Raw genomic sequence first — 288,358 nt, forward strand, 5'->3', positions numbered from 1 at the left:
CAAAACAAAAAACTAGTATCAGCACATGGAAAAACTTCTTTCTTAAGAAATACTGTTCTTGATGAAGCTGGAGTCAGAAGTTATTTTAGGAACAAAATGTTCACAAATAGAGGATTAAAAAGGGATAAAGGGAATTATCGAAATATTTTCATTTTTTATCCTAGAAAATGCAAGTTACTTTTGTATTTCTATGCTTAGGGTGAATTACGTTTAGCATTGAATGTTTTTAAATTGTCAAATATTCAAAAATATACTAGGCTTCATTAGTTTTACTATTTCATAAAAAACCAAGGTTTAATTTCCCAGTGAGAAGACAGCCTCTGATTTTTCAAGAGACATAATGTGAAAATGGACTTTGGAACCAGATGCCTGCTTTTAGTTTTAGGTCTGGTTGCTAGTTATGTGATCTTGGGCAGATTAATAACCTCTTTATGTCTTAGTGATCTCATCTTAAAATGAAAATAATACAGTTACTTCATAGAGTTATGAAAGGGCTACTTAGATTAATCTATATAAAGAATTCAGAGTGCCTGGCATATAGTATATGCTCAAGAAATAGTAGATGTTATTATTGGAATAAGATATACTTCTTGTGTTCTTAGAAAGTGAATTTACAGGATGTTCTAAATACTTGAGGACTATAAAGATATGCCCTGTTAACTTGTAAATGAGATAAAATAAAACCTCTAAGAATTTAGCCATAAAATGAATAAAAAATGAATCACCCGAAAGATAGCTTGAAGGTGCAGTGTAACCAGTTTGAAATCATTACCGTATCTTAAGAACATATCAATCAAAAGAAAGTGTTCCTCTGTGGGTGGATAGGATAGTAGTTCCAGGCCTTTAGGTTTTATGACTCAGTTTAAAAAAAAATAAAAGAGGACCCAAAGAAGTGCTGCTAACTTTTCAATTTACCAAAAACCAGTGGGAAAAAGACCCACCAGTCTTTTGGCACCATCATGGCATAAAGGAAAATATGTTTTGCCATAAAAAATAATAAATGCCGTATTCTCAGAACAAACACAATTGTTCCCATAAAGGCCACTAATCCAGAGAGATATTATTTTCTTTTCTTTCAAAATAGGTGAAAATCTCATTAAAGGCAAGCAACACTCTTTTGGACTAGCCCTTGGAATAAGAAACAAAGAATCACAGAGGGAGATGTTGGAACTGCCCATTCTCTAGGGAAAAGGAAGTTTTAACATCAGTCTTTGACCTTTTCTTGGTCCTAGTTGCAATACCACTTCTAATGTGAAGATAAACATAGGAGATTTAGGCATCTGATTTTGAGTACTTCCTGTCACTACAATCACAAAGGGGCATTCACTAGACAGTTGATTCATTGGTTTCTCCGTGTTTGATTTCATGTTCATGAAACAGCCTTCTATGTTCCATGTAGGTCTGCCAATAGGGAGAGAATATGTTGACTTCATGAACCTTACTTTATTTATTTTTTTCTGGCCATGCCATGTGGTTTGAGGGATGTTAGCTCACTGATCAGGGATCGAACATGCACCCTGGGCTGTGAAAATGTGGCGTCCTAACCAGGGAATTCTTAACTCCACGAACTTTAAACATTTCTGGCAAGTCACTGGAATCCAGCAACATGGGTGGATTTGGAGAGCATTACCCTAAGCGAAGTAAGTCAGAAAGAGAAAGAAAAATACTTTATGATATATATCACTTATATATGGAATCTAAAAAAAACAGCAAACTTACTTATGAATATAACAAGAAAGAAGCAGTCTCACAGATACAGAGAGCAAATTAGTGATTAACAGCAGGGTGAGGGAGGGGAGGAGGGCCAATACAAGGGTGGGGAATAAGTGATACAAACTACTAGGTATAAAATAAGCTACAAGGATATATTGCACAGCACAGGGAATATTGCCAACATTTTAAATATCTATAAATGGAGCAAAACCTGTAAAAATTGTGAGTCACTATGTTGTATACTTGAAACTCATATAATGTTATACACCAACTATACTTCAATAAAAGAAAAAAAATGAAAACAGATGAAGTAAAAATTCCCTGAATATACTTCCTGCTAATTTCTCCTTTCCTTCACAGGCCACGTTTCCTGGGGGAAAAAAAAGACAATATTCATTGTCTCTGTCCATTTTGCCATCTGTCATTGTCCCCTAGTGTATTGGGAGCTGGCCCTATCATTTCATTGCAAATGTTCTTCTTTACTAAAGGCAACAATAATTCTTAGTTGAAAAAGCCTACAAAGACTTTTCTGTGCTTATCATATCTCTCACTCGATAAGCACTGGCATTGGAAATATTTTCTTTGAACTGTTCTATTTTAACTTCTCTGACATCTCTCTGTCCTCATTTTCTGTGTTCCTTAGACTCTCCCTCTTAGTCTTTATATGCTCTAACTCTTCTTCCACTCCCTAGAGTGTTCTCAGGATTTTTATCCACTCTAGAAATGTTCGGAAGGACCCCATCTACACTCATGACTTTCATTATCATCTATTGGCCCATGACTTCCAAATATATATGTCTAACTTCAACTCTCCATCTGGCCAACTGCCCCTGGACACATCCACTTCAAACTCAAAATAACCCTGTTTCCTATTGTGGGAAATGGCACTTTTGTCTAACCAGTCACCCAAGTCAAAACCCTAGGAATCTACCTTGATTATTACTTCTCTCTCTCTCTCTCTTTTTTTTTTTTTGGCTGCACCATGCAGCATGTGGGATCTTAGTTCCTCAAAAAAGGGTCAAACCTGTGTCTCCTGCAATAAAAGCAAGGAGTTTAGCCACTGCACTGCCAGGGAAGTCCCTTTCTTTCAAATCTCCTTCAATATTCAGAAGTAACAGTTACCAACAGTTTCACCTCCCAGACGCCTCTCCTACTTGTCCCTTTCTCCCTATGCCCATTGTTATTGCCAGCATGACTAGTTCCTGAACATCTCTCATGTCTTAGATAGCTTTACCTTATAAGGCAGCCACTATCAATGCTCATTCTGTGGCAGAACTATTTGAGAAAATTAAAAAATAAAGGTAAATGCTCAATGACTCACCCCAGAAATTACTTTTAGTTGAGCCCTGGGCTTTAGTATTTTGGAAAAGTTCTAATATGCATCTGGGACTCCAAACCACAGTTTTATGGTCTTCATAGATGAATTGGACCATACAGAAACAATCTGACTTAGAAATATCAAAGTGACTGAAGGCTACCAAAATTATGTCATGGGTCTCTGGTAATTATAGCTTTAAGCAAAACTAAATAAACAAAAGCAAAACCAAAAACCTCTGTTATTTTTGTTATAATTGATATATTGGATATAGAATCAAGGTGATGCACTGCATCTTCAGTCATGAAAGGGTCAATAGGTTATATGAGCACATGACGTGAATATTGGAGAATGCATGACTTGTTCAAAAGGCATTCTGATGCCAATTTTTTAAAAGCAGCTAAGAATGGCTAAGTGACTAAGTTGTGGCCAGTGGGGAAGGGAAATTGTGGAGTGGCTTATAAAGAAGAATTCTGAAAATGACCATCCACCACCATATTCCTTTCCTTTAGCTTTTCTCCTCCTTTTCTTTTATGTGGGACCACCAGCAGCCACCTTGGATGGTGAAGTAAGCATGAAGCCAGAAACCAGTGGCAGACAGTAAAACAAAAAGAGGAGCCTGGGTTTAGATAACTCAAGAGTTGCCATAATGATCCTGGTTTGTCTATGTTTAGACTTCTTTTATGCGATGATTAACCAGACTGCTATCATTTGGCCTCTCTGTTTCATTCAGCTAAACCTGATGCTGTTACAATTTTTGAAGGTACCTTTAGGTATCATTTCTTAGACAGACTTTACCATTTTCTTGACTGCTTATTTATTGTTGTGGAAAAGAAAGAGAATGAGACGGGGAGAGAGAGAGACAGAACCTGGTATTTCAGAGTCATCTGGCAAGAGAGACAGTATCATTTTATGGTGGAGGTGAGTGAATAAGAAAATAGCTTGGGGACAGATGTAAAATGATTAGATAGCCTGGGTCTTTTCAGGAAAAGCTTTTTTTTCCCCTCTCTTTCTCAGATTCTGAGGACATGAATGTTAGATCTTTTGTCACTTGGATCCCTGAAGCCAAGGTTTTGTTTTGCTTTTTTTTTTTTTCAGAATATTTTTTTCTCTGTTGTTGAGATTGGGTAATTTCTGCTGTTCTAGCTTCTTGCTCACTGATTCTTTCCTCTATTCTGCTGTAGAGCTCATTTTTTGAGGGTTTGTTTTTTCTTTCAGTTATTACATTCTTCAACTCTAAAATTTTCATTTATTTCTTTGTTATATCTTCTTTTTTTTTTTTTTTTTACTGTGCTAATGTGTTTACTCACTCAGTCATGTCCGGCTCTTTGTGACCCCATGGGCTGTAATCTGCCGGGCTCCTTTGTCCATGGGGATTCTCCAGGCAAAAATTCTGGTGTGTGTTGCCATGCCCTCCTCCAGGGGATCTTCCCAACCCAGGGATCAAACCCAGATCTCCCACATTGCAGGCAGATTCTTTACCATCAGAGCCACCAGGGAAGCCTATAAATACTGGAGTGGGGGATCTTCCTGATCCAGGAATTGAACTGGGGTCTCCTGCATTGCAGGTGGATTCTTTACCAGTTGAGCTACCAGGGAAGCCCTTTCCCCCCTCCTCCCATTTAAGGGTATTCTAACTGCTTATTGAAACATTTTTTGATGGCTACTTTAAAATGTTTATCAAATAATTTTAACTTCTCTGTCACCTTTGTATTGACATTTTCTTTTTATTAGTTTGCAATCTTCCTGGTTCTTGGTATCATGAATAATTCTGATTGAAGCCTGAGTGCTTTGGGTATTGTGACACTCTGGATCTTATTTTAATCCCCTCTTTTAGCTGGCTTACCTTTTTTTTTTTTTTTTTTTTTGAGCTGGCTTTCCTGACACTGCTCTGGTGAGGGAATGGAGGGAGCATTGTCTTTGTTAATGCCAGATGGGGATAGAAGTCTAGGTTCCATTTTTTGCCTCTGTTGATACCTACTGGGGGGTGGGGCTGGGGCTCCTCATTGCTGTTAAGTGGTAGTGGGAGTTTCAACTCCCCACTGGGCTTCCACTGATATGCCCCTAACCTAGAAGGGTAGGAGTGTTCCCTAGGTGGCTTCCACTGACACCATGGCAGTGAGGGGTGGCCTCCTTACCCTGATGGTGGAGGAAGTCCAGTCATTCCACATGGCCCCTCTGACTCTTACTGTCAGGTGGGGGTGGAAGGCTCACCACGTGGTTTCCAATGACATCTTGGGGATAGGGAAGAATGTGTGAATGGGTACTTGTTACTATCCAGCAGTGGGAAAAATCCTGGCTGTCTACTTGGCTTTCTCTGAAACACACGAGTGGAGCTGAAGTGTAGAGAGATTGGGCTGTTAAGATGTTGGAGTGTCTCATTATGGCTCTGAGGGTGTGGAAGTTGGTTCCTCACCTGGCCTTTACTGGCGTGAGTGTGACTGGGGCCGTAGGTTTCTATTATATGGTATTTGTCTGCAGTAGTGTGGTTATTTTCTAAAGGTTTTCTATCTTGCTAGGCTGCCCCTTTTTTTGGCCCTTTGGCTAACAAGAGTAGTCTTTTACTGGGGCATTTGGGTTTGTGCTTCTTGGCTATTTGGGGTTTCTGGTTTTGGGATTCTCTAGTACCCAGTATGTGATATAAAATGCTAAATGAAAATCTAAGAACTTGCCTCTGTGTTCCTGTTTGGATCTTGAGGTCTTTAGCTAGTATCCCTTCTTTTAGTCACTTTTCAGAGTCTTCTTATTGTAATAGAGCAAGGACTTGTGTGCCCACTGTGCAGAAAACCAAACTCTGACAGTGAGTGTTTGCAGTAAAGTAAGGGTTTATTTGCTGGGTGCCAAGCAAGGGAAACAGGCAGCTCATGCTCAAAACACCTGAGCTGCTTGATGGCTTTCAGACAGGGTTTTTAAAGACAGTATTAGGGGAGCGGGCTGTAGAATGCATAATCAGCTTGTGGACCTTCACATCAGTTGATGGTGAGGATGACGTTTCAGGAATCTCAACTTTCTGATTCCAACCAATCTGGGGTCTACCTGCTTGCAGTTAGCACATAAGTCACCATCCTCTATCTGGATGAGGGTCTTAGATTCTATTGAGCAACTCAAAGATATGCATCAGGTTGTTATCAATGTCCCGTTAGGAGGGATTCCTGTGATTAATCATTCATTAACTGCTTAAGCCTGCTCTTTAGAACTCAATGAAGGCCATGGAAACTAAAGACTTTTTTCCTTTCAAATAAGAAACGGGAGACATGCTGGGGCTTTTGTACCTGGGAAGACCCCTCAGGGTCCTCATCAGTTTCAACTCCCCTTTTTCCCCTCCTTTTTCTTTGACACTCCTCAATTTTGAGGAGTACAGGGGCAGAATAAGAAACAGAATAAAGTTCTGGATAGAGAGATTAATCATAGACCTACCAAGGGAATTTGGTTTTAGAGGGACTTGGTTTCAGTATGTTTATTTTAGACGTAATGTCCAGAGTTTTCAATTGTACTGTGTGGGAAGAAAAGAGAAAAATACATCTATTGCATTTTCCCAGAAGTGGAAGTAAAGATCCTATAATGCACTAAAACACAATTTCAAGCAAAACTACACAGCTTGAACTTCCTGTTTAGGGAGAAGTTACAGGGCCTTTCCAGCAAAAATATCAGGAAGGCAATCAAGTAAAGCCAGCCACAGGAGTAACTGTTTTTTCAGATACATTAAGATCTGTAAGCACCTTTAAATAGGAATAGTTACTTTAAAAAATCAAGGTGCTTATGAGAAAACTTCTATGAAAACCTCAGAGCATTAATTTATGAAGCAACATAGGGCTTTTAAGAAACTATACTAAACTACATGATGTAGGAATATGGAGAAATTATAACTTACCCCTGGGTCCTAGTTGAGCAAAATGAATCAAACTTTCAATGCCATTCAGTCCCTTTTCAAAACCAGCACATTCCTTTTTTTTTTTTTTAAATTAAAAAGCCCTCATGTGTAACTTTAGGTCTGCTTCCTCTTCTTTCTGAGTTATTTCTTCTCTTCCTTTTAGTCCTAGGAGAAAGCAGTTCATAAGAGGAGACTTTTGTAAAGAAACATTCATTTTCTGAGAAGAGAGTCCTACAAACAATTTAGAGACACAAGCACTGTAGCTCACAATAAAAACAACAAAAATCCATCTGATTGGATATAAAATCTCAAGAGGACTGGGATATAAACTTAAGGAGCTGGGAGATCAATTGATATGTGGGCCTGTTTTCTAAATACCTCTGCTATGTAGGCTCACTTAGTTGAAAGGCAGACTGCATGTCAACAACTGGGAAATGGCAACCCACTCCAGTGTTCTTGCCTGGAGAATCCCGGGGACGGGGGAGCCTGGTGGGCTGCTGTCTCTGGGGTCGCACAGAGTCTGACACAACTGAAGTGACTTGGCAGCAGCAGCAGCAGCAGCAGCAGTGCACTCACAATTGTAGCTCATTGTTTGCAGGAGGTCTATTCAAGCTGAAACCTAAATAAACCAGCAATAGATGATCAGGTACGAAATGCTCCAGAAATTAGTAAGTAGATTTGGGTGGGGACCCAAATCTAGGAGACTGTCCCCATGGCTGAAATAATTTTTTTCTTTCCTATCTTCTTCGTTTCTTTGGTTTGGGTTTGTGTGGAGTAGAGGGCTGGGGTGGAGAAAAAGTCAAAGAAAGGAACTGCTTCTCTATCAGTTACAGATAGCGATCTTGCACTCTGTACCAGTTTTTGGAAACACTGCTACCATGCCAAGAACCCTGAGAGAGCATACCTGGAAATCACCCAATTCTTTTAGATACTTTGAACTCCTGTGTGTGGCTGCAGTGAGGTTAAAAAAAAGTCATATCTGTTGATTCTGCTACTTAGATCAAAAGGCTGGGTAAAAACAACCTAGGCAAGTGAATAAATAAAATGAATTCAGGGGAGTGGTTTCTATTGCCCTAGTCTATTCTCACTCTCTTTCCTTCTGTATCGTGCAGTGTGCTAAGTTGCTTCGGTCCTGTCCAACTCTTTGTAACCCTATGGACTGTAGCCTGCCAAGCTCCTCTGCCCCTGGAATTCTCCAGACAAGAATACTGGAGTGGGTTGCCATGTCCTCCTCCAGGGGATCTTCCTGACCCAGGGATGGAGCCTGTATCTCTTACCTCTCTTGACTTTGCAGGTGGGTTCTTCAATACTAGTGCCACCTGAGAAGCCCCTTCCTTCTGTACTACTTTTCCATAAAAAAACAACCCGAAAAGCAGCAAGTCTTTGTTTTGGGTGTCCATGGCTCCCAAACCTTCCATGGGGTCAGTGAGGAAGTGAAGCCCTGTAATCATCGCCAAAGGTTTCAGAGATTCAAATATGTACACCAAGCACAGATAGAAGAATGAATAAATCTCCTTTCTGACACACAGACATACTTTCTGCACTTTCATTTGCCTCTCAGTTCAGTTCAGTAGCTCAGTTGTGTCTGACTCTTTGCAACCCCATGGACTGCGGCACTCCAGGCTCCCCAGTACATCACCAGTTCCCGGAGCCTATTCAGACTCATGTCCATCGTGTTGGTGATGCCATCCAACCATCTCATCCTCTGTCATCCCCTTCTCCTCCTGCCTGCAATCCTTCCCAGCATCAGGATCTTTTCCAATGAGTCGGCTTCTCGAACCAGGTGGCCGAAGTATTGGAGTTTCAGCTTCAGCATCGGTCTCTCCAATGAATATTCAGGACTGATTTCCTTTTCGATTGACTGGTTTGATCTCCTTGCAGGCCAAGGAACTCTCAAGAGTCTTCAACACCACAGTTCAAAAGCATCAATTCTGGCACTCAGCTTTCTTTAAATGAAATGGGTGCAGAATTTTCAAACATTAGAGAAATATATATTTGAGGATCAAGTTCCTAGCAATTCTATACTTCGAAGAAAACAGTATTGTTTTCCTACAATTTTTCAAATTTATGGGGAAACTATTCGGCAAATTAAAATCAGCTGAGTCTGATAAAATTATTGCATTCATGGTAGATTTCTGTGCAATGAATAGACACTAAAAACACAAATGCTAACATCAAGAGGCCCACGTTTTATTGAAGTTAAAAAGGGATCACTGTTCTTGGAAAACATAGGAATTTCTGCTCTTGCTTAAATATTGCAGCAGCTGCCGCGAGCTAAAGTTCTGTCCTTGTCTGCATGAAAGCAACACGTGCAGTTACAGCACTCAAGGGGCAGTTCTGAGGGGCAGGTGTTACAAGGAGGCTCTGAGTGACAGCCACCGCCTCCCACACGCCCTCTCCGTTTTGGTAAACAAGGAGACTCCAACCCGCAGTCCGTAAATAAGGGAGGAACCTGGGGGCGGGGTCAGGGAGCAGGTATGCGCCTTCCTATTGGTGGTTCACAAAGGGCGGAGAGACCTGGGATTTCTGATTGACCTCCTTCCCTGTCTGTAAGGTGATTGACGGCGCTTGTCCCGCCGGGCCACGCCTCTCGGCTCCGTGCTCCTCCTCTCGCGGGTAGGTGTCCGCCCCGAGCAGCAGAGCGCGTGCGCCTGCGGCCCCACGCCGCAGCAGAGCCCGCCCGCCGTACCACGCACCCTGGCAGTCAGTGGGTGAGCCGGGAGCTGCGGAGGTCACCGTGGGGAGGCGGGGCGGGGGCAGCATGGCAGCCTCCTTATGGCTCCGTGGAGCCGCCTCCGGCCTCCGGTATTGGAGCCGCCGGCAGCCTCCGGCAGTGGCCAGCCTTGCAGCGGGTAAGGACCTCGCTCCTTCTTTCCCCATCCCTTCTCCGGTCGCCCGCTTCTCGCTCGCTCATCGGAAGAGGTTTTTTCACCGGAGGCGCTGCGATTAGATCGGGGCTTAAAACCCAACATTTTGGCTGGTTCCAAGGCCTAGGCTCTTCTGCGGCCGCGGCTCGCGCCGCCAGTGCGTCTCCCAACTATCCCCACCTGGATCTATATGAATAGGGTTTAGCGTCCTTCTGGGACTTAGTAATGCGAAGAGCTTGGGATAAAGGGAGGAGTGTTTGGGTCCGATTCGTGCCTCTTTGGAGTTAGGACTTTGAGGACAATTGGAGGGCCCAGCCCCACGGGCGACCCCCTACCCACGCCGGCGACCCCTGGCCTTGCAGCGGTGGCTGGCCTTTCAACGCCCCGGGTGGGCGCGCCGTCTGGCCGCAGGACCTGATTTTTGTTAAACTACCTTAACTGTTTCAGATGTTTTTACACAAATGGAGTCTATACAAACCAGATGATCAGTATTTCCAGCAAAGTTTTAAGTCACCTTTGGGTGGCCAGTCGGGCTCCTTACCCTTCCCCCCAGCCTCCCAAGTTCTCTGTAACTGTGCCACCTGAAGATGGCACTTCTGTCAATTTATTAACCAGAATACTTTCTGTGTCCTTAAAATTGTGGCCTGAAGCTCTCCTGCTTCCGTCCCCTTCCACCCTCCGTATCATTATAACTTAACGGAAGCTAACCATCGATTTAGGAAGAAACAGGTTTTTTTAGACCCACAGAGAACTAATAGTCTTTTCATTTTTTCAGAGGAAAGAACCTAAAGCCTTTCGGATAAGTGAATTAGGATATTACAACAGGACCTAGAAAGTAGTCCCTGGTTCTTCCTGATTCCTGCATGTTTCTTCTACAGCAGGATTCCTGTTTAATTGAAAAATTGGTTGGTTTGTGCGGACACTGCCATTGTCTTCCTGTAAAAATTTTTAGTTTTGACAGTGCACTGTTTAACACTCTCATACTTGAGAGTTTTGAGAAAGCCTTGGTATTATTTTTTTTCTGATCCTCACTGAATAAAAATACAGCAGGCTGAGAATTGAGTTCTTAACAGACTCCCTTCCTATCCCTCAGTAAAAACCTAAGCAGAAGAGTGGATTTCCTCTCTGGTTTGAAAAAAGAAAGCTCCCTGTGATGAGAGAAAACAGATGTCTGATACAGAATCACACTAATAAGATACAAACTCACAGAATTTGTCAAACTTGAGTGTAACCACTGCTTGGTCTACATCTATTAAACTACAGACAATGCCTCCCACGTTGGCGATATTAAAAAAAACACAACACTTTTCTGCAGTAGTAAATGTAGCACCAGTTTTCAGATGAATGTGTGATTCTTTCAGTTTTGATTAGTCAAAGAAGACATATGTGCTGTTTAGTGGTTTTACAAGGTGTTCTAATGATATTTTAATGAACCCTTGAAGTACCTTTCAGAGTTACAAAAGTTCTTAAAATTCATGGAAGAGGAGTCAGAGCCCTTTGACTATAATAAATGCTTCTCTAGACTGGAAAGGCCTACCTTGAAACATTGATAGACTACTTTGGCATATAATGTTGTTTACCCAAATACATTGTAATAATATAGATATATGACAAATTTTGAATTTTTTTTGTTTGGTGTGTGTGTGATGATTGTTTAAAATGCTTCAGTATTCTTACTCTGGAATTGTTTTAAATGTTTTTGTTAATTTACTACAAAAGTGTTAACTTTTTTGATGTTGGAGTCTTAAAAATTACATGCCAATTTGGAGTCTAGGGTCATTAAGGAAAAACAGCCAAGTTCAAATAGTAACATTATTTAGTGTTCTAAATTCTGTAGACTGTTTGTCTCCATGGTATGTTGAACATGTTTATATCATGTGGAGGGTAATATTATAAAGATCTGTACAGTTATTTACAGTTTGAAAAAAATAAGATCTAGTAGTTACTGGTTAATAGCTTATCTTAATTTTAATATTTAAAGCATTAAAAAGGAAATAGAAAAGTGAGAAGCATTAAACTAGCCATACATTACTATTGCATCACCATTTAATAAAAGTAAGTTTTGTGTCTTATCTTAAAAGGCAATTAAATTTAGTTTCAGACTTCTTTGTACAGACAAAATAATTACAGATCTTGGCCCTCTATAGCCATTGTGATTCACTAACAAGTACAAGTAAAAATAAATTTGTAACAGATCATCTTAAAGTGACCACCTGAGCAAAATTGGAATGGGAAAATTAGCCAGAATTATAGACAGAAATGGGAATACATTTCTTTATTATTGACACTGTGGGTGTATGAAATCTGCTTTTAAAACAGCATAACTCCTTGTGTAAATAAGACTAATGGCATTTTTTTTCTCTTTGCATTAGCTTCTAGGGTTGCACATGAAGCTCTGAGAAGCTGCACATGACCTTGGGACCAAAAGTTGACCTTAATATTGCATAAGGAAAATACAATTGACCTTTGAACAAAATCAGTTTGAACTGCAAGGGTCAGCTTAAAAATGTTTTTTTTTCAATGAATTTGTACTACAGTTGGTTTAATCTGCAGATTTGGAACCATGGATGTGGAGGGCCAACTACAAATTATATTTGGATTTTGTGAGGAGCGTCACAAAACCCCCACTTGTTCAGAGGTCAACTGTATTTCTAAAATAACTTGATCCAAATAATAAAGGCCTTTATAGAGTCACTACCGTTAGTCTAGTAATATTTAGCATTAACACAAAAGGAATGCTTATGACATAATATGTGATAAAGTAGGACACCAAGTTGTATATACAACATGTCTCATGATATAATCTAAAAAATGCATTCAGAAGACTGGTAGGGCTATACAGAAAGCTAACTGGTTATTTTTGTGTAGTGAAATTAACTTTTTCCCGTATGACTTTATTAGTTGTTGTTTAGTTGCTAAGTCATGTCTGACTCTTTGTGGACTGTAGCACACCAAGCTCATCTGTCCATGGGATTCTCCAGGCAAAAATACTGGAGTGTTGCCATTTCCTTCTCCAAGGGATCTTCACAACCCAGGGATCTAACCCGTGTTTCCTGCATTGGCAGGTAGATTCTTTATCACTGAGCCATTAGGGAAGCACCTTTTTCATATTTTCCAGTTTTTTACAATGAATTACTTTGATGCAAGGAAAAAAAAAACTTTTGGAAATATAATTAACTTCTTACCAATTTTTGCATTTTTATATTTGGAGTAGCCTGATTTGGGTTGACAGTGTTAACAAGATGTGGGTAATTTTGTCCATGTTCCATTGGAGAAAGAGGTCGTAACCTATAAATTTACAGCTATCAATTTAGAGATTAACTTTGCCAAATTTTCTGGCTATTTCTTCCTCCTATGTGGCGGTACTGAGAATCACAGAGGTTTGCTGAGTAGATACAATCGTTTCTTTAATCTCTATTTCATTTCCTAGTACATGTTCATATTTTTCAGAGCTTCTCTAAATCTTTTACTCAGTGTTACCAGTCTGAACAGTCAGTTGCAGAGAGATGGCAGTACATAATTGGTTTAGATAACTTGGAGGTTGACTCTAGGTCTGGGAGGAAAGGATATTGGAGAGTAAACCTGAAATGTTTGTTTCATGGTTGCGGTAATACCAATTAAATTAATTCTTTGCTGGATCCATTTTATCATTATCTTTTGTTTTAGCATTGATTTTTATCCCCATTTGATGAAACCTCTCTCTAGTTAGTAATTCATTCATATAACATTATTAAACAAACTGTGTGCCACCAGGGCACATTTTATTATAGAAGTAGTTATAAACGTCGTTTTACCATATGCACATGGTAAAAACTCAAAAGGTGATAGAATGAAAAGTGAAACTCTGTGCCATCAGTCCAACTCTCTAGCTGTAACTACTGTTTCTTACGTGTCTTACAGAAGTTTGAAAGAATTTAACGCATGTGTATTCTTTTTTTCTGACTTCTTACTTCCTTGGTGGCTCAGGAGTGAAGAATCTGCCTGCAGTGCAGGAGATGCGGGTTTGATCCCTCCGTCTGGAAGATCACCTGGAGAAGGAAAGGGCAACCCACTCTAGGATTCTTGACTGGGAAATCCCATGGACAGAGAAGCCTGGTGGGCTATAGTCCATGGGATTGCAGAAGAGTCAGACACGAATTAGCAACTAAACAGCAATTCCTTTTTTCTCCTCAAACACTATATCTTACTACATATAATGTTCTGAATCTTGCTCTTTTGCCTTAACATATCCTGGAGATTTTTCCCTGATACTTTTAGATAGATATACCATGTTCTTGCAAACATTACATAATATTTCACTGTGTTGATTTTCTATGGAATATTAAGGGCCCTATTAATGTATGCTGCTGCTAAGTCACTTCAGTCGTGTCCGACTCTGTGCAACCCCATAGATGGCAGCCCACCAGGCTCCTCCGTCCCTGGGATTCTCCAGGCAAGAACACTGGAGTGGGTTGCCATTTCCTTCTCCACTGCATGAAAGTGAAAAGTGAAAGTGAAGTCGCTCAGTTGTATCCGACTCATAGCGATCCCATGGACTGCAGCCTACCAGGCTCCTCTGCCCGTGGGATTTTCTACGCAAGAGTACTGGAGTGGGGTGCCATTGCCTTCTCCGCTATTAATGTATAGTTAGTTATTTAAATTAAATGTCCTATTAATATGTATTCAGTTCAGTTTAGTTGCTCAGTCATGTCCGACTCTTTGCAACCCCATGCACACCAGGCCTCCCTGTCCATTGCCATCTCCTGGAGTTTAGTCAAACTCATGTCCATTGAGTCGGTGATGCCATTCAACCATTTCATCCTCTGTTGTCCCCTTCTCCTCCCACCCTCAATCTTTCCCAGCATCAGGGTCTTTTCAAATGAGTCAGCTCGTCGCCTCAGGTGGTGAAAATATTGGAGTTTCAGCTTCAACATCAGACCTTCCAATGAACACCCAGGACTGATCTCCTTTAAGATGGACTGGTTGGATCTCCTTGCAGTGCAAGGGACTCTCAAGAGTCTTCTCCAACACCACAGTTCAAAAGCATCAATTCTTCAGCACTCAGCTTTCTTTACAGTCCAACTCTCACATCCATACATGACTACTGGAAAACCCCTAGCCTTGACTAGACGGACTTTTGTTGGCAAAGTAATGTCTCTGCTTTTGAATATGCTGTCTAGGTTGATCATAACTTCCCTTCCAAGGAGTAAGCGTCTTTTAATTTCATGGCTGCAGTCACCATCTGCAGTATTAGTTATTTATAATTTTTCTGTTGTTACAAACATTCCTGTAGTAAATTACATTTTTGTGTTTTTCAGAGGTTATATATAGTAGGAGTCAGCACACTGTGGCCCAACAGCTGGACCTCTGTTTTTGTAAATAAAGCTATATGGGAAAATAAGCACAACCACTTGTTTTTATATTGCCTATGACTGCTTTAAAGGTGTAGTGGATGAGTTGAATAGTTGTGACAGAGGCCTTATGGCCCCAAACTGGAATTGTTTACCCCTCACCCTTTAGGAAAAAGTGTGCTGACCCCTTACATATAGTGTATATTCCTAGAAATGTAATTACTGTTTCAAAGAGTATACACATTTTAAATTTAAATTTTACAATGAGGTTCAAATGTAGATCTTTTTTTCAAATTGCTGTCTAGGGTTAACATAAAATACAATTCTACCGTGTATAAGAGTATATGTTTTTGTCGGTCCTTACTAACCAGTTGTGCGTTTTATCAGAGAAACACATTTGTCCAGCTGATAGGTGAAAATGATACTACATTGCTTTGTTTGCATTATTCTAATTGTGACAGAAGTTGAACATTTTTTAAAAGTTTTTTTTTGGTATATTCTGTTAACTGTCTTTTTGTGATTTTGGCATACTTTAAAACAATGGGTTATTTAAATTTTTCTTACAGATTTTAAAGTTATTTGCATATAAAGTAAAAGAGCCCTATTTCTAGCTTGTGTTTCAAGTGTTCTTCCTAGTTATTTGTGTTTGGTCATGTTTTTGATTTTTTTTTGTATATAGATTTGGTAAGTTTTTCCTCCGTGTTTTTTCATGAAAAATTTCAAACATAAAGTATTGAAAGAATAATGCCACGAACATCTATGTACTCTTTGCTTAGTGTCACTGGTTGTTAACCTTTTGCCAGGTTTGCTTTCTTTCTTTCCAAACATGTTCATATCCCACCTGTATTATTTGAAAGTAAAATGCAGACACCATGACACTTTCAACCCTAAATGATTCAGCATGAATCTCTTAAGAACTGTCTCCTGCATAACCAAATTACCACTATCTCAGACAATTAGCAGGCTTCCCTGGTGGCTCAACGGTAAATCTACCTGCCAATGCAGGAGACGTGTGTCCAATCCCTAGGTCAGTGTTGCAAAATGAAATGGCAACCCACTCCAGTATTCTTGCTTGGGAAAATTCCATGGACGGTGGAGCCTGGTGGACTACAGTTCATGGGGTTGCAAGGAGTCAGACACGACTTACTTAGTGACTAAACAACAACAAGGCAATTAGAACTTCCATGGTATCATCCTAATGTACAGCTTATATATAAAATTTCATAATTTTCCTTAGAACGTCTTAATGCTTCCTTGGCATCTCCCGAATCCAGATCCATCCATATTTCACATGTTGCATTTGGTTGATATATCACTTGAGTATCTTTGGACTGAGGAATGTCTTCTCTTCGTTGTTTTTTTGTAAACATGTTGACTTTTTAAAAACAGCTTTATTGCAATATAGTTGGCCTACAATAAACTACACGTATTTAACATGGAGAGTTTGATGGGTTTCGACATGTGGGAAACCATCATGACAATCAAGATAGTGAACATATCCATTCACCCCTTGCCTGCCGATTTCCTCATACCCCTATATACACAGGTTTCTATAATTGTACACTGCCACTGGCTAGATAAATCCTAGCTTGACAGTCATTTTTTGTTTCAGTCCTTTAAAGATGATGCTCTCCTATTTTCTCACTCATTTTGATTTCTGACAGTAAATCTGCCTTCATTCTTATCTTTGTTCCTCGGTACGTAATGTCTTTTTTCTGCTGGTTGCTTTTGAACATTTTGATTATGACAAGTCTTGTTGCAGTTTTTTTTCATGTTTCTTGTGGAGTTCATTGAGCTTGGATGTGTGGGTTTTATGGTTTTCATCAGATTTGGAAATTTTTCCCATTAGTTCTTCACATACTTTTCCTGTCCCCACTTTGCTTTCCTCTCCTTTGAGGATTCCAGTTTTGTTGTGTATTTGGCTGGTTGAAGCTGTCTCACTGTTCACTGATGTTCTTTTTTTTTTTTTTTAATTCTTTTTTCTCTCTTTGTGTTGTATTTTGGAGAGTTTGTTGCTTTGTTTTTAAAGTCTTTTCTTCCAGTATTTCTTCCATTATTACGTTATAATGAGGCCTATTACTGTGTCCTTTTATTACTATATTTGAAATATTTTTCATATCTGTATTTTCTATGGCACCGCCCTTTTTTAGTTCTGAACTTAACTGTGGACTGAATGTTTGCAGCCTTCCAAAATTCATGTGTTGAAATCCTAATCTCCACTGTGATAGTATTAGGAGCTGAGGCCTTTGGGAAATAACTGGGTTATGAGGTTGGAGCCCTCATGAATGGGATTAGTGTCCTAAACAGAGGCAGGAGAGCCTGTGTTCTCTCTCTGCTCTCCAGAGATACAAGAAAACGGGTCATCGACAAGCCAGGAAGTGGGCTCTCACAGATACCGAATCTGTTGCCTACCTCATCTTGGACTCCCCCAGCTCCAGGTCTGTTAGAAATGAATGCTTGTCGTTTAAGCCACACAGTCTGTGGTTTGTTACATCAGCTGGAATGGACTGAGACTTTAGACAGTCGCTTTTGTATTGGTCCTTCTGCCTCCAGGCTGCTCTTACAGTTCAGTTTTTGTACACTGCTGCTGTTTCTCTCCTTCTAAAGCATGGGTTTGATCAGCTCATTTATCTCTCTCAGCCCTTTCAGTAACTACCTGTTTTAGTCCTGTTTGGGCTGCTATAAATAAATACCACAGACTGGGTGGCTTATAAACAACAGAAAACTATTTCTCACAGTTCTGGAGGCTGGGAAGTCCAGAATGAGGGTGTTGGTATATTTAGCGTCAAGTGAGGGCTCAGTTCTTGGTTCAAGGACAGCCATCTTTTCACTGTGTCCTCATAGGGTGGAAGAAGACGAGGGCGCTCCCTGCGGCCTCTTTTGTAAAGGCATTAATGCCATCCTGAGGGTTCTTCTGTCAGGACCTAATAATCGTTGCGTCAAGGCCCCACCTCCAAATACCCTCACACTGGAGGTTATTTTTTCAGCATAGAAATTTGGGGGTTACCAAACATTCAGTCTGTGGTACCGCTACTTGCTTACGGAAAGTGAAAGCGTTAGTCGCTCTGTGGTGTCCGACTCCAAGCAACCCCATGGGCTGGAGCCCACCAGGCTCCTCTGTCCATGAGGTTCTCCATGCAGACATACTGGAGTGAGCTGCCAGAATACAGTCAAATAGTTTGTAGCATGCTTCCCAGCCATGTTATGGCTGCATTTGTTTCTTCCAGTCTTAATCTTGCTCTTTTGTTTCTGTGTGTGTCCTGTAGGAAGAGTGGATGGCAGTTAAAAATGAAGAACCTAGAGTCAGATTGGCTGGATTTGAATCTTGGCATTACAACAACTTGAATCTGTGCATTTTATTTAAACTAAGTGTCAGGGACCTGAACTGGAAGATAGGCTTAATGATGGGATGTAATGACAGTTCTATATATAAAGTGTCTGGCATGTAATAAAATTGCCACAACTATTAACTTTTATTATTCATTTTTGCTTGACTTTCCTATTTGCTTACATACATTCATATGCATACTCATTGCTTTTCTGTATGGAACTCCCTTTGTTTCTACTCTCATTCCATTTGAAAGCCTCCCCATCCTATAATACTCAGGTCAAATGCTGTTTTTTCCCAAGTTCTCCTTTAGTATCAGCATTGTTTTTCATACTTTATCTTTTACTTTCATGTTTTAGTGTCTGTGTACCTAGTTGTCTTCTTGTGTTTTAAGCTGGTTGAAAGCAAGGACTGTATGTCATTTATGTCTTTGAATGCATCTGGCATGGTACAAATGATTGCTTCATGTTTATTGAATGTGTAAATAAATCATGGTTCTACTTTGCCATAGTTATTGTTTGACTCAGAGTGAGTTGCCTGTTAAAATTAACTGCATTTAAATAGTAATATTTCTAGTTTCTAATGTTTTTAGTTAAATTATACCTTTTCAAGCTTAATACAGTAGTCAGACACACTAGTTACTAGTATTTATGAGAGTTCTCTTATAAAGTGTACTTAATATCAAAATAAAAATTCAGTGAGGAGTCATGTCTCTGTCATTAAACCCCTTGTGAACTGCAAAGTTAGGCACAGGACTCCTGTCATGCCCAGCATGTTAAACTCCGCACTGGTAAGGTGGTGATGCACAGGAAGCACACCCATCTTTAATGGAAATGGTAGAGACAGACATGGAGTTCATAGGGATTAAACATGCTTCTGACCCAAGATGACCTCTTTTTCTTAAGCGTTAAGGCTTCAAATAATCTGCTTTTAGGAAATCTCATTACATTGAGATTAAGTTGAAGGAAGAGCAGGGATCCATCAGTTGAGAGGATCTGAAACTTAAAATGTTACTGTGATTAGTCAGTATGCACTTTACTAAACACTACACAGTTTTAAAACTGGAGTCCTTGAAAGAAAAAGAAATAATAAAGCTGGGAAATGATAGGAGAAAAGGCAAGTGGAATAATTTTGCTTTCTTCTTTCACTGGACTGTGAACTTTTGGAGGGCAAGGACCATACCATAGAACTTCATGCAGTAAATACTTGTTGAATGGAGCAGTAACACTGTCTAATGCGGAGCTTCTCTGCTGTCTTGCAAAAAGCATTACCTTGAGTTGTATGCCCCAGTGTGATTTCACAAAGTCTTTTATGAAAAGAAAGAAAATAAAATCAAAAGCTGTATACAGATTTTTGAGAACAATTTTCTTTTTCTGTGAGTGAAAATGCCTCTTCTCTGAAAATGCCTGGAGTTGTTAGCCCAAGGTCATGAGACTGTTACCGTTGTCATGGAAAGCCCATGAAAGTGACCCCCTGGTCTCACCTAGGACCCCGTTTATAAACTGGTGACTTTTAAGTTGAAATACATTCTTCTGGATTTTATTCAGTTGTTTTTTTTTTATACCATTGGAAGGAGTAGTTTCAATAAATGTGAAGGTGGGAAGCTAAAAAGTTTTTCCATTCTTGGTGCTTGTCCAAGATACAGGTTTTATTGAATACTTCCAGTTTTTTTGTACACATTTTTAAAGAAGATAATCTAGATAAGAGAATTTAGGGTACTTCACTTAACGGGCAATGCAGATAGGTACATGGTAACATTATTAAGTTTATTGTTAAAATAGTAAAGGGATGTTGTAGAGGTAGAAAGTAGAAGGGATATTACTTAAAATTTTATGATTATTCCTAGAGAACTGTATATTCAGAAGTTAGTCTGCTTGTACATTGCTGATATCTTTAAATGATCATTAGCTTAAAAGTCTCCTTTAAAAAGTTTTTTTAATAGAAAATGTCAAGATAACAATGACTTATTAATATTGAGTGAATATTTAAAATAAAACATTGTCTGCTCTTGTTAAAAATAATGTGTTGAAATCAGTGTGTTCTAGGTCAATGGCTTCTAAGACTCCAGTTGGATTCATTGGAGTCGGCAACATGGGGAATCCAATGGCAAAAAATCTCATGAAACATGGCTATCCACTTATTATTTATGATGTGTTCCCTGATGCATGCAAAGAGTTTCTAGACGCAGGTGAACAGGTAAGGCCTTTTCTTAAGTTTCTTTTAAGATATTGATGTTTAAAAATGTTTTTCAGATTTTGATATTTGACATTCAAGTAAGTAATAGCTGCTTGGAAGTATACATGATGGATTTATAAAGTTAACTCATCGTTAATTTTATTTCTTTATATGTAAGATTACATATGTATATATTATATAATATGTAAAATACATGTATACACACACACATACACATGGGAGACTGTGTACTACTACTACTACTAAGTCGCTTCAGTTGTGTCCGACTCTGTGCGACCCCATAGACGGCAGCCCACCAGGCTCCCCCGTCCCTGGGATTCTCCAGGCAAGAACACTGCAGTGGGTTGCCATTTCCTTCTCCAGTAACTGGTAAATTTAGAGGTCCCCCCCAAGATACGCAGGAAATTCTTGTACAAGGTGTAGAGTGGTAACTGACAGCTGGATGCAATCCCAGAGCTGGCTGAATACTAAAAAATACTGAGAAATATAGAAAAAAGTTAAAGAACAAATAAACTTCTAGATAACAGACTTGAAATAAATACTGAGAAGATGCAGTGTGTATGCAAAGAGCAAGTTTAGGTAACTTGTAGGCCGTTTATAGAACTGGATATCCTCTGTCTCCTTCTCCCTGCGGTTTGTGTGCCAGATGGCGGTGGCTGCAGTGTTGTGTGAGGATGTGTGAGTATCATGTTGGAATTTTCAGGGTAGGGTTGTGGCTGCTTATGCCCATATAGTCTCTGGATGTTGACAGTGTGCTACCAGTGCAGCAGGCTTACTGATGCTCTTAAGTAGTTTAGGGCCTTAGACTTGTTGGAGAGATTTGATCAGTTCTTTGTTCTGGGAAAGGTTGGCCATTGCCATCTTCAAGGGTGGACAGGAGTTCCAAGTTGATATTCAGTCTGGGGTGAATTAATTGTTTTTTTCAGGAGATGAATATTACTTTTTGGGATAACACATCTATTTGATGTTGGCACTTTACAATAGTTTACGTATTTATTTGTAAAAATAACAATGATACATAATCTCTAAACAGAGGAAATATCTATTAAATACAGAATTTAATCAAAGTAACAATAGGACATTCTTTTGGCATTTTGGAGACTAATGTTCCAGAAGTTTTCATGTGTGTGTGTGTTTATGAAGAATCCCATGAATTCCTCTTCTTCCTACCCCTTCTAGTAATAGAGAGGTAGAAACTGAATGGAAGCTGATTTACCGTGGACTGGCAAAGCAGATGATTAGGGCCTTTCAGATTGTTTCTAATACCCTTACTCTTCCCTGTTGCTGTAGCACTGAACAGCTTGCGTGTGGAGAACTAAAACGTTCATCATCCCTTTGTGAATCTCTTTGCTGCTGCTTCCCAGATTGCTGGAGCTTTCTGATGCTCTGCCTAAATTGCCTCATACTCTTCCCTAACGAAATTCTGATTTTTTTAGTGTTGCTAATTTTGGGTAGATGTGAAAGGTTACCTTAAGAATAAGACTTATACTTGAATGAAGGAGACATTTACATTTTAAAAGAGAGAGAAAAGAAACAGTATTTAATGAGTACCTACTATGTGTCAGGTCTCTTACTAAATATTTTGTACATATTATCTAATTTTACCTTTGCAACAGAAGTATTTTCAGGAAACTGATGCTTGGAGAAATTAAATAACATCCCTAAGGTTTCACGGTGAGTGAATGGCAAGAGCCAGGATTTGAACAAAGGTCTGTCTTTGACTTTGGAGTTTTAACTCTTTTAATTATATGACATATAGTCACTAACTAATGAAATTTATGTATGAGACATTTTTAAGTGTATTTGTGGTGTCTTCCTTGATGATTCTGAAATAAGCACCCGTTAACCTGTCTACAGCCTAGACTATTAGACAATAAAATGCTTAGATTTCTTTTGGATTAGATGATGTCAGGGTAGTAATGATTATATACCACACCCTACTTAATGTGTTGTTCTGTACCCATGAAATTTGTTGGAAGTAAATAGTAGTTATCTATTATGATAGATAATATAGTTAAGTGAGTATACAGTAGGTTGAATAGTAGTCCCCCAAGTGGTGTTGGAGAAGACTCTTGAGAGTTCCTTGGACCGCAAGGAGATCCACCAGTCCATTCTGAAGGAGATCAGCCCTGGGATTTCTTTGGAAGGAATGATGCTAAAGCTGAAACTCCAGTACTTTGGCCACCTCATGCGAAGAATTGACTCATTGGAAAAGACTCTGATGCTGGGAGGGATTGGGGGCAGGAGGAGAAGGGGACGACAGAGGATGAGATGGCTGGATGGCATCACTGACTCAATGGACATGAGTCTGAGTGAACTCCGGGAGTTGGTGCTGGACAGGGAGGCCTGGCGTGCTGCGATTCATGGGGTCGCAAAGAGTCGGACACGACTGAGCGACTGAACTGAACTGAAGGAAGTAACTTAGAAAACTCTTAAAAGAAAACATGAGGGTAAATCTTTATGACCTGGATTTGGCAAAGGACTTTTAGGTATGATACCCAAGATCATGAGCAACAAAATAATAAAAAAAAAAGACTTCATCAAAATTAAAACCTTTTGTGCTTCAAAGAACACCAGCAAGAAAGTGAAAAGATAACCCACAGAATGGGATTAAATATCTGCAAATCATGTATCAAGAAATACCTGGAGTAACAGGCAAATTTGGCCTTGGAGTACAGAATGAAGCAGGGCAAAGGCTAATAGAGTTTTGCCATGAGAACACACTGGTTATAGCAAACACTCTCTTCCAACAATACAAGAGAAGACTACACATGGACATGTGTAGTCTTTTAAAATGTAAATGTCTCCTTCATTCAAGTATAAGTCTTATTCTTAAGGTAACCTTCTTGCACATCTACCCAAAATTAGCAACACTAAAAAAATCAGAATTTTGTTAGGGAATGCCTCACACTTTTCAGAGTATGAGGCAATTTAGGCAGAGCATCAGAAAGCTCCAGCAATCTGGGAAGCAGCAGCAAAGAGATTCACAAAGGGATGATGAATGTTTCAGTTCTCCACACGTAAAAGACCAGATGGTCAATACTGAAATCAGATTGATTATATTCCTTGCAGCCAAAGATGGAGAACCTCTATGCAGTCAGCAAAAACAAGACTGGGAGCTGACTGGGCTCAGATCATGAACTCCTTATTGCCAAATTCAGACTTAAATTGAAGAAAGTAGGGAAAATGACTAGACCATTCAGGTATGACCTAAATCAAATCCCTTATGATTATACAGTGGAAGTGACAAATAGATTACAGGGATTAGATCTAATAGACAGAGTGCCTGAAGAACTATGGACAGAGGTTCTGACATTGTACAGGAGGGCAGGGATCAAGACCATCCACCAAAAAAAGAAATGCAAGGTGGCAAAATGGCTGTCTGAGGAGGCCTTACAAATAGCTGTGAAAAGAAGAGAAGCGAAAGGCAAAGGAGAAAAGAAAAGATATACTCATTTGAATGCAGAGTTCCAAAGAACAGCAAGGAGAGATAAGAAAGCCTTTCTCAGTGATCAGTACAAAGAAATAGAGGAAAACAATAGAATGGGAAAGACTAGAGATCTCTTCAAGAAAATTAGAGATACCAAGAGAACTTTTCATGCCAAGATGGGCTCAATAAAGGACAGAAATGGTATGGACCTAACAGAAGCAGAAGAGATTAAGAAGAGGTGGCAAGAATACACAGAAGAACTGTACAAAAAAGATCTTCATGACTCAGATAATCACGATGGCTTGATCACTCACCTAGAGCCAGACATCCTGGAATGTGAAGTCAAGTGGGCCTTAGGAAGCATCACTACCAACAAAGCTAGTGGAGGTGATGGAATTCCAATTGAGCTATTTCAGATCCTAAAAGATATGCTATGAAAGTGCTGCACTCAATATGCCAGCAAATTTGGAAAACTCAGCAGTGGCCACAGGACTGGGAAAGGTCAGTTTTCATTCCAATCCCAAAGAAAGGCAATGCCAAAGAATGTTCAAACTACAGCACAATGGCACTCATCGCACAGCACTAGTAAAATAATGATCAAAATTCTCTAAGCCAGGCTTCAACAGTACATAAACCATGAACTTCCAGATGTTCAAGCTGGATTTAGAAAAGGCAGAGGAACCAGAGATCAAATTGTCAACATCCGTTGGACCATCAAAAAAGCAAGAGAGTTCCAGAAAAACATCTATTTCTGCTTTATTGACTATGCCAAAGCCTTTGTATGGATCACAACAAACTGGAAAATTCTTCAAGAGATGGGAATACCATTCCACCTGACCTGGCTCATGAGAAATCTGTATGTAGGTCAAAAAGCAACAGTTAGAACTGGACATGGAACAACAGACTGCTTCTAAATCAGGAAACGAATAAATCAAGGCTGTATATTGTCACCCTGCTTATTTAACTTCTATGCATAGTACATCATACGAAATGCTGGACTGGATGAAGCACAAGCTGGGATCAAGATTGCTGGGAGAAATATCAATAACCTCAGATATGCACATGACACCACCCTTATGGTAGAAAGGAAAGAAGAACTAAAGAGCCTCTTGATGAAAGTGAAAGAGGAGAGTGAAAAAGTTGGCTTAAAACTTAACATTCAGAAAACTAAGATCAAGGCAGCTGGTCCCATCACTTCATGGCAAATAAATGGGGAAACAGTGGCTGATTTTATTTTTGGGGGCTCCAGAATCACTGCAGATGGTGACTGCAGCCATGAAATTAAAAGACTCTTGCTCCTTGGAATAAAAGCTATGACCAACCTAGGCAGCATATTAAAAAGCAGAGACATTACTTTGCCAACAAAGGTCCATCTAGTCAAGGCTATGGTTTTTCCAGTAGTCATGTATGAATGTGGGAGTTGGACTATAAAGAAAGCTGAGCGCCGAAGAATTGATGCTTTTGAACTGTGGTGTTGGAAAAGACTCTTGAGAGTCCCTTGGACTGCAAGGAGATCAAACCAGTCAATTGTAAAGGAAATCAGTCCTGAATATTCATTGAAAGGACTGATGCTGAAGCTGAAATTCCAATACTTTGGCCACCTGATGCAAAGAACTGACTCATTGGAAAAGACTCTGATGCTGGGAAAGATTGAAGGCAGGAGGAGAAGGGGACGACAGAGGATGAGATGGTTGGATGGCATCACCGACTCAATGGAGTTGAGTTTGAATAAACCCTGGTAGTTAGTGATGGACGGGGAGGCCTGGCATGCTGCAGTCCATGGGGTCGCAAAGAGTCGTACACAACTCAGCAACTGAACTGAACTGAAATCATGTATCTGTTAAGGACTTGTATCTAGCATGTGTAAAGAAGCCGTGCAACTCAAACAGAAAGCAAATGACTCAATTAAGTGGGCAATGGATCTGAATAGACATTTCCCCAAAGAAGGTATTCAGACAGGCAATAAACACATGAAAAGATGCCAGTATCTTTTGTCATTAGAGAAATGCAATCAGAATCACAATGAGATTTCCACACCCCTTAGGTTGGCTAGAATCACAAAGTCAGATGACACGTGTGAACAAATTGAACTATCACACACTGCTGATGAGAATGTAATTCTACTCCTAGGGGTATATGTGAAAGAGAATGAAAACACATGTCCACACAGGAACTTGTATATGAGTGGCAACATTATTCATTATAGCCAAAAGACAGAAACAACCTAGATGTCCCATCAGTGATAAGAAAAATGTAGTATACTCATACGATGATATTATTCCACCATAAGTAGGAATGAGGCAGTGACAGATGAAAATCCAGAACAGAGAAATCTATAGAGACAGAAAGTGGGTTTGTGGTTGCTTAGTGCTGGGTGGGAAAGAGGGAGGCAGGCACAAAAATTATGATGGTTGCACATATCTACAAATACCCTGAAAACTATCAAATTGTATACTTTATGTGGGCAAATTATATATCACAATAAAGTTATTGGAAAAAAAGGTAAATGTCCACATTCTAACCCCAGTACTTGTGACAGTGACCTTAATTGGAAACAAGGTCTTTGCAGATGTAATTGGGTTGTATATCTTGAGATGAGGTCCTCCTGGACTTTGCATGGGCCCTAAAGGCAGTGATGAGTATCCTTACAGAGAGACATGAGGGCAGGTCCTTGCTGACTTCAGAGTTAATGCTGCAGCAAGCCAAGGAGCAGCCAGGGCTACCAGAAGCTAGGAGAGGCAGAAGAGGCTCTTCCGGTGGAGATAGCATGGTGGTGCCTACACCTTGATTTCGTCCTTCTGGCCTCCAGAGCTGTGAGAAGAAGGTTCTGTGTTTTAAGCCACCATGCTTATGGGAACTTGTTGCGGCAGCCACAGGAAATGGAACCTGGAACATGACTTTACCACTTAGTGTCTGCAATCCCAGGACAGATACTTAGTGTCTCTGTATCTCTGTTTCTTCCTAAGGATAATAATAACAACCTTTCTCAGAGAGCTGGTATGAGGATTATATGAATTCATATTTGTAAAAAGCTTAAAGTCATGCTTGGCATGGTAAGTACTATGTGTGTTAGGTCTAAGTTCCTAGAAGTCTTTGTTTCCCCTCTGCTGTGCAGAGCTGTAATTCCTTTTCTAATGCTCTCTATTCACATGACAGTGTCAGAGTCTCTTCTTTGTGAAGAGAAGTTACTTTGATCACTGCGGATTAAGGCTACCGTAGACTCTCCTAGCAAAACAAGGGATAGGACCTTCATTTATTTGCTGCTTCGACTGATGTTTCTTGAATACTTTGTGCTGGGTATGGGTATTAGCCTAGAACAAAATAGTTACAGTTTTCCCTTTGGGGACCAGCAGGAGGTATTAGATAATCAGATCACACAAATATGTGATTCCAAATTTTGATGTGAAAAGAAAAAGTAGCAGCTCCTCAGTTTTCAGTAAAAAACCTGTATTACATTGGTTGAGAGGGCAGTTAGGGCTGTTTGCTGAAGACTAGCATTGTAGGCAGATAGCGTGAGAACAAACAGGATTTATCCAGAGAATAATGGAGACAAAAGAGCGGTTTTCTTTATTTATTTAAATTTTTTTGTTGTTGGAAGAAGGGGTTTAATTAACTTTTTTTTTTCATTTTTAAAAAAAAATTTTTATTTTTACTTTTTTTACTTTACAATACTGTATTGGTTTTGCCATACATTGACATGAATCCACCACAGGTGTACATGCGTTCCCAAACATGAACCCCCCTCCCACCTCCCTCCCCATAACATCTCTCTGGGTCATCACCGTGCACCAGCCCCAAGCATGCTGTATCCTGCATCGGACATAGACTGGCGATTCGATTCTTACATGATAGTATACATGTTTCAGTGCCGTTCTCCCAAATCATCCCACCCTCTCCCTCTCCCTCTGAGTCCAAAAGTCCGTTATACACATCTGTGTCTTTTTTGCTGTCTTGCATACAGGGTCGTCATTGCCATCTTTCTATATTCCATATATATGTGTTAGTATACTGTATTGGTGTTTTTCTTTCTGGCTTACTTCACTCTGTATAATTGGCTCCAGTTTCATCCATCTCATCAGAACTGATTCAAATGTATTCTTTTTAACGGCTGAGTAATACTCCATTGTGTATATGTACCACAGCTTTCTTATCCATTCATCTGCTGATGGACATCTAGGTTGTTTCCATGTCCTGGCTATTATAAACAGTGCTGCGGTGAACATTGGGGTACATGTGTCTCTTTCAATTCTGGTTTCCTCGGTATGTATGCCCAGCAGTGGGATTGCTGGGTCATAAGGCAGTTCTATTTGCAATTTTTTAAGGAATCTCCACACTGTTCTCCATAGTGGCTGTACTAGTTTGCATTCCCACCAACAGTGTAGGAGGGTTCCCTTTTCTCCACACCCTCTCCAGCATTTATTGCTTGCAGATTTTTGGATCGCAGCCATTCTGACTGGTGTGAAGTGGTACCTCATTGTGGTTTTGATTTGCATTTCTCTGATAATGAGTGATGTTGAGCATCTTTTCATGTGTTTGTTAGCCATCCGTACGTCTTCTTTGGAGAAATGTCTATTTAGTTCTTTGGCCCATTTTTTGATTGGGTCGTTTATTTTTTTGGAATTGAGCTGCATAAGTTGCTTGTATATTTTTGAGATTAGTTGTTTGTGAGTTGCTTCATTTACTATTATTTTCTCCCATTCCGAAGGCTGTCTTTTCACCTTGCTTATATTTTCCTTTGTTGTGCAGAAGCTTTTAATTTTAATTAGATCCCATTTGTTTATTTTTGCTTTTATTTCCAGAATTCTGGGAGGTGGATCATAGAGGATCCTGCTGTGATTTATGTCGGCGTGTTTTGCCTATGTTCTCCTCTAGGAGTTCTATAGTTTCTGGTCTTACATTTAGATCTTTAATCCATTTTGAGTTTATTTTCATGTGCGGTGTTAGAAAGTGATCTAGTTTCATTCTTTTACAAGTGGTTGACCAGTTTTCCCAGCACCACTTGTTAAAGAGATTGTCTTTACTCCATTGTATATTCTTGCCTCCTGAACGGTTTTCTTTAAAAGTGGAAGGCTCTACAATGATGGCAGTATTTTTTGTCAACAGCAGTTTACCTAGTGAGTGTTGATCCTTTGAGTCTGAGAAAAGCTGAGGGTAGAGGGAGAAAATAATGCAAGTGGCACGCTCCCTCTCTAGTGTCCAGAGATTTCTACATTAGGTCAACAAATATTGATTGAGTACCAGTGTGACTCAGTTCTCAAGTCCTTCTTTGGAAGGACTGATGTTGAAGCTGAAACTCCAATACTTTGGTCACCTGATGCAAAGAGCTGACTCCTTTGAAAAGACCCTGATGCTGGGAAAGATTAAGAGCGGGAGAAGGGGACAACAGAGGATGAGATGGTTGGATGGCATCACTGACTCAATAGACATGAATTTGAGTAAACTCCGGGAGTTGGTGATGGACAGGGAGGCCTGGCCTGCTGCAGTCCATGGGATTGCAAAGAGTCGGACACGACTGAGTGACTGAACTGAACTGGACCAGTATGTCTAGCAGTCCACCTAGTGCTGTGGAGAATAAAACAGGTTGAATGTGGCAATGTTTTAGATGTGTCCTAGGTAGCCAGACTAAAATTAGGAGGGAGTTTCTATTAAAATTGCATTTTGACAATAATGAAGTGCTGAAGCAGGTTTTGAGGGGAAAAAATAATAAGTAACTGTTAAGAGCCATTTCATTTCTGATAGAAAACTACATAAATATTGCTTTTAAGGTTTGCTGACCTGCAAACAGAAATGCTGTAGTCTGAAATGAAAGTCATGTAGACAAGATCTCTCAGACTCCTGAATAGAAATCAGAGGGTTCTAGGGCATAGGCTGAGTCATTAGATTTCCCTTCTTTCCGTCTTCCTTGAAATACTGACCTATGAGGAAGGAAAGAAGTTGGGTTCTGGGTAGCTGCCCTTCCCAGATTAGTGAATAGTGAAGACATGTCCTAGCTTCATGCCTGCAGTTCCCACCCCTGACCACTGGACGCGGTGGGAAAAGTTCTGTGGATGCTTCACTATAAGGTGGCAAGCCTGGAAGGCAGGCTCCACTTTTCCCATGTTCTATCTCTGCTTCCCCTCAGAGTCTTGACTCTAAGGAGTCCTGTGTGTATTGATTGTAACAGCAGAGGAGGGCAGGAGGATGTGAAATTTAGATGAATGAAGGGAGAAGGGTGAAAAGTAAAAAGAGCTTTGGGCGTGAGGGGGAATATTCTGTCCTAAATATCATAAAATGAAAATATTTGTTGATAAATGATTTATGCTGGCAGCTTAAAAACCATTTTGAACAGTGGCAGTGTCATTCAAACAAGTGTGATTTCTTAAGTGTCCTACTTTAAATTTGGATGAATGACTTCTGATATGTTAAAATGTCAGTATTATTTCATAGCTATATTTAGTTTTAAATGTTTGATAAAGGGAAAAGTAAGTTTCATTTTACCACTAAAAGATGCAGATAAGACTTGGGATTAGATGGGAAAATACAGGTGAAAACTTTGAAACCTCTGGCTGTTGTCCACAGTAGTACAATGGATGGATTAAGAATTCAAAAATTCAGAGTATATTTGAGTTGGTGCTTACATTTTAAGGACAGATGTCCCTTTCTTCCCTTAATGTTACTATCTCAAGGGAAGTCCATGAAATGGCAGCTGAAGGAAACATGATTTTTTTCCCTCAAAGTTTGTGGAAAGCATGGCTAGTTGATTTCTAATGTTAACTGTGCTTTCAGTAGGAAATTTATGGGGAGAGAAAGTACCAAACTAGACATATCTGGAGGATCAAAAAGCAATCACCTGGTTTTAAAGATCTTTGAACATCTCCTTGAAGAAGTGCTTTTTCAGTTTTTAAAAAGCAAAAACTGAGAATTTGTTGTTTCATGTAACTGAAGAGTTGGGGAGTGGTCTGAACCTAGGCATAGTTGAATTTTGGGTAAAGATGTAAGCAGATTCATTTCTGTCTGTGTCTTGGCTCCCCTTTCTGCAGGCCAGCTCCTCCCTCCCCTCAAGGTGCAAGGTGGCCGCCTGTAGCTCCAGGTGCAGAAGTGCTTTGGATGTGACCACCCTGAAGGGTTTCCTTCCAGCTGTACCTAGCAGTAAAAAATGCTACTGGGTTATGAAGGAAATTTGTACCTTTACATATTAATGAATTCTATTGGGACATTTACAACTGTTTTAATACGTTATTTGTGGTCATTTCCATTTTTTAAAAAAACCTATGCCTTCCTCTTGCAGTAACCCTTTGTTATGTCTTTATTTCCGTTGGAAACTCAGGTTTAACCTGGGCTTCCCTGGTGGCTCAGCTGGTAAAGAATCAGCCTGAAGTGCAGGAGACCTGGGTTCAATCTCTGGGTTGGGAAGATCCCCTGGAGGAGGAAATGGCAACCCACTCTAGTATTCTTGCCTGGGAAATCCCATGGACAGAGGAGCCTGGCGGGCTACAGGTTTAACCCTGAGCATCTGTTATAAGAATATAATCCTGGTAATCGTCAGCCCTTTGGGTTTTAGAAGTAATGGATCAATAAATGGTGAATGTAGTGGTTTAAAAGCACAAACCTAGGAACTTGACTGTCTGGTCTCAAATCTCAGCTCTGAGTGACTTTAGACAGATTAACGTCTTTCTGTCAATACTTAAAGTGTCTCATAAAATGTCAACAGCAATAGTATCTTCGTTTTAGTTCTAGAAAACCTGGCACATAGGGAGTGCTATTATTGCTGCCACTGCTGTTAGTACTGTTATGGTTGTTGCTTTAATATCAATACTGTATTTCTCCCAAATCTTCATCCCCAACATCACACACAGAAGTGCACCACTGTCTTGCCTGAGTCACTGAGTCCAGAGCTGCTTGGAAGAGAATTTAGACATGTTTTTAAATCAAAGAATGATGATAAAAGTTAAAACCAAATTAGGAGACAAAGAGGAATTTGACCGCATCCCTGCTTAAAAATATATTCTGCAGAGTCCCTTGTGTCCTGGACACACAAGATACCAGTTTCTCTTTTTAAGCATTAGTATCAAGGGCATGTGACTTGTGCTTTATTTTCATTTTCATTGTCTAGGAATTTCCTTGGAGATGCCTCCGATCGGTGCCAAAAGTCTTGAGACTTATGCACCATTTCTGTGTGAGTTTTCCGGTTGAATGAGGCTTAATTGGATTCTCTCTAAAAACTTGGAAGCCATCTTGTTGTTCCTAGATTGTAAGGCTGAACATGTTTGGTTAAGAAAGTCTCTTGGGATCTAATCTGGCATCCACTCAGGTCTCATTAAATGGGAACTTTAAAAGCCTCTTGCTGAGTGGGCTTCATCATTGTTGACCAGATGTTTCAAGATGTAGGCACAAATCATTTCAGTCAATTTTTTTTAAGGGTGGTGCAATTTTGAAGCAACAATATGCTTTTCTACTTGGAAAGATGAAAATACACAGAGTGGCATGTTTAACCAAGGTCAGGTTCATCTTGTTTCTTTGCAAATATCTCTATCCCACTTAGTTTATTTGGAAGCAGTGCTAAGAGCTTGACTTATGTGACTGTTTTGTCTAGAAAAGACAGCGAGATTTATCTCTTTATGTAAAATAGCTAGGTTAATTGTTGTCTCCTTCCATTGATAATGTAAAATGTAAGTAAAAAGGAAAGTAATGTAACTGTAGAAAAAATCCACAGTTACTTCAGATTACTGTGGACCCTGATGCCCGTCATCCCCCACCCCACCACCCAGCAAAGCAGATTTTGTCTTCCATCTGTCCATTCATCTACCCTTTATATTGTACACCTGCCATGGTACTTACTAGCATATGGATGAATCTGACTGCAGAAATGCTTAAAAACTAGATATTTTGAAGGGAATCAATCTCCTGTAATCAAAATTGAGATAATGGAAAAATTGTTGTTGTTTAGTTGCTAAGTTGTGTTTGTTTTGTGACCCCATGGACTGTAGCCCACCAGGGTTCTCTATCCATGGGATTTCCCAGGCAAGAATACCGGAGTGAGTTGCCATTTAGTAAGGCCATCTTAATTCACAGTGGTGTAAGAAGGAGGCAGTTGAAATTGTCAAGAATTTCTGGAATGGGCATGACAGAGCCAAGCCATGGTCCAGAGTCAGCCAGATCAGTGACCACCCACACATGTGGAGGGGCAGAAGAGTCCTGAGTCTCTGCAGATGCTTCCTGTCCTATCAGTCCTTTTTCACAGAGGCAATACCTTCCTAGAATTTATATTTACTCATGTGAAAAAATTTCCTTGCCAGAGTTTCCTTTCTACTCTGGAGGTAGAAACCCTTAAAGATAACCCAAGTCAGTTTTCTTATTTTGGAGGTTCAGAATCTGAAGTCAAGAGGTTAAGTGATTTGCACAAAAGCACACATGACTTAGTGGCTGAGCTGTAACTAAACCCGGGTCTCTGCCTTCTTAATTAGTGTTCCTTTCACTGATCCATGCTGTCTGTCTGTGCTTATCCATTCAATTAGCAAATGTAATTGAAGAGACTCTAATTAGTTTGGCTCCTAAAGGCTTTTGTGGTTAGTGTCAGATTGGCAATAAGGTTTGTTTTTTTCCTGCCAGCTTTTGAGTCGTGGCCAAATTTTGTTAGTCAGTTATTTCAGAGTCTTGAAGTCATCACATGGAAGGCAAGATGATCTGAATAACTGGACACACATGTCTGTCTTATCTGTCTAATAAACATGCCTTTTCTGTAGTGCAAATTAGAGACTGTTAAAATGTACCGAATGTATATAGTCATTAGATATGGAGCAGTTGTGGCCAGTAGAGTGGTGACATTCCAGCTATCACTATCATCGTGTGTTTTTTCCGGCCCTGTGAGCTTTGACACTACGTTCCTATATAATTGAGGGGTTAGCAGTACTCTGGCAACCTAAGCATCCCAAGAAGCAGGTGCTAAGGATGCAGGGGGCTGATTGGCCACCCCATGCACTTGGCAGTTGTATGAATTGGCAATGCCAATTCATGAACATGAGAAGCTTGGAGGTTCGAAGTATTTCTGGATCTGTGAGCTAATCATCGGGGTCCCTGAAGGCATGTCTCAAGGAGCTATCTAGATGGAATTGAATTTCCTTCAGTGGAAGAGACTCGATTCCTAAGAGAAAGTTCGAAGTTGACTCTTAGAGCTCAGGGCTGAGGTCTTAGAATACAGGCCCTGAAAGATCAAATGAGATGGAGCTGCGACAGAAGGAAAGGCCACTAAAAGGTACGCCACCGTTTTGTCTGTGTTTGTTACTTCATTTAAGTAGGGTGAATGGGTGGGGCTCTCTCCATGTAACCCATATTCTTGACACAGTCCAGAAGTAGAGAATTACAGCTCCTACAACCTTTCTTTTTCTTATCTTCTCATCTGACTGAACTTTTTTTTTTTTTTTTTGCTTGAGTAAACTTGAATTGTTTGCCAGGAAATAGTTGCCTCTTTTCCAATTTCAGTATTTGTTTGAGTGTAGGAATGGTTTTCACCTAACTTAAGTATTTCTTTTGTCATTGGATGAAAAAAATTTTTTTTCTGGAATGATTTGTGGCAGATCCCTGCTGCTGCTGCTGCTGCTGCTGCTAAGTCACTTCAGTCGTGTCCGACTCTGTGCGACCCCATAGATGGCCTCCCTCCAGGCTCCCCCGTCCCTGGGATTCTCCAGGCGAGAACACTGGAGTGGGTTGCCATTTCCTTCTCCAGTGCATGAAACGGCAGATCCCTGCTATATATCAAAATATACATGTTGTTGAATGTGCTGCATTGTAGACTTGAAAATACCGTGTTGCCTTTAGAATAAGCGAGACTATCTTTTTTCTTTTCTTTTGGTTTTTAGAGTCTGTGGTGTTTCAGTTAATGTTAACACACAAAGTGACAGGATACTTGATTGTCTGAAATTTTGAAGTACAACATAGGAAATTGTTAAAAGTTCCTTTATGTAGACTGATTTAGAAGCTGATAGTCTCCTATGGAAAATTGAAATGTAACTGCTTCTAGTTCATAATATTTAGATTGTACACTGTGTTTGGCTTCTCACTCTTTCATCAGCTGTACATCAAAGACAAAAAGAAAACGTTTTGTATACTTCCACTGCATGGAAAACAGAGTCATTCCCTTTCCCAAGATGCTTACGTGCCTGTTCACATTGCCTTGTAGAAAATATGTTTGTTTCTAATGCATAAGTAAATCATCCTATGGAGAAATCTTCGATTATCCTCTTGATAATCCTTTGTCTTTTTTTAAAGAGGATAAAAAGCTTTGTGCAGGAACTTATATGACAGGGTGATGGATTCTTTCTGTTAAAGGGGAGTTTTAGTCAAGAAGTGATTTCCTGGTCTCTTGGCCTCTTTGGTGGCTGACCAGCTGGTCAGGTGTATCCTGGTGTATGTATGCGAGAGAGCAGAGAATGGGGGGGATGTGAGTGACGGCAGAGACACCCACGCTTGTATGCATGTGTGTTCAGCGGATGGACAGAGCAGCTTTCCTGTGTGGTATGTTCATGGCCATCATTAAAGCAGAAGTCAGGGTTGCAGAGAGGGCGTACCTTGATGCCTGTTGGCTTGTCTTCCTTGCATGTGTGGTTTCCACAGGAGTCCTGGCAGCTCATGCTCTCAGACTTTCATGGTGGTCTCAGTCAGCGCAGTGCATGCTTGTCCTTGTTCTCACTTTAGTGAAAAGGCTTAATTTTTTTTTTTTTCTCTTGAAAATAGAGGCTAGAAGATAGTGGTAATGGGGGCTTGAGAATTTTCTTGGGGATTTTGCTGCTCATGAAATAACTGGTGAATCCTGTACTTCAGCTACCAGCTGTTATACTAGAATGTTTTTCTTAGAGCATCTACCAAGAAGTATGCTGTTTCGAGAGTCCAAGTTGGAGAAATCCATGAGAAGTGTTTCTGTTCCCAGGACTGTTGGGTTTTGCCCTTTTCCCCCTCAACTCACTTCACACTTTTAAAAGTAAACAGTGGATGTGATTCCATAGAAACTGCATCTGTGTGTGTATAAGTGATGGATTCTCTATTTTAGGCAGTAAGGTGTTTTTTTTTTTTGTCATCTGAAAACAAGTATTGGTTTTTATTCACTGTTACTATTACAGGCATGTATAAAAAGTGGGTCCTGCTTGGGCTCTAGAAGCATTTGATTTAAATAATGTGCCTTTGCAATTTTTTTTAAAGGTAGTGTCTTCCCCAGCAGATGTAGCTGAAAAAGCTGACAGAATTATCACCATGTTGCCCACCAGCATCAATGCGATAGAAGCTTATTCTGGAGCAAATGGAATTCTAAAGTATGTATTTCTCAACTGTAGTTATGTTCTTTCTATGATAGTTTATGAATTTTACATTTGTTAGAACAGTTGTGAAATTAAGTTACGTTTGTTAGGTCTTTTTGTACTGTTTTCTTATGTCTTAAAAGTGAATAGTGTGGTTTCTCTCTCATTGTAAAGGGTTTATTTTTTCACTGAAGTCAAGTATGTGACTTTTGGCAATGAATTTTTTTTTTTGCCTTCTCTTCCTTTAACTCTTGCGTTAAACTTACACTTTCATTGGTAAGCTGTTTTAAGAGAGTTTTTAAAGCTTGACTTTAAACTGTACACAAGTGGTACAAGCATACTTTTCTTATGGTTTATAGAAATTCAGGAAAAGATTTCTATGAAAAATAAAACCAAGCATTGGAAAGAACACTATTATTTAAAATTTATTATGAAATTTAAAGTTACTGTATGTCCTCTGGGTTAGTACATTTGTAGTAGGAACTTTGAGAAGCTGGAATTAAAGATTAGCAGTTGCTCCCTGAATGATATATTATTGAGGCCAGCATTTCCTACCCAGTGCCACGCTTCAAGAACCTTTTGGTTAATTGGTGCCTGCTGCCAGACCTTTGTGGTTATATTAGGATGGCAGTGGTTGAATTCTCAGTTTAGTTTTCTGGTCTTAGTGATTCCTGTACCTAACTTGTTTCGTTGTTGAATTATATCAGAGAGCTAGAACAAATTGGTAGGCTCAGTAGACACATGAAGGGCTGAAAGAAAGGGTTTTAATTTCATGAAGCTGTAATGCATGGAATTTGAGATTTTGGGAAATGGAATTGCTTTGGAAAACTAGCAAACTTAGAAGCAAAAGACACTTGACTATTAGGCAGAAAACTGATAAGATAAATGTTTAGATTTCAGAGAAGGCTGAAAGACACTCATTTTGGATGAAGCCCTCAGGCTCACAGTGTGTGTGGTCCTGAGGTGACCTAGCTGTGTCCTTACCTAGTCTGTTCCAATTATGGCCCTGCTTTACCTCTCAGGGAAAAGTTACTAAAAACTTTGTGTAGAAAAAATCTTATGTTAATTAATATCCTTTATTAGGAATATGGTGGCCACCAACCAGGGTGGTTTTGTCTAGGGAGTGCTTTGAAGGAGTTTGGCTTTACACTGAACTGTAATTTGCTTCTCATGGGTGGTTTTTTATTTTCTTCTGGGTCAGGATCACTTCCCCACACCCAGTTGCATGTGTAGTTTTTGAAATGATTTCCCATTTGACTAAAGATTTAAGATCTTAAAAATACTAATATCACAGAAGACTGGTAAACGTAATTGTCATATTTTAGGGTATATACAGGAGTGATCTGTAATAGAGCATGCTGTTTCCTTTCTATGGAACATACTCAGTTACTGCACTTAGACCAGATCAATTCATATGTCAAAAATTGTTGCTTAAAGCATTTTATGTGCTATTTTTTTTTTCTGTAGGAAATTTTTTTTAATGGTTTTAGCAATGATTTTCTGTTTCCCCTTTAATATTTATATTTATTCAGTTTTAATTTTCTAATCATAGTTATGATTAAATGTCTTGTGTGTTAGTTTATCTGAGGTAAGAACTTTGGGAAGGTTAGCCATACCCCTTTAAAAAAACTATAATTTAGATTTGAGTTTCTAAGCCAGTGACAATAGCATAGATTATATACTGTAAGGGAACTCGACAGGATATAGTCTGCATTTAGAGTGCAAACAAAACTATTACTTTAAAGTGAAAGTGAAGGTCACTCAGTTGTGTCCGACTCTTTGCGACCCCATGGACTGTATATTCATGGAATTCTCCAGGCCAGAAACTGGAGTGGGTAGCCTTTCCCTTCTCCAGGGGATCTATCCAACCCAGGTCTCCTGCATTGCAGGCGGATTCTTTACCATCTGAGCCACAAGGGAAGCCCTTTACTTTAAGAATGCTTTTTAAGTATTGATGTAAAATATGATATATGAAAAGACTGCTTCCCCCTTTTACCAGTGTATATATATAAATTTACCATAAAGAACAAGAAGACTCTTTGAGATTTCTAGGTCCATTCCTATATTTTCCTTAGTATCTGTTTGATATTTTATTTTATCTTTACAAAGTTATAATTATTAAAGAATATGCCATTCTAAAGCAAATGGCTAAATTTTAATTGCTTATATTTTTTCTACCTAGTGGAAATAAAATGGATATGTGAAATTTGCAATATGGCTTGTTAAAGACAAGTAAATTAGTTTTTAAAGAGACCCAGCTATTTTACAAACAAAAATTTAAATCTTACCAAATAGCCCCTTTAAAGTTAATAGGTGTTTTAAATTGCTTACATCTTAGCTAACCTACATTATTATGCTTAATGTGTATTTCACGTGAAACCAGAATTTATACCATATAGTTTATTAGGTTACTTTGGTTTGTTTGAAATAGTTTGAGTTTACTTTGAACTGTAATTGATCTGAAAATGAATTTGAGATTTTGAACCAGTTCTAATAATGAGCTTTTTAAAAATATAATTTATTTCTGGCCGCTCTGGCTCTTTGTAACTGTGTAGGCTTTCCTCTAGCTGCAGCAAGCCGAGGCTAACTCTCTAGTTGTGGTGTGCAGGCTTCTCAGTGTGATGGCTTCTCTTGTTGCAGAGCACAGACTCAGTAGTTGTGGCACACGGGCTTAGTTGCTCTGCAGCATTATGGGATCCTCCTTGATTAGGGATCTAACCCATGTCTCCTGCATTGGCAGGCGGATGCTTTACCACTGAGCCACCGGGGAAGTCCCTGACAATGTTTCTAATATTTACACGAGAGACTTCCTTGATATCTGGCAACTTTTAGCAGATTCTGATTCTATAAGTAGTTGCATGAAATACTTATTCAGAGTTGTAAACTATATTTTTAAAACTATGAAACTGTACTTTGTAAAAAACTATGTTTCTGTTTGTTTACTTAGAAAAGTGAAGAAAGGCTCACTATTAATAGATTCCAGTACTATTGATCCTATGGTTTCAAAAGAACTGGCCAAAGAAGTTGAAAAAATGGGAGCAGTTTTCATGGATGCCCCTGTTTCTGGTGGTAAGTGGCAGCTAAAATAGGTGCACACCTATTCAGTTTGTCAGAAGTAACAATTAGACAATTTTTTGGTACCCAAGATAATCCAATTATTTTTAGAGTTATTGCAGATTCTCAGTTTCCTCATTACAAATAAAAACAAAGCAAAACTGACTTTTGTTATTTAGCCCTCTCAAAATACAATGCTTATTCTAAACTCAGATAAAAGGATGTTACAGCTTTGAAGAGCTGTGAATTTTTGATCCAGATTGCTGTAGGTAGGGCTAGATCAATTGCTAGAAAATTTTAACTTTTCAAAACAGATTCAAGAAATAATTAGCCTGAATAATCTTATAACTATTAAAGAAACTGAAGAAGTAGCAAAAAAGAGAAAATGATTTCATGAGGAAAATACTAGGCCCAAGTGATTTTACCAAATGTTAACTAAAATTTAAAGGAGCATACCGTCTCAACTTTATATGGACTTTCCCAGACAATAGAAAAGAGGAAATGCTTCCCAAATCATTCTGTAAGATGTGTATAACTCTGATAATTAAACCAGTTAGAAACATTATGAGAGAGAAAAACTATAGATCTACATCAGTCATGAATGTAGAAGTAAAAACTTTATAAATTCATTAACAAATGAAATACAACTGTGTATGAAAGAGATCAGACACTGCAGCCCAGGTTCAGTTTATCTCATGTACGTATAGATAGCTGAATATTAGAAAATTTATGAATAAATTTTACCACAATCTCAATCAGAGGACAGGGAGCTAATAAAATTCTAAAAGCTTAATATTATATAAAATACTAATATGGATATCTAGGTATTTTAGAATGGCAAGATTATGATTTTCTATAATTTACAAATTTTCCAGAGTTACTGTGTTATCAAATATATATGCACATACACATACATATGGAATTATAGCAATATGGCAGTAGGCAATGAAATAGCAATTTTATTCCTGTTAAACATGATTGTTGGCTTTGGAATTAAAGAATAATGAAATGTAATAATTTAAATCAGTTTCTTTTTCATAAAGAACCTAGTGGGCTTGTAAAGGAATCTTATATCCCAAACCCTTTCGAGTATAGAAAGTGAAAGTCACTCAGTCGTGTCTGACTCTTTGCAACCCATGGTCTATACAGTCCATGGAATTCTCTAGGCCAGAATATGAAGTAGGTAGCCTTTCCCTTTTTCAGGGGATCTTCCCAACCCAGGGAGCAAACCCAGGTCTCCTGCATTGCAGGCGGGTTCTTTACCAGCTGAGCCACAAGGGAATCCCAAGAATACTGGAGTGGGTAGCTTGTCCCTTCTCTGGTGCATCTTCCACTAGAAGGAATCCAGCTGGGGTCTTCAGCATTACAGGCAGATTCTTTACCAATGAGCTATCAGGGAAGCCCTTTTAGTATAGGTGGTGGTATAAATAATTTTTAGCCCCTATAATTGTTATATTGAATCATTTAAGTAGGATTTTAGGTGTTAAGATTTATAATGTGGTATGGCTCTTTGATTACATAATACTAATAAGCAATTTTAGGCTTGGTATTGTAATTTATTTATAGAATAGATTCAGTAAATGAACAATTCTTTGTTCTTTGAGTGATTCTGTAATTTAATTTGAAAATTGATATGGTACATATTTATTAGTTGATCTTATTGATTGATCTTTTGCTTTAAGAATATAGCCTAAAATTATCATTTGATAACAAAAAATACTAACTTGATTTTTAAATGTTATTTTAGAGTCTTCTTTGTGATAAAACTTTGAGATTACTCCTCGTCCTTATCAAGTTATTTTTATCACAATTTTTTGGTTTTAGAGTATAAAAATGCTAATTTGTCTGATCTGTATTACAGATTGAAAATTTTGTGTAGAGACGGTTTGTGATAATTTGTTGCTTGACACATCATCATTATGAGAGTGGCTAGCATATAATAGAAACTTATGTTTGTCTTCTCATTGTTATTATTTTTATATTTTTCATATGGGTTAAAAATGTCTGCACTTTCTCAGTTAAAATAGAGGGAACTTTCTGTAAGTTAGAGTTAGCAGGTTTAAAAATCATAGTATTTTAACTAAATAAAATATAGGAAAAGGGACCTGGGAAAAGTCTGGGTTAGGCACCCAAATGAGCTTACAGTTTTACAGAGGTTCTATGTTTGTCAGTTTTAAAACATATATTATTTGAGGTAATTGTAATAAAATCTTTTTAAAAATTCCCCCATTTTTGTCCTCCTCCCCCCTCCTCTTCATTTGTTTCTTATCTTAGACTTAAAAAATGCATTTTCTGTGTAATTATATAGAGGTGTTACCTACAAATACAGTAGTATTCTGAAAATTAAAATGGGAACACATTGTTCTCCCTATTCTGTGGTTAGCATTTTAAAGAGAACCTTTTTTAAAACCCAGATGAAGAATTTGAAGTTGTACGGATTTTTAAGACAGTGATTTCTTCAGTCCAGCCCCTTCTGCTTTCTGCTAGCTTTTATTCGATTTTATTTGTTTCATATAACTTAAAAAAAAAAAATCGAAAGCAAATGTTGCTTAAACTGTTCTACTTATCATCCTGAAACCAATGTAAATAACTATTAAATGCTTGTACAGTTATCACTTTGTACCCTAGATACTACTTTATAAAATATTTTGACGTGCCTCAACCGATTTTGGTGCTTACTTTTTTAACTTCTCCAGCCAGGGATTGAACCCTTTCAGTGAAGGCACAGAGTCTTGAACCACGGGACCACCAGGGAAATCCTGATGCTTCCTTTTGAAGCTGTGAAACATGCCTTTATTAAAGCCCATATTACATTATATTTATAGGTATTGATTCTCTTCTTCCTGTAAAGCTTAATCTTTTTGAGTGCAGAGAGTAACTTTTTTCCCCCAATTTTTTATTAAATATGAATTTATATACAAAATATTTATAAAATTATAAAGGTGCAAGCTATAAGTGCCCATCAGGCCCATGTGTTCCCCCCTTCCAGTTTAAGAAATAAAGCCTTACTATTACCTTTGAAGTTCTTACGTGTTTCTCCTACTCTTTGTCCTATCTGGGGTGGGTATTAATACTTAATTTGACCATTCTGGATATTTAAAAAGAGGGTAACACCAGATCTGATTCATACACCTGATTCTAGGCTAGTGAAGGATTTTAAGTTCTGGAAGTGGAACATTTATGTTAAAGATCAACTGGAAACCTTGTAGATGATTCACAGATCCAAGGAGGATCATTGGAATTTGGAATTAGATTTGACTGTTTTTAGTAAATACTCTTTAGGCAAGGAAGAAAGGAAATTGGTTAGTTCATATAATTCTACCACCTTTAGTTTCATTTTCTGTTGTACTTCTGTTGATAAATTGAAAGACCTTCACTTTTAAGTTCCAGAGAGCCTGGAACTTAAAAATAAAAGTGAAGGTCTTCATTTTTTTCTTCAGTGGAGTGTCTTATACTTAAATTATTGTATTTATATAATTCTTACAGTGTTATATACTGTTTTCTGATCATATATTCTGATATTCTCTTTTATGCTGACGGGACCTTGATTGCAAGGGACATGCTTCATTCCTCCTTTCATGCAATAAACATTTATTGAGTACTTGCTATGTAGTAGGTATGTTGTAGATATTAGAGATAGAGCTTTGAAGATACTCAACATCTTTTGTCTTATGGAGCTTATGATTTATTTGATTGGAATAGAGAGGATAAACAAGAATAATTTCAATAATAAGTACTATAAAGGAAAAAACACAAAGTAAACAGTTAAGGAGACAGACCGAGGGGAGGGCCCTTTCACACGAGTGGACAGGGAACCTTCTCTGGGGAAGTGACGTTTAAGCAGAGATCTGCACGCACAGGTCCTTCAGTGGAGAGAGGTACTCTGTAAGGTAAGAGGTACTCTGTGCCTGCTCAGAGGCATGAACAAACTTGGTATGCTTGTGGAACATTTGTCTTTGTACTGCTAGCACTTAGAGGTAGTTTCACTCGGAGTTTGTTAAACTGGATCACCTGTATATTTATTCCCTGTATGTCTAATGCCATGCCTTTGTTTGACAGTTTGTGTATTACAGTAAAGCTAACCAGGATCTCTGTCTGTTAGCCATGACACTGGCCTCATAAGTATGATGCCCTAATCTGTTTATCTGTCTTGTGTAAATCACATCTTTATGAAACTTGAAATCCTTTAATATGAAATGTTGTTTAGTGACACCATTTTGGACACATGCATTATTTTTTTTTTTGCAGGGGGTATGGTCTGCTACCACAGAGTTAATTCCAGTTTGATCAGCTCTCTTGTATAATGAATGCTAGATATAAAGTAAATTAAAAACTATTGTTTGTAATTGATATCTAGATACTGTTCTTCCTGTGCCGAAGGCATAATTATAGCATTAAACTGTACTTGAATAATTGAAAAATAAGATCACTGATTACATAGTATGTCTGTAGGTTTGCACAGAAACCTTGAGTTGAAGTGGCTCTGAAATGGCTCTTATAGATAGCCCAAGGCTTTCTGTGCTGGCCAGCCTCGTTGATTTGCTAAACTGTATTGCCCTGGTTAGGATTAATGTCAAAATTAAAAAATTGAACTTGTGTGTATGTGTTTGTATAACAGTTCCCGACCAGGAAACCAGATTTTATACTCTACTTGGCTGGGTTAAATTTTAGTAATTTGTTTGAGGTATTCTTAGACTATGGAATAGTAAGCACAAGACCTATTAAGGAGTTTCTCTTAGAGTGCTAGACTTGCTTGCTTAATTCTTCAATGAAAGTCTCACACAGACTCCATTATTGTTTTTAAAATCAAATGTGCAAGTCTTGGCCTTTACAGCTCACTGAATTGGATACCTACTGTTTTTCCACTCGACCTGTATCTAATTTATGGTAAAGGGAGCACAAAAACAAAATTTATTTATGTTTTGGCACCTAACACCACACCATTATGGTTAAGGGTCTCTTGGCATTTCCATTAAAACATTTTCTTAGAGAGGTTTATAGCTTGGCAATTTTACTTTGCTTTGGGCTGAAACATTGCTATTTCTGTCCAAAAGCAAATTCTTTTACCAAATTTCATATAACTTAATTTACAGTGGTTTGTAATGTGAGTGTTGGGGGGAAGAGCTCTCATAGGAGGTCTTTGGTGCTCTCATAAGCTGTTTGATTACACAGTAGTATTTTGTACAGTACTCATTGTTGAATTTTAGTCTTACCTCAGTAATATTGTTTTCAATGTTTTAAAATAAGTTGGTTTAACATGATTCAGACAATTCATTTTCATGGGTTCTTTCCTTTAAAAAATTGTATTATTGTGATGATTTTTAGTTCTTTTAAAATGATCAGTTTCTATTTTTTATTATAAAACTTAGAAGTACTTTGTGGCATTGACTTCTGTATCAGAGACTTGGATTAATCTATCTTAAAATGCTAAAGTAAGCCTCTCCTTGGTCTGACTCAGTGGTATTTAAAATTTAGTAGTAACTCAAATAATTAAAATTTTCTTTAACTTGATTTAATGGATAAATCTATTTCTTTAGAAATGACTTAAGATTCATCAGTACCAGTATACCCAGAAATGAGTTAATTATGTTATCTGTTTACATTTACCCATAATTTTACTTATCATCCTGTATCCATTAAGTATCCCTTCTGTCTCTGGAGACTACATTTTGCCTGGGATTTTCTCCAGTTCGCACAAAGTGGTTCAGAGATGTTTGGTAAATAAATTCCAAGGATTTCTTTGAAATTAGTCCCAAAGAAGAGGTGCCCATAAAAGCTTCTTTTTACATTCTTTGGCATGTCTGAAACTCCCTTACAACAGTTGTTGTGGAGAGTCCCTATATAAGGTGTTAATGAGTTCTTAACATGTTTAGAAAAGACTGCTGACTCACTGCCCAAGATAACATGGTTGAGGCAGCGTTACTAGTTTGTCTCCTAAGAAAATAGTGGAGGAATGGGATAGAGAATGCAGGGTGATCACTTCATTCAGTGTTTGTATTATTACTATCACTTATTGTTGGTAATAATTGTTATTGCTAACAACAACCTAGTTTATTTCTAAGAATTTATTCTCTTGCAGTTTGCAATTTCCTCATCTCCAAATCTGCAGGCCAGATTTTAACTGCATCTCAATTTCCAGTCAAGTAACTATTACCAGAGTTGCTCTTGCCAGGCTCTATCCTGTGGTGGAGCTGTTCTCTTCACATGGTTTTGTTGGAAAGCGCATGGATAAGGCAGGGGTCCTGCCTTAAGTAATCCTGGGGTATTTTTAATGTCCTTTAATTGCCATTCAGGATGTAAGTCAGACCAGACACAATTGGGTCTGGTCACATAGTTTAGAACTGCCTAGCAGTGTTTATATAAAGGTGAAATAGATTTGGTAAATAAATCTAAGTCTATTAATTGTATATAATTTATTTTTCATTAACATCTATTGATTCCTTAGCAGCATGAAATTAATTCCAGTACCCCTGATGTATTATATATCTTTATTTTGTTTTGCTTGTGATCCCTGGATAGCTATTGGGGGGAAGTGAGAGGAGGCAATGGAATTAAGAATTTGACAAGGGCTTTGTCATCACAAACTGTTACCAGATTTATTTGCAGTTTTACAGTTGTCTGATTTTCTTAAAGTTTGATAATATCAGCCGATGAAAAGTATATTACATTGAATTTAATACCTTCTCGGTATATATTTGTCATACAATTCTATTTTATTTTACAGTCTTTGGGATATTTTAATTGTGAAAAATTTAAATTTACATGCACATTTCTTGGTAGCCATCCTCCCAACATGGCCAATGAAGGTTTGATAACCAACTCACCGTCTCTCTTCTGCGTTAAGTAATTTAAATTGACCTGAAGGTAGAGAGTTTTTGTTGTTATTTTGTGTTTAGCTTAGGTTATATCCAGCAAGGGAGAGTTATGGACTCTTTTCTAAAAGAGTATTAAGAATTTTAAGATTTGCACCTGACATCTTTTTTATAAATTAAGTTGTTGACTATTAGTTGTGGTCTTCAGAATGTTTATCCATTGCAGTCTCTAAGACAGCATTGTTGTTATGGAGTTGTGAAACACACTATGAGGCCAGGCATACAAGTGGTTTTATCATTAATTATGTTTCTTTTCCACTAATTCTTATGTGTGAGGGTAATACTTGTTCTCAAGTGGCCAACATTTTAATGTACTATGTACATATAGTAAAAGTAGAAAAATAATCTTGGCAGACAACTGAAATAGTTAATTTGCTTTTCTAGCCAAGATAGGTTTATAAAACTTTCTTTAAGAAATGAGAGAATTTTTCTTTGCATTAATGCCACATTAACCCTTTACCTTAGGCTATAAAAATTTTCTTGCAGCATTTTTTTCATTAGATAAGCGGCTAGAGGAAGAAGGATAGTTGATTTATTGTAATTGTGAAATATCTGCAAACACTCAGGTAGTTGAATTATTTTGACATAAAATCCTGAGAAGAGATGAGATTTTTCTTTAAAAGTAAATGATAATTTTGAGAACGGAATAGAAGCAACAGTATGGTTCTGGCTTTGAGATCTGTAATCTTTAGTAGCAAACATTTAAAAACAGCATTTAGAAATTTTTGATGGTATCTTATGGGCTTTAATTGGGCTGTACTTTTATATTCTTACTAGTACTCGTATAAAATCAACAACTTTTCATGATCGGGCATTTACATCTTAAATCTTACACCCTGCTCTGTTGGGAAATAGATCCGGCAACACTGAGTATTTTGAAGTTAATAGAAATAGCCTACTTTTATACAGAAAAGTTGCTTTATGTAATATTCAAGGGCTGGTGGACAAGGATGAGAGTGAGGGTAGAGGGAGGCTCTGGGTAGGTGCATGTCGGGGATTGAGAACACTGACATTGTCCTTCTCCATTTTAGCTGGTAGTTTGGAATAAAACTGCAGAATTAAATTTTTTGGAATCGTTACTACCCCAAGTGGGAATGTAAACTATATTGAACACAATTTATGTAGCCTGTTAAGAAGGCAATCGAACACTAGTTAATTAGTTTACATTATTACATCACTTCTAGTAGAGACTCAAACTGGTACCGAGTAAGAGGAGCTCTATCAGGTGAGCTGAGTGCTGCCCATATGGGGCTTTAAGATAATGATGAGTTTAAATTTCCTCTTAGAGCTAAGTGAGAATAAAACTGGAGGCAATAAATACTCTGGGCCAAAGCCATTAAATGAAAAAGCTGGGAATTCTCCAGCTCTTGACTTAAATTGTTTGTTTATCAGCTGGCGCCTAGTCTGGAGTCAAGAGCTGGAGATTTCTATCTGTGACAGAACTTTGAAACTCTTGCAGGACACTTTCATTTCAACTTAAGGTAACTTGAGTTTATAGCTTTGGCTTTAAAGATTACTAATGATTTACTCATTTCCTTACCATTTAACCAGAGTGGACTTTTTCCCAGGAAGGGATCTGTGTTTATTTAGGGCCTTTGTCTGCGGAGGGATTAAAAGGCAGCCCACCAGCATTGTGAACTTGATGGTAATAAAAGGTCACCAAAACACACCATAAAAACATTCTTACCATGGAATTAATTATACAGTGTAATTTTACAAAGCAGTTCGGTTACTCCATCCCTACACCCCCAATTCTTAAGTATTTCATCTTTTAAAAATTAGAGCTTTGGTACAGTTTTAGGTTTTTGAAAAAAGAAAAAATGTTTGGCTTCCTTTATGATATTTAAACACTAAGGACATTGTCACATGCAGTTAATTGCTTAAAATTTTTAAAGTTTTAAAATAAAAATTAGTTGTTATTATTAAACGGCAGGATGAATAACTTGTTTAGGAGGAAGGTAGAGGAGTCCGAAGGGGTGGTTGGTGTTTTCATAGAACAGCTCAGTTTCTAAAAATCTAAGCTTCGTTAAAAAAATTTTTTTTCTGTGCCACCAGGTGGCATTACATCCAAACCTGCTTGTGATAAAGGGAGGATTTTAAAATACATTCTTTTTTGTTCAGGAGAGGTCATAATACTTTCTCTAGATTTTGTTTTTGAAGTTAGCTTAAAAATACATCTAATAGCAAGGTTGATTAAATGTCACTCTCCAAAGAATTGAAAAGATTCCTGAACTGCAAGTATTTGCGTTTAGGTGGTTAATACTGAAAGTAAATTGAAACGTTGAGACATTTGCAGAGGATTACCCTTTTTTTTTTTTAATAAAATGAACATTTAACAGTTGGATATTTTTTTAGTTTTGTTTTACTTATCTAAATCCTGGAGAGAGGATCCTGCCTATAAAACCCTCACAAATGCTGCAAAAATCCGCTCGCCCCCCACAATATGGCAAATCAGTGCCCTCCTCCCCTCAACACCCACCCCAGGCCTTATAAAAGCAGTGTCAGCAGGTTTCACTGTATGGGAATTTTTAAAAAGAGGGAAGGACCTCTGAAACGTGCAAGTTGGTCCTTTTCACAAGCCTAACTATGAGATTCATTAGGCAGTTCACGTTCATGTCTTAAAAGCTGTTTTTGAGAAAGTAAATTCTTGCAGTTTCCTGTACTGATTTTGAGGGAGTCTTTATAGTCTTTTGAGTCAGCCCATTTTAAGAAAGTGATAATGTAAAAGCAGGGAAAAAAAGGCTCATTATAAATTTTAATAAAAAAGATTCTTTCATTAAAATATATTAATGTTCTATTTTTATGAACCCATATATAAGTTAATAAACTCTTCAGAAAAAATTATATGATACAAATATTCAGGTGCCGTAATATCTTGTCACAATAAATAAGGTTCAGTGTACATTCTGTTGATTTTTATCCTTTTAAAATGTTCACTGTACAGAGAGATGTTTAATGCTTTGATTATTTATTAAAATGCTTTATGAAATGTTACTCAATTTATATTCTCACCTCTTCCTCTGTGGCTTCTTAGTGTGTACAGCCCGATTAAGAAATGTGTATGTTTTCAAGTTAAGTGTTTGGCCTCCCACTTTGATGTTCCTGCTTTTATATAAACACACAGACACACAACATAACCCTCTCCTTTCCTATATTTTGAATAACTTGATCATAATGTGTGTTGTACTAAAACTAAATACATACAAACCTTCAGGATTATCAGGAAAACTTTGTTTTAAAAATTAGGAAAATTTCATATTTGAAACGACAAAAGGTGTGCATGACACTTAACACTGCATATTTTACTTTTAAACTTGATACAGCAGTTTGCTTCTTGGCTTTGTTGTATGCTGATATTTCTCCTTATTTAACATCAAAAAGCTGTAGTGGTTTTCCTTTATAGATTGTGCCTGTGTTCTGGAATTGCCTCCTGCTGTCCATGAATTGCTTCTTGTTTTTTTTTTTTGTTAGAATTTCTCACCAGGGTTTTTGTGAGCTATGTAGCTAACATTAACGGGGTGGGGGGGGGGTGTGCAGGGAGAAGAATTTGATACAGTAGGTGGGATTAGTTAAAAATTATACTATTTATAATTATAATTGAGTCAGCCTCCTGGCTTAGTATATCAGTTTTATGTAATAAGAATAAGCACATTCAAATCTCCTGTAATAATATGCACATGTAATTACCTACAATGACTGTTTTTTTAATTTATTTCTAAAATACTAAATGACTTATTTTGCTGAAATTCTAGAAATCTACTTTTTCATTAAAAAATGATAAAAATCCTTACTCTTAGGGTGTGTAATTTAGTAACAAAGCATTAAGATTTTGGCTTCTTTCATTTCAGTGGGAAATAGTATTGGTGTAAGTGAGTGTTGCCATGGGAACCTCCACATAGATATAAAAGGCAAGACTGTCTAACTGAAGGAGGAGGGGCGATGTTCTCAAATACCACTGGCTTAAATGATCTATTTTATGTGTATGTTGGGGGTCTAGAGGGAGCTAGGATGAGAAGGGAAGAAAAGTAGTGTAGAAAGTAGACAAAGTTTAAAACCGTGTACTCATACTTTTGGAGTCTCATAGATGGAAGTGTTTTAAAATTTAAATGGATGAAATGTGATTCCTAATTATTTGTATCATTTGCATATGTTGGGGAGTGTCTGCATATCTTATTTTAAATTGTATTGATGGAACATGTTTAACTTACTTGATTTTAGATAAAATATTTAATTCTGCAAAATTTTCTTGGTTGGAAACTGAGGATTTCAGTCTCTGAGATGGCTTTAATTATAAATTTTATTAAAGAGTTTAACATACTTAATTTTTTTCAGATATCTGAAAAAAAATTTTTTTTAACTGTAGCTTTGCTGATGAGCAGACAGTTAACGTGGGCTTTCAAAGGAAAACTGACTTTTAGACTTCATAGTATTTTTAATATTAGATTTTTTTAAATAAAAGAAGTTTTTGCTTTTCTATAAATATGGGTCAAGGAAACAATGATTTACTGTATTTACATGTATAAAATTGTATGGTTTTCTAAAAGAATGAAAATAGCAAAAGCAAGCATTAAATCCTTTTATATCCTCAGGAGCACATGTAGCTGCTGACAAATAGGTTTAGAGAACAGCCAGTTTCACTGTTATGTAACGGTTTTTGTTTTTTGCATATTTATGCTACAAAAACCAGTGAAATTGTGCCAAACAGGAGTTAGTGTGGTAAAGTGCAACATTACTATTACAGTTTTAACACTATGGATTCTGGTTGCCATATATCCATGTAAAAAAGACATTAACCTGACAAAAACTGTTTAAGCTTACCTTTTTAGTCTTTCCAGAGAAAAAGTAAAGCTGCCAAGGTAATAAAGCATCCGGAAGTTTTTAAATTAAAAAGAGTAATTTAATTTTTTTTTAAAAGGAGGGGGGAAACCGGAGCAGAAAGGGGGGGGAAAGACCGCACACTGCTCCCCAGGCCTGGCCGAATCGGATGTAAATTAACCAGCAGTGGAAGTGTATTGTTTCCAACTCCACACAAATAACGCTGGCAGCTCCTGGGGGCGGGTGGGTGTTGGAGTAGAGAGGGGGTGTTGAGAAGTGAAATGGAATGCAAAGAGTTTAGTCGTCAGTGGATTCCGTGGCTTAGAAAACAACGGGGTCAAGAGTAAAGAAGGAGAAAGTATGTTGGCATATAAAATTAATCAAGGGAAACCTTCAAGGGGTGTGAAATAGATCATAACTGTGAGAGAAGGCTTAGTTGTCAGTACTCTTCATTTATTTTTTTTAAAGAGATTGCATGAGGCCCTTAAACTGTAAAATGTTCAGCAACCAAGATATACATCATGCTCACTCTTAGGTGTACTTTTGGCATAGAGTGTCGGCTTAGACTTGATTTCTTATACAAAAAGATGAAGAAAAACTGTTTTGGGAAAATAGATAAGAGTGATAAAAAGTCAAGTTTATTTGAAAATGAAAGGGCAATACCATCTATGTTGTTTTTCTGTTTCAGTTTGTGTCTGCTACCTCCCTTCCCCCTCTTTCTTAGAAAAAATCTGATACTCTTAATGGAGTGAAGCGTAATGAAGTGAAAAGCACATAGCCTTATCAATAAGTGGATTCAAAATATATTTAACCTCCTTAAAATTCATAATACAGAAATTTTTAGAAGGCAGATAATATTGATTAAGTACCTTTGGTGTGTCTGGCTATCATGCTAGGTGGTTTGTGTATTTTAAATCATTTAATCCTTATAGCAACTTCGTGAAATGCAGGCTGTCTTCATTTTTTTTTAGTGTGAAAGTTGAGGCTCATTTTGGAAGGTATGATACGACAAACTGGAATTATAAGAATTGGCCTGATATAGCAAGAAGACATTTTAGGTAGAGGGTTTTATTATGAAAGGAGTAGTACTTTCAAATTTGGAATTTCTTTGGTGGCTAGAATAACAAACGGCTTTTTTTTTTAATTAAAAAAAAATCAGCGAAATGCTTTTTCACATTCCATTGATATCACCATTCAGTGACTTCCGCCCTCCCCCTGCCACCCCAATATAGAAGAAATTATTACCCAACTGAAAAAATGTCGATAATTTAAATCAGTTTTGGTTTTGGTCTTCTATGGTTGAATCTAGTCAGTGACAAGAATAAAAGGGACAAGAAAATGCAGAACCAGAAGTGAAAGTCAGAAGTTTTAAACCCTCTAAAATAACTTCCTTGGAAAGAAGATTAAAAGATGCCAGAGGGTATCTTTTTAGCTATGTGGTTGAAGTATGAGTGCACAGAACAGTTTTACATATGTTCACTCTTTTAACTTGGGTTTTAAAATTTTTATTTTAAAAAATAAATTAAGTGTACTTTTACAGCTTTTTAATCACCAAAAATTGGCCTTTACAAAAATAATGTTTAACTGCATGTATACCTTTTTTAGTATGTTTATAGTATTCAACATTAAGCCTTGCGATGAACAGTGTATCAAAGTTTATTGCTCAATAATAATAAAGTACAGTATTTAGTCTAATTTCACATTACAGCTATCATCATGTGTTTTACTGAAAGAATTATAATGTATGGGAGTTAATAGTTTTTATCCTGTCATATTTTTATACCCTCTCAATATGCACAGCTCCTCAGTCATATTATTAAAAAAAAAATCTGTCCCAACAGCTTTTGCAGAAGGCCTTTAAGAGTTGTGTGTGGTATGTGAGTGTCTGTCTTTCAATAGTTTTATTCTGATTATTGAAGGTACTTTCTAAACATAATTCACATTAGTTAAAAAAATGAGAGAGGCACAAACAAACGCATAATGTTCATAGCTTAAGTATAAAACATAGGTTTCATCGAAAGCTATAGGAAAATATGTTTATTATATTTTTACTTTGCCAATTTTTCTTTGAATTTTGTAAAGATCAAGTGTGTTGAAATGCGATATGCTAGTATATATTTGGAATACAAACTGGACCTCACCTAATCTCTTTTTTTACATATACTAAGAGAATTTCAAGTGGGATATGTCTGGTTTCATTCTCATAGATCTAGCTTCAGGCATGATTGGCAGCAGTTTGAAAAGAATGATGAGTGGGCCCTTCTTCCCTTTATCCTGGTGTGTTCAACAGGAAAAAAATAAACCAGCATTCTTGTTACTAATAGCTCAGAACACTGAAGAAGAGTATAGTAGTCTTCCCAGGTTATTTTGGAAGTTATATGTGAAGCTGCTTTCATTTCAGTTTGTTCTTATTTTAAGGATTATCCAGTTCTCCCCAGAAATGCTTACAAGATGGATTGCTATGAATATTAAGGATAGAAAAGGCAGAGTAGAGACTATGGGCAAGAAATTCCTGAAAAAAATTTTTTCTTAAGGATATTTTGACCCTAATCTTTATTGGGGTGAAATTCCAAGTGAATAATTATTATTGCTGGTCAGAAAATCATCCAACTGGATAATGATGAAAACTGAAAGTTAGTCAAATGTTATTTTTCTGTGGTTTTGCTTTCTTTTCCTATTGTTGGTTGTATTGGAAGGGACCTTTAGTGGGTCATCCAATTATGGCAGGGTCAGGATTAGCTTTGCCTGGCTTCAGTCATGTTATCTTTTCTAACCAAAGTGGCCTATGATATTGAGATTCTTTATGGGGAAAAAATGAGCAATTCTTGATCTTCATCTGTGCATCAGTTTTAAGTGGTGATACGTTTTTTGAAGATGGAGGCTGTGACATTAAACGAATGAACTGCTGTTATTTAGGAAGTATGCTATCGTGAACATAGGACAGTGTTTTCATAAAGGGGAGGTGATATGGGAAAACTAGTAATGAGGTAAGGAATTGTATAGAACCTAAAGGAACAATACCTATTCTGTTTTGTTGTTGCAGTGAGAGAACTAGGGCATTTGTATATCTTACCAATTATATGTGGATATAAAGTTAACAGGAACAAAACAGTTTTGAAATAGTAATTTTGATGTCTACCCCTTATTAAGTATATTTGCAGTGCAGTTGAGCAACAGAATAAACTTCAAATAAAATTCCAGAATAAGGAATTGTTGATTTTTAATTTGTCGTGTGTGTCATGTGGGTATGAATGTCACAACTGGGGAACAAGTTTTGGGAAAAGATACTGTGAAAATGAGCTGTTTGTGGTTTCACGACCTAACCATTTACTATTTCCTGCTTACTTTCCTTTGAGAATCATAGATGTGTATGTGTGTGGATATGCATCTTTATCTGATAGTTCTCCCTTATCCTGCCAAAGCAAAATTTTAACATCTAAGAAGTAAGAGGTTATTTTTCTATCATGCGCTCCACATCTTATAGTAAATTAAGCTCTGAATTTTTTTCCATTGGCAACAAAAATGAAGGTGATATACTTTCCTTTTACTTATGCTTGAATTTTAGATGTTCTTGAGTTTTTTATATGATGATACCACAATGTACACAAAGAAGCAAGCATCTGTTTATAATTTTTGCATATAAACCTTTTTTGAAAAAGAAACTTAAAACTTTTCTTAAAAATTTTTTTCAATAATTGCTATTTAATTTTATTTACATTTTTGTCCTTTCTCCTTAATTTTAATCATAATTTTAAAAACTAATAAAAAGTATAAATGTAAAGAATTCAAAATTTTAGGATGAAAAATTTATCTAATTGCCTCTGGCTTTTTCCTGTGTTTTCTACTGAAATTTCTTAAAGTTCCTTCCTTAAAGTTCCTTCCTTTTAACTGTGCTTTAAATTAAACCTGAGGAAGGCATTTAATTAACTTTTTCCTTGGACCCCCAAACCAGAGCTTTGACTCTTATTGGTATATATACTCCTATCTGAACACAGATCTTTGAATATGGTGTTTGTGTTCTGAAGGGCTCCTAAATGATTCCCTCTCAGTAACGATCTAAAATGGATGATATCAGTCTCATACTCTCCTAAGGTGTTCCGCACCTAACCTTTGACAGGGATGGTCATGTTCTGTGTGTCCAGTTGTGCTGTACCCGCTCTGTCTCGGATATGCTTGTAAGTGGGCATAGTTTTTGCTTTGCTTTTCAGTGTTCACTCTGTGTAATTCCTGAAATGAAAAGCTTGTGTGGGAAAGAAGTCCTTGTTTCCTGCCTTTGTTGGTCCTTGTGGGTTCCTAATCTCCTAAGAGCCTTGGGATGTGGGTCTGTACATCACAACTAGGGGTGGGTAGATTTTATGGCGAGGAAGAGGGGAAAAGATAGTATTGAAGCAATTCCTGTCTAGGTCTGCAGAGTGCAGATTGCATTTCTCTTTCAGTGGTGTTAGGTTTATGGCCCTTTTTTTTTGGAAAGTGCTGTTAAGTGTTTGGAGACCTTTATCTTCCTCTGTTTTGTTGTAGCAGATGGAGTTGTCCTCTGGTGGTTTTGCTAGGTATGATAAATGTTGTACTAAAACTGCTTGGTGGAAGTTTGATCTGGAAAGATTACTATTTGTTTCAGTTTCCTGAAGAAAATGGAATCTGAGTATTCAAACTGTTGAACACCAAGCCCGCCAGCAGATCAACAATAATAATGTGTGCTTCTCTTTGCTGCTTGTGACTTTTCCACCCTCCCTTAAAAAAGAAGGTTTAGGAATAAAAGCTAGAAATGATGATCAGTTTTGTCTGAAGTAAAGTAAGTGGTAAAAATAGTCAAACCTTTCTTTTCAGAGCCTATAGGAAGAGGTGGCTGTATAATGAAGGATTGTCCCTATTTTGTAAAAGAAGAATGAATGTGAAGCAGTTGTGCCTTTCCCTTGTGTTCACAGAAAAGTTATTCACAAGATAGTGTTGAAGTCTTTTATAGCATAGCTAGCCTTAGTTTTATTGTTAAAAAGACTTCCTTGTGCATGTTTCTAATATGCTAAGAGGCATTTCCCTCTTCGGCCACAACTTTTTTAAATTTAACTTTGATTCATACAACTAGTAGTGTTTTTAGATAATTGTGTAGTTGTAGCTTTTATGCAGATCTGATCTGTAATTTATCTACACTGAAAGATACTGGCTACTGGACCTGGCTGCTGAATTGGAATAAATTTTCATTGATTGAATCCTTCCTATAAATAAACCTGTTACTGAAAACACATAGGAGATTATAACCAAATGACCTGACATTTGAAGACAGTTTCACTGCTGAGGGTCCGAGTTATACCCCTGGTCAGGGGACTAAGATCCCTCAAGCAGTGCAGCACGGCCAAAAAAAAGAAAAAAAAAAAAAAGTGAAGATAGTTTATTTCTTTCTTGGATGATTCTCAAGATTGGCTATGATTAAAACTGGGGGTAAAGTTGAAGCTTCTACTCTGTCTGTGGAGGCAATTTGCAAATTATTATTATCCTCACATTTCAGTTATTTGCATTAGTACTACCTTATATTGATAAAGTTAAAAATAGATTGTAGTTTTTAATGCGAGACTCCCTCTTCCAGCTCTTTTACTTTTTATGTTCTACCTCTTAAGTATTCATAACTTCCGTAGTCAGGAGTAGCATAGCACAGCATAATAGTAAGAGTATCCACAGTCTTAAGCCCCTTTTTTTTTTACTGGTGTTGGGGGAAAGAAGCAGAATACTGGGTGGTTTCAGTGGTATCTGGAGTTCACACAAGTCTTTAACTGTGATTACTGCTTCTGAAGTGGAGTATGCAAAAGGGACCTCCCATCGTGATATACCTGTTGAAAGATTATTGACTCACAGCATCATAGTTTTCCTTTTTTTGAGGTTGCTAGGAGACTCAGAGCTAATGTACCCAGTAGTAGTCATTATTTTCCCCAGCGTGCTCTTCCACATGGTTTCCATTCTCATTTGTAGCTTTAACTTAACACATATTTATTTAGTCCCTACTATCTGCTGCTAAGCACTGGTAAAACAGTGGTGAACAGAGACCTGTTTCCCCTATTCTTAATGCTTAAGATCTATGTGTTTGTGTCATCCTACCAACTATCTCAAATCTTTTTTGGGAGTATGAGTCATAAATATGGACTCAAAGACATGAGTTTTCTTATCACTTCTGTCTCTTTAAAATCTTCCTCTGTGTACTTTTATTCCTGCCTTGTTTTCTATTTTTTACTTATTTTTCATCAGTCTTTTAAAACAAAATGACTCCCATTTCTTCCTAAACCTTCTGTATATTATAATTGAAGACTGCATCTTAATATTTTAAAAATATTTTACTGCACGTATATGCATATGTACACTTGTTAAAAAACAAAATGGGATTTTTTTTGCAATTTTTTAAGTTTAATGTAATTACTTTTAATATATAATAGATTTATTTTACACTTTAGTTACTACAAAGTATTCTATTATGTGGACGGATTTCTGCTATTACGAAAAAGTTACTCTGAATATTCTTGAACATAGGTCTTTTCATGTATATGCAAATTTATCAGAGAAGTTCTAAGAAATGGAATTGCTGGGTCAAAGAGTGTGTGTCTTTTCAGTTTTGCTAGACACTGCCAGTCTTTTCACCAAAGGTGTACTTCCACCAACAATGTTGGAAAAGTATCTATTCACACTCTTGCCAACACTATCTTTAAATTTCCTTTTTAATCTGATAGTTTAAAATATCATACTGTGGTTTTTATCTTTTTTTTAAGTAATGAGTTTGAGCATTTTAGGAATGTTCATTGGCCTTTTGTTTGTTTTTCTTTTTTCCAGTGATTGCTTCTTCCTGTTCTTTAGGCATGTTTTTATTGGATCATTCCTTCAGCAGTTATCTGTTGAGTACTTAGAGGGTACTGGGCACTGTGCTAGGCATTGATCTTTTCTAATTGATATGTATGACTGCCAAATGCCCATTCATTTATTCAGCAAATATTTACTGACCATCTACCATGTTTTAAATACTAGTCTAAGTCTGGGAATACATAATTGAGAAAACACACAAGCACTCGTATATATACACACTCTTAGAGAGGGTATATTGTTAATGAGTATGAGTATGTGTGGGGAGATAAGTTGTTGTTTTAAGTCACTAAGTTGTGTCCGACTCTTTTGTGACTTCATGGACTATATAGCCCATCAAGCTGTCCTGCCATGGGGTTTCCCAGGCAAGAATACTGGAGTGGGTTGCCATTTCCTTCTCCAAGGGATCTTCCCGACCCAGGGATTGAACCCATGACTCCTGCATCGGCAGGCTAATTCTTTACTGTTGAGTCACCAAGGAAGCCCATAGTTGAAAAAGTTGAAAGTTAAGTTGCTCAGTTGTGTCCGACTCTTTGCGACCTTGAGGACTGTAGCCCACCAGGCTCCTCTCTCCATGGGATTCTCCAGGCAAAAATACTGGAGTGGGTTGCCATTTCCTTCTCCAGGGGATCTTCCTGACCCAGGGATCGAACCCGGGTCTCCTGCATTGCGGGCAGACGCTTTACCCTCTGCGCCACCGGGGAGGCCACTAAGGAAGCCCACAGGGAGATACATATTTTGCATATGTCTTTGGCCAGTTTGTCCTTTCTTTATTCATTTTGTATATAGTACTTTTTGAAATACAGAAGTTTTGAATTTATATGTAATTGATTTTGTCAATCTTACCTATGGCTTCTGAGTTTTATGCCCCATTTCTTTTTGTTTTTTTGTTTGCCATGCTCCTTGTGGGTTCTTAGTTCCCTGACTAGGGATTGAACCTGGGCCCTCATCAGGGACTCCTGGACTGCCAGGAAATTCCCTATGTCCTTTTTAAAAAGGCCTTTCCTCTCCAAGATTATAACATTTTTTAAACAATTACACATTTTTCTTTTAGTTATTGTATGATTTCATTTTTTAAAAATTTAAATCTTTGATTCATTTAGAATTGTGGGGGAGAGAATGAAGGTAGAGATGGAGATTACGTTTTTTTGGTTGTTGTTAATTCACTTAATGAAAATCCATCTTTTCCCATTAATTTCAAATACTCTATCTTGAGCTCTGTGTACTCTTCTATTGATACTTTATTGTTGAGTCTTTCCTAGTAGAACCTTTTAACTTTGTTGCTTTGTTTTCCTATCTAGAAGGTTAGTCTTTCACTGGTCTTTTTTCCCTTTCAGAATTGTCCAGACTACTTTCGTCTATTGATTGTTTCGTATAGACACGAGTGGCATTTTATCATGTTCCTCCCAAAACATTCTGTTATTATTTTGATTGGGATTGCACTGAGTTTATGGATGAATTTATAAAGAAATTGATATAGTTACAAAGCTCTTGAAGAGTAAGATTTACACATTATTGATTTCTTCTTTTATGTCTCTTATTAGGATTTTAAAGTTTTCTTTCTGTACACCAAATGTGTTTCTTGTGCAATTTATTTCAAAAAGTCTTTTTATCTTTGTTATTTTTGTTGGCAAATATGGAGCCCTTCTTTTTGTATATTTCTAACTTGTTAATAAACATGACAAATATTGATTTCTGTATATTAATTTGAGTTCCACCTCCCTTTTGAGTTCTCTTACTGTTTCAAGTAGTTTTTCAGTTGGTTCTGCTGGGTTTTCCAGTTCTAAAATAATAATTTTGCTTCTTTTCCAAGTTTCAGCTCTCCTTTCTTTCATAACAAATGACACTGGTTGACACTTCCAGAACAGTTTTGAACAGCAGAAGTGTGGTAACAGGCACCCTTGTCATGTCTCTGACATTAATGAGAAGGCTTTTTTTGGATTTGATGGTAAATAGAGTGGTAGCTTTTGGTTTGAGGGAGATTGAAAAAAAATTGTTAGGAAAGTATTCCATTACTTTTATTTTAATGGGTGCTTTCATTATTCATTCCCTCAGATGTTTTTTACATTTCTAGTATGGGTCAGACACTTAACTTTGGCAGTGGGAAGTGAGCAGTCATAACCAGTACAGTTCCTGCCCTCATGAAATTTATAATCTAGTTGAGGGGAGACAGATGTTGGTCATCTAATCACAGAAAGTGGTACAGTATTCTTACTAGTATGGTACATTGGAGATACACTGGGCTTATAGAAGTATATAAATGGGGAGATTTTCTTGTTGGAGGAAGTAGCTTCTGATTTGTGATCTTTGATAAGGGAATGAAGTAACTAGGCACAGGGGAAGAAGATTCCAAGTTGAGGTGGGTACATTTGCAGGGAAGCACCATGTTGGACAGTGTTGAAGAGAGGGGTCAGGGGTTAACAATCAAGACCTTTTCAGTGATGCTACTCATTTTGTTCTCTATGCTAAGGAGAATGGAAAGCCTTTGAAAGTTTTAAGCAGGGAGGCAGCATGACTGGATTCGGATTTCTAAAGGATCACATAGTTATAGTGTGGAAAATATTAATATTTTAGAGGCAGGGTAAGGGTCAAAACTGGGAGACTAATCGGGAGGCTATTGCAAGAGGCCAGACACAGGGGGCTGGTACTTTGAACTAGAGTGGTGGCTGTGGAGTTCGAGAGAATGGCGACCTAATTGATTGCTTATTTGGCTGTTTTCCTAAAAGTATCTTATATTTAGGCATCACAAAGAGTCAGTGTATAAAATTCACCAAGAATAACTCAGAGGATCGGGGGAAGCCAAGTGGAGGTGCAGCTTTTGAATAAAAAAAATTGTGTTTGTCCCAGGAGTTGGTTTTAATTGTTTCTATCCTTGTCCTCTAGTTCTTTCCATCTTTACTCTTTTTGTTTTCTGATCTGAAAATCCAGTCTCTTCATCAGATTTCTGTCCATTCTTCTTAAGCATTTTTTATCCAGCAAATTTTATTGAGTGCCTCCTCTGTGTTGTGTTTTCTGCTGGGTGCCTGGAAAAGGGATGACTGGGCCCTCAAAGTCATTGTAATATAATAGATGAGGCAGATGTATATTCGTAAAACAACATACTATACTAAATGTAACATACAAAACATGCAAAATAAGAGTTATTGATCCTTTTGGGGGCATCTCGTGCTTGGTTTTTTGGAATAGGGGTGGTCTAAATTACATTTTAAAGGATAAACAGAAATCTGCCAGGGGGAGAACAGGCTAAGGGAATGTAGCATGTACAGCGCACTGAAACTTGAAACAGCACAATGTTTTTTGCTGACATACGGCCGTTTGACATTTCTAAATTTTGGTGTTGCTGGTTGTAAACAGAGGGGAAAGTGGCAGGAGATGAGATGGGCCAAATTGGCAAGACGTTTACCATTAAGTTTCTTCCAGAATCACTGCATTCAGAAAAGCGTTTGTATTTGACTGGGGAGTAAACAATATTTTGTTTTTAAAAGCTTATGACTTCATTTAAAAAATCTTATTATCTAGACTAACAAGTTGTTAGACTGAGTTTCAAGAAAGCAGATAACATATTTTGTAGAAAATACCATCTTTGAAATTGCCTTACACTATGTAACCTATAAATGCTTGCAGATAGTAAAACTAAATAGTGAAAGTGCCTATGTTGTTCACTGGAGGCAATCAGAACTTGCAGTGGCTCGGTGATATCTGAGTGAGCTGAGAGGGCTCAGGTCCTTACCAGACTTATACTTTCAGGGAGAGACTTGAGGTTTGTGAAGAATCTTAAATGATAATTTAATGGTACTCAGTTAATCAAGGTTGTGTAGTGCTTCCACTTAGGAAAGATGAAAGCAAAGCTTTAAAAAAAAAAAATTAACCTTAAGTAAGACCATTTGATATCAAAATATGATAGTGTTATCATTTAAGTCACTAATGAAAGGATAACTACGGCAATTCTCTTGCAGTATTAGCACTTTTCCTGAGCTGTTTTCTCCTGTTAACCATTTCTCTGTTGCTTGAGAGAGCTATTCAAGCGCTGATACTAGCAGAGTGCCTCAGTGAAAGGCTGGAAATATAATTTCACTTAACTGTTGCTGGTATGTTTTCTAAATGTGATAAGAAGGTACTTTTCTAATTCTAGGTGCTAGTATTACGCCCAGACTTTGAAGAAATTGATATTGCTAGTTTACAGAATTAAGTGAGATCCTTATCTGGGACTATGAAGGAATTAAGAGATACTTTGAGAATGCTCTGCAGCTGAGGTGTAGATAGAGGTAAAGCTCTAAAGGGATCAGATAGGTGGTAGTTAAGTAATAGCAGATGTTCCTTTTAAAATCTGCAAACCAGCAGTCTGTTATGGTTTTTGCTGACTTGGTTCTGTAGGAAACCTTTGGTTTGTACCTTATTCTTCTGAAAGAATCAAGAAGAAACTATTCAGATGATTGGAGACCAGTATTTTTGCTTTGTAGATGGTTTTGCATACAAAGGAAATTCTAATTTACTGTAGTTTAGCACCAGAATATTTAATTAAGAATGAAAGAGTTGGGCATAGTGAAAAGGACAATAATGTTAGGAATCTGAAGACAGGTTTGAGTTGCATTGTTTCCAGCACCTGTGGTGTAGCTTTGGGAAAATTACTTGACTTCTGTGAGCCTTGACTTTCCTGGGTGTGTATAAAAGTGGTGAGAGTACATATATGCTATTTTGAAGTTTAAGTGAAATATTGTATGAAATGAAAACCTTATTAATTGGTTCATAAAACCATTGAATTTCCAGAGTGAGCATATGCCATTTTATGTCTGTGCTTCTTATGAAATAAAAATAATGATCAAAAACAGGGTAAAGCAGTAAAAATAGAGAATATAATATGCTTTCATTTGTAAATTTGTTAAAATGCTTTTATTTTTTGGCTGTGCCACGCAACTTGTGGCATTAGTTCTCGACTAGGAATTAAACCCGGGGCCCTCAGCAGTGAAAGTGAGGAGTCCTAACCACTGGGCTACCAGGGAATTCCCTATAATTTACTTTTAGAATGTTGACTCTTCGGATGCCATTAAGGAAATGTTAGTAATTTCTAGAAGCAAAACTAGAGAATTATAAATTAAATCATCTTCTCAGATAACAAGATAATTTTGAGATGTATTTTAAAGTACTGTATGTTTTATTATATATATTTAAAATACTTATATACTGATGTAAAAATACTGTACAACTGATATTAAAAATACTATATATATATATGGTTACCAGAATCTCTTGCCTTGCATTTATCCTGGACCATCTTCCCTTATTTCCTTCCTTACTTAGAAAATGAAGCAAAACCAACAAAAAAACACCCTTCCTCTCTTGTCTTTAGACTTTAAACCTGAAGTGCATTTTAAGTGTGGTTTGTGCCTGGCCAGCAGTCTCTTCATTCTTTCAGTTTTGCAGTCAATAGTGAATTGTTGTTTTCAGAGTAGAGATCCTAAACATTCCTGTGCTAGAAACATTCCTTGGGGACCGAGGTCCAAATATCGTTCTGTCACTCTGTAATATCTGTTGTAGCTAAATTTCTATTGGTATTTGTATCATTGCAAGATTCATAAACAGACATTTACTTAGACCCTCTCCCTCCTGAACTGCCATACTCAGACCATGGAATCCGCTAGTTTGGAAGTATGACTACTTGATATGCTCATCTCTCTCTCTTACCCTCTCACTTGTTTAAAATGTCCAATTTTATAATCCTGTTATTTGGGTGAGACTTTTTGAAATACAGCTTTAGCCCGGTGGGAATCTTTTCTCAGGTATTTTTTGAAAGGATTAGAAATAGTTAAATGTTCTTGAATGCTCACATCCCAAATGATTTTCAGATTGTTGGTTGGTTAAAAAGAGGTATTAAGAGAGAAAGAAACCAAATTGAAAGGGAAGATGAAAGGGGTGCAGGCAGAGGAGGGGGAGGGTGTGCACGTTTGGCGGGTGCCTGGCTGGGGAGGGTTGTAGGGGAGGGTGGAACGTAGACAAGGCAGTGAGCTCTCCACATGAGCTGTACCTGATGAAATTTGTCACTTCTTTCCTTTTCATTTAAAAATGACTATTAGCCAAAGTACCACTACAGCATTTTTCCTAATAATTTTTTTTTTGGCCCAGTATAACTTCTTATACTAGATTTTCCTTTAGGTCATTAAGATTTAAATGTTATATTTCTAGTAGTAAAATCATCCTTGTCAAGTGTAGGGAGACTGTAGCTTTAACACCACTTCATGTCTGATTAGAAGGTTTCCTTTTGTAATTAATTTTCCTCTGAGTTCTTTGTGGAGCACAGTAGCCCACTGCAGAGAGGTTAGAATACTGTGGACTTTGGCTGTTCAGCTTTAATGATACAAGCGAATAGAAAAGCAAGAATAAATGAGGTACTTTTTGGTGAGCACAAAATGTGAACTGACTGTCAGTGTGAGCTTGGTTCTAGGAGCAGTTAGCCAGCAGTAATAGGGCACACTTGAGTAATTGAATTTGCATAACAAGGCTTGCCGAAGAGATCTGACAGGCACAGAGATTTGTCTAGCTAGCGAGCTCCAGATGGACATGACCGCGCAGCAGCTGGGCGGCACGTTGCTCAGCATGGACAGCACCGCCCAGACTGGCAGCTGGACCCTGGCGACTGCAGGGCTGTGGCAGGCCAGCTGGTGGCTTCTGACAGCCCGTGGCCCTGTTGGAGAGCCTTTTCATAATGGCCTGTCAGGGTATGGGACCTGCAGGGACTGGCAGGAGAATGTCACAAGTCACCAGTGAGGGTTGTTAAGATGAAGAAATCTGTCCTAGGGAAGTAGAGGTGGTCACCATTGCAGCCCCAAAGCGAATGCCTTCCAGAGCCATTCCCCTCCTTTTCGAAGAGGACAGGCTTTCTTTCTTTTTTTAAAAAACACATTTGCTCCAGGCTGTGGTCATTCTGAATTATGTCATATTCTTAAAACCTTGAAACCAAGTTGGCCACCTTCCTGAGAGCACATGTTGACTGTCAGTTGAGATGAAAGAGAACATTGTTTTTTATGTTTTCGCCTCTGTCTTTGCATACTTGCCACCAGGGCATATTTGTTAGGGGGGGAAATAGGTGATAGTTTAATAATCTATCTTGGATTTATTGCTTATAAGAAAAAAATATATTTTAAGAATAAGCTGCAGAGAAAATGAGTGAACTGGTATGAGGTCAGTTTGTACAGGCCACTCCCTTCCTGTGTCCAGGTGAGCTGCATATATGTAGAAGAATTATATAATCACCTGTCTTCTTAGATTAGAATGAACATAGAGGAAGGTCAGCTCTGGGCTTGCTATTAATAAAGTTTACATCTGTAGTTTTAAATCAAGATTTTTGCCATTTATAACACTTTCACTCTAAAAAGTCATATAACTAGCCAATACAATTTTTTTTTTTTCGGGGCAGCATAACTCAGAAGCGTTTTTCAATAAAATGAGAAATTTGCTGTTATAAGCCCCAGGCTCTTGTACTTTCAGTACAACCAAATTGTAATGAAACAACACAATTCATACTGGAGCACCTTGGGCTTTATGGTAGTAAAAACAGTTCAAAAGGTTACCATTTTAACCTTCAAATAAGCAAAGATACAAAAGTCTGTTTTCAGCCAAGACAGAGGAAATATGAAGCCTCATTGGTTGCTCTTGGGGATGGAAATTATTACAACCAATTCAGAGAATAATTTGGCTGGATGCATCAAAAGCTTAAAATAATTATGTAAAATAATTTATCTAGTAATTATAAGAATGTATCCCCACAAATTCAGAATGTATGTAAAGATTTACCTTTAAGGAATGTACATTTAGTGTTGTTCACAACACTGGTTCTCAGTGTGCTATCCATGGACCCTGGGGGTGGCCATGAGGTCAGTATTATTTTCATACTAATACTAATAATATTGATTTAATACTAATACAATGCAAAAGGAATTGTGGGTAAAAGTGCTGGCCCCCAACATGAATGAAGGGACTGGCATTGTGTTCTTCATTGCCACCTGCATGCAGTTTTACTTAAGAATGGCCTTGAAGCAATACAAGTTAAGTCTTGATCTTTGAATACATTTTTAAAAAAATAATCTGTGTGATAAAATGAAAATCATGCATAAACACTTCTGCTACAATAGATTGTTTTGAGGAAAAGTTCTTTTGTGATTGAGTTGCCAGATGAACTATCTGCTTTTCCATGGAATATCTTTTTATTTAAAAGAATGACTGATAAGATATTTTACAGAAAAAGGACAGGGTGAACCTGTTACTTCAAATATTTGTTGCCAATAATAATATTGGACCTTTCAAGCAAAAATAAGAATTTTAGAAAACCTGATTCTACAAGCCTGACAGCTTTTTAACACTAAAGACTATTATGAAGAGGTTTGTGGTGCTGTTACAGAGTGTGAATTTCTAATATCGTATATTGGTAATTTGAAAGATATGCGTAACTCATGGAACCCTTATTTTCCAAGAGATTGTTATATAATGCTACAGAACTATCCTAAGTAAAAGATGCATTCAAAATATAAAGTAGGTAGATTTTAATAGACCGAAAAAAGTTCATTGGTAACAATTTTAGATTCCACCCTGCAGCTGGCCTTTAATAAACTACCAGTTTTCAAAGTTTTGGTTTAATATCAAAGAAAAGTATCCACAGTTATCTGAAAAGATTCTTGAAACACTCCTCCCTTTTTCAATTTCATACCTATGTGAAGCCAGCTTTCGATACCAATCTGGTATCAAGTGCTATTGTATGGTATCAAGTGGTATTGAGTGCTTCTGCACTCAATCTGGTATGAAAATCCAGCTGCTTTCTAATCAGCTAGATTTAAAGAGATTTGAGAAACTGTAAAACAGCGCTACTATTCTCACTAAATTTTTTTTGGCTTTAGGAAGTCTTGTTATTTTTCATAAAAATGTTAACATTATGTAATGGGTTTATTGTTTTTAAGTGAATTAATAAATACTTACATTTTCTCAATGTTAATTTCTAATGTAGTAAGTACCAATTGATATAATCCACCTAAGCTAAAGGTCCTCAATAACATTTAAGACCAGAAAGTTTAAGAACCACTGGTTTAAAATAATGATTACTTGGAAATAGCACAGATGTCCAATAGGAGGGAATTGATTAGATTGCATAATATGCATCAAAATGTTAAATATTTGACATGAAAAAAATTTTACAGTATTTTGTTAGGTAAGAAAAGCAGGCTATAAGATAATATATACAATATTCCATTTTTGTAAAAAAAATTATAAGTATAATGTTTATATCAAATGTATTCTATAACACTCGGGTATGAAGCAGTTTTCATTGGGAAAGAAGGCAGAAAAAGTTCTAAAAAAGTTGTAAGAATGTCAAAGTGTATCATGAGATACTGTTTCCTCCTGGCTTTTGATGAAAACATCTTGTTCTTTTCTAACCAGCTTACCTAACCTGAATATTTTCCCCTTATTTTAAAAATAAGGACAACAGCTACCTCTTAGGCTAGTTGAAAGAATTAAGTGAGATAACAGTACCTGGCATATGATAATTGTCCCATATATATACTTCCCTCTAATATAACATTTCTCTCAATTCTAAAATTCTGTATGGTAGCAGTGTGTCTGTGACATTCAGTGACAAGTAAAATATTCCCTTGAAGTCAAAACGGTCCTTTGAAAACAAGAGCATTTCAGGTGACTATCATCTTACTTCTGTGAAAAAATTTTTGGACTAATAGCTGTAATACAAAAAGTAAACAGCACCATACACATGCTTTCTGGTAAAGATGGGTATGGGAAACAAGTATTTAATGAGCTGCAGATACCTAAGTCCCCAGCCAGGTACTTTTGTAAAATAGCTGGATGCTTTACAGACATTATTACATTTAATCCTCACAACAGCCCTCATTTTACTGAGGCAGAAATGGTCAAACAGAGATGTTACAGAACATGTCTTTAGTCATTTGTGAGGGTGGAGTAAATTCAAACCCACGTCTGGCTGACCATGAGGTTTATACTTTGAACCCTATAATATACTGCCTCTGATAAAAGAGAAGTGAATACAACCAGATGAATACAAGAACAAGGCAGCCCTGCTCCTCACTCTGGGAGATTCTGAGGTAGGGGAAAACCTGGATTCAGGTTTATAAACTTAATGATCTCTGAGTCTCATTCCCCAGTGTTAAAATGGCATATATAAAATACAGTGTCTGATATGTCATAATCATTGAGTAAATGGAAGTGAGTTATTATAACTGCATGGCCAAGCCAAAAGTTTGGGTTCCTGACTATAAAATATGAAAAGAAAAAATATCACTATATGTTCATAATCCCTTACTTGAAACTCTAGGAACCATATGAGTTTTATTTTAAATTTTTTAGAAAGACAATGCCATTCACTTACCATATATTATGTAACATCCCTAACAAGGTCCTGGGCCACCCTCGGTAATCAAATACATTGATTATTTCTACAGTGAAATATGTGATATTCACACTAAGCATAATAAATGCTGTTAATATGAAAGATAAAGACTGAATATGTAAATAACCTTATGTCAGTTCAGGTGAAGTTTTGCTGTCAAATGAGTGAAGAAAATAACCTTTTGCTTTTAGAAGTTTTATAGAACAGAGTTCTAGGGACGGGATTGTGGATTCAGAAAGCATACAATATAATGTTTCAAGAGAATAAAGAAGCCTAGATTTCTTTACCAGTTGAGGGCCAGATAGTCAGATGATTGTTGTGTTCAAAAGAGACTCTACATATTAAGTCAAAACAGTAAGTCCTTTTTGCTCCTAATCTCAAATACTAACTATATCCAAGGAGAAAAAAAAACACGCATCTCCTCTCATATAAATATACTTCATGTTAAATGTTGGGGACAGAATCAAGTCCAATATTTCATCGGAACAATCTGCCTTTATCAAAGAAACCACAAAAAACCAAATCTGTTTGCCTTGGTCTCTTCTTCCCAGATGTCTTCTTGTAATAGAATCTCTTTCTTTCTCTCTCTTTTTTCAGTGAGATTGGGAGATTGATATTCTGGGTCTTGGTCTTCACATACTGAAAGTGCAAGTCGCTCAGTTGTGTCCAACTCTTTGCGACCCCATGCACTATACAGTCCATGGAATTCTCCAGGCCAGAGTACTGAAGTAGCAGTTCCCTTCTTCAGATCTTCCCAACCCAGGGATCGAACCCAGGTCTCCCGCATTGCAGGCAGATTCTTTACTAGCCGAGCTACCAGGAAGCCTTTCGAATACTGAAAAATTTGCAAATACTAAATTCTCTTGAACTGTGAAAGAGACTAACATTGTAGGTTATGTTTGGTCATTCCTAAACAGTGGTCTTCAAGAAATCTGCCTTTTGTAAAAGAAAACATTTCAAATGTTGAGAAGATAAGCAATATAGTTACTGGCTTTGAGAACTGAGGGAGAATCATAAAACAGCCTATTTTTTATCCCTATCCTCCTCCAGTCCTCACTTTTCTTACTCAGTTTATATTCTGTGGTACATGATTAAACATCCCTCTGTTGAATTTATTCCATCCCTGTTCTGCCCTTCATTTGCCCTTGAGGAGCTGAGCATGCTTGGAGTAAATGGATGCCCATGTTGGCCTGGTTTCACTTTTAAATTATCACTAATCTCAAGTGGGCCCTTAAGACTGACAGTTTTTCATTTTTCATTCATTCACGCTTTTCATCACCTAAATAATTCTTTCATAGCTTCTCTTCTCTCTTCAGACCTCTAGGACCCTTCCCCAATGTCATCTCATGAGCTTCCTTCTTAACTTTCACTGAGGAAAGAGACAGTCGTCAAAGAACTTCCACGCGATCGCAGCACTGCCTCCACTAACCTCCTGCTACTTGATGCATGTCCTCTGCCTTCCCTCCCGCCACAGTGGATGAGCCCTCAGGGCTTTGTCCAAAGCTAACTTCTGTACTTCTGCCCTGATTTCTACCCCTCTTGCTTTCTCCCCAGATAAATCAGAATCTGTAGGAGCTGTTCTTTGCAGTTGGGGTTGAGAACTACTCTGTTAGAATATAAGCTCCATGAGAGCAGATATTTGTTCTGTTTTGTTTAGTACTAACAGTACCTAACACATAGTAGATATGCATCCATCTATCCATTGTGTTGAATGGATAGATGAGTGAATGAATAAATTTTTCTAGAAAGAAAAAAGATACAAACTATTAAGTTCTGAAAAGGACAAAACATACACACCTAATAAATAGGCTTTCCCTGTGCTTTATAATTAGAAGTTCAGATCTGTTCACTAAAAAAATATTGGTTGAGTGAGGTTTATAATGAGTTCCTACAAATATGCTCATTTGAAATTTTTTTCGTAGAATTTGTTATTTGCAGGTAATTCTAGTTATTTGGATTTTTTTGGTTACTGAGAGCTGAGGTTTTTCTGGTATCTGAGTGCTCAAGCCTTTTCATATGGATTTCATTGGTGGCAGTTTCACAAATGAGTGGATCTATTTAAATCCAAACCCCTATTCCTTTTTACCCAGTACTGCTGCTCAGAAGACCTAGCTTAGAGCTCCATCACGTTTTCTCTTCTCTTAAGGAGACAGATTCTATTATGGCCATAATCTAATTGATTGCATTTCTTTTTTTCTTTTTTTTTTTTAAGCAAAAAAAAAAAAGTTTAATTGTGGTTAAAAAAAATCTAAAATTAATAAGAGTTTGTAATAGCTTCATTCACTAATTAATCTACCTGCCCAGCATTTATTGAACACCTGCTGTGGACAAAACACTAATCCAGGCACTGGAGACCTTCTAGATGAGAGAAACAGTAAGGATAAACCTTCAAGTGTAATTTAAATGATATAAAATTACATTAAGGTAAATGTTATAAAAAGAAATTAGATTGTGACAGAGATCTTCATTCAGTTAAAAATGAAGAAGTATTCTTTATTGGCTTTGAGTGTAATTGATTGCATTTCTTTCCTTAAAATGAGAATAAAAGTGTTTATTTTCATGATACCTCTGTTTCATGAAAAGTCATAGGAGAAAGGCACATATATTTTAATTTGGCTCTGTATTTCTTTTCTCTAAATCCTAATTTATAGAAATATGGCTATTCAGACTCCTGTGTGTTTTGAAAATGTACATGAGCAATGTACATGTGTGTGGTTTAGTATGGAAGTAAGCATTAGGGATGAGGGTGAGATGGTTAGATAGCATCATGGACTCAGTGGACATTAATTTGAGCAAACTCTAGGAGATAGTCGAGGACAGAAGAACCTGACATGCTGCAGACCATGAAAAGAGTCAAGCGTGACTGAGCGACTGAACAACAACATAGCAAAGCATTGTGGATTTTCATGGACTGTAACTCAGTAGCATAGCGCTATGTACTAAAACAGTCCCTGAGTGCTGCTTCCTTACTGATGTCAATCAAATAATACTAGGATAATGATACTAGCTTCTTTTTTTGGCAGTTGAACTTTTATTTGTAAAACAACTTTAAAATGAAACTCACGTAATTTTTATATGTATGCCCTGGTAAATAGTCTAGAACAAATACCGTTGGTGTGGTTAGTCATTTACTTGGGAAGCTATTGCCAGGGTGGACTCAGAGCTACCAGGGACAGAAAGCACATATGAAAGCTGATTGTAACAATGGAGATACAAAGTAACTCAGCAATATAATAGTGTAAATTATTGAAAGATTACTCCATTTGTAGAAATTTAATGTAGATGTTTCAGGAGAGTATCTTTTGTAAAGCAAGGTACAAGTGTTTATCTCTGTTGGTCTTTAGGTCAGAATTCTCCCTGTCACCTGCTGCCTTTTTAAAAGACAGTAAAAGTAGAATTTGTGAAACATTTCTAAATAATGAGTATACAAAGACACCATTTATAGGTGGATCAGTGCTATTATTCTACTTTTTTGGACTATAGTTGATTTACAATTTTGTGCTTTATTTATAATTTCAATTTGTAGGTTCTTCCCTTGAGACTTTGTTCTTTTTTCTCTATTTTTTAATTTATATTTTAAAATTTTAACACTATTGTGTTGGTTTCTGCCAACAGTACATCCCTTCCCTACCCCCGTCCCATCCCTCCTACTCTTTTTGGCTGAAGCATTTACTTCTATCTAAAAACTATTAACATAAATCTCCTGAGAACCAAGACATCCTCCTGTATAACTTCAAGACTGCTGTCACATCCAGGAAATTTAACATTGATTCAGTATCATCTAATGTAGAATCCATATTCAGGTTTTCTCAGTTACTCCCCAAATAACTGGGCTTTTCCTTTTCTGTGATCCGCATTCTGATAAAGGTTCATGTATTACGTTTGGTTGTCATGTTTCATCAGCCTTCCAAATTTTTCCTTTAAAAAAATCTTTCATGATGTCATTTTTGGAGTCCAGATCAAGTTATCTTATGGAATTTTTCTCATTCTGAGTTTGTTTCCTTATTGATATAAAGTTAAACATTTTTGGTTACCATACAGAGCTTGATTTGGAAAAAACAAAAAGTTGGCATTCACTTGTAGAGAATCTTGACTTTTTGCCTTTCTCAGATGCTTTCCTTAGAGTCTCAACCAGGTATAAAGAAGTAGTAGTTGAATTTGTTTGGTTTTTGGTGTGTGTGTTTTTTTTTTTTTGTAGATATTGAAAGCCTGGCATATTGTAATGAAGAAAAAAAAATTTTAAGCAAAACTCAGCTGTCCAATTTATGATCTAATGAGCCTTTCCAAAACCTGATGGTAGGGTGTTTGCCCCATAGAAATCTTAAAAGAGCAGCATTAAATATTCTTCTGAAATTCAAAGCTTTCAAATTTACGTCCCATCAAAAATTCCCATTGTGTAAAACAGAAACAGGCTGAATTGCAAGTGGATTACTGAAATAAAACCAAGAAAGTGAGTATTTTGTACCAACTCTCTTGTACCTTATGCTCATGGGAGGAAATAGGCATTCCAATATTTGTGTCTTTAGATTATTATTCTGAGCTTATCTCTGGTTTAATTTAGGAACTTGTGTATAAGTAATAAGAGTTTAACAGTGAACTTTAAAACCAAACTGACATCTTAATGTAGCCCTGGTTTATAGTGCTATCTAAGAAAATAAAGCAAATATTTAAAATAACATATATTGAACTTATAAAATCAGGTATCTCCAAAACAATAGTTCTCATAGTTGTAACAAATGTTGATATTTAAGCATTGTCTTCAGCTCTTCCTTTTTCAGAACTCTTGACAACTTTCACTTAGTAAAATTTGCATACCAGATTTTCATAAAAATACTGTTTTCATCTAAAGATTTGTTTTCTGTATGTTCATACTAAAGAACAGTAGATGTTAATAACAGGAGTAAATTCCCCCCCGCTTTTTTTTTATTGAGGTCAGCAGTGTTTAGATTAATCAGGTTGACATTTCTTGCTGGTGGGTCATGAACTGTTGATAATAGCATTAAATGGTGATTCGCTTGTTGCAGAAGGTACAACTCATTATCCAGCTACTGTATTAAATCATCATGGTACCCCCACATCCATGTGTTCTGTAGGAATAGAAGATGAGGAAGTATATATTTCTTTTGTTTGCATCTTAAATTTATTGGAGGCTTAATCACGTTCTCTATGGAAGCTGCAGCATTGCCACTATTTTAGAGGACTAAAATGCTCTGACTGATTTGGGGAGATAAAGGGGTGTAGAATTTTGTAAATGACACACCCAAAGTTTCTTTTCATATTGTGAACCTTTCTGAAAACTTGTGTGAAGAGTGAGTATACCTGGGTAGCAAGTAATAAAAGCAAATGTTTACTGACTTTTAAGTTGGATTTAATTTTAAATTATAGGCATATGAATATTTTTAAAAGATATGTTCATTTTAAGGGAGAGATGATACTTGGAAAGCTTAGTTATGTACTGTGGAAGTAGATTTCTTGAGAAGTGTCATTGTTATAAAAAAACCTCTTTTTTAAGAAAAGGGCTAGATTTTTAAGTAGCTGCTAGTCCGCTGCCTTTTAATATAAACTTCAGTAGTTTTAGTATTCAGTGACTCTGAAGTTACTAGTCTCTTTGAATTTTAAATTCAAATGTTTTATACATATAATATGCACATTAATATACACGTCCCGTGTGTATATAGGCAGTGAAAGTAACATGACTCTTGTATTAATGTTGACTTAGTTTCTGATTGGATAGTATAGAATGAATGAATTCAGTTTCCAGATATTAATAAAACACCACAAAAACCCAGCTCAACAGTCTTACAGATAGGTACTCAGTAATAATTTAATAATGAATATGTGTCACTTGTGCAGAAACTGAATGTTTTTAACACTTTCTATTTGTGACACAGAATGTATCTTAAGGAGGGATGGTAACAAATATTTCCTTTTATGGGAAAAAATATTAACATTTTCAAAGTAACAGCCTTATTTAGAATAAATAAGTTCTTGCTGACTCAGAGAAACATAGCATTAGAAAATCACAGGCCACTAGAGGTCACTGTTTAGTAATCAACTTTTAATGAACCAGAACAGTCAGGAAAGCCAATAAATTACAGTGTGGGTTTTTCTAATTATGAATTCATATTTAATCCTTCAATGCCAAGTTAACTGTGGCAGTGGTTCTATGTATTTTGCATATGTGGTTATGCTAATATACTATTATATTTCTCAGATGCTGGTCCTCCATCATTAGAGAAGTATTGCCAAAGGCTTTGTTATCTAGTCGTAATTACTAATTACGAGGTGTAATTAACTTTGTTACCACCTTCACCCCTTTCATGGAACAGAAAGTTCTTTTGAAAGGAAAGTTTCACTGTAAATGAAAATTACATTTATGTGATCACAGGTGTAATGGTTCTGATCCAGTCCACCCTCTGCCTGTCTAAAATCTCCATGCTTCATTCTTGGTTTCTCTTGATCCCATCTCTGTTCTCTGCTCTGTCTAACCTGGTTTCTTTCCTCCCTTCTTTGGTTTGCTTTATGTGAATCAGCTGCTTGATTAACTCAGTGACTGTTTACTCTCCAGCTTTCCAGCCTTGAGTAAGTGAGGAGTAGAATTTGACTCTTAACTGCTTATGTTAAAGGAATCCCAGGGTGGGTGACTTGGACCCAGCAAACCTGCGAAGAGGAAACCATATGTGTGTGAGCAAGTGTGCTCTGCTGCCACCACTGCTGCTGCAAGCAGATGTCTCTCCTCAACCTGTCCAGCCCAGAATCCACTCAGGAAAAGGCAAATTTCCTTGCTCATGTGATATCAATTTGTTTTCTTCCTTAGAGACTAGGCTGGTTGCCCAGGAGGAGGCCTCTTAATCATAGGGAGAAAACCGGAACACGTGTAGATGTGTTTTCTGTTCTTGAGAACAATTTTGTGCATTCTGCCCAGAAACAGGTACATCAGTCCTTTGCTACTCAGACTTCCTCTGCTTCATGTCGCCTTTACTTCCCCTGATGGTAGGCAACTGCTGGGTGCTCGGTATCCATGGGGAATTGGTCCCAGAACCCCTGCGGACATCAAACTCCTTTGTGCTCAAGTTTCTTATATAAAAGGCATAGGACAGTCGGCCCTCTGTACCTGAGGTTCGGCATTCACAGGTAGGAGGTGCCACCTGTTTTCACTGAGTTCTCAGGGTTGCTTCAGTCCACGCAAGGCACATGCCTGATAACATTGTTCATCCAGACCAGCCCTGTCTTCTCAACCTGCCATTCAAGGCTCTCCACAGTCTGGAGCAAGCTAACTGTTCTACTCTTGTTTCTTATTACTTCTTTTCACATGCCTTAACTTCTAGCCAAACTGAACCATTCACGATTTCTTAATTGTGTATTTTATTTACTCAAGTTTCTATTTCTGTTTATGCTTTCCTTTGCTACAGTTTCCATCTCTTCCTCATTTCCTATCTGTGAGACAATAAGCCCAACATAGGTGCTACCTTCTGTGATATTCTCCCTCAGTAGTGGTGAGCCTTTCTTTGAACCGCCATAGCAGGTAGGACACTCACCATCCCACCTTGAGCTATAATGGCTTGTGTACCTGTGTTCTTGCCTCGACTCAGTATTGCCTGTACTCAATACAGAGTCATTGAATACAATTCTTGGCAAATAAATCAGAAGTCCTAGAATACAAACAGTTCTTTGTTCGGCACAAATAGTTCTTTATTATATCACTTAAGGGAGAGGGAAATGGAAATGTATTTTATTGTTTGAAATGATTCTCCTCATATTTGCATAGCTCTATCTTGAAGAGATTGAGAATTTAGTTAAAAAATAACCTTTTGCTTAAATAGCTACAATTTTTTGTGGTTTTATAAAAATTTGTAAAAGTAGGAGGATATATACATTTTGAACTTGAACCAGCTCTTTTCGATTAGACTTTCCAGTGGCTGAATACATATATAAATTGCATATTATTAAAGGAATAAAGAATGTACTTTATTATGATAGAAGCTAACTTACAGAGTGTTTGTTTATAACAAGGTAAAATAAAGTATTACCTGTTTGAATTTGGAATATACTTTTCCTTGGAAACAACATTTTCTAGTATATTTAGGTTCTTTTTTCTATCAAATGTAGTCAACACAGGATATTCCTAAATTATGATAAGTATCATGTTTCTGTGGGAAATGATTTCAGAGATTCAGCTTGGAATGCCAGCCAGGATGCCAGCCTTTTTTATTCTTTAAGAAAATCAACTTACTGCTTCTTCCTCCTCTTTCTAGATTGTGGGCTCTAAATTTTCCTGTAGGATTCACTTACTCTTCTAAAATTTCAAGTAGCTCATCTCTGAAGTGTTTTCCTAATTCTGTTTCCATCACAGTTTTTTTTACTTTCTGGACCTGCATTTTTATTAATTTAACTCCTTAAGTTCAAACTCTTTTTTTCTAAGTCAGGCTCATCTTTTTTATAAAACAAGTTCTTCCTCTTGATTTCTATTTATAGTTTCAAAATTTTTAAATTTTAGGTTTAGACTCTGAGAACAGCACTGTCCAATAGAAATATAATGTAAGTCATATGGATAATTTTAAACCTCCTAGTAGTCACATTTAAAAAGTATCTTAAAATACAGGAACAGAATTTAATAATATTTCATTTAGGCCAGACTATCTAAAATATTAACATTTTTTAAACATGTAATCAATGTAAAAATTATTGATGTATTTTTACATCCTTTTTTTCCATACTAAGTCTTCAAAATCTGGTGTTCATTTTACACCTAAAGTACATTAAGAAAATGATCCCATTTTAAATTGTTTTAGAAAGAATAAAGTGCCTATCACTAAATTTAATGAAGGTAAAAAACTGTACACTGAAAACTGTTAACACATTAATGAAAAAAGTTGTGTATGTGTTAGTCACTCAGTTGTATTCGACTCTTTGTGATCCCATGGACTGTAACCTATTAGGCTCCTCTGTCCATGGAGTTCTCCAGGCAAGAATACTGGAGTGGGTAGCTATCCTCTTCTCCAGGGAATCTTCCTGACCCAGGGATCGAACCTGGGTCTCCTGCATTGGCAGCAGACACTTCACCATCTGAGCCACCAGGGAAGCCCAGAAGTTGAAGAAGATCCAAATAATTGATCAATATTCTATGTTGTTCATGGATTGGAATAATTAATAGTGTTAAAAATGTCCATATTACCCAAAGCAATCTATAGATTCAGTTTCAGTCAAACTTCCAATAACAGTTTCCATAGAAGCAAAACAAGTAATCTTAAAATTTGATGCTATGGCTGAAACTCCAAAACTTTGGCTACCAGATATGAAGAGCCAATTCATTGGAAAAGACTCTAATGCTGCGAAAGATTGAAGGTAAGAGGAGAAGGGGATGACAGAGGATGAGATGGTTGGATGGCATCACCAACTCAGTGGACATGAATTTGAGCAAGCTCTGGGAGATTGTGAAGGACAGGGAAGCATGGCGTGCTGCAGTCCATGGGGCTGCAAAGAGTCATACATGACTGAGCAACTGAACTGAACTGAACAGAAGACCTCCAGTAGCCAGAGCAGTCTTGAGAAGAACAAAGCTGGAAGCATCACACTCCCTGATTTCAAACCATTACAAAGCTGTGGTAGTCACAACTGTATGGTATTGCCATAAAGGCAGACATACAGACCAATGGAATAGAATAGAGGGCCCAGAAATAAACCTATGCACACATGGTCAATTAATATATGACAGAGGAGGCAAGAATATAAAATGGGGAAAAGATAGTCTCTTAAATAAATGGTGTTGAGACAGTCACATGCCTAAAAATGAAACTAGACTACTATCTTAACACCATAGACAAAAATTAACTCAAAATGGATTAAACATTTGAATGTAAGAACTAAAACCATAAAAGTCCTAGAAGAAAACATAGGCAGCAAAGCTCCTTGACATCAGTCTTGGTGATTTGTTTTTTTTTTAAAGGATCTGATTCCAAAAACAAGGCAATAAAAATAAAAACAAATAAGTAGGACTACATCAAACTAAAAAGTTTCTGCACAGCAAAGGAAGTCATCAGCAAAATGAAAAGGCAATGCGATGGGCATGGAAAAAGTAACCCATTACAATGCAGATTTATAGTTGCTTTAACAGTTGTATAAGCAAGTTCCATGATGAGATGATGATATAGTTTGGTTTATATATATTTATCAGATTGAATAAGTTCAAGGTCAGTTACTTTCCTGAGCTGATGAGTGTTACCATGTATTTTATAGTTGGGCAAGGATATTTTAAGAAAAAGAGAGTTTTGAAGGTTTGGAGTTGCAAAAGGGCATGGAATATTTAAGGACTATTAAGGGAGAGTCAGTTTCTGGAGTTTTAATTGTTTCAAATTGAGCTGCTTATTATTTTTTGAACAGATTCGTACTTTTATACCTTTATGTGTTTGCTTTTGTAATTCACTTCTCCTAGAATTTCTCTCTTTACCCAAATCTTTCCCTGCTAGCATATCCTAGTCTTAATCATCTTTCATGGCCCATATTGAACTGATCTTTTTAGTGAAAATTCTCCTACTCTCTTTTCCTAGTTTTATTCCACAAATGAATGTGACGTTTCCTTCTTTGAATTTTGGACATTTTGGCTTTTCTTATGGCAGTTTTCTTTGTATTAAGATTAATTTTATAATGGAGTAACCTTTGTTCTGGATCACAGAAATTAACTTGAGCAAGAATTGGATCTTAATTATTTTTTTATACTGTGAAGAACCAAGAGTGAATTCCCTCTATGTAGGAAAAATTCTGTAAGTATTTGATTTGTATGTAGTAAATATATTTTATGAAATGTAAATCATACAAAACCACAAAGTAATCTAGAGATTCCCCAAACCTAATGTTTTCTTTTAGATTACTTTCATGAAAAATATTCATAGATTTGACTGGCTGCTATACCTGGATGAAATTTCTTGATTTCACTTGTAAAAGTAGATGCCATTAAAGCAACATTCTGTTGTAAATTTTTAGTGTAATACAGGTGCTAATGGTAAAGATAAAACCTTTTTTATTATCGTAAAAGAGTTAAAAGATATCTCAGCATAAAAATAACATGGAAATCAATCGTGCCTTTGACATTTAAGGACTTGTTCTGTTTTCTTTTTTTGCATATCTATCTGCTCCTTCTGGCAGTATAGTGAATTAGATATGTTAAAATAAAACACCTAGGTGCAGGATAAATTACAACAAACATACTTTTAAATGCATTTCAGATACTTCAAAAAATAAGAGAAATCCTTGGTGACCAAATAATTTAATAATACAGGCATATCTCTGAGATATTGCTGGTGCAGTTCCAGACCAGTGCAATAAAGTGAGTCACATGAATTGTTTGGTTTTCCAGTGCATATAAAAGTTATGTTTATAGTATATTATAGTCTGTTAAGTGAGCAGTAGCATTATATCTAAAGAATAATGTGCATACCTTAATTAAAAAATTCTTTATTGCTAAAAAAAAGTGCTAACCATCATCTGACAACATAGGGTTGCCAAAAACCTTCAATTTGTTAAAAAAAAAAAAAAACCTGCAATATCTGAGAAGTGCAATAAGCAAAGCGCAATAAAATAGGATATGCCTGTAACCTGAAGTCAGAGTAATAAATCCAGAAGCTATGGCTGCCCCAGAGGCAAATGTTGATTTCAGGAACCAGGAGCTTTAGGGATTAATGCTGATGAATGAAGAATCAAAACATAATGGGAAACTAGGGCTTGTGCTCACACCAGTTGGGAAAGCTGACCCCTGCCTCATATTCCCCTACTTCCTAAAAGCCAAAATACCCAGAAGCCGTATCCTCTGGAAAAAGGGTGGTCTGTGGATAATATCCCTGCTGATAAGTAGATTAAAGACTACTGGAAAAACCACAGAATCTATGGTGGTAACTGTGAACTTCCAGATGTTCAAGCTGGATTTAGAAAAGGCAGAGGAACCAGAGATCAAATTGCCAACATTGAAAAAGCAGGAGAGTTCCAGAAAAACATCTATTTATGTTTTATTGACTACGCCAAAGCCTTTGACTTTGTGGATCACAACAAACTGCGTCCTCAGAAATCTGTATGGAGGTCAAGAAGCACCAGTTAGAACTGGACATGGAACAACAGACTGGTTCCAAATCCAGAAAGGAGTACCTCAAGGCTGTATATTGTCACCCTGCTTACTATTTAACTTATATGCAGAGTATATCATGAGAAATAATGAACTTGGCTGGATGAAGCACGAGCTGGAATCAAGATTGCCAGGAGAAATATCAATAACCTCAGATGTGCAGATGACACCACTCTTATGGCAGAAAGTGAAGAACTAAAGAGTCTCATGATGAAAGTGAAAGAGGCGAGTGAAGAAACTGGCTTAAAACCCAACATTCAGAAAAATAAGATCACGGCATCTGATCCCATCACTTCATAGCAAATGGTTGGGGAAACAGTGGAACAGTGAGAGACTATATTTTAGGAGGCTCCAAAATCATTGCAGATGGTGACTGCAGCCTTGAACTTAAAAGACGCTTGCTCCTTGGTAGAAAAGCTGTGACCAACCTAGGCAGCATTTTTAAAAGTAGAGACATTACTTTCCCAACGAAGGTCCATCTAGTCAAAGCTATGGTTTTTCTAGTAGTCATGTATGGATATGAGAGTTGGACCATAAAGAAGGCTACGCACCTATGAATTGATGCTTTTGAATTGTGTTGTTGGAGAAGGCTCTTGAGAGTCCCTGGACTGCAAGGAGATCTAATCAGTCAATCCTAAAGGAAATCAGTCCTGAATATTCATTGGAGAGAGTGATGCTGAAGCTGAAACTCCAGTACTTTGGCCACCTGATGGGAAGAACTGACTCATTGGAAAAGACCCTGATGCTGGGAAAGATTGAAGGCAGGAGGAGAAGGGGATGACAGAGGATGAGATGGTTGGATGGCATCACCAACTCAATGGACATGGGTTTGAGTAAGCTCCTGGAGTTGGTGATGGACCGGGAAGCCTGGCATGCTGCAGCCCATGGGGTCGCAAAGAGTTGGACATGATTGAGTGACTGAACTGAACTGACAGTTTACATAATATATCAGCCTGGCTCTCCCCACCAAATCTTTGTAACAGTAGGTCTGATCTCAGGTATAGTGTTCAAATTTAAGCAACTCACCCAGTTGGGGAAACACTCAAACAGTAAGTTCGGTTTCTGTGTTGGTAAGGCTGGTAGGGCCTGTCAGCCACAGAAAGAATGAAAGTCCTCTCTGGAGAAAATCACCCTCAATCCAGACCTCTTGGAATTCACAAGTATTCAGCTTAGTAAATATGAGCTGACAAAAAATATATATATATCTAAAACATAAGGCAAGTTTCCAGCATAAGAATTAACAGGAAGAAACAAATCGCTAAAGCTCTTGGTCCTGAAGAGCTACAGATACTAAACACCCCAAACAGAATATATATAATTACTATGTATAAAACATTTTAAAATGACAAACATAGAATTAAAAATAAATGAGCAAGGAATGTGAGAGTATCAAGAAGGACCAACCACTCAAATTTGGAAAAAAAAGTTGAAATTTAAGAGTTAATAGACGAGTTAAAGGGCATTTGGGAGGAAGCTGAAGAGAGAATTAGTAAATAGGAAGAGAGATCCAAAGAAATCACCCAAATGTATTACAGAAAGACTTGGAGATGAAAAATATGAAAGGAAAGTTAAGAGGCATGAATACATGGATAGAAAAAGTCAAACGTGTCTGATTGGAATTCCCAGATATAATGGGGGAAAATGGTCTAAATGATAATGTCTAAGAATTTCCAAGATTAACATAAATCCACAAAAAACAGGAATCCGCCTAACACCCCTCCCCACCCCCAGATCTCCCAGTCTGGATTCAATGACAGCTCAAATTCTGAAGCTATGCGTGAGTATAAACTAAAAGAGTTCTGAGGAAAGGGTACTTTCACAGTCCAAGGAGCAGAAAGAAAGGCCCCATGAAACAGAGAGGAAGAAATTCTTTCTTTTTTTTCCTCCACTTACAGTGGCAGAGCTTATTTAAAGGGTAAGTCTTACTTCTGAAACTGCAATTCTCTTGTGGCAGCAGCAGGCATACAGATTCTTAAAGATCTTAGGAAGGAAATCCGTCTGTCTGACCACAGAATCTTTGGTCCAAAGAGTGTGGAAAAATTCCCCTTGCTTTTTCCTTTCTTTATTCTTCTGTTCCTGGTACCCAGAGACAGACCTGGTTGTACGAATTGCAGAACTTTATAGCCGGAGGACCAGAATAGGGGGAGGATTGGTAGCGGGGATGGGGCTTCCCTGATGGCTCAAGTAATAAAAGAATCTTCCTGCCAATACTGGAGATGCAGGAGATGCGGGTTCCATCCCTGGGTTGGGAAGATCCCCTGGAGAAAGAAATAGCAACCCACTCCAGTATTCTTGCCTAGAAAATCCCATGGACAGAGGAGGCTGGCAGGCTACAGTCCATGGGGTTGCAAAGAGCTGGACACGGTGGAGCACGCATGCACATAGCCGGTGGAGCAGAAGAGGGAGAAGACTGGAAGTGGGGGTGCTGGAGTGTCAGGGAGTGGGCGCTGGTGGGAGTTCACAGGCAGGAAGGGACTCAAGGAAAAGGGATCCCTTAGTGCAGTGTGTACTTTTGGGTCCATCCCAGAGCCACACAGCGTGGACCTCTCCCTAAACAGCATACCAAAGCTTTAAGAACTTAACTGTGGGGTAGACAGACTGGCCCCTGCTGATGCACAAGTAGTACAATTCAGATATCACCACTGAGACTTTGAAAACTGAACTGATATTAAAACCACAATGCACAAAAAGCAAATAGGAGTTTGCAACTTGACCCTTACCTGGTCAATTGTCTGGTAAAGCAAACAGACGAAAACCAAAATGCAATATTCCTCATAGAATTTGAGGAAGACCCAGAGTCTCATAGCATATAATATTCCAAATGTCTGTGATATGCTGAAAAATTAACTTGACATAGAAAGAACCAGGAAAATCTGAAAAATTCTCGAATGAAAAAGACTATCAAGATGCCAACTCTGAGATTACCCAGATGTTTCATATCAAGCAATGACTTTAAAATAGCTATCATAACCATGTTCCAAGAAGTATAGAAATAGAAGCTATAAGAAAGAACCAAATTGAAATTTTATAACTGAAAACTACAATAATCAGAAATTTGAAAAAAAAATCACAGAATGTATTTAAAAGCAGAGTGGATATGACAAAGGTGAGAGTCAGTGAATTTGAAGATAGAAATGACATGAATGCAGATTATTCATTCTGAACAACAGAGGATAAAAAGACTTTAAACAAGGAACAGAGCTTCAGGATCCTATGAAATACCATCAAAAGGTGTATGTGCCATTGGTGTTTCCAAAGGAGATGAGACAGTGTGGTGTCAAAAGAAAAAAAAAAGAAGAAGGAAAAAATGACTGAAAGTGCCACAAATTTGACAAAAGAAAATCTTATAAATCCAATAAGTTCAGTGAGCCTGAAACAGGATAAACTCAGAGAGATTAATGCCTAGATATAAACAAACTGCCGAAAACCAGAGAGAAAGAAAATTATCTTGAAAGCAGCCAGAGAAAAATGATGCATTACAGGGAATAGTGATATGAGTGACTTTAGAGAAACCATGAAGCCCAGAAGGCAGCGGAACAACATTTTTAGTGCTGAGACCAGAATTCTATATATGGCAAAATATCTTTCAGGAATGAAAGTGCAATAGAGACATTGCATTCAGCTAAAGGAAAACTAAGAGACTTTATCTTCACCAGACCTACTTAAAAAACATACATACTGCACCTAACAAAATAACCTTAAAAGTTTATAAAGCAAAAAAGAAGACAGCCATAGGGAGAAATTGATAACTGTCCACCATAATAGTGAGACATTCAGTATACCTCTTTTAAGCAATTGATGAACAATTTTTTTAAATGCAATAATTTGAATAACACAATTAACAAGTTTGAACCTTATACCTAGAAATCGAAGAAATGTATTTCTTAAAACATATGGACAAAGTATTAAAAATTGACCATGTGTATAAAGCAAGTCTACATAGCAAGTCTCCAACTCCAAAGAATTTATATCTTATAGATTTCATTGTCTAACAACAATGTAATGAGAGATGAATAGCAAAAATAATTTCTGTACATTTGAAATTTAAAACCACATTTCTAAAGAGTTCATGTTCTTTACTCAAAGCAATCATATGAGAGCAAAAGAATAGTACTCAACAATAAAGAAAAAAATACATTCAACTGGGATGCAGCTAATGTAGGACTTTTAGGAGAAAGCAAATTCAAATTTTGAATAAATTCTGAAAGTATATTAAAAGGAAGCAAGGTGAGTATAGGAAAGAACTCCTAATTTTTTTTCATTTTCAAAGCAAAACTAAAAACACATTTGAAAAATGAAATGAATTTAACAATAGCAGAAAATGACCCAGTTTTAAAATGGGCCTAGGACTTGAGTTAGACATTTCTCCAGAGAAGGTATACAAATGGGCAGTAAGCACATGAAAAACTGTTCAACTTCACTAATTATTAGGGAAATGCAAATGAAAATCACAGTGAGATACCATTTCACATTCATTATGGTGGCTACCATGGAAAAAACAAAATGACAAATGTTAGTGGGAGATTGGGATTGACATCTACACACTACTGTACATATAAAAATAAATAACTAATAAGGACCTACTGTATAGCATAGAGAACTACTCAGTGGTCTGTGGTGACCTAAATGGGGAGGAAATCCGAGAAGGAGGGGATACATGTATGCATATAGTGGATTCATTTTGCTGTAGAACAGAAACCAGCACTACATTGTAAAGCAGCTGTATACTCCGAAAAACATTAATTTTTTAAAAATAACCACAAACACAAGATGATTTTAGAAATCATATCACAGGGACTTCCCTGATGGTATAGTAGTTGAAAATATACCTGCCAGTGCATGGGATGCCAGTTTGATCCTGGTCGGGCAACTAACATTCCCACATGCTGCAGGGCAGCTAAGCCCACGAGCTGCAACTGAGCCTGTGGGCTCTGCACCACAACTAGAGAAAGCCTGCACATTGCCATGAAGGCCCAGAGCAACTAATATGTGTGAGTGTGTGTGAGTGTGTGTGTGTGTGTGTGTGTGTGTGTGTGTGTGTGTGTGTGTGTGTGTGTGTGAGACTTCCTTGGTGGTCCAGTGGCTAAGGCTCCAGGCTCCCAATGCAGGGGACCCGAGTTCAATCCCTAGTCAGGGAACCAGATCCCACATGCCACAACTAAAGATTCTGCATGCTGCAACTAAGACATGGCATATAGTTTTTTAAAAATCAAATCAAACTTTAAGTATTGATTGTTTAAAAAAGCCTGTTTTTCTGTGTTGAAAAAGTAAAGCTAAAAGTGGACAATAATAAGATTTGAGGTGTGCATGTAGTGAGGGAGTAGTATCCTCTACTACTTAATACTCATTAAGCCAGTGAGTATCCTCTGGCTTCATGCATGCTAAGCTTCAACATTATGTTTGAGAGGAGAATAGAAACACTGAAAACCTTTAGGTAGTTATGGAAAATGTTATAGTTAATTTTGTATCTGTAAAATTTTTAAGGACTATCATTAGAAGAAAAGTGATTCATAGATTCCAAAGCCCACTGGTCAGGGAAAAATCTTAGAAAATGTTTATCAATCCAACAGGAGGCAAGAGAATAGGAAGAAAGCAATTTAAGGAAAAATGAAAGTAAACACAAAAACTATGTTAGGAATAAATCTAATTGTAATACATATAAGCTAGCTAAGTTCACTTTTCTTGAGATTGTCATTTAAAACTTCAGCTTTCTATTCCCTATGAGAGACATATCCAAACATCTTTTTGAAAAAGGAAAAAGGGAAAAAAGAAATAATTCCCTGGCTGTCCAGTGGTTAGGACTCCCAGCTTTCACTGCAGAGGGCCCTGGTTCAATCCCTGGTTGAGGGGAACTAAGATCCCATAGGCTGTGCAGTGCTTAGAAAGTAAGAAATAAAAGCTATGCAAAAAGATTAAACATAGGGGGAGAGAAAACACTGAGAAAATATTAACCAGAATAGAAATTTCAGATCAGAATTAAAAAAAAATAGTAGCTGGATATGGAAAGTTAAAAAGAAATCAGATGATTGAAGTAGCATTTCCTGAGACAGCTTCTGAGAAAACTAATTCTGAGGAGGTTTCCTTTTCTGTATTCAAATAAATTTAAGAAATGATACATTTTTTTGGTCACCCTTTTGGAACTATTCAAGGTGCATGTTTTCATATTAATCTGTTTAACTTTGTTTAAGCCAGTATGTGTTTGACCATAAAGCCTTTAATAAGTTTAAGAGACGGGAGTCGGGGTAGGAAATTTATGGGATAACTCTCAAATTGAAAGAAGAGCTTCAAGAACCAGGGTTTTAGTGACTAGAATTGAGCAGCTGATGCTGCTGAAACACTCTTTATTTGTCTTTATTATCTGCTAGTTTCTGCTTTTGCTTGTCAGCCTCATAATCTTTTACTGCAGATACTGTCCATGTGGGCCTTCAGCAATCTTAACTTAGCAACCTAGGACGGGACTCTTGGTTTTGTTGAATTTCCTTGTCCCCATGGATCAGGTACTGTTTCCCTGAGGATGTGGTACCTTTATGGTCTATGAGCACAACCCTTTGGCCAGAGAGGGAGGATTTGTTAATAGAAGGAGAATGGGAAAGCTTACAGGGGCCAGAAACAAAACCATATCATTAAACATCCAATAACATCCTATAGGAGTAGTGTTCTAAAGAAGTGGCCTTGAGAAATACTGCTGGGGATTTCTAGTGTATATGGATAGTGTATACAGATAGTTGGAGAAGGAAATGGCAACCCACTCCAGTATTCTTGCCTAGGAAATCCCATGGACAAAGTCTGAGCCTGGTGGGCAATAGTCTGTAGGGTCGCAAAGAGTTGGACACAACTTAGCAACTGAGCACACGTACAGATAGTAGTAATGTCTTAACTGCGAAAGGATGCACAGAAGAAAGAACCAGTTTGGGGTCTGTGTGAGAGGAAGGTTGGGAGGACAAAACATGCTGAGCTCATTGTTGTTTAGTCACTCAGTCACGTCTGACTCTTTGTGACCCCATGGACTGCAGCATGCCCGGCTTCCCTGTCCTTCACCATCTCCCAGAGCTTGCTCAAACTCATGTCCATTGAGTTGGTGGTACCATCCAACCATCTCGTCCTCTGCCGTCCCCTCCTCCTGCCTTCAATCTTTCCTAGCATCAGGGTCTTTTCCAGTGAGTCGGCTCTTCACCTCGGGTGGCCAACGTATTGGAGCTTCAGCTTCAGCATCAGTCCTTCCAATGAAGAACATTCAGGGTTGATTTCCTTTAGGACTGACTGGTTGGATCTCCTGCAGTCCAGGGTACTCTCAAGAGTCTTCTCCAACACCACAGTTCAAAAGCATCAATTCTTCGATGTTCAGCCTTCTTTATGGTCCAACTCTTGCATTCATACATGACTGCTGAAAAACCATAGCTTTAACTATACAGACTTTTGTTGGCAAAGTAATGTATCTGCTTTTTAATATACTGTCTAGGTTTAGCTGAGCTCATTAGACTGGACATTTTTCAGTTGTTGTGTTTTGGACTGGAAGATTTGGGGGCCCAAGGACTGTAACTCTGTCTTGAAGTTGCCTTGCCCAGTGCTGTGAATTGCAGTAGGAGTTCAGTAATACTGAGTGGATATGTGAATTAACTGTGATTAATTTGTCATTTTCACAGATTAGTAAAATTGGAGATGAGATTCGTTTTATAGAAGAGGGCACTAAAGCCCAAAGTGGTTGATTTGCCCACAATAGCACTGTTCTGTCAGAACTGGAGCCTGAACATAGGTCTGGTGTGTCTTCCCAAGGCTACTGTGTCCCCCTCTGCAGGTTGTCCCCTGCTGAGGAGACCTGAATTGGGGCTGAAATTCAGTTTATTCTCCACATGCCAGACTTGGTGGTCTCACCTCCTTCTGTCTATTTGAGGTAAAGCCTTTTTCTGATTTGTTCACCCAAAGGGGCTGCCCTTTTCTGGGTTCTTTTGCCCTGAAGGGTTTTTACAGTTCACACAAAGGCAGATTTAAAACCCTCTTCTTTTGGCCCAAATCTGGTTTCATGATTAGGCAAACCAGATAACCATCACTCTGCTTCCAAGTAGTGTTATCCTAGGATTATTGCCTTCTCCTGAATCTTGAAGGCATTTCGCTTTGCTTTATAGTCTCCTGTTCCGTGTGCCTACCCTTCACTCAACCATGTCAAGACACTAGGTGCTATTTTTATGTGTGACAGCATGTATATACATGGCATGTATAACATACTGGGTTTTCCCCCCTACTCCCTTGTTTATAGTTTAAGTACCAGTCCACATGGATTTAAAATTGTTTCTTTCATTTAGCCTATGCTTTTAGTTTAACCAGTTCTTGATCCTAGTTTTTGTGCTTTGATTAGTCTCCTTTTTCATCTTAACTCCTGGGTAACCTCTTATCAGAATTTGTGCATTTTTCTTTGGGGAGGCAATTTGGCCTAGTGAAATGAGCATAATACTGCAAATTAGAGGACCCTAGTTTTACCCATTTGGCTCAACTATGTACGTTTACTTATTTCCTGTTAACTGTTTTGTGTTTCTAAAATAGACATTGTAAGACTAGTATGACTTTCCTTAGTTTTCTCTGCATAACTGCAGTAATAATTTGTAAAACCCTCTACATAACTGGATTAATGATTTGTAAAACTCACAGTTAATAGCATATCATTGAAACACTGTTCTTTTGCAGTATGTGAGAATATCAGAATTATTGTTGTTCTGACTGAATTGTGTCTGACTCTGTGACTCAGTGGACTGCAGCATGCCAGGCTTCTCTGTCCTTCACTGTCTTCTGGAGCCTGCTCAGACTCATGTTCATTGAGTCAGTGATGTTATCTAACCATCTCATCCTCTGCCACCCGCTTCTCTTGCCTTCAATCTTGCCTAGCATCAGAGTCTTTTCCAATGAGTCGGCTGTTCACATCAGGTGGCCAAGTATAGGAGCTTCATCTTCAGCAGCAGTCCTTCCAGTGAATATTCAGAGTTGATTTCCTTTAGGATTGACTGGTCTGATCTCCTTGCAGTCCAAGGGATTCTCAAGAGTTCCTCCAGCACCATAATTTGAAAGCATCAGTTCTTCGGCGCTCAACTTTCTTGATGGTCCAACTCTCAAAAGCATACATGACTACTAGAAAAACCATAGCTTCGACTATATGAACCTTTGTCAGCAAAGTGATATCTCTGCTTTTTAGTACATTGTCTAGGTTTGTCACGTCCAATATGGTACTGGGGAAGAGCAGAGAAATAGAAAGAATGAAGAGGCTGGGCCAAAGCAGAAATGATGTTCAGTTGTGAGTGTGACTGGTGGTGAAAGTAATGTCCAGTGCTGTAAAGAACAATATTGCATAGGAACCTGGAAGGTTGGGTCCATGAATCAAGGTATATTGGACGTGGTCAAGCAGGAGATGGCAAGAGTGAACATGGACATTTTAGGAATCAGTGAAATAAAATGGACGGGAATGGGCAAATTTAATTCTGATGACCATTATATCTACTACTATTTGCAAGAACCCCTTAGAAGAAATGGAGTAGCCCTCACAATCAACAAAAGAGCATCAGAATACCACCAGTTAAAAATTATTTTTCTTTGCTTTTTATTTTAATTAATTTACTTATTTAGTATAATTTTAATTGTTGTAAATGCATATAACATAAAATTTACCATCTTAATCAAGTTTAAGGGTAAATTTCAGTAGTATTTGCAATCATCATGATCATCAATCCGCAGAATTCTTTTCATCTTGCAAGACTGAAGCTCCACACCCATTAAACAGCAACTGCCTATTTCCCTCTTCCCTCAGAAGCCCGTCTCCTTTCTGTCAGTGTGAATTTGACTGCTCTGGGTACCTCATACAGCATTTGTGTTTTGGGGACTGGCTTATTTTACTTAGTGCAATGACCTAAACTTTCATTCATGTTGTAGCATGTGTTAGAATTTCTTTCCTTTTTTAAGCTGAACCATACTCCATTGCATCTCTGCACCGATTCCTATTTCCACCAACAGTGTCAGGGGTTCTAATTTCTCACATTCTGACCATTGCTTGTTATAGTTCTGTTTTGTCTTAGAGTAGCCATCCAACTGGATGTGAGATTTTCTTTGGTATTCTTACAGAATAAATTCTTGATTCAAATACACTGAGCTAGACCTGGGACTGACAAGTTGACTTCGTACTCGGCATCCTGAACAAAATAAAGTGGCTGGCTGTGAGTGTCGTCAGGAGGTAGTTTGTATTAAGGGGTGAGGAGGGAGAAGGCTGTCATCTATGATAGGATGATGTATATGGCTTATTCTTTACTTTCAGGAAAAAAAAAAGAGGTAGGGCAAGAAGCATTCCTTCCTGCCATGTTTCATTCTCATGAAACCAGGCGAGTTCTCATACCACTTAAATGGTCAACATTCACTAGTTGCCTTGATGACATATTTGGTCTCACAGTATTCAGTAAAAGTTTTCTTCTGCAGGTTTTAGTACTTGACCACAAATATAATAATTTTTATTACTTCCTATAGTATTGTTTTTCTACTCAATAAGGAAATAGTAAATGGTATCTAAACCCTGTGTAAACAGCAGTATGTTCTTGATCATCACGCAGATACGATAATTACCCTTTCTTACTATGCTGCTGTGCAACATCGAAATGGTGGCAGAAGGGTACTGAAAAGCCAAAGGGCTGGAAAGCATGATAGAGTGGACTGAGACTGGCCTACACTCGGAAGCGCCACCTCTTCAACTGTGCCTGCCCCCCAGTTCCAGAGGCCAGGGTCTCAAGGAATTCCCAGTGGGTCCTGGAGACTGTAATTCCCAGTTAGCTGAGGGTAACTTATTAGCAGGGCTTTCTCTTGATCTTTAGTTTCTATCCTGAGTTGGCTCTGATTTGCTGCCAGGTTATCACCTGGCCGTTAGCTTTTTCCTCCTTATTCTCTACTCTCCCTTCTCTGTCGTTCAGCACTTCTTTTACCTTTCCCCAAAGTTAAAACAGAACTCAGGTGAACGGTCAGTTCTCTATAAAATAGAAGGTGGGTGAACATGCTTGTGTTGCTTCTCAAGCAAACTGGAGGAGAAGGGAACCTCAGAGGTTTGTGAAATACAGCAGTGAATGGGTTACTCAGAATTTGGTTTGTTAGCCTTGCTATACTTTGTGATTGTTAATGCTGAATACAAGGAATGTGTAGAAAAGGTATAGGGAAGAATCTGACTCCTATCACAGAAAACTCTTGCAAATTATGCTACTTCTAAAGAAAGCAAAACAGAAGGACAAAGGCTGCAAGCTGTTTAATACAAGATTTTTTATTTGGCTTTTAAAAGTGATTTTTTTTTTTTTAAGCTGAAAGACACGTTATCTGCAAGATGGAGTTTTGAAAATCACTATCTCTGAAGACATCATTAACTTTCTCCTTGGGCTCTCCTTGGGCTACAGATACGTAGCTTTTAGGAGCCTAGAGTTTCATAGTAAATCTAACATTATGCACCATCTTGATCTGGGGTGAATGTCAGAGAATTGGTTTTTAAAGTGATTTTCAAAATAAAAGCAAACCATTTCATTCTCTGATTTACCCCTACCCTATAAAATCCCCACTCTGTGTGATGGCTTCTGTACTGCGTTGGTCCTGAGACCAGCCCGGCTCCATGCGGGATGTTCTGTTGCTCTTTCAGCATAAGCAGGTCTATTGTGATATTTATCTGAATTCAAACAAGGCTAATTAAAAGAGCTGCTGACAGTTGTTGTGATCTGACTTTGACTGCAGCTTGATGGTCATTATGGGTAAATAATGAACCAGGTCTGCAAATGTAGCAGCTGCCAACTTGGGATAGAAGAACGGCTATTGCTTCCAATTTAAGGATCTATCGACCGCTTCCCTTCTCCCTGCAGATCTTCTGCAGAAAACTAATGTTTTCTGCTACCGTGTATTGTGGTTTCAGCTGTTTCAGATAGAGCCTATAATTTCCTTCTTTAATATTTAACTTAGGGCATTATTAGCTTTCAGAGTTAATAACTTTTCTGTTTTGAAGAAGTTCAGCTTTGTCCTTGTGTGTCTATATCTAGCTAACCAGCTGTAGTTTATTTGTATGTGTTTAATTTGTATTATATAGGAAGGAGTCTGAAAGAGCAAGGTGTAGCTTTATGAAGATGTTTCAAAATCCTACATAAGTAGTTTTTACTTGTTCTTTTAAGAGAAACATGTCCCTTGCTTTTGTTTTCTTATCGATGGACACCTCCTGCCAAACCTGTTTCAGGTTTTGTTCACTGATTCAGTGACTTATGAAATATTTGATACAAAGCTCCATTTATCAGTTCAGAGGAACTTCAGTGACTTACATTAAAATATGATACTGAATATATTGTCACTGTATCATGAACTTTCCTTGTACTATTAGCATGTCAGAACAGGTGCATTAAAGGTAAGAGAGAAACACATTGTGTTCATGGATTGATATAGTCCCTTGAAGATTTCCCACAAATAAAACAGGGCATCTGGATTTTAAAGTCACAGTCTAGAATTTAACACCAGCTAGTACTTAACAACACACCCTAGAATTTGTTCACCTGCCGTGGAGAAGGCTGTCTGCATTATGTAAAGGCTGAGGAGACACTGGTGCTTTGTGCATAATGCAGCAGAGCTTCAAGATCTTGCTGGGAGGAAATGATCCCAAACATGCCCCTGAAAGACAAGTCTTATTTTGAAAAATAATGATGAAAAATTGCTTATTTCTCCATGTATTTGTGTCTGTGTTTATTGCGGGAAGAACTAAACTGCATTTGTCCAACTCCAGAACAGCGCAGTGACTGTTTCTGCTTTTCTGTTTCCAGCTTGGATAATGCCAGCAATAGTGTTAACAAGGGGTTATGTTATGCTGGCTTATGTTAAACCAGATCACCCCCTAACATGTGCAGAGCCATTCATCTGTGTCACCAAAACCCAAGAGGACATCTGACATGGGCTCTGAAACAGAAACAGTGATCACTTACAAATCAAACATGGCACGCTCTAAACTGATTGTGCACGGCAATCTTTTCTAGAAAGGACAACTAATTGAACATGATAAAGTGTAAAGTTAATTAACACCCTTAAATTTGTTGATTACTTTCACGGGATTATATTGTTCGTTGAGTAGCAGCTTTCTATCCCAGCTGTCGCCTTTTTCAGCGAATGTCGCTGGTAAACAATAGAGACACCATAACAAGTCGTAAATGGTCCCTGTGACAGCAGCCCCTTGTGAGGCTGCATCTGTAGAAAATGATTAGAACAATTGCATTTTAAAGACGGCTCACATTGCAGCCCGAGTCCCATTGGCCCTCTTCTTGATCTCTTCTGATGGCAGACTGGTTAAAACATTTAAGTTCTTTTGAGTAAATTAAGTGATTTACTACATTTTGCTATATATCAATGAGAATGCTTTGGTGGCAGGATTTTTACAGTATTGAAGACAAATCTAACTCGATTGTACTCTTCAGATTGCCATCTCTCCCTTCTCTGGTTTTTGAAGATTTCTTCTAATAGCCATTGGATTGAAAATGACCTCCTTATTTGTGACTTATAAATGGTTATTCTAAGTTGTCTATGCTTGCATAATAGTTTTTTTATTATGAGCTGAACTCTTGGTTCAGCTTCTCATTAAGGCTAAATTCCATATTTTAGTTCTTTGCTGGTGTTAGGCCAAAGACTTTAACGTGTTCAAATTGAGTAGATTTACTTTTTGTTATATTTGAATTTTCTGTAACACCAGGGTAGAAACTGTGTTCAGTATCTTTCCAATGTACTCTTTCATTTGAGTTTCAAATTTAAGTATAGCAAGTGTTTTTATATCACCATTTTCAGATGGAGCAACCAAGATCGAAAGATGTTGTAAGTGGTCCAAGTGGTGTGACCCTCACTCCAGGTCACTTAATGCAGATCACATGTTCATTTTTCAAGTCTTCATGATAGGGTCTCCATACATGTGTACTTATGTGCATGCATATTTATTCAGCAATAAGTGAGAATGCCATTATCACATGTGGAGAATCATGCTATTCCAAAGTAAAACCATTGTGTTATTTAATGTTAGAAAACACTGTCTTAGTATTCTTGGTCATTTTATTAATCGTTGATTTCTTCTCTGCTTATCTCCTAAAAAGCCAGGGATCATTTATCAGACACATGCTGGATGCTAAGATTCAAACAGCTCCATAATAATCTTATCAAGACCCCGGAAAAATCATTGATTAGTATCAGTGCTTTATCAGAGATATCACTAGGAATGTCACAATAATAGAAAAAGGGGGTCATGGTCATTCACTGCTTCTCAGAGTTAACCGAAGATGAATCTTTGTTTAAATCTTTATTTCATTTATTATTTATTTATTTGGCTGCACCGGATCTTAGTTACAGCACGAGTTCCCTGACAAGGGATTGAACCCAGGTCCCCTGCATTGGGAGTGCAGAGTCTTTGCCAGTGGACCATCAAAGAAGTCCCCTGAGTCTAGAAAGATAAGCAGGAGTTAGTCAGGCAAAGAAGAAGGAGAAGGACATTTCTTAAGAAGGAACGCCCAGGAGAGGCATGGATGCCTGAAAGGCCATTGCACTGACAGCCGCTGGAAAGGGTTTCCAGCATGCACTGCATAGTGCAGTTTGTTGCAGGGACAGATGAGGAAACCAGAGAAGTGGATAGAGTTCATTAAAAAGAAAAAAATTCAGAAACCTGTTACAGAAAAAGAAGAGAAACAGAAAGTTACTGCTTCCTGTAACTAAAGAAAAGGGGGAAGATACAGTGAAATATGAAGTTCTCTTTTTTGCAGAAACATAAACATTTAAGTACTTCAGAAAAAAGTAGCTTTTCCTTAATGGAAAAGAAACTGTGAGACTATATAGAAATAGTAAGGAATAGTTGTTAATGTCTCTGCTGCTAAGTCGCCTCAGTCGTGTCCGACTCTGTGCGACCCCATAGACAGCAGCCCACCAGGCTCCCCTGTCCCTGGGATTCTCCAGGCAAGAACACTGGAGTGGGTTGCCATTTCCTTCTCCAATGTATGAAAGTGAAGTCACTCAGTCATGTCCGACTCTTCGCGACCCCATGGACTGCAGCCCACCAGGCTCCTCCGTCCATGGGACTTTCCAGGCAAAAGTACTGGAGTGGGGTGCCATTGCCTTCTCTGGTTAATGTCTCTAGCTACTGGTTATATTCATATTGATGCATGACTTGAGACTTAAGCCCATTTTGGTTCTTCTGTCAAAAAAAAAGTGCCAAAGATTAGGATAAACAGAAATATTAGAATGAGGTTATTAATGTTGACTTATATTACAGGTACAAAACTAAGGTTAGCCAGAAAAGGATATAAAGAAGGAACTGAATTTTAGCTCAGTTTACCTTGAAAAAAATTATCACTACTATTTTGTAAAAATATGAAGAACACTGTCCATTACTTTATTTACTGTCTCCTGCATAAAGTTCCAAATGATAATATTTTAAGCATGTAACTTAGTTCAAGGAAAAGTTATATTTTCCTTGAGACTGCTTTATTCCCCTCCCAAATAGGATTTGCCCAAAAACAAAACCAAACCTGATATCTGTATTTGAAATTCATTGTGAAATCTTACGGTTTCATTTTGGTATTTGTTCTTAATTCTCATTTTCAGTTTTCTGATTGTTTCATTCTACTAAGCAAGCTCAGATCTGTTGTGAAAAGAGGTAGGGTATTATGTACATTTAGATAACAGGCAGAACTCACTGTCTGTATATAAAACAAAGAAAATTACATGCTCAAGTTACTTGAAACTGCTCTGAACACAATTTACAAATGGGTTCAAAATACTTGTATTCTTATCAAAGTTTTCATAAGCCTACCCACAGTTGACAGCAAGACCATTACTCTCTGAGATCAATTTCTTATTTGATTTTCACTCTTTCTCTCTCTGAGAATTAGTATTCTTTTGATGATGGAGGTTGAAAAATAGAAGGAAAGGGGGAGTTGGTATTTGGTGGTGATTGTCTTCATCCATCTGACACAGGGTATGTGATGCTACCTTTTGGCATTTACTTCTGAGTATGTGTCTCTTTTTCCTAATTATTTGTTAAACTTTTTAAGAGCAAAGACTATGTTTTATACCTATCATGACCTTACATTTTGGACTTTCTGGAACAGTTGTATTTCAGATATTCTCCTGATACTAAAAAAGAGGTCCCAATTTTTCATTTAGAAAATATGCTTACTCCTTGAATCTTTGTACCTAGCACCAAGATCTATCAAGCTGTTAGAAGGACTGATAGATACTTCCTGCTGATATTTTTTTCTTTGAACTTCTTGCAGTTGTGTGTATACCTCTCCCTTAGCCTGCATCTAACAGTCTTTTATTATTTATATTTGCATTTGTCTTACCTCTTTTCCTGTCTCCATCCACATGCATCCACACAGTGCCACAGACACTAGCTGTCAAACTCCTTGGGTGCAAGGACTGTTTCTTTGCCATTCTTGGTTGAGAACTACTGAGGAATGGATTTCAGATGGTCACATTTTTTTATGTCAACTATAAGTAGGAGTAGAAGGAAGGTAAGAAGGAAGGCAGTTTAGATAACGGAGGCTCCCTGTGATACCTTTTTTATAAAGGGGAGGGGTGATTTAGGGTCTTGGATTAAAGTGCTTCTCCACTGTAAGGTTGATTGAAATCAAACTGCTACCAAGAGAAGTGATAGATATCTATCACTTTGAAGGAAGGGTAGTCAGCCACCCATTTTGAATGGTTTGGGCGTTTGCCTTTTCATTTGTCTGTACGAATGCATTCAGTTTTTCTGATCCTAGGGTCGTAGGAGAGAAACGCAGACGACATCATCACAGGAAAGCATTAGATAAACCATCAAAGGCAACTATAAGTCTTTAGGCTTGTCTGATTTAATTACTGTCGTTACATGAAAAAATTCATTTTTTAACTCTTTTCTGTAATCTGAAACTTTTTATATATTATTTCCATAAAATGAGACCTGCTTCAGTTTTGTGTGTTAATATGATGGATGTGGGAAAGTGTATGTGTATGAACTTGAGAATCCAAAATTACAGAATTTCAAAAGCGTAAAAGTAACTCAGTGATAATCTTGTCTAATCATCTCACTTTACATGTGAAAAAACTTTCTAGAAGGACAAATGTTTTGTGTGTCTATGGGAACAGCTCTTGCATGTACTGTAGTCACTCATTTCCTGGCTCTCCCTTTGGCCCTCTCTCTTTCTGGAACACATACTGTATTTACTAAGCATCTCTTATGGACTGGACACTGGATATACAGGGTGAATAAGCCAGAGTTGCTACTCTCCTGGAGCTAATTTTAATGTGGGGAATTCAGATCAGAAACAAATAAATAGAGGTGTTAACATAAACAGACGGTAATCAGTGCTGTGAATAAACTTAAATCTGGAAAAGGGGATAGAGAGTGGCTGGGTGCCATTTTAGATGGTTATGTTAGGGAGATAGGGAAGGCCTCTCTAAAGAGGTGAATTTTGAGAAAAAAACCTGAATGAAATAAAGAAAACAAGTATTAAATACCTAGGGAAAGAACATTCCAGGAAGAAGGACTAGCAAGTGCAAGGCTTTGAGAAGGGGACTTACTTGACCTGGCTCAGGAGCAGAAGGGAGGCCAGGTGGCTGGAAAGCAGTGAGTGCTGAAGAGAATGGTATGAAATGAGCTAGGAGAGGTAGCCAGGGACCACACCATGTACCGCTTTGTAGGACTTTGGATTTTATATTGAGAATGATGGGCCACTTTGGAGGTTGGAGAGGAGGGAGGAACCATGAACTAGATTTATACAGTTGACACCAGGGGATCTACTTATGTGCAGATTTTTTTCAGTATAAGTATTTCTGTACTATACGACCCATAATTGGTTGACTCTTTGGATGCAGAGGGCTGGCCATAAATTAGACTCAGATTTTCAACTGCATTGGGGTAGGGGTCAGTGCTCCCCATCTCTGTATTATTCAAGGGTCAGCTATATTTTAAAAAGGATCCCTCTGACTGTTGTGTGGAGAATAGGCTTTAGAGGCAAGAGCTGAAGAGAGATCAGGTAGGACCTGGCTGTCTCAGTAATTCAGGTGAGAGATGGTGATGACTCAACCCAGGTTTAGTGATGGTTAAGGAGAGAGGAGGCTGGTTCACAAGTGTATAACAACTTCTTAGGATCGGGAACACATGTTATTCATCTGTCACCCTAGGGCTTAGCACAGGGCTTGCTTTTTAGTAGGTTAATTTTGTTGAATGAATAAGACCAAACGAATGCAGCTTTCTTGTCACTTTCCCACATTGTGTTGCTTTTGAAAGATTTTACAAGAGGTCTTCACTGTAATCTTAATGTCACTGGCTATGGACTACTTTAGTAGTTCTTAACTCTAACCAGCCTGCTTCCATTATTTATAGAATTGGCTCAAGCCAGCCACTATTTAGCCATAGAGGCTAAAATTATACTAGAGCAGACAGCTTAGATAACCAAATAGGAAAGGACTCAAGATATTATATAGATGAAGAAAAAAACTACTCTGAAAAAGCTATTAATGTTTTCCTCTTTCATACACAGAACCTCAGAGAAGTGAAGTAATTTGTTTATAATAACAACATAACCAGCACACTCCCAAAGCAGGTATTTCACCTCTGGATCCTTTACTGTTTGTACCACGCTCATAGATTAATTTATGGAACAACTGTCTGTTGAATGTGATAATGGAGTGCTGACGTAAGCATGACCCAAGTGCTCCCCTTGTAAGTGATTTACGGTGTCATGGAGGAATCAGGTCAGAAAGTCAAAGGTTTTAATAAGGTGTGTAAATGCTGTAATAAAATTAAGCATAGGGCATATTTCGGTTTTATATATATAATACAATTACTAAAATGTAAGGTAAAATATGGAGAAGGCAATGGCACCCCACTCCAGTACTTTTGCCTGGAAAACCCCATGGATGGAGGAGCCTGGTGAGCTGCAGTCCTTGGGGTCGCTAGAGTCGGGCACGACTGAGCAACTTCACTTTGACTTTTCTCTTTCATGCATTGGAGAAGGAAATGGCAACCCACTCCAGTGTTCTTGCCTGGAGAATCCCAGGGACAGGGAAGCCTGGTGGGCTGCCGTCTATGGGGTCGCACAGAGTCGGACACAACTGAAGCAACTTAGCAGCAGCAGCAGCAGCAGCAAGGTAAAATAAATACTCCCGATAGTCTAGCAGCTGCCTAGTTATATATTCCATATTTTCCTATTTTGGGGAGTGGCTCTGATTTAAAATGCATGGCAGAGTAATAAAGTTATTGTTTATTATTCATAAGACATAAAAATATATACAATGTCTTCTGAAATCCAGGAGATTGTCTTATACAGCTTTAGAGTTCCAGCTGTCTCTACGTTATTTCAAAACTTGAAATGGTTGCATTTATTTTGGGATAACTTCAGTTCAGTCACTCAGTCATATCTGACTCTTTGTGACCCCATGGACTGCAACACGCCAGGCTTCCCTGTCCATCACCAACTCCCAGAGCTTGCTCAAACTCATGCCCATTGAGTTGGTGATGCCATCCAACCATCTCATCCTCTGTCGTTCCCTTCACCTACCATCAATCTTTCCCAGCATCACCGTCTTTTCCAGTGAATCAGTTCTTCACATCAGGTGGCTAAAGTATTGGAGTTTCAGCTTCAGCATCAGTCCTCCCAACGAATATTTAGGATTGATTTCCTTTAGGATTGACTGGTTTGATCTCCTTGCAGTCCAAGAGACTCTCAAGAGTCTTCTCCAACATCACAGTTCAAAAGCATCAATTCTTTGGTGCTTAGCTTTCTTTATAGTCCAGCTCTCACATCCATACATGACTACTGGAAAAACCATAACTGACTAGATGGACCAGGTCTTAATTTTGTCATTGCAATAGGACTATGCTTGATAGTGACATATAGTTAAAGGAATACACGTGGAAAGTCAGAATGTGGTCCCAGGAAATGCCAAAACTTTAGAATTACCCAGTTTGGCCAGACCCTTACATGGGAATATAGATTATGATAAAATCAGAAATAATTACATCACATAATGAGAGAAGAAAAGAGTGGAAATACCACAGACTTACGAATTAAAAGATGAATTATTCTTTCTTTTGTGGTATTCTCTTAGATAACTTATTTCTTCTTTTTGAAATATGTGTTTGAACAAGTGAGAAAGTATACCTGTCAAAAGATTAACCAGCTGAGAACCATTGTCAGCATTAATTTTCCTTTAATAAATGACTCTCTGAAGCTATTTAGCAGCCTGTAATCTAGACACAAAGCTGTTGACCTATGATGGATAGTGCTGGGTTTGTTTGTAAGCTTTGACTTAAATCGTCTGCTTAATTTCTCCTGGTCAGATCAACAGGATTTGGAGTAAGGGTGGTTATGTTGTTTGAATTAAAATAGCCATAGAAATTGAGCAAAATGATTGTAAAACATTAATGATCCACCATCTTGGTGAAGTAAATTAGAAACTAACAAAATGACAGTCACTTAAACTTCACCATTATCAGAATGTTCAAATGACACAGATAAGCTAATTAAAAACATTTGTTCTAATTGGGTTTTTGTACATAATCAGTTCTATAGTGTGTCTGAAAATATTGTGAAATAATGTAATTTAACCATATGTAAGCATCTCAGACTTTCATAGCATGTGGGCACTTCCTCTTCCAAGATTGTTTGGCTAACATAATGCTGACTTCTCTTCCTTTTAATAATTAGTTAAAAACAGCATGAACTGTAAAACAGAAAGGCTATCAGTTTGTGAAATGTTCACAATTAGAATGAAATAAAGATCTCCTCATTTGGCTTTTTATGTATAAAACTTGTATTTCATTGAATAAATTAAATTTAAAAGTAGGCCATTACTTGCAGCTGTCTAGTCTAATAGCCAGGTTTGATACATAGCACAAATAGTTACAGTTTTCTTTATTCCTAGCTATACTATAAATAAGTTGTAAAGGCAGAAATTATACTAATATAGTTCTTTCACATACTTCCCTGGTTTTGAACAACAAAACCTAACCTGAAAATTATGAATTAAGATTTTTTTCTAATGCTAAAAGCAATAAATAATACTCTTGGTTTTATTTTATAGTTAATATTAGTATAGATGAGTGAAGCTCCCCCTACTCCTTTTTAAGACAAGTCTAGGCCATATTTTTTGTGCTGAAGTAGAATTTGCTTCTCCAGTTATTTCCATTAGTGAACATACTTCAGACATTTGAGAGGCTGAGGAGTGGCCAAACCATGGATAAAAGTTTATTTCTTCCCGTCATATCACTGGGAATGAACTGCCCAAAAGGTGTATAGGTATACCTTGTTACATTTCTGTTTTCAAATATTGGGTTTTTCCATTAAACACAGAATGGGTACACAACAATCCTACTGTATACCACAGGGAACTATATTTAATATCCTGTGATAAGCCATAATGAGAGAGAATATATATATGTATAACTGAGTCACTTTACAGCAGAAATTAACAAGACATTGTGAATCAACTGTACTTCAACAATAAGTAAATTAAATATTTATTTAACAGAAAGAACCAACATTGTGGTAACCTTGACGTGTCAGGTGATACTTAGCATTTTTAACAATAAAGAATTTTTAGATTGTGTATGCATTGTTTTTATAGACATAATGCTATTGCCCATGTAGTAGAGTACAGAATAGTGTAAATATAAATTTTATATGCACTGAAAAACCTAAATATTCATGTGACTCTCACCTGATTACAATATTCACATTACGGGGGTGACCTGGAACTGAACCCACAGAATCTTCAAGGTATGCATGCTTGTATAGCAGGAGGAAAAAGAAAAATCAAGTAATAGCTGGAAAGTGCACATCAGAATAATCAGTCTAACTAAGCAATTGTTTTCTTTACCTTAAAAAAGAATCTTTCCATCTGAAATGCCTGCTTGTTTATGGGAGAAAAAGACAAGTCCCTCTCTTTGTCGGTCTCATCTGTCGACAGTGTGCAGAGAGGGAGTGAGTGAGCCAGAGACCCCAGATCCAAACAGCTGACCCCCTGACTGTTCCCATGGCACAGGTACTGGTCAGGGTACAGGTCATCTATTTCACACACTATTACTGAATAGGTTTTTCAGGAGAATAAGAGATGCATGGAAATAATAAAATTCACATTTCAAATTCCCACGGTACTCCATGATCCTGCAAAAAACTTGAGATGAATTGAGTTCGACTGAATCTGTGTGTTGCCTTTGGCTTATGAGTAACCTTCTTAATACTTGACAATTAAAATATTCCAGGAGAGATTTATGCCTGATACAAATACAACTTGGAGGCAAGGTTTTTGATTTGGTTTGGAATTTTCTCTGATTTTATAATCTACTTAAACACGTGAAGAAATGTATCCCTCTGCTTCTATCCCTTTTACCCCCAAACCATTCAGGTGTGGGAGCTGCTCGGTCGGGGAACCTCACGTTTATGGTAGGAGGAGTCGAAGAAGAATTTGCTGCTGCCCAAGAGTTGCTGGGGTGCATGGGCTCCAATGTGGTGTATTGTGGAGCTGTTGGGACAGGGCAGGTAACGTTTTCACATCACTGACACTGATTTGATGATGTAAAATCAGCTAATGTTCCTTCTTTTTTTCCTGACAACAATCTGATTCTGCCTTACTCTGTTCAATCTATGGATTTTTTGTTTGCTCAGGTTTTCTTAAATTAGAAAAAATTAGTTTTCCATCATTCCTACTGGAAGTAAGCAGAGATCAGCCAATTAATTTAAAAAGATGTCAAAAGTTCCTTCATTTCAGACTTTGACATATTTGCCCCAGCGACCACTGAAATTATCCTTAAAATGGCTTCTGTGTGAAGTGCTCATGTCTGATTTGCTGTTATCCTCCCTCTAACTTTGTAATTGCTGCCACAGCTCTGTTCGTAGTACTGTTGGGTAGGAGTGATGTATGCACTTTAACTTAAAAAAAAAAAAAAACCCACAATTTTCTTTAAGAAATGTGATGTTATTTTTCTGGTCAGATAGAGGTGAATGATCACATTGAATCTTGAAATCAAACAGGTTGTCCCCTTCCCACCCAATACTCACACTCCTCTTCATGCTTTGTCCTGGTCACTGGTCTTTTTTTTTTTTTTTTATCATCATATTCAGGACTATACTGTGATCTTTGATACGTCTATTGTCTCCATTCCCTTATCCAGTCTGTCTCCAGTTTCTGAGTCTAGCTTCAGTGGCTCTCATTGTTCTGTCTCCATTCAGTCCACACATTACCTGGTCTAGTCTTTCATTGTGTCATGCCTTGTTGACTGCTCCCAGGGCCTAGTGGATCTCTGGACACTGGGTTTACCCCTCTGCCAACACTATAGCCAGAACTAATCAAGATGTTTGTGTCCTTGTAGAGTTCCCAGTTCTGACACTTTGTGTCGATCTCTGTTTCCTACCATGTCAAACTCGGACACTCCATTCCAACTCCCGGACACTCTATTCCAGCGTCCAGACACTCTATTCCAGCTTCCGTAGCTCTTGACCCAGTCTTAAACTGTCAAACTTCTTCCCATTCCTTAAAACCACTGCCCAGGAATCCATTTCCTTACTGTTCTTAAGAATATCTCATACTATACTCTTAGGTATGAGATATTTACTTTTTCTCCTGGTCTCCTCCTTTCGCTCTCTTACCTATTTAAATCCTGCCTGACCTTCTGAGAGATGGTTTCAGGTTTCACTTCCTTTCTGCTCCTGCCCTCAGTGATCTGGGGTCTCTGAACTCCTGTCTCTGCCTACAGCTTCTCCCATGCAATTTGCCACTTAGTTGTGTTTGCTTGTTCACTGCCTTTTCATTCAGTGTGTTACTACTGCTTCCCCGGTTAGGTTGTCAGCCCCATTCCTGAAGGAACAGTCGTGCCACATCAGTCAGTATTCCCTGTCGTGCCTGCACCCATGGGAGTAACTTGGTCACCTACACTTCACGTTTCTTCCCTGGTGCAAGAGACACCCCCACCCCCGTTAGCTCTGGGAGCTTGTGTTAGGCTTGGAGGTAGGTTTGCAGCACCAAATGCCTTTTCCTGCTTGAGAGAATCAACAGTTGAATGCTCTTACTTTTAGAAATATGTAGAATTGGGTGAAGAAATCTTCCTGTGAGTTACGGCTTGAAAATAAATATATTTAATATGTACTCAATTTGTTTTCAGGCTGCGAAGATCTGCAACAACTTGCTGTTAGCTATTAGTATGATTGGAACTGCTGAAGCTATGAATCTGGGAATCAGGTTTGTTGAATAGTACATTTTCATATACTAACAATTTTTACGAGCTTTCCAATTTGATTTTCTGATGTTGAAAACAAATGTTCATGAGAGATAAATGAGTTGATCCAGAAACATTTTGAAAGTATTTCATTATTGAACTTTAATAGACTTTGCTTATTGGACAACCAGTAGGACCCTGGAGAGCATGAATACTCTACCCTAAACCATAAAATGTATTGTGCTGTATATTTGAAGTTACATTATCCTTTTTATATTGGGAGCTCCATTTCTTCTATTATGTCACAATGCAAGAAACACTTTTACTATAAAATTTAAACACTTTTTGGCAGTGTAGGACAAATTTATATAAAATACAGTTTTAAAGTATAGTGAATTAGGCTACCATGTGACTGGTTTTATGTATTTATTTTAAATATAGTGCCCAGTATCTACACTAAAAGGACTCTTGGTTATTTATTCTCAGGATAAACTGGATGGCATTCATAAGACTGCATAGCATAACTCTTCATTTTAACTTGCCTAGGGTTTTACATTAAGATTTTATATTATTCTTACTTTACATTAACAATATATCTTTTCATTGAAATAAAATGGCATTCATACTTTGCTGAAATTGATTTAGGAATTAAGTTTTTCCTACGATGGGGATCATCCTTTAGAATGCTTAAGGTTAATGCCTTAATTTTAGTCTTTAATCTTTTGGGTTAGGAATTCTAAATATGATTAATCACCTAATTAATTTTTTGAATGTTTTGTATTTCATGAATATAATATATATTTCTTATTTTAGAAAATGCTTAATGAGAAAGATGCTTTTATTCAAGTGTTTTCTTCACACTTCCCAGAACTGCTTGCCAAATATATTACAAATCAGAGTAGTGTTTCATATCATAGCTTTTGATAAAAGTAATAAAAGAGCCAAAGTACTTGAGATATTTTTTAAAACACAGTAATGGATTCACATTTCCTCTTAATTACCATATCAAGATGCTGTTGTTTTATTGAATTGCCCTTGTCTCAGATGTTAAACTATCTTGACCTATTAAGTTGTCATGTTGTAATTGAGATAAAAGAGGAATTTGCTTTGCATCAGTGCTAATTGGTTTATCAATATCCTGTACCATTTACATTTTAAAATTGAATGTCTGTAAGATGGTAAGGCATATCTGTACAAAGTCTGGTAGTATATAGGAAGCTTTTCAGAGTATTGTGTCTGTAATGTAGCTAGTTTAGGCTATGGGTCACTTATCATAATTGGAAAAACTAGTTATTAGTAACTTGTTTTCGTGTCCATTCTTTAGACTAATTTTATGGAGGGAGACAATGTAAATTTCTGGAACCAAATTGCATACAAAATTAATTGGTATTGACAACAGGATTAGAGTATTAATATGCATTTTCAGCTTTAGAATTTTATCTTCATTTTTCTGGATATAAATGAGTATATAAAAGCCTAGGTTACACTATACCAAAATTTCCCTTTATTTTTGCCAGTTTATTTTATATTCTGCCTCTTACTTTAAGCATCACTGGATCAGAATGTTCATTAGGCATCTTATAGCATTCCTCAAATATTTTTCCTAGCAAAACTCTTATTAGGTGATCGTTTTAAAATGAAATGTTTGTAAAGTAAGTGCTTATGGAAGTCTAACTCCAAAGGCCAACTAATAAAGAACAGTATGAAAATCAGTTGAATCAAATGAATAAAATGTATACATTGGCTACTAGAGTAAGTTTATTATCAAAGAGAAAAAAAAAGTGATAAAATTTCAAACAAGTATTAAGAGCAAAAGCAGTAAATCTTTTATCGTTGGCCTTGATTCACTGTGATAAAAACAATATTTGGAAAATATTAAGCTTTCAATGTTTAATTTTTCCAAAACTGTGTATTACTGTTATTGATCTATATATGTATAAATAAAATATTTACAAATGTATATATACACACACATATATGTCTGAATTCAAAGCAGGAATTCATTATTTTTACTTATGTGCTATAATATTAATAATCTGTAAGTTTGTGGGACTCTACATTGTACTAATGAATTATTTTCATAACATTAGGATTTTATCAGTTTATCTTACAGAGATTCTCAGTGGTTTGAAAGTCCTAAAAATGATTGCTTCGGCTATTGTCTTTTCTCCATGGTTTACAGACATGGTTTAAAATGACAGGATTGTTCTCTAACAGAGTATAGAGAGCGACCACGATTTATTGAGCTTTGCAAGGTGAAAGAGAAAATTGGCATCAGCAAGCATAAATTCCCAAGTAGTAAATTCCCACAAAGTACTATAGCATCAAAGTGGTTCAGCCACATTTATATTCTGTTCACTCTGAAGTGAAAATTTTCTACAGCATTAATGTCAACATTTACAAATTGAGTCACTTGTTCCTATGAAGTGATCATTTCTGATTAATTTCATTCTCATAAGGCAGTGTTTTTTTCTGGAACACTGACGTTTCCCTTTTTTAAATAGAATAAAACTGTATAGTTTTAAACTCTTATTGACCCTATATGATCTTTTACAGTGAATGTTTATGGATGTCAGTGAAAGTTTAAATGCTATAAAAAAAAGTAAAGCATAAAAAGCATTGGTGTACAACATATTTTGAGATTCTTTTTTAGTGGACCTTTCTGCCTTCTAATTGGGTTCTATTTAGGACTCAGAGCATAGTTTTATGGTACTAAAAATGCCTTATGTGCCTTAGAGAGATTTTGTTCCCATGGACCACATAGGAATAAGGTTGGTAATGTGTTTTGTTGTTTTGTTTTCATTTTCCTTCTACCAGAAATTGTGTTTTTGTTTGGTTTTCTTTTTTCTCCCCCCTAATATAGGTGATGTAACAAGTTATTTGCATTACCACCAGGGCCCAGGGCCCTATAGCAACAGCCATATTGTCTCCTTCCACCAAAAGAAGCTTAAAACAGTTAAACTTCTGGAAGGCTGTTCAAGATGAAGACTTTCCCACTAGCATAACTTTAGCTTCTTGGCTACTGCCCTGAGATGGTGTTGCCTTTTCGTTTAAGTGATGACTGAGACCTCTCAGTTGTATACCCTAATAGATAAAACATATGGCCAAAGGTTTATAATAAAGGTTTGACCAAATTTGATGGCTGATTAAGTGACTACCCATATGACCTAGTGAGACTCGGGTGGTGAGTCTGGGTGCCTGTTGATGACCACATCCCAGCTCTGCCACCAACTTAAACTTTTCTCATCTATAAAATGACAAAAATAATAGTATCTATCCACAGTAATAATAGGATCTATTGTGAAAAGTGAAAGTGTTAGTCACTGAGTCATGTCCAACTCTATGTAACCCATGGGCTGTAGCCCTCCAGGCTCCTCTGTCCATGGGGTTTTCCAGGCAAGAATACTGGAGGTAGCCATCCCCTTCCCCAGGAGAACTTCCCAACCTAGGGATTGAACCCAGGTCTCCCACATTACAGGCAGGTCCTTTACCATCTGAGCTACCAGGGAAGCCACACAATCTGTTGTGAGGAGTAAATAAATTCACCCATGTCAATCTTTTAAAACAGTTCCTGACACAGAGTAGGTGCTTTATACTTGGCAGTTATTGATTTGATGGTGGTGGTTAGTATTTAAATTGTACGTTAACGTTTTTTTCTTCATAATGCTTCTCACTGGCTAGCATTATGTATTTATTTGTTTGTTTGTTTATTGCCTGTCTTCCCGACTAGAATGCAGGCTCTGTGAGCTTTGTCTGCTCATCCATGGCACATAGTAGGCACTCAGTGAAGGTTTGTCAGGTGAATGAAGAGGAAAGAGGGAGGGAGGTGGGCAAGGCTCTTCCCTCTGCCTTAGGTAAATGTTACTATGTGGATGTCCTAACTGGCCCACTCTTGGAGGGCAGGCACAGCCTCTTGTAGGCTGGCAAGTCTGCATAAACTTTGGTGAATAAGGGAATGATTGATTTAAATTGACCTCATCTTGGATGTTTCATTTCCAGATCGATTCCTGTGATACATACATCTCAGTTTAGAGACATCATTTGCTGTGTTCTTATATAAACCAGACAGTATAGATACTTACCGAGACTACGAAGTGAGCAAACTTTTTTGGCCTTTAAAGCCTTGGTTACAGTGAAGACAAACACTTGGCTTCCCTTGAATTTTTCTTACAGTTTATGCATCATTTTTACTTCTCTCAAAAGTTCATTTAAAATTCTTGTGTTTTAAAGGTGAGTAGATTTGACACAGTGACGTTTATTTGAGTTGCATTATATATGCGGTCAGAGCAATGAATTCATTCTCTGTTTATATCAGAGAACATTCCAGCAATTGTAAAGCCACATGCATGCACGCGCATACTCTCGAACCACATCCAGTGGCAAGTTATTATGGGGACTGACAGACTGTCATCCTTTTGATGGCTTGAGCTGTATATCTCCTGAACAGCAATGGGGCTCTTATGCAGAAAGTATCATATGTTCCCAGCCAATTTACAGGGAAACAGCAATAACATTTTATCATGGTTGAGAGCCCAGTAGCTGCTTCCTATTAAACTTGCCCTTTCAGATACCTGTCTTGGATTAATTTGTTGATTTCAAATGGAAACTCAGTCTTCTCCAGTGAAGCATGACGTTCTAGGATAGACTCCCTGAATGACAATTACTGTGTATTCTAGCTGGTTGCAGACCATTACAAGCCTTGGGCACAGTGGAAGACAGAGGACTTCAGTAACTGATTTTAATATCATGTCTAATTTTAGCTGTCAGTTATATATATGCCAGTGAAAGAATCCTCAGAAAGATGAAATGCAAAACACTTCTAGCTTGCTCTTTTTAATGATACACTTTGCTGTTGGGGGTGTGGAGGATGCCTTGGGGAGGAGCGGAGAGGGAGCAGCCATCTCCTAAAGGGTATCAGCATGGTGGGGAAGCATCAGATTTGAAAAGTGAATAACAACTGTCACCTTGTTTTTTGGTGTGCCCCTCAGGGTGCTTCTAAATAGTAACATGTTCACCAAAGAGAGTTCCATAAATCAGTGCCAGTATTTTTCCTTGAACATTCAAACAAAATGAAATGTAGGGTTTTACAACAGATAATAAGCTGTGCTCCCATTTGGTGAGTATTATAGACAGAGTATGAATTTCTTTAGCAATAAAGAGCATTGTGAGGCACTGTTGAGTCCAGGCCGGTAAGCAGGGGAGTATCTCTGCTGCTCAGAATGTGATGAGCCATTTTAAAAGAAAATTTAAATTGGGAAGCCTGAATTACATTTCAAATGGAAGGAAAAAGCAGTGTTTTGGGGAGGGGGTCTTTAAAAATATCCCCTGTTCATAGAACAGAATATTTGTGCTTAGAATATATATTTGCAGTTACAGCAAATTAATGAATTGTTCACTTGTGACTTTACTTTTCACAATTGTTCCATAAGTGCATTGTCTTTGGGTCATCTGCTACCATAGAACCCTGATAGCCTGATTATATTTAAAAGAGAAAGAAAGCATCAGTAGCAAATTAGACATGTAACAAACTTGGATCTTTATAAAAGAATGAATGAAACTGTTCAGGTTACTTTCCAGCAGAGTACAGTTGAACGGCTGACTTCAATGGAATCTTTATCTGTTATGATCTTTTAGTAAAAACTGCTCATTATAACATGGCCCACTATGTGAATTCATGTAGATGGCATGCCATATTGTATTCCTTGAATCACAATTGCTCCTTGAAAGTCTGATTACATAACATTTGTATTATGTGTTAAGTCCTTACACATCCTGGGTATTAGCCCTCGACCCCACTTGAGCATTTGGAAAAAGGTTTTCCTGGTTGTTATATTCCGCCCTGGAAATAAACAGATATATTTCAACACACAGGTAATAAACAGCATGCTCAAATACACAATAACATTTATATGTCTCTTTTTAATCTTTTTTTTTTTTTTTCATTCTGGAACAGATTAGTTTAAGGAAAAGCAGAAAGTTTTATTTGAAACTTGATTAAAAGACACTTAGCAAAACAGTGCTTCCCAGACTGCACTAAGATACTTGAAATCAAAGTAGTACAGCATTTTAATTCTTTTTTTTTTCCCTGGGTCCACATTTGAACAGCCGTTTATGCCATCAGCTCAGTGATAGAACAAATGATGTTTCCGCTTGGGCAGGCTTTGTTTTATCAGGATCAGTAACCTTATCAGCAGTTGACCCAGAACTATAATGCATGCCTCTGAATAGATAGCATATGTCACAGCTCTGTGTAGACTTGCTTCATAAGCAAGATGGTCTAATGAAGATTTAATAAATAAGGAAAAGTTTACAGCAAGAAATGTCCTCTTTTATAATAATAACTTCTCATAAGCTCATTTTACTGCTCATGACTCATCTCTTGCATTTATTCTCATAAAAGCTAAAAGAATAAACATACACATAAATGATACATAGACTCCCATGATATGTAGCTTATCTGTCAGTATTTCTTTCTGAAATATATCATTTGCAAGTAAAGACTTTAGATGATCATCTTGGCTTAAGGTTCTTAGGCGACGCATAAATGCGATAATGTCCAAAAGACTAGAAAACTTATGTGTATGATAAGCCAGCAACACTTTTTATGCAGTTATATATTGTTTCTTAAAAGCAGGGTAGCACAGGTTTTCTCTCAGTGTAGAGTGTCCTGGCTCAGAAGTGTTTCTTCACTAGCTTTTAACACCCTGTAATTTAAGATTGGATTCTTCACTCATCCGTCTGCTTTGATTTTTCAAGACATCATAAATGGAGAGAGAAGATGGAGCACCCTCAGACGTAAATAAGTCACACGTGACTTGTGCACTTTGACATTTAACACTTCTTTCCTTTGACCTTTGACAGGTTAGGGCTTGACCCAAAACTCTTGGCTAAAATCCTAAATATGAGCTCAGGACGATGTTGGTCAAGTGACACTTATAATCCTGTGCCTGGGGTGATGGATGGAGTTCCCTCGGCTAATAACTATCAGGGCGGATTTGGAACAACACTCATGGCGAAGGTATGGGAAATGCAGTGACTACCCAAGAGAGTGGGGAAATGTTTCATGGTCTGTTCTCCTTCCATCTTTCCCTCCATCATTCTCTACCCACCCACCTTGCCACTACCTCCCTCCCTCCCCAGGGCTCACCACCCCACCCCACCCCCACTCCTCCCTGCTTGTAACAAAGCACACCTCTATCCTGGAAGGCAAGATGACTAAAACAGTGACTCACTCACAGGAAATTAGTTCAAACTTGGCTTGGATAAAAACCCTTATCTTGTTCATTTTTAATCCTAATTTTTAATTCTCATCCTTTTGGATGAGAATAGATTAGGATGTTTCTCCTGTGCTTGGCTTTGTTTGTAATGTGAGTCGGTAAAATTTTGTTCTTTCTATAGTTTATAATCTTCTTGTTTAGTCATTTACCAAGTCCTTAGAAATGGGAGCAGTAAGCATTTTCTGATGGCTAATAATATAACGTCATTAGATATACATATCACAGAAGAGAGGATCTCTCTCATGATACTAGATTTCTAAATACATCTTCCTGCTTTAAGAATATGTGTTTGTGTGTAAAGTCATTTGAAAAGCAAATTATCGGCCTTCTCTCATTTGTGATTTCAACGTTAGAAAATACTTTTTAGACAGACTTTCAGATTTTTGTGTAGTGTGTTACCTCATTCTCAGTCCCCACAACCCTGCCCTTTACTTTTCAACCAAAGTAATAGTATGAACACTTGGATATGGTGCGCAGGTCACCCTCGCCCATTCCCCATGATGTCCGTGCATTCTGCTTTTCGACTGTGCCTTGACTTTGTCCACTTGCCCTCTCCACCACCTCCAGTGCCTTGGCTGAACCTCAGTTGGATGCTGCCACATCAGCCCTCAACTGGTCTCCTTGCCTTTCATTCTCATCGTCTCCAGTTCATTTTCCATGACATGGCAAAGAGTGGGCTTCCTAAAATGTTAAAACCTGATTATGCCGTCTCTCCTGTTAAGTCTCTTTCATGATTTCCAATTACTTGTAGGTTAAAGTCCATCTCTGCACGTTTTCTTAAAGGCCTTTGCTCTCCTCCCTGACTCATCTCTGCTTCGCACTCCCCTCCTTTGCTTTAGCCACATGGAACTCATTTGGCCCCTCGTTTTTCCCTCCCTGGCAGCCCTGCGACTGGTCTGCCCCAGGCCTACCTCAACGCTTCCTCTCCCTGTAGCCCGACCCCTGGCGCATTGTCAGCTCGCTGGAAATATTTATTGGGTGAAGCCAGGCTTGAAACTATGTTTCTTATTTTGTGGATTTTGTAGTTTCATTTCTCCTCATGTTTCATTTAAGAAAATACTAATTTTTATGCCAATCTGTACCTTGTATTTCAGCTTGCATATCTTCCACACAGGCTTTTATTGATGTAGTGTGCTGTGTTACTTTTACTGGAGAAAGTAGCTCCTTAAGTGGATTGTTTTCACAAAGCTGCAGGGTCGTTTATCAGGACACAGAAGAGTGAAAGAATCGCATTTATGCCCAGGTTGCTTTATGTATCTGTGTGAAGTAGGTTGTGACCTGTTAGCTTGTTTGGTTTCTCAAGTACTACTAATGGCTGCATTTGAAAAAGCAGCTAACAAGTGGCCTGTGAGCAGTGCTGCCTTTATTTTGGGACTCTCAACTGCAGCTGACCTCTGTATCACACCTTTCCGTCCACCATTTGTTCCAGTATCCCTGCCCAGGAAGAATCTGTCCCTACTGAGGTCTTTGAAAATTATTTCCTTGATAGCGTAAGATAATTCAGTAGTAAAACATGTGAACATTGTTCTCTTTTGCCCTTGTTTTCTCTGTAAAATGCAGTTGTCATTTCCCTTGCAAAGAACCAGACTTCTGAATTTTGCTTAAAATGAGAGAATTTACACAGAAATGCTTTCCTCACCTCAGAGAGCTGTTAGTGAAACACACTATAGATGATGAGACTTGTGTCGAGAAATTGATAGAGGTTAGAAAAATCCCCATTAATGGCTACTGATGAAAGCAGTCATACCTGCTTGGGCAGATGAGGCTATTTGTTGTTGTTCAGTCACTAAGTTGTGTCAGACTCTTTGTGACTCTGTGGACTGTAGCATGCCAGGCTCCCGTCCTTCAGTTTCCCTGATTTTGCTCAAATTCATATCCGTTGAGTCAATGATACTATCTAACCGTCTCATCCTCTACTACCTCCTTCTCCTTTTGCCTTCAGTCTTTCCCAGCATCAGTGTCTTTTCCAGTGAATTGGCTCTGTGCATCAGGTGGCCAGAATATTGGAACTTCAGCTTCAGCATCAGTCCTTCCAATGAATATTCAGGACTGATTTCCTTTAGGACTGACTAGTTTGACTCCTTGCAGTCCACGGTACTCTCTAGAGCCTTCTTCAACACCACAACTCGAAAGTATCAGTTCCTCAGCACTCAGCCTTATGGTCCAGCTCTCATATCTGTACCTGACTACTGGAAAACCATACCTCTGACTGTATGGACCTTTGTCAGCAAAGTGATGTCTCTGCTTTTGAATATGCTGTCTAGGTTTGCCACATCTTTCCTTCCAAGGAGCAAGCATCTTTTAATATCACGGCTGCATTCACTGTCTGCAGTGATTTTGGAGCCCAAGAAAATAAAATCTGTCACTGTTTCCATCGTTTCCCCACCTGTTTGCCATGAAGTGATGGGACTGGATGCCATGATCTTAGTTTTTTGAATGTTGAGTTTTAAGCCAGCTTTTTCACTCTCCTCTTTCACTTTCAAGAGGCTCTTTAGTTCCTCTTCACTTCCTGCCATTAGAGTGGTATCATCTGCGTATCTGTCTGAGGTTATTGATATTTCTCCCAGCAATCTTGATTCCAGTTTGAGATTCATCCAGCCCGGCGTTTCACACGAAGTACTCTGCATATAAGTTAAATGACTAGGGTGCCAATATACAGCCTTGTTGTACTCCTTTCCCAGTTTTGAACCACTCAATCGTTCCATGTTGCTTCTTGACACACATACAGGTTTCTCTGGAGACAGGTAAGGTGGTCAGGTATTCCCATCTCTTTAAGAATTTTCCACAATTTGTTGTGATAACACAGTCAAAGGCTTTAGCATAGTCAGTGAAGTAGAAGTAGATGTTTTTCCCTTGCTTTCTCCATGATCCAGCAAATTTTGGCAATTTGATCTCTGGTTCATCTGCTTTTCTAAACCTAGCTTGTACATCTGGAAGTTCTCAGTCCATGTACTACTGAAGCCTAGCTTGAAGGATTTTGAGGATAATCTTAGTAGCATGTGAAATGAGTGCAATTGTACAGTAGTTTGAACATTCTTTGGCATTGGCTTTCTTTGGGATTGGAATGAAAACTGACCTTTTCTAGTCCAGTGGTTACTGTTGAGTTTTCCAAATTTGCTGACATATTGAGTGTAGCAGTTTAACAGCATCATCTTTTAGGATTTGAAATAGCTCAGCTAGAATTCCATCACTTCCACTAGCTTTGTTTGTAGTGATGCTTCCTAAGGCCTACTTGATTTCACATTCCAGGATGTCTGGCTGTAGGTAAGTGATCACACCATTGTGGTTATCTGGGTCATGAAGATCTTTTTTGTGTAATTATATATATTCTTACCACCTCTTCTTAATCTCTTCTGCTTCTGTTAGGTCCATACCATTTCTGTCCTTTATCTTGCCCATCCTTGCATGAAATGTTCCCTAAATAGCTCGTTTTCTTGAAGAGATCTCTTGTCTTTCCCATTCTATTGTTCTCTATTTGCACTGTTCATTTAAGAAGGCCTTCTTATCTCTCTTTGCTATTCTATGGAACTCTTGATTCAGTTGGATATGTGTGCATGCCAAGTTGCTTCAGTCATCTCCAACTCTTTGTGACCCTCTGAACTGTAGCCTACCAGGCTCCTCTGTCCATGGGATTCTCTAGGCAAGAATACTAGAGTGGTTGCCATGCCCTCCTCCAGGAGATCATCTCAATCTAGGAATCGAACTTGTGTTTCTTTTATCTCATGCATTGACAGACAGGTTCTTTACCACTGTCATCACCTAGGAAGCTCTCAGTTAGGTATATCTTTCCCTTTCTCCCTTGCCTTTCACTTCTCTTCTTTCCTCAGCTATTTATAAAACCTCTTTAGACAACCACTTTGCCTTCTTGCATTTCTTTTTTTGGGGGATGGTTTTGGTTCAGTTCAGTTCAGTCGCTCAGTCGTGTCTGACTCTTTGCGACCCCATGAATTGCAGCACGCCAGGCCTCCCTGTCCATCACCAACTCCCGGAGTTCACTCAGATTCACGTCCATCGAGTCAGTGATGCCATCCAGCCATCTCATCCTCGGTCGTCCCGTTCTCCTCCTGCCCCCAATCCTTCCCAGCATCAGAGTCTTTTCCAATGAGTCAACTCTTCGCATGAGGTGGCCAAAGTACTGGAGTTTCAGCTTCAGCATCATTCCTTCCAAAGAAATCCCAGGGCTGATCTCCTTCAGAATGGACTGGTTGGATCTCCTTGCAGTCCAAGGGCCTCTCAAGAGTCTTCTCCAACACCACAGTTCAAAAGCATCAATTCTTCGGTGCTCAGCCTTCTTCACAGTCCAACTCTCACATCCATACGTGACCGCTGGAAAAACCATAGCCTTGACTAGATGGACCTTAGTCGGCAAAGTAATGTCTCTGCTTTTCAATATGCTATCTAGGTTGATCATAACTTTTCTTCCAAGGAGTAAGCGTCTTTTAATTTCATGGCTGCAGTCACCATCTGCAGTGATTTTGGAGCCCAAAAAGATAAAGTCTGACACTGTTTCCACTGTTTCCCCATCTATTCCCATGGTTTTGGTTACCACCTCCTATACAGTGTTATGAACTTCCGTCCACAGTTCTCAGACCCTCTACCAGATCTAATCCTTTGAATCTATTCGTCACCTTCACTGTATACAATCATAAGGGATTTGATTTAGGTCATACCCAAATGGACTAGTGGTTTTCCCTACTTTCTTCAATTTAAGTGTGAATTTTTCAATAAGGAGCTCATGATCTAAGCCACAATCAGCTCCTGATCTTATTTTTGCTGACTGTATAGAGCTTCTCCATCTTTGGCTGCAAAGAATATAATCAATCTTATTTTTATTGACTCTCCGGTGATGTCCATGTGTAGAGTTGTCTCTTGTGTTGCTGGAAAAGGGTGTTTGCTGGGACCAGTGTGTTTCCTTGATAAAACTCTGTTAGCCTTTGCCCTGCTTCATTTTGTAGTCCAAGACCAAACTTGCCTGTTACTCCAGGTATCTCTTGACTTCCTACTTTGTGCAGAGGTTAAAGCTTCTGCCTGCAATGTGGGAATATCCCCTGGAGAAGGAAATGGCAATCCACTCCAGTATTCTTGCCTGGAGAATCCCATGGACGGAGGAGCTTGGTGGGCTATAGTCCATGGGTCACAAAGAGTCGGACATGACTGAGCAACTTCACTTTCACTTTCCCTATGATGAAAAGTACATCTTTTTTTGGTGTTAGTTCTAGAAGGTCTTATAGGTATTCATAGACCTGGTCAAATTCAGCTTCTTCAGCATTAGTGGTTGGGGCATAGACTTGGATTACTGTGGTGTTGAATGGTTTGCTTTGGAAGCAAACCAAGATCATTCTGTTGTTTTTGAGATTGCACCCAAGTACTGCATTTGGGACTCTTGTTAACCGAAGGCTACTCTATTTCTTCTGAGGGATTTTTGTCCACAGTAGTAGATATAATGGTCATCTGAATTAAATTTGCCCATTCCCATCTATTTTAGTTCACTGATTCCTAAAATATTGATGTTTACTCTTGCCAACTCCTGCCTGATCTCGTCCAGTTTGATTGACTCAAGGACCTAACATTCGAGGTCCCTATGCAATATTGTTCTTTACAGCATCAGACTTTACTTTCACTACCAGGCACATCCACAACTGAGCGTTGTTTCCACTTTGGCCCAGCCGCTTCATTCTTTCTGGAGCTATTAGTAATTGCTTTCCACTCTTCCCCAGTAGCATATCGACCTGGGGGACGACTCCTTCTGTGTTGTATCTTTTTTGCCTTTTCATACTGCTCCTGGAGTTCTCTCAGCAAAAAGACTGGAGTGGTTTGCCATTCCCTCCTCTAGTGGACCACGTTTTGCCAGAACTCTTCACTATGACATGTCCATCTTGAGTGGCCCTGCATGGCATGGCTCATAGCTCCATTGCATTATGCAAGCCCCTTCACCATGACAAGGGCTTAACTTACTAGGAGATATTTTGCTTAACTGCTATTAGATCTCATTGTGTTGGGGGAGATAATGTTAGTGTGTTCTTAAAGTAGAGGCTTATATGTTCATCTCTTAACATCATAAAATTCTAATATAGGGTGTGTATATAATCAGAACATAATTAGAACATCCAAAAACTCCTCAACCTAAAAGTCTGTTTCTGATGGCCTCTAAGGAACAACTTATGGAATATCATGACCACTCTTGTTACTTACTTAATGTACCTGTCTCCTTGTAAAATGCAAAGACTTGGTCCTTCATTAATTTGTTGAAAACTTTTGCTGTTGTTTTATTTTTTCCCCTGAACCACCCACTGAGCTCATGAATTCATAAATATTTTTATTTGATTAGTGAACTGGGGCATTTGTTTGTTTTAAATTACATGTTATAGACTTCAAAGGATGCCTTCTTTTCTTACATTTCAGGACAGACAAGCTGCTTAGAGTTTTATAGACTAAATCACCTTTCTCTTTTTAGAATGTCTGTCCTCTCAGGTAGCAGCCAGCAAAGCTATTTTAGCTGCCTTTTTTTGGTTTTATTAGCTCTTATTTGGGATATTTACTTGCCCATTTGAAAACCTCTAATAGACTTTCCTTCTCAATATTGTTGTGTTCTCCTCAATATGTTATGTTTACTCTAAGTTTTTATATTCTAGTTATATTTATAGGTTAAAAACTACAGGCAGTCTTTCTATGTAGATTTTCTGTCATTTTAAAATAAATGCATCTTACAGATATGCAGCAAAATGATACTGACAAGAGGCTTATCTGCTTGTCCGGGTATAAGCAATAATGTAGCTTATTCACCCACATTTATTAAATGTGTGGGCAATAATTAACCTTGCTTTTTAGTGGAAGCTATAGACGACTTTTCGGTTAAGTAGACTTTCCAAATCTATGTGTTTGCATGTGAAAATATATAAGTAAGCACAAAATCATGTTAACACCTATAGCATCATACATATCCAAGCGGCTAGAGATTTAACCCATTCTTTAAACTTTCCTTCTTTTTTCTTTGAATCATTTCCTCCTTTGAGTGGATGGTATCCATAATTGCTCATTTATGAAGAATGTTCCTCAAAGAATACAAATGGTCCTGATCTTGCCTCCTTTTTCATTGCTTGTTGACTTCTCTGTTGATGAGGCAATGAGGATGGTAACAGTAAGAAGGCAATCTAGTTGGTTTTGCCACTTGTGCAGCTCTTATATAATCACAAATAAAATGAAGTGTGGGGAATATTGTTTCAGTTATCCATGCTTTCATTGTCTTCCATTTACCGTACGTATTTCAAGGTGGGACAAGATTCTATTCTTAGTAGAAGATATCATTCACCACAGTTTAACTATAAAAAATTTATAATGTTAGCTTTTGTCTATTTTTAAACAACTGTAAGTTTTCCAAAACTCTCAGAATGAAGCATTAGCTCTCAGAGATGTTAAAGGGTTGATGTGATGCTGACTGTCCATTGCACTTGAAAGAAAATCCAGCCTTCTCACCAAACATCATAAAGTTTTCTTGTTCCACCTCTGCCCATCCCCAGGTTCATTTCCCTCCCCAGCCCCTTGCTCACTCTAGTTCAGTCTCATTGGCCTTCTTACTGTTTCTTGAACATTCAAGCTATGCCTCCTGCAGGCCTTTCCCTTGCTCTTCCCCCTGCCTGAAACTTTATTTCCCCAGCTCTCCAATAGCACACTTCCCCCTCACACTCACATTATAGGTCAAGTGTCTTCACCTCGGGAGGTCTTCCCTAAACATCTCATCAATCAGAACTCTCTTCCTTCCACTCTAGCCCTTGCTATGTATGACTTCCTGACCCCTTACCCTGCTTATTTTTCCTCATCACTTGTCATTATCTGGAAGTTCAGCAGTTGTTTTCCTGTCTGTCTTCCACACTGGACATTAAGTTCCTGAGAATAATGACTTGGTTTTATTATGACTATGTATCACCAGCACTTAGAACAGTGTCCAGCACACAGCATTTTTTAAATATGTGCTAAGAGATTGAATGGATATTTTCATCATTGATAATTTCACCATGCTTAATTTCATATTGGGGTTTGTCTTAGGCTTACAGGCTTCTGCAGATGTGAAAAAGCATTTCTCTATGTGGTCTCATCTGGATAGGAACATACTTGTCCAGAGTCAAAATAGATAGGTTTTGTGGAGGAGTGAAGAGGACACTCCTCCACAAAAGGTTTGTCTCTGGAGCAGTTTTGTAGCTGTAAGATAGCACTTATAAAATATTTATAGACACACACAGACATATAACTTAACATCATTCTTGTAAGTATCTTATTTTTTCAGATTTCATTTTTTCTTCTTTGAAACCCAAGCATTAGGAGCCACAATTCCAAAGTGAGCCTTAACTGCACAGCCTCAATGTATTCCCTCCACCCTTGTTTGATTTAGGATCTGGGATTAGCACAAGACTCTGCCACCAGCACGAAGAGCCCAATCCTTCTGGGCAGTCAAGCCCATCAGATCTACAGGATGATGTGTGCAAAAGGCTACTCAAAAAAAGACTTCTCGTCCGTGTTCCAGTTTCTGCGAGAGGAGGAGACATTCTGAATTTGCCCTTTGGCTATGGACACTGTTGGAAACCAAACTCTCTTGGAGCCACTTATAGCTCACTTCACAAGTAAATGGGCTTAATCAGAGGTCACCTGTCTGCTTTTGATTGTCTAGGTCACAATAAACCCTGGGATTTTTCACCCATTTTTAACTGCTTATTGTTTTTATGTATTTAGCAAACACCTAGTACCTGAATTTTCTTTTTTTTCCTTTTCTGCAAGCCACTGATGGTCTCTGCTAGCTAGCCAACTGACCTTTTCCAAAAGTTTGATTCCTGAGCATCTTCAGCTGAAACGTTGCCTACTTCAATCAGGATATTATTTACTCCACTTTTCACTTTCACAGTTTCACAAATAAGACCAGTTTTTCTTCAACAGGATAAAACCTATCCTCAAGGAAGGAAAAGAAATTGGTATGAGGAAATGAGTTAGGGAAAGGGGAAGTATAGTGAATTACTCCCTGTGTCCCTCAGGAAGTTTGTCCTGTTAACCCAGTGGTGGTGGTCTTGCATTCTGAGGTTATGGTTTATTTTCCAAGAGTTGATAAAGCAAGAGAATGCCTTGCTGCATGTTATGTAATTTGGACCCTGTTATAGTATCTCGGTGTGCCCCTCTTGTAACAACTCCCAATACTCAGCAAACTTTTTTTTTTTAATATATTTTTGCTTCCTTGTACATTCTTACTACATATTTTTTGACTTCAGAAGAATGACTTCTTTAGAACTGTTTCAGAGCCAATGATATATGCTTTAGATAATTATTACATTATCCTAAATATAACCATATTATTTTGAATTCAAATAAATTTCTATGCTGATAATACTTCCTTGGAGTTTTTGTGTCTTCCTAACCTTTTTGGTGAACAGTCAAATGACCTAACAGATTGGTGTTGTCAACTAATGGGGAGAGGATGGGATGAGGGGAAGAGAGGGCAGGTCAAAAGGAACTGAGTGTGAACTGGCCAGTGGGCAGCCCCCATCCTCTCCTCTGCCTGCATCCTTAATGAGTCTTTGTTTTCTGGTTCGTGGGTGCTGTAGGAATTTGGTCTGCAGTAGATGTAATTATGTCCCAATAGGCAGCACAGTTGCCTTTTTTCCCCATCACAGCCCCTAGAAATACTCCAGGCCGTATACCTAGACACCAGATTTAGCAAAAGTACTGCTACTTTAATCATTTTTCTGGTGATTAAAAATTCCAGGCATTATTGTAAGTGCTAGGGCTTCAGTGATGAGCAAAACATAAAATCCTTCCTTTCTAGACCATAAATTCTGGTGTCTCTTAGGTGTATATGTGAGGAGGTGTGAGAGACAAGAAATGAATGTGTATGTCAGGTGATAATAAGGACTAAAAGAAAAAATAAAGCTGGGTGAGGGAGATGGATGGGGAGTGTAGAGGTACCTTATTAGGCAGGTAAGGGGAGTGTGGCCTTTGAGCAGAGATAGGAAGGAAGCAAGAGTGCAAGCCATACAGATATCTGGGAAAAGAACATTGTAGGCACAGGAAACAAAGTGCAAAGGCCCTGAGTTAGGACAGCATAAGATACATGAGGACTAAGGAGGCCAGAATTGTGAAGTGTCATAGACTGAGGGAAACCAGATCGTGTAGGACCTTAGAAGACATGTTGGGATGGTAGCTTTTATTCTGAGTGAAGCGTAGCATGTCAGTTAGCAAAAGTGAAAGGTAACCAATACACTGCCACCCCCAAGTTTAGTGGTTTAACAAGCATTTATTATTTTTTAAGGTTCTCAAGGTGGGCAATGTTATTCTTCCGACTGGGCTAACTCATTTGGAGCTGGCAGCTGTGGTTTGGTCTCATGTAGCAGGGACAGCTGGAATGATTGAGGCTTCTTTCCACATGGTCACTTATCCTTTGGGAAGATCCAGGTTTGTTGACCTTGTGGCAGAAGGTTCCCAGCGGCAACATACAAGTCCCAGAGAACAAGCATTTTTCAAGCCTCTGCTTGCTTTTATGGCTGTATTGTGCCATTGGTTAAAGCAGGTCACCTAGCGAAGCCCTGAGTCATTATGGGAGGGCTTGCATAAGATGTGGACACAGAGAAGGGGGCAGTACGGGACCATTTTGCAAACAACCTAATATCACAGCCAGCACATGAAAGATTTTGGTTTAGAGGGATCCCTCTGGCTGTGGTGTGGAGAATAGACTATTGGGGAAAGGGTGCAAGCAAGGAGACCAGGTAGGCAATGGTAATAATCCAGGTGAGAAATGATGGTGGCTGGGACCAGAATGATGAAGATGGAAGAGGCAAGAAGTGATCAGATTCTAAACATAAAGATGGATGGGGAGAGAGAAAAGGAGTCAAAGATGATCCAAGGTTGGTGGAGAAGGTGGAAGAAAGGGGTGACCATGAACTATGAGAGCAAGATTGTGGGAGAAGAATTTAGGGAGGATTGGGAGAGGTATAGGAGAAAAAAATCAGGAGTTTATGATAGACATCTGGGTGGATAAAAAGCAGGTCCAAGGTCCGAGCCCCATCTTACTCTAGGTTTTAATGGTTGGAACATGAGGCAGAACCAGCAGATGAGACTGAGTGACCAGTAAGGTAGGGAAAAAATGGGAGCAGTGTCCCAGAAGCCAAATGAAGACTCACTATAAGGAGAGAATGCGCATTTGTATCAAAAGCTACGGACAAGTTGAGTAATGTAAGGGATGAGAATTAGTCATTTGGATTTGGTAAAATAGAAGTCACTGTTGACTCTGACAAGTGTTTTGGTGGTGTTAGAAATAAGATTTGGAATGGGAAGAGAGACATGAATGGAGACAGATTTCAGGTTTTGCTGTAGAAAGAAAACAGACGAATGGGATAAATACTAGTAGGGAACATGGGGTCAAAGGAAGTTTCATTGTATTTTTAGGATGGGAAGTGTTATAGGCTTATGCTGATGGAGGTGAAGTGATCACAGAGGGGTAAAGGAATGATGCAAAAAAGAGGATACTTGCTAAGTGATGTCTTTTGAGTAGTGAGAGGAGAAAGGTAGAGGCATGGATGGAGCTTTGAAAACTAAAAACCAGCATAAAAATCATGTGTCTAACTGCCAGCATCGTATATGAAGGATAGAGTAGTACTGCAGTTAAATACTACAATTAAATATAATTAAAAATTATACTTTTTTTTTTCAACAGAATAAATATTAGTGCTGGCAAGGATTTCAGTGACCTATAAGCGTTACCGGTATCAGTCACCCTCCTGATCATCAGCTTTCTCATCTACAAAGTTATCATCAATAGTGTAGCTTAGTATTAAGTGCTCTTTTGGAAACTTGAAACAAAACGTGAGTCAAGGACAATTGCAAGTGTTAACGAGGATGTGGAGGAAGTAGAACCCTCCTAACGTTGCTGCCAGGACTGTAAAACGGTGCATCCACGTTGGAAAATGGTTTGGCAGTTCCTTGAAAGGTTAAACCTGGAGTTACCACATGATCCAGCGATTCTACTCCTAGAAAGTGCTCAAGAAAAGTTAAAATATACACCTCCATAAAAACCTGTGCATGAATGTTTGTAGCAACAGTATTCATAATATACAAAAAGTGGAAGTAATCCAAAGATCCCTCAACTGCCAATTGCATAAACACATCGTGGTATATCCATACTGTGGAAGACTGGCCATGAAGAGGATGGGGAGTCTGAGAAACCTTGCTCAGGTATTCCATAAATACCTCAAATTCAGTGTATCAAACCTGAGCTCCACATCTTCCCCTGTTGACTTGCTTCTTGTCCCTGTCCATCTGGGTTCCCAGGAAGCATCCCTGAGGCTCTCTCCACCCATTCTCCAAAGCAGATTCTAAATCTCTTGTACCTGCTTCACACCCTCATGGATTCCTGTCTAGAATACTTTGGTTTCTTTGTGGTTACTTCTTTTTTCCCCAAGAACTTCACAGAGGTATAATTTACATGCAATAAAATTTGCTCATTTTAAATGTATGATTTAGTGACCCTTAGTCAGCAGTGGCACCGCACTCCAGTACTTTTGCCTGGAAAATCCCATGGACGGAGGAGCCTGGTGGGCTGCAGTCCATGGGGTCACACAGAGTCGGACACGACTGAAGCGACTTAGCAGCAGTCATCACCACAATCCATCCAGCTTTCCATCACCACCACCCTCAAATCTCATTTTGTCACTTGCCAGTCTCCCTCCCCTAACCCCCAAAACTCTAAGAAACCACTCATCTTTCTGACTCTGTAGACTTGCAGCTGCTTCTTAGCCGCCAATCTGGTTCTTCCCCAATTTGTTTTTTCCCCTACTGCAGAAGTGGAAGGCTAAAATTCCCCTGCATAATTAACCTTTTGTGGCTCAGCTGGTAAAGAATCTGCCTGCAATTTGGGAGACCTGGGTTTGATCCCTGGGTTGGGAAGATCCCCTGGAGAAGGGAAAGGCCACCCACTCCAGTGTCCTGGCCTGGAGAATTCCATGGACCGTATAGTCTATGGGGTCACAAAGAGAACTGAGTGACTATCACTTTTGCTTTCGCGTTAACACCTTTTAGCCTCAAATGCAGCCTGAACCCCTTGGTGTGGTATTCAGGCTTTTCATCCTCTGGCTCCTGTCTTACTTCCCCAACACTGTCGCCCTTTGTTTCCTCTGCGGCACCCTGTGGGCCCCAGCTTGTGAACCACAGCACTTGCTGGTTCCCGAGCATGCCATGTTTCTCACACCTCAGGACCTTTGCACATGCTGCTTCCTTCACCTGAAATACCCTTCTCCTACACTCCTGACCCACTGGCTCAGGCCCCGTATCATCTAACAGGCCTTCTTTGGCCACCTCAGGCTGAGTCATTTCCCCTGTTTCTATAGCTCTTTGTTGATCCAGCCTACATCATAGCACTTTCCTCTTACATTATGTTTGCTGGTTTGCTCATCTGTTTTCTAAACAGAATGTTAGCTCTATGAGGGCACAGAGTACATCTTATTCAGCTTTGAGTCCCTGTGTTGAGGTCAGCACCTGGCATCAAATAAGAGCTCAGTAGAAGACTGAGTGAGTGGAAGCAGCGGCATTGCATTTGTGTTAGGTTAACTATGATCTGCATGAACTTCTCCCTGATTCTTCCTTGGCGGATCAAGTTTATTTTCCTTTGGGTTATAAATGATGCAGTTTGTTAGACACTTGCAGAGTGTGGAACTTTTACAAAGTTTTCTTAGTCAAAAGGTTAGCTTATGATGTTTGACCTAAGAACTTTTGCAATCAAAATATGCATTTTTGGTAGCAAGCTTTAGTCTGATGTTAACGTACTTTAAACATCAACTTGCATGCAGATAAAGCATGCACATATTCCACCGTATGGAGTACAGCAGTTCCAAATGTGATCTTTTTTTTATCACAGCCTAGACCTTGAGGCATAAGGTGAATTTCATAATAACACAGTTTGATTTATTCAATGGATCCTTGAAGAGTTAGGTGTTTCAGAGACTCTTTTGCTATCCTAGTGATCTGAAACCATGATGAGAGAACATATGCAAGGCCACCGCTGGGTCCATATTTAAGGAAACCCCAAATGGTCTGGGTCTACCCTTGGCCAGTCTTCTTACTGCAGGGATTTTGATCTTGATTTGTTTTCTGAGCACTCTGAAATACGTGTGATCTATCCACTTCCTATGGGGGTTGGGGGAGAAAGGGCAGAGAATGGGGGTTGCATTATCCACGTGCATAAATCCTACCCAGGCTACTGTCAGAAGCCTGCTGCTGCTCAGGGAAACTTCACAGGTTACCACCAGCCTCAGCCAGAGTAACTACCCCCTTGAGCATTCTCAAACGGCCAACCAATGGGGAGTTGTCTGCCTGAGTGGGGTTTTTAGCCATCCTTCAGTTCAATTCAAGCGGTAGCTTAAAGACATCCTAGAGATTTGTAACATTCCATGCAAGGTGTCAGGCCCATAAACCAGCATGTCTATCGCGCCAGTGCGCACGGGGAATCATCTCTCGTCAGTGGCAGAGAGATTGAAGATGACCTTTTACTATTTAATTGTATTCATCATTTAATAATTCACGAATACCTAAAAGGGATGATGACTTCTTCATTCAGGCTAGAATTCAACTCTTGGAGAACATTAATAGGAAAATAAAGTAAAGCCGAAGCACTTTTCAAGCAGCCTGTAGGGAGTGCCTAAGTGTATTGTTTCCGAAAGTTGCCCCTGGCTGGCAGACAGGAGACCTGGGTCAGCGTTCACCTGTCCAGCAACATGGATCAGTTTCCTTCTCTTTAAAATGAGGGCATTGCACTGATCTCCAGGATTTGTTTTAGCTCTAAATTTCTGATTCCTCTTAGTTAAGGGTTTAGGAAAATGTAAGTCACGTGCTTCTGACAGTTTTTGGACTCTGTCTGGTCAAGGATTATTTATTGCTCATATAGGCATCTTATTTATTAGGGTTTTTTTTATAGCTGGGAATAGATTCAGAAATCAATACATTTTTATTAATGATAGTCCGTCATGCCTGGTAAAGAGATGGCAAGAGAGCTCGTCTAGAATGAGCCCCTTGAATAAACCTGACACACTGAGCTTAGCTCTGAGCTGCTTTTTGGCAGGCCTGTCTGTAAAATAATGACATTGGCAAAGGGAAACACTATGGAAACCTTCCTCACAGCCAGACTCATAAAATCAAAGGGCAGATTTGGGGTGTGTTTCTCAGCCTTGGCTGTATATGTAAATCCCATGACTTTTTGAATGTAGCATTTTATCTTCAAAAGGACAAAATTTGGCATTTGCTGTGGTCATTAAAAATGATAAATGCCTAAAATGCTTGAGAGTTGGGATTTTTGTAGGTTAGAACAAATATTGTTTCAGGACCAGACGGTACCCTACAATAGAAAACTTCTCACTGAAGTTGTCAAATCGGAAAATAAAAAAATCCTCCATTATTTTCCCTATAAGTCAGAGGATATTGGGCATAATTGTTGCCACTTCTCCTTATAAAAATGAATGGTCTGGGCCTTTTGAAGGTAGATGATGACTCCTGACTCCATGAAGAGATAGCTTTGTGCCCTGAAATGGTTAAGTCGCCTCCAGATGGTGCTTCTCAGCCCCTCTGAGCACAGCTCAGATGATATCAAATTCACTGTTCTTTCACATTTGTTTTGTGCCTGTTGCATTCAATTTTCATTCCATTTATGGCTGGAACTTGAAATATTCTATGGCAATTTTAGACAATTTGAAGCCTTTCTCTAGAAGTTTCACATTTGAGTTCCAATCGCAGAGACCTTAAAGAGCAAATGTAGCTTTCATTCCCCTCTCCTCCTTTTAATGACCTTAACCCTGACCCCAAGCCTGCTCTCTATAAGTGCCAAACATGATTCATTCTCTTTGCTTGATTTAGTTTTGCCTCTTTAATGAGCCAAGATGACTAGGGAGACCTGATAGCTTATTTGTGCTAATGTAAGTATGCTCTACTAGTTAACTCCTAACTCATTTATTTGTCTTTTACTCTTGCCTAAAATTGATCCTTTGTCTCAGAGATGAAAAGTCCATATTTTAGACAAGGGAGATGCAAACTGTTAACGTTAACAAGCCAGTCAAGAGACGGACATTATCCAGGAATGAAAGACAAAGCAAACTGCTCAAGAAGGAGAGAGTCTTTGTATTCTGTGCCTCCGCACACAAATATGTGTACCATGTTACAGGTAACAGTGCAAACGTTCATTAAGAACAGTTTATTGTGCAGTTATACCCTAATCCGCTATTTCTCAGAACCAGTTTCCTCTTCTGAGTTGTAGGAGTCATAATGTCTTCAATAAAAATTTTCGTGCTTGAAGCTTTGCTGTATGAATGTCTTATTTCTCCAGCCTCTCTAATGTAATTTCTGATCCTGTCTGTGTGTGCAGGAATTTTTTTGACATGGTGTTTAATGTATGCTGATTTTTTTTTTTTTCAATATTGCAATGGCAGACTTGGGCCATCAAGGACGCTTAGAAAGTGATAAGCACGAACAGACTTTTAAAGAGATTTACGACGGCTTAGTTTCTCTGTTGTCTGCCTCTCCACTTTCAGCCCAACTCATTTGGGTTGGTTGGGGTCTGACCGTGGGGTTCTGACAATGTGTTTTTATCCTTGTGAATTTATGCTTGCTTCAGTGTCAAAAAAAAAAAAAACACAACACAACAACACTCCACTATTAAAAACTGATATGACTTTGAACAGTGGCTTGATCTCTGATTATGGCCTCTCCCAGCCATCCCATTTAATTTCTCGCTGGTCCAACTAGTGGCGTTAAAAGCTGCCGCTTCTGAGGTTGCCTGTTCCCTGAGTTGCACTGCACTCATAGCAGTTTAGTCTGGCCCCTTTTATAGGTCAGTGACACCCTTGAGCTTGTATACCCGTGTCACCACAAATCTTAAAAGATGCAATTTTCTTGGCAGCTTCATCCTCCTAAGATGAATTGGAGAGTGGGAGTGAAGGACAAGGCTCTAATCTCCGTGTTAGGACCAAGAAGGGCAGACACGCCTGTCCTCCCCCTCATGGGCCCCAGGGAGACTGCGGGCTTGAAGGACTCTCTGAAAGAGAGGTTTCTGCAGTGCTGCTACTCACACGCTGGCATCTTCGGTTTTTGAAAACAGTCTGTTCTCTTCTCTATCTGGTTGTGCTTCTCCTGGAACAGTACCGATGGCATCCCTCATCCATGGTACAGCTTGGTGTGCTTGTTCTCTTTGGAAGAAATAAAATGAAAACTTCAAAGAAAATTCTTCTCAAGGCAGTCAAAGAGTTATCTAATCTCCAGCTCTTTAGAGTTGGGGAATCTTTTCTTATGTTAGCCCTGTTATGCCAGATGGTTTCCTCTTAAAAAAAAAAAAAAGGAAAGAAATCATAAATGAATTCTGCATGGTCAGGTATTGTCATCTTTGCGGAGAATTTTCTTTGCCTAATGTCCTATCTGATGGGCCATTCTATGTATTATATGCTACATAATCTCCACAAATGTATACTGTGGTCTATAAAACTGCCATACTGTTTTCAGAAACGAGTAATTCACAAAGTAAACCTGAGACAGTGCTGTTAATAAACACAAATTGCAAACAAGAAGGTAGTAAGTGGAAATAATGCACTCATTTAAGAGTAATAAAGCCTTTGATCTTACTTTGAAGGAAAAAGTCTATGTTTAAACTCCCCATTCAGGGACAGCCAGATGCCCATAAAGAGCAGTGCTTTGCTTTGATAGAAAATCAGTGAGGCCTGTCTAGCAGGTCTGGTTTGTAAACAGATTAGTTAAGGGCTCATCAGGACTGATTTGCATAGGATTCAGCAAGCCCCAGTCACTTTTTCAACCTTAATGAGCAATGCTGTTTCCAGGTTGGAAATTACACCATTTTTTTAAAGCTAGAAATCTTAGGTAATTACTTTGTGGGAAAGGGAAAGAATATTCATATAAAGTGAACACTTTCTGTCCACAGCTAATGGGAAAACGATGACCTAAGACTTGTTTTACTTGCTCTAAATGAAGGGTATAATGAAGGACGTAGGTTATGAGTTTAAAATTAGGTTACAAAAAGGTTTTCCTCCCTTTCTGTGTTATTTGAGAGGTAAAGGAGGATTAATCTGAATGATCACAGAAAAGGTAACATTGGACTGCAGACTCAGACCACAGATATTTATTTACCTACCAATGTTTCTGGAGGACCTCCTTGGAGCCAGGCTGTATTCTTTGGACCAGGCTTCCCTCCACCAGTGCTCAAGGCAGACAAAAGCCCTGACCCCATGGAGCCTACCTTCCAGAGCCTACCATCATGGAGATACGGAAACAGTAGAGGGAAAAATTGGGCCAGTTTAAGCGCACGTTCTAAATAAAATCTGCTAGTTAGCAGCCCTTCGCTTGAGAGGTGGGCAAGACTGATATTCCCAGAGAGAAAAGATCCTCTGATCAGTATAACTGCACTTTTGGTTTTCAGAATAATAAGTAATTACCTTGCTATCAGTAATCAAGTATATCTTTTGGAGTGAAGAAATTGTCGAAAGAAAACCTTTGCTTACTCTGATCCTTGAATAGATAACAAATGGGCAGCTCAGTAGAGACAAAGGATAACTTGGAAAATAAACAGTCCCTAAAGAAAATGAAATGATATTGAAAGTTTTCACCTGTGACCTTCCGAAAAGGTGGTGAATTGATGGTGGGCAGTGGTCTATTTCTTTGGCTTGCAGCAGCATCCTTATGTTTATGAGAGATGCTTTTTAAGTATTGTAAACATTGGCGACACTAACTTGCTTAGTTGGGAAATTGAGTTTAAATAATAACCTTCAGCCTTTGTGTCTGGCCTTGTCAAGGCCAAGGACCTCAGCCTTACCCTGCTTCCTAATCAGCACACTCCTATAAATGTCACCTTGGAGACATTCCACTCTGAAAAAAAAAAAATGGTCCAGCTCTGGTAAGTGTTAGAAGAGAGGCCGGGGACAATTTCATACTGACTTGGCCAGGACTCCAGGTCCTGTCCAGCTAATTCAGATGGATGGAGGGTGTAAAGGGAGGCCATGCCCTCTGTTTCTCCAGATGGGTTTGATTAGGCTGAGGAGGAAGAGAAGGTCTTGTTGAGGTGCCTGCTTGTGAAGACTGCTAGGGAGAGGGTTGCAAGGCAATCCAACTGAGGCCAAGCAAGACACCTGTACTCAGGAAAGCTGGCTCATGTGCATTCTGTATCTCTCAAGGGAACATATACAGGGCCTTGGAAGGCCTTGCGGTTCCCCCATTCTGGCAATCCCATCCCCCATACACACCCCCACAGTATTCTTTCATAGGAAGAGTCCCCTTCCAGCCTGCCCCTTTCTACATCTCTCTCATCTTCCACGTGGGAATATACCTGACAGCCCTTTCCAGGCAGGTGTGCTTGTCTGAGAGTAACCCTCTATGTGAGTACTGATAAGAAGGCTCCAGAAACCTGCTTTTCAGGAATCTGGGCAATACCTGCATCCTAGATGCCCCACAGTGGGAAGCCAGGCTGTTCCCCTTCCTTCTCCCCCTCTTCCCTATAGACATCACTCTCCAGTTCACTTCCAGCCTGAGGCAGACCAGCATGGCTAGTGCCAGAGCAGACGTCCAGATGGAGCTCCACGTGGGCAAGAGCCACGGTTGTCACGTGTGTCCCAAGCATCCAGTGCGGTGCCTGGCACACAGTATAGACTCACTAAATACTGTGTCTGTAGGGAGAATGAATGACTACATGAGCAAAGTGCTGAGATACCAGTTTTCTGTTAAAGCACCCCCAATTTTTATTAGTAATACTCTGACATTCCCCTTTGTTTGGCTCACCAGGAACAGAGCTGAAGCCAAAGCTCCCATGGGCTCTGCTGTTGTGGGCTCTGAGCAGGAGCGATTGGAGGGAAGGGACTGGCTGCAGTGAGGCTGGTTTGCCCGGTTTCTGGACGCCTCCGGGTACTGTATGGGTGCTGCCCCATGCCCAGCTCCAGAAGCTCTCCTGAGTTCAAAACAACACTTAGCCCCTGTTTTTAAGGGCCCCAAGGCCAATTCTACGGCATCAGGAAAAGCCCCTCTAAACAGCCAGTTACACATGTAAAGCCACTAGCACAGGCTCTGACCTATTGCAGATACTCGGTCAGTGTCCCAGAGTGACTTGTGTCTGGATGCTGGCAGGTGAGCACTTCCACTGGACTCCAGGCCCATTAGTTTGAAATGCTGCTTGGCTAATCACCAAGCTTAGGGGACACAGAAACCCACTGTAGCAGAAAGTCAGAAGCTTTGCTTAGTCTCTTTTTCCTGGGTTCACATACATGACTGAAATAGGTTTAAAACCCCATCTTTATTTTACGAACTTATAATCTAACTTTTGAAAATAATGATGAAAACTATCCTTCACTCCACTCATCTGCACCTTTTAACACAGCAACAGTGAGGCAGGGTAGTTGGGCCATAAAGAGATCAGGCCTGAGTTTGAATCCTTGCTTAACTATCTCCTAGTGTGTGGCCTCGGAGAAGGCAATGGCACCCCACTCCAGTACTCTTGCCTGGAAAATCCCATGGACAGAGGAGCCTGGTGGGCTGCAGTCCATGGGGTCGCTAAGAGTTGGACACGACTGAGCGATTTCACTTTCACTTTTCACTTTCCTGCATTGGAGAAGAAAATGGCAACCTCCGGTGTTCTTGCCCGGAGAATCCCAGGGACGGGGGAGCCTGGTGGGCTGCCATCTATGGGGTCGCACAGAGTCGGACACGACTGAAGCGACTTAGCAGCAGCAGCAGCAGCAGTGTGTGGCCTTGGAAAGATGACAGCGTCCCTCAGTCTCCATTTTCTCATCTTAAAATAGGGATGATAATAGTACCTACCTCATGGGGGTGTTGAAAGGCTTTAAAAAGGCAAGATATGTGCAGTGCATGGCACAGCGCTTTCACAGAGTAGATGCTTTGAGCCAGTCATTTCATTCCTAGGAATGCATCTTAAAGAGACAATGAAACATTTGTTTGTTTCAGCACAGAGATATATTTATAAGCATACCCCTTCATCTTAGCTTGTTTCATAGTATTGACAAGTCATTCAGTGCCTTGTCTGTACCATCGTCTTCCTCAGGCTCTTTCCAGTCAAGCTTTGCCAGGCCTAGAGTCAGCTGGTAAAGAGGTTTGGCTTTGGAGATGCAAGAAAGGTGTGAAGAGCCACCACAGAACTATAGGAACCTCTGAATGTTCCCTGCTGCTGCTGCTAAGTCGCTTCAGTCGTGTCTGACTCTGTGCGACCCCATAGATGGCAGCCCACCAGGCTCCCCTGTCCCTGGGAATCTCCAGGCAAGAACACTGGAGTGGGTTGCCGTTTCCTTCTCCAATGCGTGAAGGTGAAGTCGCTCAGTCATGTCCAACCCTCAGCGACCCCATGGACTGCAGCCTTCCGGGCACCTCCATCCATGGATTTTCCAGGCAAGAGTACTGGAGTGGGATGCCATTGCCTTCTCCACTGAATGTTCCCTACATCTGTTAAATTGTGAATAGAGGCACAGCACAGCCAGTGAAGATTATCCATCCATCTTTGCTTCTAGCTACCTATTATAACCCTCCTAGTTACTGGAGAGGAAGTGCAAATGACTGTATTTAGGCAGACAAATATGATCCTAGAGTAAATGATAGAGCTATGGAAACTAAAACAGAACTACTGTGTGGAGGCAAGAAAAGACAGGAGTCAGGAATAGGGGAGAAGAGAGCAGTACAGAGAGGGCTGCCTTTGTCTGGCATGGTACCTAGGAAGGGGAAGAACAGTGGCCTTGGAGTATGGCAGACTTATACTGGAACACCAGCATTGCCAACAATTAGCATGTTAACATTTCTAAAGTTCATTTTCTTAACTTTGTAATGGAAAAGCAGTTCAGAGGGCTTTGGGGAGAAATTAATGAGATGAAAGAGTATCTATAAAGCATCTGACCCATGGAAGATAGTCAATACGATTCAGCTCCATTTTCAAATATTTTGTCCAGTTGTCTCCTCAGGAAAACTGTGTAGTGTACGAGGTGCATTGATTTCAAATCCAGAGAACATGATCAATGTAACATCTTTAAAATTATTTTATGTCCCAGATGTGAAAGGTCTGGTTTATATAGTTTGTATACTTTTTCATTATCTTAGTGAAATTTTAAAGCATTTACCCTTGTACCAACCTTATCGATTAAAGACCCTGTTATTGATTGATTCAACGAGTTGGTTGAGTAGTGAAGAAGTAGATTAGTAAGGCCAAGAGAAGTAGTTTAAAAATGTGAAAAGTGGTGCTTAAGCCTCCAATACGCACTTGTGTTTATCGTCATGGTGAGGTGTGTTCACATGTACATGTACTGCATGGCTGGCAGAGGGCTTTGAAGTTTACTCAAAATCCAACTAAAAAGGCTACTCAGATTAGGGATGGGGGATGGCATAAAGCCTGCTTTTACCCAAATGTCCCATGCAGATAAGCACCAGGATACAGGGAGAATAAGAAATGATCCTCTCAGCTTGAGTCTTCTGTTTTACTTCGTTCTGTCCAGAGTAGTTGCTAAAGTAATTTACAGTCTGGAAAGCTGTGATCACTCTACCTGAAGCACTAAAAGTTCATGGCGAGGCTCCAGCTTATCACAGGCAGTAAATGCTCACAAACCGTAATGGACTAAAAGACCCCTTGCCCAAGATTCTCACCCAGATGATAATACCACTGAGGCAAAGCCCTCCTTCTCCCCCCTTCAGATAAGTAAGTGTGTAGTCTACTGGATAGTTTTAGAGCTCACATATTTATATTATGCTTTTTGATTTCATTAAACCAGCTCTAAGGCTGGCTTTCATATTTTCAGTAACGTACCCCTTTTCTTCCCTGTACTTCCCATCTCACTATTAACCTCTGCTCCAGTGGGGCTTTTTGGTGTTTGAAGAGGATGTGCAGTTTAATCCACCTTGCAGTTAAAACAGGAAAATAAGTACACGGAAAATGAAGTTTGCATTCAATCAAGAATTAACCTTCTAATTTCAATAGCAACACACACATCCCAGACTTAGCATCAGTGGAAAGCAACATTGTTGGAAATGAGGCAGCAGGAAGCTTACTTGCTGAGTTTAGACCATATAAGCCTCTTTGTTTTCTTGGCTTGTGGGATCTTAGTTCCTCAACCAGGGATTGAACCCAAGTTGTCGTCAGTGAAAGCACGGAGTCCTAACCACTCTTAGAATGATTACCAACTTCCATCATACTACCTTCTGGTGAACTCTTAACAGTTTCTTGTAAGTGTCATAAAAATTATTCAAAACCAATCCATTTAGCAAAATGATGGAATTTATTGATTCCAGAGAACAGATTTATTTAAAAACCTAAGACTTCTGTTTTTTAAAAAAAAATTTTTGTGTGTGTGATTTTATTTTATTTTAATTTTAATTTTTACTTTATTTTACTTTACAATACTGCATTGGTTTTGCCATACATTGACATGAATCCACCACGGGTGTACATGCGTTCCCAAACATGAACCCCCCTCCCACCTCCCTCCCCCTAAAAACAATTTTTTTTAATGGTTGCTTCAAACATTATAGTATACTGAAACCTCAGAGGCCCTTGGTCCTGTAGACCATCTACATCCACTCTATTTCAAAATGCAATAGAACAGAAAAGGAGGGCTAGAAAGTATCACTGACTTTGCCTTTTTACTGCTTATCTTTTGGACAGGATGGAAATCTGTCTTTTTTGACCTTGATTTAGGTTTTTCTTTCTTCCAAAGTAGGTAACAACAGTTACCTGTCATCTCGTTCTTGTGGACCTGGGACCAGCAGGAATGGCATCACCTGGGAGCAGAAGCCCAGCCCCAGCCCAGAGCTGCTGAATCAGAATCTGTACAGGATCCCCAGAGGATTCCTTTCACATTCAGGTCTGAGAAAAGCTGGTATCTGAGTAGGACTCGGCCCATGCTATGCTAGGGGATACTGTGGTTAGAATGTAATTAGCAGGTTTTTAGTTTGAGGAGGTATTCTTTGGGAGTGAAAAACAGACTTCAGAAGCAGAGGATTTACTGATGGGATATACATGGACCTAAGCTGCTGACTCATAACTTTGTCTTCCTCTTTGCCCATAATGGTCCCTCCCACATTCTTTGTTCCATCATCACATCTTTTCAACTTCAACTCATATTGGTGCCTAATTTCCTCTATATTTGCCAGATCAAATTCTCAAGAGCTAGAATCTGATTAGCCCAGTTCAGTGTTTTGCTCCCAGCCACCCATAAGTCACTGGCCAGTCTATGGACTGGACTCTTGGATCAGCTTGATGGGGGCAAGTCATTTAAATAAAGGCTGCCTCTTGCCTGGAAGGCAAGGAGAGAGACCTGAGAGGTGGGCTCCTGACCACCCATCAATCTAATCACAGCTTTTAAGAAACATGAAATTCTGAATGCACCTACCTGCTTCCCAAGGCAAATGTCAGCTTGAGCCAAGATGATAAAAAAAACTTTCCTAAATTCATCTATTGCCAGACCTAATCTAGGGCAGGAAAGACGGGAAGATGAGTATGAGAAACTGAACATTAATTTTAAGATCTTCTGTGGGCCAATTCATTTTAGAGACATGTCATGATAAAGTATAGAACTATGTGCATGGGAGCCTGGTGAGAGACAGTCCCACTGACTTGAGATTTGCTGGGTGCTTATTCAGAGGACAGGCCACTTCCTTACAGCTCTTCAAAGAGCCTAATAGCCTAACTGACTTTATGAAGCCCTGAAGAGATTGCTGGAGAAAATTTTAATGTTTAAAAATTATTACTGAAGGATTTGAAATCTTTAAGAATTCCAGGAACTTGAGTATTCCAAGAAAAATTGTAAATCCCAGAACCAATATATCAGCCATCTGAGGACCAAAAACTAATAACCCCTTTGACACTATAACAGGGTAACCAGACCTCATGGAAGCCCAGTAGCCTTGTTTTACAGGCACTCCCTGGAGCTGGTTACAGGCTCCATAAACGAAGATGATTCTTTCTGCAAGGGCATTTCTCTGCTTGTTGGGCCGCTCTTTTCTCCCAGCTTCTCTCTCCTGGCTCAGTCTGGACCATGGTGGCAGTGGGACTAATCCTGCTTCCTCTGCGTTTTCCCTTCAACCTGTTCCACCCATGTTTGTCCCTGAGGACTTCCTGGACCGTAGCCCCAACTTGGACCTGACCCCCTCAGCCTTCAGAGTTGCCAGGCAACCGTAGGCACTTCAGTCGCCCCAGGCCAGCCTTGGCCCCACCACTGTTCACCTGACTGCAGCCCCTGTCTTTCTGAAGGGCCTTCCACCCCCTCCTCCGGCCCCCTCCTCCCCAGTCCTTGCCTAGAATCTCCTCTGATCTCCATCCACACAAATGCCATCCCCTTTCCAAACAGGTCTCCGATGCTGCCCCTTCAAGCTCCTTCTCCTCATTCTCTTCTTCTCAGCAGCTATGACTCTCACACATTACTTTCCTTTTGGGTTTTGAGGATTTTAAAATTTTAACCTGAAAATGACATTCCTTTCCTATTGAATCAGAAATCCCTTGGGGGTGGGGACATTGAACCTCACAGGGAGAGTGCATGGTAGGAAACCAGAGGGATAGAGTAAGGCCAATAGCATCTGGACTCTGATTTCCGTCTGAATTCACACTCCTGGTAGACTTGCTCTCTGTGGTTTGCGTGACCTTTGAACAGGCTTCACTGGCCTCTCCCAGCTTCAGCTTCCAGATCTGTCAAGACAAGAACTGTACACATCTTACAGGCTCGCTGGAGGATTGCTTCTGAAGCGATGAGCACCTCCCACACCATCAGCTACTGCTCTGGTGGTTACGGGAGGTGCTCAGCAGGCCCTGGTGGTGACAGGAAGTGCTCAGTAAATGCCAGGCCCAGGGCATCTGTGGGACTGGGATGCCTGAGGCTGGGGTTCTTGCCAATTGCCTTCATCTGCTCCTCTGTCGAGGCTTTTATAAGCACTGCTAACAGGCAGGAGGATGTCTGGGTTTGAGTTTCACCTCCTCCTCAACCCCTCACCTTCTGGAGGAGGTGCTAATGGGCAGTGAAATGACCACCAGGTGGGCTGGGAGGGAGGCGGAGGAGGATGCGGCCAAGGAGCTTGGATATCTTTCTGTTGGATGCTGGGCTTTGGAATCCGTGAGGCCTGACAGGCATCCCTCCCAGAACCCCACACTGAGTCCTATTTGGCACGAAGAGGAGAATAACTGCAGAGTCAGAGCAGTGGTTCTGGTTCCGGAGGAGTTCTGGGAAGGAGCCCAAATGGGGCCTCTTTCTGTCTGGCCCTGCGAGGAAGCTCCCAGCCCCCAGCCTCCACCCCAGGCATCGTGGCGTTGTAATAGCTGCTCTTTCTGTCGAGCAGATACTATTTTTATTGATCCCCTTCTTGACAGAAATATTAAGCCACAGAATGTTCCTGGCAGGTGGCAGCCTGAGTGCCACTGGCGGTGCACGGACTCGCGTCTTCTGTTCCAGGGCCCTGGCCAGAGCAGGCAGGCCCAGAACTGGCAGCTTCCCAGACACCCAGAAAGCCAGTGAACTTGCTCTGTGTGGGAGTTAGAGTGGAATAGGCTGGGCGCCTGTGAGCCTTCCCTTCCCCTCTGTGGTTGGGGGCTGCGGGCGAGTTCCAGGTCTTGAAGGAACTGGTCTTCCCAGGGACAGAGAGATCAGTGGCTCTCAACACTGCTGCACTTGAGAGCCACCCCAGGGAGGTTTTTTTTAAAAAACATACAAACAAACATAGATGCCCAGACCTGATCTCCAGGGTTTCTTATTGACTTGGTCCTGGGGTGGGCCCTGGGCAACCACATTTTTAAAAAATTCCCCCAGGTGATGCTGATTCGGCCTGGCTAGAGACCTATGATCAGAAATGATCAGCAAGGTCACTGTATTATATGAAAGAGCACAGGCCTCGGGGTCCAGCAGATGTGGGGATCCCCCTGGACCACTGATTAGGCACTGGCCCATCATGAAGAGGCCCAGTCTTCCAGGTTTTCGGTTTCTTGAATCAGGAAATGGGTGGTAGTGGTGTTGCTCACCCTCCCTTGAAAACTGGTTCTGGTTCTGGAGGAGTTCTGGGAAGGAGCCCAAATGGGGCCTCTTGTATAGTTAATTGAGGGAAGGTGTGAGTAGCTTTGGGACCTTAGCAAAGTATTTCTTTCCCTGTATTTGTAGGCCTACACTTTACAAATAATAGTGTATCCACTTTACATAAGCTATGAAACTTGCACACACCGTGGTCTATACTTCTTTACTCTGTTAGGGCTCCACTGACATTAAATCAGAGATTCTTGATGGGGGCGGGGGGACAGAAACATGCTCCCTCACGAAGACACATGAGAAAGGGGGTGGGGAAGGAGGCATAGTACACTCTGGAAAAAAAGGAAATGGGCTCGATGCCAAGAGACACTTATGGACTCTGTTTTCCATGTCACCTAAGTGGCTTTACAGTAGGCAGAGAGTATGTCTGACCTCTTCTGTGGAGGGAGATGCTGTGCCTTCCCAGGCTGTAGGCTATACAAAATGCTTGAAAAGATAAGTGTGGGACAATGTTATTCACACCTCTACTTTGCTAGATGTGGAAAATATGAGAGACCCCTGGAGAACAATCTCCTAACAAGTCTGTGCTCTTAATGCTCTACACCAGGGTTAGTAAACTACCATCTGTTGGCAGGCAGCCTGTTTATTCTACGGCCAGTGAGCTAAGAATGATTTTTGCATCTTAAACACATACAGAATATGCAACAGAAACTTTGTGGCCTGCAAAGCCCGACTGTCTGACTGTTTGCAGGGGTAGTTTGCTACCCCTGCCCTACAAAATACTGCTTCTGTAACTACCCTGGCCAGACTAATGCCAAGTAGATGAATCTGACTTATTCTAACATTTTCTGTAAATATTGGATTTGATAGGGCTAGTGTGTTGCAGATTGGATTCCCCAGGAAGCAGAGTCTGAGAGGGAATTTGATGAAAAGGATGTTCATTAAGGAATGCCTTTGATATCATCACCTATTGAAAATGGGAGAGAATAGATAGAGGAAGAAGCCAAGCTGTGAGGCAGACCTGGCAATAGACTCAGCCAGTTCCACAGGCGCTCTGGATGTAGAATATCCCCTGAGAGCGTTCCCAAGTTGGGCTGAGATGTCTGGGCTTTTATACTCCTGCAAGAGTCAGTTATTGGGTATCAGCCACATGGGAGGGGTCAGAACTTGGGCAGGCAGCTCTCTGGAGGTGAGGGCATCCCTGAAGGAATTGACAACTGAAGGCTGCCTTCCAGCCGCTGGAACTGAGGATCTTCTGATGACAGTGGCTTTGGGAGGTGCACTGCAGTGTCCACGGCATAGGGCAAACATTCTAGGGCCTTGATGGCAGAATTGTTACAGGTGGGAGTGATTTTTCTAACCTCTTTATACCCTGAAGTACTTAGCATAGGGTCTTGCAAGTAGTATATATTCACTGAGGGGATGGGTCAATCCTTGGATGCAATGAATTTTGTAAGTTTAAGCATAACAACCTTGTCTTCTAGTTCTTTGGCCTTCCTTTTTGGTTCTTTTCTGCTCCCTCTACCCTCCCCTGACCCAGTGCATTTTAACTTTTAAAATCACTTAGTAATAAAATGCTGAGAACAGAGATGTTTAAAAATATGTGTTGGATGAATAAAAAAATGAATCAATTACAGAACAGAATTTTAAATCTAAAATAACTTAAAGTTCTGAGTATTCTAGTATATTTCATTATAATTTTATTTTTCATGAAACTCTTCCAAAGTCTCTATTTTTAAAAATTTAAATCTTTATTAAGAAGTAATTTTTGCTGGTAAAAAAAGAAAACAAAGTACATAAAATAAGTCCTCCCTTTCTAATTATATTAACAGCATATTTTGTGTTCTTACAAATTTTTAAAATGTATGTATGATTATTTACTTATATATAGATGTGTGTGTTTGTCTAAAAATGGAATTATCATATACATATAATGTATATATATGTGCTATTTTTCCCCAAAAAGCATATGACAGATATCTTAAGGTTATTATACTAAAGACTGCTGTTTCTTTAGAAAATGCAATGTCCTAGTCATATATGCAGCCCCAAGAATTCAACAAAGGTGATTTGAATTGAATTCGATTTCTAAAGTCTGATCCCCCAGAGCCTTTATTTCTTTTGATCCCCTGGCTTTGGAAGCTTGGTTGGGATGGGGAAAGAACTATTAAAAACTTGCCTGAGGGAGGGGGCATAGAAGTGTTGTTAAAATCCTCTTTGAGCCATGGTGGGGGCTGGTACTCACATGAGCAGTGGAGTCTGGCAGATCTTCCTTGCATAAAAAGATGAGGGAATTTTGATAGGAGTAGGATGGATCCCTCCCTGCCAGGCTTAGAAACCCCCAATTGCCTAGGGAGTTCCCTAGAGGCTCAGAATGGTTAAGATTCTGAGCCTTCATTGCCCTGGCCCCAGATCATTCTCTGCCCAGGGAGCTGGCATCCCGTGAGCTGCACGGCATGGCAAAAAAAACCCCTCTGGTTCTCTAAAAAGCATGAATTCTATGGCACTCATCTGTCCATCAGTGTCCAAAATTTACCAACTGAGGCAGGCTTTGTGGAGCATAGAAAACCCACTGTTTCTGAAGCTTCCTTGAGAAGCCAGAAACCATGAAGTTCTATGCCCTGAGGTCCTTGACACCACTGCATTCACCTCCCTAGACCCACTTCTGTTCATCAGGAGCCCTGGAGAGAGAGGCACTGTTATAGAATGCCACCTCATCCTCTCTCCTTTCTGAAGGCTATTCTTCAAATTAGCTCAAACAGGAAATTAATAACTCTTATAGACTTGAACTTTGAAAAAGAAGCGTTAGATTCTCTTTCCAGTAGCTGGGAAACTGATCACTAGCAACAGAAGTATGTGTGTGTGCGTGTGTGTGCGTGCGTGTGTGTGTGTGCATGTGTGTGTGTGATGCAAAAGAGGGGTCAGTAGCTGCAGCTCTCACCAATACAAGTGAGGGGACAAAAGGCAAATTAAAATGTCATCTTGTGAACTGGGACCGTAGATCTGACTCAATACAAGCTTTCACCCCTTGACCGAAATTAGACCTTAGCAGGGAAGATGCAGTATGGTCTTTACTCAGGAAGACATCAGGTTTCATTCTCTCTTGGGCCTTGGTTTGCCAGGCAATAGGCAATATCATGGGGCTTCCTAGGTGGCTCAGTGGTAAAGAATCTGCCTGTGATGCGGGAGACATAAAAGACGTGGGTTCGATCCCTGAGTTGGGAAGATCTCCTGGAGGAGGGCATGGCAGCCCACTCCAGTATTCTTGCCTGGAAAGTCCCATGGACAGAGAAGCCTGGCAGGCTACAGTCCATAGGGTCTCAAACAGTCAGACACAACTGAAGCAACTGAGCACGCGTGTGTGCATGCACACACACACACACGCAATATCAAGCATCAGTCTCTAATAAAATTGGTGGAAGGTAGATGAACCACAAAGAATCCTTGAATGGCTATATGCCCCTAAATTTACCCCAGGCAGAAGTGATTCTGCAGTTTTGTTGGTAATTCTTTTGCTATTCAAAGAACAGCTAATTCAATGATAATAGAGTAAAAATATAAAATAGCTTTAGACTTTTATAAATCAAAGGTGTATATTGTATGATTAAAAGTAAAATTTGCCATTAATTTAAAGTCTGTTTTTCTACTTAAAAAATAACCTGAATAACTTTCCCTGTCATTAAATATTATATGTAATATTTTTAATGGCTGTAGACTAGTCCATTGTATAGCTGCTGTATAATTTATTTAGCTATTTTCCTATTGTTAGACACTTGGATTATTTCCAAATTTTAGAAGTAATAAATACTTCTAATGAGCATTCTTCATACATAATTTTTCTCTGAGGATATATTCCTAGCGGTATAATTGGTAGGTCAAAGGCCCAGTGAAATTTAAAGTTTTTTGATTCTTATTACTAAGCTGCCTTCCATTAAGGCTGTATCTAGTTGCTTTTTAATTGACCAGTATAAGAGCACTGAGACTACATAAACAAGGGTTTTTAACAGGTCTGTGAAAGCTTGAAGCTTGCTGCCCATGCTTCTGTGGTCACATCTGGAGAATTACGCCCAACAGTTCAGGACTGTGTGGAATTCACAGAGGGGAAGTAGTCTGATGAGTTTGTATTAGTCTGGGGAAGCTTCGTGGAGCAGGTGAGGCTTAAGGGAGGCCTTGAAAGCAGGTAATTGACTGGCCCAGAGGTCAAGGAAACAACTGATGTAAAGCAGAGGCCCACCTGTCCCCAATAGGGAGCTGTCGCATGGTTGCTGGAGGAGAAAATGCGCTTCACGCTTCCAAGAGGAGCAGGACCAGGCTGGCTTTAATGGCTGGGTACAATGCAGCCAGCCCATGTTCCTAGATAAAATGGATACCAAGATCGGGACTCCAGAGTAAGGCAAAGACTTCATGCAAGGCACATGTCTATCTCCTCACTTGACCTCCACACTTGATGATTCCTCAGAAATGGAAAGAAATTGGGGCTTTTCTCCTTTTCATTATATTAGGGGGGGAGAAACACAAAAAAATCCACCAACCCTGCCGATTTGCTAGATATTCTTGGAAGGATAATAAAAGTGAAACTTTCTTCCTCTTTCAGCAGAATGGAATTAGACTCACCTTGTTACAGATTGTGCTGCTACCAATTAAAAAGAGAGGGAAAAACTCTGCTGAAACATTCTCCACTTTGCAGCTGCTTTTATTTAGTCCATGTAGTTTAAATTCTCCAAGGACTTTAAACTAAATTGACCACCAGATACTGAAAAATAAAACAAACTGTTAATTAGAGGGATTGCAAAGAGTGTCTTTCCTTTGGTTTAGGAAAGTGGAGAGGATGTTGGATGAGAGCCCCTTCAAAGGTGAGGGAGAAAGATGTTTAGGGAATCTTTCTTTCTCTCCAGGGATTCCAAAGCAAAGATTTGTAAAGACTCTGCAAATAGCCTGGACAGCATTGGCTCTTGTTAAAACAGGTAAGGACCTCATTAGAGATTGATGAAAGGATGCAGTTTCCCCCCTGGGAGAAGGTACAAGGAAGCCTGAGCATGGACCCAAGCAGGACTCGCCTGGTGGAGACGACCACCTGCCTCCCCGCTCACCGATGACCAGGACCAGGAGGAGAGGGTATCCTGACGCCAGATGTCAGCTGCCAGGGCAGACCCCACCTGCAGGAGCAGGCCTAGTCTGCACCCATTGCTTAAACACAGCCTGGGTCTGCCAGGAAGAAGTTGCTTTTCACGGGGGCAGATTACCTGGGAAGCATCCAGCCTGGACCAGGGAAAGGTGCATGCTGGGGACAGTGGTGGGCAGCAGTGCCCTCTCCCTGCCTGCACCCAGGTCCAGCCCATGGGCGGTGGATTTTGAGCTCAGTCTCCACCCTGCACGACTTGGATTGCAGGGTCATGTCACTGAATTCAAAAGCAGAACTTTGGGAGTCAAGAAATGGAATCTTGGATTTTTAACTTTTTGTTGTCATATGTTAAGGAGTATGAGGTGGTATGGAGTGATAGTCACACTGCCCAGGTGACTATAGGGGACTTGTTTTTCCTCTTTGAACCCATCTCCTCTCTGTAAAATGGGACTAAAAATAAAATACAGCTCAGAAGGTGTGAGGATTAAGTGAAATGATGCTCTTAACCATCTAGCAGGGACCTGCACAGAGGAGGTGCCGGCGAGTTGGGTCTTATTCACACTCCAGAATCCAGAGGAAATGGTACCTGGGTTTGGACCTCCACTGCATTTCAGGGTCAAGTAAAGCTTACAGGGTTCTCATTAAAAGGAAAGTGTATTTCTTTTAAAAAATTGTATATGACAAATGCATTCCTTCTGGGCAAATTTATGCCCAGTATGAAGTGGGATCCAGAGGTACAGAGGCATGCATTCGTCTGTAGGACTCCCGGGCCAGGTGAGTATACACTAGAGGAAACCAGGCCCCCGAGCAACGGGTGGGTGGGTGGCTGGATTTTATACTTTTTATTTTACTGCTTAGTGCCCTACTGCTTTGGTTGAGGCCTTCATTTCCTTCATTTTCTCTGCATCAAACATATGTACTTTTGTGATAATTCTGGCCTCTGTGGGAAGCCTGTCAACAATTATGTAGGCATGTATAACTATGGTGTCTGTCCCCAGTATTTCAGGCAGGGGACCTTTCCACTCCACCGGCCTCTGCACACCTGGATTGAGAGCCCTGTGTTTTCATTTTGCCTCATTCAGGGTCTAATCACTGTCCACTAGGTGACCAGCCTCTAGCATGAGTACTGTCCCAGTGCCATGGAGATGCTGACTCAGTTCAATAGGGTACATGGAAGGGGAAGAGGGTCATGGCCTAGTCATTTGCAGATGGCCATCCCTAAGGATACACGGAGCCTCTTGAAAGCCACGGAGCCACACGTTCTAGGCTGGGCACCTCCAATCGGCTCCTGGGGCCCAGGCTAAAGTTAAATTGCACTGCACAGGATCCCAGTAGTGGAGCTCACAGAGCCCCATGTGGTGTAGGCATGTTTCTGCACGGGCACCTTCCCCTTCAGAAACAGGGAGGGCTGTGATGGTGGGTGCTAAGTCGGGCTTTTGAAGGTCACTCAGAAACCTCTCCTGCTGTCCAGGCAAGGTTTTCTCTTTCCCAGCATTTGCCAGGCTTCCTCCCTGTCTCTGCAGCCTGAAGATACTCCTATTTGGCTACAAATATGTCAGCAACTGACATCTTGGAAAAGAATAAATGGGCCAAGTCAGAGTTTGATGCTCTGCCTCTTAAAAGTCACATCCAGTTTGCCAGATGGCAGGAGTGAGAATGCGATTTGATGTGGATTGGCCAAGTTACCCAGAGAGAGGCTCCTCCTCATCATCAGAGCCCTCACCACAGAGTTATCTCCCAGCTGAGGACCAAGGTCATGTTCCCCTGCAGCCCACCTTCCTGTGGATTCTCCCTCCCTGTTTCTTCCACATCCCTAGAAATCCCGGCTTTGCATCATTGGAAATGTGCTACCTAAATATTATGCTCACATTATTCCTTCAGTCCCAAAATGTGTCATTGCTGCTTACTGTACAGAACAGTATCCTTTGCTGTGTATTTATTATGTTGGGGTTTTAATTTAATCAATTTTACTAAGTAATACAACCCCTTCGCTGCCCTGACTTATAATAATTAACATGGGTCACACAGACACTCCTGCATGTATTCACCTACGGTATTTTTTTGGAATGCTTCTGCAGCATTAGCACACACAGACCAAATTCAGCCTCAAACACAAAATAGGAACAATGCTTACCTAAGTTTTGTTCATCTCAGCTGCAGAACCTTGAATGTAATAATTTGGTTGGGTCTACAGATCAGACCTCCTTGGTCCAGGTGATCATAGGGACTGGGTCACGGACTCTGAGTGTGCTCCTTCATTCAGAGCTTGTACTGTGGATCCACCTCCTGCTCTCCAGCTGCTGGTTTGCTTTGGCCAATGGGAAGCGCTGGCAGGAGATCAAAGGGCAGGAGTTGAGAAAGGTCAGGGTATTTATCCCACTGGCTCCTTCTTTCCAGGCTACAGTCTAAGATGTCTTAAATCTTGACATCTGCTTCTTGCCTTCAGTCACTATATCTCAGCTATTGCTTCTGCAGTTCTCTTGAAAAAATCTTTTCAAACTGAGCCTTTGATTTCTTTGCAAGACTCTGTTTCCCTCTAACATCCTCTGCAAATTGTAGCTCTGCCAGCAGAAGGCTTCTGTCTCTCTTTAAACTGAGTGTGCGTGTGTCCATCCTCTCAGGAAGAACCAGCATTGTTCTGTACACTAGCACAAGAGAAGTGGAAAACTCCTTTTGGTGGAGTTACCGCTTTCTTGTAACAGAGTTAGTTCGCCCTCACCTTCACTGTGCCCAGGCCCAGCTACCCTGTGCAAAGTCATTACCTGGCCCATCATGAAAGTTTCTCTGGGTGTTATTCTCTAACCATGTCACAGCAGATTGTCTCTTCAAAGATGGATGCAATAATACCTCCCATACCCCATGCTCTTCTGCAATGTGACCTTGACACTCTTCTCACTGAGAGGTGGAATTTTTCTCTTTCTCTCCCCCTGCTTGGATATGGGTAAGCTCAAGGTTGTGTCCACCAATGAAGTGGGGCAGAGGGATTCATTGTGATTTCTGAAACAGGGTCAAAGTCTAGTTGGCTTTGATATGGTCTTCTTGAAATGCTCACTCTGCAAAGGCCCCCTCCTGAGACCTTCCTTTCAGAACTTAGCTAGTAGGATGCGAGAAGCCCAGGTTGTTGGGGAGTGGTCTAGTCAGCATCCCAGTTGGCCAGCCTGCCATCTATCCCAGCTCAGGCAGCAGACAAGGGAGTGAAGACCCTCCAGTGGGGGAGGCAGATACATGTGGGACGTGGATCCTCCAGTTCCAGCAGCTCTACTCCCTCACTGTCCAAATCTTCCCAAATGAGGCCCCAGGCATTACAACACAGAATAACCACCCCACTGTGACCTTTTCAATACTCGACACCTGGCATCCGTGCGCATACCCCATGGTTATTGCTTTACACCACTAAGTTTAGGGGAGTTAGTTATGCATTCGTGGTAACTGGACTACATTGTCCACCGCTGTGTGGTTACCTGGTGATGGGAGCCCCTGATTTGTTCAGAAATGCACTGTACCCAAGAACTAAGGTTTAAACAACAGTGCCTCTTCACCTCTATTCTAGAAGGAGGGGAGATAACAGAAGTTTAGATTTTTTTCCAAACACTGATTCAGTGATTTGAGAACAAGTATGGGTATTTAAAATCAAAGGATGCTATAAACATTCAGTATACTGCTCAAATTCCAGCGCTACTTTTATATGTGGGGCTGCAAGTTTTCCTCCCTTTGCAGCAGTTGCCTCTAATCTTGCGGCCATCTGTCCCTGCTCTGATGAAAATAGAACACCCCATGCCTCCTCTCCCTGGTCCCTGCTCAGATTACATGCTTATATTAGGTTGAACTGTATGAAATTGCCATTTTGTAGGTCATAAATGGTTAAATCTTAGTAATTTCATGTGGTTCAACCTAATGTTAACCTCCAACTCCTCAAATACATGTATCACTGAATTGTATTTGAGATCTCAACCTAAATGAGACTTGCTCTCTGCTTCCCTTTCCTGCCCCACTCCAGCTAAACTGGATTATCTTGTAACACATCACCTTGTCCTTTCCTCCAGAGCACCTGTCAGAATTTGTAATTATATGTGTGTTTATTATTTAATGTCTAATACCCCAACGAGACTTATGTAAACACCATGAGCACTGCATATCGTTGTTTCCGAGCCCCTCATGAGGGGCCTGGTACCTCATAGCCACTCAATAAATGTCAGCTCAATTAATGTATATACAATGTAGCTCTCTTCACATGTAGACAGTGTTTTTATTCAATTTCCAGAGCATCCTGAAAGCACTCTGGTCCTTGTCATTGTATCTGCAAGCTTCTAGAGCAATGAATGGTTTCTAATCCAATGGTCCATTAGACACGCTTGGAAATATTTTAGAAAATACTCTGGAGACTGCCTTCCAATCAATCAAATCAAGGTCTCCAAGGAAAAGGATGAGCCCAGTCATGGCTGGGAAACTGTTTGGGAAGGTAGAGACCCCATCTACAGAGATCTCTATGCTTGGTGCTGCAAAATTATAATGCTTTCTTGCTATTGCCCCAGTGGTAGAGCTTCAGTCCTCAATCAGGTAATTTTGTTCTCAGTCCCAGTTGCCTTCTTTGGGCACATTAGATATTGTTAACAACCAGTAAGCTTTTGAGAACCAATCACACTTATTTTGCAAATACTCTTTTCAGTAATTATACCAAGGAGTGAGTACCCCCAGATCTGCTCCAAATAAACATGAAATCTAAATTGAAAGAGTATGTGCTTCTAAATGGGTCCTTCTACCTCTCCTTCCAACAGTACTCCCATGCTTGGATTAGTCACTAAGTCGTATCTGACTCTTTTGCGACCCATGAACTGTAGACCTCCAGGTTTCTCTGTCCATGGGATTTCCCAGGCAAGAATGCTGGAGTGGATTGCCATTTCCTTCTCCAGGAGATCTTCCCAACCCAGGAATTGAATCTGGGTCTCCTGCATTGCAGGCATGTTCTTTACCATCTGAGCCACCTCTTCCTATAGAGAAACTCTCAAGCCATCACATAACTTTCTTTCCCATCTTTCCAACTCTTGGAATTTTCCATAACTCACCATTTAAGGGAAATCAACACACCTATCCATTCATATTCATTTGATATCCAGTGAATTCCATCAATGGAATCAGCTCTGCGAGCCATTCTTTCTATCCATCCATATTCATTTGAATACTGAACACCCACTGTGTAGCCTTTCTATGTGCCCAGAACCAGCTCTTACCCATTAGAGGGCGCACCAACCTGAATAAGGCTTAGTCCTGCCCCCAATAAGCTCATGTAATGAGAAATTGAAACAATGTGATATGTGCTATTTTAGCAACTTGTAAAAAGTATCATTGGGACACAGTGAAAAAAATGATTAATTATTGGTAGGAGCTGGACATGTATAAGTAGGAGTCCACTGGAGGCAAAATTAGCAAGTTACAGATGTCTGCTGTTGCTGCTGCTAAGTCACTTCAGTTGTGTCCAACTCTGTATGACCCCATAGATGGCAGCCCACCAGGCTCCCCCGTCACTGGGATTCTCCAGGCAAGAACACTGGAGTGGGTTGCCATTTCCTTCTCCAATGCATGGAAGTGAAAAGTGAAAGTGAAGTCACTCAGTTGTGTCCAACCCTCAGCAACCCCATGGCCTGCAGCCTACCAGGCTCCTCCGTCCATGGGATTTTCCAGGCAAGAGTACTGGAGTGGGGTGCCACTGCCTTCTCTGACAGATGTCTGGGCAAACGCAAAACCTAAAAAATTAGAATAAACCCGAGAGTCCTGGATATAATTGAAATAAATCAAGCAGTAGATAGGTATATGTCAGCTCTTTATTCTAAATGTGGCCTCAGACCACAGAGGGCCCTCTTCTCATTTCTTAAGAACAAGACATGTTGTGCATTTGTTCCTCACATTCACACAAAACTAATCCCATTTTCATAAACTTTACTGATGCCACTGTGCTGTTTATAGCTACTGATTTTATATACTCTTCTCATCAAACTGAAAGTTGATCATTTCGCTTCATACATATTTCAGTAATTAGATTGCTTACTTTAATGGCACAATAGTGTTTGTACACTTTGCCAGTGACACTGCTGACAAAGCACAGTCTATCTCACTCTACTGCATTGTTCTTATTAATTCTCCCAGAGCCAACCAAGCTCTGTTTCTCTTGGGAATTGCCTGAGACGCAGAAAGCCTTATTTCTGTCCCATTTTGGTATTCCTAGGGCTGAGAAGTATTTTGAATTGGTCTCACTTTCCAGTAAATTCAACCTACCCGATTCTGAACCAGGGTTTGTTTCGGTTATCTCTTGCTGGATGACAAACCACACCAAAACTTAATGACTCAAAATAACAATAGTTTATTGTCTTTCATAGTTCTGAGGGTTGACCAGGCTCAGCTGGATGGTTTTTCTGCACTGTGTGGTGTTGGATGGGGTTGCAGTCATCTAGGGGCTTCACCAGGGTGGACTTTCTAAGCTGCCTCACCAACATGGTTGGGAATTGGTCCTGGCTGTTGGCTGGAAGCTCATCTGGGACTGTTGACCAGAGCACCTTAGTTCTCCTCCAGTCAGGTTTTCCACATGGCTTGAGCTTTTCATAGCATAGTGAGGATTCCAAGAAGAAACATGTCTAGCACACAAGAGCAGAAACGGCAGGCCTCTCAAGGCTCAGCCTTGGCAATTACACAGTGTCATTTCTACTGCTTTCTATTGGATGAAGAAAGTCAGAGCGCCAGCCCAGAAACAAGGTGAAAGGATATAGATCCATCTCTTGATGAAATGAGTGGCAAAGAACATGCAGCCATCTTTAATTCATTGTATTTTCTCCTATCAGTTCAGTTCAGTTCAGTTCAGTTCAGTTGCTCAGTTGTGTCCAACTCTTTGCAACCCCATGAATCACAGCATGCCAGGCCTCCCTGTCCATCACCAGCTCCCAGAGTTCACTCAGACTCATGTCCACCAAGTCAGTGATGCCATCCAGCCATCTCATCCTCTGTTGTCCCCTTCTCCTCCTGCCCCCGATCCCTCCCAGCATCAGAGTCTTTTCCAATGAGTCAATTCTTCTCATGAGTTGGCCAAAGTACTGGAGTTTCAGCTTTAGCATCATTCCCTCCAAAGAAATCCCAGGGCTGACCTCCTTCAGAATGGACTGGTTGGTTCTCCTTGCAGCCCAAGGGACTCTCAAGAGTCTTCTCCAACACCACAGTTCAAAAGCATCAATTCTTTGGCGCTCAGCTTTCTTCACAGTCCAACTCTCACATCCATACATGACCACTGGAAAAACCATAGCCTTGACTAGACAGACCTTTGCTGGCAAAGTAATGTCTCCACTTTTCCATATGCTGTCTATAGCATATAATTTTCTCCTATAGAAATCAATGTATTTGCTGAGGACAGAGTATGCCACAAAATGTATCTCTGATATTGCCAGTTGTTTCACAAATGTAGGAGTCTATTGCATTTCTTGGACTTCCCCTGGGGCTCAGCTGGTAAAGGATCTGTCTGCAATGTAAGAGACCTGGGTTCCATCCCTGGGTTGGGAAGATCCCCTGGAGAAGGGAAAGGCTACCCACTCCAGTATTCTGGTATGGAGAATTCCATGGACTGTATAGTACATGGGGTCACAAAGAGTCAGACACGACTGAGTGACTTTCACTCACTTTGTAATTGTAATTATTGCATTTCTTAGAAAATCAGCACAAAGGCCAGCATGACTACCCCACACCCTTTTAAAGCACTTTTACTATAATGGAGAGTAATCAGGCTCAGACACTATGTTTCTGTTTGCTCTTCTATCTCACTGATATTGATGACCATTGTGAAAGAAAAGCATGCTTGCATTTTTCATTTATATTTTGTCATTTTTGCATTGAATAATACTTCTATATCCTTTACAAGCTCTAATCAAAAAAGAGCTCTAATCAAAGCAGGTTTATATAGGTTTTCTGGAGAACAAAGGTATATACAAAAGAACAGTTCACCAATTGTTCTGATCTGATGTTGAGATTAAGTTAACCCTTAGCCATAACATTTTGTCCAGGGCAATTTTTTTTCTAAATATTTCCAGGTTTGGTCTAACATTTTGTATAAGGTCATTTATTCATTAATCCATCCATCCATCACTCCTACATTACCTTTTGGACATTTCCACTTGGATAACCTCCTTTGGCACTGTCAACACACAGATGAATGAGGCAGAACCCCTGCTTAAAGTGACCCCACAACTTGAGGAACTGAAATGTATACAACTTTGTAACACACCAATGATGGCATAAAGCAAAGGGTGAGAGAACACAAGCAAAGGGTAATCGCTTTTGCCCGGGTGAGTCAGGGAAGACTTGTGGAATATGTGGGGAGAATGGCAAATGCAAGGGGAAGGGGCAGCAGAGGAGCTGGGAAAGCGGGGCTGGAGAGTTTGGGAATAGCGTTGAATGCCATGTTTTGGTCACCTTGGTATAGGTGATGGTGAGAAGGCAAAAGGTTTTTAAAAAGTAATTGCTTTTGGCAGTGTTGTGTAGGAACTGGAGGAGGGTGTTTCAGGAAACAACCTATAGAAGAAAGACACAAAGGTAGGAATGGGAGGCACATTTGAAAAATTCACAGATGAGCCAGGATTGCTAGAGAAGTGGAGGTGGCCTGGGAAAGCTAGTGGCCACTCATGAAGCCGTTTCAGATAAGTGCCCAAGCCCCTGGCCTTTGGTCCCCAGTCCTCTGTGGTCTGTCTGGACACCTCCACCTGTGCATGTCTTTATGCCACTGTTTCTCCGGCCCATGGTGTCTACCTTGGTTGGACTTCCATCCCAGGCTACCAGTCCTTCTTGGCTCTCCATGCTGCCTGCACTTGGGGCTCCCCAAGTGTGCCTTGTAGGGGATGTTCCCCTGCTGTGTTTCCCCATGGTACCTCTACCTCCTAGCATGCCCCCGGTCCCTTGTCTTATTGGGGTGGGTGTGAGGTCACAGACCTCCTGGCTGCTTTAACTCTCAGTTTCTAAGAAAAAAAGATACCCAAACAACCCAGAGTTAAGATCTCAAAGCCCTTTATAATCTGTAAAGTTGTGTGCAAATAGTATTATTGCCATCATTATGAGTTCCAGAATTCTACAAATCCTTGGTAGTCAAGAGCTTGTGTGTTTTTTCATTTCCTCTAAGGCCCTTGGCATGGTCCTTTGGTGGTATATATGTCCTCAGTAAGTAATGGTGTATAATGAATAGTAATAATATATAGTTTATTTTAAAGCCATGTTTACCCTTTCCAAGCATTGGGGTAATTTTTCTTCCAAACATTGGGGTCTGTGGACGGTTTTAAAAGGTACACTAAAGTTCAAGAGTTCTCCATTGATCCTTTCCTTTCAATCTCAGAATTTCAATAAAACAACTACTGGCCATTAAAGCCCATATATCATGGGAGTGTAGCAACAAAATTAAAAATGAGAAATTATTGGGACAAGGAGATACCACTTCACATGCGTTAGGATGGCCATAGTTAAAAAGGCAGGTAAAAACAAGCATTGACAAGGATGTGGAAAAATTAGAAACTTCATACATTGCTGACGGAAATGTAAAGTGGTGCTTTTGAAAAGTTTCCCAAATATTTAAATAGGGTTATTATATGACCCAAAAATTCCTCTCCTAGATACATATCCAAGAGAATTGGAAACATATATTCACACTAAAATTGATATACAAATGTTCTCTAAAGTATTAATGATATTGAAAGTGAAAGTGTCAGTCGCTCAGCCATGTCTGACTCTTTGCAACCCCATGGACTGCAGCACGCCAGGCTTTCCTGTCCATCACCAACTCCCAGAGCTTACTCAAACTCATGTCCATAGATTTGGTGATGCCATCCAACCATCTCATCCTCTGTCATCCCCTTCTCCTCCTACCTTCAATCTTTGCCAGCATCAGGGTTTTCTCCAGTGAGTCAGTTCTTCACATCAGGTGGCCAAAGTATTGGAGTTTCAGCTTCAGCATCAGTCCTTCCAATGAATATTCAGGACTGATTTCCTTTAGGATGGACTGGTTGGATCCCCTTGCAGTCCAAGTGACTCTCAAGAATCTTCTCCAACACCACAGTTCAAAAGCATCAATTCTTCAGCACTCAGCTTTCTTCACACTCCAACTCTCACATCCATACATGACTACTGGAAAAACCATACCTTTGACTAGATGGACCTTTGTTGGCAAAGTAATGTCTCTGCTTTTTAATATGCTGTCTAGGTTGGTCATAATTTTTCTTCCAAGGAGCAAGCGTCTTTTAATTTCATGGCTGCAGTCACCATCTGCAGTGGTTTTGGAGCCCAAAAAATAAACTCTCTCACTGTTTTCATTGTTTCCCCATCTATTTGCCATGAAGTGATGGGACCAGATGCCATGATCTTAGAATAGTAGCCAAAAAGTGAAAACAATCCAAATGTCCCCCAACTGATGCATGGATAAGTAAATGTGGTATATACCTACAATGAAATATTATTCTGCCACAAAAAGGAAGGAAGTTCTGATACATGCTACAAAATGGATGAACCTTGAAAGAATTATGCTTCATTAAAGAAGCCAGTCACAGTAGACTATGTATTATAGGATTTTGTTTATATGAGATGTTCGGTTTTAAAAGGCAACTACACAGAGACATAAGGTAGAATAGTGGTTACCTAGGACTGTGTGTCATGTGGGGAGGGAAACAGGACAGTAATTGCACTAAGGGGTATGGGTTTTATTGGGAGGTGATGAAAATGTTCTAACATTGATTGGTGGTTATGTAACTTCGTAAATATATTTTAAAACATGGAATTTTACATTTTAAGTGGATGAATTTATGGCATGTAAATTATATCTCAATCAAGCTCTTTCTAAAAAGTAATTAGTGTGAAGAGAGATTTATAAACATTTCAACCCTTGTTGGTGTTCATCTATCTTTTAATTCTGCCCATCCCTCCATGATGAGCTCCTCAACTCTGAGAGTGAAGCTGTCACTCCTGCTATAGATCTCTCTCTGTCCTGGCAAGGGGAAGCAACTGTGGTTACATCCAACTCTCAGCCCCTCTTTTTCCCCAGGTCCTCTGTGGGCCATCTCCTACTTCTGTAGCATGAGCTCTGGTCCCTTAGGCTCTATAAATCACACTCTCCATTCTGCCCTTGCACTTTAAAGTGATCTGAGATACTTTGTATAAAGGATGAGGCAGCCCATAAAAATAACTAGTATTGTACCAATTTTCCTCATCTGGTGGTTTGGGGGAAACATATTTGTAAAATTATAGCAAATGTGAGAAGCCACAGAAAATTGCCTCTCATCCAAATGGAGAAGCTAGATTTTTTATTTTGTTTTATTGATCAGTGAGGTAGGTGCAGTGATATTTCACTTTGTAGTTTGCCTGCAGGAGCAACATCCACCCATCCTGCTGCAACTGCCAGGCCAACTAAACGAGCCGACCCTTCTGTGTGCATCTAAGGCCCCCATGCAGGCTCCTGGATTCCTGAGCTGGCAGCTCCATCTCCCCAGAGTGCAAATGCAACTTGAAGTATATGACTTACAAAGGGAGCATTTTGTTACAGACAAGTTGGAAGAGTTTGTTTGACAGTTGAAGTCAGACCATTTTGATTTTTACATAAAAATAGTTAAACATCCCCTTGACAGGTTTATTCTAATTTGGTAAAGGCAATAATTTTATGGGATGGTAACTGTTTCCTTGCAGTCCTGATTCCTGCTGTTTCTCTTGCATTTTCTTCTAATTGGCAGATTGATGGGCTCCCAAGAATTTGCTCAAAAGCCATTTGCAGAAGAAGACAGACAAATCAGAGGGCCTTGCCTTCTCTCTTGAAAGATGACTTCTAATAGTCTAGGTGAGAGGGCTATTTTTATGCACAATTTATAAATGATTACTGGCATATTCATGGACTTTTTACTAATTTAGATTTAATTTGTATGAAAGTAAAAAATGAATGTGTTTAGTTTAAAAATCAAATGCTACAAAACTTTTAAAGAAAAACAGCAACCCTTTCCCCACCCAACTGTTGCCCCTAATTTCTTCATCCATGAGATTCCAGGAAATTCCTTTCATTTCTTTACCTGTACCTCCTGTTATTTACCTTTATATTTCTAAATAACAATATTATACTGCTATTTCTTTATTTTTCAGTTACAGCTGTTACCCATTAACTTCCTGCTGTGGAAGATCAGAATTCAGCTTTCTCATATTCCCCCAATTTACCATCCTGGAAATTGCTTTTTCTTTTCTTCTCTGTTGGATCCTCTAATTTTTGTTTATTTGTTGTGACTGACACAAGGAAGCATACCTTACATTAGTTAAGGGCTTCCCAGGAGGCGCTAGTGGTAAAGAACTTCCCTGCAGTGCAAGAGACTTAAGAGTTGTGGGTTTGATCCCTGGGTTGGGAAGATCCCCTGGAGGAGGGCATGGCAACCAACTCCAGTATTCTTGCCTGGAAAGTCCCATGGACAGAGGAGCCTGGCAGGCTACAGTCCATAGCGTCTCAAAAAGTCAGACACGACTGAAGCGAGTTAGCACGCACAATGTCGTTAATCTCATGTCTGGCTCTTTCTTAACTACCTTGTTTTGGTGGAATGTATCCTCTAGGAATTTTTTGAAACGTGACACATGGGGAATTCCCTGGCAGGCCAGTGGTTAGGTCTCGGTGCTTTCACTACTGTGGCCTGGGTTCAGCCCCTGGTGAGGGAACTAATATCCTGCAAGTCATGGGTAATTGCCGATCAAAGAAAGAAAGAAAAGAAAAGTGACACATGGGAGATACATTTTGAGATCTTGTCTTTTCCCACTATCTAATTTGATTGAAAGCTCAGTTGGGTATGAGATTCTAGCTTGAAAATGATTTTCTCTTAGGACCTCAAAGGCATTATTCCATTATCTTCTAACTTCTGGCATTGCTACTAAAGAGTCTGATACCATCCTAGTTCTGCATGTGATCTCTTCTCTCTCTGTCTCTCAGAACTTTTATTCTTTAACCCAGAACTCTGCAATATCACTGATATCTATCAATATTATTGTTGTGAGTCATTTGTATTCATTGTATTGGGCCTTTGTGGAGCCTAGTCAATCTGAAAACTTCCTTCAGGAAAGTTTTCTTATATAATTTCTTTGATAATTCCCTGGTCTGTTTTATCTGTTCTATCTTTCAGAAATTAGATTTCCTAAATTGATTCTCCAACTTTCTTTTCTCCCTATTTGTACTATTTTTCTGAAAGAGTTAGTGAATTATCTTCTAATTCTGTTACATTAAAAATCTCTATTATCATGTGTTTAATTTCCAAAAGCTTCCTGTTGTACATTGGGTCTTCCTCTTTTCCAGTATCTTGGTATTTTCCTTTCTCTCTGAAGATATCAGTCATTGTTCCCTGAAGTTTGTCCTGCTCCCTGCATCACCTCTGTGTCCTTTACCATACATGCATTATGGGACAGACAACTAAGTGTACAGTTCTAGTGCAACTTGAGCCAAATTAACAAGGAGAACTCACGATTGAAATTTTCTTCTTTTTGTCCATGGGAACACTGCAGCATACTGAGTCTCTTCCTCAAACTTTTGACCCCTTCTCTCTCCCTTCAGTGCACCTCCTCTTCTCTCTTTCTTTAATCAAGACACCATCATTTAATGGATCTTCTACTCTTCTATTTCTAAATTTAAAAAGGAAAAAACCCCGACTCTGAGACTTTCCTCATTCTCACAGGTTCACCTGGTACTTCCATGTGAATCCATAGTGCTTCAATATCTATTTTCAAACTGTCTCATACACAAGACCTGGCTCTATATACCTTCTACCTATCAGACGTTTTTCCTTGAAGATTCTGACACAGTTCAAATGCAACATTTGCACCAGACTAACATCAAACCAGTTTTCCACAAAATTAACATCAGCTCCCAGTAGCTTCTCAGACTTGAAACTTGAGAACCAGTCAGTCTTGCCTTTAATCTCAATAGCTGGAAACACTCAGCTGATGCTTACTCAGAACTCATATTCACACAGCCCTCTCTGTTCATTATAATCCTTTCATCACAGCACATATTTGAGAGTGTTCTACATACTAGAGAGGTCAGCGCTATGACAGTTATGCTATGGTCTTTGCTCCAGGTGCTACAGTCTGTGATCTAGACATGAGCGAGACTCAAGTTGGGGGGCGGGGTGTCTACGTATCTTCTAGATTGCTACCATTGCAGGTGGGGCTCTCCAGGAAGCAGACTTGTTCTTTTTGGCCTCCTCCAAATTTTGTACTGTAAGCCTGAGTGCCTTTTATAATGAATGAAAAATACTTAAAACTACAGTGTGAAGGTGTTGTGACAAAACCATGCGAACACAGAAGAAAACTCAGAGCAGTAAGTGAGGGAGAGTTTCTTGAAAGAGACATCTGAGCATGGAAGGTGAGTTGGAACTACAGGATGAAGGGAAGGGGGCTCACATGTGCTTGTCACCGGTTCTTGAGGGACAGTTCAAGCAGAAAGGATGAAATGTAGCCCCCGCTGCTGGGTGTGAAGAAGCATGTGGTGTGAACTGTAAGTTCAGAAAGACTGCAAGCTAGGGAGATTTGAATGGTGAGAGATGAGGCTGAAAGGCCAAGAAGCAGGCAGTTCGTGAGGAGCTGGAGGGACAGAAATGTGGACTTCACCTGGGAGCCCCCGAGAGATGCTCCCACATCACCTAATGCAGGTGAAAAGGACCCATGGCCAAACAAGGTGTTGATTAATGGATGCTGTGTTGTGAAACTCATTTAGAAGCAAAAGCTGATTTAGAATGAAAGGCTTCATGCTTGGTATAGAGTTTTCCAGCCACTGCCAGGTGACCTGACTCAGGCAGGGAAACCAGTCTGCTGAATGTGGAGAGAAGACAATTTATACACGAACACGTGCATGTGCACACACACACACACACTCTCAGAAGGGAAGAGCCAGTCCGCATTCAATTTGCAAACTCTCCAAGTGACTGCCAAGCTTCACAGGTAGCCCTTACGTATCACTCTGAACTCTCCACAGGTCATATCAGTGTTAACTGTTAGCAGCCTGGGAATCTGCTACACACGAACGTTCAGGCCTTCCCGATCTAAAGCTGCAGGGATGCGTTTTGCTGAGCACTTACCTTCCCTTTGCAGAGCTCAGCGCCTCTGTGTATTGCGAGCCATCTGGGCTGAGCTGCCTGGGGAAGCCTGGAGATCTGCTTTTTTCCAGGGCACCTTGGATAGCACCCACGCTCTTTCCTCTCCTGGCTCCGTCCTCTGTGTATGTGGGGAGAACTAGCGGGCCCTGTGGGCACTGCTTTGGCTCCTGCTCCAGCCACACCTCTCCCACCCCACCAGCACTGCCTGGTGGACTCCTTGCTCCTCTCACTCAGACGGCTACAATATGCTTCTCACTGCAGTCCTGCTCCCCTCCACCTGTTCTCTGCCCGACCACCTGGACGATCTCAAAGGCAGAGAGATGAGGGAGTCACCTGCTCAAAACTTGAATGACTCTGATTATTTCTGGCAGAGTCCAAACTCCCCCCTGCCCTTTTTTCTGAGATTTCACATACTCAAAGCCTTCCAGTGGGGTCTGGCCTCAGCCTCCCTCTATGGACCCATTTCCCACCATCTCCACCTGCTCCCTATATCTGCAGCTCCATGGGAGCACTTGCCATCAGAGGTACAGATACTGCAGGCTCATCCCTCACAGCCCTGCTTATTCTGTAATATTTTCCCCTTCTTCTCTGACAGGGTGCAGTGAGAAGAAAGGGCTTTGGAGTCAGACCTACCTGGGTTGTATTCCTATACGAGCATTACTGAGTATGTAATCTGGCATAAGGTATTTAATCTCCCTAGAGTTCCTCATGTGTAATTCAAGAATCTTACTCTCTCCCTCTGCATGCTGTTGGGAGGATCAAGTCAGGTAATACTTGTGCAACAGGATGTGGGAGGGGGCTTATCCTGTTGCCTGAGCTTCTAATGAATCTCTGGAGTGGATGTGAGGTGATAAGTAACCCCACATGAAAGAGCAGAACAAGACACACTACACGGGATTTACAAAGAGGGGCCTCCAAGAACCAGCAATCATGATCCCAAAAGACTGTGTGAGAAAAGGCTGGAGATGAAGTGACTTTCATGAGGTTTACCTATTAAATTTGCCCAGTAGCCTCATCTCACTTGAGGTGAAAGATAAGAGTGTGGGTCTTTCCAACAAAATTTGTTGTTCGTTGCTCAGTCACGTTCAACTCTTTGCAATACTGTGGACTGCAGCACTCCAGGTTTCCCTGTTTCTTCACGATCTCCTGGAGTTTGTTCAAACTCATGTCCATTGCATCAGTGATGCCATCCAACCATCTCATCCTCTGTCATCTCCTTCTTCTCCTGCCTTCAATCTTTCCCAGCGTCAGGGTCTTTTCCAATGAGTCAACTTGTCGCATTAGGTGGCCAAAGTAGTGGGGCTTCAGCTTCAGCATCAGTCCTTCCAATGGATAGTCAGGGTTAATTTCCTTTAGAACTGACTGGTCTAATCTCCTGGCTGTCCAAGGGATTTTCAACATTCTTCTCCAACACCACAGTTTGATATCCTCCTCAAAAAAATCCCCTTGGAACTTCCCTGGTGGTCCAGTGGTTAAGAATCTGCCTGCCAATACAGGGGACATGGGTTCAATCCCTGCTCTGGGAAGATTCCACATGCCTCAGGGCAACTAAGCCCATGAGCCACAACTACTGAGCCCATACACCACAACAACTGAAGCCTACGCGCCTAAAGCCCGTACCCTGCGCTGCAGTGAAAAGCCTGCACGCTGAAACTAGAGAAAGCCTGCACACAGCAACGGAAGACCCAGGGCAGCCAATAAATAAGTAAATAAGGCCCCTTTCCCCCTCTCTTACTTAGTGCCTAGTCTAAACTTTAGCCTCAACATCCCTTTACAGAAACAAAGATGTTAGTTAAGAAATCATGACACCACCATGCATGAGCTGTCCAAGAGAGAAAGGGAGAGAGAGGCAGCCAGTTACTACCAGAGGAAATGAGTAGTGGCCAAAGTGTCTGGTTTCTCAAAAGCTCTGTTTGGAATTTACTGCCCACCTTCTTCTAGTCAAGGAAGGTTGATTGTAAGGTTGCCAGCTTGCTTAAATAGAGAAGGATATTGAACAAGTGTGGGGGCAGCTCTTGAAGTCTAGCAGAGCTGGTCTTCATGGGGATTGTAGACAGGAACTGGGAGGCCATGAAGAATCCAGGCAGATTTAAACCTGACCTGAGTCTGAAATTTTGTTTTAGTCTGGTCTGGATTTTTTCATAACTGAAATTGGGACTGGGTTAATCATCGGAAGTGAGCTGGAAAGATAGGTATCTGATATTGTCAAAGTTCTGACAGACCGTGTTTGAAAGAGATAAATAAAAATGTTTCTAGATTGATGCCTATAGTTCACTGGGCCCATTCAGTAAATAAGTATACTCTGTATGTAAAAACATCTAGCACAGTGTTTGGCATATAAGAAGTGCTAATAATTACTAGCTATATTAATAATCAGTTCAGTTCAGTTGCTCAGTCATGTCTGACTCTTCGTGACCCCATGGACTGCAGCACACCAGGCCTCCCTGTCCATCACCAACTCCCGGAGTCTATTCAAACTCATGTCCATTGAGTTGGTGATGTCATCCAACCATCTCATCCTCTGTCATCCCCTTCTCCTCTCACCATCAATCTTTCCCAGCATCAGGGTCTTTTCCAATGAGTCAGTTCTTCGCATCAGGTGGCCAAAGTATTGGAGTTTCAGCTTCAGCATCAGTCCTCTCAGTGAATATTCAGGACTGATCTCCTTTAGGATGGACTGGTTGGATCTCCTTGCAGACCAAGGGATTCTCAAGAATCTTCTCCAACATCACAGTTAAAAAGCATCAATTCTTCAGTGCTCAGCTTTCTTTATAATCCAACTCTCACATCCATACATGACTACTGGGAAAACCATAGCTTTACCTAGATGGACCTGATACTAATAATAGTTACTATCATTATAGTATTATCACCCAGGGTATAGCACAGAGTATTATTAAGCTATTCACATGCATATTTTTTCCTCCAGTAGAGCAACACTCCATTTGTTCCACAAGTAGTAGATAGGGTAGAAGCAGCTTGGATGAAAATGATTCTCTGCACCCAGCAATGAAGAGCCAGCCATAATGCACACGGAAAATAGCGGGACCCGGAGAGCTTGATGCCCAACAGCAGAGTGTGTGTTCATTGGCAATGACCAACTACTGCACAGGGATGCTGGAATTCTGGATTCTTCTCAGAAATGACTTCTGACAAGAAGCAGGGGAAACAAGATATAAGGAGAGAGGCAGAAGGGAAGAGCAAGAATGTTTCTAGGTGGCCAACTCTGTGCCAGGGACTGTGCCAGGCCCTTTACATTTGTTATCTCATTGAACGTGATGAAAAAATGGATAAACGCATGTGGTGGCTTGCATTACCCCCATAGAGCATGGATACATTTTTTAAAATGTGAAATGCTGGCCCAGAGAGCTCTGAGCCTTTTTTCTTCCATTATAATTTTTGTGTAAACATGAAACGACATGAGTTTAAAGATGGAGCCTCCTGGGATACAAGCATAAGAGTTCCTAATATAATCAAAATCCTCTTATTTATTTTCTTGCCTAAGTGGCTTCTCCCAGGAGGACAGCAGTTGCATTTCCTTCACTCTGTGCAGTGGTGGTTGCAAATTAATGTTCTCTGCCATCAAAACAGTTCTATGCACCTCTCTGCCAAATGTAGTTATCTTGTTCAGTAACGGGTACAGCCTGGAGACAGTGGAGTTTTAAGTCCCAGATCTTAGAAATTCTGGGCAATTAGCCACTCACTTGCACAAAAGAGTGAGGAAGGGAAAAAAGCAGTAAAACAAAACTTTGTGTGACAGCTGTTGTTCCAAAAAATATGTCCTTTATGCTTCTAGACTGTTCGCTCCATCGATAGGCTAGAATAAGTGAATTAAGGTGATAAGAGGAAAATGAAGGCAAAGAATGGAAAGGTGATGAGTAATTAGCAAGTTCTCAGCATTGGTTCAAAATGGTGGGTATGAAAAGTAAAAGCTGAAGAATGCCTTTACTTTCAAACAGAGATCAGAAGATACACGCCTAAGAAAAGCTGTAGAAATGTCGCTTTAGAGAGAATTTTAGAATCAACACATAGGAAGCACATTAAATGAAGGATATACTACAAGATTAAAATTACATCTATACACAAACCTGTAGAATTAAGTTATACCAATATAATAATCTGTTGAATTAAATGCATAAGGCTTTTTTTTTCCCTATCTGATGTTTATCAGCCAGGGTATATTTTTCATTTTAGAAATTTCTTGTGTGAAAAACTACTGCTTCTAGAATAAGCATTTCTTGGCATGGATCTTAGCATAGTTGTATCTGGCAAGAATTTACTTCTAGAAATTTGGCTGGAGATAGGAAGTGAACTTAGTCATAAATACATCTACATGGATGGTTCAGTAAAAACTCCATGTGTTCTCTTAAAAGAATATTACTTCATCACCCATGTTGAACAATTCTAAACCATAACTGCCTTGCTCATCTAGTTTCAGGTTTCTGTGGAAAAGTGGGCGTGATAAGTCCGCTTAACTGAAAACTTGTGCATTGTGGGGTTAGGGGTCTCTGGTTAGTGTCCCAGATTTTCCCCAACTGGTTCTATGAGTAACACTTCCTCACCAGACATGGTTAGTTGCCTACCAGGTATTCACTCTCTCCCTGCCCCTCATTTCAGAAACACCATTTTGTCCACAGCAGCAATATATCTAGCTCCTAACATTCACTGCCCAGAACTCCTTGCAGCCGAGGCTGAGACTTCATTTTCTAACTAGTGAGCTCCTCAGCTGCTTCATGGTTCTAGGTTTTATTCACAGAATATTACATTAAAAAGGAAATAGTGGCTTAACTATACTCCTGTGAAAGGAACCAGGCTAACCCCATACCTTCTTGTCCACTTCCCTGAAAAGAGTCATTCTAGAATTAAGCTGTATTTGATGTATGACATCAGGTTGTCTTGATATTTTAGGGCAAGATTTCTAGCAGAAGAATGAATCAGGGCTTAAATTGGAAAATATTCAATTAAAAAACTTTTTTTAAGGTTTTACAAGATTTCAGATAATGTCCACTGATAGTCACTATCTTGGAAAAATTGAAGACCCCAGAACTGAAGAATCATAGGTACTTTTTCATTTTCTTTATACTTCTTGATGTTTTCCAGATATTTCACAATAAAGATCTACCACTCTGTAACCAGGAAAAAAAGATGTTTTGGAGTATAAGAAAAGGTTTTAGAGGAAAAAGGAAAGACCTGATAAATATAATTTCCTTAGAGAATAGCATTACATAAAATAGTATTAATAAAAATAAATACCAGCATTGACATTTTCATCAAATATGCTTTTGAATGTCAGCTGAAGTTTGCTTCTATCAAGTGTGTGTTCCAAGTAAGTGAAATGTTTAACATCCGAGGATTTAATAATGTACTCTGTAAAATTCCCAGTGATCTAATAACTTTTCTCCTTATGGACAGACAAGAAAACCCCATTATCTTCAATGCAGGAGTCTGCTTACATAAATAGCCTAAATCATGGGGCTGGAAGCAAGAACTGAGTAAGTCCAAATGACTCCCAGCTACCACTAGTATGACACTTGGTTAGGGAACATGTCCCAGGAGAAATGTAAACTATTTGAAAACATCCTGTTGCTAAAACTTGGACATAAAAAGGATGACAGATGGACTAGACTTGGAATCTTGGTTCCAAGCACGCATGAGTTTGGCTCCTGTGAATGCAGTTTTGGCCCATACTGGTTTTCATGTTCCCTCTTATGGATAGCTTCCCCACCAATTGAAGACAGATCTATCAACATCTACTACTCATGCAAGAGCAGGTTGAGAGCAACCAGCCCCCTCACTTTTGGCCCTGGGGTTGAGCAGAGTGAGTCACAGAATCCTCATTCCTTGTGGAGTCTTCCATCCAGCTTCCCTCCAAGGCTGAGACCTGAGGACTGATTACAACCATCTGCTTAAGAGCTATTACTCTGACCAAAAAAATGAAAAGCTACAAATTGTTAAACGGAAGGAATACTACATAAACAGGGCAAAATGACCAGATCTTATACCATGCTTGGAATTCATTATCCCTGAATAACTTCCAGTGCATTCAGCTGACATCTCAGAAGCTGTGGGACCAGTGGCAAGGGAGCTACAGGTTGAGGCTCACACTGGAGCTGGACCATCGATGTATGGGTCCAGCAGCTCAGAGACAGTGTGTGAATGTTAGTGCTGCATTTTCTCCACTTACAGTCCAGCTCCACTTGGGAGAATTTGTGGGAAGGCTTTTTCGTGTCTGGGAGTTTCTTCACTGTCAGATTTATTCTTTCAAGATATTTTTAAGGCAAAGGAAGTGTAATAGGAAACCTGCAGCATATTAAGAGCTAGCTACTCTTTTGGAAAAAGTGGAATGATTAAGTGAACACTTTGAAGCAGGCAATGTGTGATCAATATGTGGAGAGAGAGGATCAAGACGAGGCAATCTTAACTAGAAAGGGACAAGAGAAGAGGATTTCAGTGTTAGCACCATTTAAAAGCCAAGTGTTCCTCTGATAATGAACTGTAGCTACAAACCACAAGGGATAACTGCCTATTGCTTTATTAAAAAGTAAAAAGACAAGGATTTCTAGACAAGAAAAATATTAGAGAGCATGTCTTAAATGTTCTTGTACTGGAAAATAGAAAAACTTATACAGTTCCTTCTCACTTTCCTGCTTTTTTACAACCGAAACCTAAGAAGTGAGGAAATTGTGGAGGAAATTGTCTGGGACTCAAGGCCATTCCCACTTACAAAACAGGCAGGTGTCTTATCACACCTGAAAGTTTCCTTCTCCTCAAAAGAGGTAAGAGAGTAGACGCTCTGAGGGTAGGGTCAATTATCTGAGTTATTTTTATGTTCCCTTCTCCCCAAACACTGCATTGACTACTGAGAAGGCACTCAATAAATGCTAGGTGAATTAAGGTGAACTGAATTGAATTGTAATAACTTGGATTTTTGTTGATCTTGTTCTTTAAGTAATATTTTCTGTGGGCTGCTGTTTAGATTTGAGTTTTGGTGTGAACTGTACACAAGGCTTAGGAAACAGGAAAGAAAGATGGAGAACAAGGACTAAAGAGTTTGGGATGAAGAGGGTGAAATATGGTCTCGATTTACACCCATCTGTTAAATGAGGAAGATGGACAAGGATGACTTCTAAGTTCTTTCCAGCTTTAACACTTTATGAGCTTTGCTACATCTCCCATCTCACTGATATTTTTGCTTTTAGCACCTCACAATTCAACCCCTGCATTTACTGCTCTGAAATATTGCATTTTCTATTCATTCCATCACTATTAATCTAAAATATTGAAATGTCCAACAAAGAGGGGCTTTAAATAAAGTATTTATTAAATAAAATATGAGACATTCCTATAACAAAATACTACTGACAGTGTAGCCAGTAACATATTGATATTGTCACTAGATGACCATTTATTAATGGGGAAAGTTTTGTTCATAAGTAAAAAAAAAAAAGTTAAAAACTATGTTATCATAGTAAACGAAATACTGGAATATCTGGAAAAAGATTCACTAACATATGATTATCTCCCAGTGGTGGGATTATGAATGACTTTTATTTTTCTTTTGGGGTCAATATATTTTCTTATATTTTTACAATGAACTTAGATCACTTATGCTATAAAACAGGAAAGAAATAATATACTGTATCTCAACCCAGCCTAAAAAAGATTGCTTGGGCTATTCTTAAACTTTCTCTGGAAAGTGATCCTTGCCTTCCATTTATCCATTGAGTGGAGAAGTCCTTCTTACCGATTTCACAGTGAGGCTGCAGATTTCCACTTGACCCAGAATTTGTCCTTTAGTTTGCATCAGCTCTATCTTTGCTCAGGCTCTTCCCAAACACTGCCTCTCCCCAGTTCTTCTGGTCTAGATCCAATTAGGATCCTAGATTTGTCTAGGTTCCTTCTTGTGTCATGAAGCTAGAAAAAGGCTAAGCACTCTATTCCTAGAGTGTTTTGTGGGTGTGGTTCTAGATTTGATTTAGGTTCTGCAGTGAGATGCTCTTGCATGAAGATTAGAAGACAGGAAGAGGTAGAAGCTACCTTCCTGCAGCAGTGCTGCTTAACGCACACGCTGACACAGGTTGCAGCAGCCCAGCTCTACAGGTCATGCATGTTGGGTGGCTCTGGGTGGCCAGATTGGTGGCAGTACAATTCCTGGCAGAGTTTCCTGACCTCTGCATCGCAACTCTATATGAAAGTGAAAGTTGCTCAGTGGTGTCTGACTCTTTGCAACCCCAAGGACTATACAGTCCATGGAGTTTTCCAGGCCAGAATACTGGAGTGGGTAGCCTTTCCCTTCTCCAGGGGATCTTCCCAACCCAGGGATCGAACCCAGGTCTCCTGCATTGCAGGCAGATTCTTTACCAGCTGAGCCACCAGGGAAGCCCTGAATATGCTGACATGCTTCACCATGTGGAGTCTTAGTTCCCTGACCAGGGCTGGAACACTTGCCCCTCTGCATCGGAAGCACAGAGTCTTAACCATGGGGCTACTACTGTAGTGTGAACTCAAAGCTAAATGTCTGGCCTGAAGACCCCCTGACTTATTCCTCTGGCCCTTCCAGTGAAACTATAGGCACCTAATTCCCTCTGTTTTATCTCCTTCTGCTCGACATGCCTGAAGTGGTTTAACTTTCTGCATTGAACCCAGGGAGACAGATAATCCAGGCAGAGTCTACTGACCATGCAAAGCCTGATTTAGGTCCTATCTTCACCATGAAGACCTCACTGAAGAGTGTGTGGATCTAACTAATAACGACCTCACGTGGGGGATTCCACTAGACTAGAACTGAGAAAACAGACTGCTGGGGGTCCCCCTTGGAGGGTTTTAATTTGTTTTCTATCTGGGGTTTCATGTTAAGATTTCCTGGAACAAAGTGTTCCTTATTAAAAAGAGTTCTAGAACCAACTAGACAACCTTTTAAGACAAGAATATTCTTGCATAGAACATGCTATTTCTTGTAAAATATCTATGATGTTGCAGCCAAAAGGAATAGAAATAAGAATGGGATTCATTCTAGGCTTTCCCTGGGGTATGGGACTTGCACATTTCACTGCAAGAGACATAAAACACCACCCTTCCCACTTCAGTTAAGTCTGCCCCCCACCCATCTTCAGTGAGACAGGAAACAGCTGTTTACCATCCTCTCTTTAGCATCTTGAGTCTGTGCAAGCTCTTTCAAATTTTTGTGCATATTCAAAATGAAATTTGAAGGTTTCTGCAAAAGAATTGGTGATTCTGGGGCTTCAAGAAAACTGGCTTCTAGTGAGAGCCTTACTGTTCTCTCTCCCATCATTGTAAGGCTCAATGATAAGAGGTCAAAATAGAAATGTCTTTTTTCACCCATAAAGTTGAAGAGTTCATCTGACATACATACAAAACTAATAGTTGTAGATTTAGTACACTTCTCTGTAAATCTGAACTTGAAGACCCACAAAAAAATTTTTGTTTGGACTACAGATTCTACAGAAGTAGGGATGACCACTCATTCCCCAAAGATGTTATAAAGAAAGAACAGTATGATATATATGATTCATGTTAACACACCTTTCATCAACAGAATTCTAATTACTTTTTAGATGCCACATAGGGATGATGTCAGGTATTTTTGCTTATCACTATCTTTGGGGTGAAGCACAGCAACTGTTTGATGATATAAGACCTGATGATCATAGTGTTGGGAAGCACTGGAGAATCTAATCTCCGAAAGAAATTCTGAGAAGCGTAAAAGTAACTCTGGGCAGTATTACATATTTTCTAGGGCCTGGAAGAATTGTTTCCAGTACCATGGGCTCTTTAAATATGTGAGAGAGGCTTCCTTTGTCTGCATCCCTTTTAACTTGCTGGAGCTTTTGTTTGGTATCTACTCAGCCGAAGACTGTTTCCTTCCAAAGAAGAATTTCATGTGAGTTTGCGTTTTTTAATTTTTTAATTGAAGTTTAGTTTATTTACAATATTGTACTAGTTTCAGGTGTATAACACAGTGATCCATTTATATATATATATATACATATATATATATGTATATATATATATATATAACTTCTCTTGTATTTTTCTTTGGCTGTGCTGTGGCTTATAGGATCTTAGTTCCTTGATCAGGGATTGAACCCAAGGACACTGCAGTGAAAGCACCAAAGCCTAACCACTGGACCACCAGGGAACATATATATATACATATATATATATATATATATTCTTTTTCAGATTATTTTCCCTTATAGGCTATTACAAAATATTTCTTTTGCTATGCAGTAGGCTCTGTGCATTTGCATTTAGACTTGGGATTTAGGAGGCAGACACACACCAAATAACTGAGTCAATGGGTGCCAAGAGAATTAGAAGAATGTAGTATTATTTTAATTAAGTATAATTGCCTTATTAATCCTCATTTGCATAATACTCCATAAAGCACTTAGCTAATACATGGCTATATTTGCAGTTTTATTCACCCAGAATATTTCTATTCACCACTTATGTAGCACCTATTGGTTTATGATGCTAATATAGTAGATTCATGTTTCTGTTAAGGCTTAAATGAAAGAAGTTGAAAGCCAAGTCCATTATATTACCTTCTTTATATAGAACCTTTCATCATGAAGGATTCCAAATTGCTTTACAAAGTACAGTGAAACCCTTTTACAATGAATTCCTAAGGGGCAGCTACAGTGGTGTTAGCTGCAGCATTTCATTGTATGAGCACTGCATTCAGCATTGTGGGGTTGATGGGGAAGGGGTAGATTTTACAATCTTATAACCCTTGGGAACTCAGGTTGTGTTATTTGCCAAGGTGTCTATAGTCCAGAGCAAAGGAAAAATTAAACTCTGCTATTGGCCTATTATTAGATGAATTTTTAGTCTTACAATATAAAGAAAGTATGCACAAGGAAAATAGTGCGAAGGAAAAAAGCACCTTAATATAGTAAGTGAGAAATATGTCAAGTGCAGAGAACCTGCTAGTAACACCAATTATTTGGTAACTATCACATTTTCTCAAGAACACAATTTTCCTTCTTTTTAAGTGTTCAAGTATAACATTCAGAGAAGTATACAAACTGCAAAGTGAGTGACAACTCCATAGATTTTCATGAAGTTGGCCCACCTGTGTAATCAGTTACCTGTTGAAGAACAGAATGTTACCAAGACCCCAGAGGTCCCCATATACATCCTCTGAGTTATACCCAGTATCCTAAAAGGAACTACTCTCCTGACTTATAACATAGTAGGCTAGTTTTGACAGTTTCTGAACTTTCTGCATATAGAATTACACAGCATGTACACTGTTATAATGCCCCCCTTTTGCTCATTTTTATGTCTGTGAGTTTATCTACATAACTGTATATAGCGATAGTTCATTCACTTTGATTGCTGTCTGGTAGTCCATTGTATCGGAGAAGGCGATGGCACCCCACTCCAGTACTCTTGCCTGGAAAATCCCATGGACGGAGGAGCCTGGTGGGCTGCAGTCCATGAGGTCGCTGGGAGTCGGACATGACTGAGCGACTTCACTTCCACTTTTCACTTTCCTGCATTGGAGAAGGAAATGGCAACCCACTCCAGTGTTCTTGCCTGGAGAATCCCAGGGACGGGGGAGCCTGGTGGGCTGCTGTCTATGGGGTCACACAGAGTCGGACACGACTGAAGCAACTTAGCAGCAGCAGCAGCAGCAGTCCATTGTATGAATGTACTGTAAGGGAGGAAAAATATTTTTCCTCTACCCTTTTAAGTTCTTAACTGGGACCCTGTAACAAAAGACAGGTTAACAAGAGAAAAGCATAAAAATTTATTTAATATGTTTTACATGACTCAAGAGCCTTCATAAGGAAATGGAGACATGAGGAAATAGTTAAATATGAGTGTTTTTATGCTAGGTTTGATGAAGGGTGGAGAGCTGTGGAAAGATATGATAAGACAAAGGGTGTAAAGTAAGTACAGTAAACTGGGGGAGACTTAGCAAGGCCTGTTCATTCAGCTTCCTCTCTGTGTCCCTTCATCTTTGGAGATAAGGATGCTCCTTTCCCCTGGATATTGGGAGACCATCTCTCACATGACAGCATGCGGGGTTTTATGACCTGCTTCAAGGGGAGAGCAGAAAGTCCTTCCTACACATGCCATTTCTCAAATTCCTTCAACTTTAAATATTCAATATGCCAAGATGCCATATTTTAGGGCAGTGTGTCCTGAACCCCATCTGAGTACTATAATTTATTTCATAAATGATTCATATGCAGAATATATAAAGAACTCAAATCAACAAGAAAAAGGCAAACATCTCAACAGAAATGAGGACAAAAATTTGAGTAATCACTTTGACAGGTGTGAAAAGGTGATCAATCTCATTGATTATCAGGGGAATGCAAACTAAAACCAGAAATCACTATACTTCTATCAGAAGGGTTAAACAGAAAAAGAATGATGATATTGCATGTTGAAAGGTGTGGTGATACTGGTTGGCATGTAAAATGGTACAACTACTTTGGAAAATTGTTTGACAGTTTCTTAAAAAGTTAAACACACACCCACTTCACTCCTAATCCTTTTCTAGATATTTATCCAAGGGAAATGAAAATATATATTCATATAAATACATGTTAAAAATGTTCATACAACTTTACCCATAGTAGCTTCTATCTGGAAATGGTCCAAATGGCCATCAATAATATATTAGATAAATAATTTTTCTTCTTTCTAATAACTCAGAAATGGCTTTTTTAGAAAGCAGAAGGAAGGCAATAAAAAGGATCAGAGCAGAAATTAGTGAAATAGAGAACATAAAACAGTAGATAAAAACAATGAAACCCAAAGTTGGTCTTTCAATAAGATCGACAAAAACTGAAAAAACTATTAGCTAAACTGAACAAGAAAAGAGAAAAAACTCAAACTGTTAAAAATCAGAAATGAAAGAGGGGTATTATTACTGACCTTACAGAAATAAAAAGCTTTATAAAGGGATATGAACAACTGTATGCCAGTGATTTAGATCACTTAAAGGAAGTGCTAGTGGCTCAGTCAGGTCCGGCTCTTTGAGATCCCATGGACTGTAGCCAACCAGGCTCTTCTATTTATGGAATTCTCTAGCCTTGAATGCTGGAGTGGGTTGCCATTAAATTCCTGGAAAGAAGTGAACTGTCAAATTTACACAAGAGGGAAACAGAAAACTTGACTAAGCCTATAAGTAAAGAGATTGAATTAGTAATCAAAAACCTCTCACAAAGAAAAGCCCAGGCCCAGGTTTTATCACTGACTAATTCTAGTGAACATGTGAAGAGTAACCAATTCAAATTCTGCACAAACTTTTCCAAAAATTAAGAAAGAAAGGAAGACTTTCAACTCACTTTACAAAGCACTATAATTTTGATATCAAAATCAGACAAAAAAATATCATATGGAAAGAAAACTACAGAGCAATATCTCTCCTGAATATGGACCCCAAAGTTCTCAACAAAATACTAGCAATGTACAAAAAGGATCACACACTATTCTCAAGTGGCATTTATCCCAGGAATTCAACACTAACATCTGAAAATCAATTAGTGTAATACACCACATCAATAGAATATGGACAAAAACCACATACACATAGTCATCTTGATAGACACAGAAAAAGCTTGTGACAAAATTCAATTCACCGTTTTTGATAAAAATATTCAACAAACATGAATAAAAGAAAACTTCTTCAATCTGATAAAAGACATCTATGAAAAAGCCAAGGCGAATATCATCAGTTCATTTCAGTTCTGTCGCTCAGTCATGTCCAACTCTTTGCGACCCCATGGACTGCAGCAGGCTGCATGATTTTCCCCCCTAATCAAAAAGAAAACACAGATGTCCATCCTTATATTCAACATTATACTGGAAGATCTAGCCAGGGCAATTAAGCAAGAAAAAGAAATAAAAGTTATACAGATTGAAGACAAAGAAATAAAATTATTTTTATTTATAGATGACATGATCTTGTTTTAGAAAATCCTTAAAATCCACTAAAACAAACTACTAGAACTAATAAATGAGTTCAGCAAGGTTGCAAAATACAAGATCAACACACAAAACTCTCTCAGCAAGGTTGCAAAATACAAGATCAACACACAAAACTCTCCTGCATTGCTGTAGCAATGAACCAACAAAAAGTATCAAGGAAATAGCTACATTTGTTATAGCATCAAGAGAAACTAAAATACTTAGGAATAAACTTTACAAAATTTATTGTTTAGCAGATTTAACAAAATTTTGCATGCAAAACTTCTGCTCTGAAACCTATAAAATGTTGCGGAAAGAAATTAAAGACCTAAATAAATGGTGTAGTATCACATGTTCTTGGATCAGAAGATGTAGTATTGTTAAGATGCCAATATTCCACAGATTGATCTATGATTTTAGCTTTAGCACAATCCTTTTCGAAATTCCAGGTGACTTCTCTGCAGAAGTTGACAAACTGATCCTAAAATTCATAAGAGAATGCAAGGGAACCAGAACAGCCAAAACAGTCTGGAAAATGGACAACAAATTTGGAGAACTCACGTGTCCTAGTTTGAAAACTTACTACAAAACTGTTGTATCTAAGACATTGTGGTATTAGCATAAGGGTAGACATATAAATAAATTAGTAAAATTGATAAACAAACAAAATAACATAAATAAACATTTATGTCAATTGATTTTTGACAAAGGTGTCAAAGAAATTCAAGAAGGAAAAGAATAATCTCTTCAATAAATTATACATGGACAGTTAGATATCCACATGCCAAAAAATGAAGTTAGACTCCTACCTTACATCATATACAAAAATTAACTCAAAATGGATCAAACCTAAATGTGATTGCTGAAACTATACAACTGTTAGAGAAAAACATGGGGGTAAATCTTTGTGACCTTGTATTATGCAATTAAAAAAAACATATATTACACTAAAGAACAAGCAACAAAATAAAATAGGTAGATTGGGCATCACCAAAATGAAAAACCTCTGTGCTTCAAAAGACATCATTAAGGGGCTTCCTTGGTGGCTCAGTGGTAAAGAATCCGCTGGCTAATGCAGGAGACATGGGTTTGATATCTGGTCCCGGAAGAACCCACATGCCGCAGGACAACTAGGCCTGCGCGCCCCAACTGCTGAGCCTATGTTCCAGAGCCTGGGAGCCACAACTACTGAAACCCAAACGCCCTAGAGACTGCTCTGTAACAAGAGAAGCCACTGTAGTGAGTAGCACATGCGCCACAACTAGAGAGACGCCCCCACCTGTCACAACTAGAGGAAAGTCCGCACAGCAGCAAAGACCCGGCACAGCCAAATAAATAAAACTGTATTTCTTAAAAAGACACCACTAAGTGAAAAGACAAGTCACTGAATGGGAGAAAAAATTGGCACATCATATATCTGATAAAAAGACTTCTACCTAAAATTTATAAAGAGCTACTACAATCCCATTAAAAAAGGCAACCCAATTGAAAAACAGATAAAGGATTTGCATAAACGTTTCTCCTAAGAAGATGTATTAATACAAATGGCCAACAAGCACATGAAGAAATGATCAAAATCATTAACCATTCATGAAATGAAAAACAAAACCACAACGAGCTATCACCTTACATCTAGTAGGATGACTAGAGTAAAAAAGGCAGATAATAATCCATGTTAACAAGGAAAGGGAGAATTGAGAACCCTCAGACACTGCTGGTGTGAACGTAAAATGGCGCACCCACTTTGGAAAAGATTATGATGCTTCATCAAGTGTTAAAGAGAGTTACCATATGGTCTCAGCAATTCCACTCCTAGACAGAAATGAAACCATGGGTCCATTCTCAGATTGTAAATGAATGTTCAAAGCAGCATTACTCATAATAGCCAAGAAGTAGAAATAACTAAGATGTCCCTCAACTGATGAATGGATAAATAAAATGTGATATATCCATACAATGGAATATTGTTAAGCAATAAAAGGAAAAGAAGTACTGATGCATTCTATAACATGGATGAACCTTAAAAACATTGTGCTACATGAAAGAAGCCCATTACGAAGGCCACATGTTATATGATTTCATTTACATGAGAGGTGCAGTCTAGGCGAATCTATGTATATAGAAAATAGGAGTGTAGAATGCAGATGGATTGAGAAAGTGACACATAAGAGGTATAGAGTTTCTTCCCGGGGTGATAAAAATGTTCTAAAGTTGATTGCGGTGATGAATGCACAACTTTGTGAATATACTAAAGCAACTGAATTGTACTACAGGTGAGTTGTAAAGTACATGAATTATATCTCAATAAAACTGTTTTAAAATAGCTTTGTTTCCAAATTACAAAATCAATCACACACTTTTTGTGGGAAACTTATAAAAGGATAAAAGAAAAATCAAACATAATTCCACAGATAACAAGAGTTAACAGTGGGGTGAATATCAGGGACACTCTTTTGCTCTTTTGAACAAAGGAGTAAATTCCCTAAAAGCACAAATTACCAAGAGCTTTATTGGCTTTGCCAATTTTCCAGACCAAGGCTTGGTATATGACACTGTTTTCACAGAGCCCTCCCATTGTAGAAATGTGTTTCCTCTCCAAGATGGCTAAAACGTTAAGCTATTTTCACTTTAACAAGTGAAAGTGAGATCTTCTGGGGGTCTGGTGAAATGGGACAGCCAAGGAGAAGTTGTATGGAAGGTAGAGGAAGGAATCTGGACATCTATGAGGCATTCGGGGACAATGAGCCTTTGGGAGAGAAGGAAGCAAAAATAGAAGACTGAAGTAGAAAGTGGAGCAGGGACACAACTTTGAAGATGTTTTACGTATATCTGTGATTTTGCATGGGGTTAGTCCAGGATCTGACAAAAAAGGCACACCATTAATCATGTCTAGAGGTCCTTTCTAGCATTAATGTCATTACTAACTATAATCTCTCCTCTCTTGGATGGTATGGCAGATTGCATTCCCCAGAGATGGCAACATTGATACATTTATCCCATCCCATGTGATCTTTTTACAGTGTACCTGACATTTCTCCACCCAGAGATGGAGGTCCATAGGCTTCCCCAGGTCTGAATTCCCTTCCCTAGAATCTTAGTTTGACTGCCCACCAATGGAGTGATGATACTAACATATAACTTCCAAGGATAGGTCATAAAAAGGATATAATGTCCACCTGGCTCATTTTCTCAGGACGCTTGCCCTTGGACCCCTCCTACCACATTTTCAAGAAGCCAAAGCCACATGGAAAAGCCATGTCTGGGTAGTCTGACCCTCAGATCCACCTAGGCCTTCAGCCAACAGTCATCATCAACCTCCAAACATAAGAGAGAAGAACCTACAGATGCTTCCAGCTCTCAGGCTTTCAGAATTCCTGCTGCCACTGACACTGAGGAACAGACATTCCTGTTATGCTTGTCTTGATTCCCTCAAAAGGACCCATAAAGATGAAAAAGTGAGACAAGAATCGAGGAAGTTAGATTACTTTCTTCTTGCTGAATTTGGCGCCATTTATACTCCAGTTTTCAATACCCAATAACCTTAATATAGTTTTAGAATTTATAACCACCTGAAGAATCCCACTAACTTAAAAAGTCTGAATCTGACACATCTCCCATTTCATACGAAGACAGCTCAAGTTGTATCTTAGAAAACCTAAATTTCTACATATGATGGTTTTATAGGTTTTTGAATTTCACTGGATTTCCTAATGAATTTCTGCCATTATTAGTTAACTACTCAAGACACATTTCTTCCTTCTTGAATATTTCGCCTGCTACCCATGAATATTAGGCTACCCATTTTAGCCTAATATTAGGCCACCTATGTTAGGTAGACTTTGTTAAGTGAGTGTCTTTTGGTTACGAAGTGGTAAGGTGCATGCTTTGATTTGAGATCCGACTGAGAGCCATGACTTTTATACTCAGTCAATAGCTTGTATCTACTTTTTGAAAGAATAGTAGTGTTATTTGTTAAGTAACTCAGCTGGTAAAGAATCTGTCTGCAATGCAGGAGACCCTAGTTTGATTCCTGCGTTGGGAAGATCCCCTGGAGAAGGGTTAGGCTACCCACTCCAGTATTTTGGGGCTTCCCTGATGGCTTAGATGGTAAAGAACTGCCTGCAGTGCAGGAGACCTGGATTCAATCCCTGGGTTGGGAAGATTCCCTGGAGGAGGGCATGGCAACCCTCTCCAGTATTCTCGCCTGGAGAATTCCCATGGACAGAGGAGCCTGATGGGCTACAGTCCATGGGGTCGCAAAGAGTTGGACACGACTGAGTGACTAAGCACAGCAGCACATCATTTGGAGCCTTGGTGGACCATCTTTGATCATTTTTGCATCAGATATACAAGAAATATATCTTCCTTTGAGGGAAAAGAAATGTTATTTTTTACTTTTAACCCTTTTTTATTGTTTGAATTTTTAATTATAAGCATGCACTTTTGTAACAATAATAAAAGCAAAAGAAAACCAAAAGAGGTAATTTTTAAAAAGGACCCTGCTTCTGCAAGATGTTCATTTACTGTGACCTGCCTCCAAGTTCTTAATTTCCCTGTCTTTACATCTGTGTGCAGGTATAACAAAAAGAAAAGTTCCCAGTCTTGGCAATTGCCATGGAAAAATTTGGAATTTATCTTCCAAAATTCCCACCTACATTCCCCAGGCAATTGTAGGTACCATAACTATTTGAAGAAAGCATGTTAGTCTGCAAAGACTACCATACTTTGGTCTTGGGAGTTTGAGTTCACTGAGGATGAAAACACTTCACAGACAGTTATTTAAAGATAAATCTAAGCCAAATTCTGAATTATAGGTTTTGTGATAAATAGTTCTGGACACAATATAGGAGGACCTCATCTGTACATTGTGGGCTAATATTTTATTCGATTTTTCAAAAAGAGGGATGGAACTAGTGCTGAGAGCTTCATGTCGGAGAAGTACAAGGGCCTGCAATGTGGGGGTTGGGTGAGGGGAGGAGAAGACATGAGGAAAGGGACCCAGGGGGTGGCCTCCCACAAGGTCATGGACAGTGAACCCTTGGAGTGGTTCTATCTGAGGTCCAGGCTTCAGTGTCTCTTCCATGATTTACAATCTTAGATTTTTTGTACACCAAGAAGTCTGGCTGAAAGATACTAATCTAAGGAGTATTGTTTGATGGCCATGTAGGACACCAAGTGTTCTAGATTATGTAGATTTTCTCTTTTTCAAGCCAACTTCAAAAATATCATCTTGTACCATATTGTTTTGGCAGGATTGTTTCCACTGAGTTTGTTTTGGTATAATATCCTCTGCTTACTTTGACAGACACTCAATAAACAGCCATTTGACAGTCATTATTGCATTTGCCCTTTTAGGATATTGTTAAGTGCAGTGTTTGACAGGATTCAGTGTCTTCTATATAAGGATGCATGTGTAAATTTCAGACAAAATCCCAGAAAAGTCTTTTATTCTGAGAAACTGATACTTCCCTCATGGATAACATGTATCACATTATAGATTATGTTTTCCCTCTTGTTTTGATTACCAGGTATCTCAGCACCAGATTTGCCACTCCGTTTTAATAATTATTGGATCAAATGGCAGTGTATCTATATTACCACTTTAACCTTGGTCTTGTTTTTCTATTGGAGATGTTTTTGTGAGTCTGGTTGTAAAGTCTACTTTTTTTTTTTTTTTTAAATACTGCTTATCCTCATAAGCTTCCTCAGACCTTTGGTAAAGTCGCCCTAGTATGTGTAAATAAACAAAATAATCAAACAACTTAAGGTAACCAGTTAACTTGGAGCTACATGGGACTTAGATGATCTAATCCAATTCCCTTGTTTTACATGAGTAAAAAGAAGACTCAGCATGGTTAAGCAGAGTGAAAAAAGCCAACCTAATGTTCCTGAGACTGAGAAGTTTTGAGGGGCTCAGGACTTTCAGGGCTAAAATCAGGATTAGTTGGATGCCTGCTGGGTCAAGTGGTTTTGCTAAAGGCACACAGCAGTGAACAGCAGAAATGGCACCATGGCCCAAACCTCTGGTCAAGTAACTCAGCTCTTTCCCCTTATTAAATGTCATCCTAGAATGTGGTTTTATGAAAGCAAGAATTGAAAATAGGCCTCTATAACAATTTGGTGTCTATTTCTTAGTTTCTTCATTAATTTTTTTTTTCTTTCTCTTTTGGGTTTTAACCCTTTTAATTTTTCATAGGAAGTTATAATTGACTTCTCTCTTGTGTACAGCTGTACCCATAGCTAGAAAGTTCTAAGCATTCCCTGAGGATGAAGGCCTCATCCTCGTACCTTCCTTGGCAGATAAGGCTGAAGATAAGCTTCTTGCAGGTGAAAAAGGAAATTTCCCTTTGTTCTACTTCTCCAACCCCCCATCTCTGTTTTCCAGGGCAGACACTGAAAGTTCAAGAACGTACATTCACAATGGAGCTATATAAAATCATTTGATCTCCTATGTCATTTCCCCAATAGAATATTATCCATTTTGAGGAAAGGAAACTAAAAATATCTCCTTCCCCACTCTTTTTACTTCCTCAACCAGATCTAAGGAACTGAAAATTACCTCTAGGGGTTCTCTGAGCAAAACAGCAGCTTTCACAACTTACCATGGAAGCAGATTCTGGAAAAGGTTTTTACAGGCTCAACTTACACATGAAACTATTCTTTTATTAGTCCAATAGCCAATCATTTAAACTAGTGTTAAGCAAAACTTAGCAGTTTTAAAAATGGAAATCTAAATAGTTTTCTTACCAGTTTGGGGAAAAAATGAAATGTGGAAGATTTCTGGGGGAGCCAAGATTGCTCTAACTCCCCCTTGGTACAGGGTTCCTCTGGGTGCAAAACAAAGTGGTCCTGTGTCAGAGCTGATAGTGGTGACTACACAGGAAACTCTCAGTGATGGCCCTTCTAGCCTTTGTTAGGAGGCCTTGCAGTGTCTGCCTCCTAACGTAGCTGGCTGCTTCAGCTGTTTCCCAAATGGAGATTTACTAGAACCTACAGTCACTCACCTAGAGCCAGACATCCTGGAATGTGAAGTCAAGTGGGCCTTAGAAAGCATCATTACAAACGAAGCTAGTGTAGGTGATGGAATTCCAGTTGAGCTATTTCAAATCCTGAAAGATGATGCTGTGAAAGTGTTGCACTCAATATGCCAGCAAATTTGGAAAACTCAGCAGTGCCCACAGGACTGGAGAAGGTCAGTTTTCATTCCAATCCCAAAGAAAGGCAATGCAAAAGAATGCTCAGACTACTACACAATTGCACTCATCTCACATGCTAGTAAAGTAATGCTCAAAATTCTCCAAGCCAAGCTTCAGCAATACGTGAACGGTGAACTTCCTGATGTTCAAGCTGGTTTTAGAAAAGGCAGAGGAATCAGAGATCAAATTGCCAACATCTGCTGGATCGTGGAAAAAGCAAGAGAGTTCCAGAAAAACATCTATTTCTGCTTTATTGACTATGCCAAAGCCTTTGACTTTGTGTGGATCACAATAAACTGGAAAATTCTGAAAGAGATGGGAATACCAGACCACCTGACCTGCCTCTTGAGAAACCTGTATGCAGGTCAGGAAGCAACAGTTAGAACTGGACATGGAACAACAGACTGGTTCCAAATAGGAAAAGGAGTACGTCAAGGCTGTATATTGTCACCCTGCTTATTTAACTTCTATGCAGAGTACATCATGAGAAACCCTGGGCTGGAAGAAGCACAAGCTGGAATCAAGATTGCTGGGAGAAATATCAATAACCTCAGATATGCAGATGACACCACCCTTATGGCAGAAAGTGAAGAGGAACTAAAAAGCCTCTTGATGAAAGTGAAAGAGGAGAGTGGAAAAGTTGGCTTAAAGCTCAACATTCAGAAAGCTAAGATCATGGCATCTGGTCCTATCACTTCATGGGAAATAGATGGGGAAACAGTGGAAAGAGTATCAGACTTTATTTTTTTGGTCTCCAAAATCACTGCAGATGGTGATTGCAGCCATGAAATTAAAAGACATTTACTCCTTGGAAGAAAAGTTATGACCAACCTAGATAGCATATTGAAAAGCAGAGACATTACTTAGCAACAAAGGTCTGTCTAGTCAAGGCTATGGTTTTTCCAGTGATCATCTATGAATGTGAGAGCTGGACTGTGAAGAAGGCTGAGCGCTGAAGAATTGATGCTTTTGAACTGTGGTGTTGGAGAAGACTCTTGAGAGTCCCTTGGACTGCAAGGAGATCCAACCAGTCCATTCTGAAGGAGATCAGTCCTGGGATTTCTTTGGAAGGAATGATGCTAAAGCTGAAACTCCAGTACTTTGGCCACCTCATGCGAAGAGTTGACTCATTGGAAAAGACTCTGATGCTGGGAGGGATTGGGAGCAGGAGGAAAAGGGGACAACAGAGGATGAGATGGCTGGATGGTATCACCAACTCGATGGACGTGAGTTTGAGTGAACTCCGGGAATTGGTGATGGACAGGGAGGCCTGGCGTGCTGTGATTCATGGGGTCGCAAAGAGTCAGACACAACTGAGCGACTGAACTGACTGACAGACAATACTGAGTAATCCTCAAAAGACTCTCATTTTTAATCTTTAATTTTGACTTTATTTTGTGAGAACCGATGCAGCAAGAGAATATAACTGGGCACTCAGCCCCACTGCTCACCCTGCCAGCAGTTTCTTCCCTCCCCCTGCCCTTTGTCCCTCCCTCCCTCCCTCTCTCTTCCCCTCCACTTCTTCTTCTCTCCTTCCCTCCCTCTCTTCCTTCCTTCCTTTTTTGAGAAGGGTATTGTAAATATGGGGACAAGCTACATTTAGATTTTATTAGTTCTCAGTCCTTGATTATGTTATTGCTTCCCCCTTTTGGAGTGTATCTCCTGATGGCTGGAAATGATCACTCCTAATGGTATCTTTCTATTTCAAAAACCAGTGAAATGAATCTTGATGGTATGCTTGCTTTGCTTGTTGTAGAGAATCTCTAGGAGAGCAGTCATGACAAGAATCTTGGTGTGGGTTTACGACTGCCTCACTACTTCAGCTCCGCTTGCCACATAAATTTATTCAATATCTGCACTGTACCAAGTACAAGGAACTTACAATATGGGGAAGAGAAACAAAAATGGCAGCAAGTTGGAGTTAAGTTCTAAACAGAAGTGTAAGCGACATGTTTTTTACATTATGGTGGTGGTAGTGGGGGGTGCGTTCGTGAGTGTGTGTGTGCGCGTGCACTGCAATTAGAGAAAGCTCCCCTATGAGAAACAGCATTTAAACTGTTAGTCATTTTCTCGTCCGTCTTGGGCTAGCATTGTCTCTTGGTGAGAATACATAGCTATTGATGTGCTATGGCCTAAGGGGCTTCAAAAGCTCTGTTACCCAAAAACGTCTTCTCCCAGAGTCCTGTCACGATGCCTGAAATCCCATTGTTGGCCTTAGTCCTTTGACTCAGGATGGTGCAACTCCAGAGAACATAAGTTAAAAGTGTCACCATATTCCCTCTGGGAGAAGCGATATATTTACTGTTGGGCACACATGATACCAGGGTTTCCTGGGTGGCTCAGTGGTAAAGAATGTGCCTGTCAATGCAAGCCATGCAGGAGACATAGGTTTGACCCCTGGGTCAGGAAGAGCATCTGGAGGAGGAAATGGCAGCCCACTCCAGTATTCTTGCCTGAAAAACCCCATAGACAGAGGAGCCTGGTGGGCTACAGTCAGTGAGGTCACAGAATCTGACACAGCTGAGCTACTGAGCATGCACACATACACATATCACTCAGTTGATCAGGTCAGCTAGTTATTACCTTGGAAAGTGAAACAGAGGGTAGGTGCATTTTACCGAGTTCCCCCAAGAAAACATTTGGATCTTGCAACAGTGCCATAGACATGGTAAGGGCAAGGAAGGAGGTCCATAATGTGGAAGAGGGAGAGTAGAAAACACACTTCACTCATGAAATATGAATGTCCCTTTCCCTGCTTTACTTCCTTCACTGAATGGATTATAAGTGAGGGGCTAGGGGTAGGGGTATGACACTGTGAGGACCCTTTATGGATGTTACTTTGCAAACAGAGTAGAAGCTTCAGGTCATCAAAGGACCCAAGATTGGCAAAGTATGCAGGGCCCACACTCTTCAACTATCATAACCAAAGGCTCTGTTGATTGGCTACCTAGCATCCATATCTTCATGCACCTCCTGCATACCCAATTTTTAAAATCTATTTTTTGCCCATGAAGCTCTTGTGTTTCAGGAGAACCTCCTCCTTTGTCCATCTTGAGAGATGAGTTCTGACAAGTTTAAACAAAGTTTACATAACCCATTCATCTGACCAGCTACCAACTTGTGGGTTGGCATGCAACCTGAACTGATCCAATGGGGTGAACTTCCAGAGCTTTGCTTAACAATCTCTCACTTACTGTATGAGAATGAAGAGGCAAGCAGCCCAGATTATGACTGGAAGCCATCATTTGAGCAGTAGATGAAGGATCCTTTGACTCTGGCCAAAGCTGTAGCTGGCAGTGCAGAGAAATGGAAAGAAACTGGATTCTTGAGGACAAGACAGAGCCTTTGGATAAGGGAGTCCTGAAGCTTACTCCTCCAGTTGTCCTGTTAGGACCATGGCCTAACAAATACCCTAGCAAGTATGGTCTGAGGAGTTGTATTGGCATTACCTGGGAACTTGCTAGAAATGCAGAATCTTGGGCCCTACCCTAGACTTACTGAGTCAGAATCTGCATATTAATAAGATCCCCCAGGTAATTAATGTGTACTTTAAAGTTTAAGAAGTACTGCTCAATATAGTTTAATCCCACTGACTTGGGTTTTCTTCTACCCTCAATGGAAGAATCCTATCACAGGCTCCCTCACCTGGTGACTCTAGGCTTCTATGGTTCTGAGGTCTTGATTAGTCCCTCTCTGTTTCAGCACAATCAACCCCCGCCCCCAACTCCCCACCCCACACCACTCCCTTCTTCTTACCATTGTCCATTTAGACAACCATCTGGAGATGTCTCGTTTTCCCTGCTGACCTCTTAATCTATTTCTTAAACATCCAACAGATATGTAAGCTGGACCAACTCCAAATGGTTTTTAGAGCAGTGAGAGGGAGTTTTGTACTGACTAGCAAAAGACAACTTTACTATTTGTTTATTGCAAGGGTCAGCGGGTTAGCTCTTAGCACACCAACCCAACTCTTTGCAAGTGGTTTCTTGCTCAGGCCACCGGAGGTGTAGAGTTTCTGAAGTACTTGGGAGATGAAGATTCATTGGTTAGTTCCGTTGCTGTGTCTGAGCTTCAGAGGAAAAAACTTTTTAGCCAGAAGGGTATAAAAGGATTCCACTGTACTCATTTATCTGAGGAGGGTGGTGGATGAGAATCCCATCAGAAAGCTTACTGATCAGGGCAGCACCTGACAGATGGTCCATGCTTAATAAATGTCATATCACTGGTGCCTTCTTTAATACAGACATGGCAGTGATGTCCATTTCAAGAGGGAATGGCCTGACCATTTGACCACAAGCTAGTGCTATTTCTGAGATACAAGCAGTAAACACTGTGCAACCAACCCACTGGGTGTCAAATTGAAGCACTAAGTTATGATGTTTTGCATTGGATTCCATACAGCATTTAAGACTTTTCTAAAGAGGCCCTTGGCCTGGAACTCAAAAACTTGCTTCTCTAGCTGGCTCTGCAACAGACCATGTGGCCAGGGGTATTCACTCTACCTTCCAGGCTCACAGTCTCTCCCCAGTGTCAAAGAGAGGACAAGACGGCATGGCTGTTCAAGTCCCTTACAACATTCAAGTTCGGAACCCTGACTCTGCTCTGGTCTGTTCCATAGCATTTTTCTCAGCAGTCCTCCTTTAGGAAACTCCATTAAGGCAAAAAGGGGCACAGAAAAGTGAAGGGACCTACCCTACAGTAGAAATTAGCAGAAGACTCTAGAAGAGTTCTGCTTTCCCTGAAGCCAACCTGAGATCAGAGCTTGTCACGCAATTCGATTCTATTTGTCCCAGATAATTCTCTGAGACTAGAAACAAGTTCATAGACTAGTTCAGCTGATGACCCTAAGTTTATCTTAGTTCATGAGATCTAACTTTTAAGCAAAAATTCTGGATTCGAATCTGGTTTCTTTGGTCTAAAAAGATGTTGTTGAGTTTAAAGATAATATATGAGTCACCTAATGGTCTGAATGAGGACAGTCGCCTCCCTGGGTCTTAAGCTGCTGCCTCAGTTGAATAGTGTTTTTTCAATCCTGCATTTGCGTAATAGAACCAGTTAACAGACCAACCAGTGTTGGCTCTGGGGGCCTATTTATCAAGGTCATAATGGAAGGAAGAGCACCTGGTAAACATTGCCAAAGCGGACTTCATTTCCCTTTGTAATTACAACTGTAAAATAACTTCCAAAACACAAATTGCTATTGAGAACCAGAAAAGGCAGTTCTCACATCTCCACCTCAGTGAGTGACAGTCTCATTTCTGCTTAATTGAGCAGCAGTCAATTGCTTTCTGTAGCCCAGGTGGTAGCATTGGCCTGTTTGTCACTTGGGTGAGCTGGTTATGATGGTGGGAGCGGCAGTGGCCTCACTTGCCTGCTGGTGCTTGGCTGGCAATTCCACTGTTAGCCTGTGCAGACTGCTCAGCAAAGAATGCTCCCAGCGAGCACTACTGCAACTTCTGAAGGAAAGTCAAAAATAATCACTGAGAGTAACTGCATTACCCCGTGTCTGCCCCAGCAGTCGTCAATCACAAACAGCAAGCATCCCATGAATGGTCCCTCTTAGGCTGATATGAATAGATTGAATTTTTTCCTTTGCTGAAAACTCTCAGCATTGAATTTAATCAATATTAGCATATGACATGGCTAGATTAGACAATTGTTGGCCTTCACACAGACTATAAAATGCTGTCAATTACCCTTCCACATTTTCTTTCCCATAAAAAAAAAAAGGCTATTACTACAGAAATAAGTGACTGCAGGCTCAGGGACAGCAGCTGTTTAATTTTCATCTTAATTTTACAATTCTGGTCAGACTGCCATTTAAAAAATCAGACTCCAAGTTAACCATATGTAGAGAACTGTTTAAGTTAGAACAAAACAGACACAGATAAGTTTCTTAAGTAAAAAACAATGGCTGTTACTAAATACTTGTTATTAAGCCCCTTGAATCCTAGCTGCACAGGTCCTGGCTGTGTTTCTGGGCAAGCTCCTTGGCCTCTCTGTATCTCAGTTTTGTTATTTATAAAGTGGCAACAGTTGCTTATACTTCACCAGGTGGTTTTGAGAATGAGATCAGATATACACCTATAGGATGGGACATGCACAGTACAGTGCCTGGTATTACATAGTAAGCACTCTATTTTATTATTATTATTATTATTGCATATTCTCCACTCATTAAAAACTCTTATTTGTGATAATTAAGAAACAAGTATGTGATGTACAAAGGGTAAATCTATTTTTCAGTCGTCCTAATTTGGTTTAACACATGATGGAATGTAGGCTGCATTCCAAGAGCTTGGATGGAGAAACAGGGAAGAAGTGAAGAGTGGGGAAATTAACAGAGTATAGAGACCGGCCACCTTCATCAGTGGAGGCCTTTGCAAGAGCAGGTACATATCATCCTCTAAGCCTGGAAGGAAAGAGAAAAGGACCAGAGAAAGGGGAAACTGTGGGAGTAAGTGCAAGTCTGTTGAGGAAGTTTGAGTAGGGTAGTCTTGGTCTGGCTGGGAGTGATTCTCAACTCTGGGTACACATCGAAGTAACCCAGGCTGCTCTTGACTCGTTACATCAAAATTTTGGGGGGTGGGACCCAGGCTTGGTATTTCTCAGGTTCCTGGGTGATTCCAATATGCAGCCAAGGTTGAGAACTTCTGCACTGAGGAGTAGGTGTGAGGAAGAGGTGGAGGGTTGAATGCATCCTGAGTAGAGTGAATTTCTGACTGTTACTGCAGTGGAGAATTTTCCAGGGAGTCAAAAAAAAAAGAGATGAATGAATAAGTGCTGAGCTGTAGTGATGGGCCATCTGAGATTAAATAGCATGAGTTTGAAGAACTCATTGTAATTGTTTTTTGGCAGCTCCAGTTGAGATTCCTTTGCATGTGGAAAGTAGAAATGGTCAGCAAATGAGAAAAAATGGAATTTCTTGGAAAGACACGGGAGTATCTCAAGAGAAGCCAAGAGAAGTGAGGGAGCCAGAGCAATGCTAGGAGCCTCAGCATCAAAACATCAGGGACCATCTCTCTAAAGTTCTGCCATCAAAATGCTCAAATCAAGAGCTCTGTTTCAATTGCAGCTTCCTGGGAGACAGAATGGTTGTGTCCAGGATAGGTCAGTGGCTTGTTCATAGACCAGTCAGCTATAGCTGTGGAACAAGGGCTCACAAAGGCTGTAAGTCCACCACCCTCTGTGTACTGGTGACATTTCCCATGAATGGAGATCACAGTGAGCCTGACAGACACACCAAGAGGGTTTATGACCCCATCTTCTCTAATGACATTTCAGCAGTGGGGGAGGAAAAGACCAACTCCAGGAGTTTCCAGAGCTGTACCTTATGAAGGTGGGCATGGTAGGCTGACTGCCTCTGGTCAGGAGCAAACAGAAGCCATGCAGCTGGAGAAGAATGTGAAAATAAGGATCAGTAATTGTAATGAGCAAACACTAAGCAAACACATGCTTAATGATTATGAGCCAGCTACTGTTCTATGTCCTTTTACTAAATTCACTTAATCCTCACAGGAACCTTATGAAATAGTATTAATACCATTGTTGCCTTCATTTTTCAGATGAGGGTAGCAGTGTAATTAGGTAACTTACCCAAGTTCACACAAACCCAGAAAGTTAGGCCCCAAAGTCTATGTTCCTGTATGTTCCAAATCATTACATTCATCTAAAAAGATAGGAAGTCCTGGTGATGCTTAGTGAAGGTAGGGTACAGGAAAAGTAGATGGCAATATAATGATGTGATAGGGAACTGAATCTGAATTTAAAGTCTTGGAGGAATAAAAGTTCCAAGAGATGAAGAAATCATGTTGCTCAGTGGCTGATGAGTGTCAGGAAAGTGGACATGAAGAGTTGTATTTTAAAGTGACTGTCTCAAATGACCCTGATGATAACCAATCCGTACTTATCATCATCTGGATGGTGCTCCTGACACATCAAAGGTGAACTCTATTTTGTTGTTGAACTCTTGTTCTTGATAAGATGGTAGATTCCTCAAGGACAAGGATCACCCAGTTGGTTCTCTAGAAATGTTCTCTCAGTCTATTTAAATTGAGAGTTTATTTCCCTACGTCTCTGTTCATTGGAGTGGAGTACTTAGCTTGATGTAAAGAAATTTACTAACCAAGAAATTCTCCCTCTTCGTACTTCATGTTCTATTAGTGCTGTCTAGCTCTTCCTGCAGTGATTCACTGTCATTGAGACTGTGATTTAATTATGCAAAGTGTGACAGATCATTTAAAAGTTGTTAGTTGCTGAGGAAGCACATTCAGGATGTTGCGGGGGGGGAGCCTTTATATTTTGCTAAGTTTCATATCCTCTATGAACATTTTTTAGTGGGAAAGAATTTTAATTCTAAATGATTACCCTGCAGATTTATGAAATATCTCAACTAGACGTGACAATGAAAATGGGCTTAACTGTCTCCAGCAGTGGAAAAGAAAATGATATAATCTGAAAACCTGACTCTATTATCAGTGCAATGTATAGAAATGCCTTACCTGCCACCCCCCAAACATCGGCACCCAGACTGAATCCGCCATTGTGTCTCTTCCACACCCCAGAAAAATGGTAAGATAATTCTGACTGCCCTCAGTTCACTTGTGCTGGGACGCTGGCACACTGGAATTTAAACACAGCTGGGGATAAGACCAGGGTGAAGTCTACACATGGTAAGGGAATCAGCCTATGACTTAAGAGTCATTCTTTCCCACTAAAAAGTGTTCATAGAGGATATGAAACTTAGCAAAGTGTAAAGGCTTTTTTCCCCCCCACATCACAAATGTGCTTCCTCAGCAACTAACAACTTTCAAATGATCTGTCACACTTGGCATAATGTTGTTGATAGAGCCGTCTAAACAGTTGCCGTGACTCAGTCAGATGCACAGAATGCTTTCTTCCTCAAAGTGCTGGGGAACCAACAACATTAACATCTCCTAGGAGCCTGCTAGAAACTCAGAATCTCAGGTTCTGCTCCAGACCTACTAAAGCAAAATCTGTATTTTAACAAGATCCCCAGGGAGTCATATGCTTGTTATAGTCTAAGAAGCACTGGCTTGATACACTGGTCAATCAAGTCTTTTTTAAGGGCAGATTCTGTGCCATTTGTCCATGTATCTCCCATGCCCAGTACATTTAGTGAGAGCTCAGTTGTTTGTTGTATTGAATTAAGTGGTTTATATGTAAAGGCATATATTTATGAAAGTACTGGGGTGTCTGAAGAATGTAGAGAGGCTGTAGTATAAAGAAAAAGCAGGGAAAACTCCTTTGTTCAGTTGGAGCGTCACTGTGCTCCTAAGAGGAAGGAGCTGCCAGTCCCTGTATCTCCAAACCCAAGGGCTCTTTTTGGAACTAAGCCAAGCTCTCTGCCAGGAACTAACAACCCCTCCCCCAGCAGCCTTCAACCAATAACTGACTGGAGCTGGTGTCTAAATAATCTGGCCCACCAGCCATCTAGGGGTTCTAGTTCTGAATCCTATACTATTCCACAGATTCAGCTCCAGCCACTCGTAATATTTCCCTCTCCCTGCCAGTGTTTCCTACCCCTCCCAAATAAATTACTTGCATTCAAATCCTTGTCTCTGGGTCTTCTTCTAGGGAAACTCAAACTAGGACACAGAACATCATATATTATATAAATCGAGCTGGGCTGAGAGTCTAGGAAAGGACTAGGATAAGTTTCAACTCCATCCTGAGCCAGGAAAAGGAAGAGGAATTTGAATCAAACCGGGCATATGCTTTGAACTCACCTCATGATCCTAGAGTTAGAATCAGTTTTTGAGTCTGCTGTTTTAATTTGATCAGATCTCTTAAAAGAGTTGTCTTGCCAAAATATCCTCATTAAGCAAGCTCCCCCAGGAGGTCAGGAATCTATATACATTTGGGGGTGAAGGTGCTTTTGAACCTGTTGTGGTATTGGTGAAGACTCTTGAGAGTCCCTTGGACTGCAAGGAGATCCAACCAGTCCATTCTAAAGGAGATCAGTCCTGAGTGTTCATTAGAAGGGCTGATGTTGAAGCTGAAACTCCAATATTTTGGCCTGATGTAAAGAGCTAACTCATTTGAAAAGACCCTGATGCTGGGAAAGATTGAAGGCAGGAGGAGAAGGGGACAACAGAGGATGAGATGGTTGGATGGCATCACGGACCCAATGGACATGAGTCTGGGTAAACTCCAGGAGTTGGTGATGGACAGGAAGGCCTGGCGTGCTGCAGTCCATGGGGTCACAAAGAGTTAGACACCACTAAGCGACTGAACTGAACTGAACTGAAGGTGGAGAGACCCCCAAGTGAAAGTGGAAGTTGCTTAGTCGTGTCTGACTCTTTGTGACCCCATGGACTATACAGTCCATGGAATTCTCTAGGCCAGAATACTAGAGTGGGTAGCCTTTTCCTTCTCCAGGATATATATTTGGGGGTGAAGGTAGAGAGACCCCCAAAGACAAACAAAATGACTTCAAAGTTACAAGGGCAAATGTATATAGTACACACTGTATGTCCATAACCTGGAAAACAGAGAAGTAATCAAAGAGGGAAGTGGTTCAATCACTCTCCTTTCGAGTATGGACCCTGGCTAGTGTCTAACCTGTAAGAGGATTTCAGAGAGTGTTCGCCTGGCTTTTGACTGATTAAGTGCAAGAAAAAAATCTAAATTCAATAATAGAGCGTTGTAAATGCTCTATTTACATTTACACAGGAAGGAAAAAAATCTTTAAAACCTCTGTATGTGATTTTTGTTGAATTTTCCTTTTCTACCCTTTGTTTTCTGTGTCTCACTAACCTAAGCAGACTCATTGTTGGGCACTTTTTAGAGCAGTTCCTCATTCTCTGAAGTGTGTTGCCATATTTTTTATGTTTTTCCTCACAACCCTGGTAGGTTAGGTAGATATCATTTTCCCTGTTTGAGGAAGTTTTTAAGCAAGGCAAGCAACAGGGAGATGTCATCTGCTCAGGTCAAACAAGAAGCCACCATGAAACCTCTACTGACTCACCAGCCTAGGGGTAAGGCAACTCTGGACCCCGTCTATGTAAACAAGTTCAAACAAGGCCAGTTACTCCCTTTAGGCATTAAAAAACACTAAGTTGGAAAATAAAGAAAGTTTTTTTTAAAAAGCTATCACTACACTAATGACATGGATATTTCTCATACATGTACATACCATAAAGTATGATGCCAAATTAATGTTCTCCTTTAAATTCCCTATCTTCATCTCTATTCAACTTTTCTCCAAATCAAACACCACCTCCTTTAGGAAGTTCTCCAAAACTCCATCAGCCTTGAAGAACTGACCTATCCTCTCTGAATTTGGCAACACTTTGTCATCATATCACAAGTGTTTTGCCAATTTGGTGCTATTTGCCTGGTCCCTTGCATGACCTCTGGCACATAAAAGAAGTTCAATAGTTTAACATGAACTATTGAATAAATGAATGAAGATTTTGTAACAAACATGGTGCGTGTTTGGTAAAGGGAAGGGGAAGGGTCCAACCCCAACCCCACTCTTAACTAACCAGCAAAGGCAGGCAAAGTCTCAGGATCACTTGAGATATTCCTTAAATAAAGACTAGACTGCCATAATGGGTTTCCCAGGTGGTACTAGTGGTAAAAAAAAAAAAAAACAAAAAACACACACACACACAACAAAAACAAAACCTGCCTGCCAATTCAGGAAACTTAAGAGGCGTGAGTTCAATCTCTGGGTCAGGAAGATGCCCTGGAGTAGGAAATGGCAACCTGTTCCAGTATTCTTGCCTAGAAAATCCCATGGACAGAGGAGTCTGATGGGCTACAGTCCATTGGGTCACAAAGAGTTGGACAAAGCTGTATATTGTCACCCTGTTTACTTAACTTATATGCAGAGTGTTTGCATGCATGATAAGTTGCTTCAGTCATGTCTGATTCTTTGTGACCCCATGGAGTATAGTCACCCATGCTCCTCCGTACATGGGATTCTCCAGGCAAGAATACTGGAGTGGGTTGCCATGTCCTCTCCTCCAGGGGATCTTCCCGACCTAGTGATCAAATCCCAGACTCTTATACCCCCTGCATTGGCAGGCAGGTTCTTTACCACTAGCACCACCTACGAAGCCCTATATACAGAGTACATCATGTGAAATGCAAGGCTGGATGAATCACAAGCTGAAATCAAGATTGCCAGGAGAAATATCAACAACCTCAGATGTGATTTGAGGTCTAATGGCAGAAAATGAAGAGGAGGGTGAAAGAAGGGAGTGAAAAAGTTGGTTTAAAACTCAACATTCAAAAAATGAAGATCGTGGCATCCAGTCCCATCACTTCATGGTAAATAGAAGGGGAAAAAGTAGGAGCATTGACACAGTTTCTTTTCTTGGGCTCCAAAATTACTGCAGATGGTGACTGCACCCATGAAATTAAAACATTCTTGTTCCTTGGAAGGAAAGCTGTGGCAAACCTAGACAATGTATTACAAAGTAGAGACATCACTTTGCTCACAAAGGTCCATGTAGTCAAAGCTATGGTTTTTCCAGTAGTCATGTATGGATGTGAGATTTGGACCATAAAGAAGGCTGAATACCAAAGAATTGATGCTTTCGAATTATGATGCTGGAGAAGACTCTTGAAGTCCCTTGGATTGCAAAGAGATCAAACCAGTCAATCCTAAAGCAAATAAACCCTGAATATTCATTGGAAGGACTGATGCTGAAGCTAAATCTCCAGTACTTTGGCCACCTGATTTGAAGAGCTGATTCATTGGAAAAGACCCTGAAGAGCTGATTCATTGGAAAAGATTGGAGGCAAAAGAAGAGGGCAGTGGAGGATGAGTTGGTTAGATAGCATCACCGATTCAATGGACATGAATTTGAGCAAATTCCAGGAGACAGTGAAGGACAGGCAAGCCTGGCGTGCTGCAGTCCATGGTGTCGCAAAGAGTCAGGCATGGCTTAGCTACTGAACAGTAGCAGACTGCCATAGTCACAAATGGCCTTTCTAAGGGCCATAAAACCATGTCACTTCTTGCACACACCTTACAAAATTAGTTCTCTCTTTGCAATTCTGTTTGTTTCTCATTGTCATCATTACTGAAAATATGACAATGGGGGGGCTCACAAATGAGCCAGTCCACTCTATTGACCCCTCGACAGAAAGCTCTAGTACAGCAGGAATTACAGGGGATAAAAGCAAGCAGAAGGCTGCTACCACAGAGGCCAACCATTGTGGGCATGGTAGCACATACATACATATTTGCAGAGCTCATTCATATTAAAAAATGAGAACCCCTTTATTTCCTAAAGAGTTTCCATTTAAGCACTAATAATTCGTCCATTTACAAGTGTTTGTTGAACACTTACCATATACCAGGCACTAAACCAGAGACTGGATGTATAGAATATATCTACACCCACATCACCAGTGTTTCAAGGATCCTTCAAAATTTCTGGTCCACTGATCACAGCCTATCTTTTCAGCGGTGTTATATATTCTTCATTGTTATTACAAAGTAATTATTACTGTTATAGGTGGTAATGAAAAAATATAGACAGATGCTCTGTTCACACTTGAGCCAATCCCCCGAATTACTGTTGGACATTCTCAGTTGCTGAGTGGAGGAAAGGCAGCAGTAAAAGTCGTGTCCCCATTTTGGTCCTCAGTTTCCTTATCTGCAGCACTATAGTACCCTAAGCAACCAGCAAAGCCAGTCCTCTTGGCAGTAGCATGCTAAACTCAGCCCCACGCAAGTTTTTAGCTGGTCCATCCTCCCCCTCTCCAGCCCCTGCACTGCCCTCAGGAGCTTCCCTCTAGTCTGCACGGCACACGCACATTGAGGAAAATAAAGAAATCACTGTGCTTGGTGCCTCTCCCCACTGAACGCTTCTTTATAACCCAATGGGAAAGAAGTTTAAACTGAACAAATGCTCTCTTTCCTTTTTCTCCCCCACCCATCAGTCTCTGTCTGCTTGATGGAGGAAATATGGCTATTAATAGCCTACAGTGGAACAAACATTTGCATAACTGTTACCTCAGAGCCCATAACTCTGAGCTAATTGGCTGATGGTGATTAAAATGATTAAGTGATTGTAATTTATATGATTAACCAATTAGACCCTTCTCCAGTGATTGGCTCAGGGTAGGCCTCAAGATGTGCGCTTGTCTCCCAGCGTGAAGGCCGAATTGAACAGTGTTAAATGTTCTTTCAGATGCTGAGTTGTTCCTCTGACCAGTTGGGAAGGTGTTTTACACCCAGTAGTTTTATGTTATCACATTAAATGGGTGGGACCAAAAAATTCAGTAAGTGCCTGCATGCTCAGTCATGTCTGACTCTTTGTGACCCCGTGGATTGTAGCCTTCCAAGTTCCTCTGTCCATGGGATTCCCCAGGCAGGAATACTGAAGTGTGTTGCCATTTCCTCTTCCAGGATCTTCCTGATACAGGGATTGGACCTATGCCTCTTACATCTCCTGCATTGGCAGGCAGGTGCCTTACTACTAGCACCACCTGGGAAGCCCCCCCAAATTCAATTCCTGGCATAAAAGAAATGGAGGCAGGGCAATGACGCTTTAAGGTGGAGACACAAGGTGGATGTGCAGTTGCCCAGAACCATGATTGTCATTTGCAAGTAGCCCATATTCCCCTAAAATGATAGAAAGACAAGGGTAAGACCTAGAACTTGGAATCCGTGTCAGCTGGCTTTAGTTCTGGCTCAGCTGCTCACTGGCTATGCTGTGTGATCAAAGTACTTAACCTTTCTAAGTCCATGGATTCCTCTCCTATAAATAATATTCCTACTTGCCTGGTAAGGTTGGCCTTCCCTGGTAGCTCAGCTGGTAAAGTATCCTCCTGCAATGTGGGAGACCTGGGTTTGATCTCTGAATTGGGAAGATCCCCTGGAGGAGGGCATGGCAACCCACTCCAGTATTCATTCTTGCCTGGGGAATCCCCATGGACAGAGGAACCTGGCAGGCTGCAGTTCTTGGGACTGCAAAGAGTCGGACACGACTGAGCAAATAAGCACAGCACAGCACAGCACCTCATAAGGTTAGTATGAAGATCAAATTAGGTTTTGCATATTACACTCCCAATAAATTCTAGCTGCCACTATTATTGCTATTTTTGTCATGATTTTATGATGACTTCATTGGAATGTAAGCTCCATAGGCATCTTCACTTTTCTCTTCCTGGTATTCAGCATGGTGCCTGGCACATAACAGGTACTAAAAATGTCTGTCAATGATCGAAATTTAAACAGAGCTCTGAATTCATGCCAGGCACTTTTCTAAGTGTTTCACCTTCACTAATAAGAGTGATCCTTGTAACCACTTGGAGAGGTAGGTACTATTATTATAATATCTTCTGCATTTCAGAGGTGATAAAGCTCAGGGAGGGAAGTATGATAACTTGCTCAAGCTCTTGCTGCTAGTGAGAGGTGGATTTGAGAGTGAGGCCTACATTGGGCACCTCTGTAACTGACAAGTAGGAAGATATTTAGATGTTTCCCCAGTTCAGTATGAAATGTCATTGCCAAATGGGACTAAGAAAATAACATGGTTCTTTCTATTTGCTGGGAAAAAAAAAAAAAAGTTAATTTACCTGATAACACATTTTAGGGACTTGGCAAATTTGGCAAATGTGATAACCAGGAAAGAACTTGAGTTCTCAGAACCAGGTAGGCACAAAGCAGAAATCCAATGTATTCTTTGTTAATCTTTTAGGCAAACTGTTTACTGTGATTCACTATGGCCACCTCAACCCGCTTTCCCCATCTGCCATCTTTCTACCTTCTTTCTTCTTTATTCTCTCTGTTCCCCTTTGCTGCATGCATGCTAAGTTGCTTGAGTCATGTCTGACTCTTTGTGACCCTGTGGACTGCAGCCCACCAGGCTCCTCTGTCCATGGGATTCTCCAGGCAAGAATACTGGAGTGGGTTGCCATTTCCTTCTCCAGGGGATCTTCCTGTTCCAGGGATTGAACTCACTCTCCTATGTCTCCTGCACTGGCAGGAGGGTTCTCTTGCCACTAGTACCACTTGGGTTTTCCCAGGCTTTTAGACTCAACTGGTGACAGACCTCTGAATTTTGGATTTCAGGCCACAATTGTTAGAAAGTAGAAAGAGAGGCAGATAACTGGTATCCCTATTCTAGCAGCACTGGCCACTATTCCAAAGGCAGCTACCTTAGGTGTCTTTCTCCCAGGACTCTTCTGGTTATTAAATGTCAGTATAACAAAGACAGCAAGGGTTTCACTTCCACTTAAAGAATAGCATTCAGTGGTGCCATAGCTTCTACCAGGGATGAGGATTATTGTACCGTGGCTCCTGCTGTAACTGCGATAAACATGGGTACAAGGTGAGCTGGAATTTCCCTACTGAACCCAACACATTTTTGGTTCCTCAGCCACCTGACTCAGTCTATGTTCTTTTTCTGACTTTTCATCTCCTCTTCTTTTTATTTCCTTTCCTTCTAGCTCAGGACTTTATCTTTTCTCCCCTCTATCTCTTCCTCCCTCCTTTCTCACCCCTAATTTCTTAAATTATGAATGTTTGATATTTTCACGGGACAAACTATGGTTCATCTTGATGTACTTGGCTATTCAGTAGAAATTGGTTCATATGTGTTTTCTTTAATAGCTCCCATGATAGGGAAGTTGGAATTTTCATTGTTAACTTGATACTGAAATTAACTCCACTTTCTTGATGTTACATTGACGTAACTTTGCTAAGTTCTTATTTAAAAAAAAAACATTAATACATTTTTATATTGGAAATTTTACAGAGTATAGAAAAGGTAAAGAAGAAAATAAAAATCACTCCAGCATGTCTCCTAATGTTTTTCTTTCCATTAAATCCTTCTCTGTTACAAAAAATAGAAAGATATTTTTAAGTCTGAAATACTATGTTCCATGTGTACGTGTGTGCCTAAAAGGAGGGATGGGTTTTGGATAAAGCCCTTTGTGGTTCACTCGGCTTGAAAAAATATATCAAGATATTTGACAAGTTCAAATTATGCCTGGGTCCCCGTAGCACTAGCCTCTGGATCTCTGATCTTTCCCAGGGTTTAGGGAAACCAGTCTCTCGTTATTGCACTGGAGAGAGAGAAAGCCAAGCTCTGGACTTGGCAGGTCGTAGCTGTTCAGTTCGTCTCTAAATCTTTACAAATCCAAGAATTTCCCTCAAGTCATTATTCACTCTGAATTTGTCTGTTGCTTTTTGTAAAGGAGAGGAAAGAACCTCACTTTGGTTAAACATCAGCTCCTATGAAACCAAGCGTTGAAAGGGGGCAGAGTCCGTAATTGATTTTCTGACAGGTTATAAAATATTAAAAGATGGGAAAGTTTTAAAACTAATTTTTAGGTATCCGTCAGAAGCCATGTCCAGTTGGCCTGCAGGATCAATGAAACAACATTACATAGAAATGCTGAACTCATACTCTCCTGGATAATCTATATTTCAAAGATGAGATTGAGCTCTTAAATGACCTGCTCATAGAGTGAGCTGATCCCAGTTTAAACCTCCCATTTGGAACCTGGGTTGCAAAGATTAACTATTTCAAGGAAATGAAAGCCAACACATCCCTGAAGTCCTGACATATGGGAAGGTAGGAGAGAATAGGACAAACCAGGTAAACAGGTCCAGTAAAACCCACAGGGTCTTTTGTCAATTTAACATCACTCCTTGGAATGATCTTTGACTTTTTATTTTACATATTCCAGTTTAGGGGAGTGTGCATGGGAGTCAACCTTTATATTTCCTGATATTTCCTCCCAGGTAGCATCATGGAAATTTGTCTACCTTTATTTGCAAATGAAGTATATCCTAGGAAGGATGGAGGTGTTTTTCAGTTCCTTTAGCTCCATCACCAACAGCAAGTTTTGGGGTTTCAGGAACAAGATATGGAAGCCCTGGCACCATGACCATATGACATGTATTTAGTTATTTTCTTTTCCAGATTCTTATTTATATTGTAGGGCTTCGCTGATAGCTCAGTTGGTAAAGAATCGTCCTGCAATGCAGGAGACCTGGGTTTGATCCCTGGGTTGGGAAGATCCCCTGGAGAAGGGAAATATGCTTAGGGTGTAAGCCCAGCAAAGACAGAGCTTTTTGCTAGATTTGTTTACATCTCAAACCTTAGGGTCTCAAAGGGTGCCTGGCAGAGCAGGTGCTCAATAAACATTTGTGTGAGTGGATAGATGGACAGACAGACAGATGAGCTGATACCTAACACAGCAATAGAAGTGTGATCAAGGTGCTATGGGAATATAGTTCCAGAGCCATTTGTTTTGATAGGCTCCAGGGGACTTCAGAGTTGGGACGACAGACAGCCCTAGGCACTGACTTAAGTGCATTTGGCTTTGATCACCTAATCTGTTGCAATTAGATGAGTGCTAACAGAAGTCACTATTAAATTAAGAGATAGTATAGGTAAACTGGCCAATGCTGTGCCTGTCACAGGGTGTTGTGTTGTTGTGCTCAGCTCTTTTGTAACACCATGGACTACAGCCTGCCAGGCTCCTCTGTCCATGGAATTTTCCAGTCAAGAATACTGAAGTGTGTTGCCATTTCCTACTCCAAGGGCTCTTCCTGACCAAGGGATTGAACCCATGTCTCACATCGCCTGTATTGGCAGGCAGATTATGTACCACCGTGCCATCTAGGAAGCCCTGTCACAGGGTAGCATTCCATCCATGTCACTCTTTTTCCCTCTTTTAAGAACTTGTCCTGATAGCGCTTCCTGATTCCAATCCTAGTTTTTCCAATAAGCACTTCCTCAGGTGTCTACTCAAGTGTCCCTTCTTGGTGTGGTCTTTTCTGGCTGTCTATCTAAGATTGCAGCCCTTCCCTCACACTTCCTATCCTTGCCTACAGCATTTCTGCAACTGATATACTTTGCTTATGTGTTTATTGTGTGTCTTTCTGTACTAGGATATAAGCCCAAGCAGGGCAAAGATCTTTGTCATGTTATTGCTGTGTCCTCAGCACCCAAAATACAGTCTGGCATATAGATTATGCTCAGTAAATGTTTGTTGAATGAACAAATGAAACAAATCCCAGTTCCACGTAGCCAGAGAAAGTTGCTATGATATGCTACAGGAGAGTTTGCATTTTTCTGTTTTCCTATGATCGATATACAATGAATGTTTTGTGAGTGAGCAGAAGGGAAAACAATTCCATGAACCACTGAGGCCAAATTTTCTCTTGAAAGGAGGTAAGGTGTAGTGGCCCCTATGGCTCCACATTCTTCTAAATGTGCAGGAAAGATGCTCAAGGCTGATTTCCATCACACTCCTTTCTCTTTCAGCCGATCCCTCTGCAGGGAGGCTGGCAGTTGGGCCCGATCAGCACTGCTGGCCTCATAATCAGATTTTAATGACTGTCTGCTTCCCTTCCTACATGTTTATAGTCCTCAGCACTCTGATTAAGTTTTTGGTCCCACAAGATAGTTAAAAGCCCACAATTTGCACTGGGTGTTTTATTTTTTCTAAGTTAAGCAAGTGGGTAAATGTCTCTTTGATCTTTCTGCTGTGGATGAGAGCTGTTTGTGTTTTTAAGGCCTTCAACAATTACGTGAAATGGACACAGGACTGGGTTTGAGGCTGACCTTCTGGGTGGTTTAAAAGTCCCTCCAAGGTTTTTATTCTTTCTCCTCCTATCTCCCCCACACCTCAAGTCCAGGAGGAACAGAGGAAAACAAAGCAGCAAAAAGCTCTGGGAAGAAAAAGGAACTGATGGTAGAGGCCAGCCAGAGAGTCGGCTTTCAGAGCTGGTATTCCAGGAGGTCAGAAGCATTTCTCTCTGTACAGTTTCCCTCAACTTTGTTTGTGTGGGTGACTAGTGGTAGGGAAGCACAGAGATTAACTTGATATCCCCATGCAGTTTGGTCAGTAGCTCTACAGGAAGACCAATAAGGAGGAGACAGTCCCAGTCATCTGCTGAGCTCTATTTGCAGCACAAAGGAGTAACGAGTAGAACTCTTGCTATTGCACTTATTCCAGCAATTATGTGTACAAGAAGGATGAGGAGCTGTGGGCCTAAGAGAGAAGGGAGGGGGCCATGGAAATCACACAGTGTCTCCGGGGCTCCCCAGCTGTGTCAGGACTGAAATATGAATGTCATGCAGGTTGGTGACTTCCTTGTGGCATGTACACATTATCCCACCCGTGCCACAATTAAGTCACATTCAGTAGCACTTCACTATTTTAATTAAGCTTATTGCAAGAGTAATCATCATTGCCGTCAGTATCAATCATCAGTAATTTTTCCGATTATGGCCATAAGTGGTGACAGTCCATGTTGACAGTAAATGATAATGCCTCTGGCTTGAACTGACACTTCATTGGACTTTGCAAGGTTGCTCTGAACACTCCTGGGCTTGCAATGTAAAGAACTATTTATCTATGACAAAAGCTGGGTCTATCCGATATTTGTTTTTGCTTCCCAAATGGATAAGTTCATAATATTTGCAAAATTCATCCTTTAGTAGATGACAGCCATGGAGTCCAAAACACATTTAGAAAGAAGTTATATGCTCTGAGCTCAGGGCTGCAGCATCACAGCCATTCCCAAACCTGTCCTAAATGTGTACTAGTTGAGTTATAGCTCTTTCTTCCAAATGGACATGGGAAATGAAGTTGTTTCGATTGCAAAATGGCTCTTGGCAGTCTCCTATTTCTAAGTGGAAGCAGGGGAAAGAAATCTGAGGGAAAACAGCTCTACTTCCCTTTATAACTGGCCCTTTCTGGCATCCGACATGATTGAAATTCTTCAACATTTAAATAAGGTTTCTCCTAAACAACAATAACCTAGTTACTTATTATTCTTGTAACTGCATTTCCATGGTTTAAAGTACTCCCTGGTCTCAACCATTTGTGCTACAAATAATTTTAATTGAGCCGAGAAACCCTTGACATTTTAGAAATTACCTTCTATTTATAAGACTTTAAGAAGAAAACCTTCCTGGCAATCCTGACCTGTATGCGATTTGGCCTTTTTTTCCCCCCTACTTTGAGTTGTTTTTTTTTTTTTTCATTGAAGCAAATTACTTTCATTTCTCATTTAATTTTTGCAGTAGCAAATAAAATGCCAATTTGATATATTCGTAAAATCCCACACAGGCTATGAAATACCCAGTCTTCTTTGACTCACACATATCAGGAAGCTGCTCATCTCAAGCCCATTCCATTAAGGTTGATAAAATGGGTTCTGGGAAAATTATTAATGATGAAGGCTTAAAAACAGAGGCTCTTTCAGGTCCTAAAATATCCTTTGGGGTTTCTGGAAGTCTTTTGAACAGTGAAATTTTTAATTTTTGTTATTTATTTCCCCCAAATATCATGGATCGTTCTAGTGTAGACCTTGTTAAAGCACATTACATTTACATACGAATAAAAAATACTATGCCTTTGTACAGTGTTTTCACATTCATTGTCCTTCTTGCTCTTCAAAGGAACCTATTCTTTCATTCAGTAAATATTTATAGACACTATTTTCCAAGCACTATTCTAGGCACTCCAGATATAGTAGTAGGCAAAATAGCTTGTGGAAATTACATTTTAGTAGGAGACAAGTTGTGTGTGTCTTAGTCGCTCAGTAATGTCTGACTCTTTGCAAACCCATGGAGCCCGTAGCCATTTCTTCCTTGATCATCCTGACCCAGGGGTCAAACCCAGGTCTCCTGCATTGCAGACAGATTCTTAACCATCTGAATCAACAGGGAAGCCCTTAAAATAAAATAAAAGTAAGCAAAGTATGTTGGCCACCCGATGTGAAGAACTGAATCATTGGAAAAGACCCTGACGCTGGAAAAGATTGAAGGCAAAAGGAGAAGAGGGCGGCAGAGGATGAGATGGTTAGATAGAATTACCAGTTCAATGGGACATGAATTTAAGACTTGGAGGAGGCAAGGACAAGGGCAACCTTAGAGCAACCTTTCAGGTAGAGAGGACAGAAAGTACAAAGATCCCAAGGCAGGAACAGAAAGGAGATCACTGGATGTAGAGCGAAGTGAGCAATGGGCTGGTGGTAAGAAATAAGATCAGAGTGGAAGCCAGAATCCCATCCTGTAGGACCTTAAAGGTCCCAGTGTGAAGATTTGGTTTTACCCTAACTAAGATGAGGACACTGGAGGGCTTTGAGCAGAAGAATGACACAGTCTGACTTTTGCTTGAAAGGACCAGTCTTTGGCAGTGTAACAGTAGGCTGGGAAGAGGGAAATGGCAGAAGGAGGGAGGTAAGTTAGGAGACCACTGCATTTATCAAGGAAAAGATGACAGTGACTTAAACCAGGGTGGTATCAGGGGAAGTGCTGAGAAACAATTAGTTTCTGGATATTGAAATTAATTAAGGAAAATGTTACCTAGTCCTATTTTAAGGAGTGAGAAAAACTAGGTCGCAGGGTAACTGACTTTCTCAAGAATACAGAGCAAGGATGTGACAAAATTGGGCTTGTGGGTGAGAGACCCAGACCTGTGGGTGGGGGTCCCTCAGTCCACCCCGTGTGGACCAACTGCACCTGAATACACCCTAAATATCCATCTTGGAATTTCTGCCTCAGAGCCATGGTCATGTTCTCATTACCCTAATAAATAAGGAATCAGGAAGAGCAGGAGACTTCAGTCCCTGTGTCCTGGATGACTAATGCTCCCTGACAAGTAGCAGGTTGGAGCCTAATGAATGGTTGGGAGAAAGAGGGAGCAGGAGGGCTTGCTTCTAGGGGAAAAGAGGTGCTCATTAGCTATCCAGTTGCTCAGATGGTTCAGCCTCTTGTTTCAAGCAGACCCCAGCACGATTGGCCACCTTTCTGTAAACAAGCAATTCTACTGCTTTGGGGCCCCATGGATATTTAAAAAAAGACTGGGGTGAGATTCATATAACATAAAATTAACCATTTTAATTTTTAAATGAACCATTCAGTGGCATTTAGTACATTCAAATGTTGTACAACCATCACCTCCATCTAGTTCCCAAACATTTTCATCACCCTGAAAAGAAACCCCATTAAGTAGTCACTTCCCATTCTCCTCTTGCACCAGGCTTTGGTAACCACAAGTCTACTTTTTGTCTCTATGAATGTACCCATTCTAGATACTTCCTATAAATAGAATCATACAATATGTGGCCGTTTTGTGTCTGATTTCTTTCATTTAACCCAATGTTTCTTGAGGTGCTTCCATGTGACAGCATGTATCAGTACTTCATTCCTTTCTCTGGCTGACTAATTCTCTCTTGTGGGCTTCCCAGGTGGTGCAGTGGTAACGAACCTGCCTGCTAATGCAGGAGTTGCAGGAGACATGACGCGAGTTCAGTGTCTGGGTTGGGAAGATCCCATGGAGGAGGAAATGGCAACCCGCTCCAGTATTCTCGCCAGAAAACTCCCATGAATAGAGGAGTCTGGCGGATTACAGTCCACGGGGTCACAAAGAGTGGGACACGACTGAGCAAGTGAACACATATACACACACATCATATGTTTATCCATTCATTCATTTAGTGGACATTTGAATTGCTTCCCCCTCTTGGTTATCATGAATAGCCCTGCTGTAAACAGGTGTATACATGTGTTGGTTTGAGTACCTGTTTCAGTTCTTTAGGCAGTATTCCTAGGAGTGGGATTGGTGGGTCATATAGTAATTCTGTGCTTAACTTTGAAAGAAAAAAACTTTTCCACAGCAACTGAATCATTTTCATTCCCATCACCAACGTGCAAGGATTCCAGTTTCTCCACATCCTAACCAACAGTTGCTAATTTTCCTTTTTTTAAAAAAAAGTTAATAGCTATTCTAGTGGACATGAAATGGCATCTCACTGTGGTTTTGGTTTGCATTTCCATATGGCTAACGCTGCTGATCATCTTTTCATGTGCTGGAAGCAAATGTACGGATGCTTATTTAAGCTCCTTGCTCTTTTTAATTGAGTTATTTATTTTTTTGTTGTTGTAAAAATTCTTTATATAGTTGGATACTAGACTTTTATCAGAAAAATGATAATTTCTCCCTTTCTGTACATTGTCTTTTCACTTTCTTGATGATGTCCTTTGATGCACAATAGCTTTTAATTTTGATGAATCTCAACTTACCTATTTGTTGTTGTTCAGGCCCAGTTCACCTGTTTTTTCCCAAACTTTAAACTTTTTATTTTGTATTGGGGTATAGCTGATTAACAATGTTGTCATAGTTTCAGATGAACAGAGAACAGACTTAGCTGTATATATAATGTATCATTTCACCTGGTTTCTTTAAATCAATGTTAATGGGAACAACAACAATTTTAATAATAATGGTGAACACTAACGCAGAAGGAGGAAGTCATAGAAAAGCATTTATGAGTTTTTTCTAGTTTAGAAGAGGATCTGGGATAGACATGGAATTTGCCAAACTCAAAAAATCTGAAACTGTAGACCTCAAAGTGTTCCTCTTTAAAACATGTTATGAGGTATGTCAGGCTGCCATCACAAAAGACCTACAAACATAATAGCTTAAACCAGAAAGAAATTCATTTTTTCTGTCTTATGACAAAGGTAGGATGGCTCAACAGGGTCAGGGTCCCAAGCTGCTTCTAATGTCCCATTTGCCATCCTTAACACATGCCCTCCATCTTGTGGTCTGAGATGGTTGTCCCAAGCTACATCAGCATTCCAAGCAGCAGGAAGGGGAAGAGGAAAGAGGTTATGTTCCTTTGCTTTAAGGGTAAGTCCCAGAGTTGACACACATCACTTCTGTTCACTCCCATTGCCCAGAACTTAAGTCACATGACCCCCCAAGGAAGGTCGGGAAATGTGATCTTTAATTCAGTAGCCATGTGCCCAAATAAAAACTCTGAAATTATAGAGGAAATTACATATAGGGGGACAAAAATACAATCTTGAACATAGAACCTCAACTTTATTAACATTCAGAGTTGCAATCTGAGTTGTTGCTAAAATTAGGAGGAACTAATTTTACTAAGACAAATCGTCAGGGAAAGGATTCCAATAGGTGTAGGGAAAAAGGAGAAGAAAATGATGAGCTGTCTGAAAGAGCACATAGACGATGAGACAGTGGAGGGGAGCCATGTGTTTGTATCAGTGTCCCTTTATTATGGAAGATTTTATGGGCAGAGATTTCTATCTGGAAGACAAACCAACCGCAAAAACAAAACCCAAACAGATGTTGCTTTAGTGCTTTAGCACTATTAAGTGCTTTCACATACTTTTTTTCATCGAGTTATTATAACAACCTTATATACCATATACAGCAGATAATGCTCCTGCATCTCACCTCCATGATCAAAGGGAATCTCTGAGGTTAGGAAGCTTCTAGCTATTTGGTCGCAGAGGCAGGATTCAAATTCAGCTCCTCCTGACCCTATCTTATATTCATTTACTGCAGGACTTTCCCATGGTGCTTTACTTCAACTATGCACACAGATGTAGCTCATGAGGCAGACCACCTGAGGCCTGAAGCCCAACATATCTTCCAGGAGGGTCTAGTAGTCCTACCCATAGGCCTTTCATCTTTCCAGACCCGCTGTTAGACTCGATAGAGTCTTGGAAGGTCCCTGGAGTGTCAGTATCACTCGTCTGCCTCTCTGGCCCACTGCAGCTGGTATGAGCAATGAGACAGCAGGCCAGGGAAAGAGAGAGGCTGGAGGGTTGGGGTGAGTGGTGTTGGCAAATATGCTGTGGGGAACCCCAGCACCCTCTTGAGCAAAAGGGGAGTTCATGGCCCTGGATTCACATCAAACACACTGGCCAGGGCCCCTGTCAGGGCTTGGAGTCAAGAGATGGCCACAGGCACATCCTCACTATTCCCCCACAAGCAAATTCATTCCTCATCTCAGTGGACACCTCAGAGACACCTTGGGCACTTTGTATTGGCTGCATAAAAAGAAAAATGCAATGATATAAAATACCAGTCTAATATTTTTCCTACAAGTTATTGAGGATTTTGATGATAACAGGAGATTACAACCCAAAGTTTCTCATTTGGGGGCCAAAATTGCTTTTAGGAAAAGGCAAGAGATTTAAAGGCAGAAGTCTTGCTGCTATGGAACATATCATCTTTGGCAAGTCATTCAAGCTCCCTGAACCTCAGTTTTCTCATCTGAGTCATGGGAGCTAATAGTCATCACAAGAGCGGTAACACACATCTCTGGGGAAGTTCAAAGGTCAAACAAGATACTAGGTGGGGAATTGCTTTGTAAACTTTGGTAAATATTTGTAAGTGATATACAAATATTAACTATTATTATAGTATAAAGTTGGCCTTTAAATATTGCACCAACACAAAGTTAAGAGGGACTAAAAATGAGAGAGAGGTTCAAGGACAACCATACGGTTATTGACTCAGCTTTGGTCCTAGTTTGCTGACATATCTTTCTTCTCAAGCGGTCCAATGTCAATCCTGGGTGAGAAATCATTAGGATTATAGACAATGACTCATAACCTCACCTCCTTATATTTCTACAAACACAAAATTTTTCAAAGTATTTTATTCAATTTTTCACAAAAACATCATTCCTGTTTAGTATTGGGAAAAAGTCTGTTTGTTTTTTTTTTTTAGCAGTAATAGAAGCTTATTTGTTCATTCTCAGGCAAATAGCCTTGGAGCTCCTGGTAATTTCAAGATATGAAAAATTTTAAAGGGACAAAAATATAGAGCATGGGAAAATCAGCTATTGTACAAATCACAGCAATTTAAAAAATGATTTTTCCCATCTAAGGATTTCTGTTACATGGTTCTCTTTTACATTATTTTTAGTATATGTTTTAAAACTATTTTCCTCAGCAGTTTTGGGTAAGATTGAGGTCTAGTCCTATACTTATTTTAAGCAGTTCTGAAAATGAGGCATCCAATAAGATATTTGAAGAAGGGGATAAATATAGGCCAAACTCTTAATAGCCGTTACCTTTGAGGGGGTTTGGAGCAGACCTTAGGAGTCAGGGAGCTCTATTGCTTCTTGACCCTGTTACAATGAGCATATACTGTAGTCAAATTACAAATAATGTACATTTGTAAAAATGACAAAAATAGAAATAAACTGTGTCAGAAAAGAGATGTCTAGACGAGTCCTCATATTATCTGAAAATAATACCATCGACATGGAATCCCCTTTTATCTCCCTAACTCTTCTCCAGGCCTTCACTCTCCTCCCCCACAACACAGCGACTTGGCAAATCATTGAAAATTATTGGAAAATTTGAGGAAGAAGGCAAGTCCAGTTTTGATGTAGACATCTATATTGATGAATCTGAAACCAAAGTCCACTAGACTACAACCTCTTGAAGTACAGGGGCTTTTTTGTTTCATTCTTTAAATCATTCATTCATTCCATTCCATAAATGTTTATTGAGTGCTAGGTACTATTCTATGCACACAAATAAAAAACCAGATAACAAAACAGATACAAATCTCTGCCTTCATTGAACTTATTTTCTAGTATTGATGCATATAATCTTAAAATTTCATTGAATAAGTGAATTTGTTAACAAAAATTAGATTGAACACTTACTGTGATCTGGGAATTATTTTGAGCTTTGAAGTTACAGCAGTGAACCTAACAAAGCTTATATCTTACATGAGGGAAAGACAGAACATAAAGCAGAGAAGTCAATACATCAGTGTGAGACGGTAAGTTGTATACAGCTTGGCCATTGGTACTGACACTACTTCCTGTGTATACATATAACTGTAGCTTCAAAAATGGGGAAATTAGCAGAACTTGCTTGTTGCCCACTGGTTTAGATCTTTGAACTTACCATGCCAGATGGAACTAAAATTCTTCCCATAAAGGTGCCTTGCTTCAGAGACTGTGGGGCAATATCTTAGTTTTCCATTGCTACTGTAACAAATTATCACAAAAGTAGGGGCTTTAACAATACAAATTTATTATCTTAGGGTTCTGGAGATCAGGAGTAAGAGATGGGTCTCACTGGGCTAAAACCAAGGTGTTTGTAGAATCTTGTTTCTTCTAGAGGCTCTGGGGTAGAATCTGTTCCCTTGCTTTTTCCAGCTTCTGGAGGCTGCTCACATTCCCTGCCTTATGGCTCTCTCCTCTATCTTCTCAAAGTCAGCAACACTAGGCTGAGTCCTTCTCACATGGACAACTCTCTGCTTCTCCCTTTCAGGTCTCCCTCTTTGCACTTTTAAAGATGCTTATAATTCCACTGAGGCCTGCCTGGATAACCCAGGATAATCTCCGCACCCTAAGGTCAGCTAATTAACAACCATAATTCCCTTTGCCACACAGACTAACATATTCCCAGGTTCTAGGGATTAGGACATCTTAAGGGGCCACCATTCTACCTACCACAAGCAGGCCAGGAAGGAAGGAGCTAGTTTTCTTCCTCAGCTCTTATTCCCAATTTCTAGCACAGTGTTGAGCATCTAGGAAGTACTGACTGGCTTATATGTAATGCTGGGAAATAGAATAGAAAATGCCACATTCTCTAGAACTCAGGAAATGTGGAACCCGTATTTATTTTCAAAGCCACATCATCTTTCCCTGGCTGGCTGTCATGTAGGGCAGCAAGCTCAGTAACTTCTATAAGCAAACTTAAAAATTTCCTGCAGAAAGTCCTTTAATCATCTTATGTTTTCTTAGAACTGCTTAAGTATAAGGGAAGATTCCTTTCAGCAACAATCTCTTATTTCTTATCTTCATATTCTTCCTTTTTGCATAGTAGTTTACAGTTTATAGAGCACTTTCATGTACTCTCACTTGACCCTCATGAAAACTTTGTCAGGGGGAAGAGCTGTGAATACAGTTCTTCACATTTTTGCAGTTAGGAAACTGAACTTCAGGTAGGAGGCATGACTTCTCCGAGATTGTGAAGCCAGGACATGGACCAGGTTTTCTGACACTAAAGTCTGCACCCTTCCCATCACAATATGTTGTCCTCAGGAGTCATTTCTCTTATTTCAGGACTGGAGTCCCAAGACCAAGTTCCATCTTCACTATACAATCATCATTACCATCACCACCATTACCTTTATCATCCTTATCATCATCACCATCCTTTTCATACCATCCTTTTCATTATCATTGCTATGAATTTCCTCAAACTTATTCATCAGAAGAAATCTCCTTCATGTGTCAGTAGCCACCTTTATCTCTGTCCATGAAGGGGAAACCATGACTGAGCTTAGCGATTCACTTTTTGATTTCTGAACATGTCAGGAAATCAGCCATTCTGATCGCTGTCCCTGTGAATAACTCCATTACCCATCTTCCCTAGTGACACCCAAACTCAGTCTCTATGTGGTTGAAAAAGTTAGTGATCCCTAGTCAATGTCACCAATACTGCCAGCATCAGTATGCATCTCAGACATGCCTATTCCAATTATCTCTGGCTGCAAACCAAGCCACCTCAAAACTTAGGGATTAAAAAAAATCATTTTACTTGCTCATGATTCTAAAAATCTGAACAGTGTTCAGCTGAGTAGTTCTTCCTTCAGTCCTATTGGTGGTCACTCATGTGAGAATGAAAATGAAAAAAACAGTATCTCAGTATTGTTATGAAAATAGTTTTGCCCTTACATACCATTTGGAAGGGTCTCAGGGACCACCTTCCAAAGGGTCTCTGGAACCCACTTTGAGAACCACTAGGCAACCTATTTTTGGTTCTTCATTTTCAGACTGGACTATGGCTTGTCTGGGACAAGGGACGCCGGTTAACTCTGGGGAAACTCTCTGAAGTCCTGAGGGTGCTGGGGGAACTTTTCTAATTGCCAAACAGTGGGCAGGAGCAACCAGTGCCCAGCCTGACTAAATTCAGTTTCCAATCTCCGGAGTGACTTAGCCTCCTTGATGGCACTCCTACATGCAGACTCCAGCTAAGAGATGCATCCAGGGCTGAATTCCTGTTATCTTCTTACAAGGTTTGTGGGATTCGTTTGGAGTTGATTTTTTCCTTGTCAGAATTTAACATTTCTGCTATCCAGCCTGGGTCTTGCTTCCTGGTAGATCTTCCATGACACTTGCCATGTTTTCAAAATATCTCTCGGCAGCATCACCCTTATATTTATTAAAGGAAGGAGGGGTTGAGCATGCAGCTCTCATTAAAACCCATGGCAGTCACACTGCTTTGAAAATTTAGTGGTTAGCTAATATAAAAGTCATAAAAGGTTTGGGGTTCTGAGGACTTCCATAAACTTACAATTTTAGGTGCCCTGAGATGCAATTTCTGAGCAATTTCTTTGATCTCTGGCTGCCCTGGTAAATCATTTATTAGGGCAGCCTTTTTAAACAGAATCCTCTCAACCTCTCCCACAAGATATATAAAATTACATACTCTGCAAACAGTTATCAACCCCCTGCACTTACTGTATTCACTGATTACAAACTGATGGAGATGTGAGGAGCTTTTTCAGCCAAGTCTTTTTATTCTCAGAAATAGGCAGAAGAGACAATGATGATGTGTTACACGATGCCAACATAGTTGCCTGAAATTTCCAGAATGGGATACTGCCACACCACAAACATCATTCTTCAGTGGTATTTGTTTTTTAAAGACTGATATTTACAACGAGTCAGTCTCCAAGTCAGCCTGCTCATACCAGTCTTTGTATTTTCCTCGCCCTCTTTCCCTAACCTGCTTCATCTTTCTGTCTGCCCTGATTTTTAGGGACTCCAAGTCCTAAAAGAGAGAGGAGGAGCCATCAGATTTCCATAACCACCCCACCTTCACTCCTCTCTCTTCTCCCCCCATCACCATGTATGTGTGTCTATATTACTAAAAATACTAGGGAGAACACATTATCAAAATGACCAAAGAGTTCCTAGCACTTCTCTTAAGCCACTATATACAATAATGAATACTTATTGAGTGCTACTTACTAAGTGCCAGGCCCTATGCAGGAGGTTTTATAGGCAACGTCCATTGTCAAATTCTGATTTGCTGCTGGAAGTTGTATCCGACTTATTTCTTGGGGGAACCGATTTTAAAGGAGAAGCAAATTTCCCTGGCCTTCCCAATACTCTACTTCCACTTTATTTTAAAAAAGAAAAGTGTTCATCCCTTTGCATACACCCAGCCTGGTGGGCTGCCATCTATGGGGTCACACAGAGTCTGACATGACTGAAGCGACTTAGCAGCAGCAGCAGCAGCAGAAGCCCTTCTCTTTGAAATGGGGACTTTCCCTGTGGTTAGCATTTCAGCACCAAGATAAATGCCCTCTGAGACTTTCTGCTGGAGATGCAGCCAAGCTCTTCCACCTAATTGGTAGGAAAGTCAGTGAGGGCTCTGTGGAATTGCTGGGCCTAACTCATAATGGATTAGTAAAAACTGAGAATGAATGAGGTCACAGAGTTGTCATTGATGGGCAGAAATATTATGTGGATCTTTTCAGGATTGCAAATGGAGCACGTTATAAAGTAAAATCCAGCTGTTCTTTTTCCTGAGTTTGATGAAAGACCATTTTCTGTCACTTAAATATGGCTATCATGTAAGAGTTTACATGAAACATGCATTTAGAATTTAGCTACAGGATAATTTTTATCTTTCTAGGGGGTTGGTAGGCTTTCTTGGAATGAACTAAGGAAGCTCAAAGACAACTGACATTTAATCTCAATAACTCTCTTTGTCTTCATGATTTTAAGTTTCTTTCTTCCTTTTCTTCCTCCTGATTCTCTGATCTTAATTTCTATTTTACTAGTGATATTGTATAGATTCATTAAGATATTTTACTTCAAATCACTTTTAGTAGCCTAAAATATAAATAAGTATTCCTGGCTAAAGTGCTGCCTTTGGTGTCTGTGCACTTACAGCTCACTGTTTGCCATGCCTGCTTCCTCTTCACCGGTTCGTTCAGTAGAGCTTTATAAACACAGGGGAGCAGTGTAGGGCAGTTGAAAAGGACACAGGTCCCAGAATCAGTTTCCACCACTTATAACCTGTGACCTCCAGTGGGTCATCTAATTTCTTTGTGTCTCAGTTTCCTCATCTGGAAAATGGAACTGATTGGTAATATTCTTAAATCTTAATAGTGAAGATTAAAATAATACCAGGAAAGTACTTAAAAACAACACCTAGTATATAATGTCTCAATAATATTAGCTTTCATGATGATCACTGTTATTTTTTATTAGATGCTGTTATGGACTGAATTGTATCCCTACCCAAAATTTATACATTGAGGTCCTAACCCCCAGTACCTCAGAATATTACTCTATTTAGAGATAGAGCCTTGGAAGAGGTAATTAAGTTAAAATAAAGTCATTTGGGTGGCCCCTAATCCAATATGATTGGTGTCCTTATAAGAAGGAGGACATTTGGACACAAACATATACAAAGGGAAGACCATGTGAAGACATAAGGAGATGGTGGTCGTCTATAAGTCAAGGAGAGAAACCACAGAAGAAACCAATCTTGTCAACACCCTGATCTAGAGCCTCCAGATACCTGAGAAAATTAATTTCTTTTATTTAGATCTGTTGTACATTTTATATGGCAGTCCTCGGGCATTAGTACAGACATTAGTACAGACGTTAGTCCTCGGACATTAATACGGACATTAGTCCTCGGACATTAGTACCTTCTATGTGTTTGGCTGTTTCCCAGGCACTGGACTTACAGTGGTGAAGATGACAAACAAGGGTCCTGCTTTTATGAGGGTTTTATTCTGGTGGAGATAACTAATGAACATGTAAGCAAATCTAGGAACAACATAATTTCAAGAAATAATAGATGTTATTAAAAAAACAGTAATGATGATATGAATGTTGTGACATGGGTGTTGGTGCATCTATTCAGACTAGATGGTCAGCCACCAGAGAGGACCTGCTCATGAACTGACAAGAGGTAGCCAGTATAGGAACACCAGCTCCAGTGTACCCCAGGCAGAAGGAAGTTGCCTGATCTGCTGGAGGATTGAAGAAATGCACAGTGTGGCTGGAGGACAAAGAAGAAGGGGAGATGGGCAGGAAAGGAGGGGAGGGAGGAGCAGGGTCAGGTCACACAGGGCCTGCAGGCCAAAGAAACATATTTGAATTCATATTTTAAAAGCTTACTATGCTGAGAGTAGAATGAATGAGAGGGGGCTAGAGTAGAATCTGGGAAAGCAGTCAGAAAAATGGTACATGTAGACTGGGGAAGAATGGTGAAGACAGAAAGAAGACAGATGGGTGGATGTAATTAATTCCTGACGTATTTTGAAGGAAAAATTTATAGAACTTGTTTGTGAATTACACACAGGTGAATATCAGAGAGATTAAAAAGGTGCTTGGTTTTTAAATTGAATAACTGCATGGGAAGTGGTAGCATTTGCTGTGGGGAAGACAGTAGAAAGTAGGGGCATAGGGAGCAGTTCAGGGGTGGGAATGAGTGCTACACTATGACCCTACCATGGCCGAGATGTCTACTATACTTTCAGGTGGAAATGTCAAGGAGCCTGTTAACATTGGAGTTAGAGCCCCAGGAGACTGAGCGCTAGAGATACACATTTGTGTGTCAGCCATGAGAATGGATAGGATCACCTAGGAAGATGCCAGAGCAGAAAACCTGGGAATAGGACAGAGCTCCGGTGTGCTCCAAATGAAGAGCATAAGAGCAGGAGTTTAAGAAAAAGCCACCAGTGAGGGAGGAAAAAAGCAGAAGAGTGCATATCACGGAAGCAGAGAGGAAATGAGAGGCAATAACTACACACACTGACACCCCATCCACATGGATACGTGGTGGTAAGTATGTTGGAGAATGCATGTGTGTTCCCAGAGGACTCACACACACGTGTGTGTGCATACATCCTGAGTGCTATCGGAGTATATAGTTACAGAATCCAATGCTTCTAGGGTTTGCAGCTCTTTTTAAAATTACATTTTACACATCAGTAAACTTGTAATGCAGGAACTGCTTTCTTAGGGTTATTTATATCCCTGGGTTGCAGAAGGATTTGTCAGGAAATAATATGAATGTTATTTATCTGACTGTTCAGCTTTATTGACTGCCACATTTCACATCCTTCAGTTCTTTTTGGCAGAGGAGTAAATAACACTGCTATTAACCTCTAACACTGATATAAAAATAGGCAGTTATTAAGGGGTAAATATTACTTTGACGATTATTGCCCCAGTCTGCTTTCTCTGGGAGATGTAATAAATAAGGCCTCTCGTGGGGTCCACAAAGTTCCCAATTTTGTTGAGGGAGCTGGCAGCTCTCCTGGCCACGGGCTGTGATTTGGAACCATGTGGAGCCCACAGCAAACACTCTATGAGCTATTGCTTGTTCCTGGAGGAAATCAAGGCAGCGTTAATGCAAAAGCTGAAAGTATCAGGTTAAGATTTGTACTGGGAGCGAATTAGGGAGCTCTGAGACCCCAGCTAAGAGTCCAGGGGTCTGGGTTCAGGAGCAGGTGAGTCTGTGGAAGCCTGGGGTTTGTTGTGTTCCCAGTTGATGAACCCAAGCTATGGCTATAGAAGCTCAGTTCAGTTCAGTTCCTCAGTCATGTCCAACTCTTTACAGCCACGTGGACTGCAGCACTCCAGGCTTCCTTGTCCACCACCAACTCCCAGAGCTTGCTCAAATTTATGTCCATCGTGTCGGTGATGCCATCCAACCATCTCATCCTCTGTTGTCCCCTTCTCCTCCTGCCTTCAATATTTCCTAGCATCAGGGTCTTTTCTAATGAGTCAGTTCCTTGCATCAGAAATTCAGGGCCCAGAGTTTTCCATGGTCAGTATTAATGAACAGGTTAACTAGCAGTTTAACAAGGAGTACTCCGTTTTAGAGGTTAAGAGATGCAGAGTTATGGTAACAGGTAGAAAGAGAGAGAGTCTAAGACTAGAAGCCAAGAACTCAAGCCTGTAGTCTCAACGCCAGCCTCCAGTTATGATTCTGGGCAAGTTCTTTGCCTTTTCATCCATAGTAAACAAAGGGACTGAAATACATGGTTTCCTAAGACTTTTCTAGCCCAGAAATGCCTTGTTGAACACCCAGTTAGGCCTGACTGGGTGAGTCTACCAGGTCTGGGGAAGGTCCTAGTAAGGGTGAGCTGATAGTGGTGATGTCCAGCCCACAGGATTAGCAAATACCTTGTCATTCTACAGGAGATGCCAGTAAGAGTGGGACCAGTATGCTCAAGCAAGCCCTGGCTGTAGCCTGAACTGAGGGCCACTCTGCTTTGCCTCTCTGCCAGAGATACTATAACATTAACAAACATCGTTATGCTATTGTTTGCTCTCCAGGACTAAATTTTTTTGTCTTCAGAGTGATTTTCGATCTTGTTTTAACCTCTGATTACAAATGTGAAAACATGGGATTTTTCTTCTCCTTGAAAAGCACTTAAATCCAGATTGCATGATTAAGAAAGGTTTTGTACAAAATGAGAAGCATGCATGCTTCATAGTATACAGGAGGTTAACTGCTGGAAAGCTGCCTTGGTGGGAGTGTATCCTAGAAACACAACATTTAAGAGAAATTTTGTAAAATGAAGGGTCTAGCATTAATTTAGTTTGTATGTTTGAAAACCGTGGGTTTTTGCACATCAGTGGTAGTGGAGGTGGTGATTTGCAATAGGTATGGTTCTGCTTTCCTACATCTTAAACTATGCTAAAATAATTAAACGTAGTATCACTCAAGCTACTTGCTTCATAAGACAAAACTTTATGGGATCTTTGTACTTCCATTCTGGTTGGAAAGCAGATGATACTTATTCAAGAGAGTTTTACTTATGAAACAATAGAAATATGTGCAAAAGAATGAGCCATATAGTGTCATAGACCCCATTTAGCATAAATGTCTATAGGAGGGCTTGGAAATCTAGGCCTCATTGAATTTCCCCAGGATTTGCTATTTTATACTACAACGTTAAGAGACACTATGCTAGTATTTCTTAATGGTTGTAAATTGTTGCAGGGAGGCATTTAAAATCATTACTAGGGTCACTTGACTGGCTAGTCACCCTAAGATAACTAAAGAAATGTGCATTTGGTAAAGGACAGGATAATTGTGTGTTTAATAGTAACAGAGTGTAAACACATATATGATACACATATAAGATGGGAATGGAGCACAAAGAGAGCAAAAATAACTTGGAGAAATGATGAGAGGGGATTATAGAGAGATTGGATGATCACAGAGGAAGGGAAAGTTGCTTCTCTAACCACAGAATTCTTCACTGATGAGAAACCCCGCCCACCCACTGCCCTGGAACTAAGGGCCACTCTAGCATGAGACAGCCAGTCTGTGGAACATCCAAAAGTCCCAACACTGACACACTGCCAGGGAGTGCGGCCCTCCTAACCGAGCATAGCCCATTGGTCAGCAATCACAATAAGTGCTCCTGTTGCTATGGAGACTGTGGCTATAGTGCGCCTTGGTATGAACTCCTCCCACAAACGGTTCATCTCCTCTCAGCACTCCTTTTTTTTTTACTGGACCTGTTCTGTTCTTTCTAAAAACAAAACTTGATTTGTCCATGGTTCCTACTTGAAAATGAGCAAGGATTCAGACATTCACAGTAGGCCATGGGGGTCCTCCTGAGAAAGAAGTCATTTTAATGGAAAAACAGCCCTCACCCCTGGAGCTGTCCAGAGTAGTTTGGGACAAGAGATTCTGAGGACAGGGTGGTGTCTTTCACCTAGAATTGTCTACCGGCTGTAGCTCCCATTGGAATAATTGTGGGTCCTTTGATTGGAGGAAAGGAGTAGGGTCTCAGTGAAAACAAAGCTAATCAAAAGAAGGGGAAAAATATTTGTGAGGCCATGTAAGACCTTCCTAAGACCACCCCCCTACCCAAGGACTATCAAGGAACACATTTACTGGGTCTCTTTTCATGGGAGGAGGACAGGGGTGCTATATACCTATAAGAACTGGTTTAAACAAGAGCTAGTGGAGTTCGAGTTGTTGTTACATAATTCCATTTGTACTCCAGGATGAGGAGATCTGGAGAAATCAAGTCCCCACTGTCAAATCAGATGCTCCCCCAGATACTCTGGTGCACAAGATTTAGATCTAATGGCATTGTCACAGCGTGGGCTTTGGGCTGGCAGCATCACTACCACCTGGGAAGTACAGAATCTCAGGCCCCACTCTAGACCTAATGAGTCAGAATCTGCATTTAAGAAGATTCTATGCATATTAAAATTTGAGAAGCACTTCCCAAAGTAGTGGTTCTCAGTTTTGGTCACACACCAGAATTGCCTAGGGAGCTTAAAAAACTATTGATTATTGGGTCTTATTTCCAAAAGATTCTGATGGTGTCCTGGGCTCTCAGATTTTTTTAAAAGCTCCCTTTATGATTTTAAGATGCAGCCAGGGAAAAGAACTAAAGGAAGAATTTTTTGAGAATTTACACTAAAGTCGTTTTGCCAAGTAACCTATAGTGGGAGCCTCATGGCCATCCTACCTATTTTGTTGGGTACATTCAGATTAAGATGTTTGCATTTACAAAATGCTAGTTGTGATTTGTGATCACAATTACAGGTACATTTTGACTTTCACAGAAATATTATGAAAAGTTATGTGCAATGACATGTTGGTAGCTTGAGCCATATTTTCACACAGATATATTAACATTTCAAGTCTTTTATCCAAGTCTATGCCTTCTGTTCAGTTCAGTTGCTCAGTCGTGTCTAACTCTTTGTGACCCCATGGACTGCAGCATGCCAGACCTCCCTGTCCATCACCAACTCCCGGAGTTTACTCAAACTCATGTCCATTGAGTCAGTGATGCCATTCAACCATCTCATCCTCTGTGGTCCCCTTCTCCTCCTGCCTTTAATCTTTCCCAGCATCAGAATCTTTTCCAGTGAGTCGGTTCTTCGCATCAGGTGGCCAAAGTATTGGAATTTCAGCTTCAGTATCAGTCCTTCCAATGAATATTCAGGACTGATCTCCTTTAGGATGGACTGGTTGGATCTCCTTGCAGTCCAAGGGATTCTCAAGAGTCTTCTCCAACACCACAGTTCTAAAACATCAATTCTTTGGCACTCAGCTTTCTTTATAGTCCAACTCTCACATCCATACTTGACTACTGGAAAAATCATAGCTTTGACTAGACGGACCTTTGTTGGCAAAGTAATGTCTCTGCTTTTTAATATGCTGTCTAGGTTGGTCATAGCTTTTCTTCCAAGGAGCAGGCATCTTTTAATTTCATGGCTGCAGTCACCATCTGCAGTGATTTTGGAGCTCAAAAAATAAAGTCTCCGTTTCCACTGTTTCCCCATCTATTTCCCATGAAGTGATAGGACCAGATGCCATGATCTTAGCTTTCTGAATGTTGAGCTTTAAGCCACTGTTTCACTCTTCTCTTTCACTTTCAACAAAAGACTCTTTAGTTCTTTGCTTTCTGCCATAAAGGTGGTGTCATCTGCGTATCTGAGGTTATTGAAGTTTCTCCTGGCAATCTTGATTCCAGCTTGTGCTTCATCTAGCCTGGCATTCCACATGATGTACTCTGCATAGAAGTTAAATAAGCAGCCTTGCTTATTATACAAGCCTTGACATACTCCTTTCCTGCTTTTGAACCAGTCTGTTGTTCCATGTCCAATTCTAACTGTTGCTTCTTGACCTGCATACAGGTTTCTCAGAAGGCAGGTCAGGTGGTATGGTATTCCCATCTCTAAGAATTTTCTGTTAGTCAGTATCATAGTGAGTTAAGACGCACTTGTTATTTATAGAATCTTTTTTATATAGCAGGGCACCTATTCATAATGTAACAAATAGTCCTACCTAATTTTTCTAAGGTTAAATTTTCATGTTAGGCTTATTTGATATGAAGGGTTAACATATATCTCATGCGTATGTTCAGTTTCATATCTCATAATCTTACCTAATGGCTAAGCATGTAGTTCCCATATTTGAACCTCAGACTCAATCAGAATGAAATCTTCCTTTCTCTCTGCATCCCTGCCAGTGTCGCTCTGTTAGGACCCCTTCTTTATCCAATCTATTTCTGTCCTACTAGACTTTATGCTCCTACAAGAATAAAAAGATCTGTGATTATCTCATTGACATGTTCATATGAAGCGCTCAATAAATGCCTGCTGAGCCCATGGTGGGTGAACAGATGTGCAAATGAATAGAGCCCAAGGGGGCTATGTGGTGTAGTCAGCATCTCCACTGCTGGTCAGGGAGGCAGCAATGCCCTAGTCAAGCACAATGACATGTTTGATGAGCCTAACCCCTAAGCTTCCGGCTGCCTCCCACCTTCTCTCCCTGATGAATCTCTCCTCACTTGCCTTTGTCTATCAGAGCTCCACAACACTGCAGTGCTTGGTGGTTCACGCACTACCTAGTTTTTCTTTGAGTCTGTTGTATAGAGCTGTATTGTCACCTTCTCTCCCCCTCTTTCTACGGAATAGACTCTCCCTTTCCACCCAAATATTGTATCTTTTCTCATACCTCTAAAGAAGGCACACATGTAGAGAAGGCCCAGGTGAACTGAAATAAATACACTAGTCAGGATTTGCAGTTGCAAAATCAATGTGGTTAGGAACTGACTTGACAAGGCAGTATTGGGCCGCTTTAGGACAATGCTGGAATCATTGTCAAAGTTGTTAATTTCATTCAAATTTTACTTTGAAATGAAGTTAATACTTTGAATGTCATAAACAATACTTACTGATGGAAGGGGAGAAAGAGAGAAGGAAGAAAAGGAGGTAAAAAGAGAGGGAGGAAGGAATTTGCCCTTATAGTCAGAAAAGTATTTTTACCTGGTGATATTAAGTGCTGAATTACAGGCTAAACATTAGAAAATACTCTGATGCTGAAAATTATACATAGCGTGATGAGTAAAATAACTCATTTTTCTAAATAGTTGATAGAAATTAAAATTTTGCCCAATAGTGTTGCTTCCCATAGTGAATCTGTTTATTGGGCTGTGCAGAGGAAGATAGGAGGGGTAGGTCATCCTAACCTTCTGGCGGGACTGATGGAATTTTAAAACCAAATAAATACAACCCTCCAGTTAGGCAAATGGAAATTTGTGTTTGTGTTTTTCTTTAATGTCTCATTCTATCACTGGTCTTTTTCTTGTCAATAATGTTGACAATGTAGTTAATGAATAGATTTGTCCATTCAAAACAGCACACATTTCCCTACGTCAAGGGTAACTTTATTTTGTGGATGATCAGATGACCCACATGCTAAACAAGGGTGAGCACCCAGTTCTTTGCTACTTTAGAGCTTTATGTTCCACAGGATGGATCAGAGGATCAAGACTAGGAAAGCAGGAGCAAGCTTAAAATAATCTGATCGGACATTGAGAAATGAGAGAAATGCCCAAAGAAAAACTGAGAGAATCTTCTAATAGCCCTATTCCTATTAGATGAGAAACCTTGTCAAGGCATCTCAAGGGGCTTAGTGTGCCATGCCCTGCCCTAACTCCCCCACCCGTGTGTGACAGAGTAGCAGGACCAGCAGGAATCCCTGGATCCACAGTGGATCTGGATATGGAAGAGGATTGGAGTAGAAGGCCCCCATTCACACTCATGCCCTTCCAATTCACTTGGCATAATGTCAGTCTGGTCAAATCTGAACCAACAATGCTTCCATTTAAGCCTCCTCTTGCCCTTTGGGTACCAGCCTACATGATCTGTTTCTTCCACAGGCTCCCACCTCATTCTTGTACCTTCTCCTTGCCTGTGTTCCTGCCTCTCAGTCCTTTTCTTGGTTTTTTCAAACATACCACTGTCTGCCCTGCCTAAGGCCTTTGCTCAGGTTCCTTCAATGGACAAAGTTCTACTTTTCCCTGGCTGACTCCAACTTATTCTTCAGCTCTTTATTTAAATGTTGTTTCCTCAAGGAAACTTTTCTTAACCCCCTTATTAGGTCACATATCCTAGTTATGTGAACATATAACATCCTGTATTTTCTCCTAGCATTATGTTACTTGGAATTCATGGGTTCCCAATGAATTTATTTCAATTGTATGTTTAATGCATATTTCATCCACCTGATTTTAAACTTCATAAGACCAGAGCTGATCCTATCTTGTTCAACATTATAAACCTAGCATAGTACTTGCTACATAGTAGGTCCTAGTAAATATTTGTTGGTGGTGTTTAAGTAATTAAAGTGGCCCTTTAACCTTGAAGCTTGTCTCCCACAGAACTCGAACCCACCCAAGGCAGTTAATCCCTGTCTCAGCACATATAAATGAGGTTCTGACCATGTGGGCCAGAAGGAAAAGGCAATTATGATGCTAAGAGAAAAGCAGAGCCATTGAAATTAACAGGAGCCTTTGTACACAGCACAAGGATACAAATAGCTTTAGGATCATGGAAAAACAACGGCTTTCTAAAAAAAATATGAAGAAGCAGAAAAGAAAAGTCAAATAGAGAACTGGCAAGGAACACAGCATCCCTGGGGGAGCTGATGTAGATGAACTGAGTAGCCCATGCTAAGGGCTACAGGTTGAGGGGAGGGAGAAAGGGATTTTGAGGGGGATAGAGTGGATAGCCGGGAGCCTCCAACATGGCACAATACATCCATCCTGCTGAGTTAGCTCAGGTGAAGTGAAGACCAGAACCCTATCTATCTGATAGAGAAAAGGGGGACTTCTAACACCACTTCTAATAAGGAACTGCTAGCAGGAGATGAGATGAGGAAGAAAGAAATTGAATTGTAGAGAGACACCCAACTTAAAAAGTGGAATATCATAGATAAAACTGATTTATTTGACTAAAAGGCCAGTTATGGCATAAAAGTTAAAAGTCCATTTGTTTTCCCATATCACAAAATGCGAATCACTAAATTTGCAATATGAATGCTTTACTGTACTTTAAAAATTCTGAATTCTTTAGGCTGTTCTTTTTCTGTTCCAAAAAAGCTATTTTAGAAGCTCACATTAGAATATTTTATAACTCTTTTATCCCTCCTGAACATCTGTGAACTGGAAAGAATGTAGTATATTACAGAAACAATCCATTTAAAGAAAAACAATTAAAATGAAAACTACTTCCATTTCTGTGGCATAAAACTCTAATTCTCTCCCCTTTGCAATTTTATTACCACCCTGACATGATATAGTCACAGCTTCACTTATACACAATGTTAATTTCACTCATACTCTACTTAATCTTCAAAACACTGCAGAATAACATGTTTCTTTAGTAATTTATCATTTGCTATGATAAGGCAATGTGTTTAGAGGACGTTAAGAGTTTTTTTTTCAAGTTTGCATTTATCTTGATGCTGAAATGTGCTCTGAATGCTATTAAAATATATCATTCATACACTTTCACATTTAACTATATTAACTCTACCTTAACTAGACATTTATTAAGAGCAGCATATTTATTTCCCATTCAGTACTTTTTAAATCTGCGAAGTCAGCTCTATGGAAATGAGCAATTTTTGCCAGCATTACACTGTGTAATAGGTTAAACTGAGCAGAAACCCTGGGGCTCCATTGTGGTGGGGTACACAAATGCATATCTTTTCTGGGCTTCCTTAAATTGTCTTCCTATGCAAGGCCTCTCATCATTTCACTGGCTGCCAGTGACATACTCTCAACTTTTAAATAAACTTGTGACAACTCTCATCATTCATTCATTCACTTACATTTAACAAATATTTCCTGTATCTTCTATATCTTCTATATTTACAGGTATTCCAACATAAACATGTCTTACTTCAAGATCTTTCTCCAGAGAGTAACAAGAAATCATACATTCCTCTTATTAATTTATTTTTTATTTACATCAAAATATAACATGTACATATCACTTAGAAAGTCAAGGCTTATAGGGTTTGTAAAGGAAAACTTCAGTTCCTATTCTACTTTTCCCTACCCTTAATGCTGCTTTCCAGAAGTCATTTTCAGTTTTTAACTACTTGTTTTTATCTCCATATTTCTAAATAATGGGTTTTTTTTGTTTTTTTTTTTTTGGTATTTCAATTTTAGATAATATTTACTGACTCCCAGCTACGGAAGATGCTGGTTTTTTTTTTTTTAGTACTTCCCTACCCACATCAAAGACTTACCCTCCCCCCTCAGCCTCTCAATTGTAGTACTGTGATGAATAAATAAATATTATTCACAGTTGAGCCACTATATTCTAAGTTGTTTCAACTGTGTCCAACTCTTTGGGATGCTATGGACTGTAGCCCACCAGGCTCCTCTGTCCATGGGGATTTCCCAGGCAAGAATACTGGAGTGGGATACCATGCCCTCCTCCATGGGATCTTCCCGAAACAGGGATTGAACTTGCATCTCATGTCTCCTGCATTGGCAGGCAGGTTCTTAACCACTAGTGCCACCTAAGTTGACCATAATTCCATTTCTTTTTTTAATAGCTTTTTTTTTTTTTCCTCAGAGTTAATCATTTCTTTTCTCATATTTTTAGTTTTCCATATCCCTATAAACTAACTGAACCTTACTTAAAATCTGATAGAAATGTAAAATCTCTCCGTATGTTCAAATGTACCAGGTTGTCTTTCAGTTTCTTCTTTTTTAAAGATGTCAACCTTTTGTCTGTCTCGTATAGTCTGGACTGGTTGCTGCCTATGCCTGATGACCATCTGTCAGGCTGGGACTTCTCTTCACTCTCATTCTGGAAATTCTTTTACCTGTCTCCTGTGTTAGAGTCCTGTTTCCTCAATCCTAGGTTTTTCTTTCTCAATTTTTCCCCTGTTTGGTGGTGTATATACTCTAGTAGCTTTTTGAGAGAAAGATGAAGGGGAACGGGGGAAATATAAGATGCCTCCAAATCCTGATCTGTGGCACAAATAACTTCTATCTAATTTGTTTCTCCCCTGCAGGCTTGTTTCAGCTTTCCCAGCATGGCAAAATAAGACCACCTGTCATGAAAATTTTGGTGAAATTTCCTTTCTGCTACTGTCTCCTCTCATTCTCTTAGTCCTTGTGAGTGTATAATAGAACAGATATGTTCTATTTACCATAGTTAGCCTGAAGTATAATAATTTTAATACTATAATGTAGATTTAGTTCTATATTATATATATTCATATTATATAGAATTATATAACATAGAATTATATTACTATATTATATATTATATAGAATTATATCATTACATTCATATTAAATATTATATATATTCAAATATGACCATTTATTATTTCATTTACTTAACAAATAGAAATTAGCACCTGCTCTATGTCAGGCCTTATTCTAGGTAGGTCCTGGAGATTCAACCCTAAACAAAGCTGACAGAATTCCCTACCTTCATGGAACCTACACAGAATGTTGAGGGATGGCTGGCCAATAAAAAAAAGAATAAAATGTATATCATAATATGGTGTTTTATGGGAAAAAAATAATAAAGCCAGGTGGGAACAGGATGTTCACGTTTAAATACAATGGCCACAGAAGGCCTCTATAGAAATGTGATATTTGACTGAAGACCTAAAAAGAATTAGAGAGCAAGAAATACGACTCTGGGGGAAAAGCATTCCAGATAGAGGAAGAGCATGTCTGGTGGCCCTGAGGTGGACTGAAATGTTCAGGGAACAGCAAAGATGTCAGAGTGACTGAGGAGAGACAAGGAGGAGGAGAGAACAGAGAGGTTACCTGAGGGTCAGGCTCATGTCATCTCTGACTTTAGAAACTGTCACTGTGATAACCCAGCCCAAGCTCGCTCTGCTTCCCATAGGAAAGGCCAATAAATCAGGAGGTGGGTTGCTGGGGCAAGGAATAACGACTGTAGCCACAAAACTAAGCTCTCAGACAGAGCAGACGGCAGACTCGTCTCTCAGAGAACCCTCTGCCTCAGGCTGAATTCGGGCTCCTTTTATACAGAGGAGGGGGCAGTGCTTACTGCAAAGCTGACCAATGGCTGAGGCAGACCTCTAACGGTCACTCGCTGGTTGCTCTCTTTGGGGAGGGGCTCACTGCGATAATAATCAATGGCTGAGTAGGACCACTAACTGCCTTTGGCTAACAGCTGAGTCTGCCCCGCTCCTATTACATAAAGATTTGTATCCTGGAAGCTACTGGAAAAGGCAATGGCACCCCACTCCAGTACTCCTGCCTGGAAAATCCCATGGACGGAGGAGCCTGGTAGGCTGCAGTCCATGGGATCGCTAAGAGTTGGACACGACTGAGCGACTTCACTTTCACTTTTCACTTTCATACATTGGAGAAGGAAATGGCAACCCACTCCAATATTCTTGCCTGGAGAATCCCAGGGACGGGGGAGCCTGGTGGGCTGCCGTCTATGGGGTCACACAGAGTCGGACACGACTGAAGTGACAGCAGCAGCAGCAGCAGCAGCAGGCTGAATTCGGGCTCCTTTTATACAGAGGAGGGAGTGCCTACTGCAAAGCTGACCAATGGCTGGGGCGGACCGCTAACGGTCACTCGCTGGTTGCTCTCTTTGGGGAGGGGCTCACTGCGATAATGATCAATGGCTGAGTGGGACCACTAACTGCCTTTGGCTAACAGCTGAGCCTGGCCCGCTCCTATTACATAAAGATATGTATTCTGGAAGCTACAGTTTTGTTTACAGAATTGTCTCCTAACTGGTCATTTCTCTCCTCATCTTCTTAAAGCCCTTTCAGAAAACTAGTTTCTGAGGTGGAAGCTCATTTTCCCTTTAAAGAATATTAATATTTCCCACTTAGTACTCTCTGTTCAAGACTTGTGGTTGCCCAAGTCAGGGAGGTAGTGGTGGGAGAGGAATAAATTGGGAGTTTGGGACAAGCAGATGCAAACTATTATAGACAGAACAGATAAACAAGTTCCTACTGTATAGCACAAGTTACTATATTAAAATCCTGTGATAAATCATTATGGAAAAGAACCTGAAAAATTATATATATATATATATATATACACACACACACATATACACACACACACACACACACTGGAATGGATTGCCATTTCCTTCTCCAATGCATGAAAGTGAAAAGTGAAAGTGAAGTCGCTCAGTCGTGTCCGACTCTTAGACCCCATGGACTGCAGCCCACCAGGCTCCTCCATCCATGGGATTTTCCAGGCAAGAGTACTGGAGTGGGGTGCCATTGCCTTCTCTGATATATATACATATATACATATCTATTACTTTGTTCTGCAGCAGAAATTAACACCACATTGTAAATCAACTATACTTCAGTAAAATAATTTTTTTTAAAAAAAGAGCATGCTATTTAAATATGTGCATGATTCAGCTTGCTACCTAGTCAGATGTTAGTACCCTAAAAGCTCCCCAAATATTCTCCACCATCTCCCCCTCCACTGTTTTTCACAGAATTTACCACATTTTGAGATTACTAAGTTCATATATTTGTTAACCTTTTCAAAAATTTGGTCTCCACTATAGAATAAATAGTGATTCCCTGGTAGCTCAGCTAGTAAAGAATCTGCCTGCAATGTAGGAGACCCTGGTTCGATTCCTGGGGTTGGGAAGATGGGGAAGAAGCCCAATCTTCTTGGGCTTCCCTGGTAGCTCAGATACTAAAGAATTTACCTGCAGTGTGGGAGATCTGGGTTTGATCCCTGGGTTGGGAATATCCCTAGAGGAGGGCATGGCAACCCACTCCAGTATTCTTGCCTGGAGAATCCCCCTGGACAGAAGAGCCTGGTGGGCTACAGTGCATGGAGTCGCAAAGAATTGGACATGACTGAGCGACTAAGCACACATTAGAATAAAGAACTTCCCAGGTGGCCCAGTAGTAAAGAATCCACCTACAATGCAGGAGACTTGGGTTCCATCCCTGGTTGGGAGGATCCCCTGGAGAAGGAAATGGCAACCCACTTCAGTAATTTTGCCTGGAAAATTCCATGGAGAGAAGAGCCTGGCAGGCTACAGTCCATGGGGTCACAAAAGAATCACACATGACTTAGTGACTAAATAACATTAGAATAAAATCTCCATAGAGAGAGGCAGTCCTAAGATGGCGGAGGAATAGGATGGGAAGACCACTTTCTCCCTCACAAATTCCTCAAAAGAACATTTCAATGCTGAGCAAACTCCACAAAACAACTTCTGAATGCTGGCAGAGGACATCAGGCAACCAGAAAACCAGACTATTGTCTTCGAAAACAGTGAACCTCTCTGGGTGTCCCTCAGTGTGGAGAAACTTTTCATCTTTAACCTAGATGTTTTATCATCAGTGCTGTATAGATGGAGAAATCTAGAGGCTACTATAAAAATAAAACTGAAAACCAGAAGCAGGAGGCTTAAGTCCAAAGCCCGAGAACATCAGAGAACTCCTGAATTCAGGGAACATTAAGCAATAGGAGCTCATCAAACGCCTCCATACCTACACTGAAACCAACCTCCACCCAAGGGCCAACAAGTTCCAGAGCAAGACATACCACGCAAATTCTCCAGCAACACAGGAACACACCCCTGAGCTTCAATATACAGGCAGCTCAAAGCTACTCCAAAACCTTTGACGTCTCATAACCCATTACTGATCACTCCACTGCACTCCAGAGAGAAGAAACCCAGCTCCACCCACCAGAACTCCAACACAAGCCTCCCTAACCAGGAAACCTTGACAAGCAACTGATACAACCCCACCCACAGTGAGGAAGCTCCATAATAAAGTGAACTCCACAAATTACCAGAATATTAAAAGGCCACCCCAAATGCAGCAATATAACCAAGATGAAGAGACAGAGGAATACTCAGCAGGTTAAGGAACAGGAGAAATGCCCACCAAACCAAACAAAAGAGGAAGAGATAGGGAATCTACCTGAGAAAGAATTCCTAATATTGATAGTGAAAATGATCCAAAATCTTGAAATCAAAATGGAATCACAGATAAATAGCCTAGAGACAAGGATTGAGAAGATGCAAGAAAGGTTTAACAAGGACCTAGAAGAAATAAAAAAGAGTGAATATATAATGAATAATGCAATAAATGAGATCAGAAACACTCTGGAGGCAACAAATAGTAGAATAAAGGAGGCAGAAGATAGGATTAGTGAAATAGAAGATAGAATGGTAGAAATAAATGAATCAGAGAGGAAACAATAAAAACGAATTAAAAGAAATGAGGACAATCTCAGAGACCTCCAGGACAACATGAAACGCTCCAACATTCGAATTATAGGAATCCCAGAAGAAGAAGACAAAAAGAAAGACCATGAGGAAATCCTTGAGGAGATAATAGTTGAAAACTTCCTTAAAATGGGGAAGGAAATAATCACCCAAGTCCAAGAAACACAGAGAGTTCCAAATAGGATAAACCCAAGGCAAAACACCCCAAGACACATATTAATCAAATTAACAAAGATCAAACACAAAGAACAAATATTAAAAGCAGCAAGGGAAAAACAACAAATAACACACAAGGGGATTCCCATAAGGATAGCAGCTGATTTTTCAATAGAAACTCTTCAGGCCAGGAGGGAATGGCAAGACATACTTAAAGTGATGAAAGAAAATAACCTACAGCCCAGATTACTGTACCCAGCAAGGATCTCATTCAAATATGAAGGAGAAATCAAAAGCTTTACAGACAAGCAAAAGCTGAGAGAATTCAGCACCACCAAACCAGCTCTCCAACAAATTCTAAAAGATATTCTCTAGACAGGAAACACAAAAAGGGTCTATAAACCCGAACCCAAAACAATAAAGTAAATGGTAACGGGATCATACTTATCAATAATTACCTTAAATGTAAATGGGTTGAATGCCCCAACCAAAAGACAAAGATTGGCCGAATGGATACAAAACCAAGACCCCTCTATATGCTGCTTACAAGAGACCCACCTCAAAACGAGCGATGCATACAGACTGAAAGTGAAGGGCTGGAAAAAGATATTCCACACAAATAGAGACCAAAAGAAAGCAGGAGTGGCAATACTCATATCCAATAAAATAGACTTTAAAGCAAAGGCTGTGAAAAGAGATAAAGCAGGCCACTACATAATGATCAAAGGATCAATCCAAGAAGAAGATATAACAATTATAAATATATATGCACCCAATATAGGAGCACCACAATATGTAAGACAAATGCTAACAAGTATGAAAGGGGAAATTAACAAAGACACAATAATAGCAGAAGACTTTAATACCCCACTCACACCTATGGACAGATCAACTAAACAGAAAATTAACAAAGAAACGCAAACTTTAAATGATACATTAGACCAGTTAGACCTAATTGATATCTATAGTACATTTCACCCCAAAACAATGAATATCACCTTTTTCTCAAGTGCTCATGGAACCTTCTCCAGGATAGATCACATCCTGGGCCATAAATCTAACCTTGATAAATTAAAAAAAAATCGAAATCATTCCAACCATCTTTTCTGACCATAATGCATTAAGATTAGATCTCAATTACAGAAGAAAAACTATTAAAAACTCCAACATATGGAGGTTGAACAACACACTTCTGAATAACCAACAAATCACAGAAGAAATCAAAAAAGAAATCAAAACATGCATAGAAACTAATGAAAATGAAAACACAACAACCCAAAACCTGTGGGACACTATAAAAGCAGTGCTAAGAGGAAAGTTCATAGCACTACAGGCATACCTCAAGAAATGAGAAAAAAGTCAAATAAATAACCTAACTCTACAACTAAAGCAACTAGAAAAGGAAGAATTGGAGAACCCCAGAGTTAGTAGAAGGAAAGAAATCTTAAAAATTAGGGCAGAAATAAATGCAAAAGAAACAGAAGAGACCATAGCAAAAATCAAAGCCAAAAGCTGGTTTTTTGAAAGGATAAATAAAATTGACAAACCATTAGCGAGACTCATCAAGAAGCAAAGAGAGAAAAATCAAATCAATAAAATTAGAAATGAAAATGGAGAGATCACAACAGACAACACAGAAATACAAAGGATCATAAGATACTACTATCAGCAATTATATGCCAATAAAATGGACAATGTGGAAGAAATGGACAAATTCTTAGAAAAGTACAATATTCCAAAACTGAACCAGGAAGAAATAGAAAATCTTAACAGACCCATCGCAAGCACAGAAATTGAAACTGTAATCAGAAATCTTCCAGCAAACAAAAGCCAAGGTTCAGAGAGCTTCACAGCTGAATTCTACCAAAAATTTCGAGAAGAGTTAACACCTATCCTACTCAAACTCTTCCAGAAAATTGCAGAGGAAGGTAAACTTCCAAACTCATTCTATGAGGCCACCATCACCCTAATACCAAAACCTGACAAAGATCCCACAAAAAAAGAAAACTACAGGCCAATATCACTGATGAACATAGATGCAAAAATCCTCAATAAAATTCTAGCAATCAGAATCCAACAACACATTAAAAAGATCATACACCATGACCAAGTGGGCTTTATCCCAGGGATGCAAGGATTCTTCAATATCCGCAAATCAATCAATGTAATTCACCACATTAACAAATTGAAAAATAAAAGCCATATGATTATCTCAATAGATGCAGAGAAGGCCTTTGACAAAATTCAACATCCATTTATGATAAAAAACTCTCCAGAAAGCAGGAATAGAAGGAACATACCTCAACATAATAAAAGCTATATATGACAAACCCACAGCAAACATTAGCCTCAATGGTGAAAAATTGAAAGCATTTCCCCTAAAGTCAGGAACAAGACAAGGGTGCCCACTTTCACCGCTACTATTCAACATAGTTCTGGAAGTTTTGGCCATAGCAATCAGAGCAGAAAAAGAAATAAAAGGAATCCAAATTGGAAAAGAAGAAGTAAAACTCTCACTGTTTGCAGATGACATGATCCTCTACATAGAAAACCCTAAAGACTCCACCAGAAAATTACTAGAGCTAATCAATGAATATAGTAAAGTTGCAGGATATAAAATCAACACACAGAAATCCCTTACATTCCTATTCACTAATAATGAGAAAGTAGAAAAAGAAATTAAGGAAACAATTCCATTCACCATTGCAATGAAAAGAATAAAATACTTAGGAATATATCTACCTAAAGAAACTAAAGACCTATATATAGAAAACTATAAAACACTGATGAAAGAAATCAAAGAGGACACTAATAGATGGAGAAATATACCATGTTCATGGATTGAAAGAATCAATATAGTGAAAATGAGTATACTACCCAAAGCAATTTACAAATTCAATGCAATCCCTATCAAGCTACCAGCGATATTTTTCACAGAACTAGAACAAATAATTTCAAGATTTGTATGGAAATACAAAAAACCTAGAATAGCCAAAGCAACCTTGAGAAAGAAGAATGGAACTGGAGGAATCAACTTGCCTGACTTCAGGCTCTACTACAAAGCCACAGTCATCAAGACAGTATGGTACTGGCACAAAGACAGAAATATAGATCAATGGAACAAAATAGAAAACCCAGAGATAAATCCACACACCTATGGACACCTTATCTTTGACAAAGGAGGCAAGAATATACAATGGAGTAAAGACAATCTCTTTAACAAGTGGTGCTGGGAAAACTGGTCAACCACTTGTAAAAGAATGAAACTAGATCACTTTCTAACACCGCACACGAAAATAAACTCAAAATGGATTAAAGATCTAAATGTAAGACCAGAAACTATAAAACTCCTAGAGGAGAACATCGGCAAAACACTCTCCGACATAAATCACAGCAGGATCCTCTATGATCCACCTCCCAGAATTCTGGAAATAAAAGCAAAAATAAACAAATGGGATCTAATTAAAATTAAAAGCTTCTGCACAACAAAGGAAAATATAAGCAAGGTGAAAAGACAGCCTTCTGAAGGAGAGAAAATAATAGCAAATGAAACAACTGACAAACAACTAATCTCAAAAATATACAAGCAACTTATGCAACTCAATTCCAGAAAAATAAACGACCCAATCAAAAAACGGGCCAAAGAACTAAATAGACATTTCTCCAAAGAAGACATACAGATGGCTAACAAACACATGAAAAGATGCTCAACATCACTCATTATTAGAGAAATGCAAATCAAAACCACGATGAGGTACCACTTCACACCAGTCAGAATGTCTGCGATCCAAAAATCTGAAAGCAATAAATGCTGGAGAGGGTGTGGAGAAAAGGGAACCCTCCTACACTGTTGGTGGGAATGCAAACTAGTACAGCCACTATGGAAAACAGTGTGGAGATTCCTTAAAAAACGAAATACAACTGCCTTATGACCCAGCAATCCCACTGCTGGGCATACACACTGAGGAAACCAGAATCGAAAGAGACACATGTACCCCAATGTTCATCGCAGCACTGTTTATAATAGCCAGGACATGGAAACAACCTAGATGTCCATCATCAGATGAATGGATAAGAGAGCTGTGGTACATATATACAATGGAGTATTACTCAGCCGTTAAAAAGAATACATTTGAATCAGTTCTGATGAGATGGATGAAACTGGAGCCAATTATACAGAGTGAAGTAAGCCAGAAAGAAAAACTCCAATACAGTATACTAACACATATATATGGAATTTAAAAAGATGGCAATGATGACCCTGTATGCAAGATAGCAAAAAAGACACAGATGTGTATAGCGGACTTTTGGACTCAGAGGGAGAGGAAGAGGGTGGGATGATTTGGGAGAATGGCATTGAAACATGTATACTATCATATAAGAATCGAATCACCAGTCTATATCCGATGCAGGATACATACAGCATGCTTGGGGCTGGTGCACGGGAATGACCCAGAGGGATGTTGTGGGGAGGGAGGTGAGAGGGGGGTTCATGTTTGGGATCGCATGTACACCCATGGTGGATTCATGTCAATGTATGGCAAAACCAATACAGTATTGAAAGGGAAATAATGTAAAAATAAAAATTTAAAAAAAAAACCTCCATAGAAAGGACAATATCTAATTTGTTTTCTGTATACTGCACAACATGACTTCCAGTGCCCAAGCTATTGGATGAATAGATGGACAGATGGGTAGAGACGACTTTGGGTAAAACTGGGACCGTCCAATAATTACCTTAAATTGCTTCTTTAAAACATCCTCCTCCTTTTATCCTATTCTTTAATTTCATTTAGCTTGTGTTTTTAATTATAAAGAGACTAATAGAAAAAACTTTAAATGTCTTGAATTAACACTTGTATCATATTCTCAAGCTGCATTTTCCTCTTCAGTGTGTTTTATAATCCTTATTTCATTTGTGGCTTATAACAATATAAACCATAGGCTGTGAGCCTAGCTCACACACAACTTAATTGAATGCAATGTTTTAAAAAGAAAAACTCATATCTATTATGACTTGAAGCCTCCCTTCTTTAATAAGCAAAATCCAAGTATTCTTAGCATAATAGTGTCTACTGCATTATCACTCTGTTCATTTTGAAAGCTGAAAGAGATTTCTTTCTTCTGCTTTGAAAGCTGAAGAGACTTTGAAAGAGATTTTGCGGGGAGAAAGATGGGTGATGAATGGGAGGAAGACCTCTAAACACTAATATCACCCATAAAGAGCTAGAGCCAAATGAAGAAGGAAGAAAAAAGAGTAGCAAGAGTTGTAGGAATTTTGGTCATAGATTGATTGAAGCTGTTGAGACCTCAACTAAAACAATGATATTGTAATGGCCATGTGAGAATTTGATGGATGATGTGAGGGGTCAAATAAAAGTGAATTAACACAAGCGGGAAACAACATGAAGGAAACAGCCAACAGCAGGAGAAGGAAAAAACATCTACATGGAAAACTTGGATGGGGCAAAAAGAAAAGGAAAGGACAGCTGAGACCCTTGGGACTCTTCCACAATGAGCTAAAATTGACTTCTTGGATGAAGCCATCATTATTGATTCAGTTTAATTTTTTTTAGAGAGGAAATTTAAGATGTTAAAATCATTTTAAATGTTTCTGTTTCTTATTATATCCCTCTATCCTTTAAGATTTATTTTTTGCTTCTTTTGTTTTAAGGAACTTAGCGTAAAGTTTCGTATATAAATAAAAATCAGAGAAGTAAAATGGATCTTGGAGAATCACCTGGCCAAGACCTCCTTTTTTAATATACATTAAGAAACTGAGGTCCAGGTTAACTTGGCCAAGGTGAACACCACATGGTCTTCTGTTATTCCAGTTCTACACTGGACAAGTTGAGTCTGATTCACCTACGTGTCCATCTCACCCAGAATTCACAAAGTCTAGCACACTATATAGTGAAGTGAAGTCACTTAGTCGTGACCGACTCTGCGACCCCATAGACTGTAGCCTACCAGGCTCCTCTGTCTGTGGGATTTTCCAGGCAATAGTACTGGAGTGGATTGCCATTGTCCTTCTCCAGGGGATCTTCCCAACCCAGGGCTTGAACCTGGGTCTCCCGCATTGTAGACAGATGCTTTACCGCCTGAGCCACCAGGGAAGTCCTAGCACACTATATAAGCGCTCCATAACCTGAGCTGAGTGAGAGAGAAATGTAAACTATTTCTGTTTGGGGTTATGCCTCATGGGCCTGTCTTCTGAAAGTCTGACCTATTCTGTCTAACTCATACACAAGGTAATAATGGCGAGGGATAGGGGAATGCATGTCTGCAGTGTGGCAATGGACAATTTAAGGAAATGTGTTATATTAGTCAGAAACAGAGAACTCTCTAAAGTACTGAGGCTCCAGGGATCTGTGAATCCCCATCATACTCACAAAGTAGCCCCCAGGGTACCATAGTGCCCCTGGTAAGAGCTGCTCATACATAGAGCTGACCAGTGACTGGTGCAAATTGAGGTTTATGACTGTACTTCTTGATGGCCCCACTTTTCCTTCTGTTCAGTGGAAACCCATTTTTCCAAGTCCTAAAGAGTTATCATATATATGCTTAATATAGCTTTGAGAGCCGACAGAGACACTAACATAAGCTTCTAAGCACAAATATAATTCAACATTACTTAGTCCTCCGTTTTCCATTTGGTCCACACCTCCATGTCCATCTTTGACAACTAATAAAACTGTCAAGTGAAGTTCATACCAAGTGGCAGATTCCTTCATGTAATCCTACCAAAGTATCACATCAGCCTTCTAAATTAGTGTTATTCCACTCTGTCCACATATAGAGAAAGCAGAACTTGGCAAAGTTAAGTGGCTTTCTCAAGGCCATGCAAAAACCTGGTTCAAACCAAGGACTATATGACTACAGTACCCTTTCTATATTCCATTCATTTCCACTAGGGAGATCTCAGTCTGAAAAAATAATCAGAGCAAAGTAGGTGGCTTTAGGGTCAAAAGAAAGATTTACCAACCCTTGTAAAGGCTGCTCTTCAGAATTGGCAAGCTCTGTACCGAGCTTTTCTTGGATGTCTCTCTGACTGTATATATCACTATGTAATCTATACAGTGGTGTTTCAATGGACAGAGCTCTTACCTGTAATAATTTTCTTTGAACTCATATGCTCTAAGAAATGCCAATAAACTCAGTTGAAGTAATTTCTCACCTATAGCACATGTGTTTACTCAGAAGGACCCTACCTCTCCCGAACAAGCGAACACCCCATAAAGTCTGCACAGAGCAGCCATTACATGCAAAATGGACATTTGAAAAAGAAAACATTTGACCCTTCCATTGATTGAGCTTTTCTTCAAAGTGCCCTTGAGGGAGTACTGAGCTGGTTGCCAGGAAACAGAGATTCTTTTCTGGAATCAATTCTTGCCATTCTAAGTGTCTTTGAATGTATCACTTATTACAATCTTGATTCCCAGCCTAGAATGAGGGTGGTCTTCCTCTCGGGCTTCCTCAGTCAAGACATGTCCAGAGATTCAGAATGTATCTGTAAATAGTAATGAGGTTATTGTGGATGTATGAAATGGCAGTCCTTTTCAATTGCACATTATAATGGAGCTATTTTCAAGTATGTCATTTAGAAGGCACTGAGTGATAGTAATTGACATAATGAAAAAGTATTTTTCCACATTGGTTTGGCAAGCAAGTGTGAACCTTCCCCTGGTGTTAGAATAAAACTTTGTGTGATGCATTTTGAGGGAGCCTGGAATTTTGGAAGAAGCTTGGGTGAGCAGATCTAAGTTCTAGCCCAGCTCCTGTCACAACTAGCTCTATGATATAGGGTGAGTGTCTCCATCCTCTAGGGCTTTGTTTCTTCATGTGTAAAGTGAGAGCTGAGGAAGGTGATCCCAAAGGTCTCTTATAATGCTGGCTCTTATTCTGCAGTGTGTCACACCTTCTGGATCACTCAAAAGCATAAAAAAAAATCATGGGCTTCAAGCATTATATAGTCCACTGGGGGAGCTGAAGAACAAACAATTAAATTAATACATAAATAAGGTAGTTATACATTGTGATTAGTGCCAAGAAAAACTAAACTAGTGATAGTGATGTACTATAATAGGGGAAGGGAGTTAATATTCAAAGGCAGGAAGGTATGAAGGGCAAGAGGAAGTCCTGCTAATTTCCTTATTTTTAGTGTGCTGTTAAAATATATTGTTTGAAGTTGACAAATCAAGAAGAGTTTTCAGTATATTATTAAAAGTTACTAGGGTATCATTAGAAGAGCAAAACTCAGAATATCAGTCTTCAGAATTACCAGAAGGCAAATACATTCACTCACCACAGAACATAAAGCAAGAAAACCTAGACCATATAGGAAAAGATAAAAAAGAAAGAGCAAAATAATGAATCATGAAATAAGATGATAGAATTAAGATCAAAAAGAGTTTATTAGTAAGTGTAACTGAGAAAACTCTTCCACTTAAAGTAAAAAGACTCTCAAATTGGATAAAAATTATAACTCAGCCTTATAACACATTCAAGAAATACATCTTGGAATTGATGAGGTTGGAAAGGTTGAAAGTAAAAGGATTAGCAAAGATGTAGAAATTAAGTGCAAGAAAAAAACAGTAAGAACCATGGTAGTATCAACCAATGTTAAATTCAGGACAATACTATATTAAAGAAAGACCCTTTGTAATGATAATCATACAATATAGTGAATTTTCATGCAGCAAGTAGCACTGCTTCAAAATGCATAAAAGAAAAACTGCAGTAAATAAAAATAGAAATATACAAAAAAGCAATTGCTGTGGGAAAATCTAAATCACTTTTCTCAGTCCATGCCAGATCAAGTAAACAGTCAAGTTAGTAAGGCTATTGAAAATCCCACAGTGTGCATATATGTGTAAGCACACAAACTTGTGTGTGTATATCTGCATCTATATGTCTAAACCTTGAATACAGAGAACAAGCCGATAATTCAATTGATAAAAATAGCCACATTTCTAAAAGTTGAACCACAGAGGAAAATCTCAATATACTTCAAAAAATAGAAATATCACATGTCACAATCTCTGATCTCAGTGCAATTAAGCTGCAAATTAATGTTTTAATCAAAGACAAAAGAAGTCTTAACCACCCCTCTCAACTCTTGGTCCAAAGAAGAAATAAAAAACATACTATCTCGAAAATATTGATAATGCAAGAACTATGTATTAGAACCTTTGAGATATCTCTTCTCATAGCATAGTTCTACTTACTAGCATTGTTAAACAGGAAAGAATGAAGATAAAAAAACACAAGCAGTCAATCAGACAAGCAAGTTTTAAAAAGAAATAAAATATACCTATATTAAAAGCAGAAGGAACTAATTTTAAAAATAGTGCAGCTAATAAATAGATCTAAGAGTTGGTTCCTGGAAAGAAATAAAGATAAAGCAAAGAAAACAATAAAATAGAAAAACAAATCATGAGCCAACATAGTCGAGTAAAAAAGTGGAACAAAATTGTACAAAATTAGAAGTAACCACTGATAAAGAGGGAAGAGTTACAATAAAATGAAGGACCAACAAATAAATCCAAGAGCTTGTTCTCTGAAAATAAAACAAAAGAATAAACCTATTGTTTAATATAATTAAGGGAAAAAAGTGAACAAACAATACAAAATGAAAATAGTAAGTGGGAAACTGATAGATATATGCAATTTTTTAACAATTCTGAGATACTCCTTTGCTCAGACTTACTGAAATTGGCGGAAAATCTGGATGAAATGAATGGTTTTCAGAAAAATATAAATGACTAAAACCTACCATAGGAGTTGTAGAAAATCTAAATGATGAATTATCATAGAAAAATAGGAAAAAATTTTATTAAAAATTCATTCCCTCCCTCAGCAACAAAATCAGACACCTTAATAGGCATGAAGAATGCTTTCTACCAAATCTTTACAGAAAATAATTCCAGTACTACTTAAATTGTTTCAGGCCACAGCAAAAGAAGAAAAACCTCCAAATTAATTTTTGAAGCTAGCAAGATACCAGTTCCAAAACCTGACAAAAATAACACGCACATACAAAAAGAAAAATTATAGTCCAAACTAATCTATTAATAACAAGGGAAAAAAACAAATTTTAGGAGGTAGAATTCAGCGGTAGGTTAAGAGGATGCTACCTCCTAATGAGAAATTAAAAGATGGCTGCTGAGAATAGCTATCGAGAACATAGATTCAGGAGTAAAATGACTGTGTTCAGTTCCCAGCTCTCACTCACCAGGTGTAGGACTTTGGACACATAATTATTTAACTACTCTATGCCACAGTTTTCTCATTATAGTGTATTGAGAGGATTCAATGAATAAATACATGCAAAGTGCTTAGAACAGTGTCTGGCACACAGTAAATACTGAATAAAGCTGGCTATTTATTATTCAATAGTGGAAAAAGCTATTAATATATATCATTCACCATATTGATAGATCAAAAGAGAACAATTATAATCACTTCCATAGATGCTGAAAAGTCATGGAATTACCTGACATTCATTTTTAATTTTTATGCAGATTTAACAAAACATTATTGATGGATGCATCCTAAATATCTTAACAAAATAACAAGATCATTAACCAAAGCATGAATCATTATTGATTGAGCAAGGAAACCCTAGAAGCCTTCCTGTTCAAATCAGAAGACCAGGGTATCCACTAACCTCTCTGAAATTTGACATTATTCTAATCGTTTCAATAGAACAGGAGAAAGAAATAAAATGTGAAAATATTTTTTAAAAAAGAGTAAGTAAAGTAAAATTATTTGAGGAGTATACAAAAGATACTCAATTCAAAATTATAGTAGAAAATAGATATAATAAAACTGATGGATATGAAAATAAGATACAAAAAATACATTAATTAGAAAACAAATGGAAAATTATACCCATTCACAATAAAGAACCAAAAAATATAGAAAAATGAACTTAACAAAAATATTCAAGTTATAGAAGAATAAAACCTTAACAAAAGGATACAAAAGAAAATTTGAATGAATAGAAATGTAAACTCTTTTATTGGGTGGGAAGACTTAATATCTCTCTAAATTAACCGATAAATTCAATGCAGTCTCAATAGAAATAACAAGATAATATTAAACTTCAGATAGATTAGTTTTAATGCTTGTGTGAAAAAGCGAATAAGTAAGTATAGCTAGAAAATTCTGAAAAATAAGAATAATGGAGGATACTAGTCCTACCAGATATTAAAATGCACTATAAAGTTGCACTATTTCTTATAATGAGATTCTGGCAAATGGAAATACAAATCAGTGGGATGAATACAGATTACACAAATAAGATTCTCAAACTCAAATGGGAATTTAGGTTATTATCACAGTGACATTGCATACCATTAAATTAAAAATAGATTATTCAGTAACTCATGTTGGAACAATAGGAAGCCATAGGGAAGCAAAATAAAGTTGGATCCATATCTCTCTCCTTATTCTAAAATAAATATTAAACCACAAAATTACTAGAAGAAAATAAAGAACTTTAAAAAACTAATCTTGGATCAGGGAAGCCTTTTCTCTTTTAAGCATCACATAAAACCCAGGGGTCACCAATAAGAAAACATGATTACATTTAACTTACATTTTTCTTATGAAAATAAGAAATTGTTCCATGGCATAAAACACCTTGAGCTAAATAAAATTTTAATCAAAAAGGAAATGACAAATTGTAGGGGGAAAAAACCTTAAAATTTGCATGACAGAATTTACAACATGTATGACAAAGGCTAATTTCTGACATATAAAGATAACCAACAAAGCTAAAGGAAAAATGTCAACAACCAATAGAAAAATAGGTAAAAGAGTATAAACAAACTTCAGAGAACAAGAAATGTCAAAGTTCTCATACATATGCAAAGATGTCCAGTTATAATAGTACAATGAGAGAGATGTGAATTATAGGTCTGAAGTAGCATTATTTTTGCCTATCAGGCCAAAAAAATTAGTTTGTTAACACATTGTTTAGTATATAGCAAAACACTGGAATTTTTGAACACTGTTGAAGGGAGTAACAATTGGTGTAAGCTCTACCAAATCTGCCAAAGTTAAAAATATGTAAAACATTTGACCCAGCAACTCTGCTTTAGGAAATCTTATATTTGCCAGTATAATCAAAGATGCATCTATAACATTGTCTGGAAGTTTAGAACTGGAAACGACAAAATATTGTAAATAAAGAACTGATTAAATAATTTATAATATATTCTTACAAAGAAGTATATGTGCTAATGTGAAGAGAATCCAAGATGTGTCATTAAGTTTAAAAATACGTGTGTGAATGTGTGTGTGTGTACACAAATACGTGTTTGGAAAACTTCTGATAAGTACACACTAAAGAGGTGTTGGAGGTTAATTCTGGGCGGTTGGCCCAGGGGCCAGAGATGGGAAGGAAACTCAGTTTTCCTTATATACCATCTTGTGCTATATAATTTTTTTTTTTTTACTGATGTGCAAGTGTTATTTGAGTAAAAATAAACGTTAATCTTTTTCAGTGTCAAAACAAACTGATTTTAATTATGGAAGTACTGTTCTACCATGGACAGTGGTTAGCTATTCTCCATTTCCATAGAAGAGATCTTCTTCAACAAGAAGAAAGAGCCAACAAAGTGAATATATATTTTGGATTGGAGAAAATTAATAATTTTCTGATGGAATTGGTACAGAGTTGTAAAAACCCTCTGAAGGGCTTTGGAAGGAGTCTGAAGTGGGTGGTGAGTGATCAGGGGAGGGAAGGACCCTGGTGGCCTGGGGAGACTTCTTTCCTCCCCAGGATGCTGTGACCCTCTTCCCAGGAGCAACACCTCTCTGTGAGCTGACAGTTTAATGAGCATTTTACCCAAGGCATTCACACCAGTAGGAAATCCTGTTAGATTTACAAGTGCCCATTAGTTACAAGTTCTCCAGAGCCACTGTATAGGGTTTCTGTTCGGGACTTCCTTGTGCTTTCCAGGGTTGAATATCATTGCAGAGAGGGTTAACACCTCTAGGAACTCGATTTTTCTCTTGTACATTATAAACAGCCATTGGGGGCAAAATCTTGAGCTCCTCATAGACTACAGACTACAAATCAATTACTCTTCCCTAAGGAGCTCCAGACTATCGAGGAAAAAGGGGATCCTTCCATGAACGAATGACCTAGGACACTAATGAATGGGGGAGCATATTGAGAATAATGATCAAAGCCAGAATAGGGATGAAGCCAACTGCATTTAGATAGCTGCTGTTTTTCTTTTTCCTTTGCTACAAATCACACTCCATTGTTCATCCCCTAGGTCAGGGGATGTGGTTCACTAAGTGCAGTCCCTGGACTAGAGCATCAGCATCACCTGGAAACTTGCTCAAGGTGCAAATTTTCCAGACTTCCTGTATCAGAAACTCCTGGGGTGTGGCTCAGCCATCTGTAGCTTCTGGAGGAAGACCACCCACCAACAGGAATAAGCACTGGCTTGCTCTGCATTCTTTCCTCCAAGAGAACTCAAGGTGACACAACCTGATGTCTCTGGACCAGTTTTAAAATTTTAGCCTCAAGATGCATCTTCAGATGTGGGTGTAAATTAAGCACAGCAGCAAGGGCCTCCTCTTAAGATGAGCATCATTTGATGACACTGGTTATCCCACAGAAGGCATGGCCATTCCAGCTCCTATGCTGTGGTGTGGATATGCTCCAGAATGCCAAGGGAAGCCAGGCTGGCCCGAGGTTTTTATACAAGCCATGACAGTCAGATATTGGAAGTCTATCTCACATCCCAAACATATGCCAGTGACTGCACATAGGGAACTAAATCTCATCATTAAAGGCTGGGACCTTTACAGACTAAAACCTCCTATTAGGCTGGATGCTCCCCTAAAACAAATCATCTATAGCCTGACAGCACTAACTTTTTAACTGTCCCTTATATGAACTTAGTATTTTCAGGTGCCCATGTATAGTCATCCCTTTTTTCCTTTTATTTCTTTGGGTGGGGGTGGGAGTGGGGGTGGAGAGCTCAGACCATGCAGAGAAGCACATGAAACAGACAGTGTCTGATGTTGCCCTGGCCTCCTTAACCCCCGCCCCTTTCTAATGGGAGTTCAGATTTTGTTGTAGCACCCTCCCCTCTCCTTGCAGCCCCAGTGCCTTCAGGGAGGCTTACCTGACCCAGATCCAGAGGTGAGCCTAGTTGTTCTAAGGGTGACCCCACTCCCCACGTGACTCAGTTCAAGTTACTGAGATTCAAGAACAAGTTTTCCAGGCAGCTGGGCAATTTCTTGCTCACCTTGCTCTTTCAGGACACCTCCCAGAGGCAACTCTGTCTCTCTCCGCTGGGAACTGCTTCCTCCACCTCCAGATTAGCTGAAGGATGTGGCTCAGCTTCCTCCACCTCCAGATTAGCTGAAGGATGTGGCTCACATGGGAAGGAAAGCTGTGGTGCTGGTTTAACCCCTCCCTAGCCTGGGCTTCCTGTCTGGGAGTCAGTAAACATTCTGAATGTTGAAGATATTTGACTTGAATTTTCTGTTATTCATTGCTGAAAACATCCTACTGACTGAATGAGGATTATTATCACTTAATATACGTGGAGAGACCATGACACACAGTGGTTTTGGATGCTTTGTAGCAAAGGACAGAAGTTGCAGTGGAAGCTGGTGGTTCATCCCAGCCTATGTTCTACCACCCACTGGAGAACAAGTCACTGAGGGTATTTCCTGGGCCTTGAGGATGGGGAGCAGGGAGATGAAGGGCAGCACAAACAGTTTCCTGGAGCTGCCATGGGCAAGCTCTGCCCACACTACAATTTTGTCTCAGGATGCCCAGATAGAGGACTGGAGATGGGGATACAAGAAAGAAGAAAGGATGGAGAAGATAGACGATAGTTTGAATAGAAACATAAAGGTGACAATTAGAGTGTAATGTGTTTCTAGCATTAGGGCAAAAACCTACCCTCTATTAAAAAGTTAGTAAGTCTCTTTCATGCTTCTTTAAAGACATTGCTACTAGTTTACTGTTGATGAGCACCAAGAGAACTGCCCTGCACTCTACCTGGGAGCCCTGAAGGCCACTCTGTCCAGCTTTCTCATCCAATGACTCATCACTGCAGCCAGAGTCCTGCAAGTCTTACCACCACTCTGCAGGGCAGATCCACCTTTCTGCATCAGCACTGTGCTGCCTGAGTTCCCCGGGGGAGGTTCACCCCTCTGGGGACTGGGAATATGACCCTTCCCTGATCGTTACCTTGAGTAGCACCCAGCAAAATCCCACTTAGAGATGCCTTCTCTCTGAAATGGAAAAGCAGGGTTGTTTTATAGCTGCAAACCCTTCTCTTCCTTCCCATCTAGTCAAGTTGCAAATCTGTATTGCCCAGTGGATAGCAAACCAAGTTTCAAGGTTAAGGCAACAGAGAAAGGAAGGAGGTACATGGGAAATCATTATCAAGATTGTATTTAAAAGAAAGAAAACCTCAGATCAAGGATGAAACACAGTCTCTTAGCTACATTCCTCACTGGTATTGCCTCAGTCTCGAGGTGCTGTGAGATTTAAATGTCATTTCAGTGAGTCTTGCAATTTGTGGTCAGATGCATTATAAATGTTCTAGATCACAGAATTTAATACATTTTTTTCCTTCTGCTCTAAAGGATAAATGGCTTTTTTTTCCTATTGAAGACACTAACCAATAAGTAGCTTCCTAATCCACATCTTGACTTTTCAACTGATCACTTTTTAAATTAGCCAGTTTAATGAGTTGACCAGTGTTTGGAGGAGTTAGTAGTGTCTGAGAAGAAATACAAGAAGAAGGAATCATACTTTGGAGGCTGGAGGTTGGGGGGATGGGGGTAGAGGGAGGGAAGGGTCATCAGCAAAGAGCAAGCTGAGGCTCAGAGAAGCTAAGCAAATTGCTCAGATCAAACAGCTTGTTCCTGATTCATTTGTGACTCAATATAGAAATGGTCAAAGGAGTACCATAAACCAAAAGGACATATGTATAGAATCCTCTCTTTATCTCCTTAGTACTCTGGCCGCTGATAAACCTTGACTTGGCCATGAACCTGCCAATATTGGTGCAGAGCTGATGGGGCCACACAGTCCTGACCCGGGTGTCACATGCAAAGCAGGGCAACTGGATACCACGTGTCATATCCCAACCTCCATATCCCAAAACCGAGGCCCTGCATACGCAGCTGACCACGTTTGGCCAGCCCACTGACCAGCTCATACACCGGCAGCCCTCCAATGACACTCAGAGACTTTGCTGTCTAATAACACAGAGAAGTTCATGATGCTTGACTTTGAAGGACCTACCCTATTTCTCCTCACTCCTCACACCTCATCCCCCCACAGGCTGGACACAGGTTTTCCGGTTGGTGGTAAAACTTTTCCACTTAGCACTCAGTCTTCAACTTCATAAATTATTTTCTCTTTACTTCCACCATCTCAACAACACCTTTAATCCACTGCTACCCCCAAGACCTAGAGGAAGGTGGCAGAAGGGCAGTATTCTCTGTGGCCTTAATTGAATGCAAGTACCTACTGCCTTTAACAATCACCCCCCTTTCCAAATCAAGTCTCTTTCAACCCAAGCAAGCAGACCCCTCCCATAGAAACCCCCAGTGCCTTGTGCAGAGGTGTGAAATGTGCTCGGTAGGGCTATTTTAGGCCGATTTAGGGCCATTTTTCCTTCAGAGAGATAAAAGCACACTGCTATTAAGACACACCGCCATTAAAAACAATAACGGACTTTGATAATCTCTGCAGTAGTAAATGGAGCTACTACATTACATATTATTGCAGGAGATTTCATCCTGGCACTTGACAATTTGCTTTCAATTTTGGAATTTCTGGTAGCTGTACGTTCAAATCTTCATTTGAGCCGAAAGACTGATGGTGATATACAGGGAAGACCATTACAACTTCAGCTACAGTTATTTATTTTCTTCATCTGAGTTTCTTTTAATCAAATCTGCTATTTTATCACTTTCTTTGCTACTAGTTGAGGAAATCATACATCTCATGCTTAACTGTTAATATATGCTGTTTATATGTGACTTCCACCGCTTCCAATATTGAATGAGTAATCACATATCACACCAAGATCAGCAAATGGACTTTTTCCTTATTTAATAAATGTCCACTCCTCAGAAATTCCTTTTTTGAAAAAAGCAACAGGACCGTTTCCCCTGAGTGGATACCTCAGAATAGGGAGAAAGGTTGACAGCCTTTGATTCTGTGCTGTCTAGACACTTACAGACCAAGACGGGGCTTTCCCATGTCTTCCTCTGCCTTACTGAGAGTGGGCTTGCTCTGATGCAGAGAAGTCAAAACAACCTCAGTCTCTCTGCAGGTTACCTGTCTTTCCTTAAACTATATCTATTATTTCTGGATTTAGTTCTCTCACATCTCTGGCGAAAAGGAAGCACGTATAGGCTCACATAAGGACTCAAAGCTGTAAAACTGAGATGCAAGTAAAAATGCCTACAAGACCATTAACCTTTCTGTACTTGCAGCCAGAGTTTTCGGGCCTGAAGAACTAATTTAAAATCCATTTGTCCTTCATGTTTGGACTATGAGTCTCCGGAGGCTTAATCAGAACGAAAAAGAATCAAATACCCCATCAACCACAAGGCCTCTAGTACCCAGCTCTTGCCTGTCGACCAGCAGGAGATTTAGCTTTCCACGTATTCCCCAAAATTACCTCAGACGCAGAAAAGAAAGGGATATCACAAAATTCAGCCACAGCTACTAATGGAAGGAAGGTCATAGCAGGCTGATGAACTGTGTGCAATTCTAAGAAAGACCAAATGGATACAATACTCTATTTAGCAGCCTGAGTCAGGGTCTCAGAGCAACTGGGTTGGGGTGGGCATTGTAAGGATGCTACCTACAAACAAGACATCCCACTGCATGTAACAGGGAGGGCAGTGAGAGCGAAAATTAAGGACTTGATCACAGAGGGTTTATTTGCCCAAACCAAGCATGGATGGGGATACCAAGCTGCCTTTTTCTTTATGGGCTGCATGAAACAAAAGACATCAAAACCATTGCTTTATTCCTCCACAGTCACAGTCACTTTCTCATAATAAGGTAGCCAAAGCAGAGCTGTTTCCAACCGCTTGTGGAATGTGTGGCCCCAGCCATCTCAATTTAAGGGAGGCCTTGAGCTACTGAACAGCAGCTGTTAATCTGCATGATTACTGAAGAACAGTAAAACCTTCAACCCCCCACCCCCACCCTGGGCCAGCATAGCAGGGGGGCAGGAAGCAGTCACCAGCTGGATCACTGGGAAACTGTAGGAGAAAAAGGCCTGGCTGGGAGCCGGGTAGAAAGAGCAGTCCAGCAGCACACCGTTTTTCTCTCTGTTCAACAAAATTCTTTCAGGACTAGGTTCTGGAGACATCAGGGAGGAAAGGGTAGCACCTCGGGAAAGGGCCCTGTAGAATCCTTGGGAGCTGCTAACAATGGGGAGGGATGTTCTGAACCAGCTCATTTTTAATAGGACTTTGTGATTTTTCATGATCCATTAATTAAAGGAGAGAAATTAGGGGGAAAAAAAAACCAACACTCTATGTTCACCAACATAGGAGTCAGGTTGCCTTTTCATAGAAATGAAAAAGTGAATGAAAAGCAGTGTCTCCAACTAGCAGAGACTCGCTCATTCATTTACTAAATATTTATTTGGCATCAGTGAATGAATCCCTTTAGATGGTAGGACTAGGATCCAGTGAAGGGTGAGATAAAGTCATTGCCCACAAAGATCTGCAAACTGGGTGAGGATGGAGGCCATGCTGTTAAGCAGAATGGGCAAGTATGAGATGGGGAGAGAGCATGAGGTGGACACCTAATCCAAATTTCGAGGGGCATCAGAGAAGGCTTGAGAGAGAGGAGAATATGTGTAACTAGACACAGACCATGCTGATAGCTAGGGATGGTTCAGAACAAATTAGCAAAAAGCTTCATTCCAAGGAAACAAGAGGTATCCTATTGGATGGGGGGCGATCCCTTTGTCATTCCCCAATCTCATGCCCAGAATTGCTCTGGAATTTTATCCAGAAAATAAGGATGAAAGCACTTTTTCTCAGCCTTAAAATCTGAAGGGCTTAATCCCATTTCTTTTGGTGTCCTTGAATTCTAAGTTTTTCAAAGAGGTTCATTTGATTTGACTTTATTTTGATAGTAGCTTTTGATTAGTCTTTGTAAATTAACCCGAAAATTATTCGAAATAATGGAAAATCTTTTGTGCGCATTATACTAGGGACTTTTATAGCAGCTTCAAGAATAACAGGTGCTGAGTTTTTATCCAATGTGAACTGCTGAGTAGAAGTGTGCTGCCTAGAGGGAACAGGAACAGAGAATAGGAGGGAAATGACTGCTAGTCTTGAAGAGGTAGGACTTGGAAAATCTTCCTGAGGGAGTCTACACCCAAATTAGGTAGATAGTTTTGCCTCAGTGCAAGTAATAACCCCGGGCTTCTTAGGTGGCTCAGTGGTAAAGAATCCACCTGCCAAGTAGGAGACGCAGGAGATGTGAGTTTGATCCCTGGGTTGGGAAGATTCCCTGAAGAAGGAAATAGCAACCCACTCCAGTATTCTTGCCTGGGAAATCCTACAGACAGAGGAGCCTGGTGGGCTTTAGTCCATGCAGTCACAAAAAGTCAGACAAATATTAACAACTAAACCATTTCTTAATCCCAGAAATGGGATTAAATCCATCAGACTATAAGGCCAAGTCATAACCCAGGAGTCAAACAATGTAGAAAGAGGCTCCTGATTGTACTTATTGCTGAAGTCGGGCTAATGGAAACAAAAAGAGTTGGGTGGTAAGAAAAGTGGAGAAAAGTCTAAGAGCAGCTGGATTTATTTGGAGAGATAGAATAAAGGAATTATATCAAGTACAAAAAGAAAGTAGGTTATCAACAGGAATTTGTTTATTTAAAGCCAACATGATATTGGAGTTACTCATGTCAATTCTTGAGTCACACCACCTAGGCTTAAAATCCCTGTTCAATCACTTTTTATTATTTTATACAAAGGCACAAATCAAACTTCCCAGTAGAAAAATTGACAAAGTCATGAACTTAAAATTCACAAAAAGTAAGGCAAATACTCAATAAAGATGAAAACATGTCCAACCTCACTATTGATCAAAGCAAATGAATTATTACAAACACGATGATCAATTTTTTTGCCTATAAAATGGTAAAGAAGGTTTGTGGCTGTGATATTACCAGATGCTGGTAAAGGTTTCAGGAGGGGTAGAATCCCCCATCCTCACCCAGTGGGAAACTGGCATAATCTTTTTGGAAGCACATATCGAGAGGCTGACATGTGTTCCTACTCCTTACCCATCTCTAAGAGAGAGCACTTCCCTAAGGACATGTATCAGAGAGGTGACCAGGGATATATGCATATGGTTATTCAGAGCAGCATGATGTATGATAGTGAAAAGTTAGTAAAGTCCAAAAGACAGGGAAAAAATAAATTGTGGAACACCTGCCCAATATGGAATGAAGCTGTCATAAAATTTTGTGAAGACCACTTAATAACATGAGGTGATAGTCACAATGTCATGAGGTGCTATTCAGAGTGAGTCAGGGATTGAAAAGCAGGATATAAAACTGTACATACATAGGATTCAATTTTTATATATAAATATGCAATAAAAAATTTTCAGGCAAATGTATTAAATACTCACAGTTGTTATCTCTGAATGACCAATCCATGGGCGTGCACATGCTTAGTCATTCAGTCGTGTCCGACTCTTCACGACCTCCTGGACTGCAGCCCACTGGGTACCTCTGTCCATGGGATTTTTCAGGCAAGAAATACTGGAGTGTGTTGCCATTTCTTTCTCCAAATCCATGGGTAAATGTCATTAAAAAATTTTTTTCTAAATTGTTCTACAATTAAAAAGTATATTATTAGGAAAAAAATTAACACATAAAATTTTTTTCTGGTGGTAACTAGACTCAGGAAAAATAATATAGCTTGAGCCTGCTAACCCTAAGTCATCTTTGGAGGATTCAGTCTTCAACCATCCCTTCACTCTGGGAACTGGGAATAATTATTATAGCAACTGCTACTATTTGTTGAGCAATTACTATGAGCCAAGCATTATGTTAGGCACTTTATTTTCAATGTGGCATTTAATTCTGACAGGAGACCAATAAGGTAGTTACTAGAATTCTTCCCAATTTACATAAAATGAGACTGAGACATTGGGTCTTATGTGGTTCACCTAAGGCTGCTCAGGAATTAAAGCAGAATTCAACCAGGAGTGAGTCTAGCAAACCAAGACTGACTCTAGAGTAAAAACAATTTTATTGATGCAATCTCTGCTTCTCTTAAATCTTTCCCTATTTAAAACAGTTCTTAATATCCAAGCAACTTAGTTTTCCATATTCTGAGCTCTTTCAGAGAAAATGACTGTTTAGATCTAAGAGGTATATACAGTAAATAGTGATAGAGAATTTGTTGTCACTTTGAAGAAGATAGTCACCAGAGCTGGCTACATAGCGTGAGACATGCATGGGCATATAGGGACCACACTTCAAAGGGCTCCATGCTTGATTCAATGCTCTGATGTCACTGCCTTACAATTCTTAGTAATTTTCTAATGAGGAGCCCACATTTTCATTTTGCACGGGGCCTTGCAAATTATGTCACCAGTCCTGCCAGTCACATATGAGTAACTTAAGTCTCAAGCCTCATTTAAAAACATAGCATTTGGGGTTTAGAGTTCTGTTCTTTGCTTTTTATTACCTACCTGGGCCAGATGCCTGTACAGAAAGTACTTCCCCTTGTTTCAGTGACTCCTCCAATGGAAAGCATGCAAAGTACTTATCATTGTCTACCTTGCCTTCTTGTCCTCAGCATCTCCAATGAGTGCTGTTTGAAATACTGCTCTCTGGGTGTGTGTTCCGTGTATTGCAGGATCTGCTTCATGGGGTCCCAGTGTGTGCGACCCGGCCTGGTATTATAGCTAACCAGTATTGTCAGCTTTCAGGGTGAGAGGCAGGTACCCGCTATAAGGTAGGCTCAGCATATCTGGAACACCAAGGAATCTTCCAGACCAAAAAATAAAAGCTTCATAGTACGTACTGTTAAATAAAGTAATTCTCAGGGAGAATAGATAGGATTGTGTGAATTATATGGCCCTACTGTCTTGAATGGAATAGTGGCTGGGACAGTAGTTTGGCAGAAAAACACATTGCTTATAAACTAATTTTCAGCATATTTGGGAGTATTTTGGGCTGCCAGACACCACTTCAGGAGAAACAATGAACTCTCATCTACCTTTCCTCAGAACTGTATAGGATTCCATATGACTAACTTCCTTGTTTGCTTTCCCTTTTAAAATGAGGTTCAGCATAGAATTAAGTTTGGGCCTCTGAGGAAGTAGATGCTTCTGCCAAACCAGTGGGTTTCCTACCTAAGAGGGGTATGCAATCATTGTCCCAGTGAGAAGTCCAAGGTCTTGACATGTGCAAGCAAAAACCATGAGGGATAACAGGGAAATAAAATAAGGAAACACATAAGAGACAGTGAAAAATCAGAATTTAGTATTTGGTCAGTCCCTCTGACCAAATAAAATAACCTCTTTTTGCTGCCTTGGACCAAGACAAACACAGATTTTCTCAAATCTGTTGATTACCAGAATCGCTTTAACTGCTGAGGAATTCTGTTGACTGTCTACTCACAGCCCTTGTTCCATCGCTGATGGAGAATATCCTGTGCTTCAATTCTGGAAAAGGAAAAGGGTTTATGGAAGTTTCTAGGGAAGTTCTAGCTTGCTTTTAAGAAAGAGCAATGAGGGAATCAGACCTTCCTGCCTGCTGGAAGTGAACTAGGGAGCTTGCTGCCCCCACTGCTACTGACCACCATTGTGCAGCCTTGAGGAAAGCCAGCCAGAAGCCAAAGTCAGAACCCAGAAGAGCCCCAAGGAGAGAGGACTGCAGAGAAATAGAGTTGAACTTTGGATGGAACCGAGCCTGAAGCCTGCCCTCTCTGGCTTCCCAAAATACGAGCCAATGTAACTCTGTATTGTTTAAGCTCGAGTTGGCCCTTCTATTGCTTGTGGCTGAAAGCACAAAATGACCCTTAAAACTAGAGCCAATCTGGGATTTGGAGGAATTGGGCACCAGTTGTTTAGTCGCTCAGTCATGTCCAACTCTGTGATCCCATGGATTATAGCATGCCAGGCTTCCCTGTCCTTCACCGTTTCCCAGAGCTTGCTTAAACTCACGTCCATTGAGTCAGTGATGCCATCCAACCATCTTGTCCCCTTCTCCTTCTGCCTTCAATCTTTCCCAGCATCAGGGTCTTTTCTAAGGAGTCAGCTCTTTGCATCAGGTGGCCAAAGTACTGGAGCTTCAGCTTCAGCATCAGTCCTTCCAATAAGTATTCAGGGTTGATTTCCTTTAGGATTGACTGGTTTGATCTCTTTGCAGTCCAAGGGACTCTCAAGAGTCTTCTCCAACACCACAGTTCAAAAGCATCAATTCTTCAGCGCTCAGCTTTCTTTATGGTCCAACTCTCACATCCATACATGACTACTGAAAAAACTATAGCTTTGATTATACAGATCTTTGTTGGCAAAGTAATGTCTCTGCTTTTTAATATGCTGTCTAGGTTTGTCATTGCTTTCCTTCCAAGGAGCAGGTGTCTTTCCAACCTAATTATTTACTATACAAATTATTTTGTGCAAATCCCAAGTTCCCCAACCTCAGTTTTCTCATTTAGTAAAATTGCACATCTTTGAAACATGTCATTGTTGTATACATACATGATCTCTTACTCTTTAAGATGCTGTGTGCGTGCTAAGTTGCTTCAGTCATGGCCGACTCTTTGTGACCCCATGGACTGTAGCCCATCAGGCTACAGGATTCTCCATGGGATTCTCCAGGCAAGAATACTGGAGTGGATTGCCATGCCCTCCTCCAGGGGATCTTCCTGACCCAGGGATCAAACCCACATCTTTTATGTCTCCTGCACTGGCAGGTGATTTTTTTTTTTTTTTTTTTTTTACCACTAGTTCCACCTGGGAAGCCCTAGTCTTAAGATAGGTAAGTTTATAATGTGTTCACTTTCATTTTAGATACACATATATAATAGTTCTTGAATCATGTTTGTCATCACTCCATGCCTCTGCTTTTGTCTTTCTTTTAACCTCTTGTTGTTATTGTTGTGTTAGTTGCTCAGTTATGTCCAACCCTCTGTGATCCCGTGGACTGTAGCTCGCCAGGCTCCTCTGTCCATGGAATTCTCCAGGCAAGAATACTGGAGTAGATAGCCATTCACAATACTTTAGTTTGAGTTTCCCTATTTTTTTCTCCTTCCCCTTCATCAACTGTACTTAGCATCTCATAGATGTGTAGGAGACAGTGACAGAGTTGTCATTTTTTTTCCTCATTCAGCATTTCCCCAAAATACCAAGTGAAAGAATGCAGTACATTCTTTTTTAAAAATATTTATTTATTTACTTACTGATTTACGGCTGTGTTGTGCCTTCCTTGCTATGCAGGCTTTCTCTAGTTGCAGTGAGCAGGGGCTACTCTAGTTTTGGTGTGCAGGCTTCTCATTGCAGTGGTTTCTCTTGTTGTGGAGCCTGGCTTTAGGAAGAGAGGGCTTCAGTGGCTTCAGCTCCCCAGCTCTAGAGCACAGACTCAACGGTTGTGGCGCACAGTCTTAGTTGCTCAGCTGCATGTGGAATCTTCCCTGGCCAGGGATCAAACCCGTGTCTCCTGCACTGAAAGGAGGATTCTTTACCACTGAGTCACCAGGAAAGCCCTACAGTACATTATTTAAAGTATCTCATTGAAACCCAACCCTCACGCCTGTTCTGTGCGTGGAACAGAAATCTGAGATGCAGTACTGAAGTAACTTTTTGGGAGGCAGAAAGAAATTTGTCTAATTCCAGAATAGTCCAAGTGTGTGGTACAATTATCCTCCTAGAAGGTAAATGAAATTGTCAAAGACATGTAATGGATTGGTAGAATTTGAAATGGAAATTGTGTGTGTTTTCAGAAATGCACTAACTTGTGATCATTCACTGCAGAGGGAAATTAAACTGAAGTGAGGAAAAGAAAAATCTAGTCTGTGAAAAATACACAAATGCAAAGCAAAGACCCATCAAGAATCTGGGAGACCCACTGGTCAATTAAGTACCATGTAAAGATTTCCAATTTTCTTGTAGTAAATTATTTATTTAGCTCTTGCACACCATCAATATATTTTACAAGTTTAATACCCAAATTATAGCTGGCCCACCCATTTATGGCCCCATAAATGAGTCCTGACTTACCAGTGTGAATTCTTGTTCCTGGCAGTGTCAGATTTAGATTGGATTTGGATCTATTGCTTTTATCCTTATCAGACATTTCGAGGCTGATATTTTATTGCTGTATTTAAAATGGAAAGTGCTTTAAAATAGACTTGGGAGGGAGCACAACTGATTCCTGCCCCGATCTGTCATTTCCTGACTTAACATGCTACTATAATCTAGGTTAAAGGGTTGGAAGTCCACATAGAATCCTTCTCTACTGAAGATTTCCCCCCACACAGAGAATTTTCCTGGAGGAAAGTGAGTGATTATAAAAAGAACGACTTTAATCTTAAGTAAGAGTAGCTGAAGCTTTCAGTAGTAAAACTGACAGGCAATTTCCATGCCTATATACTTTGTAAGTCAAATGAATAATAAAGAATATAAATGAAACACATCTAGCCATTTCTTAAGTGTTAAAGTGTATATGGCACTAATTTGCCAAGGCTTGTTTTTCAAGGGCTGAATTTTATAAAATATGTAGAACCAACCAATAAATTAACGGCAGAAGAGAAGACTAACAAATCAAACCTAGGCAACAGCTTCCACTTACAGTTATAAAAAGTATTATAGCTCTGAGATGAGAAACTCCATGGTTACAAATATGAAAACAAATGCAAGAGATGACTGATGGTGCCTCAAATTACAATAATATCAGATGGTGGTTTTAGGCGTTTGAAAAAAAAGTTACCCAAATGACTTTTTTTTTAACCTTTTTACAATACTTTTTTTTTTAATTTACTTGGCTATTGTTCTTTTAAAATAATTTTTATAGAAAGTTTTTTAGCAGCCTATAATATAAACTTGAATATGAGGTTCATAAGAACCAGATCAGCTCTGCTGAAAGAAAAGAGGGACATGAGTTCTCAGCCCTTGTAGTAGCCCTAAGAGACAAGAAGTGCAAGCCACTCCTTGGAGCTTATGTTCTCACTTGAAAAGTGAGCCCATCTCACAGAAACAGAGGGGGGGAAAGTGCTTTGGAGAGAAACACGCTATTTGGTATGAAGAGAAATTATTGAGAAAAAAGAAGAAAGCTTTGAAGAACTCAGAGTCGTTTTTAAAAATCTGTAGCTTTAAAGGTTTACAGTTCCAGCTACAGCCTTCCAGACCCAGCACTGCCCCGGCACACCTTCCTTCAGGCCAGCCACACAAATTAAAATGTGGCATTCCTAATGCAAAAATGGGATTGAACTGAGCCTCCTGCATTGGTAGGCAGATTCTTTACCACTGAGCCACCAGGGAAGCCCCTTATGCCCAGTGCAATAGGGCAGATTTCAATGAGTGTTCACTGTTGCCAAATTTTAAAAGTTGGATGGCAATGAATAAATGTTTTCATTTATTGTATTACCTGGGTAGAACATTAGTGGGAGAAGGCAAGTTACTTTTTAAAAACCATGGACTAGAAATTTAAAAATATTTTTTCATGTACAATACTACTTTATGTGAGTAGTGAATGAGTTCACCTTTGAAGAAATAGCAGGTTTTGGATGAAACCCATGAATTTCTATATTCTGTGCAACCTGGTGCTTAAATCTAGAGAGGAAAAAATGACTAGGTTGTGGAAGAATAAGGAAATAGGGGTGAGTTTATTAAGATTTCTTAAATATTCCTGGAACATAGGCAGGTATTTGGAAACTCTTCTTACTCACTGAAGAATGATGCCTGAGGGATAAAAAGACCTTTTTCCATTTTTGCTATTTTCCTCATTTCCCTTTCTCTTCCCAGCTTAGCATTCCTAGAGTTCCCAGGTTTATAAAATACTTAATGAAAAAACAAGACCACATAGCTGCTCTTGTTGGTCCATGATTTTTTTTTTCTTATTTTGCACCTGTGTAGAAATATTTTCAGTTCAACTGTAAAAATTAGTATGAGCTGTCAGGGAAGCATTGTAATTCAGGAGCAAGGAAGCTGGAGATACTTACAGGTAAATATTTAATAGTCAAAGGAACGTTCTCTCTTCAGATCCATACTCATTTCCTTCATATCTTTTGGAGCTAACTACTTTGGAATAAAAGTAGCTTCCAAAACCTAAAATACATTCAGAAGAGGCAAATCCTCAGAGACAGAGAATAGATTAGTGGTTGCCAGGGGATGGGGGAAGAGGAAATGAGGAGTTATCTCTTGATGAGTTTGAGGTGTTCTTTGGTGATGATGAAAAAGCTTTGAAAACTAGGGAGAAAGTGGTGATTGTACAATACTGTGAATGCACTGAATGCCACTGAATTTAACACCTTGGAATGGTTTTAGTTCTATGCTATGTGAACTGAGCCTTGGTTTCTTACAAAAGCAAAACACTTCTCCCAGGCTTCATTCACTTTTAATTCTACAGCCAATTTTCTTATGAGACAGAGGTTCAGGGATATGTGTTAAGAAAATTCACATCACCAAATGGATCTAAAGAAAAGAGTTTAACAATTAGCCAATTAGTCCATTCAATAGCCATTATTCGAGACAAAAGAGTGTTTTTTCTCAACTACCTAAAAAGACTTCATAGAATTGATGCTTTCAAATCATGGTATTGGAGAAGACCCTTCAGAGTCCCTTGGACTGCAAGGATCAAGCCAGTCAATCAATCCTAAAGGAAATCAACACTGATTGGAAAGACTGATGCTGAAGCTGATGCTCAAATACTTTGGCCACCTGATGCAAAGAGCTGACTCACTGGAAAAGACCCTGATGATGGGAAAGATTGAGGGCAGGAGGAGAAGGGGGCAACAGAGGATGAGATGGTTAGATATCATCACCAACTCAAGGGCATGAATCTGAGCAAAATCTGGGAAATAGTGGAGGACAGGGAGCCTGGCATGCTGTAGTCCATGGGGTTAAAAAGAGTTGGACACTACTTAGTGACTGAAAAACAACAACAATAATATTTTCCCTAGGTAAAGACAGTAAATACATCTCTCTCTAAATGAGATTTCCTCACACAGCAAGAACCACACTAGGACGGAGCTGCCAGAAGTAGGTGCGTCATGTTGTGCTAGGAACTCATGTGTAAATGGCTTTGGCTGTTTGAGGGAACATCTCTGTTGGCCAGAATGACAGGGCCCCGTAGGATGCCCAGTGGTCCATCCCCAGTGACTAACTCGATTACTTTGTCCAACTTCAAAGGATCAGGCAACAGACATGAGTGGCACCCTTCATCCCTTCAGTGTGAGCTGGACCCACCAGACCCACAGTGCTTGACTTGTAATGCAGGTGCTACATGAGCCAGTAATTAAAGAAATGTCCAAGTCACACGTGCCAGACTATTACACAATCCAGCCCTGATGGGGGCTTAAATATACCTATTTATGAATGTTCCACTCTGTCAAATGCATGCAAAGCAGAACTGCTAAGGTATGAGCTAACTGACTTGATCAATGTTTCTAGTTCTCGCCAAATCTTTATTTTTGAAAAAAACAGCCAAAGCCTGTCTACATTTTTAAAGTATATATTCAGTTAGAATCTTTCGTCACAGCAATTGTGACAGATGTATAACCCCGACTGGCTTGGTGCCTTAACTGCATGGATTTCCGAATCTCCATAAACCCTTATTTACTAACCCACAAATGCCCAGCTGCCGTGTCCATTCTAAGGTTTAGATTTACCTGGTATATAATTAGAGGTAAACTGTTGGTTTGTTTTCCAGTAAAAACATATAGCATACAATAAAATTGAGAAAACCTGTCAGCACTTTTTGTAATATCATAGATGCATAGAACCAGAGACCATAGGGAGCTTATATTCCAAATGTCCTCATTTTTAAAATGAAGTGCAGAGAGATTAAATGACTTCTCCAAAGTCCTAGTGGGTTAGTGATGGTGTCAGACTAGAAGCCAGGTCTCTGATCCCACTTCGTTGGTTGTGATCTACCACGCTGCCCTTCCTCACTTAAGAAGCTCTGAAGCCAAGAAATGATGCAATTCCAGAAATATACCATGATATCACACTTTAAATTATTTTTCCACACAAAGTATAATGGAAAAAAAAAAAAAAACCCACAACAGTACCTTAGAAATCTGTATCACGTCTCACACATGCCTCTCCCCTGGCATTAGGCAAACCCAGCAGGCCTAGGCCTTGCTGAAACCTTAAAACAAACCAGGCCAATTCTGAGGTCTAGACAGGCCCCAGACAGGGTTTCCCGAAGCTTTGAAATGCCATTTAGAACTGGATAATTTAGAGGCAATTTAACCCAGAGACCAAACTGACATTCAGAACATTTATTTTGAAAACATTTTTAAAGCATCTATTCACCCCTTTAAAACATGATTTTGTGCTTTACTTGGGGCAGACCAACTAAAATTGCAGTGACTCAGGTTCAGATTCACTAACTCTTGGTAAGTTCTAAACCCAAAAAGTACAGCCTCCTTCCCAGTCCACTTACCCAGGATCCAGGAGAAACTTGCTTTGTCAAAAAAGATTCTAAAAATCATGTTCAATTTTTACATTGTTTCCACAGCAGTGAAGGGTTATACTTTCAGGTTGTATTTATTCAAGAGTCCCAGGAACAATTTCGACTACAACTTTTGTTCATGGCAGCCAAATTCTCCAATTATGCTAAAGATTATTGGGGCAGAACTCAGTCTTACAATTAGTGATTTTTCTTTTTAAGTGAAAAAGTGAGTGCTCTCCAGATTTCTGTTTTAGGAGACAAAGACTGAGCCACAGTCTCCTCATCTTTATAAAGCAACCAGGAGCCACAATTAGAAGATACCAGAAATTCTATCGCAATCTAAATGCTGCATGTTGAGTGGAATTCTCAGTATATGGGGAAAGCCATCATTTCTTATTCAGATTCATTTTCCTTTAAGGATACAGCTCAGCACATCAGGGTAATTTTATTTTTCAAATAAATGTAAGTGTTAGGACAGGTTAGCCAAAGGTATCTGAGAGCATCAGAATATGCTATGTCACAAATGAGAGTAAATAGATGGTTCTTAAAGTTTAGATCTTGAGAAAGCACAGTTCAACTCTGTCGACAATGTGTGATTCTCATTAATTATCTTAAAATATAAATGTAGAAAATAGCATCAGGCTGTGATGGCTCTGCAATCTCTGGGCTCTTTCTTTTAACTCTTATTAGTCATTTTAAATTCAGCTTTTTAAGTCTTAGTCCGATTGCCCTTCGGGAACAATAAAGTGGCAATTAGGTAGGACAAAGGCATGAAATAGACACAATTACTTATTGCCATAGTAAAAGAAAAAAGATGGGTCTATGAACCTATCAAGAAAACCTACAAAATGGAATGGGCAGCTGGACCTTATGAAAAATATATCCAAATATTTGCAGAATGTATTTTTGGCTACCTCCCTATAGAGATATTAAAACCATTTTCTTTTATTGGAGAATTTACTACCATTACATTTTATATTAATTTAATGACTTTGATCAGGCAATCATCATTTATTTGCCTAAATTACCAGTCCCTTAATACTTCATTGGCAAAGAGAAAATATTTCATAGAACATGAGGCAAAGCCTCTAATTACTATTAGAGCATAATTTAAAACAACTTCAACAGGTATTGTAATTTTGTATTGGGTTACTAATCTGGAGAATCAATTACCTCCCAGACCCCTTCAATTTGCTGCCTCCTTTAATTGGCAGTGGCTGTCCAATTACACATCTGGCAGAGTCATAATATTTGCATCTGTAAATAGCCAACCAATCAGCCAACTGAGCCTGGTTATCAGGTAACAATCATGTAGTTTTGAAAACTTTGATATATTTGTGGGTCAAATTATTTCTGTAATTTGGATCAAATTATTCACAAACTTTTCTCCTCCCACCGTTCATCTTAAAATTTCCAAAATTTTAAAGAAATTTTATTCACATGATTCATTGGTTTACCTCCTTTCTCTGACCCCAATTTCAAGACACTCAATATCAAAAAAAAAAAAAAAGAAAGAAAGAAAGAAAGAAAAAATCAAAGGGAACCACCTGCTCATGGCGAAAACAGAAAATTAAATACCACCCAATGCTGTAAGGTGAAACTAGTACAGTCTTGTACTACCGATCACAATGTGTCAACTATGCAAACCTTTGAAAAGCAACAGGGCCACGAGAGCCATAAAATGCCCATTCTCTTTGATCCTATAAGACCACGTCTAGAGTTTTATCCTGGGGAAATAATGCCATAGAGGAAAGAAATCTACTTTCCAATGATGTTCTTTCCAATGCTGACTTTAACAAACAGCAACAACAATAAAAACACAAACAAAAACGGAAACAAAAAAGTCTACATATAGAGTAATATTTAAATAACTCACATCAAATAAAAAAGTAGCCATTCAAAATGGAAATGATTGACTGTGAGGAAAAATATGGAAAGTGTCTATGGTATTAAGTGAACTAAGTAAACTGAAATGAAGTGATTGCAACAAGGTACAGATGAGTGCCCATATTCCTCCTATAAATCAAAAGAAGTAAAATATGGTATAATCTCTAACAGTAAAACCAAGATTCTTTGCGACCTAAACAGGAGCTATCACACCCATTTGGGAGGCTGGAGATGGCATGGAAGCTTGCATTCAAGGGCTCCAGAAAGTTGAGAAGGGGTTACTTACCATAGTTCAGTGCAAAGGAAAAGGTGTACTATACCTGGGCACCATCAAGGATTCCATTTGGCTGACTTGGGGGCATGTAAACAGGAAAGGTGATCCACCTGCCTGGAAGGCAAGGCCAGCATCTTACTGGGAAGAGCTAAAGGTTTAGGTTTATTTCTGCAAACAGTGAGGGGAGATAAACATTTAGAAAAGAGGGAGGCTGCATGCTATTGGCAGACAGAATTGGGAGAACTGGGTTTGAATCTCACCTCTGTCCTGTGGTACCTCTGTGGTCTTGGGCAAGTGCCTTAAGCATTTTGAGACCTGATTTTCTCTTCTCTGCAATGGTAGTTATACCTACTTATTAGGGTGATTGTGGGAATTAAAGGCAATATATATAAAGTACCTGGTACCTAACAAGTACTGCACAAATTGTACTTACTGTTGTTATTAATAAGAGTAGTCTGATATGAGAAAGCAGTATGGATAAGAGTAAGGAAAAGAAGATGCTATCAGAATCACTTTAAGTACTCCCTCTGCTGGATTATAACACAAGAAAAAATGGTGTCTGAAGTAAGGTGATGTCTGTGACAAATGGAAAGATGGCAGAGTCAAGAAACACCGTGGAGAGGGATTTTTCTGGTGATCCAGGTCCAATAGCTAAGACTCTATGCTTCCAGTAAAGGGGCCCTGGGTTCAGTCACTGGTCAGGGAGATAGGATCCCACATGCCATGAAGCAAATAGGCCCATGAGCCATAACTACTGAGCCTGTGTGCCACAACTAGAGAGTCCATGAGCTGCAATGGAAGATCTGCATGATTCAACAAAGACCCCACATGCTATAACTAACACCCAATGCAGCCAAATAAATAATTTAAAAAAAGAAAGAAAGAAACACCATGCAGGAGGAACCCATAGGGCTGGGTCAGGATGAAGCCAGGTTTGTGGATGTGAAGTTCATATAATCAAGAAGCTTATGTGACTCTTTTATAAAGAAAAACAATAAAGTGTTAAGTATAAAAGTTACAGTAATACTAATTGTTGGGCTAATAACTGGGCTTCCCTGGTACCTTAGCTGGTAAAGAATCTGCCTGCAATGCAGGAGACCCAGGTTCGATCCCTTAGTGGGGAAGATCCTCTGGAGAAGAAAATGGCAATGCACTCCAATATTCTTGCCTGGAAAATCTCATGGACAGAGGAGCCTGGCAGGCTATAGTCCATGGGGTAGCAAAGAGTTGGATATAACTTAGCGACTAAACCATAGGTGTGAACATTTATTTAGAATGAGAAAAAAATCATAACAAATTACAAAATCGAGAAACTTGACAAACACCACTAGTGTCACAAAAAAGCATATTTTAGAAATGAACTGCCTGACAAACCTCTAAAATTCTTATCTTTGTACATTTTTGGCTGTACACTCAATTGCATCTTCATATGGCCAATATCTTATAATACAATTTTCTATGGAAAGAGTAGGAAGAAACTTCAGTCTCTCTTTTAGCATGGGTGACCAAAATTTGTTTTATATTAATGCTAGTTTTAAAAAATTTTGGCTCATAACTCATTATTAGTGCTGTCATATAAATTTTAGGCTTGTTTAAAGTTACAAAATATTTCTAGTAAGTTTCCTTTAAGTGTAAATAGTTAAAGATGAACCTAATATTTATAGACCTGCTATCAGTTTGTGCCATACAAACATAGGCTGATGAACTCTATTTTTCATTATTCATATTGCTGTTGTTCAGTCACTAAGTCGTGTCCTATTTTTTGCAACCCCATGGACTGCAGCGTGCCAGGCTCCCCCGCCTTCACCATCTCCTGAAATTTTCCCCAATTTGTATTCTCTGTGTCAGTGATGCCAACCAACCATCTCATCCTCTGTTGCCCTCTCCTCCTCCTGCCCTCAATCTTTCCCAGCATCAGAGTCTTTTCCAATGAGTTGGCTCTTCACATCAGGTGGCCAAAGTACTGTAGCTTCAGCTTCAGCATCAATCCTTCCAATGAATATTCAGGACTGATTTCCTTAAGGATTGACTGGTTTGATCTCCTTGCTGTCAAAGGGACTCTTAAGAGTCTTCTCCAGCACCACAATTCGAAAGTATCAATTCTTCAGTGCTCAGCCTTCTTTATGGTCCAACTCTCACATCCATCGGAGAAGACAATGGCACCCCACTCCAGTACTCTTGCCTGGAAAACCCCACGGATGGAGGAGCCTATTGGGCTGCAGTCCATGGGGTCACTAAGAGTCAGACACAACTGAGCAACTTCACTTTCACTTTTCACTTTCATGCATTGGAGAAGGAAATGACAACCCACTCCAGTGTTCTTGCCTGGAGAATCCCAAGGACGGGGGAGCCTGGTGGGCTGCCATCTACAGAGTCGAACATGACTGAAGCAACTTAGCAGCAGCAGCAGCTCACATCCATACATGACTACTGGAAAAACCACAGCTTTGACTAGATGGACCTTTGTTGGCAAAGTAATCTCTGCTTTTTAAAAATGTGCTGTCTAGGTTTGTCATAGCTTTCCTTCCAGGGAGCAAGCATCTTTTAATTTCATGGCTACATTCACCATCTGCAGTGATTTTGGAGCCCAGGAAAATATAATCTGCCACTGTTTCTGTTGTTTCTCCATCTATTTGCCATGAAGTGATGGGACAGATGCCATGGTCTTAGTTTTTTGAATGCTGAGTTTTAGGCCACCTTTTTCACTCTCCTCTTTCACCTTCATCAAGAGGTGGTTTATGTGTTCACTTTACAAAAAAAAAAAAGAAAATGTATGGTGGATTCATAATTGCATACACTACATTTTAGAGTACATTCTTGATAGGAGAGAACTATTATGTTGACCAGGGGTTGATGAGAAGTGACTCCTCGGCTTACAACTTTACATGCCTGGCAACTGAAAGATTCCACACATTCACGTGTGTTTTCCTCCCCACTCGCAAAGCATGATGCACTTCTGGCCTTGCTTCTTTATGTTATAAGGTCAATAATTCAGCACAGCAGGCAGTAGGAATATACTGGAAGGCTTTCCCTATTTTGGGACAACTTGCACTAACTAAATATAAACAGAAGTGCCTCCAGAACACATAAACATGTCCCATTAAACCCAAATGAATGAATCCCCAAATTCAATTTGACAACCCTCTTGCCCAGTCTCCAATGTGGCACCTGACAAGAGGGCAAGTGTGGCTGAGAAGAAGGCACAATGGAAAGAAACATCAGCTGAAATATCTTATTTTCCCCAATTTTACAAAAAACATATGCTTTTACAAAAACACATTGCTGGGCTACTGCCAGAGACCTGTACACAATAGAAGCCCTGAACTAAATTTAAGCTTCATCTGCTTCATGGAAAATGTCTGTTTCAGCAATGATTGAATATTGTAAGTGGACAATGAAGCAGGCAGTAAGGTTAGGAGCACCAGTAAGTGGGAAAATTATAATGTCATTAAGGCAAGAAAGAAAATCAAGGTGAAAGGGATGGGGTTAGTTTTGTTGTATTGTAGAATGGTTAAAAATATATATATAATAGCAAGTTTTCTCATAACTATGGTGAGTTTAAGATTCTGTGGGACCTCCAAGACCTGACAAGTCTGTGGGACTGTCAAGGTGGTAAAATTACTTAACGAGGGCCTAAAATGAGAGATTCTCTGAGTAACTGAAAATATTCTTCTGAGTTCTCAGCCTGTACCTACAATATTTATTTCCATTTTTGGCTCTTTCATTAATTCCTGACTTGGCCAGTCTACCATCTACTGAAAGCAAACATTCTTGTAACTGATAGTTGCTAAACAACAGCAACAAAAATCTGTACCCTGAGATTATGGTGGTTGGGGTGTGGGTAAAGAACTTGACATAAAGCTTCAGTAAAATTGCAAAGTCCTACTTTCTATTCTGTCTTAAATAATTCACGGAGCCTTTGGTGTTTTTAAAAGAGTCCTATGACACAGAACCAGCAGGAATCTCCATTTACTGTTCTTTCTCTGCCAATTCTAGCTTGGAATAAAAATAAAAGAGATGATAGATAGTTCACTTATTATCTTGGTCTTCATTTAGGCCATTTTGTCTACAGTGCAAACAGAGTAATCAGAGGATGAATCAACAGTGAGGGCCATTGTGGCTACTGTACACGACTGTAAATTCCTGCTCATTGAGGCTGACATTGCTTGACAGTCTATTTTTCATGTATATTACTTTTGCTATCTATTCGAGTCCTTGTCTATTGATAGTTAATGCATCTTCTGTATTGTTCCATGAAGCAATTGTGGTTATCTGGTAACAATACAATGATATAAGGAATTAAACATTAGTAGACAATTTATAAAAGAGCTGAAATTTTACATTCCAATAGATAAAATTGAAAAATGGAACACATAAAAGGCAATAAGAATTGGAAGGCTGTTTCTCACTGACTGTGTAAATCAGACTCTCTCTGAATCCTTTTAGTGTTGTCTAAGGATTAACAGAAGTTAAAACCTTAATGTCTCCAGTGGAAACTGGGGAATACTAGCTGGCATGAAAAGAAAACTGTAAAACAATCTTTGTTTTGCCCTTTGGGGAGAAAACCTCAAGTAACTGGTCTGGTTTCAACTGATAAGATAAGAAAAAGAGTAAACTGGTGGGGGGATCTGAACCAACTCTAAACATATCATTCTTGTAGGATTTGATAATACTCATTTTAAAAAACCTATTCTCTTTATTGTTCATTTCTGATGGAGGCATGTATCTCTTGCTAGTTGCTGGATTTATTAATATCTGTATCATAGATCTGTAGTTTCACAATGTGGGAGAAATCTCTTATCACAAAATTCTGGCCTAAATAGATTTAAGATCTTAATCTTGCCCACAAAGCCTGTTCTCATGAGCTGGCTTTTCTTCAGCCCAAAATGATCATTAGTCCTCCTTTGTGCCAGCCACTGGCCAGGCAAGGCAACAAGGGTCTGACACAGTGTGGCAATCATAGAGAGATGGATGCTAAGTGGTCTGTTTAGCATTGTTAATTAGTAGTCTAACCCTAACCACATTTCTGATAAAATGTAGTCCACTGGAGAGGGGAATGGCAAACCACTTCATTATTCTTGCCTTGAGAACCCCATGAACAGTATGAAAAGGCAAAAAGATAGGACACTGAAAGATGAACTCCCCAGGTCAGTAGGTTGCCAATATGCTACTGGAGAGCAGTGGAGAAATAACTCCAGAAAGAATGAAGAGACAGAACTAAAGCAAAAACAACACCCAGTTGTGGATGTGACTGGTGATGGAAGTAAAGTCTGATGTTGTAAAGAACAATATTGCATAGGAACCTGGAATGTTAGGTCCATGAATCAAGGCAAATTGGAAGTGGTCAAACAGGAGATGGCAAGAGTAAACATCGATATTTTAGAAATCAGTGAACTAAAATGGACTAGAATGGGTGAATTTAACTCAGATGACTATTACATCTACTACTGTAGGCAAGAATTCTTTAGAAGAAATGGAGTAGCCTTCATAGTCAACGAAAGAGTCTGAAATGCAGTACTTGGGTACAATCTCAAAAACGACAGAATGATTTCTGTTCATTTCCAAGGCAAACTGTTCCATATCACAGTAATCCAAGTCTATGCTCCAACCAGTAATGCTGAAGAGGCTGAAGTTGAACAGTTCTAAGACCTAGAAGACCTTCTGGAACTAACACCCATAAAAGATGTCCTCTTCATTATCGGGGACTGGAATGCAAAAGTAGGAAGTCAAGAGATACCTGGAGTAACAGGCAAATTTGGCCTTGGAGTACAAAATGAAACCGGGCAAAGGCTAACAGAGTTTTGCTAAGAGAATGCACTGGTCATAGCAAACACTCTCTTCCAACAGCACAAGAGAAGACTCTACACATGGACATCACAAGATGGTCAATACCAAAATCAGATTGATTATATTCTTTGCAGCCAAAGAGGGAGAAGCTCTATACAGTCAGGAAAAATAAGACCAGGAGCTGACTGTGGCTCAGATCATGAAGTCCTTATTGCCAAATTCAGACTTAAATTGAATAAAATAGGGAAAACCACTAGACCATTCAGTCATTGACCTAATTCAAATCCCCTCCGATTATACAGTGGACATGACAAGTAAATTACAGGGATTAGATCTGATAGAATGTCTGAAGAACTATGAACAGAGATTTGTGACAATGTATAGGAGGCAGGGATCAAAACCATCCCCAAGAAAAAGAACTGCAAAAAGGCAAAATGGTTGTCTGAGGAGGCCTTACAAATAGCTGAGAAAAGAAGAGAAGCTAAAAACAAAAGAGAAAAGGAAAGATATACCCATTTGGATGTAGACTTCCAAAGAATATCAAGGAGAGATAAGAAAGCTTTCCTTGGTGATCAGTGCAAAGAAATAGAGGAAAACAATAGAAAGGGAAAGCCTAGAGATCTCTTCAAGAAAATCAGAGTTACCAAGGGAACATTTCATGCAAAGATGGGCACAATAAAGGACAGAAATGGTATGGACCTAACACAAGCAGAAGATATTAAGAAGAGGTGGCAAGAATACACAGAAAAAGTATACAAAAAGATCTTCGTGACCCAGGTAACCACAATGGTGTGATTACCCACCTAGAGCCAGACATCCTGGAGTGCAAAGTCAAGTGGGCCTTAGGAAGCATCACTACAAACAAAGCTAGTGCAGGTGATAGAATTACAGTTGAACTATTTTAAATCCTAAATGATGATGCTGTTAAAGTATTGCACCCAATATGCCAACAAATTTGGAAAACTCAGCAGTGGCCACAGGACTGGAAATGGTCAGTTTTCATTCCAATCCCAAAGAAAGGCAATGCCAAAGAATGTGGAAACTACTGCACAATTGCACTCATACGCTAGCAAAGTAATGCTCAAAATCCTCCAAGCCAGGCTTCAACAATACATGAACCATGAACTTCCAGATGTTCAAGCTGGATTTCAAAAAGGCAGAGGAACCAGAGATCAAATTGTCAACATCCACTGGATCATCAAAAAAGCAAGAGAGTTCCAGAAAAACATCTACTTCCATTTTAATGACTATGCCAAAGCCTTTGACTGTGTGGATCACAGCAAAGTGTGGGAAATTCTTAGAGAGATGAGAATACCAAACCACCTGACCTGCCTTCTAAGAAATCTGTATGCAGGTCAAGAAGCAACAGTTAGAACTGGACATGGAACAACACAGTCTGGTTCCAAATTGGGAAAGGAGTACATCAAGGCTGTATATTGTCACCCTGCTTACTTAACTTGTATGCAGAGTATATCATGTGAGATGCTGGGCTGGATGAAGTACAAGCTGGAATCAAGATTTCCAGGAGAAACATCAATAACCTCAGATACTAAGATGACACCACCCTTATAGCAGAAAGCAAAGAAAAACTAAAGAGCCTCTTGATGAAAGTGAAAGAGGACAGTGAAAAAGTTGACTTAAAACTTAACATTCCAAAAACTAAGGTCGTGGCATCCGGTCCCATCACTTCATGGCAAATAGATGGAGAAACAGTGGAAACAGTGGGAGACTATTTTCTGCGGGGCTCAAAAATCACTGCAGATGGTGACTGTAGCCATGATATTAAAAGACATTTGCTCCTTGGAAGAAAAGCTATGACCAACCTGCTGCTAAGTTGCGTCAGTCATGTCCGACTCTGTGTGACCCCAGAGACAGTAGCCCACCAGGCTCCCCCATCCCTGGGATTCTCCAGGGAAGAACACTGGAGTGGGCTGCCATTTCCTTCTCCAACACATGAAAGTGAAAGTGAAGATGACCAACCTAGACAGCATATTAAAAAACAGAGACATTACTTTGCCAACAAAGGTCTGTCTAGTCAAAGCTATGGTTTTTCCAGTAGTCATGTATGGATGTGAGAGTTGGACTGTGAAGGAAGCTGAGCACCAAAGAATTGATGCTTTTGAACTGTGGTGTTGGAGAAGACTCTTGAGAGTCCCTTGGACTGCAAAGAGATCCAACCAGTGAATCCTCAAGGAAATCAGTCCTGAATATTCATTGGAAGGACTGATGCTGAAGCTGGAACTCCAATATTTTGGCCACCTTATACAAAGAACCAACTCATTGGAAAAGACCCTGATGCTGGGAAAGATTGAAGGCACGAGGAAAATGGGGCAACAGAGGAGGCTGGATGGCATCACTGACTCAATGGACATGAGTTTAAGCAAGCTCTGGAAGTTGGTGATGGACAAGGAAGCCTGGTAAGCTGCAGTCCATGGGGTCGCAAAGAGTTGGACACGACTGAGCGACTGAACTGAACTGAACCAGCGGTCTAGCTAGTGTTGTAATGGTTTGCCCCAGAACTTTGTGGCTAAAACAACAACAATGATTTTATCATCTCTCATGTTTTCTGAAGGTCAGAATTTGGGAAGGGCTTGCCAGGCAGTATAGCTAGGCAGGGACCTATCATAGCTGTAGTCAGATGGTGGTTGGAGCCTCAAAAGCAGAGGGGCAAAGTAGGTGAGAGTTTGCCAAGAGTCCCTGTCTCTTTCTGTCTCAGGGCCTATGTGGTTCCTCCGTATGTGCTAGTGTGGGCTTTCCCACAACATGAAGGCCTTTTGCTGATGAGTTCCAAGGAGTGAGATAGAAGCTGAACCACCTTTTATGGATTAGCCTTGGAAGTCACATGGTGACACTCTCACATTCTATTGGTCATACAGTCACAGAAGTCAAATGTCAAGGGAAAGAGACATAGACTCACCTCTCAATAGGAAAAATGTCAGAGAATTTGGGGATCTATTTTCAAACCACCACAGTAAGGAATTTGAATTGACTGGGCTTAGTGACTGATTGGGCTTCCCAGTGCTGCTAGTGGAAAAGAACCTATTTCCCAATGCAGGAGATATGAGTCATGGGTTCAATCCCTGAGTTGGGAAGATCTGGAGGAGGGCACAGCAACACACCCAGAATTCTTGCCTGGAGAATCCCATGGACAGAGGAGCCTGGTGGGCTACAGTTCATAGAGTTGCAAAGAACTGGACATGACTAAAATGACTTAGCACACACATATGATGATCCCTGTATATAAGCCAGGGATCTGGCCTCTGGATCTTAGTGGAGCTCTAAAGATTAACTTGAAAACACAGGCTTTCTTAACCACAAATGTGGGCTTATTTAATTCTCTTAATCACCTTGTGAAAGACATAAGCAAAACAGGTGTTATTCCTATTTCTACTGACAGCAAAATGGAGGTTGGGACAGTTCAAGTCACTTTCCCCCCAAAACACTGCTACTAAAGGAGACAGCCCAAATGCACACCAGGTCTCCTGCTGTGACACCACGATGCGCAGCTTCTCCTGGACCTGTTATACATGATTTTCATTATAGTGGGACATTTGGAATAATTGTTAGGTGACAGAATTGTTTGTAATAGAAATAGACATTCTGGAGAATCAATACTAAATCAAGAGGGTATCAGCTGGATAGTATTATGACCATGGTTCCATTGAAGGTATTCATCTGTAGGGTCCTTTTTTTTTTTTTTAAGAAATAGCATTAACACGTTTATTACAATAATTTTCCTAGGATGGCAGTGTCCTGGGGCATTTCTCCGGACTAGCACCTTATTAATCACTAATAGAGTCCTGGCTTTCATTTTACTCATCTGTCCAGACATTAAGGGAAAACCTGAGAATTTAACCTTCCAGATTCTTGTGGCTAACTTTATATCCTGTTATTAAGGTACCTCCTTTCTGGGGAGGCACCATCAGGCAGAATAAGAACTCTCCTGGCTGCAAAATGAAGCAGAGGGACTTATGCCACTTTTGTCCAAGGCCTTTCCTGGCCCACCTTATTTAAACACAACACACTCACTCCAAACCTCCTTTGATTTACACTGCTGCAGCTCAACTGTTTTGAAAAGCTGATGTTGTGGAATTCTTAAGTCATCTGTGACCTAGGTCACTAAAGACAGGAGCAATTTAGTAAAAGTATTAATTGAAACTCTCCCTGACAAGCCCTACTCCTCCAGATAAAGTTACACATCAAACCCACACAAGCTGCTGGGCTATTCTGAGCAGCCTGAGATTTTCAATATCTCATAAACAGTCCCCTCAATCACTACAATCTAATAAGGCTATAATCATCATTGACACTATAATGATTAAAATGAATAAAACCCATTAAGAAAAGTCATGTTGAGTTATTAAAAGTTTCGCTCTGTGTGATATGTAATCTTTTATCCATTTTTTATGATGAAATCTGTAACCATCTATCCACAAAAGACCATTAATTTACTGCTCTGTGGATGTTACCATGCTCTTTAGTTTAACAGCTTATCATTGATTTCTTGAGGGAGATATTATATTTGGAGAAATACACATGGAACAAAAGCCCGAATGTTGCTGTAAATTTCCCACTGACAGGATGATCAAAGTATTTTGGCCTGGTCTGCAGCCTGAGGCTGGCGAACAAGTTTTCTAGAGCAGAGAGAGCCCTCCAGCTACCAGGCAGCAGATCCATGTTTTTAGGCAAAGCAGATCTTCTAAGGAGAGGTCATGTGCACAACGAGGGGGAGAAACAATAAAATGTCCATTAACTGGAGCCTAGTTAACTGGCTTATTGGCATCTATTAGAAACAAATTGCAAACAAAACTGATCCTATTATAAACTTTTCCTTGTCCCCTCCATCCAGGGCAGTCCTGATTGGCTCAGAAGAGCCCCAACACATACAATGCTGGCAGATGACTCCTTTATTTGCAAGGAGAAGATTGGTTTGCAGCCAGCAGCAGCCTACAACACTGACCAGCAGACAGCTACAAACCTGGGAGGAGAATGTGGGCCTGCAGAGCCGACAGAGCACTGGAGAGGCAGCTAATGTACTCATGCCTACATTCTTTCACCAGGGACTTTTTTTCCCTAAGCAAACAACAATAAAAAAATCTGAATGGAAGAATGTGTACAGAGTGCTGAACTAAGTGGTGGGGGAGCCCGATTCTTAATGTGTACTTTTTCTCATAATAAACTCTTCTCCAATATCTTTACTGCCCATCTCTTATTTAATCTTAATAACAGTAAAACCTTAAAAGATTTTGTGAAGTGAACGAGAGGGTGTTGTCTTTGAAGGCATTCTTCATCTTTCCTGAAATGATTAATAAATGCATCTGCCAGCCTCTGTCTGAACAGACTTGCCAGAGTTCCCCAGCAGGTAATGACAAGGTCCCACAAAACAAAATGAAGATAGTTGCCTTATATTTTTTCAGATTTCCTTATTTTCCAGGTTTGCTTCCCTCATTGAGGTCTTGCTGGGTTTTTCTCCCCCACTTTATCTGAATAACGTTAGGTTATAAATGTCATTCCATAATATACCATCTTTTTTACAAAGGGAAGCCCGTCTTTACCAAAATAATCAAATATTCTTTATGATCCTTTTAAAAGAAAACAGCAACTTTCATTTATAAGGTTGAAGTATAGTTCAAAGCTTGGTGAACAGACATCGATTTTATCAATCTTTGGAGAGTTCATTTAAATCTACACTATTCCATCATGTAAGACAAAATGGTTGCTAAATGAAATTAAAAGGCAAATTCACCAAGAATAAAAAGGAAATTGCTCTTTATATAACACATCATTAACCTGTGGAAATAACTGCTTCAGGGTATGATTGAAGTGAAGAGCTTAGTAAAAAAATTTTAAATGATGTAAAACTTCTAGAGATCAGTTTTATAGTGGTATTAGTGACTGGTAACTCTTATCAATTCTTACATTTCTGTACATACACTCATACCACAGTTGAAGTCAGGAGGACACTTTACGTGCCCTCAACATACTAACAATTAGTTTATGACAAATAAACACAGCAGTATCTGGTACACAATTAACTTTTTCTGCTGCTCTCATACCTTCCTCTCAGCTTAACTGTATTCATGTTACTAATAACTGTAGTTCAAAGTGAAAATAGGATTAGATGAACTGTTTGACCATTTCCATGTGGCACTCTTTATTCCCCCTCTCTTTTTTCGGGGGGATCAGGATGTAACGCAGTATAAATGGTTATTTGGAAATATCTAAAGGACCTTAAGAGAAACACAAAATCACTTAAACATTCCAATAAAAAGGGGCAGATACGTGGAAGAAAATTTGTGTGTATGTGTGTATAACATAAAATAAAATATAAATAAGCCAGAGTAGGGGATAAGGAAATAAGGAAGAAATCATGTCAGTACATCAAAGACTTCTTTTGGTATATCTTCAGAGAAAGTGAAATTGACTTAAATACCTACAAAATTTTAAAAGACATTCATGAATATTTATCATCATGGTAATAGAAATATAGTTCTTTCTAATCACAGAGGCAGTGAGAATTTGTGACATGAAAGTTTTCTTGGCGTTAATTTGAGACTTTAATTAATAATAACCTTTTAGAAAGGGGTTGTTTGACTACAAAAAAAATGGTTAAACAGAAACGATGGGAAAACAAGGACTAGTTGCCGATTTTAGTGAAACTGCATATTGGTAAGCTGTGGTTCTAGAATGTTGAGTCAGCACTTCTGTGATTACAGGTGGGAAAAGCAAAAAAATCTTGCTGAGTTTAGTTATAGAAATCATACAGTTTCATAAATAGTATAATGTTGTTCTCAGCAGGTAAATGTTATATTTAATGACATTTGTATTGCAACACATACAAATTCTTGAGCTTAAGGTCAACAGAGCCTCCTTCAGTATGAACTGCTGGAGTTCAGGTCCAAGGCTAGAGATGAAAGATTAAGGCTCTGAAGGGATGAGGGGGCAGAGAGAGAAACTGAGATCACAGTAACTTATTAGTTAGGAAAATAATATTTTTCTGGTAGACCATTTGGAGATGTGTGTGGGTTTGAGCTACTTAGAACTTAAATAGGTTATAAAGCTTTCTTAGGAGTTAACAGGAGCTGTGTGAACTTGGTCATAATGAAGATAGCAAGCCTGCAGTGATGGTGAAGACCTTTAGTTTCCAGGCTTAACTGCATCAAAATACAAGTCTGCATGATTCTTAATTAGTCCCAGGCCAGTATACCCCTTCTTAAACCCAGAAGTAGAAGGACAGGTGACACATTTGTACATCTAAACCCCTTCCTGAATGTATTAACGTACAAAAACAGTTTGAAGAGTCTAACTTTGTTGAGATTGTTAATAACTCATCTTTGTTTCATTGAAAATCTATTCATACACTGGAATTCTTCCAAGTGCTTTCCCTTAGAGCCAAGCATGGATATTTTTGTCTATATAAACAGCAGATTATTGCTTCTCTTTTAAAACATCTCTCATATATGGATCTTAATTGTTTACAAAGCACTCTCCCTTGCCCCCAATTTTATTTAATCCTCACTGTAAATTTTGAGGTCCTTGTGAGATAGAAAATATTTCCATTGTACAGATAGTGAAACTAAGACTCAGAAGTTGATTCATCACCTGAGGTCACACTGGTAACTGTTGAAGTCAGAAAATAAATTTAGGTCTTCTCTCTCCAAATCATTCCACTCCTGAATGCTGCATGATGCTTAGTAGTCATCTTTCATGACAGTTCATCACTGGTAATCCTTTTATGGGTTATAGTTCTTTAGTCACAAAATATCACAAAAGAAAGTGCTTTAAGAACTGCTGCTCCTTTACTCTGGTCCTCCCAAGGCCAACAGTTTGGGAGATAATAGCAGACCCGACTGGTTGTCTACCCAGCAGTTACCCACACTGCCTTTCCTTGCTGAGGGAGCCCTGACTTTGCCTGGGGAGCACTCTCCTATACAATTCATAGATAAAGCCTGAATAGATCAGGCCATCTTCTTCCAGTGACTGATTTAGGAAAGGGCACATGATGCAATTCTGGCCAATGAAATTCAAGGGAAAGCCTACCAGGAGCCTTTTCTGGGAAGTTTCCTTGATTTTAAAACAAGAAGCATGGCAAGAATGCTCCCCTTCCTTTAATCAACAGCTTGTCACATGACCATGAGAGAAGTCAGTCTAAGAAAGAAGCCAGCTTACTGAGGATAACAGAGAGGTGCAAGGAAGCTGTGTCCTTAATAATGAGTTGACACCAACCCTCAGCCATTCTCTCAGGACTTCTTGTTATACAAGAAAATAAAATGCACTTATTCTTCAGGACAGTTGATTTGGAATTTTCCCATTACTTGCCATCAAACATCTCCTACCAAAATTTATATGGGTGAACAGGTTAAATACATTCATATACATATCTCAATTCAGGGGTGTTTAAAGTTTTACCATAACCAGTTGAATATGTCTTAAATTGTTTAACTGGAATAGGATACTATATTTTTGAGGTGCTCCAGCTTCCTAAAAAATATGTCTTATTTTCCTCAAATGAGAATCCTCTTCTAGCTCGATCTGAAAGCACCTCAAGGACCTAAGATAAAATCATCTCAGTTTCTTAATCATAACATGTAATTAAAATTTGGAGATCAGAACAACAAAATGGTTGGAAATTTATTAGTTAAAGGCTTTGGATAATAAAAGTAGTCTTAGAAAACCATTATGATTCTAAATTTTACAATGGAGAAAATTCTTATGCTGACAGACCACACTGTTTCTCTGCCTCTTTTTAACATCATAGAGTTGTTTGTGGTAACTCGCAGAGTCCCTAAAAATGGCACCTAAGATGATCCAATGTCAAAAACACAACCAGGATTTACAGTCATGCCAAGAAAAATGCTCTACTATGTCTTCCTTGGGCTTCCTGGTGGCTCAGATGATAAAGAATTTGCCTACAATGTGGGGAACCCAGGTTTGATCCCTGAGTCGGGAAGATCCTCTGGAGAAGGGTACGGCAATCCACTCCAATGTTCTTGCCTGGAAAATCCGATGGACAGAGGAACCTGATGGGTTACAGTCCATTGGGTTTCAAAGAGTCAGACATGACTGAGCAACTAACACACACACACACACACACACACCTTCCTTTTGAGATGTTAAGAAGATATAAAAGAATACAATGTACATATGTTTCAGTGAGAAAAACAAACAGGTATCAATAACAAAGAGGTAAAATAGAAGTGTAATGGTTGCATATCTAAGATCCCAAGATCCTCATGTATTCTGAATTACTCTCAGTGAATAACACCTTGAATCAAAAATACTTGAGCAATTCATTTTGCTATCTACTTTGCTATCTACAAATTTCAGGAAATTCAATTAGTTTGAGATAAACGTCACCTTCTCTAATTCCTGGCTACTTTAGATCAACATTGCTCAGAGTCTCAGTTTAGTTCAGTCGTTCAGTCATGTCCAACTCTTTGCGACCCCATGAATCGCAGCCCTCCAGGCCTCCCTGTCCATCACCAACTCCCAGAGTTCACTCAAACTCATGTCCATCGGGTCGGTGATGCCATCCAGCCATCTCATGCTCAGAGCCTAGTAGATGTTAATTGATGTGTACCCCTCACACACAAGAAGGGAGGGTCTTGGTTTGTGTTCCCCCAGAAATAGAACCAGAGTCAAGGATTTAAGGACAAGTAGTTACTTAGGAAGTGATCCCAGGAACTGCCAATAGGAGGTAGGAAATGAGTCAGAGAAGGGAAGGGAGCGAATATGAGGTGCTTTATGGCAACCAACTCCAGTACTCTTGCCTGGAAAATCCCATGGACAGAGGAGCCTGGAAGGCTGCAGTCCATGGGGTCGCTAAGAGTCGGACACAACTGAGCGACTTTATTTTCACTTTTCACTTTCATGCACTGGAGAAGGAAATGGCCACCCACTCCAGTGTTCTTGCCTGGAGAATCCCAGGGATGGAGGAGCCTGGTTGGCTGCCGTCTATGGGGTCGCACAGAGTCGGACACGACTGAAGCGACTTAGCAGCAGCAGCAGCAGCAGCAGCAGCATCAAGTCAGTTGCCACTTTCAGCAACTTGAACTCAATCTTCCTGGGGAACCCTGGGAGAACTGTGGACCACAGCTTGGTTTCCTAAGAGAAGTAACTCAAGAACATGTCTGCCAAACCCCCATTCATCTATGAATACTGCTTTGGAAGGCATTAATTTTCTTGTTCTTTCAGCTTACCTATTAACGGATTGAGTGGACTCCCATAGACTTCCTCCTCAAAAAAATATAAGCTTTCAGGCAATGAGTTATAGGCCCTACTTGTACTTTCATTCCAAACTCTGTCATAAGTCATTGGCTAGCCAATGAATTGTCTTCTCTGAGTCAGGCACCCACTCTTGCTCTGGGTGTGTTTGGAGACTGGGGGAGATTCACATGGCTCTCACAAAAGAAGAGCCGGGCCTGTCCCTTGATAATTTTGTTTGGGAAACATGGAGTAATATAAGCAGTTAGCAGAAGGAGTGGAAATTTAAAGAATATAGAGAAAGAAGCCATAAAGTAGTAGAGAGTTTATGAGAGGGAAGTAGAGTAGAGCTGTGAGGGATCTTGGCAAGCTGAAGTTATGATTAAGCCAAAACTATGAGAAAGCAAAGACTGTGAATTTTTTTTAAGGATAAAATAGATAAAAAGAGTAAACGTTTTGGAGCTTGCTATAATCAGAGACAAAAAGAAATAGATACCCAGATATTCAGATCACATCACAGATGCAACAGCAGAGTAAGGATCTAAGACTCTTGGTCCTTGGGTTGTAAGGACCACCTTGGATCCAGAAATGCCCAAGAATTCTGGACTTTGTGAGGTCTGGTCCGTTTATTAGCTGTATTCATGGAATTCTATGAAGATTCACGTTAAATCTTACATAAAATACCTCTTTCTTGAAGTTGTTTGTGTGGATTCCTGTCTACAGACTGGAGTACCAGTCCCAGCACCCCCACTTTCCATGTGTATGGAAGAGCAAGTGACAAGCCTGTGAACCCCAGTTTCCACATTTGTAAAATGAAAATAATAATACCCAGCCTGTAGTATTATTTTTATGATTAAATGAAATACTTGAAGCACAATAAATTACAAATATTTCTTCTCCTTCTGCTTAGAAAAGGAAAGGAAGACACTGGGAGGTCTGCATTGCCTATGCCTCTCTAAATGAGTTTTATTCATTAGTGAGCTAATTCTCATCGGGTTGGGTTAGAATTCAGAAACTGTATTAATTACATTTCCTCAAGTAACAAACATGAGTGCATAAAGCTGCCTAGACTGATAGAATCCTCAGATGCCAGAGTCTGAGGAACTTCAATATCATCCTTTAGTCCTTATTGTTCAGGTAAAGAACCTGGGGTGGAGAGACATGCCTATATCATACAGCCAGTTACTGACAGAGCCAGGAGGATAATGTGGGTTTCCAGACTTCCCATCCTGTGCTTATTGGTTTTTTTAACCTCAACCATGAACTGGACATGGAACAACAGACTGGTTCCAAATAGGAAAAGGAGTACATCAAGGCTGTATATTGTCACCCTGCCTATTTAACCTATATGCAGAGTACATCATGAGAAACGCTGGGCTGGAAGAAGCACAAGCTGGAATCAAGATTGCCGGGAGAAATATCAATAACCTCAGATATGCAGATGACACCACCCTTATGGCAGAAAGTGAAGAGGAACTAAAAAGCCTCTTGGTGAAAGTAAAAGAGGAGACTGAAAAAGTTGGCTTAAAGTTCAACATTCAGAAAATGAAGATCATGACATCTGGTCCCATCGCTTCATGGCAAATAGATGGGGAAACAGTGGAAACAGTGTCAGACTTTATTTTGGGGGGCTCCAAAATCCCTGCAGATGGTGACTGCAGCCATGAAAAGATGCATCAAAAGACGCTTACTCCTTGGAAGGAAAGTTATGACCAACCTAGACAGCATATTAAAAAGCAGAGACATTACTTTGTCAACAAAGGTTCATCTAGTCAAGGCTATGGTTTTTCCATTAGTCATGTATGGTTGTGAGGGTTGGAATACAGAGAAAGCTGAGCATTGAAGAATTGATGCTTTTGAACTGTGATGCTGGAGAAGACTCTTCAGAGTCCCTTGGACTGCAAGGAGATCCAACCAGTCCAACCTAAAGGAAATCAGTCCTGAATATTCTTTGGAAGGACTGATGTTGAAACTGAAACTCTAATATTTTGGCCACTTGATGCAAAGAGCTGACTCATTGGAAAAGACTCTGATGCTGGGAAAGACTGAAGGCAGGAGGAGAAGGGGATGACAGAGGATGAGATGGTTGGATGACATCACCAACTCAATGGACATGAGTTTGGGTAAACTCTGGGAGTTGGTGATAGACAGCAAGGCCTGGCATGCTGCGGTCCATGGGGTCACAAATAGTCAGACTCGACTGAGCAACTGACCTAAACTGATACAGTCAAAGGCTTTGGACATAAAGCCAGGTCCTAAATCTGGTTCATCCAGCACAGTTTGGTTGGATGAATTTTTAAATGCATGCTCTTGGACATTGACAGAGAAACTTGTTGGAACAGCTTAGAATAACCTCAAATGTTGAGGTGGATGAGATGACCCTCGGATGTCAGTCATTTCCTTACTGAACCTATGTAAATTTGAGGTTGTAACACTGATAATCTCTGGAGAACAATGGTCTAGTTTAGCCAGAGTTCCTGAAGTGTGGACTACACGGAAAACCCCAGGGCTGTTCAGCTGGGTGGCATGGTCAGTAATTTCCCGGTTCTCTTGTCAGCTTCCAGATGTTCAAGCTGAATTTAGAAAAGGCAGAGGGACCAGAGATCAAATTGTCAACATCTGTTGGATCATAGAAAAAGCAAAAGAGTTCTAGAGAAACATCTACCTCTGCTTTACTGACCATACCAAAGCCTTTGATTGTGAGAATCACAACAAACTGGAAAATTGGAAAAACCCTGATGCTGGGAAATATTGAAGGCAGGAGGAAAAGGGGATGACAGAGGATAAGATGGTTGGATGGCATCTTGACTCAGTGGACATGAGTTTAAGCAAGCTCCGGGAGTTGGTGATGGACATGGAGGCCTGGCGTGCTGCAGTCCATGGGGTCACAAAGAGTCAGACATGAATGAATGACTGAACTGGTCAGTTTTGCCACCTGTAAAGGTGTGCAGGGGGAGAGGGAGTTATCTTAGATTATTTTTAAGGTCATTTATAATGACCTGGGCTTCCCAGGTGGCACTAGTGGTAAAGAATCTGCCTACCAGTGCAGGAGACACAGAGACATGAGTTCAATCCTTGGGTTGGGAAGATTCCCTGGAGAAGAAAATGGCAACTCAGTGCAGTATTCTTGCCTGGAAAATTCTATGGACAGAGGAGCCTGGCGGGCTACAGTCCATGGAATTGCAAAAGAGTCAGACATGACTGAGCACATTGCACATAGTTCTAAAATAGTAAGAATCTATAAGTATATTTAATTACATATAACCCTGCTAAAAGCTATGAAACTTCACTATTGCTCTCAGATCAGATCTCAAAGAAGTGATCTAAATTCACACGTAATTCACTTCACAACAGATTCTACTACTAGTGAGTCATAAAAACAGAAACCTTTTAAAATCTTGGGAAAAAATTCACATCATTTACCCCTCTCTTTGAAATCACTATTTAAATTTTAAAACATAAACACACAAGGCCTTTACATCAATTCATTCATTCTTTTTATTTATTTTTGGCCATAGGACATGGCATGAGGGGTCTTATTTCCCTGGTCAGGGATTGAACCCATACCCCCTGCAGTGAAAGTGTGGAGTCCTAACTACAGGACAGCCAGGGAATTCCCTATCAATTCGCTCATTCTATTGAAGGTTACTCTGAACAGTGCAGCATTTGAGGCCCCAAAGAAAGCCAATGAAGAGTTTATATATGACCAATATTACTTCATTAAGAAAACAATGATTTTCTAGGAAGAACCCTGATCTCATTTGTCGATCTAACATGAATGTTTTGGAATACTTACAAGGTAGGAAAGAGAAGGCTTACAATACTAAACCAACATTTTGTTTTCAAGAGTTTGAAAAAAAAATCATATGTAAAAGCACAGCAATCTGTAGCAAGATATTCTCTGCTCCATGGAGAAATGAAGAATTCTCTTTCCAACATGGCTTTGAAATAATCCCACTAACAATAAAGTTATAAGTAAAAACACCCTGGAAGATACCCTCTCACCAGAGGACTCTATGGTAATCATAAGTGCACATACTCAAGAATGAAAAATGCTTTTAAATTTCCATTTATTATTTTCAAGAATGCTCCTAAGTTGGGTAGGGAATAAAAAATGAAAAGTGGAAATTCTTTAAACACATATAGTGAAATCCTCGACCATCAAGCAGCTTGAGAAAGAGGAGTTTTTCTAGAAGCGATTAAACTAGGAGGCAGTTAATGAGTGAAGAAATGTCTTTAGAATTGAGCAAAAATTATTGTGTAATAAGACCCCCATTTCTCTAGAGCAGAGCTGGGGAATTGATTAAACTGAAACTCAGGAAAGATCTGCTTCACATAGACATGGTATCGATGGTCCATTGGTAGTTATTTGAAAGCAGTCACTGTCCTCTGTAAGTATTAAAAGGTGATCTGTCCCTGATGACTAAGATCTAGCGGAAGCTAAACTAGAGAAACTTGGTGAGCATGAGACAAACAGAGGCATAGACAATTCCAGCATGTCTTATAGTGTGGTATACTGTTAGTTGATCAGTTATGTCTGACTTTTTTGTGACCCCATGGGCTATAGCCCACTAGGCTCCTCTATCCATGGAATTCCCCAGACACAAATACTGGAGTGGGTAGCCATTCCCTTCTCCAGGAGATCTTCCTAACCCAGAGATCAAACCCACATCTCCTGTGTCTCCTGCATTGCAGGCGTATTCTTTACCCATAAGCCGTCCAGAAAGCCCTCCATCGTATCGTAATTTAACTAAATTAGTATTTTGAACATCCTATAAAATTTTTGCTATTGTCAGTTTGGAAACTGAACTGGGAAATATTCATCATGTTTGGGGTGTGGGTGTCTGTGTAAGAGAAGCAGACAGAAACAAAGAGACAAAGAAAGTGACCAGAATATAATGATGAAAAAGTAAAATGCTTACTTGAAAACTTACACCTCAATTATTATACACTTAAAAGACTTTAAAAGAATGCATAATCTTGAGCAAAGGAAGCTGAACACAAGTGATATCCTAAAATTTCATTTATATAAATTACAATACTAGGACAAACTAATCCAGGATGTTAAAAGAGTTAGGGTCGTGGTTACTCCTTAGAAGAGGGGTAATGACTGGAAGGCAGATAGCACAACGAGATTTCTAGGGTGCTGTTTATAATCTTCTTCATAATGTTCTGGTTACATGAGTGTGTTCAGTTTGTAAAAATGGATTAAGCTGTACACTTATGATCTGTGCACATGTCCATCAGTTGGCTCAGAAGCGGTTGCCAAGAGGGAGAGAGGGTATAAAATGTTTATTAGAGAATAACACTGGTGAGGGACAGGGGAGATGAAGGACTGGCAGGAGGAGCTGTCAGACAATCAGCAGAGCCGGTAAAGAATCTATCAGCTCATCGGGAGCTGCAGAGCAAATGTTGCTCTGGAGGAATTCCATGATAGGTTGACATGACTAAGTCTTTGTGAAAAGTCTTATTTAATCATTGACTGGGGGCTTCCCTGGTGGTCCAGTGGTTAACAATCCACCTGCCAGTGCAGGGGACATGGCTTCAATCCCTGGTCTGGGAAGATCTCACGTGCCAAGGAGCAAGCAAGCCCATGCACCAGCTACTGAAGCCTGCACTCTAGCATCCATGATCTGCAGCTACGGAGCCCACACATCCTAGAGCTGGTGCTCTGCAACAAGAGATGCTGCAATGAGAAGGCCGCACATCTCAGCTAGAGTATAGTCCCTGCTCACTACAACTAGAGAAAGCCCATATGCGCAGCGATGAAGGTGCAGTGCAGCCAAGAATTGATTAATTTTAAAGAGTCATTGACTGGGGTCACCTTGAGGAGAGCATGACCTCAGCTCAAAAGCAGACCTGAACGAATGAACAATGAGAAGCTGTCAGCTGACCACACTCCTTACAGCTGGGCAATGAGTTCTTTCTTAAAGACAGCTTCAGCAGTACATGGATTCAAACAGAGCAAGGGGTGAACTGTGGATACACAGTAACTGTTACCAAGACAATATATAAATATATTGCAATTAAAAGTTTTTCAATAAAAAGGCAGGCTCTTCTAAGTGTCCTTGTCATCTAGTCATCACAGAATCCCAGTGTTATACAAGTCAAATCAAAGTATTCCACTAATGAAAAAGGAAAAGATTATGATTTTTCTGTGTTCACAAAGAAAAAACCCAGAAAATGCATGTTTTTCTTACTTTTGAATTTTAATCTTGAATTCTTCTTAAATCTCTGACACATATTACTACATGTCTTTACAAGAATCCAAATAAAGTGATATGTGGTTTAGCACAAATTACATTTTTTGCTACATCGATACTTTATGAGATTTGATAAGGAGCACTGTGACCTCCAGATGTCCCTCTACAGGCACAAATTTAAGGGCCAACTAAGCTATTTTAAAAAAAAACAACAACAACAGATGCTAGAACTGTAAGGAACCTACAAAGCATCAATGCCCTAATCACTGTCTATTGGGGAACAAATGGTCCCACCTCGAAGGTCACAAGCAACTCAGGTGCTATGTATGTCTTCCCATGTGTACAAACACTACTGTGGTCTCTCATCTTTTAGAAGTTAGAGAATACGTTCTCTGTTTATTCCTTTAAGCTCAACTTGGGTTGTATCTGTATGTCTAGTCTCCGTTTCTGCCCACACGTGCTGTGATTCATCAGTCTGCCTGTATGGGTACTGCAGACCCTCCAGGCCTAGATCTTAATCATGCTTTCTGTATTCCAACTTCACACACACACACCTTTCAAATTATTCTTTCTGAACCTTCATACTCAAGCCTCTTACCCTCATATCATGCTCTCTGCCTGATCCAACCTAGCCTGGTTCCCAGACCAGAGGACTCTAGACTTGCCCTGTCTTGTAGCCATCATGCTGCCAAAATACATTAGTTATAAGAGCATTTTTAGAGGTTTAGAAAAGAAGCCAAGTGCGTGTAGCAGGGCATATATATCTAAGTTCTCCTAATAATAGGACGAAACATCAATCATCTGAGAATGATACCATTAGAAATGCTTTAGAATACAATGCAAAGTAATCAGCAGTCGTTTACCTGCAAGTTCATGGTATCAGAAGCCAATAAGATTTCAGTACTAAAAAAAAAAAAAAAAAAAATCCAATAAACATCTTTGTAAATGACTACTGACCAGACACATTTATTGGTTTGGCTACACAGAATCCATCTCCTTTGTTTGTACAGAGCAACCCTGCTTCCTTTTGGCACCTTACCTTCCTATCACAGCAAGCAGCTTCAATAGGACTGTCAACTGTGGCATGCTGCACTCTCAAGCCAAGGGGAGAGTATGTGGTCCAAGCTGGATCCAACAGGCTGTTGGGATTTTCCATCTTTATAGGGGTGCAAGGACAGGAGACTAACTGGTTGGAGGTCATCTGTTAAAGCCACGTTTCCTGACAAAATGGCCAAATAATTACAACTTCTTTGCCATTAGGAACTACTGTTCTTTCCTGATCTAACTTTCCAAGAACAGAACAATTTTCAGTAAAAACATTTTAATGAACTCCCACCACGCGACAGGATACAAAGCTTATTCATTCATTCAACAAATATTTATTACATTTACTGAGACTTTTCTTTGGCCATGATACAGTAATAAGCAAAAAAAGTGCAAAATAGAGTTTTTAAGACATTGGGCATAAAATACCAAAGAATAGTAATCCCTGAAAGACGGGAAACATACAAAATGAGTCCTAAAATTACCTCAGTCTACTACTGCCTACAGACTTCCCTCTGGCATTGACAGGGAAAACCCAGGGGAAAAAAACCCCAAATCTCCCTACTTTGGGGAAAATTGGGAATACAGGTGGGGTGGGATGGGTGGTGGGGTCATGCTTCCCAGGTGGCGCTGATAATAAAGAACAAGCCTGCCAATGCAGGAGACTTAGGAGATGTAGGTTCAATCCCTGAGTGAGTAAGATCCCCTGGAGGAGGGTATGGCAACCCACTCCTGTATTCTTGCCTGGAAAATCCCATGGACAGAGGAGGCTGGTGGGCTACAACCCATAGCATCACAAAGAGTCGGACACGACTGAAGAGACCTAGCACGCAGCCATGGGAATACAGGGAGACCAAGGCAGCCAGAGTACACAGAACAGAGTACCAGAGAAGAGAGAACTGCGCAGAGAACTTCACAGATTTGCAGAGGAAATGCTCTTGAGCATGGACTTATACTAAGTACCAATCAGGAAACTTACCTATGTGAGGTTGGGAAAAGAAGCACATAAAGGATTAGAGGAAACAATCTCTGGAAGTCACTCAGGACCAGAGATAGTTCTTCCCACCAGCCAGAGAGGGAAGCTCACAATTCATGGGACATTTGGTAGAGTACTCAAAAGTGTTTCACTTCAGCAGTGGGCAACAGTAGCCCTGCACTAAAGCTCTGGTCTCACCTAAAAAGGTTTAAAAACAAAACCTGAAAGGATCAAACCATTCCAAGGGACTTAACTGTCTTTGAATTCACCTTTAGGTCTAAAATTATTTCAAAATAAGTCTTTAACAAGTGACAGCACAACACACCATATGCCAAGAAGAGAAGATCTAAACCAGACTTCTAGAGATGAAAATGACAGCGTCTGAGATGTAGAGTACACTGGATGGCGTTAACAACAGATTAGACATGGCAGAAGGAAGAATTAGTGAAAACTATTTAAACTGAAATACCAAGAGGAAAAACTGAAAGAAAAGAGCATCTGTGAACTGCATGACAACTTCAAGAGGCCTAGCATACATGTTAAGTGGAATCCCTGAAGAAGGGAGCAGGCAGAAAAAATGTGTAACGAAGTGAGGACTAAATTTTTCCAAATTTCATTACCCACAGATCTAGGACGTTCAATAAACCCCAAGCACAAGAAAACCATGCCAAAGCACGTCATAATTAAAACAAATATAAAGAGAAGCGATAGCATAGCAAGGCATAGCGTCACAAAAAGTCGCACACGACTGAAGCGACCTAGCACACACACATGGGAATACAGGGAGATCAAGGTAGCCGGAGAACACAGGACAGAGTACCAGAGAAGAGAGAGTAGTGGGCAAGATTTTTTCTTAAAATCATTCAGAGAATGTGGCAAATATAGAAGATTTTTATTAAGAACTACTGTGTTTCAGTGCTTAAGTGATCATTCTTTCTGTTGTTTTCCTTTTTCCCTCCCTTTCTTCCTTATTTCTCTCTTTCTCTCTATCTCCTTTCTCTCTCTCTATGAAGAGTAAGTGAAAGTACTCCTCGTTCAGTTGTGACCAACTCTTTTCGACCCCATGGGCTGTCACCCTCCATGGGGTTTTCCAGGTGAGAATACTAGAGTGGGTTGCCATTCCCTTCTCCAGGGGATCCTCCTGACCCAGGGATCAAACCGGGGTCTCCTGCACTACAGGTGGATTCTTTACGGTCTGAGCCACCAGGGAAGCCAGTTCTTTCTTTATGTCTATTTCCACATACTCCTAAATATATGACAAAGATGAGTATTTAGAGTTACTCACACATAAAATGTCACAGATGAAAAGTAAATTTTTCATCATTGTCAGTGTGTTTTGAAAAGAAAAGTGCTCTGAAGTTGATTATAATCAGTGATTGTACTTACAGAGGGAAGGAGAAGAGAGACATGAAAGGGGAGGGTAGGAAGATTTCCAACCTCAAGTCTTTTAATATATTTAAAAGTATAGAGAGGTGGAAAGTCATAACAATTGCAAGTGTGTGTGTGCGCGCACGCGCATGTGTATGTGCGTGTGCACACACACATGCACACATAGTGGTGCAGGCAGATCTCAGAGGTGACTCTTCTGTTATCTCCCACTTCACAAAATATACTCAAATGTTTCCTCATGCCAAATACACTTCTTTGCTTATGAGCAACATTGGAAGGTGTTAGAAATGTTCCATGTAGACATTCAACATGGAATATGCTATGCGTTGTAGAGAAATTTTAGCACACTACTTGGTATTTATTTGTATATAAGCACAAAAGCCTAGAGTCAGTCTTTTCACTTAGTCTCTTTGCCTCCCTTTCCTCTTCATCTATTCCTTTCCTTTGCAATTAATGTGTCAAAAAGCTTCAAACAGAAAGAACAAAAAGCTTGAACTAAGAAGATTTTTCTGTTCTCTTTGGTAGTTCTACAACTCATTATCCCTCTATTGACCACCAGAGACTCTGCTGCCGTATATTTAAATCACCCTAGGCATTAGCTGGGGATGGATTTATCATGAAAATTTTATAATAGAGAGGGCCACAAGGAATAGAGTACTTTTAAATGTCTCCTCTCCTGCAGGCAGGTGATAACTTCACTCTTTGGTGAGTCCCTGCTGCTTTACTATTATATTCAGATGTTTTTATTCTAAGAGGAAAGTATTATGGATGAACATAAAGTTTTAGTATTGGGGGCGGTTGGATTGCACACCAGGTACTTGGATCCTTTTTTCTATTTTTAATGTATTTTAAGATCAGTTATATTTAATGCTTCTGATTTCAGCTGGTTCCCAAGGCAAACAAAAAGACTTGTAGGAAATCTAGATAATTTGAGTTTCAAGGAACTTTTTGCCCAAATTTCCATCCAGAGTATAAATCTCCTCTGTTACATTCGTAACAGCACCAACCTTCTAAAGTGAATGGGAGTAGTATGGGAGTTTATGTGAAAAGCTAATCCAGGACCTGGACAAAAGATTGAGAATAAAGGGCTCTTCTAAATAACAAAAAGGCAGAACCACAACAAAGAGATGAAAGGAGCAATAGCTGTGCAAGGAGTTGTGCCCTTGTACAGTGCACAGACTGTACAACGCGTAAGCTGCAATGAGCAGTGTCCCCTAGAACGCACAAGACGCAACTTATATTGAAATGCAGCCCTAAGCAATAGTGACAAAGACATTGAAAACACAGTGAGACTGAGCATAGAATCAGGAATTCAAATCAAGAGCCTGGACAAAAGAGTCCAAGCCAAGAAGAAATTTTGGATTTCGGATGACGAGTACAGGCATTCACAATAAACACCTTACTCTTTGCCTCATCCTAGTCTGTCACGGCTTTACCTGTGTTTACCTTGATACAGTTTACACAATCCTCATTACCCAACCCAGACTTGTGGTCCTCCATAATCACACTATTTTCTTCTTTTCCCTTTCAGGTCCTCACTTCATTCAAGTTCCCAGCAACAGACTCCAGCAACAGAACCTTAATTTTGGATTTTCAGTGTGAACACAAAGCGTTACAAAGGCACATGAGAAAAAAACAATGATCAAGCAATTTTGCTCCTAGGAATTTTCTCAAAGAAAATAGTCATTAGTATTATTAATAATGATGATAATATGAAACAACATAAGTGTCCAATAACAGTGAATTGTTTAAATAAACTATGTAATAGTTGAACAGTGGAGTACTAGGCAGTCATTTAAACTGATTTTGTGGACAAAATCTTAATGATGTAGAAAGATGCTTAAGATGTCTGGGTAAGTTTTAAAATAAGGCTTCAATACAACGTGACTATAACCATTTTTTAAAACTGTATCTAGACATAGGGAAACCCACCTATATGTCTCCCTATAGGAGACATAGACATACCCACCAAAATATTGGCAATAATTCTTTCTGAGTGGTGGAATTAATTTTTATAATATTTATTGCAAAATTGTTTCATCTCAATCATAAAAATAGCATGGCTATCACTGTATAAAAACTGGAAGGAAAAAAGCCCAAAGAAGAAAATTTAAATTTCCCACAACCCTACCATCAAGTGAAACAAAGCTGCTAACATTTTGGAATATATCTTCTTGAACTTTTTAAAAATTAAAAACAACTTTTTTCTTATTATAAAAATAATACATATTCAATGTTGAAAAACTGAAAACATAGGTGAGCAAAAAAAATTTATTGAATATTTTTATTTTATTTCTTTTGCTCATTTTATATTATAAATTTCCAACACTGAATATTCATTGATTTCATAATGAAAAATTTTTGAAGTATTGATTATGCCTCTCATATTTCCTCTATTTCGCCTGAATTACAAGAATTCAAATAAGAAAATCACTTGGTGTTAATGGTTAATAATGGCTTAACATGTAAACCTCTCCCATTTCAGCTGAGGCTTTCTGTAACTTCTGTTTTATACGAGTATGGGCATTAGCATGAAGCCTATAGAGACACAGAGGCCATGGAAAAGGAAGAGGAATCTGGGGCCAAGCAGAATCCACACCCCAGTAGAGAAACAGAGCTTAACGGATT

The 288,358-nt window shown here is 39.6% G+C and overlaps 1 protein-coding gene and 1 non-coding gene across 3 annotated transcripts; both read left to right on the forward strand.

Annotated features, from left to right (window-relative positions):
• The first annotated feature begins 9,615 nt into the window (after positions 1–9,615).
• HIBADH (3-hydroxyisobutyrate dehydrogenase) lies at positions 9,616–121,244 on the forward strand. Of its 2 annotated transcripts, XM_068972819.1 has the most exons (8): positions 9,616–9,751; positions 20,460–20,620; positions 36,222–36,331; positions 39,264–39,385; positions 102,804–102,937; positions 104,557–104,633; positions 111,472–111,628; positions 120,274–121,244. In XM_068972819.1, the coding sequence occupies exons 1-8, from the start codon at positions 9,661–9,663 to the stop codon at positions 120,430–120,432; spliced, it is 1,011 nt and encodes a 336-aa protein (XP_068828920.1). In that variant the 5' UTR covers positions 9,616–9,660; the 3' UTR covers positions 120,433–121,244. The 2 variants fall into 2 exon arrangements, with proteins under 2 accessions (XP_068828920.1, XP_068828921.1); XM_068972820.1 differs by lacking the exon at positions 9,616–9,751 and having other exon boundaries at positions 20,506–20,620; positions 36,238–36,331.
• On the forward strand, positions 29,123–29,193 carry LOC138080486 (small nucleolar RNA SNORD56). The gene has a single exon (XR_011144950.1). It is a non-coding gene; the product is annotated as a small nucleolar RNA SNORD56 (small nucleolar RNA).
• Positions 121,245–288,358: the final 167,114 nt, after the last annotated feature.

The sequence above is a fragment of the Capricornis sumatraensis genome, chromosome 5 (genome assembly GCF_032405125.1).
Source record: "Capricornis sumatraensis isolate serow.1 chromosome 5, serow.2, whole genome shotgun sequence".
NCBI classification, from domain to species: Eukaryota; Metazoa; Chordata; class Mammalia; order Artiodactyla; family Bovidae; genus Capricornis; species Capricornis sumatraensis.

Coding starts and splice junctions, on each gene's coding strand:
- HIBADH (XM_068972819.1), top strand. CDS start 9,661: ATGGCAGCCTCCTTATGGCTCCGTGGAGCCGCCTCCGGCCTCCGGTAT. Junction 9,752..20,459: donor AGTGGCCAGCCTTGCAGCGG/GTAAGGACCTCG, acceptor TGTTGAAATCAG/TGTGTTCTAGGTCAATGGCT. Junction 39,386..102,803: donor GGATGCCCCTGTTTCTGGTG/GTAAGTGGCAGC, acceptor CAAACCATTCAG/GTGTGGGAGCTGCTCGGTCG.